General features: G+C 38.9%; 1 protein-coding gene across 2 annotated transcripts; it reads right to left on the minus strand.

Moving 5' to 3' along the window:
* Window positions 1-37,938: 37,938 nt before the first annotated feature.
* EFNA5 (ephrin A5) lies at window positions 37,939-243,117 on the minus strand (the record flags this gene model as incomplete). Of its 2 annotated transcripts, XM_082335806.1 has the most annotated exons (5): window positions 242,992-243,117; window positions 71,990-72,282; window positions 44,249-44,314; window positions 43,775-43,855; window positions 37,939-38,060 (listed from the first exon to the last, which is right to left on the minus strand). In XM_082335806.1, exons 1-5 carry the CDS (start codon window positions 243,114-243,116, stop codon window positions 37,939-37,941), a joined length of 687 nt encoding a protein of 228 aa, XP_082191932.1. In that variant the 5' UTR covers window position 243,117. The 2 variants fall into 2 exon arrangements, with proteins under 2 accessions (XP_082191932.1, XP_082191933.1); XM_082335807.1 differs by lacking the exon at window positions 43,775-43,855.
* Between the last annotated feature and the right edge of the window lie 676 nt (window positions 243,118-243,793).

Genomic DNA, 243,793 nt, shown 5'->3' on the forward strand with positions numbered 1-243,793 from the left:
AGGAAGCTCTCCAGGACAATGCTGAACCAGGAAACCTGACAGATACAATGGGTTTTGCTGACTCGCTTGCTCGTACCAGCTCCTTCATGAGTTCTTTAGTTTGGCCTTTTCCTGTTCCTTTCTGTGGTGCTGCCGGCATTGCTGTTTCTTGCCCATTTGTCAGCTTTGATGTTTTTAAGGCATGCAAAGTCAATGTCAGCAATGCCAAAACAATAATAGTAACAAATTCCATCTGATATAATTCAACAAGAGCTTGTACCAGCTTGACTGTCCTTTACCTTAAGGCTACCTGACAGTACCATAAGGCCAAATTCAGAACTAATGTGTAGAGGAGCTTTAGATCAAAGGCTTTGAGGCTGGGTTGATTAACCTCCCTGGAATGTCACAGCACTCTCCTGTCCCAGATCACAAGCAGGGATGAGCTCAGGTGGAACAGGTGACCATATTCCCACTTCACTCTTTCAATGCGCCTCTGGAGATGTGAGGGAGGGAGGCAGAGAAGACAGATGAGAGTGTGTGGTGCTAGGCTGGAAGGGCAGTAGAGCCTTATGAGAGTACATCCTGTCAGCTTTACCAGCCTGATGATATCTGGCAACGTGAATGCTCTTAATGTCATATTATTCTTCTTTTAAAACTTTTCTGCAATGGAAGACTTCTGTTTAAGTTTGGCAGACCTTATTGCGAGTTAAAGCTGAGGAAAATCCCAGGAAAGCTGCTCTGCCAAAGACCCCAAAAGCAGGAATCCAGAACCTAGATGGATTCTGGGACTGAGCTGTGGATTATTTTCCCTTTCCATTAAAGCTCTGCAGGGGTTTATTTATATGGGTCACTTCTGAGTTCACTCAGCCCCCTTTTTTTATTTGGTTGTAGTTGCTGCTGCTGTTTTACAAAATAGATTGTTTTCTTATAACGTCTCTTACTTCCTAAAGTCAGTCAGAAAAAATTGCTTACACATAACCCCTGAACTTGAATTTATAGTATCTGTCCTCCAGCTACCCTGGTATGGATTGACGGCCATGCTGCTTATGTCCAATAGGCCCCACAGAAACATCTAATGGACTTGGCAGATCGTTTAATGAAAGGAAAAGGGAGGACTGACTGCCAGTTTCATGTAGATCAATATAACAATGTAGGAAGCATTAATGGAAAATGGATAGATTAGTATAATATTTGATAAGATTGAAACTGAGATTTAGTTTACAGAAAAGAAAAAAAGCATATCGATAGATTTTAGACTTCCACACTAATGGAGAGAAATATCGACAGTGGTGGAAACCTCTTAGAGCAACTACATCCAAAATGAAGTAAAAAACGAAGAATGTTTTGGAAAGCAGGTAGTTGCAACACTTCTTCAGAAGAGTGAAAACTTTCCCTAATAAATACTTATATAACTATTTTGAAGAAACTATGGTATCATTGAGGGTAATGTAGCATTCCTCTCTCAGAAAGGTTAGTTTTCTGGTTTTTAAACAAGATGCAAATTTTTACAAGCAGCCAATGAAGCAATAAAAGATATTAAAAGATATGGAAGCTTTCTCTGATTCAAAGGTCATTACAGGAGAATTTGAAACAGATTGCATGGGGTATATTTCCTGCTTCTCTCTTCTGAAGAATCCTATTGATTGCCACTGGAAGAAAGTGTACAGTAACTGGGAAGGGTTCTCAAAAGAAGATGTGATAATTATAAAAAAAAAATTCTGGCAGAGGACCTGGTTTCTGAAAGAGACACAAATAAAACAATAGTGCCTTATCCTCAAAACAAATCAACCAGAAGTAATGTCTAGAATGCTGTCTTCCTCCTTATTTAGCCAGCATCAGAACAAACAAGATTTTCTTGTGAAGCCAAAAGTTAGTGACTTCAGAATGGCTCCTTGTTGGCTGAATCCAGAGGTGGTCAAGGAGATGCAAGAGGATGGCTTTACATGTACCTAACACACATGATTATGTCAGTCAAATCTACCTGACATCTAACTGTCCCCAGCGTAACAGCTACTGGTGTGGCTTCTCCTCTCTCGGGCTGCCTTTGTCCGTGTGGTATGTACACCTCAGCCATGAAGACTGAAATGCTGAGAACCCTGCTTCAAGCAACTGTGGAGGACTCTTCTGTAGAAGAATTGAATGAAAAGAAGCTGTATTTAGTTAATTTATCTGAATCACCACTGCAAAGTGTTCAAACTCCAGAGCTGTACAACAGCTAGTCTAGCCAGTCCTGTCTCCAGCCCTGGGCCAGGGGAGTCTCTGAGAAGCTGCTAGGAGACAGTATATAGAACAGGGCACCGTAGGACACAAAAAGTAATCTGTATAGAAATTATATGTCTTGTAACAGAATTTCACTTTCCAAAAATAGGAAATCAGGACAGAAATGGGATTTTGTTCCAGTAACTATTTAAGATAGGTGTTTGCTAATAGCTCTTTCAGGTCCTCATACCAGGCATAAACACAGAGAGAAAAACTGTCATAATGTCATTCTCTCAAAAGACCTATTTTACATAGATACATTAGTTGAAAACAATGTAGTTCCCTTTAAAACAGAGAATGCAGTCCAGTCCCAATCATGAGGGAGAGGCTGCAGGCTGTATCACCTGGCAAGAGGAAGATGACACCACAGTCATCAGGCAAATCTCTCATGCAATACAGCTGGCTCCAGACCAAAAATAATACCAAGTGTTTGTTCAGAAATGGTACATTAGTAAGAGAAAAAAGAAGCATGTCAGAACGGAAGTGTCTTGGAAAAACTGATGCTGGAAACCTCATCCAGAGATTGAGGAAAAGCCAGGGCAGAGGGACAGAGTGGGACTGAGACGGCACCCACTAAACAGGGTGCACAAGCAGTCACAGAGAGGAACAGAGGCTCTCAGCACCTGTGGTAAGGACAGCCTGGGCAGGTACCTTGCAAAGTGAGGAGCTCAGGCAGGGAGAATTCCCACAGTAGGTCCTGTCCATGAAAAAAAAAAAAAAAAAAAAAAAGGAAAGGTAGGAGCTGTTGCTGCAGAAGACTCCTGGCACTGAAGTGTAGTAGACTCTGTCTCTTCCAAAACACCTGTGTGAGGAGCATAAAGCAGGTGTCGATCTACCCCATTCTACTAGCATCACTTCATGTGACAACCCTCCCTTATCATCTGTGCAGGATAAGTGATTCTGCTGTTTCTTGCTCTTCTCCCTAAATTGCAGGCAGAATACATCCCTCACCACCCACAGTTTATATAAATCGTAATTCTGTTCCTTTAAAAAGGCTGTGACACTGCAGAATATTGAAACTGTGACAGATGTGTTATGTTTAGAGAAAAGTGAAGTTGAAATAGTTACATGATTCAACCAAGCTTACACAGAAAGGAGGAAAAGGCAGAAAAAAGAAGGATGAAATATATAGTTGCTTTTACTAGTAGCACAACTGTGGAGCTCAAAATGACCAGACAGTTCTTTACTCCCTGTGCCGGCAGACCACAGAGGAATGGGCCCTTTTCCGGCAGAGACAGCCTAAGAAGTAGCATCAGGTGGGAGGAGCACAAAATAGCATGGAATAGTCACAATAAGTGCATTAAGCAACTGTGACAGCATAGTTGCTGACTTCTGCTGTTCTCCTCAAAACCTTCCAAATATTGCTGCTCTTGAAAAGTAAGTACTGGTACACCCTGTGTAACCAAATTCACAAAGACAAAATATCAGCACCATTCCTCCCCTTCCTTAAATCGTATGGTGTTGCAAGTGTAGGACAGGTTGGAGTAACTGAGCCTATACAGCATTAAAGTAGTTAAATTTCAGCAAAATTAAAATTAAATACACAAATAATGGCTAGTAAAATCTTCCCTACCAATCCCAAAAGGGGGGCTGGAGGGGAGGTGGCTATTAAAATTAACTTTGCGATCAAAGTACACAAGAGAACTCTTTGGAAAGAAATTTAATTTTGTAACTTGCTGTCTTGTAGCAATAATCAAAATGACAGCACTGCTGAGAGTTACTCATTTCCTGCAGACTACCTAATTTGTGATTGTGGCAGCAATACGTTTCTAGAACCACAATGAAGCATTAGCTAGGGTTTTTTTCCCCCCTTAATTTTGTCAAAGCAGAGAAGTAGGGATTTCCAGCCCCCCCTTTTCTATTTCTAAACATGCATCTTCATTCAGCAACCAAAACTGGAGCCTTCTGCCCTATGCAATTACATTTCCATGACTCAAACTGGGTGTTTGTGTTTTATCCTGTTGATTAATAGCATTCACATTTAAATGGTCACAACCAGCCTTTGAAGTCATTAACACCCCATTAAGATGAATGGGGTAACTTCACACCTTTTGTTTCAGCCTCCTGACTGTGGAACCAATAAAACCGCAGCATATTGATTTGCAGAGTAAAGACTACCTTCACAGTCATTGAAAGAAAAAATATGGAGGTTTAAATACGGGACAATGTTTCAGTATTTGCTGAATAACTTGGATAATCCACTATCCTGAAATTTCATCACCTGGAGAGTCATTGCCACCTTAGTAATAGGTAATGACATTTAAACCACTAATGAGTCTAGCACAGTTTGCACCATGATGCAAATATTTGTCAGTGTGAAGTTTCCATTTAACATCTTCTTAGAGAAAATAAATAAGTATTTGCAGCATCTAACTTCTCTGTAGAGAAAACATCTTCCTGGGTTTAAATATCTGCTGACTCTGGTATTTTTTCTTATACATAAAACAATAATGTAATCCCTATTGTATCTCTCTGTTCAGGATGCAGCACTGATAGACGAAAATCTAGTTATAATTGGGGGAAGGGGGGGCGTGTTCTTCACAGTGAGTAATTGTAAATAAAACCATATTGTGTCCACAGTAATGTGCTTTGTCCTAGCTCAGCTACATTAGTCTTACTCAGCAGAAATGTAATTTACGTGGGCTTTTGGAACAATCTTTCTACACTAGGCTAATTTGAGGTTTTCTGCAGTAACAAAGAAGCTAAACTACATATTAGACAAAAAGTCAATACTGTTTGACCTGGTAAGCTGTGGACACTCTCCCATGATCACATTTAAACAAGAGTGCATTAAAAAGACAGCAAATAAGGAACAAAACAGGAAAAAGGACACCATTCAAATTCTGGCTTTGAGCCATCTTTGGCTCATGAATTTCCTCATAAGAAAAGGTACTTCGGCATTATTATAGAAGTAGAAAAATAATTTTCATTAATTTCTACAATACTGTCTTTCTTTTACTCTAGAAAGCAGGAGACAGGTATCCTCCAACCCTGTGAGAAGTTAACAGGTGGTTTATGAGAGATCATAGAAATCAATGATTTTTCAGTGCACTACTCCAGGTTTGAATCAGGTAGTGAATTGGGACTGTTGATATAGGAAAGAACTGCTCAGATTGAGTCATGGCAACACATTAACACAGCATTTAATTAATCTGCTTAACATTACTGAGGGACAGTTAGGCATTGTTATTGCTATTCTAGAGAGACACAAAGAGCAGCAGAGAGGCAATGACATGCTCAGGGCACTCAGCAAGTCAGTGGTGAAACTGTAATCAGGACTTGGAAACTCCTGTCTCCCTGCCGCCAAGACCAAACTGCCTAATGAGCAGCTCTCTGCACTGATTTGCTTTTCTAAGGTTGTTCCTTGCTCCAGTTTCCTTGTCTTGGGGTTTTCTCTCTGCCACAGTAGAGGAAAAACCAAATTAGTTTTATCATTGAGCATTTAAAATGCAATGGACAAGCTGGTTGCAAGGAATCTTAATTTTGCCTTCAATAAGAACTTGACCTGTTATACAGTGCCAAAAGCAGAAAGATGGCTCTGATTTCCCCAGCACCAAAAGCAGATTTGATTTCCTCAGCAGCGACCAAGTAACCTTGCTTAGGCAAAATATCTGACCTTCAAACTGGTAGTTAATCCATTTGGGAACTGGAAATTGGATTATTCCCTAGTAAAGCAGGAGATTCCTCTTATTGTCCCTTAAATACCTCTTTTGTTCCAAATCAGTAAATAAATCTTCATTACTGACTGATGTTTTAAAATTATTATCATGAAAAACATTCTGGTAATTTTCTGAAAATGTTAGTCAGAGAAAGCAATTTGGTTAAATTTAGTTAGTTTTAAGTTTGCTGCTATGGGGTTCAGTGTGTTCTGGATAGAATTAACTTTGTGTGAGTCAGATAGTTTTTATGATTTGGGTTTGTTTTTTCTTTTTCATTGCTATTAGTCACACAGACATCCTACCAGAAGAGTATTTCAGGAGAGCAAAGATTTAAACATCATTACTTATCCTTCACATTAGGTTTAAATAGGGGCAATATGAAACCAAAAGTTCCTATTTCCTGTCTGGTTTTAAACTTTTTTTCCTCCATGAAACATAAAGAGAATCAATATTTCACAGCAAGTCTGTATAAAACACAAAAAGGCTACAAGCTATGTGAAGTATGGCTACATTTGGGCTAGAGTTTTGACATTATTTGGATAGAGAAATCTGGAGCATTTTGTCTTGATTATAAAACCCTGAGGAATGCCCTGGGTGTTTCACCACATTCTAGGAGAGATGATGGGAGAAAACTGGCAGAAATTATCTCTTCCCACCCAGTTTAACTGATTCAGACAAGGCAATTTTGCTGGAAGAGTCTGCTGGCAATCAATATGTCTCAGCTTGCTCCTATATGCCTTGCTGAGAGAGAGTGAGCTGTTGGAAGAGAATCAAGACATGAAACTTTTTCTACTCTAGTTTAAAGCTTATGAAAGCAAATGATCTCCAGGGCACTAATCCTTTCACCTTGGTAAACATGCAACGAATCTAAATGAAAGAAAAACAGAAGGACTCCTCCCTCCTCCTCCTCCTGCAGCAGCAGCACTGAGTCTTAGAGGCTGCACAGAAGTATTTGCCTTGCCAGTCCACTGCAGCCATCCTGTAAAGCTCAAATTTGTAAAAAAAAAAAAAAAAAAGAAAGAAAGAAAGAAAGAAAGAAAAATTGAAGAGAACAAAGAAAAAGGAAAAATGTATTTCCTGCACATTTCTCAACATATGTTTTCAAACAAAAAGCCAGTACCTTGCCCTACATGAACACATATAGGTTTGACAAAGGTGATTCAGTTCTGGCAGCCTCTTTGCTACCGCTAATGACAGGCACCCATTCTCCTGATCTGCCTGTCTTTCTTGGCACCAACTCCGGAAGTAAGTAAAACAGCCTGGCTTTGAAAAATAAAAAATTAGAGATGTTACTTGTTCTTAAAGGGTTATTTAGAAGTGTTCACTTATTGACCAAATATTTCTGTACCTAATAGAAATAAACCTGGTTTACTGAGCTCAGAAGGCAATAAACATAATCAAGACTTTTACTTGAGGCATTCGCTTATTTACTTAGTAATATTATAATGGATTGTCAGTAATTTAATCTGGCAACTCAGATAAAAGTATACCCCTCTGGAAATATAGGATCAGGTCAAAGAAGATGACTTTCTCTTTGTTCCCTTAAGGAACAGCATCACTAAAAATAGTATTTTGTGTATATCCTTCTAAGGTTAAAGCGAAGCAAAAGAGCAGTGAAATTTACAAAAGCTCCAGTCAAGTATATTATACTTGGACTTTAATCAATAACACTGCACCTTTCTTCACTGGAGGTGTATCAGTTAGCGAATCATCCCTGCCTGTTTAAGAAACACTTTTCTAAGAGCTGCCAGTTCACTCTATCCTGGCTTTTTCTAAATCCATTGATTTATTAGGGAAGATGATTCAGTATCGGTTGTTTGCTGGCTAAATGATATAGACCAAGAAGACCAGATGCTCTGGCTTAAATCACCGTGGGCTGACTGTGATTGGAGGAAACTGAAGATCAGGCCCAAAAGTTCAGCACCATGTGAGTAGGAGATTAAATGGAGAGAGTCACATTAGTTTGAAAGAAAAGAATAAGTCATTCTCCAGTACTTTACATGATACCTGATGTATCACATTTTTCTTCTTGGTACTAGTTAGTGATAGACCATTGGCTGTCACGGCTTAAGATAAATTTTTCCATGCTCTAGCACTTTCCTTATCCTCTGAGGGGGGGAGAAATGTTCCAAACCTGCTATAACTGCATTTATCTGGTTCATACTAAGCCAGGTAGGTGGTTACATTGATGCAGCAGGCCAAATTCAGCAAAATCTGCCTAATGTGCGGTAAGAGGCACTGGTGTGCACCAGACACATCCTGGTGAAAAGCTCTCCTCCTAATGTTATGCTGACAGGCAGACTGCGAGGGAGCAGTAGGAGCTTTTGCCTTTCTGTCATGAAGGTCTGGTTAAGAGCATTTTTAAATGCTCTCTCATGCTTCCCTTGCACCAGTTAATCTAATACAAGGATTTCATTATCCCACAGCCATGGGACTATGGCATGCAATACAAATAATGAAGAACAAACACATGGAGGCACGGGTAACCCACACATAAGGTTATTGGCTAGGGGACTTCCTCAGTCCCTACATATCTCACCTGTCACCTATGCTGCAGTTACATTTACCTGCCTCATATTGCTCCCTCAGTGCCATCTCCATGACTGGTAGTTTATTCTAGAGTTTCAGTCAAAAAGCATAGCCTGCTTTTTGAGAAATGCACATGCATTTTCTCCTTTAGATATTTGAAGAGTTAAAATAAGCTGGTGCAGAAAGTCATTAGGAAGTTCTCTGTCTCATTTGAACTCCATAATGTGGGGTAAAGGCTAGGAGTAGGAATGATATTCTCCATTCATCTGCAATGCATATTTGGGTAGCTGGTGCAGGTCAATATTCAGTAGGGAAAACATGTACAGGGAGGAGATCAGCCATATGGTTGCAGAACACAGTCACTAGGACTCTCCTCACAAGCAATCTTTCAGGAGCACAAGTGAACAAGGCCCATAGCACAATCCCAGCTTCCATAGCCTGCTCTGAATTTCTTCTGTGAGCCTTAATGCAGCACAGCCATGCAAACCCTGTTGTTCCTTCACCTACATTAAAAACAAACTAGCTATGGTTAAGAAAACTACTCTGTGTGCAAAATGATAAGCCACTGGTAGCTTTTACAGCTAGTCACTCTATTTCAATGTGTACTTGAAAATATTTTCCTTGCTATACAGGGGCATCAAACCACAACAAAGCTACTCAACATTTGTTTGTAAAGCATATGTACACACAAAGAGCCTGAGACTCCCTCCATGTAGTCTGAAATCTTGGAACCATGCTTAATGCAATCTGTGTGCTGTAATACCAAAGCATGCTTGGACTAGCTGAGAGAGGCAATTAGGAGTTTCCTCACTTTGTTGCTTCATCAAGCACTTTACAGGAATTTAGCATTCTTTTTTTTTTTGTTTTGTTTTGTTTTGTTTTTTTTTTCCCTACAGAATGAAATTGTGAAATACTCTCACTTCAAAAATGCTGACTAATTCTGGAAGCCATTCACAAGCGTCATCCAATTACCTGGTTTTGAGAAAAAAGGTAAAGAATCCGTTCTGGAACACACAGAAATTTGTCTACAACTCATTGATAGGAAAATATTCTGTGGCATTACTATTATGATAATACTAGTATTACAGTAGACAGAAGGGACTCCACCCATGATCTTACTTCAGGGCATGACACTAACACATAATTATTTCAGCGTAACAATGACTAATTGTAATCGTTAACCAAATGGTTTTACTTATTTCATTGTATTTGGGGGAAGAAAAAAGAAAAAAAATGTTGTTTAAAGAACTGCATGAAAGTGCATGTTTCTTTTATGTTGAAGATTTAACTATTCGGATACAGCTGTGTTTAGATGATCAAATTTTCATGTATCATATCAGAAAAACTGAGGAACTCTCACACAAAAAATAGAAATATGATCCATCTACCCCAGTATTCTGTCTCCAGCAGTGGTCAACATCAGAAGCTTCAGAGGTAGGCAGCTGTCAAATTATCTCCCCCATGACAGAGTATGTTCTTCACCTCCCCCTGGCAATCAAGATTGTATTCTAATCTGGATACTCAGAGATAAACTCTGAAATGTAAGATTTTCTGTTAATAGAAAGTCCCTGGCTTTTGAATTGTATTTTATATCTATATCAAATTAGCTGTTTAATTCCAAATTGTCTCTGAATTCGGGATCTCAACAACATCCTGTGGTAATGAGAGCTAACTCTGTAAGAGAGATAAAAGTGTTTCTTTTTCTGTGCTGAATTTGCCATCTTTGGGGGATATCAAGTGGTTCCTTGGTCTTGTACCTTTATCAGGCCCTATCAGACTTCGCAATTTCCCCTCTCATTTTACCCAAAGATTTCAGTGTCTGAATCAAATGACAGACTTAGTAGTATGGTTAATGCTCAGGAGCCTAGTGAACTGCAAAAAGGAAAAACAGCAGTAGCATTGCTACTTACTGCATCACAAACCAGAGTTGAGAGACAGCACAGCTAAGATGACACTAAATAGTGGAGAATGGAACAAAGCAAAAGTGTAGGCAAAGCAAGTTGCTTTGGCAGCATATTGCCAGCAGAGGCAAGATAACCCCAGTAAAGGCACGGGCTCTTGCCTGCTTCACTTGTGCTGACAGAGGAGGTAGGCATGAGAGGAAATGCAAGAGTTGTCCCTCAGCCTGGACTACTACAACTCTACTCGAGTCAGCACGCAAGGCACCATCTATATCTGGAAGGAGAAAATCAGAAGAGTCAAAGCCAGCTGGTTGTCCACCAGTGGACTCCAGGACCACGTGTTCTTCTAGCAGAGACTGACCTTTACACATTGCACCTTTCCAGCACTCAGTTTTGCCCACATCCCAGCAAACGCAGACTAACTTCTGCTTGTCAGCATTCCTATTTCAAGACTCCATGAGAGAGTTGTAGTAATGGATTACACAGCCTGCTCTAAATATATTGTTATGATTTCATTTTTGCACAGAAATATAAAAACACTTTTAAGTATTAGAAACATGATTTACATAAAAAGAAAAGTAATGGCTAGCCTGGAAGTCTTATAATTTTTCTGATTTGCATTGAAAGCAACAGTCAAGCTTTCAATACATTACTCTTCTTCCAGTACTCACTACAATTTGAGGTAGTGTTCATCAGCGCTTCTAATTACTGGGAAGACTGTAGCTAATCATCCATTTCCTTATGTTTTCCAGCAGCCATGCCAAGATCATAAGTTGAAATAAGTCCCTTAAAACTACAAAATGTGCTGCAACTGGTGGAAACTTTTCAGAAATGCGAGTTTCATTATCAGCTAAGAGATTGCAGTACAGAGTATGTGCCAAAAGGGACCTTACATTTGAGTGCAACTGATGATGTGATGAAGGACAGCTGACAAATCATCTCTGAGGAACAATTTCTCTTCTACTGAAGTCAATTAGAGCACTGGAAGGCATATGGAGAATCCATTTCTTGCTCAGTCCAGTCTTCTCTATGCAGTTGCAAAACTAAAGTTCACACTGTAGTTTTGAAACCGAAAAACTGCAGAGCAGGCCCTAAGGGTGGGGTACATCATTGGTCTTTTCTGGGCTCTCTTATGTAGCTTTTGGGGGTGCAAGGAATGGTTTTAGGCATAACCACCCCACACAGATAGGTGCTACTGCCGTCTGAAGGGAAGGGACAAAACAGCAAACAGGAAAAGAGATTATTAAATGGCATTTGCCTGTAAAATCCCAGTAACAGTACCATGTGCCCAAACCTGCCTTAAACAGAAAGCCGAAATCACAGAAAAATTGTTAAACTGTGTTCTAATGATGATCCAGAAGGGATTTCCCCCACGCTCTAATAAAAAATAGCTCAAATTCTAAATACAGCGTGAGAGCAAAGGCACAGTTCCCAGCATACGTGCTCAGCGCCAATTCTCCATGCCCATTGGAGGCTCCAGGTGCAGACTTAGACCACTCGTCCAGCCTGCTGTGACTCCACAACTATGGGTAAAGCAGCACGTCAGCATATATGCCTGTTTACCCCAGGGCTTTCTGCTCCACCAGCCTGCACAAATCTTTGCTCAGAGTGAAGGTTGCTTACAGATGATAGCTCACCCAGAGCAGCTGTCACTCGCAGGCAATGTCTTCCACCGTGTGGAAGGGCTTGCCTGTCTCTTCTGAGCATACGTACATCCTCTGGCAGCATCCCTTCTGTCCAGCATGGAGAAGAAATCTTACAGGCTTCTCTCTCAGACAGTCTATCCCACCTCTGCTTGTCTTCTCACCAGGAAGGGCACATGGGGAATAGGAGAAGCCCTTCTTGTGACGGCATGTTGTGAAGTCCTACACAACCAAAATTTAAAAAAAAAATGAGAGGTTAAAATTTAAATTCCCATAATCATGTTTTGAATGAGACCTGTACCTGGGCAAAAATATTCACAATATTTAGATTTTTGACAGTGTAGATAGAGGTGGGGTGAGATTTTTCAAATTCATACGGGTATTCAGTTCCCCTTGATATCACATGGATATAAGCAGCTGGGTGCTACTGAAAATCCTACTACCTATCTGTCTGCATGTTTAGCTTCTAAGTACCTTTAAATTCTGGTTCTTAAGAACTAAGTATAAAATCTTAGCTCTGTCTGAATCTGCAACAAATTCCCATTGACTTCCACAGTCCCAGGATTTCATCTTAAATCCGTATTCAAGGATTTAAATAAGTAGTCTGTTTTTTTCAGTATTTAAATCCCTAACACCTCTCATATTTACATAAAGATGGGTCCTGGAGCCAAAGTGTAAACTTTGAAGTTTAACATAGACACATATTTTTAGAAATCTTGCCTCTAATCATACATGTGATCCTTCTCATTGCATTAGTCATTTTAAAGACATAGAATACCCAAATGTAGACTACCATCTTTTGAAAACTAAAATGGCCTCAAAATGCCATTTGTTGTACTCCTGGATATGCCATTCTTTTGCAGGATAACGTATGATAGAGACAAATATGTGCTGCAGCAAAGCTGCATCTGCAGAGCCTTTTAAAGGACCATTTTAGAGAGGTGCAAATTTGATCTGACTTCAGTGTAGGGAAGAAAAAATAACATGCCTGAGTGTGCAAGTGTAAGAAACTTATCACTGGAATGGCCTGAGTGTTACACACCAGATTTGAAAACACATTGGAAATATTGTACCTAAACCTGGGGTAGCACATGATGGGCTGGTTTTGTAACTCACTTCGCTTCTTTACTAAGACAGTAAAACATTCCCACAATTAAAAAAAAGAAAAAAAAAAGAACAATGGAACACTTGAAACAACCAAGCTACTCTAGTAAATGGATATTGACATTCGTAAATGAATGTGGTTTTTTAATAATTGATTTTTTAAAATTGCTTTTAGTTGAGACCTCTGTTGCAGTTTCTGTCCAGATCAATTTTTACAGCTGAAATAGTACCTGAACTATAGAGTTTATAACAGGACCAGTGACAGATCCTAAACAGTAGCCCTATGATCAGGTTCTACTACAAAGAAAAGTATAAAACCCCTAGAATTACTGCATTTTTCCTTGTTTTTGTTTACAGTCCTATACAAAACAGAACCAAAAAACCTCACTAAAGATAAATTAATTAGTGTTGCTTTCCTCCTGCAGAGCATTAATAGGTCTTAGAAATGAAATTCTTTTATTAATTTGATTAAGTCAAAGGAAAATTCAAGGTTCCCATGAATAATTCAGATTAACATTGTATCTTCAAAAGTCATATGTAAAACATTGTTATACCTCAAAAGTCCCTTACAGTCTAACGTGCATTTAATTTTCAATAATGTTGATTTATAGTTTTATGCAGCAAAATAATAAATATAATAAATTACTCCTATATTTCCTGATCTCAGTCACTATAAAATAACTGCTGTAGTTTTACATTTTCAGTGTGAAATATTAAATACATAAATCATAACAAGATTATTTTTCATCTGGAGCTGGAAACTGGTTTCTGAAACTGACAAATTCATTTTAGCTAAAATGAATGTTTTAGAAAAGTGATCTTTACTGAGTCCATAACAGCTCTAAAAGAAACAAGAATTTTGCATTCTAACATCCTGCTTTTGTTGGCTTCCCTGTGACAGGTGTTGTATCTTGCAAATGTAATGGCTAGAAGCAGCTCCAAGTTTCTCAAAAGCATTGTCCTGTTCTCCTTGCCGGTATTCTCCTCACTCTCTTTGCCTGTTCAAAAATCATTCTTTTCACTGTACACAGCCACATTGCTGCTAGGCTGACATCCTTCTTAGCTGAAATTTTTGGTAGGAGGTGTTCATATACAAGTATATATATATGTATGTATGTAGGTAGGTATGTAATCATCCCTAAAAATAATTGTTCACCAAGAAGAACTTTAGGGAATAATAAGAACTATTCAAGCTAGATGCAGAGTTTCTAATGTGTAAAAGCAGACTCGGTTGTTTTTACCCATTTGCTGTCTCAACCAGAAGCATCATTGAGAGCTAGGAATACTGTTTTGCATCCTTGATTAAAAAGAGTAAATCTAATTATAAGGAATCATTATAACATTTAAATACCTTTCAGCTCTTAGAGCACTTAAACATTCAACCACAAGAAGCTTTCAAAAGTAGCAATGATACCTGAATACTAAAGAATTTCAGGGTGCGTGAGTGAATAGGCAGGGAAGAAAAACAGAGTCTACCTGAGGCCGGACATTAGACAATTCTGGAAATTGGAACTATACTGTCAGCTAAATGCTCTCCCCAGGGCCTTGCTTTAAACCTGGGACAGATCAAATTTTGGCAGCTTTTTTTTTTTTTTTTTGTGTAGAATTCTGTTTGTGCTCTACACACAGTGGTTTTTTTCTCATTTGCATTTTAAGACAGTTTTATGTTTAGTAATAATATAGTAAAAGTGCACCTCAGCAACATTGTATGGAAGAAGCTGATCAAATAGCACCTTTTGGAGCTATGTCCTTACCTTTTCTTCCAAAGAGATAATACTGAATTTTCCTTGTCTGTTATATTCAAGAAGTATTTAATTGAACACAAAGAATACAAGTTCATAAAAGTTTCTGGCATGGGTTAGTTAGATGTTTTAGCTTGGACTGTCTGTTGAGGGGTTTTAATTTATTTCAGCCTGATTTCTTTAATTTTAAGAACCAAGGAAAAAAAATCTGAAGCTCATGTAACCTATTGTGGAGACGTATATGACATCCATGTGTTAAGTTCATGAGGGTCTGTCCCATAGCTGACCATTACCATGGCCTAACTCCCTGGATAGGCTGGTTAGTATCTTACTGCAGGATGGCAGTACACACAGAGAAGAAGTCTTTTGAGCAAATTTTCACTTACCACTGCTAAGAAGACAGTGCTAGAAAAAATTTATTAATAGAGAAGAAAAGAAAATTTTGCTATTGAGTTTGCTCCTTGAGGAAGCACTACTATTGGCATTAACATAAATATTCCTTCACAGTAACATTCCTTTTGTTATTGCAGTTTACTGCCTCAGTCTTTATTTTGTAGGTGTGTTTCAACAGTTTTGCTGCTACCTGCATTCAAATTCTCAAGTTAGTATTTCTCTTCACAATTGCAAATAGATCTTACAGGAAATTAACTTATATTTGCAACATTTATTATTGAGAGCAGGTTATTCTCTTCCAGTTTGAATCATTGGGAGACACAAGCAAGTGGATGTCACAAATTAATTAAACTTACACAGCCAGGAACTTCATTAGCCATACCTGTAATTCTCTGTGTTGATTCAGAGCCAAATCTCGAGATCTTTATGTGGCTTTCAAGACAAAATCCACTCAGGTAACTATGAATTTTAGTTGCTCAAGACCTAGCGAAGGGTTTCAGTTTGGCATGTTGTGGTTTCAGTCCTTCAGCCAAACCCTTACAGTTTGAGAAGGCAATGAATCTTGATACCATCCAGTTATTTTCAGACTAGTGTGATTTGACAAGAGAGGTAGTATGAAATCTGGATTAAAACATAAAGAGCAGTGCATAATATATACTGGCTGAGAAGTCTCTTTGTTTGCAAATATTCCACCACAAAGCTATTTTAAACTTTTTATTCTTCTGAAACCAGTGTTCAGTAAACCATGGGTAGCTTGCCTGCAGAAGATATTAAATTAATTACTATAGAAAACTATGACCAAATAGAGAAAAAAATAGATGCTGGCTCTTAACTCTGGCAAGTCCACCTTAAGCTAATATGAAAAGACACAGCCATTGACTTCATTTATGTAATCTTGGAGTCTTGCTGGATGCTTCAATGGAGTCAGTGATGCCACAGTGGCTGAAAAAAGCCAAGCATTCACTGCCAGGTAAGGCAGAGATGGGGCATACAAATGACCCAAAAATCCAGTCTCTCACTGTCTTGTGTTTCCCTGTATGCCACAAACTGTGTCCCTTGCCTGTCATTTCCCAGTGGCGCAGCCCTAGAGGAAACATGACATTTTCTTTCTATTTTCTTTTACAGAAAGTCTACCTCTACTAGTCAGCAGTTACCTCATAGAGGCAGAAAGAAGACAACAATTTAGAGAATCAAGTAAGTACATTGACAAAGAATCACATAGATTTCTAACACCTCTAGCATCCTAAAATACGTTGTCTAGTTGTTTGCTTCTAAATTCCCTTGGGAGTTCTAGTTCAACTCAACCTTCATAAAATTTATCAGATCAGCAACTGTATGACAGGACTTTTAAAAGTACATTGAACATAGTAATTTATATGTATAGTTAAGCAACAGTCCTTTTTTCATTCACCTCTAACCAACTGCAATTTAATATTTTATGATGGCAGTGCACTCTGTGATTAGAAAAGTATGTATGTAGTATGCATATACACAGACTTATCATAAGCAACTACAAGAAAAAAGATGTATTGCAACATGCTATCTCATCCAAATTTTTTAGAAACTCGAAGTTCTCAATTTTTTTTTTTTGCTTTGTTTTCAACTGACATTAAAGAAGCAAAGGAAAACTTAAGAGCAATTCTCTTCTGTATATATTAACAGTTGTTTAGGTATCAGATCATCTCCACAATGTAAAAAACTTTACCAGGTTTAAGTTCAACGGTATCTGTTGTTTTTAAAAATCACTGTACTCCTGTAACTGTCAGTCAAAATGTTTTCCTGCATATTTGCCAGTTTTTACTTTCCAACTTAATGGACATGTCTTCATATATTTAAAGTACTGAGGTCTTACCAGTCCTCATGGTTAACTTTGAATTTTTATGTCCTCCTGTTGTTTTGAAAATTGCTTTCAAAGTCGAATGAAGCTGTCAAAGAAAAGACAACACTAAGTACACATTAAACAATGAGTATCTGTCAAGGTTACGAAATGCTGAGTCAAATTTAGTTTCTATCAAGCCCAAGAGGTGATGCTTTACAAACAGGCGAGGAGGAGATCAGATGTAAAGAACTTAGAGAAAAAGAAAAATTAACATGCTGAGGCTTTGGAACATGCAGAATTGCTGTAGGATTTTTTTTTTTGCTGCAGCACATCTATGTTGAAGTACTTGCAGTGAGAAAAAGACAAATGGACTATATAGGAAAGAAAGGTTATGATAAATTGGAAGTGAGGAAGTGAATGGAGATAAGGACAGTGGGTTAAGAGCAGCATATGAGGAGCTGTAAATTAGGAGCTCATCACTTATCTAGAGAAAGAGAAGACAATACTGAAGATGACTGCAGAATAATTTCACAAGGGGAGAAGTCCCAATGGAGCAGCTCCAAAAAGGGTACCCTCTCCCAGGGCAGGCTGCCAACCTCAAACTCTCTGAAAGCTTTAACCCACCATGCAGAGGGTATTCTGTGTGTCTCACAATGGCTGTATCTTGTTAGGCATGTTGGTCATAAAGTTAATAACTTTGTTTAAACTGGCAGGGATCAAGCTGGTGTGGTTTACAGAAAGGCAGGTGCAACTCAGATGTAAGGAAGAAGGAGTCATTGCATCATGTGGATGGTGCCATGTGCCTTGACAAGTGGCTTTGGTGGAGAGTGACCAAAACCCATTTACTCTCATGCATGTATGTTTTATAATATGTGACTAAGATAGATAGACGGATAACACCAAGAAATCCATTACTAATATAAAAACACCCAAGGAAGAAAATCTTACCTGCTGTAGCCAGTTCACATGTTTCTGTGATTCCACTTTGCCTGAAAATAAAACCTTTCTAGGGTTTGTGTCTGTAAGTAAGGCTCAAGGCTGATTGCTCATTAGCTATCTGTTTACAGGTTTTTGCCTTCAAATTTTGACAGGTTCCATTGGGTGATTCAGCTGTGAGTTATGCTCTGTACAGGAATTGCCAACATCCAAGTGTACTGCTTTCACTTCAAGAAGTACGGTCTGTGCAATGTCCTCAACAAAATGCTTTGCCATACTGACTGCTTTTAATCTTAGAATAAAGTTTTTAAAAATAATAATGTCCTTATTTCAACATTTAGATGAGTTAAAAATAATGGGTGTAAATGTGACGACCAAGGGTGTTTAGCTCCAGGACTGTCAACTGAGTGAGGCTATTTGAATGGTCTCCAAGACCCTCATGCAGTTACCATCACTTAGACATCTGGTGCCACGTCAGATGTGTATCCCACTTGGCCTCCATCTGTCTCTCCAGAAGGCTGCAGGTCTCTTCATGTGTTGTATCTACCACTTGAGGCAGATGTCTTAGGTACTTTAGGGTGTCTAAATACCTATGCTTACACAACACAATCAACCTCCGAATTTTCAACTTCATTCACCTAAGACTGCAGTTTGGCTCCAAGACAAAAAGTACACAGCTAAATGTGAGCAGAAGCCATGCTGTTCAAAATCCCATTATAGTCAACGACAATCTAGTCAGCAGAGTCTAGAAAACCACACACACAGTTAAAAGTAGGCACCTACATTAGGTCTACTGTAGAAGAGCTGCTGCAGATACCTACATTCAGATATTTTAATCTGGTTATTAATCCCATGCTACATATCTGAAGAAAAAGATGCAAAGACAGTAGAAACTAATGTACAAGAACCTAGTCAGAAACATATGAAACTAACTCTTAAGAATTCAGAGCACGGAATAGAAGTAGAGTGTGTCCAAGACCAAATGAATAATTTTCAACCTGAAAATCCTAAGTGTTGAAAATTACTGAAGTAAACAGAACAAACCGTGTGCCACTGGGGAATGAGAGAACACAAGAACAAAAAGCATAATCTGATATAGATCAAGTTCTCACCGTGTTTCTCAACCTTTTCCAGTTTGTGAACTTCAATGGTTTTGCATCTGTAAGCCTATCAACTGCTTTGGTCTGCCTATAGATTGATTCACACACTAACTATATAGGATATGTAACAATTTAATTTCCTAATCATGGCACAACATGAACCATTTTGTTAACTAAGAGTAATATGACTACCGAATAATGCTCACACCTATTTAGACAGAAACTTAAAACCTTAACGAGGTGGAAAACTTTAAGCATTAAAAATGAAGATCTAAACGGTTGTGAAGATTTTAAATTAGCAAGTGAGCATCTGGTCTAGGCAACACAATGAATCATTGTGAATCACCTGGCAGAAACTGCAACTCAACTTCAAAGCAAAAATTAGTGGCTTGGACCTCTGGGTGGAGGGAGCCATAAAATACTAACATCAGCTTTTGTATGTAGCAAGCTTATTACAGAAAGCTAACTCTGCCCAGTATCTTGCATTACTAATCTAGGAACTCTTCTTGCAACTCACCTTTTCCTATAGTATGTGAACACAGTTTCTCTCTCTGCAGCCGTCTTTCCCTTTTTATTTGCTTTGCTCTCTGCATTGGCTTTCTGAAAATTCCTGTTTTTCAGGCACAGCACTCCCAGAGGAGGCTTCCAAAAGCATTCTCAAGTCATTTGACCAACCTTCTCTAGGATATTCCTCCTCTCCCTGCTCTGTTCAGTCCTCTCATCATTTTAAGTTGTGACCTACTGAACTGAGTTCAATAGATTCCCTGAGTTTGAGTCTGTGAGAAGCTGCATTTGGTAGAAAGCTGCAGGATCCATCCACCTCTCCTGCACCCTGCTCTTCTACTCACTCTGCAAAGCAGATGCAAAAGAAGCTTTTCTTCCCCTAACTGTCTTTTTGGAGACCCAGTACTGAAATCAGGCTGGAAACACACCATACACCCAGAAGCAACACAACTGATTTTAAAATTATTCTCCAAGTATCCAAGCGGTAAACTTTTGTCTATAGCCAGGCCTTTTCCAGAACTCTGGCATGTGTAGGATGAATGCTAGGGACGGTCTTAACCAATTTACACTGTCAGAACAATGTATTCAAGCCTTCAGTATAGATGAGAATCAGACCCAGGATCGCTCAGTCTTGTATAACTCAGCTGTGGATATGTTTGCACACACTAAGACTTAACTAAGAGTGAAACTGGACTGAAAAGATACCTCCCTACTTAAAGAGAACTAATTAAAAAAATGGAATGCAAAATAAATCAGATAAGTCATCTTAAAAGGCAGAGAAGCACAGCCCACACAGGAAAAGCAGACAAACTACTGCCATCCTCCCTCCAGGGGATAAAAGAGGACATTTGTGAAAAGTCTTCCCTTCAGTTTCTCCAGAGTAGCAAGCACAGGAGTCAAGAAGACATTAATCACCTTCCACCCTTTGTATCTGAGGAAAAAAAAACTCTGTGGGGAGAATAATATGACTGAGAAAAAACACCTACCTTTGGGATCAGATTTTGTGATGAAATATAACCACCTCTTTGCTGGAGAGGTTCTGAATCCCTGTGTCTGTGTAAGTGGGAAGTTAGCTGTATTTCTCCATTTTACAGAGGGAAAGATTCCCATCAAATCTCTCTGTCTCAGGATACTTTCCAGCAATGGAGGGGAAAATATGTACAGACTTCTTGCAGCCTGAGTATACTCTTAACCTGTCCTTTCAGACAGTGTGTAAATTCGGAGTTTTGATGGTCAGCATTGGTGCCACCACCCAATTAGTGCCTGTGTTACTAGGGCTCTCAGATGTGTGGGTGCTGTGTAATAATTTCATTTGAATATGATTGATGTTCTTTACTTTCTAGCTCAAGCTCTTTTCTTATATTGCTTTGCACAAACAGTTGACACCCCAGTGGTGGCTAAACTTCACACGGTAAGTGAAGTGATTCATGCATATATACCATGTGTCTAAAACCACTTTGGGATCCTACAGGATAAAAGACACATTTAAAAATGCAAGTCATCATTATCATCAATAAATTGGATGTTGGAGACACAAAAGCCAAATTCAGAGGCACGAACATTTTTTTAGTTTCATTTATATCTAAAAATATGGGAGATATACACCACAGTGCTCAGGAAATTCTTCAAGCTGATTTTAATAACAGTCATTATGTTAAAAAATGAAACTTCTCCTTTTGTCAGAGATGAACTGGGAAGAAACAAAGAAAGAGAAGTAACTCCTGCAGCACCTTTGTGCCCTTCTAGAATTGCTGTTCATCATTCTTTCTTTCAGCAGTTCCCTTGCTCCTTTTGTGCAAAAGGTACCACCATCTAATGAAACAATTAAGGTCTGACAGTTTAAATACGCTATTCTGTTCTTTTCAAGCATAAGTGCCAGCCATCAAGACAAACTATACCCACTGCTTCACTATCAGCAGAGTCATTGTTATCCCAGATAGAGTGCCCTAAAAATAAAAGCCATTCTGTATGTGCAGCTTCATCAAGTCAGGTCATGTCAGCCCCACAGGGCAGACAGTACTGTACTAATTTTATTATTCTATTTTTAAACATGGCCTCTTTTAGATCTCATAGATCTTTTATAGTGTCCCACATAACAATGCAGAATTGACACATTGTATTTTTCTACTCCCAACCACTCCCAATTTCTGAATATCCCACCCAGTCAGTATGTTTGCTGTCCAAAACAGCGATGAAGTGGTCACATTGGGCTTAATGTCACCTGTTGTGCATTGCTTGGCTGTTCAGAAGTCACAAGATCAAATCAAAATTAGAATCTCCAAAACTGATCAGTGTTAACAATTTAGTGCCCCAGGCACTGTATTTCACAGAGCTGAACTGCATTTTACAAGCCCATGAACACAGTTGCAGTGGGAGGGTTTCATCCTGAATTACCTGATACACTAATGGCTAGAAGTCACCCTGCATATCATTGTCCCTCAGAGATAAAACAAAAAATCTCATGTCTTTTTGGTACATGTGAGGAATTTGATCCTCAATAGCTGTCTTTCCACAACACCACAACACTCTTATAACGCCAGCACAAGACGCAGAAATAGAAGAAAAAATACCTGTATTTATCAAGGCAAATTGAGGGAACTCCAATGGCACATAGATTTCCACCAGGCTGTAGCTGTTAGATTACCTGTCATATTTGAATCTTTTACACCAGTTGACACTGGGCAGGTACATGCACTGCAGGGCAGGCTTCTAAAACAAAGAGCTGAACAAGAAAGTACTTTTCCTTCCCTTACACCTACTCCTTAGAGCAATAAAAATAAAAAGCGGATTTCACCCAAACTCCAAACTTTTAAAAAATTCTACCTTTAACCTGTAATTTGGGAACTAGCACTTAGCCCAGTGTTGACTAGAAACCTTAAGCGGTTTCAAGGCACAAAAGATATCGCAGTTGGTGCCATGGTGGAGGTTTTAGAACATAACAAGAACACATTCAGTGTTCAGTATGTGCACAATAAAAAATTACACAATCATATGAGAGCAGATGGCAAGAAAGAACTAGGCTGTTTTCAGCAGTTTGGCTTAGCCAGTTCCTTAGACATTCAAATCGTCATTTTTATCATCAGCAACGTGATATTCTCAAGGGTCAGAGAGGCACATCTTTCAGGAACTTCAGGCTGAATCTGTGGACAGTGAACAGTTCTCAATACCCTGTCACAGTATGCCCTGAAATAGCCGTACTATAGAAAGGAGTGAGACTATGTGAGAGGAACAACTCTGCAGACACCAAGGACAGTGAAGAAGAAGGGGCAGGAGGTGCTCCAGGCGCCGGAGGAGAGATTCCCCTGCAGCCCGTGGTGAAGACCATCATGAGGCAGGCTGTCCCCCTGCAGCCTGTGGAGGTCCACAGTGGAGCAGATATCCACCTGCAGCCCATGGAAGACCCTACACCGGAGCAGGTGGATGTGCCTGAAGGAGATTGTGACCCCATGGAGAGCCCTTGCTGGAGCAGGCTCCTGGCAGGACCTGTGACCCTGTGGAGAGAGAAGCCCACACTGGAGCAGGTTTGTTGGCAGGACTTGTGAACCCATGGGGGACCCATGCTGGAGTAGTCTGTTCCTGAAGGACTGCACCCCGTGGAAAGGACTCCCACGCTGGAGCAGTTTGTGAAGAACTGCAGGCCATGGGAAGGACTCATGTTGGAGAAGTTTGTGGAGGACTCTCTGCCATGGGAGGGACACCATGCTGGAGCAGGGGAAGAGTGTGAGGAGGAAGGAGTGGCAGAGACAACATGTGGTGAACTGACATCAACCCCCATTCCCAGTCCCCCTCTGCTGCTTGGGGGGAGGAAGTAGAGAAAACAGTAGTAAAGTTGAGCCTGGGAAGAAGGGAGGGGTTGGGGGAAGGTATTTTAAGATCTGTTTTTATTTCTCATGATCCTATTCTGATCTGATTGGCAATAAATTAAATTAATTTTCCTGAGTTGAGTCTGTTTTGCCCATGACGGTAATTGGTGAGTGATTTCTCTGTGCTTATCTTGACCCATGAGCCTTTCATCGTATTTTTCTCCCCCTGTTCAGTTTAGGTGGGGGAACGATAGAGTGGTGTGGTGGGCACCTGGCATCCAGCCAAGGTCAACCCATCACAGCTGGTAATATCACCTCAAGGAAGTTTTGCAGAAGATAAGGACATCATAGGAGACACTAGGTTCTTAGAAAGGTCTGGTGCCTGCTGCACTGTATTCCGTTGGCTAATGCCCAGCTGGGCTTTGTCAAATTTGGCAGGGTGCTGCATATTTTTTTCTTTATTTTGCCCAATTATCTCTTGGTATGTAAGGGTCTAGAGCTTGTTTTGTTTTGTTTCTTTTATTTGTTTGGGTTTCAGCCAGAAAGGAAGGAAGGATATTGGCCCAATATTTGAATTGCACATTAGAAATTACTTAACGTCTCTCCCCACATACCTCATTAGCTAAGAAAATAGTACTGAAACAGGACTTAAAGGTGGCTAACATCTCCTCCTCTGTTTGACTACTTGCACAAAAATGTATATAACTTAGTACATGTAAATGACCAGCTAACACAGGAGGAAGATGACCTGCAAGCAACCTGGTTCATCTGGTTTCCAAAGGCTTTTATGTGAGAACAATACTGGCTTATTCCAAGAACAGTAGACAGAGAGAACAAAGAGCATGTCCTTGTAGAAATATGATGTCATTAAAAAACATCAAAGATAACTGTGAACAGGAGAGTTTTAGGCACTAGTATATTTGTGTTAACACAGCAGCCTGTCCAACACACTTGGCTCCCAAGACATCATGAAGGTTTGCTCAGGTGATTTTTTTTTGCTACCCTAGCACAACTATGCTGTTGCCCTTATCCCAGTCAGTCAGATGGCACAGAGCCCAGCCAGTATCATACCACAGGAATATATCCAAGGGATCAGTGTTAAATGGTCAGATACTGAAATTCAAACCTGACAAAATAGGTACATCCTACCTTTTTATCTCAGTTTTTTGTTCTGTCTGCTTTTATTTCATATTCTCTATCTGTCCCTTGAATGATGAAGGTGACAGTGAACAAAAGAGGATGAGAGACCCAAGGTCCGTGTTTATCAGACACAGTCTAAAAAACTTGCCACCTCCTCAATGTTTCTCTCCGTAGGAAGCAACCCTGATGTGTACTCTTGCCGTTGGGCAGATCAACCTGCCAGCTTCACACTTGTGTCACTAAAATTTTCTCAACTTTACTTCTCAGAAAAATGGAGAAGAGACATACCAAAAACTTGTCAGAAACACTTTCACAGCTTCTCTTTTAACACGTTTTGTAGGTAGGCAGAAGAATGCTGAAGAACAACGAGCTATGGAGATGTTAATACATATATTTGTTTGAAACATATAATAAAAGCTCAGCTTATGCTGAACGCATGGAACAGTGAAAGTTTCACACACATCAAACCTATCAAAAATTATTTTAATCTGTCTCACCAACATATGCTTATGCTTCATGACCTGACAGGCTGAGATGTCTCCTCAATACAGCTTTTGCAGTTTGAAGCCTCCACACATGGCTTCTGAGAATTTTGTTCTGGCAATTCCTGTCCAGCCATCTTTGCTGATGTAAGCTTCAAAACTGTTGTGAAGTAGTAACTCTACTGGAAAGAAAAGACCTATCTGTGCTGTGAGGGCTTAAATCCCCCCAAAATATAAAATGCAGTGAAATGACCTTTTCTTCTGTTTGTTCTGTTGCAGCAGTATGTTCATGTACTAATTTTCAGGCCTTTTGTAGCTGACTATTTCTGCAGGACATCATTGGCATTCAGTGACTTCTTTGTTTCTGGATGAATATGTAAGAACAAAAGTGTCATGTTGTCTGAACAGATTTCTGGCCAGCCTTAATTTAGAACTGGAGTGTATGCACATAGTTGGCTATCTTAAACTATCAGTCACTCCAACAGCTTTGTTTTGTTTAGTTAAGAGGCGAAAAACAAGAGTTGGTGAGGCTAATTCTTGGAGGCTGGAATTACCATATCAAACAGTGCTCTAAACTTGCAACAACCCGATGTCTCTTCATCTGGCTTGTGCTTTTGGAACAAACAGCACATGACTTAAACTCAGTTTTCATACACATCATAAACTCCAGCCAAAGGGAAAAATAAAAAGAAAACCCTAGATTGTTATGACATGGCTATAAATACAGACAGTAAATTATAACAGTAAAATATGTTATGCAAATTACAGCTAATTTTAAAATAGCCCAGTCTGACTGCCTACAGAGTGAAGAATTATACAGTGTTGTTCAAACTCTTAGCTCATTTTCTGCCCCTTCAAACCATTCCTATTACTCCAAGTTTTTAGTTTTAACAGCCATTGAAAAAAAATGTATATTGCCATGTAAAAATAGAAGTGGGCAGATTTGTAAAGCACTCGGAGTTACAGAATTTTTCTAATTAACATTTCTTATTTGCTTCAGGTGGGTAGCTAGTCATTGCTTCTCCTTCTGCACACAGAGCTCCTGGTGTCTGCTCCTTTCTGTGATGTTAGACAGATTTACAAAGATGCCATTTGGCAGAATATTTTAGAGAGATTTGTTTTAAGATGAGTGTTTCTTGAGTGTGAGGCATCACAAGTGGTTTTAGCCTCCCAGCTGTGTTTCTCAGCAGATGGGGCTGGCAAAAGCTGCATGTGATGTGACAGCACAGAATTAAGTTTGAAACAACATTTAAAGAAAAGGTTTGAAGAAGAAAACAAGGTTGCTATCCATCTGATGGAAATCACACTGGGTAAACAAATTTAGTGTGAGGTCAATGAATTCTGGTTAAGAAAAGAAACCCAGATCTTTGGACTGGCAAGAGACAGTGCCTAGGAGCTATTTAAAGAGACCACACTACTTGTCACTGTCCTTTTCTAGCTGTGTCTGTCCTCTACTCCATGTAACATATGTCTTAGAAGGAGAACTTCCTGATTAGGGAATATCTACCCACCAGACAAAATGCTCCATCCTTCCCTTCACCCTCACAAAAGTCTGGCCAAGGTAATTACTCTATATAAAGACTTTCAAAGAAACAGGGCTGGGCAGGGGGAGGGGAGAGAGCTGAAAAATTATTTATTAAAAAACTTTTGGGAACCAGCCAGGGAGCAATGGCAATCGCTGGTCTTAAAGCTAAAATATGTTTGTCTTAGGGGGCTTTCCTGTCTCCCTGTTTCTTTGTGGAAGGCCAGAAGGGGTTAATAGGAAAAAACCTCAGGTTGGGACTAACTGGAAATTCATCAGTCCCCAGACTTCCTGTTGCCTCTATCCTCACCCTGCTAGCATGTTACCAATGGACCCACAGCCTATTGCAGTTAACACTTTTGGGCAAAATGGAGCTCTGTTTACCATGATCAATAGCCAGGCTCAGCACAGGCTGACAATCTGTTTACAATGTTCCTTGGGGCCTGGAGCACTCTTGCCCATGAATATGTATTTTGTCATAGTCATGGTCACCTTCCTCTATTAAAAATAGTACATCATATGAGTTTTTGCCCATGCAAAGTTTTTTCAACCACATATATGTATGCACACCTAGCACTCTGCCAACAAGTTTGTCACAGCATCTCTCCTGGCCACCTGTCCTACAGTACTAGGTAATGAAGGGAATGCTTTCAAGTTTATTTACTAAAAAATGACTGGCTGCTGGTGTTGGGCAAAAAGGACAGAGTACACTGGCTCACAAGGAAGAGCCAATGTATTTCCTTACTTCTACTGTAGGTTCCTACGCATTCTTGCTCCCAGTCCATTCAACAACTGTGTTTCAAAAGATTCAACTTATGCCCCTAGGTTTCAATTTTAATTCCTAATGGTGGAGGTAACAATTCCCTGAAAACAAATAGACAGGCAAATTGCACAGCTGAATACATACAGCACAGTAGTGTGTGAGTATATTTCTTAGCAGTTGGACTAGAAGGACTGTCTACAAGACACACTTTGTGTGATAATATGGTGTATAAATTCTGTTCTTTCCAGCATGCCTTACAGACATAATTGCTATTAGATATGCTACCTTCTCTTCTAATTTAGTTGGAGACAGACCAGAAATTAAAAGCTAGGGATCACAACACAGCACCAGGTGCCCAATTCATAAAGTTCCTCTGTGTTTATTGCTAGATTTCAAACACTTGCATTGTTTCTCACTTGCCCTTTTCAACAGTGGATACTCTGAGGTTAGACGAGACATGGTGGTTTCCAGGCTTGGTATCACTCATTCTGTGTATGCAATAAGCTGTATATTGTGTTGATGTAAACAGTTCCCAAATCCGGCGGGTTAATATTTCTTTTTAATTTTTCCAAACGGACACTGCTTGCCCAGTGAGTCACTGTGTGTTTTCTCCCTCCTTCAGAAGATTCTTCTCGGGAGTCTCCACGCCCTGCCACTCTACCACAAGAATGGCTTTCTTTTTAAATTTCTCTGTACAACGCCCAATCAGGACATTCTTTTGCTTTATTTCCTCCCCCCGCCCCCCAGCTGCATTGCAAGACTGCATGTATTTTCTTTTTCCATTTCCGAAAACATCATGTTTCCAATTCCTCAATCCCAGATTTAGTGTCTGGGATATATATTCTGAGGACTTGTCCTGGGTTACATCTGTCCCTGCTCCTGCAGATACAACAGGTGCTTCACATGGCAGAGGTGTATGTTTTCATTCTGGTCTCTTCCACAGCAACTTCTTCAGACTTCACAATTTATTCAGGAGAGGAAGAGGGAAATGCAGAGTTCTTGTAATGTAGTCAGCCTCCTGAAGAACAAGCAGCTAGCAAGCTGTATTACGTCTCAAAATAGAAGAGTTTTATTATTCTTCAGTGTATTAAACCACACATTTGAAACAGTTTTCTGTTGCCTGAGAGAGCTGAAACTAGCGTAGTGGCTGTGATCTTTAATTTACTCCTTTGTAATTTTCTTGTTTTAATTATGTTTGAAACAAAGTAAATAAATAGCTTTCATGGTGGCTTCTGGGACAAGTTTTCAGTGAAAGGATGCAACAAGAGCAAACAGTTGAAAAGAACAGTGATGAGACATCCAGAGAATACTGTCAGGGATAACTTGCTCCATGATACTGGTTGTGTGTCATGTATAAACACACAGAGAAAAGGATCTACCTGTTTCATAGTGAGCTTATTCCCCCTTAATGAAAGTTTTAAAAATAGTTTGAACAGTTGTTTAAATTCTGAAAGAATTTTTCTTCTCTTTGACAGCATTAGATATAACACCAAATAAACTTCCATATGGAGAAAATGGCAAGATAGTAACATAAAATCTATGTTGACTTGTTAGTCTGCACTGAAGATCAAAAGTCTTCTTTCATTTCTCTGTCCATCCATTCAAATTAAAAAAATCTTTTTAAAAGCACTCAGCTGTGACTTCTTTCAAGTTATTGTTTTGTTTCAAGTTTTATTTCCTTTTTTTTTTTTTTAAAAGAAAAGCAGTTTTACTATAATAAATTCCTTTATTTTGCCTCCAATGCATGGGATACCATCTGTCTCTCTGACTCATATAGACCTCAGTGCCTAGCCCTAGGCAGCTTTTCCAGCCCAGCTCCTACCAGAAGCACCTTTTAGCTCCTGCTTTGAGAGCAAGGCTGCTGTCAGTGGCCCAGTTTGAGGCCTGATCTTCATCAGATGTGTAGTGAACTGTGGCAGGCAACCTTGCAATGAGCAGTGGGGCACAGGCCTGAACATGAGCCTTGAAGGACAGGTTTGGCAAAAAACCTGTCAAAAACCTGTTTGGTCAAAATTCAGGCAAATGGTATTTGGTATCTCCAAGTGGAAAAAAGTATAGAACAGATAGCAATTACCCAGGATCCAAACCAACCCCTGCTGCTTTGACTTACAGCCTCCAAACCCCAATGTCTTGTAAACACTCGTCAGTCAGTTGCTCCTGAACAGACAAAACAAAGTGGCAGTTCAGATTCAAATGCAAACACTGCTGGAGAGTATCTGAAATAAACATAGTGTTCAAAAGTTGAAAGTCCTTTTTTAGTCAAAACCCTTGAGCTTCCTCAAATGAAGCATGTAAGAGGTGGCTGTAGCACAAAGCATAAATAAACCACCTGCTTTCTGCAAAGCTGTCTGGAAGATCTGCATGTCCCATCAGACTAATTTTGGTGCTAGAGGAAGGGGAGGGAAGCATGCACTGCTTGCTGCTCTCAATGGAGTCCCCGCATTGAGAGGTTGCTATATTAACCAATTCACTGTTTTGTGCCAATCTCGTTATCTGTTCCTGTTAAAACCATTATTATTCATGGATGCAAAAATCCCATCATTAAAACAGCATAAATATTCATACTGTGTGCATTTCATTTAGCCACTTGGCAAAACTTCTCTGGAGTACAAGAGTTTTGAGGAAATTTAGCTAATGAGACCAGAGCACAGGAAGTGTGCACGGGTTTTCCTTTCTTTTTACCTGCAAATAAATGCAGAATAACTAATTAAATAAACAACAACAAAAGGGGCACGTATTCACTAGCAAGGATGATATGCACACTTGTTTTGGCTTCTGTGTCAAGGGGAACACAAGGCCTTTTGTAATGCAAGCATGTGCAAGAACCAGGATATTGTAAAACTAATGTACAAAGCCTGATAAGCATCGCTGCATGGGTTCATCCGGCTCTGCCTCACATTTAATGTCTAACCTTTAACATCGTGCATAATCCATGCTCTTGTTCAACCCTTTTTAAGGCAGAGCAGCCATCCTTCTCTTTGCAGTCATCCTAAATCAAGATGCAGCTGTATCCTGCCCCCTGAAAGCCAGTTTATCTGTGCTCTGCACTCCTGATTCAGCTTCAGGATGTTTTTGATGGCAAAGATAAAACAAACAACAACAACAACAAAAAGTTACTCCCTAACCCAAGTTTAAAAACTACCACTGAAGTATTTGCTACACAGAGTGCTCAGCAATGCAGGGAGACCTGTCACAAGGGCCTGATTCCTCAAAAATCCTGAGCTGCCAGCTCCACGTGCAACAGCTCCAGATAGATATAACCTCGAGGGGCCTTGCAGAGTGCAAGATTTCATTTTTAGAATGGCAAGGTGAGGTGTATGTTTTTAAGTGCTAGTCTGTTTTCAAAAGTGATCAATGTTGGCCTGATTGAATAGTATATCTTTCCCTGACTTCCATGGGCATAGTGCTTGACCAAAGAACCACTTCTAGAGAACACAATCTGGCACCTTGCATGTTTTCTATTTAACGTTTTTATGAGTTTCAATAAATAAGCAAGACTTTTACTCATGGACAGCTTATACCAGTAGCCATTTCTTTGGCTCAAAGTCTGCTGTATGCTTCCCACTGCTGCTTAGCCATCTGTGATTGAATGAGCATTTTCTTTTTTCCCCACCCCTTCTCCATCCCCATTGTAGCAAACAGAAGCATTGGGACACACACAGTGCTATGCAATGGACAGCATGCCAAGTTTCCGCTGAAGCATTCACACCCAGCCAAGGGCCTGATTCTTCTGACCCTTCTCAGGCAAGGACAGTTGCTGCAGGATCACAGCTTGCCATTTCCAATATGTAGCATTCCATTTATTCCCAATATCCAAGTATAAAAGGATCGGAACTTCGGTAGCACATCAGGGCTGTGACTTTAGGACTAAAGATGCTTTGCTTTTGTTGCATTGAGTTTCTAGACTTCTAATTCCTTTGTTTTGCAATAGGGAAAGTGAGAGTGAGGAGATAAAAAAAAAAAAAAAAGCCTCCTAGACTTCTTGGACTAGGAGGTCAGTGATTAGCTGCATCTTTAGTTAAGATACTGCCAGTTACAGTACATGAGAACAAAAGGCACAATTGGTTCTCAGAAGTAGAAGGAACAGAGGGATGCTTATACCTACAGTATCCTATCCATTTACTTGACCTTTCCTTTTATAAATACCATTCAGACAAAAACTTCAGTTTTGCCAACAGCAGTTTTGTCTGTGGATAAAGAAACACGTTTAAATGTTAAAATTAGTTCTGGAAAATATATATTGCTAAGTGGGCAAGTTTGTCCCATAAAATAGCACTTAGACAGAGCATGTTTTGAACATAAGAACTGAAAGACAGCTGTGTGTAAGAAAGTGCTTAAGATTGCATATACAGAAAGAGGTGCCTTCCTTCCTTTACTTCAGAGATACCTTACAAGGTGGATAAGCATCTAGAAATCACTCTATACTCTTGATCTTGAATGCAGTGTATGCTTTCATAAAGTTCTAGGCAAAACAGGAAATTCTTCTTCTTTCCCTCCAAGTAGACATCTAGCTTGCTGCCCTGCGGTTTCTTGTATTTATATTCCTCCTTGTGTAACCAAATGACATGAGAACTTGCTTGAAGAACCATGATAGGAAAAATGAGTGTTTCAAGATATGCTAGGGACTGCAAGAGTTATCTTGTGGTTTGAATTCTTCTGAATTAAATATGACTGACAATATCAGTCAGCTAACAGATTTATCGAGGGGGAGTGAACCAACAAAAAACCTGCTTAGCTCTTCAAAATTTTTTGCAATATCACTTCCATTTCAGATTTTCTTTAATGGATATTTTTGCATCTAACAAATATTTTGTTTTAAAAGCTTCTGTGTGGTCTAGGAGAAAATTTTAACAAAAAAATTAAATTGCTGATACTTCAGCTTGCTTTGCTTTGTAGCAGCAAATCAAAATGGTGCTGAAAGCAAACAAAAATAAATAGCTGTCTCGTACAAAAGCTGTCTGTACTGCAGTCTTTACAGTGAAGACTGAGTCTTGATCTGGCTTCTTAGGCATACACCCATAATACAAAGTTAAATCATGTTTTAAACTAAACTTCCTAGTAAGGGCAAATGCTAACAAAAATAAGAGTTATAAGGAAGGAGGCACTTTTCAATCCTGTGCTGTTACAGCCTGTAAAAAATTTAACCATCCTAGTTGGTTACCACATCTCTAACCTATATAAATAAAAGCTTGGTTTTGATTGAATAAAACCACTTTGGCATACAACCATATCATAGTGGTATGATGCATGCCTGAATGTTCCTAAGAATGCCCTCAGAGGTACTCTGTGAATGGAATTATTCTGCAGAAGGAAAAATGAGGGAGCACAAAGGCCTATTGTGCAGGCTAATGCAGAAAAATGACATCAAATACCATTCTCAGCAAATGTAAAGTGTCTTCTGAGCAAAGGCTATTAAGTGTGTCAGACTACAGGATATTTTCTGGACATAGCTATTATGTTAAGACATACTGAACATGTGTCACTTATAACCCTGCCCTGGTTGTAACATCACAGCTCAGATGAAAAAAGTTTGGTGCATCAATTCTTTGTATCAAATACTCACACATACTTCTCCTCTCACCAAGCTGTTGCTTCTCATTTGTAAAGAAGATTAGAGTAAGTTATAATTAGTACTTGCTACCCTGTCAACTAATTAAACATAATAAAAAGCTTTCAGTGACTTTAATGCTAACATGGTGTAATTACAGCTGAGTTTTGAATGCATGGTGCATGTATTACGGGTTTCGGTATGTGCCCCCCACCTTCTATGACCTAAATTCTCAGGTTAAACCTATCATATGATTAGTGAGCAGGCACTGCCAAAGACAACCATTTCAGACCTAAACACAAGTCAACCCCAATCCAGTCCTGTGCGTTTTCAGATGCACTACATCAGCCTCTGGGGGCAGGGGTGGAAAGAAGGAGGAAGAGAAACAGCCAGCCAGTTGCTTGCTTCCCCATACTTTCTCTTCCCTTCAGGAGGCACCCTTGCTCAAATTCTCCCATCCATGCGGCTCCCACTGCTCTCAGCCCTTTTCCTCCCTTTTGTAAAGAAAAACATGGCTGAGATTTCAAAGCCACTTCCAACCCCATCTCTTTGTCAGTCTGAGGGGCATCTTGGGTAGAGGGGCACTGTGTGCAACTGCCGTGTTTGCAAACCTCTGGGGCTGGCTCTATTCCTCAAGAAGCAAGAGCTACACCATAAAACCACCTGTTACCCAGGGGAGTAAGGAAGACTGCTCAGGAGGCCCAGAACAGGGCAAAAGTGATGATGGAAAACATGTAATGCTCCAGCACTTGGTTGACAAAGTTTCTTACTCTCCTAAGTATTTGGAAGAGCTATGAACACAGAAAAAAAAAAAGTAAAGAGCAGAGCAGCCAGGCTTTAGATCAGCAAGGATGCTGGTAGTTACAGGTCTAGATAGTCAGTTGTTGTGCCCACTGCATTCTTCATGCTTTCCCACTCATACTCCTCATTGCTTTCCATTGCCCACTAATATGTAAGGTAGCTACAAACAACCCCCAAAATAAAGACGTAAATCATTGAACAGAAATGTAGCCTAAGAGAACCAATTAAAATGATGAAAATCTTTAATTTTATTTAAGTATAATTGTACGGACACGTGTATATACAAATACAGATCTTATGGGGCAGGGATTTTGGGTGGTTTTTGTTGGTTTTTTTAACATTTTCTTTTAAGTTCATATAATGTAAGCATTTCAAAAACAGCACTCAATGAATAAGTGCAAAGAAACTGCAAAGCAGGGCAGTACAAGCACAGGACCACACTGAGCTGGACTTTCATACCCAGATGCATACACAATGAGTGTCTTCAATGGGGTGTCAAGAGTAAGCATGGAAAGCGGATTTCGCAGACTCATGGGTAACCTCCAACATGCCAGCATCTATTAAACTGTACAGACAATGGCAGCAAGCCTATTGCAGGGAGATTTGTCTCACATCCGAGAAGCTCGAGGGCGAATGCATGGGAAAAACTCGGTGATGCCAGATCAGAAACAGATCTGCCCATTCACAACTCCAAATTAAAAAAGGAGGAGGGTGAGAGAGGAGGAAAGGCAGGAAAAGGGAAGAGAAGTGTGGAGGGTTGTACATTAAAACTAGCGATTACAAAATCCAAGTGTAATGAAAGGAGGGGAAGAGTTAACACTCTAAGCCTCTGAAAGTGACTGAACCCTTGCTCTCACAAGGCAATGGATTAAGTTCAGTTTTGAGGGTTAGGGGTTGGAATCAACAGGTACAAATACAACCATTTTCCTTCCACAATTATATACGAAAGGAAACAATCTACTCATCTACTCTCAGTACCTCCCAAATTCGTTTCTAGTTCTTTCGGAACCAAGTACATACACATATCGCACATGACACTGGCAAGATCCTTTCTGGAAAAAACTATTTATGGGAACAAAACCAGAAAGAAAACAGGAGGGGGGGGGGGGGAAGGAAAAAAGAAACAAACAAACAAAATAACAGAAGAGTTGTTATATCCCCAAAGCCTTTTTAGAAACAAACATGATACAAAAGAACAAAAACTAACACAGAAACCACAGGGCTCCAACATCAGACCTTTAAACACTGAGGACAAAACATTGATCATCAAAAGTCATGTTGTTCCAGGTCTTGACATTGTGAAGTCTTGCAATAGATGAACGATTTTCAAAGATGAGTCCTGTATGCTGCAGTGTCATGGCCACTTGTCTCTCAGTTCTCAGCCATGATCACACTTGATGCTTCAAAGCTCTGTCTTGTAATCAACGTGTGATTTTAATATCCTGAAAGTCTATTGTTCTCACTTACAAAAGACATAAGAATCAAATTAATACTTTATTATCAAACACTATATACAACAGAGGTTGCTAATAATACAGAATTTAAAGAACATAGCTTTAATTTTTACTTGTCTTTCCTTCGCCATCCAAGTAAGTACAGTACAAAACAATATTCTAAACTAACACGAAATGTTACCTTGTCTATTAAAGGATACACAGTATCCACTAAACTGACTGATCCCTATTTTCCCTGCTTCACATTGCAATGCCCTTGGCAGCCAGGAGTGCAGGTCATGGGGGTAAGTAAGCCACCTGGGCTGAGAGAAAATCAGTCCCTCAGACTTGAGCTGGGGCAGGTAACGGGGAAAGGAGCAAAAATCTCCTTGATTGGCACCAACATCTGCATTTAAAACATCCAGAGATTTGTAACGCAACATAAAGCCCATCAGCATTTATGTATTTGGTATGACTGGGACTGCCTGATGCCATCAGGTATCAAACTGACAGTGTCTGGTAAGCTCCCAGCCACGCCAGGCAGAGCAGGGACCTGCCTTGCAGCTGCATAACTCATGTTGTTCCTCATCTACCCAGCAGGACTCTGTGATAAAATGAAGGGCGAATTTCACCAGGAGTAACACTAGTGAAAATCCTTTGCTGTGGATAAATGTACATCTTGAACTCTGACATCATTCAGAGACAAAGAATGAAAAATGAAGTCACCATTTGTACATTAAATTGGTGCTACTGATATGACTGCCTGTGATTGCTACGAATCATTTTAATATGGTTACCTATTGTGCATTATCTGTACTCTGGTTAATAATCCATTTGATAAGGTGCATTTTGATTAAGCTCACCTCATTCAAAGCTTTTTAATTCCTGCCTACAGGAAGAATTATTGTGTGTACCAAGCACATCCACATTAAAGAGAGAAAAGTATCAGATAGCCTGTAATGAAATGATGACTTCCCTCACTGTTGAGACTGTGTATCTTTATTGTGTGCACTTTGCACTAGAGGAAATTTCCTACTTTCCTCCTGTAAGTACAGGCCCCGCATTAATGACCGTGTTGTATAATATCAGGCAAGCCCAGATCATAGTTTAGCATGCATAAACCTCCCTCTCCTCCTTTTTTGAATAGTGGGCTCAATCAACTTCTGGAAAGATTTTCTTCATTTAAAAAAAGCTCACAAAGTGCTGTCCATTAATAGGATCACTCAATTTTGTTACGGCAGACTTTTTCTTCAGAATTAATATAGAAATCCCTTGTTTTTCTTGAATATGCTCCATGTTTTGTTTCACATTTAACATAATTACCACAATTTTTGTTAGAAAAGCTCTGTTTCAGTCTTGGTCTGATATTTCCCTGATTATGTTTAGCAGTTCAAATTTCATGGCAGCCTAGCCAAAAAATACCCAAGGCTTGCACTTCCTGGCAAATGACTTTTTAAAGTTCTACATTAGCCAAGGCTCAGATTCCTTAAACAGGGTCACTCCTAATTCCATCTAACAAGACAGTCCCATTTCCTAATTGCATCAAGGGTTACCACTTCTCTCACATGTTTAAATAGGACAAGCATATATACTCACTCTCAGCATAAAGTATATCTAAATAATGTATTTTCTATTCTAGTGGATTTTTAAAAAAATATTTTGTTAAGTCTTTGGGAGCCCATCTAGTTTATCTCCAGCTGATAAACACGTTTCCTTTACTCTTCTAACTGTGCTGGAAGGGGAAAAGATAAAAAATCAACACTTGAATTCATATTCCACACTTCTTTTCTTTCCCCCCACCAAACAATGCTACCAGACCGTCCTGGCTTCTTCTACATGTGGTTTATTCCCATGATTGAGGAACTTGCAGGAGAGACAAATCAAGAGCACACTGGAGATCCTGTGTCCCAAACACGTTTCCTCTGGCCACTGATGTCCTCTCTTAGCATGTATTAAGACTCAGAGCAGCATCCAAGGCTATCAGCTACTAAGTCAGCGCTGGGGAAGGTCACTTTATTCTCAAAAGTGCCTCTGCATTTCAAGAAAAAAATTGTAGCACCACGGTGATTTGTTTTAAAATAAAATAATCCGGTGTGCATTATCCCCTTAAAACGAAATAACAGAGGCACTCACACCCCCAGTGAAGTTTCCTAAATCTGACCTTGCCTGCTGTGTGCTAACATTCCTAAATACTAACTTCTTCCTCTCACCAAAGACAGCGTTTCTACTCATGAGCACAAATTTTACTGTCAAAGACATTTCAAGACAGTCCTATAAGAAACATCGTCTTACCCTTTCAGAAGCCTGTTCATTTAGAAACTCCTGGAGGAAATAGTGTTACATTATATCTATTCTTAATATTTCCCCTCCAGTCCTGACATGGTAACACGATGCCTTGCATGATCATCTTACAGTGCTGAATGAGAAGGCATAAATATTGTATCAGACAGAAAAACTCTCCCAGGCTTTCACTCAGTTTCCTTATCCTTCACTGACTGTATCTGCCACTATTCTTCCTTTTCCACATACGGATGACACAGTGAGCTAACAGAGGTGATTTCTTAAAGGAAAATGCAGAGGAAAATAAGAATCACTAGTGTCACTATTATAGTTTGGCATTTTCTTTTGGAGTCCTTTTATTTATATGGAGGGGTTAAGAAAGTCACAGGGTAGGTAGGGATGGGTGCTGAAGCTAGTTATCCCCTTCAAATTTTTGCTGAGTTCAGGCTAAAAGGGAGAAGAAAAGGGAAAAGGGAAAAATAACAATTTGACATCTGCAAAAACAATAAAGTCCCTTTCCTGGGATGAGCAGTTAGGTGGATCTTTGATGTTCCAAGACCCTGATATTTTCTGCGACAGGTTGCCGGAGCATACTGTGCTATAATATCAAAAGCATTGCCAGGAGGAACAATAGAGTTGCCAAAAGCCGGCTGGGTATCCTTGGTGTCTGTGCCGCATTCTCACCACGGGATGGCTCGGCTGACTCATGTACGGTATCATCTGTTCAAACAGAAAGCATACATTCCAATGAGATTTTGCATCCTTAATAAACTCTCACTGAGCCGACAACTGTAAGTAGATTTCAGTGCCTTTATGAAATAGGGCAATGAACCTTGTGCTGTCATTGACTTTCACAAGCGTGTAATACCTCATTATGTAACCAACCTGGGGCCAAGTCTTGCATTTCTTACTGGCAAAACTCCTACTGAAGACCAGAGGAGCAGAAGGTAAGTCTGATTTCAGCAGATTGAGGAATGAAGGATCCTCTTCTAATAAAACACTGTAGCTCTAGCTTTGGATGGCTCATTAGATAGCAATGTCAATAGGGAGGCAGCTAAATAAAAACACCTGATTTTCTAAAGGGCTTGAAGAAGAGTTGCACGTGCTCAGAATTAATTTCACAGTTAATCCCCTTACTGAGTTACAGATTTTGGCTCCTGAATTTGAAATGACAGCCTGTAAGCCCAAGCATATATTCCACTTCCACACATAAAATTTCCACTGAAGTATACTCCATCTGGGATGCGCAGGGGATAAATCATAGAATCATAGAATTGTTAAGGTTGGAAAAGACCCTCAAGATCATTGAGTCCAACCGTTAAACTATCACTGACATGTCCACCATTAAGCCATGGCCTCAAGCACCACGTCTACCCATCTTTTAAATACCTCCAGGGATGGAGACTCAACCACTTCCCTGGGCAGCCTGTTCCAATGCCTGACTACCCTTTCGGTGAAGGTATTTCCTAATATCCAACCTAAACCTCCCCTGGCGCAGCTTGAGGCCATTTCCTCTCGTCCTATCGCTTGTTACTAGGGAGAAGAGACCGACCCCCACCTCGCTACGACCTCCTTTCAGGTAGTTGTAGAGAGCAATAAGGTCTCCCCTCAGCCTCCTCTTCTCCAGGCTAAACAACCCCAGCTCCCTCAGCCGCTCCTGGTAAGACTTGTGCTCTAGACCCTTCACCAGCTTCACTGTCCTTCTTTGGGCGCACTCTAGTACCTTGATGTCCTTCTTGTAGTGAGGGGCCCAAAACTGAACACAGTACTCGAGGTGCGGCCTCACCAGTGCCAAGTACAGGGGCACTATCACCTCCCTGGTCCTGCTGGCCACACTATTCCTGATACAAGCCAGGATGTCATTGGCCCTCTTGGCCACCTGAGCACACTGCTGGCTCATGTTCAGACTGGTCATAAAGACCAGTCTCCCTTTCTTGAAACAGAATTTTAAAGTCTAACACATGACAATATCTAATCTTATAGAATACATACTTAATCTGGAAAACCTCATAGGTAACAGGCTACCTTTTATGGTACACAAAATATAGATTTACATACATGCTGCTAAAACTAATGAAAAAAAAGAACTAGTTGAGCTGGGAAAACATGCTTATACATTAGTGGCGGAAGAGAACACAGTAGCAAATACTAAATTTATGATACCAAATAAAGCTCTGTTTAGTTTTTGTAAACTAAAGATCAGCCTTAAAGCCACACCTTGTAATATAAAAATAGATACGTAAAGTCAAATTCAACTTCAGTGTTGTTACATGTGTGGTATTTTTCTCTGCAAAGCCCTTCATATTCACAGCTATCTAATTTGGCTATTGTTTAAAAGTAATCTGTCTGAGGCTTGCCATAAAAAGTCAGCTCTGGGTTTGGATTTTCTTAGTATTAAATGAATGAAATAAGCTAAACCTTTTTAGGAAGTGTGAAGTGGCCTCAAATTGTATTCATAAGTTATTTCAGAGTGCCTAAGTTTCCAGGAAAATTAATAGTATTTCACTACTTTTAGTGTAATAAGCTCCCCCATTTCATGAGAGATGTTGACACATCTATGATGTATCTGTCTCATAGCTCCCATCTCAACAAATTGCACTGCCAGGATTACACTGCGTGAGAGCTGTACAATTCCAATTAAAGGCACTAAGGGAAGCAGGAGTCAGGACACCAGGATCACCGTGCCACTTTGGCATGGAGCATTTCACCTTACTTAGCTTTAGCTAGAAACAAGCTCCCTCCCCTTCATACCCTTGACACCTAGCACAAAAGCAGGTAGAACACTTAGCGTAATTTAGGTTAATAGGCTCTTCAGCCCTGGTTCGGTTACACAGCAAGATGCACAGTGAACTGGATTAGCAATTTATCATGTTTTTTTTTCCAGCGCTAATTGATGCTACAATTGTGCCAGGCTTATCAACAGGTCTTCAGTGCTGCCCGAGGCAAATGTATGAAAAGCAAGCACTGGTCAGCTGTAAATATGTTCGTTTGTAAGACAGGGACACCATCAGATGAAAGTCCCACTGATGTCAGTGGGAAAGTCTGGCTGGAACGACTTTGGTTACAGCTCCTCACCCTGTATGGCAGGGAGACCCTTCCAGGTGCTTTGGCGCTGAACGAGGCCCTCATATTTCTCCTCCAGAATTATTTCAAAGGAATCTAAAAATTTCAGTGAATACTGGCTACTGAAAAGTGCCAGTTCCCGTGGCTGTCAGTACCAAAAGCTGTTCCACATTTCACTTCTGATTTACACTCTTGTACTTTGGTGACACTGCAATGAGAATACAGTACTTCACAACAGCAGCTTCTCAATTAAATCATGCTCTAAGCAGGTACGGGGAAAAAAATACCCCTGTTCTAACTGTCAGCCCTACCTCCTTTCATATATTTAGAGTTAGCTCTTCCCAATTTGGAAACATTTACTCACTGCTGATGAACTTAAACTACACAGGAGAATGTTGTGCATTACCTTCTACCTCTTGCATCATCAATAGAATTGCAAATAAGTCTGAATTTGCAACACTGAATGTCAACAGTTTTGTCCTAATTACATCCATGAGTCAGCACTAAAACACAATAGGGCAGAACTAGTGTACAGCAGTAATAAATCCTCATTCTGTTTGACTATCAGATACTGCCAGGATTGGAACACTGGCTACTGCTAGAAACACTCAACGAAAAAGCTCTAAACTAAAAAGATTACTTCTCTTAAATGAAAAATATGGAGATCTTCTATGATGCCATTTTTATAAAGCCATTCTTCACAGAAGAATTAATTTTCATGTAACATTAAGGGGTTCCTTTCAAGAAATCATCTGAGTTTTCTGTCAATGCAGTCCCAAGGTTTCTGCACTTGTATATTAGACCACACAATTCATCTGTGGTTCTCAAAATCACTTTACAAATATGATTTTCCTTGGAGGTGCAGAGTTATAACACTGAACAATATTTAATGTTTGGGGAAAAGGTTTTGCTTTATTATAAACATTGAAGGCAAGTGATGAAGACAATTCCTGAGTAAAATCTGGAAGGTCACTGCTAAAGACTGGGAATGCCAGCAGTAATTAGAAAAAAATATTTTGACAGCCAGATTTGATTTGATTTTCCAGATCACATAGCTTTACATCATATGCTTCAGGTATAATTTTTCCAGATATTCACAGCTGCAATTTTTGTTTGGGGACTTTTTATTTTTATTAATAAGAAGGAAGAGAAGGGGAGGACAGGAGGCCAACTACTTCATCACTTCTGAAACAGACGTGATCTCTGTAGACCAGTTTCCTACAAATTCCTGACAAAACCAGTGAAATTACAAGGGCTCAAAAATCACACAAACGGTGATTTTTAAAAGAAAGGTAACAGTAAGTAATCTGCTGAACATGACCCTCCTGCCTCCCAATTCTTCTGTCTACTGCGGAAAAAGACAGTGGCAGACTAGGGGAGAGCATAGAAGCAGAAAATGCACGTCAGAGGCAGGTAAATTAGTACACGACACAGATCACATGCAACAAGATCCACCAAGGCAGCGGCACGTCTAACAGCGTAATAACAGAAAAGTGTGACAGCAGTTGGCAAATCTGGGAATGACTGATTATCTAATGGTGACTGGTCCAAATAATAATGCAAATATACACTGATGTTGGGAGTCAGAACTTCTTGGTACCAAACCTTCTCATTAAAGCTATTATTTCCTCCTGGTAACACAAACAGTATTTCATCTCAGAGTGCACGATGCTGTTTGTATGATTTTGGTTCCCTGGTTTGCCTGCTGCTTTCTAATGATATGCTTTTGTGACGGTGCTAGTTAGGTATAGCCATTCAATGGGAAGTGAGCAGCACTGCTGAAAAAAAATGCTGAGCAAGTTCACTAAAATTAGGCATTTTTTACTCGGATGATTTCTTTTGCAAACTAGTAACAGGAGAAATACACATTAATTAGACCATGTTCACCAAATCACAAAATGTAAAAAAGTGCATTGAGTTTCTAGATTCACAAGTTACCTAGACATAGGGAAAGATCATCCTAATGCCTTCTGTAGAAGAATGCTGTCAATAAATGTACAAATGTGTCTAATGTAAATGCACTCTCCTTGTATTTAGATTCGTTCAGAGAACATCTTCGATTCTCCAAAGCAAAATGTTTAGGAGAGTTCTGAAAATTGTCTTGAAGAAAAATAATAAAATCTATTGTGTATCCATAGGTAAATCATTCAAACTGGATAACTTGTGAAAGCCTTATTTATACTTCTGTATAAATAATGACTTTTAGTTAAAGGAACTGCAAATAACAAAGAGCAAAAAAATAGTATGTTGCTTCATACCAAAAGGGAAGTCTCTTTCAAACAGCATAAGAGAAAAGAAAAAAAAAAAGATCTTGGTAATCTGTTCTTCAGGGTATGTACTAAATGGTACGCGTGTAATTTTTTTCTGGTATAATTTGTTTATTTAACTGTGTATTTTCATTATTGAGGCTTGAATACAGCAATGTGTATGTGTACACACAGCAGTGTGTAGGTACATATAAAACAAATGGATACTACTACTATTGCAAATACTCTTCCTACATACCCACCTAATTTTAACGTCATAAGCCATCCCATTGAAGCTGGTGGGATTACTCACACCCTTAGAATGAAAAATGCTTCTATCTATCATAAACCTGAGCCATACAAACAATACACATGCACTTTCCACACAGAGACACATCAGCTTGATTGATGGTGGAGGTTAATGTAACTTTGCCGTGGGCAGATGAGGGGTTTTATCATAGCAAGCACTATTCTTATTCTTAAGGCAGTGTTTTGCAAAAAAATACAGACACACACCCCACCCCCAAAACTTAAGTTTACTTCAATAAAAACAGGATAGGAATTTATATGTGTCAGAGTGTGTGTGTGTGTGCACATATGTAAAAATGATACTTTGCCTAACCAAATATATATAATTTTAAAGGACTAATTTCTTACTTAAACACTACTTCTGCCAGTTGCATGCCTGTGCCATGCACCAGCATTAAACAAGCAGTGGTTCTGTTCTTCTGAAAGTCTTTTGAAACCACATAATAAATGAACCGTGCCCATTGACTTTATTTCTAAAACTTTGGGCCCAGTTAGTAAATAGAGTGTTTTGCCAACATGCTGCGTGTTTGGCTTCAATAGGCCAGTGACTTCAGGATACTGCTGAAAATTTTACACTGGCACACACCATATTTTATTAAACCATGTCACCCAAAAAATAAATAAAGCAATGTTTTTCCTCCCCTGCATTAAACAAGGATACAGGAAATATACCATAAGCGATATTAGCACTGCTAGAAATGTGCAAAAGCAGAGCAGTTGTACCATGCAAATCATGCAGAGAGAAGAGGAAAAAAGGCACTGAAGCACCAGAGGGATACACGCATTGGTTAAAAGACATTCTCTAAGCATACTAACCTGCTGGTTCTAATGAATTTTCTACTTTGTCGTTAACATCGAAAACACGATCATGAACACCTATAGTTTTCATACAGCTGTCTATAACAAAAATAGAGATAACAGCCAAATACGTTAGTGAGACACCCTTAAACTCCCCACTTTCCTTTTTTTTCTCTCTTTTTTCTCTCCATTTACTATATATAATTAAGCATATTTATATTTTAAAGCCTGTGGCACTTGTCCAAATGCCAATATAGTCTTCCATTCGTACAACAGTTTAAGAAACAACAAGTTAGCAACTGCCATGTAATTAAAACAAAGCTTTATGAAAAATGATAAGAAAATACGATGAAAATCATAACACAAATGTTGCTGTACAGAACAGATACACAAGATTAACAGTAAAAAAAAAGATTTACTGCTGTTTACTAGACCACGCACTAAAGCATGCACTACAAAGCCACCCTGGAAAGCTTAATCTGAAGAACTTACTTGCTGGTCGCACAAAGACCTTAAGCTTTAGACAGGTTCTCCTTCCATTATCTGGGATCGCAGAAGCTGTAAATGGGGAAGAAGGAAAGACAAGTGGAAGAGTAAGAGAGTGAAAATGCAAATCATCTTCTGTACTAAAATAAAATATCCTTTATCTTCCCTTCTTTTGAAGGGCTGGACACATTTCAGCCTCTGCATGTAAGGACTTCAAGTGCACAAAGTAGCTTGATTATGCAAAAGCAGGGAAAGAACTGCAGATTTTATTCTGATCCCTTTTTTGATTATTTTACATGGAAGAAGTGAAACACATGGTATTTTCAACATTTCATTATCTCCTTTCACCTTTTCACACCTTTTTCTCAAGAGGTTGTTTAATATGGTTTCTGCTGTAATGCAGGTGTCTACTCTGAAAAACTACACTTAGAGAACAGCTAGTCTTGAAACACTAGGCCATAGGCTTCAGCAACCAAAAAAGGGATGAAAAAACAAAATTACACTAAAGGTGACAATGCTAAAAATAGAACTATGTATATACTCCCATAAAAGTAGAAATACACACCACTAAATTCTACAGCAAAGTCAGCCTCCATATGCTCCAATACATCTGCCTTTGTTGATAAAATATTTATTTTGCTTCAGTCAAAACATGATTCCCCCTGTTATATAACTAACAAACGCAAACCAGCTTATTCCTTCTTTCTGCCCTCACTCATAATTTCCCATTCAAAGTATTTCATTTTAAGAGTACTTACTGTATTAGAAGAAAAAGAATAGGTGGAAACAACATGTCTAGCACTAATGCAAACGATCATACACATAAGACTAGCGTCAGCACCTACTTATTTCCCAGGAACAAGTGCTGCTGTGAAAACTTCCTTTCTAGAACTGTGCTTGCTTCAAAATACATGATCATAGGGAAACATGTCTGCCTGTCATGACAGACTGGACTCCCTAGTGTATTGTCTGCCAATCTAAATACATTGGTAACTTTCAGCAATGTCTGCAATTTTGAAATTGTACATTGGTCTGCAGTTCAACATGCGCACTGGCAACCAAGCAACTTGACTTTGGCATGTAGATTTTCACTTGTGAAAGACCATTCACATACACTTTTTTTCACCTTTGCAAGAACTCTCAGAAGCTATAGCTGAAAAATATTGCCTGAAGCACTGCAAAGTAATTTTTGTTTCATTGCATCATTCAAAAGCCCCCATCATTCGAAAAGCTATGTATTAGGACAGAACACCTTGCCTTTTGCAGAAAACGGCAACTATTGGAAGCTGTCTTGATTTACAAAAGATGCCTGGACTGGTAAGATGTTAGCTTGTTTTGTTTGTCACTGTTTCATCCATTTTTATTAATTCTGTTCCTGTTTGTGACAAATAACTAAAATGATTTATACACAGACATATGAATGCACATTCTTTGTCTTCATACTAAGTTCACACTTGAAGGGCTCCTCAACTAACTTGAAATAAATTCCCTTAGTTTTTAATGATGTCTTTCCAAGGCAGGCATCAGCTTTTCTCCTAGAAGAACTTACCAAGAACAACTAACAAATTCAGTACAAACACAGAAATGGAGCGAAGTAAAGAGTCCAATACAGCTAATGCTGTGGTTCTGCACCTGTTGGGAAGTGCTTGAAAAATTCTTTCCGTCTTTTAATCAAAAGACAAAAGTGTGTAGAAAGGATGCTCCCCCTTTTACAATTACAAGCAGTTAAGAAGTGTTAACAGCTGGCTTTGCTATAGCCTCTCAATAAATCAAAATCAGAAAAACTTCCTCTACTGACATTTACAGTAACTGGTGTGTTATTTAGGGCACAATATTTGCACTCTGTGGTTATATTCAGGAAATTGTGTCCTTTTTGTGGCCCTCATTGAATATAAGAACCGGATAAATGCTTTGCTCAGACTAAACAGGCAGTTGTAGATTTCTCAAAAGATAAGAATCCTGTAGTCATTACCACATCACCAGCGTAAAGGTGAAAATAACATTTCCAACACTGGCCAAAATAGAGTCCCTGCAGTAATTTTATCACTAACAGATTTTTCCTGCTCAGAAATTATTTCAGAAGTGCACCATGACACACATTTATTTAAAGGCAAGTTTTAGCTTTGATGCTTACAAGGTGTTGTTTGTGTCCATAAAATAGGCATGTTTTGCTCACTGCTGTTTATTAGAATACTCTGTTTAGTCAGTGACTAACTGGGATACCACTGACTAGCTAGTATAGCTAGCAGCTAACAGTATTCTATCTGGAAAAACAGAAAATTAATGCTTTGTATGTATAAAATTTGTACATGTACATAATATTTACACACACTTAAGAGCAAACAACAGCTAGTGATTGGCCATTTTCTTTGGAAGAAAAATATTAAAATCCGTTCCCTGCTTAAATCTTTTTCCACCAGTCCTCACATGGCCTTGCAACTGTAGACTATATAATGAACTGCAGTTCTATTGCAACCATAGCAGTTTCATTTAAATCATCATCCCAGAAACTGATGCAGTTTTAATGATAAGTATGAAAAAGTGCTTTTTTCCTTTCCAGGAAAATTGTGTACTATCAATGTTTGCAGTAAACCCAGAAAGATTCCTCTTTAATCAGTGTTTTACTCCTTCAGAAGGAATAATAATGAATAAAAAAAAATAATCAAGTGACATATTTTTCTGCTTTCACATCTGCCTCAACAACCAAGACCAAGGTGATGAACGGATACACTGCAAACTCTTTGGCCTTCCTGAGAAATTAAGAACTGTTTGCCAAGCTGGATGACTGCAATAATTTTTTCTTTTCTTCCTTTCTTCTTCTCCCTCCTTCTCCCTTCTCCTTTTCATCTTAAAAGAAAAAACACAGACCAATTGCATTTTTTACCTTAAGACCAGACATTTCTCTTTACCCACAGGGAAGAGTCAGGTTGGCTCATATCATCTCTCCTCCTCTCACACACATTGCAGTAAGTTTGTTAGTATTATTCCGTTCTCTTCTCTGTCTTCTTTATTCTGCAATATTTTCACCAGTATCCCATGAAAAGCCTGCCTGTTGGATTAAGATGTCCACGGTATGATGGCAACAGCTGGGATTTTTTTTCTCCTCTTTCAGTAACAAGCTCCAGATGTTTTTTTCTCTGAATGTTAGGCACATCACACTTGCCCTCTACTATGGAAAGCCAAGAGTCCTCATTAAATCTGTTTTTTTTGTAAGTTAATGACTCAAAGTTTGAACTCAAGATGAAATTTGGAGTCTTATTCCTCTACATGAAAGTAGCTTTAATGGCAAACTCTTGCTGAAGAGGACAAAACTCCAAATCAGGGCGACATGGTTGACAGCATTTGACTAACAGCTCCAAAGAAACACCAAATGACCAAAGCAACACAGCAGAATGGATAAACGGCACATATTAACATTTACTAAGAATAAATACTAAATATGCTTTTTCTGGAGCAGCAGTAATGCTGTAGCTAGGACCTAACAAAAGCTGAGGCTTACATGAAAAATTCTGGGATCAGTTTGAACCTGAAATCTTCTATCAAACTGACTGCAGCTGGAAAAATTCAAGTCTTGACGTCAGGACCTAAGGATAGGAAAGACCAATGCATTAGCAGAAGAAAGTTCAGTGGTTTTAAGGCGTTTTACTTTCCAGGAAAGGTGGCTTTCCAATGCAGCGGAGTCTGGCAAACTCCCTGATGCTCTATTGCACACTTGCAAGAGAGCAACATTGCTGAGCTCTGGAAAGGAGAAAAAGAACTGCTCTTTGTCAGCTGGGATCTGTTAAAGTTGCTTCCCAGGTAAACTATTGCTGTTCTTGCTACATTTCACTGAAATTAGCTATAGTATAAGAAAAGATGTCCTTTCTAGGTGGTACAAAGAGAAATTTCATTCTCCTTTCTGCACAAAACCAGGCTAGCCCCTAAGGCTTTGGTATAAGGCTTTTCTATTCACCCATTTTAAAGGTGATATTAGCTATAAAATAGAGGCCAGTTCTGAGAACAGGAAGCCTCTGATGCTAATGGAACCTGTCCCAGGCAAGTTTCCATTTCAAAAGCCAAAATTCCCAAGGAAAAATAAAGGCAATTGAAACCTTGCTGCACAGCAAAAAGAAACCTTTGGAAAAAAGATCCCTTATAATGAGCAAAAGAGGTTATATCCTCTTTTTTCCATTAGTGATATTAGAATAGAAAAGGTCTGACTGGTTTAGTTTGTGTCAGGAAGAATCACAATGAAAATCAGAAGAGGAACTCTGCAGTGTTGACAGTTCCTTTATTTCATTACAATTCCTATGATACTCCACTCCTCCCCTGCCCTACCTCACCTTTACCAGCAACTTCATGAGAACCTCCTGGGTCCCTCTTTTAAAGAACATGTTTTAGACTTCATGGTTACACACAGACTTGGGGTTAGAAGGAAGACCACACTAAAATCTCTGAAATCACAAGACACATGAAAACACCTCAATGATTATAAAAATAACTGTTTTGGTCTCTTCATTTTTGTTTTTAATAGGACAATTCCATGATTCAGAAGAAATTCAAATCATGATCTCTGTATTCTTGAGATGAAAATTCCATCTCCATTAGTTGAACTAGAAAAAAAAAAAAAAACATGCAATGAACTACTGCACATAGGACTAGATTCAAGCTGGATCCAAAAACGTCCCATAAAGACAAATTAGTTTAGAAAATTTCTCTTCTCTGAACCACTTCTGGCTACCGTTTTTATATCCTGTAAGGAAATGAAAGAGAGTGAAGAAAATTATTCTCTCCTCATCTAGAGCCAAACCATAAATATTTCAGTATTTGCTAGCTATATTTAAATATTGAAAAAAAAATCCAGCTCCCTTCATCCCACTCCTAAGCAGTTCTCTGCTAGAAAACACATGGTACATTATTAATATATTAGATATAAATAACAGGTTAGGTCCTTCCTCAGCCTGATAAGGCTTAGCAGAGTTATTCAATGACTGCAGGAAGCCACAGACAGAGAACAAAAAGAAACATACACAGAAAACAGTGTTGGGGTTTTTTTCCCACAACAGTTTTGCAGTTGAATTTACTATGTTAAATCTCAAAAACTCCTTAAAGGAGTCATCAAGATATGGCCCAATCAACCTACAAAGTTAGCTAATCAAAAAGTAAATGTACAAAAAAGAAAAGGTATTAAAATTTCAAAAGTGACTTGTTTATCAGGACATGCTAGTCAAGTGACAAAAGCTGTAATTAAGTATTTCCTTTCCTGACACAGGTAGCAGTTTGGCTGGCAACTATCTGAGGCTCAGTTTCTAACTAAGAGCAAGTTACTAGGATGCAGCATATAAAAAATGTCTCAACCATCCTATTTACTGATATTCACATGTAATCATGGTTTCCTCTGCTTGCCTCCTCACTCATTCTTAGCTTTCTAATTAGCGCATTGCACCTTTTCCTAAAACACAAGTCCTGATATAGAAAAAAAAACAGAAATCATAAATGCAATTCAAATCCTCATTTAGCACTACAAATATATTTAATATTCAAGGCACAATCCACTATGGGCCCTATTAGCCAGCAAAACTGGAACCGTTCAGTGTACAAATAGCGCTCCATTTATCTAAGTCACTCAGACAGCACCTTTGTTTTAGAATAGGGGACACTGGTAAAGGAGCATCCTTCCGTTATGCAGAAACCCAACACCCCCCACCACATCTCCTCACGGCCCGGATATAACATGCTGTGGATACTCTGCAGATGATAATTCTCTTACTATTTTGTATTTCAGGTTTCTATTGCCAGTTCACTTGGAGTATTCTCTGAAGGATTATAAAGCAGTGTTCATGAAACACTGTGGAGACAAGTCTGTTCTCACTATTTCTTTGAAAACTGTGATGAAAGTTTTCTTCTGCTCTCTGCTAAGATGTCTAACAAACAGGGCTCCCTTGTAGAGAAGATCTGAGAAATCACACCAAGATCTCACCTCAGTTCATTGCAGATATACTACTACCAGACTACAACCAGCACGCTCCCTCTATTACACAAATTCTGGCACTGATAAGTGCTTCCCAACCACAAGCACTGAACAGAAGTATTGATTCAGACTAGGAAGCCCATAGAGAATTTTGAACTTCTCCCCAGCACACTAAATCGAGATGCCACAGGCATATAGCTGAAGCAAACACCTAACACTTACTGCCCAGTCAAAAGGGTTGCACGTGTAACTTCTGTAATCACCTGGAGAAACACCACAAAGAGAGAACCTGCAGCAACTCCATACCCAGGATGCTGTGTGTTGTAAATCAGAAACTCGTGTTTACACAGTCCTTCCATTCTCTTAGTCCTGTAAGTTACAGACAATCTCTTCAGGAGAAAATATTTATAGCTGTGATTTGCCTCTAACCCTTTCAGGCACAATACTACTTCCATTAGTCAAATCCAATATCCAGGTAACCTTATACAACCTGCAAACCATAATTCCACCAACCTGAAGTGTTTTAGCATCCAATATCCTGTGTAAGCTATAGAGCTTTAGAAAGTTTTATTTTTAAGAAGAGTCATCTGCTTCTTTCTTTGTAAAGAAATGAGTATGTGCGAGAGCATTAAAAATGCAGTTTTCCATTATGTTTGCCACAGGCAATATTTCTCAATTTGTGCAAGTCAAAAGAAAAAATAGTCTATTAGTTGTTAGAAGAGCTGAGCCTTTCCCCTGTAGGTTTTCATGTGATTTACCATACAACACAAATGTATGCAAATTAGCCAGGTAAATGCAGAATTAGTTATTAATATTCTTCTCACAGTTTAGATTGAAAAAAGTTACAAATTTGCATAAACGGTAAAACTGAAAAAGTCAGCTAGAATTTAATGAATCAATAAAACACTCCTTTGTGTGCACACATGAAGACCGATACCTAAGGATAACAAAGGGGTGTTCAAAATTATTAATCAAAAAAGAAGCTACCTGAAAGGATTTACTAATCATTTTCTCCTTGTAAGTGTTAAAATCAAAAATTAAAAATAGATAAATACTGGTCCTATGGAAATCCCAGCTTTCACCAATACTTGTGTTTAATTTAAAATAGAGTCTTTTCATGTCTGCTCTTTCATTCCAACATATTAGCAAAAGTTTTGTTCTGGTAGCATAAACATGACTCAATTCTAAGAAAATTAAAATACTCAATGTCCATGACTTACTCATTCTTCAGACCTAGTAATTAAGCATGCTTCCTTAGTAAATCGTAACTAAACTTACTTGTACCTTTGCTATTGCCGAGTCTATCATCTGTCTGTATGTAGTCATCATCAAGCCAAGAGCGCCAAAAAAAATCACTGAGCAAGATAAAGACTCAGAAATCTCAAGCCAACAGACAGTGAGAGAATCTCATCTGGAAAACCACCTGATCTAGGCCTGCCAATAACACCTGAAAACTAAGAAAAATTACCTAACAAGGAAAATAAACAAACAAACAAACCAACAAACAGATGCAAGGTCACAGCTAATACTGCCTATGGCTTAATACAGGCAAAAGTACTATGGATACTAGTATTTCCAAATGAAGTTTTAAAACCCACAGTGTTAAAAGGGCACCTAATAACAAATGCGTATTTTGCTTTACTGCTGCATGCTCAACTACATCTGTATGAAGTGAAGGTAAAAACAATCATATCGTATTTCTGCACTCATCTCTGTATGTGTGTACAAACAGGCCTACACACATACACAGACTTATATTCTGCACTTCATGCAAAATATAAATCATGAAGTGCACAGAAATGGAGAAAAAGACTTGATAAAAGCTGTGTGCACAACAACAAACAGGTTGTAAAATATTACTTTTATTGTCTAATGTCTTATACCTAATTTGAACTGGCTTTGCACTGTGTAAAAACACTGGATTATTATGGCCTATCCCACAAGTGACTATATTTCTCAGATCCCCTAAAAATAGCCTAGTAAATGGAAATGACTTGCCAGACAAATGCTATTTCAGTGAGAGTTCTTGGAAGAAAGTAATACATAGTTACTGCTATTAGCACTTAATGCTGAATTAACTGTCCCATTGTAACTGCTTGGCCAGGAAGAACATAATTTTTCTTGCAGTTTCTAATCTATTGCAGTTTATATATCTAGTTGAAGGCTGAATGGATTGAAAGTATGTTTCATATCAAAGTCATACAAAACAAAATCAAATCCTGTATGGTAAGAGATCTAACAATTCTGTTCTTACACTAGACTTCCAGTTTAATTAAGCCATTTGTCCAGTATTTCCTCTTAGCATGGTCTAGCCCTGTACCTCTCTCAGGAAGGTCCCTTATCTGCTCTAGAGGGTGATTTAATGACAAACCTTCTCTATTGCTGCCTGGCTGGTGTATTGCAGTCAGACTTTTTTAATGCAGGACGTCAAAGCGCTGGGCACCTCCAGAGGTGAGCAGCAGCTGAGGACTCATATGAGGCAGACAGCATCACTGGATCCAATCCAAACGTTTATTATAGTCCTACTGTTATCATCTGTCCTCCCAAGTTGCCGAGTCCAGTTGAGTTCAGGAAAACACAAAATCACCTCAGTGCAGGGCAGCCTGTACCCTTCACACCTTCCAGAGAACAACAAAGCAGACATTTCAGCTGCAGAAAAACCCAACTCTGCCAGAGCTGTTCCTCTGAACCAAGCCCTGAACCAATATGAGAGACAAGCTCAGCTGTCCTTTGCAAAGATACTTTTTTTTCATAAAAGCAAGAGCAGTTATGTTTGTTTATGAACCAGGGCAAAGCTGTCATCTAACTGCAGCCTGAGCTTCCCAGAGAATCAGTCTTGCCTCTGTGGTGTTTCTCATTTAAAAACAAAGCTCAGCTGGAAATAAATGAAAGGCATACCCTAGTTGGGAATGGACTTTTAGTGGCATGTAAGCTCCTGTGAAATATAAGGAGATAGAGATGAAGAATAGATCATATAGTTTCTCACACATGAAATAGTTGCAGGTCTTTCTCTCATATAAGAAGGTTTCTCTTTCATAAATGCAAACTGCATAACATACCATAAAAATAAGGGCTAACATTTCGGCACTAGCACAATATAAATGACTGATGTCATACTTTTCTATTGCAACAAACCAACACTTATTAACTAGAATGAAATAAAAACCTCAGATCTCATTACTGTTTTCAGTGGTATTAACAAAACCAAATATAGTTATTGTACAACATTAAGACTGTATTAGAGTAAATTGGTAATAAAACAAGTTAATACTATCAAATAGAGCACTCAGAGAAAAACATATCCTCCTCGTACTTTTCATAAGCACTTTTGTACTTTGATATTCCCTTGGTATCACTAGAAATAAAATGTTTTTCTTCAAGCAGGCTATCCATTTTGCTAATTTCCATCTCTAAGAACTAGACACAAGTAAATCCTTTGAAGAGACATTATAGTCTTGTTAGTAATTGACCTTCTCTTTTTGATCTTTAAAGCAACATGTTCACCCACATGGAATGTGTGGGTATTGTATCATGTTACTAAACCTCATGTACTTTAATGGACTTCATATTATCTGTGTCTAGCTTTACCACTGCTGACACTACAATTAAAGCAGAGAGAAGCATTCCATTCCACTCCATCTTCATGGGCTTGGCACTATCTTTAAAATATTTAGAAACATTTTTAGCTTCCTATACTATGCTTGTAAATTCTGTCAGTTTATAAAAATACAGAAGTAATGACAAATGTTTTATTGTGCTAGGAGTGTGACACGTACATAGATATGGAAAGTTACTTCTGCTGACTCACCTAAGCAAAGCAACAAAATATCTTATTTATGTCTTGTGGAGGAGGGAGAAGATGTAAAGGCAGGAAGAGATCTTCAAGAAGTTGTCTTAGGACCAGAAGAAATTTAGAAAAAAGCACAGACTGTGGTTGTATTTTGTTGTTATTTAAAATTAAGACAAACAGTGAGAATAATGCAAGTTCGAATGTGTTTGCGTGCATGTGCATGCCCAAAAGTTTGCAAATGCACTGCTTAGAGAGAATACCATTGCTCAAAAGATTTCTGAAGGGCTTTTTCTCTTGGCAAAGTTCTAATCACACCTTGGCACAGCCTTTACAAAAAATGCCTTTACGCACACAGTCAGCTTGTACACAGATAAATCCAAATTTGTGCAGGATGGAAACCAGATATGAAATAGAAAAGGTAAAGCCTGTAAAACGCAATAGTCCACTGTAACTCAAGCTCTGATTCTGACAAGTAAAGATTCGCAGGGCAGAGGCCTTCTGTTTCATTACACCTACTATGACAGGGTCTACTGAGTAGAGTACAAACACAGTAACAGATGCCAGCACCGTATTAATAACAGTACATCTTTATCAGGTGAATTCCCAGTTTGCTCAAGTCCTGCAAAGGGACTATTGAACCTTCAATCACTCCACCATACAAGCCAGAAATTTTTCTCCAGTCCTTAGAAGGATTTCCTTAATCCTTCAGTTTGTCACCTTTACCGTGAAAAATTCTGGAACACATCAAGCTGAAGTTTTCTCTTTAACCAAAATCTGCCCAGTGTATCAGGTGATAGCAGTTTTATTTAAACCTCTAGATCCCTGCTTTTCTTTCAGTTGTCTAGCTTGTGTGTTCAGTGCCACAGGTCGCACTCATGCTTTGAAATCAGTGTTTCAAAAAAGCCAACCTATGTGAGAATAGCCACAGCCTCATCAAGAATTGCTGCCTTGTCAGGAATTTGACATGTCTCACCTATGCCAGAAGAGGACTGTAGACTGTCAGAACTATGACTGTGGGAAAGTCTAAAACACCCATGGGATAGCTAACCTTTCATTTTACTCTGCCACAAATTATTTCCTTCTGCGCTTCTATTTTGTAGATTAGCATGTACCACAGGATGTTTAGCCCTATTTCCAGTGATCACTCCCAGATGAACTCAAACTTAGATATATATGTGTACACTTTTCCATAACTGGGACGCAAAAGCCCTGGTGGTTTGGAAACCACTTCTTAAAAGCAATGAATATTGCATCAGACTGTTGAAACACACAGGTCCTTCTCGAGCTTTTTCTCTTCCTCAATGCTGTAACAATTGTTCTCTCAGAACTGAAGCATTTCTCCACCTGACTTCCAGAAAAGTGCCTGTTTCACACTAAGGATCGTCCCAAGCAAACTAGGAAATTCTCATTTCTATTTTCCACCCACTACTTTCCGATCTAAGCAAGCACCTCCCCACTGTAAGCTTGCTCCTCTATTCTTTACATGTTAACCAGTTAAGGAACTTACGTAACCAAGTTGTGAGCATCTTCTAATGGGGCTTCCCATGTGTGCCTGAGATCATACATATGGAAAATAATATGGGATAACGCAAATGCACTTACTTTAAGTCTCCTTGCTGACACATATTTCACTTCAAAAGAGATGGACAGAAACTGTGCTAAATTAACTTCTCTCAGCCACACAGTATCCATCACTGCTCGATTTAAGTGCCTCTAACCTAATGTGGTGTCTCCACTCATCAGTGGGCGGAGACCTCAAGCCTGTTCATACTAGAGCAACCCTGCCAGTGAAGTGCACAATCCCTATCCCACATTCTGTAATCATGAAGATCTACTTACATTTATATCTCAGTTCCTGGCTAGTCCACATCACTGAACATCTGCACTGGACATTGTTCTGGTAGCTGTGCAGAGCTACATGACAGTGTGCATCAGCTGCTTTTTTCCTCTCATGTTTAAAAGAGGGGTCAGTGCACCCAGTTTCTCCAAATAAGCCCATATACACTCTTATTTACCTTAGTTAGGGAAAAAGTCACTTGAAATGCATGTATTTTCTTCTTGAGTTATTGCAGCGAAACATGCGGTGCTCAAAAAAACTCCCAACTGAACAACCAAAAAAACCCCAGTCTGAGATCAAATCTCTCACTCTGGCATGGGGGGAAGCTTCAGATCTGCAAATACATGTGTACTGTTTGAACCCGAGTCTTAATCAACATGGTTAGCAGATGCTTTCATACACATCTATGAATTATACGATATGGTATTGTTGGCTGGAAGGCCAAAAAAACCCTGAGTATGCCTACACGGATGATGCAGTACCAGCTAAGGCAGGCTATGCACGCCTGCTGCTCAACCATCCTGCTCTCACAGCTGCCTCAGGCACTAGCCGTCCTGGAGCGTGGAGACACATGGGGTCCAGCACATCCCAGCAGAAGTTCCAGCCAGGACAATGGTACATCTGGGTTTTTCTTATGGCCTGTTTCGGAGACTGCATAGCCAGAACCAATGACATGGAAGGATTCTTCTCATTCTGTTTTCCTAGTTAATTTCTAAGATCTCTGTAAACTTTCAGTTCACCTTTTAGGGGTCACTGAATAATTTGTTCTTTAGCCAAGTAAGAGTGCTTGTGGTATACACCTGCATTTTTCTGTTCTCCCCTTGTGAAATATCCTGCAGAGACAAGAATATTTTTTTTTCTTGGATCAAGCTGGATTTTCTTTTTTTTGAAAGCCCACGAGGTGTGTAATCAAAGCTGGCACTGGAGCATCCTAATTACAAAACCCAGCAAGGAGCTTTCGCACACGTTTTGTGGACTTCAGATTTCTCGTTCACAGAATCTTCTTGCTGAGAAAGTAGAGATCATGAGGAAAGTTCAGGAGACAGAACCCAGACTGGCAGTAAATAATTTTTCACTTCTACCTTTAATACCAAGATCAAATAAAGAAAAATTGACCCTGTATTTGTAACATGTCATTCCATTTTTGTTTGAGAAAACGTCCTGAAGTCCTCAGTAGGAGGACTGACATGGGGGGGTGGGGTGGGTGTGTGTCAAGGTTTCTGTTTTTGTTTTGTTTCATTCAGAAAAAACACGCATCTTGAAACAGAGCTGCAGAAAAATAGAAGCTCTGAAGTGCTATCAGTGCTAGCTGCTTTCTGCTGAGCTGAAGTGACCATTTTCAGATCCTTTCAATCTGTGGTGAAAAGATCATTACCATACTACTCCAGGGAAGTCACTCCTCCTGCAAGTGAGCTCCTTTGTTATGAATATGGAACAGATGGAATCAAATCTATCTGCTCCATAGGAACAAAAACACTTACAACCTAGTTCTCTCTATTAAAGACTCTACTTAGCTCCTTTACAGCACTGGCTTTCTGTGCACTGCTGTGAGGTTTTGACTTTATAGAAAAAGGCACTTCATAAAAGCAATAGTTCTTACTCTTAAACCAAAAGCAGCCTAAGAACTGCAGAAGATGAATGCAGAGTTTAACCCACATGGCTCCTTGGAGATATGCAAATATTCAATTACTATTTTTTTTAAGCTAGAGAAAGGATTTTTTCTGAGGAGGAAAAATAGCTATATGTTGCAAAGTCTGTTCATCAATGGCAGTGAAGTACATAGATGATAATATGCTACTCACTCTAATAAAGGTTGAATCTAACTATGTTATTGCAAGAAGAAACATGGATTTTACTCGTACATATGTAAGTGTGGATCAAGATGACACTTCTGCAAAGAAATCTGTATCAGTCTTTCAAAAATTGACTGTTTTGGTAGGAGACAAAACCCCCTGAAATTAGGTCCCCACCATGAATAAAAAAAAGATTTAATGTATCAATTTATCTCCAAATATTGCATCTTGTAGGGCCTATTTCCTAAGACTTTAACAGAAACTACATCAATAGTACACCAATTAACTTTGCAAATTGAAAATATGCACAAACTGTAGCTGAAACCAATAGATTTACTTACTAACTCCGCTCATTTGCAGCAGAGTTAATCAGGTACGTGTAGAGTATGTCACTTCTCTTACTGTCAGAACAATAACAAATGTTTATTCCTAGCCACACATGTACACATACGCGCAGATACAGTTTATATCAACTTCTCACAAAAACCCATACAACAGAAGTCATCAGCCTTCTTTACTCACTCTTTAATATGTTAATACATTTACCGTCTGGCTGCTTTTTCAGAAGTAATTGAAAAAAGGATTTCTGTGGCAGGATGCTTTGATTCTGACTAAATCAAGTCTTCAGGCAAATCTCCCCCTGCCAGTGAAGGCACAGCTTGCCTGAAGTTGTAACCTTTGTTGGCGGAAGTGAACTGGCCTTGAAACAGATCATGAAGCAGATGTTTTATGCCAAATCAGAGTCGAGGGATACACAGGCTACTGCAAACAAAACTCTTCTCCTGTCTGTTCAATCTTTTAAATTCCCTGCAGTGTGAAATATGAACTTGCCAACAAACGGCCAGTGCACTATGCAGCACAGGAGGGAGAGCAAGTGCCACAGATACACCAAGCGCTGGAAAATTCCTTCATTATCTCTGCTTTTCAGCCCAAGCCTCAGTAGTGACATGTGGGAGCCACCTCCAATGGAAAGTGATGGTGTTTGTAAAGACAAGTTTCCATCAGCTCCAATTATAGAAATCGTGTGCACTTGCTTGGGGGAGAAGGAGGTTCATATGGCTATATCCACAGATCACAGTCATTAGTGGCTCACAGCAAAGGTGGGTTTTTTTATGATTTTTCTTTAAAATTTTCCCACCTGAGACGTGACTGCTGATAAAATACCCACCTACGGGCTCACAAAAAAAAATCCCATCAGCTTAACGCCAAGGGTTTGAAACACAATTTATGAGAAAAGCCCCACAGGAAATCCCATTGTTGAGTAGTGGAGCACCTTCATACCAGGAGAGGGTAGAAGCCCTGCTCCCACCACCTCTGAGAAGCATGGCAGGACTCTGGTGGCAGCTGAGCAAAAGGCCAAGACAGTCCAATGCTCCAGCTCCTGCTGTTATTGGTCTCTCCATCTAGACGTTTCCATCTGATTAAAGCATTACCTGTCTAGAGACACAGAGTTGCTCTTAAGAGATAGCTGTTTAAAACACTAGTTAAATGTAAAAGAAACCATGTATTTTCAAGTCAGTTTCCATCCATATCAACACTACAATGGCTCTTTTATGTGCCTCTAAGCTAACAGTTGCACTTTGTGTTAAAAGGAAGGAAGAGCTAACGATACCAGACTTAGTCCTTGATTATGGGAGAGCAGAAATGGGGCTCGAGTTGATAAGAATATTGTATTTGCACTTAAAAAAAAAAAAAACAACCAAACAAAAAACCCTGGTAAAATACAAACATACCATTCAAAAGAACCTACTGACAAGCTTTCAAGATGTTTACAGTCTGTAATAGAGATCACATTTTCAGAAGAACTCAGGGCTTCATGTACAAAGCATTTTAGAAATCTGGCCAACTATTTGGATACCTAAGTGACAGCTAAGTACTTCTAAAATTATGACTCTAATTGGGAATGCTAAGCACTTCTGACATATGGCCGGTAATATGCAATCTATTTATTTTACCTACTGTTGGACTGGGATCAAGGAAGAACAGGATTGGAGATGCATATGTGGAATGTACATAGAATAAATTCCATATATTGTATCTACCCTGGGTTTAGGTGGGTTGTTTTGTTTTGTTTTTTTTCTTTTTCTTTTTTAAAAAACTGTCTGTTCAGCTGCATTTCAGATCAGTCCCCTAAAGCCTAGATAAAGATTCCACTTAAATGGAATATTTCTGTGTCACAGGAGTTCCAAAACCTCCATGAAACACAATCACCCCTGCAGAAATCTAAGTTTGATGCTGAACAGAAGACTTCCCTGAATATTAGCCATAGTAAGTTTCTCAGGGGAATAACACTACCTCTACTGATTTATCATGCCTTTTTCTTGTGAAATATTTCACTGAAAATAATTGGAACGTAATGATGCTTCAGAGGAGTCTCTACACGAGAGAAAGAAATAATAGGAAGAAATGTTATGTTTGAGACTATACTTTCTTTTCACAGGATCCTTAGACATCCAATGGGAACTGTCAGAGCCACCAATCAATTAATTTTCTAATCTCTCTGTAATGAGTTTTTTTTCTCATTCAACCCTTGTTTGTCTCCTTTGTAGCAAACAGCTGATTTTTCACTTGTGTTTTGACTTCCTTCATTTTATACCATCCTAAAACGCGGAAGTGGAAGAAAAAAGGGAGCTAGCCGTAATGCAACAAAACGCAGCATGTCTATTCTTTAATTCCTTGGAACATGATAAGCTCAAAAAGTAGTACGCTAGGAAATTGATTTTGTCTGTCCAAAACACGTGAAAGTGTGAAGGTCATGTTGGCAGTCTGCCCTGTATTGCTGTTAAACCCTGCAATATTCATTTTGACCTCTCTCTTATCATTCTAGTAATTTCTTCACATCCTGTATCAAGTTCATGGACCGCTCCTGCAGTATTCCACAGAACTACTTGAAGATGCACAGAATATGAAGCAGTCACCTGTACTACTTTTTCCTGGAGACCTAAATAGGGCACATAAAGCCATCTTGAGGAAAAAAAAAGCATGGTGCAGGCAAAGAAAGAAGAAAGCATGGAGACAAAATGAACCATAATGTGTTAAAACAGCAGTTAGACAGACATCTCACTTCTACGGGAAATTTGGACTTGCCAAAAAATTAAGAAGTGTGGGTCTGGTTTGTTTTTTAACCTCATTCTGCTTTGTTGATTAACCTGTTTCTGCTCTTAAAATGAATTACACCATCTTGTGTCTCCACTGTATAATTTTATCAAGGAGGCGACAAATCATGCTGGCAGTGACAGCCTGCGCTGAAGTGGAATGTATAGTAAAATACAGTTTTCCTCAAATGAATTGCTGAAACCGTTAATCTTTATCTAAATGCCCATAATAACTGTTTTGTTCTCTGTGGCAGTTGGGAGAAAAAAATGTCCTCCAGAAAGCATTTTGGCAGCCAATCTGCTTGTTAATAAAACCTGGAGAAACATTTGTGATTAATATAAATTACTAATTCCACTTTTAATGCCTAAACGTGACAGTGACTAATTTACACAGTTTCACTTGAGCTGCCACTGAGTATTTCAAGTGGGACTTCGAACAAAAAATACTGTTGCACTGGTGTATGCTTCTAAGCAAAACTACCACAGGTGCAGCACTAGAGATGAGGAATCCTATCTCTGGCAATAATTTCTAACCATACTGGCTGATTGCTCTGCTTAGGCAGGGGGCAAAGGGTCAGCAGTGAAAGCTACCTAACCCCCTCCTATTATAAGTTGGAAGCAGCACATATGGGAGCTGGTTACAACAAACTGCGAGGCTGTGAGGTGGCTGTTGCTTCTGCTACCTAGTTGGCAGCATTTTTTAGTGCTACAATGGGACACAGCTAAACTCCTCACAATTTAAGTTCAAAACTCAGTACTGCAGCAAAGTGTGTGGGCTGGAATGTGGGCGCTTCACAGCACACCACCGAACAGCTGTCAAGGAGATGCTTCATTCCTCAGAGGCAATCTTGCGATCTCACAGATTACTCCAGTGAGAGCCAAGTAAGAGATACAGCACTATCAGTGGTGAAAAATAAATAATATCCATATTTCAAGGCTTCAGACAACTGGTTCAATAACTAATATATTTGTCTTGTTATGGACATACTTTAAATGTATTCTTACACATGATTATTAATTTGAAACTCCAGTAGATTATAATTTGCCTGCTTATATTCAGCTGCTGACAAAATAATTTTAAAAGTCTTCTGAAATATAAGAAAATTTGAGAAAAGAAATTGCTAAACAATAACCTACTCATGTCAGTTGCTCACGTCTGAACTACACAACACTGTCATCATCCTCACTGGAACATACCTTTTGTTTCTGAACAAACATATGCTTTGCTTCTGTACCTCTTGCTGAGAAAGAAACACATTTTCTACCTTGCTGATGTATCTATGGAGTTTTGACTATGCCATTCCTCCCTTCTATTTCTTGATACTGTTTACAGAAAGGACCTAAGGAAGTCAGATCCCACCTCCACGAAGCACCAATGGGAACTGCACACATAACTCCATTCCCCTGGAGAAAAAGAAGTTTCTGACTTTTCTGTGCATCACCAGCCAGAAGCAGTGAGTTGTTAATACTAAGCCCTCTTCAAGACGAGAGGATGCATTCTTAATCAGTCCCCAGGATGCTGAAGAATGACACCACATCTTTTTCAACCTAAGGTTACTTTATTTCTGCTCAAGATTTCTTGGGCAGAAATACATTCACATGTGTACAGACAGCAAGACTTGCTGCAGCTGCTGCTAGGGATCCTGACTTCAGTCCCAATACAGGGCTCTGCGCTGTAGGATAGTGCATTCTTCAATGCCTCACAGCTGAACGTCTTCTGCAAAACCCTAAAATATTAGAGAGAAGTGGTCCGCATACAATTTTTAACGGTACAGGCATCAGGATACAGGAAGATGACCCAGTATTACTAAAAGCTGATGTGTCAAAAAACACGTGAGAAGAAATCCAAGCTCATATCTTCACAAAATCCCCACCTACAACTCTTAAAACATAATGTATGTTAAGCTGTTCTGGTGTATTTTTCCCTGAACACATTTTGAACACCACGACGACTGAATTGTCAGGGCTCTTTGAATTGATTAATATACTGCCATTCTGATTATCCTTCAAATAATTAAGATCGTTTTACCCCCAGAAGAACAGCAACAGCAACGTTATTCCCTATATCCATCATCAGGAGCCTGGTTACTTTTGTGCACAGAGGTATGGCACGAGTGTGATTCTGATACACCTTCAAGCCATTCTTAATTCCCTAAAGCAGTGCTGTATCTAGCTGGCTATACCACTTGATACTTTAAATATTAAATATCTATGATATAAAAGGGAAGCCAGGGAGATTTTAGAGGCAGTAAAAATCTCATTTGGCCAATAATGTAGACCTGAGGATGACCTACTGCTTTCCTGAGGGAAAGTGGAAACATTTGGAAGTCTGAAAAGATTTTTCTGTTATTTTTCAGAATAAAGCACTTCTACGCATTTCCGAATACTCTGTGAAAAAGCTTATTCTACATGATTTATATTGACTTGCCAAAGGTCTTGGAGATTGGAGTATTAACTGCATGTGCCATTTTGAGCCCAGAGTCTTAGCCACCTTGTCTGCATAGTACACATTACTGGGGAATAAAAAGAAAAAAGTTATTGAGAATTCCGTAACATTCTCTTATTTTACAGCCTCCTCTAATATCAGAGGGTTAGGTAGCTTAGAAACAAATTTACTTCTTTCAAATCCAAGCATTTATGAAAATATGGAGTTGAATGTTGAATATTAACTTAAGGAACAAGATCATCAGCCAGTTGCTCAGCATGTGGAAGCATTTTTTCATTGAGGGAGTTTGGTTTCGGTCTATTGGTTGCAGGCATGCATATATACTCGGTTTGTATCATGACACATAGACAGTATCAGCAGAGAAAGTGCTGCCTTGGTGAGTTAGTCTGAGGAACAGAGAGACTAACATGCTGATGACATGGAAGCAATGAAGTACAACACTGTTATTCCAACTGTCACTGCTATGTTATTTCCGTTTCTGTTGGCATCTGCTCCATGTTACAAAACGCATACTTCCAATACAACAGCTCATTAAACAGGTTTCAGTTTGCTCAGAAATAAAATTAGAACACTGTTACAGAGTTATAAGTCCTCAGATAATTATTAATAATACTCTCCACTTCTATGAGTTCTTTCATCCAAGGAATCTACATGCTTCCCCTTATTAATCTCATAACAACCCAGTAAAGTACCACTGCAAAGATCCTCCCCTCCAAAGTGCAGCCACCTCTGAGATGTTAAGTTGTACCTGTTGAACACCAAAACTGATTTAAAGCAAGGAATGATGAATGGTCCATCAGGATTTAAAGGGCTGTGAGCAATTCATTCAACTGTACTTCCAGCAGAACATTGGAATTTAAATACTTTTTAGAAAGTTGCAATGGGATTTTTACAAGAATCACAAATGTTAAAAATTAGACTAATCCATAGCCACCAGTATGGAACATCTAGTCACCATTTCCCTTAAGGCAGGTGTGTCACATATGGCCTTATCTAGTTCCTAATGCTCCTCGGAGGTCTTTTATTCAAGGTTTAACCGATCTATCTTTTGAATGTTTGTGATTTGATGATCACATAACAACATTCAATACATGCTTCATTTTCCTACAAAATGAACAGGCCTTCATCGAGCATGTGAGATCAGAAAGAAAAAAAGACAGAGGAAGGAAAAACCTATCCCTCATCCTTTCTGTCTGTGGGCACTCCCTCTTTCTTCCAATGTCCAAAATCAGTACTTCAGTAGAAAGCAACACAAGTCACTGGTCTTCCTACAGAGGTGAAGACCTTATACAATATGCTCATGAGACAGCTTTCAAAGTGAAAGATATATAGTATATCCTCCCCTCTTTTATATTTCTGCTGCTATCAGGATCTTAATGGCACTTGAATTTTTGAAGCACATAAATCCAAATTATCTTCTTTCAACTTGTTACCTGAAAGACATTCATTCCCTTTGAAAAACTCAAACAATAGAGACCAGCACTTCCGTGGGTTCTCTGTTCATTTTCTTATATGGATTTCTCCCGAGTCCCAAATTATTCAACAGCTTTTAACACTCCCTTTGAGGATTCTAAGAACACTACCAACGTCAAAATCTGTTAGACGTCGGTGATTGTTTCTGCTTTCTTTTTAGCAGGACCAGCACTTAATTCTTCTGATGCTTTCTAACAGAAACTAGTCCTTTAATCTACACACTAGGCTAAGCATGAATTCCCTTTTAAAGCTCACCTTCCTTGTTTGTCTAATGTTATCACACAAAAAATTTTTTAAAGTACACATTCATCAAACCCTTTCAATTGCTTTGATTTCATTCAGAACATCTTGAGTGATTCTGGTAAACCAGCTATCAAAGCAGGATTCTTAGTAGAGTGGTATATCTGAGCCCATTGCTGTCAAAGCAGCGTCAGTGTTTATGCTGATCAGATCTTGATTGGAAGTTAATGGGGGACCTGGCAATAAACAATGTTTCCCCAAAAGAAAAGTGCAATTAACACACTAAAAATGTTTGTAATTCTCTCAGCATCCTTTAATACCATTCTTTAGTTAACCTTCATTTTTTTAGCTTTTGGTGCAAACCAGGATGTCTGGAGAGAGTTCCAAAAAGGATCTTCTGACCTCATGTCTTCAAAAAGCAATGAGAAAACACAAACACCAGCAGTACCTGCATTAACTAACATCTGTCAAATTGAAGATAGACAGACTTTTTTCACTTGCTGAAAGACAAATCCAGTCTGCACTTTCAAAGCAAAATATCTGCTACTTAAGTCAACCATTTCCACTAGTAGAAAAAATTTTTAATAAAGGTTTAGCCTATTCAGTAAATACAGTGACTCCACTGCCCCCAGTATAAGCTGAGTATGGCATGACAAGACTTACCATCAATCTGCTCTACTCATTTCTCTACAGCTCGCACAACTCTGTAAAGCTGAAGTCCAAACTTTGCACCAAGCCAAATCTTTGACTTTGAGTCCCAGTATTGACAGATTCAAGGAGGGAAAATACCCAAACCAGGCCTTTTACAGCATATAAGTTATTGATATGAGAGAAAAAACCCACCCAAATAAGGGTTTTGCTGAAAGATCTTCTCATACAATTGCAGACTGTGTTCAGTGGAAAAAGCGAAATAATCTGTTTTCATGTATGGATAGTCTTACTTTCTCCTACAGAAAAAGCTATCAGGGGTATTGGTCAAGAAGCTAAATAGAGATTTAGCCAAGGACTTTGTGAGACAAGCAGCATTAGAAGTGTACAAAACGACCAACTGCCTGAACAAGCAGATACACAAGGTACACAATGGGTGATTGCAAGAGATGTCCAGTCTTTATTGTAACTACAAATAGAAGAACAGAAACTCCCAGAAATAGAGTATTGCCATTAAAATGGAAACCAATTTGTTCCCCACAACTGTAAGGACGTTCTGAAGAAGAATCAGCATTAGGTGCATTGGTGAACATCAAGGAGCAATTCTCCTTTACATAAAGGCAACTTTAAAATCAGGCTGACAGTGTGTTTACATTTACATTGGTAAATGCATAGATAAAATGTCCACTGTCCTTTCTTGGCATTTCCAAGATGGTATAATTTGCCATTTATGCCAAGGTCAGTTTGCTGGCTAAGAGATTTGTCATTACCAGTATGACTGCTTACAGAGAAACCATATATTTTAAGCGTTGGATGAAGGCGGGGCGGGGGGGGGGGGGGGGGGGGGGGGGAGAGTGTTTCTAGAGTATTACTAGTTAAATATTACTATGCTACCCTAGCTGGGATACAATAACAAAAGTAACAGCTGACTTCCTCAGAAAAAAAAAAAAAAAAAAAAAAAAACCTAACAACAAAACAACCTAACCATTAGCTAAACTATCTACAGTAACCCTTAATTGATTCTAATACTCTCCAGGATGCGACTGAGTACTCACATTGCTTTCTTTACATTATCTCCTTTTCCAGCAGGAATTTCCTCAAATAAGTCAGACTCAAAACCTGAGAAATACTATACTTATGCCCTCAGACAGCACCTCCTACCAGCAGACCTACAGTCAGAGGTGTAAACTGCTGTGCTCACAACACCAACTGGTTCTGAAAAAGCAGGATTTCCAGGTCTGTAACAGGATGAAAAAAAGAGAGAGAAGAGTTTTTTTGGGGGACTCACATTTACCTTTTCTGATAGGTCAAGATTACAGTTCACAGTCTTTCTGTTTTGTGCTCCCATTACATCAAACTAAACCTCCGGCAAACATGCGGAGATCCCTACATCAAATAATCATCTTACAGTGAGATGTGCCTGTTCATGCAAAACATTGATCTACACTAATATTAAGCTGGTGCTTGAGCAAGAGCAATGAGCGCTATGCAGCTGTTTAATACCTTTCTTTGAGCTCATGAAAAATACCAAGTAACTGTTAATAAACTACAGTGTAAAGATTTCTCAGTAGTTTTCTCCCATATAGGATCACAGGCTATTCAAGCTTGCCTCTACGAAGTACCCTTTCTTAATTCTTGCTATACCGAAACCAATCCTAAAAAAATAATAGCCAAGCTGGCAACCTGGGAAGCTATTCCAGGTTCTTAGTCATGGAAAGCTTTGTGTTCATTTTCAAAAAAAGGGGACAATGCCCTTCCTATGCTAACTGCTGATTTTTATAGGGATATGTACAGTTCCTCCTTGTGAGTTAAGACTTCTAAACTTTGTCAATAATTCCTCATTAATAACAAAAAATCCTTACGACTACCACCACCACCACCACCAAGACAAAAAGTCAGCAACCCTCCCAAAAATTATGAAACATGAAATTGCACAGGACAGAGAAACTGCTAGAGGACTGCAGGAGAAAATAAAGACAAATAATAGCACAAACACTAAACACTTAACCACACACACATAAAACATGGCAGAAGGGAGAAGAGAGGGTAAGTAAGTTCAGCTTAACTGTCACCAGAGACTGTTACCAGCTCAACAAGAGTTCAACTAGAGACCTTATTAATAAGACAAGCTAACTACCTAATTAATAGGCAAAAGTAAGACAAAAAGAAGTAGAGGTATTATAAACACTTTTTTCTACTACTGTTTTTTCCTTAAGATCTTTTGAATCAGAGAAGCCTACAGAGGTGTGCAGATGGTTGCAGAGAGATGGTCCAACTACCTGGCAGCTGTTAGAAAAAAATGACAGCAGGATTCAAACAGTTCCACAGTTTTTGGAACATGGTGAGGACAACTTCCAGTCACAGAGATGGAACAAGCTAACAGAAGAGAGACAATTTTATATTCGAAATTATGAAAATCACAAGTTCTCCTATAGAAGCATCAGCTAAGACCATCAGGGTTCAATGTCATTTGAATAAAAGCCCTCAGGAGATAAGAGTCAGAAATTTCAGGAAAAGAAGGAATTTGTGCCAACAAACAAGGATGATGGGGAACAAAGGCAAACATTAAGAAAATCAAGGGAACAGGTACTAGCAGGTTACATGAGAATCTATTTTATGAGGAAAAGGAGTACAGGAGAGCTGGATGTTATTAAGAAGTGTATGTACAATTCTAAGCACAGCTTTACAAACTCAGTTTCTTAATTTAATCACATTTTAAGAACAATTAAAAAAATATTATTTGTAACCATAATTAAATTCAAATTGTAAAAGCATACTATCCTGGTGTGGTCAGGAGCAATATGGTTACAACAAAAGCTTCCTGAATTGACAATCAGAAGCTTCATGCAGATAAATGGTGACAACAAAGATACAGTGATGATGACACATCATTAAAGGTGATACAAAGAAACAGCATAAGGATTTTGAAATAAAATCAGAAAAACACATGCATGAGATAAAATTAGAAAGACACAGTAACAAAAAAGGCTACACAAATAAAACACAGGTAAGACAATAGGATTTTTAAAAGATAAAAGGAGCTCTTTTCTCAATAAGAATGGAGAAAGAACCACTTATGTTTAGATACATTACATGTAAAGCCTGCTAACTGCTTGCAAAAACCCTCAAGATCTTGCAGAGAAGAGGAGAGCAGTGAGAGGACTGTGAAGAAGAGCAAACCTACCTTGTCTTTCTAGGAAAAGGGTGTAAGCATATATAAATGACAATATTCACAGTGATCAAATGACTAAATAAACAATACATATAAAATCTTGGAGGATAAGATGATAAAAACAGCATAGATTTCTTAAGGATAAATCATGTCAAATACTGAATTCTTTGATGGAATAACTGGACTGATTGCTCAGAGAAAAGCAAATGCTACAGCTTAATATTAGTACAACTTCTGACACTACACCAATGATACATTGCTTTCAAGAAAAGAGCAATGTGGTCTAGCTTACATTGACACAGGAGCTTGGTTCAGAAACTGCAGTCAGGATTCTGCAGTAACCTGTACCAGTCTGGTTCCAGTTGTGTCTTAATTTTTTTTATTGCAACAGCTCTGATGTATATTTGCCAAGTCGTTACTGGTATTTTATTCAATACTTAGCACATTAATAAAAATAAAACACCCATAATTAAGTTAAAGCAATGAAAACGATACCCTCATTTTGAATTGTATATTTATATAACATTATACATTTTAGGATCTTGTTTTTTTCCACTTCCTTGCTTTTGTGTTCAACTCCTCTTGCACAGCACCCCACCTTACCCTGCACACCCAAAGTTATGTTCCCTTCTGAAGGACAATAAAATCACTGTCATACCACTAAGTATTTAGTTTCTGCTTTCTCTATATTCAATCTTCTTCTGTTTCAGTAGTAATACTATTTTCTCTATTTTCAGGCTAACATCCACTAACCTGAGGTGAGCACCTGCTAAGAACTAAGTAAAAATTGAGACTTCAGGTCATGATCTATTATTTACTTTCTCCAGCCCCCACTGCGCACTTCCTAACCAAATAAAAGTTAATTCCTCTGTAAATATTAAATAACCTTTTCTTCTGTCAAAAGTTAACTCAATCAGTACTTGTTGATTGCATGTCTGTAATGCTGAATTCACTTCTTCAATGTAAATTTGACATCAGAAAGATAGATTTTTTTTTTCCTTGTATTTTCCTAGAATGAACAAGCAAAGGAGGGAGATTCCAGTTCATCTGAGCAACATATGAAGGCAATGGCATAACAAAGAAAAGTGGCATTTTCAAAAGCAACAGTTCTGAAAAAGAGAAAATGATTGTTCTCAAATTATTGCATTTTCTGGAAATAATGGAAGCAAGAGAAGCAAGTCGCATCCTTAAAAGGTAAACTGAAAAGATTTTTGAAAAAGCACCAGAGACTAATTAAGCTAAATACCTAACCAACCACTTAATATTTCTGTCATTCCAGAGGTCTAGACTACATGACACGTTTTGTAACCCTTAAATATAACATACCAGACTGATGCTACGTAGTCAGCCTTCCTCCTCTCCTGCAGAGAGGGCAGAGGTTTCAGATCTGCTGAGGAAAGGAAACCTTCCCTGGCAAAGCAGTAATTTCTTTAACATGCAGATACAGAATGGTAACAAAGGCGGTCTCCATAGCCTGGACTATTTACAATTTTTATGAGGAAACAAGGAACAACATTTCACCATCTTGTTTCTTCAGCACAAGCTAAGAGAAAAACATTCCAGGATTGAAACTCTCCCCTGAGGAGGTCTGCATTTAACTGTTAACTTCCCTGCAACTGCTGCAATGCCAACCTTGTTACTGTCCTCAGCAGAGTGAAGGATTCCTTCGCTTAAGTATTCCTGCTTGTTTTACTGATGATGCTCAGGAACTGAATTAAAACAAAAACAAAAACAAAAAAACCCCACCAAAAATCCTCTGAGGGAGCCTGGTATCAGAGTTTTGAATGACACAAAACTCCTGCTGAAGTTAATGGGAAGCTTTTGTGAGTGACAGGAGTAGGACTGGGCCTACACAGTTGATTTATTTATCTTAGAACATTATCCGCTTAACTCTGATATCTTTACATGATTTCTCATTACCATATTAAAAAACAGTTTTAAGTAACATTACAGTTTGCTTTTTGAAATTATTTTTAGTATTATTACCGTGCTTCAGCTCAAGAACAAGGCACTGTTCTTCTGATGCTGAACCACCACTCATTAGAGGTTTTTATTTGCTGGAAGAAAAAGACATGAAAGGAAAACTATCCACTAGGAATGTATTTCCCTGTAGGTTTAGAAAGGGAAAAGAAAAATCTCAATGCTGAAGAAATGAGGCTGAAAAATAAGAATCATACATACTCAGTTTCTCTGGTGAAATGAGGTGGAGTGACTGTTTCATAGTAGAAAGGCCAGCTACACATACGAAGACAATATTTATTGGGATCTACAGTCTGTCTAAAGCTTTCAACCCTCTAGCACTAAAAACAGAAAAAAAAAATATTGCTGGAGCAGTCAAAACTTGTTAGGAGTGGAAGACTCAGGTACAAAACAAATTGATGGAATAAGATCTTTGTTGGAGGATTAAACAAACGAGACATCTGAAGCAGTATTAACTACACAGTGAGGTCAGGGAATCAGTTTACTTAACTCACTGGTTTTTAACCTCCTGATGTTTTTACTTCCTTAGCCCCAAATGTTATCCTGCATCTCCTCTGAGTGCCTTGAGTAGCCCCTATGCAGGCTTCCATGGAGGAGAGCGCAGAGCTCTGGGAGGGTGCTCCCCATTGCTTCAGGGAGCAGGCGTGAAGGTGTGTGAGCCCATTCACACTCCCCTGCTTGCTGCCTGCTCCCATGGCACCCCACATCGCCCATGCTGATGGAAACAGCTTGTCCAAGAAAAAGGGTGAAAAAAAAAAAGAAGGAAGAAAAAAGGAGCCACTTGGCTTGACACTAGGAGTATTTACCCTAAGAAATTACAACTTTAAATACTGATGGACTACTGACAGCAGCAGCCATACCACTTACAAACTACACAGAGCTCACCTTCCTTTGGTGATAAATATTACAGAGACAAGAGTATTTAATCTGAGCAAATAAGAAAATCCAGGAATTTCACATGCAAAGGATTAATTATTTTTCCTCATATTTGGGGACAGCTTCCATCCTACCCTTCTTGCCCCCTCCTCCTCGACCTCAGAGTGCTGGAATAAACAGAATAGTGCATTCTGCTTTAAAAGTCAGCCACAGTTCAGTGAACAGGCTGACATGCTATTTCATGTGAGAAAAGAAGCTGTGATTTAATCTCATTTTCACTAGCTAGATTCCTAGCTAATGTATCTGGGGATAGTGAAGCCTGCATTCACTGTAAGACATCTGCATTATATACCATTTGGCCCTCTGTATTTCCACAGAGCATAGGTGAAAAATTAGCTGGGTTTCTTGCACCTGCTGTGCAACAGTGGTAAATCTCTATATACTTACAGATGTAGAAATATTCCCGGCCTGGCCTGAACTCAAATCCTAGTGAGAAGGGAGTGAAGAGCTGGAACTTTTCTGAGAACTTCAACGGTCCATTCGGGGAATGCGGCCGATTACACTCCCACCTCTTGAATCCTTTGGAGGTGTGATCGCAGGAGCTGTAGCCATCAAAGTTCACCATGTACAGAACGTAGCGTTCGGTCTTATCTTCCGGCACTGAGTCTTCATAGTGAGGGCAGAACACATCCAGGTAGTCATTGATGCAGACATCAATGTGGTAGTCGCCCCGCTGGAATCTGAAATCACAGGAAGAGTTCAGACATAAGCACAGTTAACTCATGATGACCTTGTTGCAGGGTAACATTCTCATAAAAGGGACATCACTAATGGCACTTCATTTCACTCCAGCCATGCACATTCAGTCTCAAAAATAACCCTTACGATTCACCAGAGCTATCAGAGACTGCTTATGCAGGACTATGATCATATGACCTTCTGGATAAAGCTTTTGCTCTCTTCTGTTGCTAACGCACACCAAGTTATAAGCAATCTTTCCCTATGGTTTATTGAATGAACAAACAAAGTGCCTGCTTTATTTGGTTGTGGGTTTGTTGTTTTTTTTTTTTTTAATTGGAGAAAGAGGCAAGAAGAAGCAAATAAGCCAGAACTGTATCAGCCTCCCCGAATCAGTGTCTACATAAACATCTACATATGCGTGCAAATAAATAACGCAAACATATCCTCTTCTCTGAATCAGGCAGTAATCACCCCTGTGCTGAAAGCCAATTTGACTGCAAGTACTTATAGTTACTACAAGAGCACAAACAGGTTTACTCTTTCTTCATGATTAGCAGCAGTTTGTCAAGATGCAAAGAAAAGCCTGTATTGCTTTTTAAAGATATTTGCAAAGCAGTGCATCTCCTTTGCCAAAAACACACAGTGGAGACATTGCTCTGTTCAGATAAAAGGATTCTGGGATACAAATTATCAGCACTCAGCCTAATGTGACAGTTCTGAACGAGTGCCAGCGGAGAAAGGTAGCGCAAGGCACCAGCCCAGATGCACTTTATTATTACTATTATTATTACCGAGGACTCCTTAGAGATGTGAGATTCTTGTTTTGTTGGGGGTGGGGAGGGTGTCCTTTTTTCTGCCCTCCATGTTTCACTTACATTACTTCTCTAATGCCTACCATAGTATCTGGAAGAAACTATGGGAACAAATTCACTGCCTCCATGGGAGCTTATACCGTGATGGATTTAATGATACCATAAAACAGGTCTGTACGTCTATCAAACTCCCAGGGGCAGCCAAAGAAACCAACCACTGACCTACTCCATTTCAGGCTGACTGGGCTACTTGTAGCTTCTCTCTTTCACGGCTGCACTTGTCAAGTGTACCACAGAGCAATAAAAAGGCCATGACAGATTTAACTATAATACTTCTTTTTAGCTGAGGGGCATATTTTAAACACCTGATGGGCTTGAAATCTGCCATCTGGATCCTTCTATCTAATTTCAGAGAAAAAGCAATGATCTGCTGGCCCTCCAAGGATAAATTCAGAGCAAACTACACCTTTTCATATCCCTACAATAATTTAACTTCAATAAAATAGCTTTTTAAAGGGGAAAAACTGAACATGCATCAAAGCATGATGTATCTCTATAATTTCAGCCAGTGCACAGCCTCACAGTTCCATTCTGTAACATGGAAAAGCCGCTCTGAACCACAGTTCTTCCAGGAGAATTTACATTTATCTATATCATTAGTTAAAAATATATTTTTGTACTCCAGTGCTTTCAAAACCTGCCACCTGAACAGATACTGTCTTAACACATATACAAAAATGTATTGTTTTCAAATTGGTGCCTGTTCTCTGTATCAGTTAACGGTACGCCTTTTCTTACAGGTAATGAAAAACAGTATCTTACAAATGTTATGAAATGTTATAGGAAAGCCACATTCTGGCAATGATATCTCTATTTTTCTTTTTAAATTACAGTTTTAGTAAGTAAAAATGGGTATGTATTTATACATGTGTATGTGTGTGTGTTTGTGTGTGTACGCTTTTTTTAAACCATGCAGGTGACAGACAATGCAGTTTTCTCAAGGGATTCTCAAGATTACCTCTCATATCAACCTGTGCCTTCACAATAATGCCCAATTATGTTTTGTTACAGAAACTATATGCTTTCAGAAGTACACTTATGTAATTGTAGACATTGAGGATGAGAGCGGTCTCCTTAATATTAAACTTGTTTACAACACAAATAACCTTATGTGAACTGCTTCTCTACATTCTCTTTAAGTCAATGGAGAGAAATAGGAACTTCTTGAGTCCAATTCATGTGGCCTGTTTAGGCCCAAGTTACACTGGAATGAGATGGATCACGCTCCAGAAGTAGCTATTTCTCTCCTTTAACCAAAAGGAGAGTCTAAACAGACATTTCCCAGAGTCTGTACTGTAAATAGCTGAATTTGAAGGGAAGAATCCACCACACAGTCTATGATAATGGAGATGATACAGACAACTAAAGTTGTGATCACACCTTAAATCCGCGTTAGCAATGAAATCAAACTTGTAATCTGCACCAGTGAGCTGTTCTACCCAATACTGCACACAAAGAGCTCACCTGACTCCCTTTTGGCAAAGTCGCCTACTGTATTCTTGGTTAAACAAACAAAACCACAACACAACCGTCCTCTTTAATCACTGGTATTTTAGTAGATTCATTCTTATTTCTGCTTCCCTAAGTGCTGAAGCAGTTTAGTGTCTTCACTTGCCCCAGCACACCCTTGCCTGTCAAACACATGGAAAGTAAGAAGCAAGCGCTGCCTGCAAAGCAGCTCTGAGGGTGAAGCACACAACCAAGTCCTTTTTATCCCAGTGTCCTTCCCTCCTCACTCCCCTGTGCTCTCAGTATTTTCATTCCACAGTCATTCGCCATAGCCATGCGTTTAAAAACGGAAGAAGATGGTGCAGATTTTAAGCGATCTAAACTGGCCTTTAGCCAATATTGCTGGCACAGCAGTGAACCTGCTCCAGGGAAAACGTGTACCAAGGTATTTTATCAAGCAGCTCTGAGCCAAGTCTCTTCACACCATATAGTAACAGTAATACTGAAAAGAGGTTATTAGCCATCTAAGAAACAGAAAGCAGGTATTTATTTCCCCTATTGTAGTAACTTAAAGAAGTCAGTAATCAAAACCTCAGCATGTGTACCGAAGATATGTAGAACTAATTTTATTTTTCCAAAAGAGACTAAAACATCTCCAGCGTGCCTCTTGGAATGAACTGAGACCATTCTCTTTTCTCCAGCTATAAGGCAGTGTGTTGTATTTACCTTCTCTAAGAGGAAACACAAAGGCCACTGACCTGAACAGAAAGGCAAGGGATGGCCATGAGTAACTCACAAAAAATTCATCAGCTCAGATTCCTCAAAGCTATTAAAGGAAACACTTCGGAAACACATTTCCAAGAATTTTAAACCACATCCGAGAGGAAAACACTTAACATTTACAAGCGGAAAACCTCTTATTAGTAGTGTAATGTCACATATTAGAGTGAAAAAAAAGTTCCACTTCAAATGAAAGTATTTATCAATGTTAGCCACCTACATATGTCGAGGAACACAACATGTAAAGGGAAGGTGGAATCTGTTAACAGATGTATTTGTAGAGAGAACAGGAATAGCAGATGTTCTGTTGACTGCATTTAAGGTTTAATAAGTTTGTCCCTTTTTCCAGTCCTGGTCAGAATACAAAGCTTGCTTTCCTACACTCTCTAGTAATGCTGCTGATGTACCTTTCCTCTTCTGAGTTACGTCTTCATCCTGTTCTGGCAGATCCTCACCTGCACTCCCATGCCCTTCTGGAACCACACAGTAATCAGGATCTTTATATAAATCCCACTACCAGAAAGAATCCAGTCCTATCTAGATTTTGCAAAACAGAACATTGTGTTGTGGTAGAAACCAACCAAAAAGGCTTCTTCAAAACTCTGACAGGATCTATAAACCTTCTTGCAAATAATGTCATTTGTCTCTGTGCACTCTGGCTTACACACAGTAAAACACAACTATTCTTCAAACATAATTAACCTTTGTTTTGTGTCAGGTGGCATTCAAACAGTGTCTTGGAAACTTGCATACTACAAAGCTAGCTATTAGGCAGTAGGGCTATAAAAGCCATTTTGAAGACAGAGATAGATAGTTAAGTAGCTTCTAAACCTAAACATGTCCATAACCAACAAACGTCAGCTTGCTACACAAAACTTGCATACTGCTTCCAGCAAAGACAGTCATATGAATGTTTCTGTGCTTAAGTGCCACTGATTAAATTCCCAGGTATTCAGGATGCAGAGAAAGAACTTCATGGTAATTTTAACCACAGAAACACAAGACTAGCAAAACATTTTTAAAGTAATTAATGCCTTCTGTATGCTGTTTATCCATTAACGCAAGTGAAAGTACACGTCTTTGTGCATGTTTCTCTTCGTAACTTTAAGTTCTGAAGCATATGTGGCTTGTCTTCAATTTAATAACTTTGCTGGTCACTGAAACAAGTGACAATTTATTTAAACAGATATTTAGAATGCAACAACAGGTTTGGTTGTTTGTTTTTTGTTTCATTCTTCTTTTCTTTCTTGGAATAAACACTATAAAAATCCAGTTTAAGAACAGCACAAATAACACTAATTGCCCATTATCATTTAGATAGATAAAAAATTGCAATAGCTTCTGCTTGTTGCTTCCCATACAAATCTTACTAGTTATATTCTATCACACTTCCTGTAAAACTGACACACCAGATGCTCTACTTCAAGATAAGTGTACTGGAAAATTTTCCTTGTATTATGTCAACCTTGCTTTATTTGGAGTCTGTTCCATCAAACGTATGTGGCAAGGCTTCATTGTGAACCAGAAAAGACTTCAAAAAACTGCCCTAACAATGCATTATGAAATTCTGGTCTTTGGTCTGGCATCAGAAGGGATCAGATGCAAATGGCCCCAATTCTGCTGCCTGGAGCCTGCAACACCAATGCACAAAGGACAGTGCCACTGCTGAATGCCTTACACCAGTTGCCTTGCTGTCAAATGATAATCTGAAATGCAAAGCAACATCAACAAAATTTACTGTATCGATTTATTCTTGGGGTAAATACAAATCATAATTACCCATAGCTCTTCAGAAACGGCACAGCAAAAAATTATTTGTTCTGTTTCCTAAGGAAAAAAGGCTTCTGTTAGCAGCACATGTGTCCCCATAACTGCTGGTCACTGAGCTCCTCCTTTTTACTTTCACGGCCACTAAGTCAGTTTTAACTAAATTTAAGGGAGACAGAAAGGTCTCAGAGAGAAGTGAAAAAAGTAGCCAGGTGAGAAGATCCCATAAGTATCCCAAGAAAGGCTGAACCACCAGTAGATTAAGGAACATCTCTTACAAATGTGCGAGACACGGGAAAAGTGTCAACTGGAAAATTAGAGAAATAGGTTGCAAATTAAGTTTATTTCTGTTAGCTAGTTATGAAACTATTTGCTTAAACTATTAATAATAGAGAGATGAGCACAAAGTAGGTACTTGTATATGCAATAATACAGAAACCCCAAACATTTTCTGGAAAATGTTAACATTCTTTAAAAAAGAGGACAACATTTTAATTGCTCTTAGGATGTGATTATGTCAGTTATTTACCATTCCACACTACTGAGATTGCTTACAGCTTTTACCTCTGTTTAGGTGGCAAGTGTAGTGCATTAGACCATCCCAAGGTCTACTCACATGCTATGACTGGAACATAGCAGGGTAACTTGTGCCTTGTTATTCTTTTAGACAGTCCAAGCCCCCTCATTTCAACTAACTTAAAGCTGTTATGTGTGATGGGAGAAATCTTGTGGTTGTTAATTATCTGAGGGGTTGTGGGATTAAGTACCATTTTACTGCAGATAATTTCAAAGATGTTATTTCTGTGCGACGCAAAAATAACCTCTTTAATGCTTTTCTGCTCTTTTTACTGGTTTTGTCACAACATTTAATAAACTCTGTTCCCATAGCTCTGCTGACATCAACAATGATTCTGATACACAAACAATGAAGTAATCAAAGAGCTATTTTAATTTTAGCTCTATTCAAACCAAAAGAAAATTCAACATTTTCCAGATGCTAAGAGAAGTGGGTTTCCTAACAGTAGCAAGCCAGTGACATTTTAGATCTCTAGCAGGATATTGCTACTCTGAGCAAGCAAACAAAAACCCCTGTAATATAAAGGAGCTGTCTATGACCTTTTAGTCCTTAGGTTACAGTTTCACAAGTTATGACAAGTTCAAAACACCATAAGAAAACACGACGTAGGAAGCAAAATACTGACTGACAAAAGAAAAAAGAGAAACAACTAATCAAGGCTGCTGTTCAGAAAAACAGTATTCAAAAATTATGCCTAGGAAAGACCGCAAGTTAAGTACACAATGCAGAAAGAAACTTATTCTCTTGTCATTAAGTCCTCTATTCAATTACCATTTATTGGAGTAATTAAACACTGGGAAAGGATGCCAGGCTAATTGTTAGATTATGATAATTACACAGCTTTGCTGTGCTACAGCTGATCAAAATAAGATGTGGTCACACACACTCAGCTAAAGCTTCTCTGCAATTGTAGGGCTTCCATGGGAAAATTATTACTATAATAAGGCCACTTATTACTAGTTCATTATCAATCAGGCAGAGAAACTTATTATTTGTAACCTTCATTTTACTCTCCCACCCATTCTGCCGGAACAAGCCTCCCAAAAGGTTGCACCCAGGTTTCGGCCTTTGGCTGGCTCCCTTCCATCACAATTACACAGCTGAGGAGAATCAGGCTCCTGCACTTGAAAGACTTCATCAGACTTCAAATTACTGTTTCACAACCGGCTGCAATAGCCTATGCCATTTCTTGAAAGAGGTGAACTATCTCCCTGCGTTTCACTTCACATGCATCCGTCTGAGATCTACCTTCCCGTTTTATTCCTGCTATGTCCCTCTCATCTGGCAAATTTTTCACACTACTTGGATGGGTCCAAAAGCAAAAACCCCAAACAAATGAAAATCAGAAAGAACAGAGCTGCATAAAGCTGGACTTGATGAGAAAAAGCATCAGTTTTACATGGCTTGTCTCCCTGGAGAATCTCATACCTTTACCCCTTCTTATCAGCCAACGGTACAAGAGAGACATTGTGCCTTTCTATTTGGAGCGCTGGGGTTTTATCCTGTTAAATAACAGGACTCTGACCATTTACGATTGTAACTGGTACTTCATACTGCCTATTTAAATGAGACAAACAAGTGATCTAGTATAGGGACTAGAACATGGGAAGAAACATGAAACAAATCAGTTTGAGCTAGCGTTTAGATTTTTAAAGAAAAGAACTCACTAAGCACTGAGTAGCTCTGAAGAGTCAAAGAACGTTTGGCCAGAACAGAAGAAATTCACCAAAAAATACCAAATTCATGGTAATAATTTTTATTCTGTGCCGATACAAAACCTAGACCTTTTGAAATGTCAGAAGCACTTACCCCTGCATAAGCAATTGATCTGGAAACTGTCCTTAGATAGGACAAGCCAAGGTTTACAACACTGGTAAAATAACTGTTCCAGCTTCACTTTCTCAAACTTCACTTTTTCCATGCTATCGAAGTTTACAGCTATCCTGCAGATGACCACTTACAACCTTTTAATTCTCTTAACTTCCAGAACCAAGAAACCTCCTCAAAACCAGTCTGGTAAAAGTCTTTAACTTTCTGGGAGAAAGAAAAACCACAACAGTCCACTTTTTTTTTTTTTTCCAATAAAACCTGATTGTTGAAAACTTCCTAATGTGCCTTGACTGAAAACACATCCTCTGCAAAACAAAGAAAGTCTACATTCAGAAGGAGGAATCTTCTATTAGCAGAATCATGGCAAAAAAGATTGCTAAACACAGGAGGAAAAGAGTAGGTTTGAATGGGAAAGGGATATATCCCATTTAAAATGTAGGAGTTCTTTGAATGACATATGTTGTGTTAATTCTATTAACCTGAGAGACCTGCAATACCCTTTTTTCTGATTCTATTGCTGAACAAAAATTTCAGTTGCATTGTAACAGTTAACAATGACATTGAATTTAAAGTATAGACACATCTTTTATTTATTTTTATGTTTTTAAAAGCTCTTTAAAAAGTAAATTCTGCAAAAATGTGTTTACTTTGCTTACTGTTAATAATTTCCCCCTTACACTCATAACTGTGTTTATTTGTACAGCTGGGTCCTGTATTGACTTTTTATAGCTGGCACTGCAGAAAGATATATGTTCAATGATAATGCAAACATTAAAAAACAGAAACTAATTGCTCTTTGCTGAGTAGATATGAGGGAGGGAGGGAATAAACAAATCAACATTTATTTTCCGCCTATAAATCTGAGTACTCCAGAGATTCTCAAGTACTGCAACACCCTCACCCACTTAAGTTCCCATCATTCTGCACCTCCTAATCAATGAGCTGGACATTTTTCATTCTGTTTATTAAAACTGTTTCCTCAGACTCTGCATTTGTAAAATTTTTCAAAGCTGGCACACATGACTTTCACCTGATCTCTCAGCATTTCTCTTTTGCTGCAACTTCTGAAGCAAAGCACTCATTGCATCTTGGGGGCTTCAGTGACAGCCGTGCTGTGGATGATAAGGGTGACAAAAGGGTACAACATGCCACAGCATTGCTCCCAAAGAGGTCAGGCTTTCATTCTCAGCTATCCCAGCTCTGATAGCTTTAATCCCCATGACTACAGACTCTACCTGGCTATTGATTTTCCATTGCTGTGGGGATTTAACTTGCAGAGATGGATGAAGAGAGAATGAGGGAGGGGAAGGTAAACGAAGAGTTACTATTCTGTCAAAGGCATCCCTTAGACTTACAGGACAAACTTTAGCATTGAAGACCCTAGTAACATAATCTGAAAGGTACCACACCAAGCCAGATACTAAAGGCAGCCTAAGATTTGTGTGTGGAGCCTCTATCCACACTGTGAATCCAAAATGTCTGGACTGAAGCCAGTCTCTTTGATAAATTGATTTATGGACACAAGCTCATTACTTGTGTTCACGTTAGTACTACTCTGGAGTTCACTGGCAACATTTATCCCACTTTATCTGAGGTGGAATGAGGAGATCTCGTAATTACTACTCACATATTTTCAAACGTGGTCATCAATACCATCCACGCATGACTCTCCGTTTGTCTACTTTAGACACTAACACCAGACAAGACGTCAGCTTCATCTTTTATTCCATGCTTTTGCTTGAAAATACAAAACCTACCTCAGCTACCTCTGGCCTACACCAGAAAAACTGCTGTTTGCTGATTCATTAGCTTATCTACCTTTCTTAAAAAAGCAAGAAAGTCTTACCTGATCTCTGCTGTACTAACACACACTTTGCTATCAGACGCACTGGGGAGAAAATAACCTATTCAGAGTTTAAATTCTTGAAAACCAAACCAAAATAATAATAAAAACCCCCCACAGGTAGGAGTATTACTAAAGAGTCTGAACTGGACTCTAACAACATGTGTTGACCCTGTGTCTAACCCAGAAGACACAGTCTATCAGCTTTGATGGAATGTGATTCTGTGACTGGTATTTGCTAACCCTGCCCGAGGCATGTGCTGACATCTGTTAATGGATATGGAGAACAATGCCCTATCTGCAGAAAGGTCTTGCTTCTCACACTCACAAAATGAAAGAAAAGAACATTTGCCCAACAAGCATGTTGACCTGCACACTGAATAAGAGAGATAAACTGCAGTCTGTTTCCACGAGGAAGTGTATGTAACACAAGCCAGCTTCACAAATTTATTTTCCCACTAATATATTAAAAGCAGAGATATGGGCAGTATTTTAGAAGAAACATATATTTTGGTAAAAGTGCCTAGCTGTTGCATATACACCTACACTTGACGTTGCATCAGAAATGTTTTTCTCTGACATTAAGCTATAGATGTTTATTATTAATCTCTCAATCTGTCAACAAACAATTTAAAATATTTTGTGATCAAATTGTAATTTGAAGACTCAGACATCATAATAACCTGTAACTGTAAAATCTACCTTTTAATTTCCCAATATTAAGTGTATAAAATGAAACTAATCCTCAAGCTGTTTCACAGTATTTTTATGTTCAATAAACTGTGTATGTTTTAATAAGCTATGGTAATAGTCCACATCCTGCAACTAAAAGGAATGAATCCAGATGTAATATAAAATAGCCTGAGAAAAAAAAAAAAAACAAACCAAAACAATCAAAGACGCACACAGACAGACCCACACAGACAGACCCAGAAACATAACAAGAAATTTCAGTATCAAACCATGACTTCCTATTAACATGAATAACCTATATATTCAAACACATTCTCAAAAGCTAATAGAACTTGTTCATGTAAAAACAAAGTTAGAATAGCTAACAAGTGCATAAATATATTTGCAGATAATTTGCTATCAGGAAAGCAGGCTTCAATCACTGCATTTATTTCTTGCTACACAATTGCCTTGGGTTTATTTAAGAGACCCATAGGAAAAATATTTCCCTTCCTGACACAGAAACGGCGTTTTAGAGAAAGTTCTATGGAGAAATCTAATAATTTAACCTTGTTCCTGTTACGCTTCCATATTAGTCTCTCTCTTATGCTAGGCAAACTAGCAAAAGAAGAACCACCAGAGTTTTAGATTACAGACTGCAGCAGCACCAAGTAGCACAGCTATTATTAATGTTAGAAATTTTTTCTTTTCATTCCTGTAATTTATTCTGAAGACTTATAACACATAGACTATAAAATTTCCCATCAGGTTTAATCTTGATACACATTGTCTCTGAACAATAGGACTTAAAATGTTTTTTCACCTAGAGAAATTTGTCTTAAGCTTTGTATATCATATGAACGAGATAGATAGGGTCCTGATCCAAATAGGTTTCTCTGTTTACAAACATGATCTGAAAAGCTTTGCACTATAAACTGCCAATTAGCCTGTAAAACACCTAAGACATTACAAAGATCACAATCTGATGGGCAACAATTTTTTTAAACTGAATGAGATCAACAAATGGTGGTATTCAATGCAGCTTTTATATTATTAGCTCCCCCCCCCCCCCCGCCCCGCACCTTTTCAAATAATGAAGCTCCTATAATATGGTTCCTATTACGGGGTTTTGGAATTCTTATTTCAAGAGTGACAGGAAGACATTTTCAATATGTATAAATACAGCTTGAACTGATAAAAGGTGCAAAACCTTCTCATTTACTTTTATATGCATGTGTAAAATATTCATTCAGGAGAAAAATGGGGAAAAAAACCCCCGCATTGCTCTCAGATCAATCAGAAATTTCATAGAGGTAAAACCGAAGCTATTCTCTTAATTTCCCTATTGCATTTTCCTAAAAGTGTTTCCAAATTAATTTTAAATGAATTCTAATCTTCAACCTGTAGTGAAATCACTTCATTCACAACTGAATGATGATCTTGTCTGCATAAAACAGTAACTATTTTTAAAAGTACAGACACTAAGGTTTAAGATAAGAAGTAGAGAATATCACAGACAAATTAAACCAAAGGTTTCTTCCCCTGCCCTCCCTTCTTCCTACTTATTATGAAGACACCAGAAGACAGGTGTGAGGAAGGGACTGCACAGGTCTGGCAAGAACCGTTTTTGTCTACCGGGATGCCTTTGCATCATTCCTTAGATGTTAAAATGAGTTACTGAGCATACAAACGATTTCTTCCTTTCATTCTTACTTAAGTACTACTTTAGCAATAAAGAAACAAAACAAACCCTAAAACTCAACAATGAAGTGTTCGTAGCTTAAGCACATAGTTGGGGTGTAAACACATAATCTGAGGCTAAAGAGACAGCACATACAACTTAGATCAATTGTGTGGGCAAAATCCCAGTTACAGAGCATCTACTATCTTGTTGAAAGCAACAAGAGCAGTCATCCTGGGCCAGAGCAAATTGCCATCAAGGCCAACAAAATACTCCCAACACTGGCCAATGGAAGATGTTTAGACTACACTAAATACCTTCATAGTCATCCCTCCCCAGCATATTCTCACAATGGCCACTAATCTTTTGCATAGCTAGAGGTTCAGGCTCTTTGTGCTTAACAGAGAATGATGGATATTTCTTCATCACTTGATCAATTTTTGAACGCCTGGAAACCTGTGGAATTTGGTGTACTACAGCCTGTGGACACTGAGTTGTACAGCTTGGTTGCCAAATGGAAAACTACCTGCTCCTCTGCATTTCTGAGCCTGACACCTGACAATTTCTAGCAGAGATACAATTGGTACCATGAACTTCATAGCTAAGAAAGTAATTTATAATCTATGACGCTGCATTGTTTAGAAGAAGAGTGATAAGAAATGACACAGCTGATAACGTGTCTAACCAAATGCAGTAGTCCTCAAATGTTCATCAATTGAACATTTTCACCTTTGCTACCTGTAACAGTCAGAGGCAAGACTGCACCTCATCAGCCCCTCAGAGACAAGATTCTTTTGTGGAGACAAATTTACTCATTGGAGAAAAAGTAAATCTTGATTTCCATTATCCCAGCTCATAATCTTAATCAAGATAAACACTTATATAAAAGAATACATTAAAATCTATTTAAATGCATCTCACCAGCTCTCCAAGGAGGCTGCCACATAAAAAAGCCTAGACAAATGAAGGTTGCCTAGTCTTCAACTGTCTGCAATACAAGGTTAGCTAAGGATGGACTGAAACAGAATGCAGACCTCAAGATTTGTCCTTTCATTTTGTACATTCTGACTCATAACAAAGATAATGCAACTGAAAAGTCTTTTAATGCACTTTACAGGTATCTTAGACTTTTATGTTGCTCAGCTTGTCCTGTGCTTTTAGGGATGCACACTTCATAATCAGATGGTCATTTGTTTAGTAACACGCTTCTACTGCTCAAGCTTGCTCTCTAAGGCTGTTGAGAGGTTATCTATGCTCAAAGATGCGTTGCAAGAATTTTTACAGTGAAGCAAATGTAATCAAACCTGGTTTACACCTGCTTTTTCCTACCACATGGCAAGAAACATCTATAGAGACCTCCACTCCCTTCCCTCAAATGAAAAATCTCCTAAATTATGCCTTCCAAGCTCCCAGGAGCATAAGGCAATTTAAGGCTTTGGTGTTCACCAAACTTGCAGACAACATGCTGAACAGCTGGAGGTCATTTGCTTTGTTTCCCTAACTTTTCCCTTCATCAATGAAGTGAAAAATATCTTAATTATTTTGTACATTAAATATGTCAAATGAAATAGAAATCCTGGTTTTAAATATATTATCAATAAGTTTTGATTTATAAGACACTACCTTAAGTATAGTAATGTATCTCTCTACTTTAGCTTTTACATCAAAGAAACAAAGTAGCCTGAACCTCCCAAATCCTTTAAAAACCATTAAGAGTTCCTTGGATTACAGACAGAAATAAGCTGACAAAAAACTACTGCCTTTTGCTAAGGTGTTAGACTGTTTTTGCTGAGTTGCTGAATCAAGCTGTTTAACTGTTTTTTTTCCATTTCATCAGTTATTTTGCCGTTGTTTATGAACTACTTCTGTTAATGAGCAAGCATCTTCAGCTTTTTAGTGCATTTTCCCACTTACCCACACCTTGTCATGTTTTAACTCAGGCATTTAAATGCACTTATATATGTGTTACGAGATCTTTTGTTAGATTACAGAATGGTCTGAGTATTTATTCTTTATTTAAATCATAGCTATGACTGATGTAAAAAATACATCCTGACACAGTAGCTCCAAAGTTCCCAAAAGGTTACAAATATGTGACTATTAAGGTCCTCTGTTCTATAAGCAGCTCTGTTCAAAACAGCAATTAAGCTGATGCTTTAGAATTAAGCACATAGTAAGCCGAAGGATTTAGGTAAATGGTTAAATGGTTTCCTGAATTGAGGTCTAACTGTGCAGAAGCATTCAACAAAGGAGTGAATCTGCAAGGACTACATAGTGGTGTAAAATTATTCATTATTATGCTGATGTCAGAGGAAAACTACCTCAGCTAAAGAAGAATGTGTGAACACAGCATTTTATGATATGAAACATGATAACGAATAACTTCATACTGAGAATCATTCATTACCAATATTATTACAGTAATTACTCTTATGACTTTCATTTAATTATTCTGTCTCTGGGAAACTAAACCACAGATATCTTAGCAGTCAATACTTGACTCTTAATCCACAGAGGGAAAGGGTTAAAAAGCTTTTACTTTAATGAGCGGGCACCTTTTATAGCACAAAGAAAAAATTCTTACCAGGATTAACATTTTAAATATGGTTCTTTGGTCCATTAGAAGGTCATGACATCACCACCACTATCCCCATGGTAAGCAAGATAAAAAACGACCTGAGACTTTATCAATATGCTACCATTGATCTTACCAGTAATCGGAATGTAGGTGGCAGCATGTAATTCCTATGTGTTCAAACAGTAAAGCTTAATTCACTTCACCTGCATAATTTTCTCGCTTTTATGTGCTGAGTTGATGCTCTTGATTAAATACCCAGACAGCAAGAGACTAAATTGGCTCTACTGGTTATTATCAGTTATGTATCTGTGTGTTGCATAGAAACACACAGTCTCTTGAAATGTGTGTGCTCCTAACACATGGTGTATGGAATATCTACCTCTCGTTAATGCATTACAAATGAGTAAACTTGCATTAAGGCTAATTGAAACCTGTTCTTCCTTTCAAAATCAATTATTTTAAACTTCTTAACCCGAAACACAGAGATCATTTTCCAGTGCAGCACAACAGAGAAGATAACTTCTTAATATGTTGGGGTTGATCGGCTAAATATTGTTTCAGTCATTTCTATAACCTTAAAATTAGATTTTTTGTCTGCTGAACATTGTTATTTAAATTCTTCAAAGCAGACAAAACTCAAGAATCTCCATACTGCTGTCTAACACTACAAAAAACCAGCTCCTGTTCCCAAAATTTTGTTCAGTCGCAGTGGTAGCAAGATCACATAGCTAAAAAAACAGCCATTTAGCAAGCTGAGTTCTTCCATTAACAAATACAGAAGAAGAATCACCTTGACATGAAGAATTACTTTTAAGAATGCATTAAATTTGGTGTAAAACTCCCAGATTGTTCCAAGAAGCAATTCTTATGTTCAATAATAACTGAAGGCATCCATATTCTGAAAAAAAATCTTAAAATTTTTTTGTCACTCCATACTAATTTTTATGCTAGAGAAATACTATGAAATTTAGATTAATAGTACCAAGAAGCTTCAGAGAGTCATGGCTGTTGAGCGGAATTGCCAATTCGGTCACCTTCTGCACTCTACTTTTTCTTTTGCCTGTGTTAGGTATAAACTAAACATGCCTTTTCTATCTTAAATACATCATGCTTGTTTCATTTTTTTAACAATAGTAAACTACGCTCTATAAAAAGGAGACTAGAAGCTGAAGGAACAAAAGCATTATTGAGTCATTAAGGGTTTTTAAGAATATAGCAGAGAAAGAGGACGATTAAGTTAATGTGACAGCTTGCGATTTACTTCAGTTACACAGTCTGTAGATAAAAATGTCCACCCCACAAGAGCTACTGGATCAAGTTTCACCTTCTGTTGCAGTACAGCAAAACAGGGAGTAACTCCCTAGTTTCAGCACATAAATACATGGGAAGAACAGGACAAAATCAGGCCTACTAACTATAATATTTAGTTCATCTAGATATCAAGTAGATAACTTGGGTAGATAAACCTCAGGTAAGCAGAACAGCATCAGCTGTGTGCAAAAATAATAGGGGAAAACCAAAATTAATGACTGAAGCAGGCTGCTGGCAGAAGGAGCACACTGCCATTTGTAAACACAAAGGTTCACCACATGACATGCCCAAGTTGTACTCGATTACATAGCTGACTGTTTAAATATATGTGTTTACTCTACGTATGAAAATAAATGTTACTGATAAAAATACAGAGTCAGATACACACTCACAAACACATGCATGGTATATGAAAATAATGTCTACAATTTTATACCACACACTAGAAACTTAAACTCTGTATTTATTGCCTAGGCTAGTAAGCTTTCTCTTTTGAAGGACAGCTGATGCCTTCCCATATCAGTGTAATATAAATAAGCACGCACACAACCAAGCCCTTCAATGGAAGAGGGTCTTAATGACAACAGGTGGAGCAAAATAGGTATTACTCAAATACTTGTTGATAGGATTCAAGAGTGCTCAAGGCCATCTGATGCTTAGTGCCACAGGAGAAATCAGCAGAGACCTAACCTAGCTAATTGTCTCCCTTGATTGTGATGGTTCTGATTAGAAGAATAATCAGGTCTCGGTAGCCCTCAGGCAAAAAAGCCAACTGAGGCCTTTTTTTTGTTTGTTTGATGATGATGCACTGCAGAATGAATGCCAGATCACATCATTAAACCACACTACCAAATATTAAAGGGGTTCCTATATGAACAAAGCCAATAATTCCCTTCATAATTAGCTTGAACATTCTCCTTCTATCATTTTGAGATTACATTCATATAGGCTAAAAAAATGCTGATCTCCGTTTTTTCTTGGATATGGAGAACCAGTCACATTTTGTGATTGAAAAACAAGAGCTGTGAAATTCCAGCAGTCCCTGGATCAGCAAAAGGTTATCCAATGTTAAATTAAATTAAGACCTGGCTGTATGCGACACAAATTAATGTGAATTCTTTTTTAGCAGTGTTTTGACTGATTTTATCTAAATATGTACGTCCACATCCATTTTCCTTTCTGTTATTGACTACATCATCTCTCCTAGTTTTTTTAGTACATGATTTACATTCCTAGTCACTAGGAAAACTTCAAGCCAGACATATTCAAAATACATTTCATACTATGTTTTCTCAGTTACTGCTCTCTTCTGTATTCTGAGACTTTTGGTTTGTGACTGCCATAATTTCATCTTTCCATTAGGTGCTTGCTGCTGTAAAAATGTGAGTATTCATTTGAATGCAGAGTAATATGTATTGACAATTACATTCCCAGGCTAGTAATTTTAAGAAGTACATCTTGCCACCGTTTTTGCACCATGGTAGATTAGCTGATTTAATAACTTCCCGAACTGTTAAGCATATCACACACAAAACGCTTAAAAGCAAAGGAACAAAGGAGCTCAAAACAGTTTTTCATAATTATCTAGCTATCATGCACATAGAAGGAAAGGCTTAAGAGCAGCTTTCAGTGTTTAAGTTATGCAAGGAGATCTAGGCGTTCTTCCACACAGCTGACTGAAAAGGCAGACCAAAAGCATGTCTTCAAAGGAATTATCTACAGTGCGATACCAGCCATTTCACAAGGGCAAGCGAAGTCTGAAACAACTGATCTTTCATGTCCTCCCTTTAAGAATGTCCAAATTAATAAAATTAAATACCTCATTGACAACAAGGTATAAATGTCGGAACAGCAAAAAAAATTAAAATCAACAGTCGCTAAGTACACTTGACACCTGAAGGTAATTACATGTATGGGAATCCTGACAGGAGTGATTTCTCCTGTGTCCATTTTGAGCTATTTGTCTTCTAGAAAGTTCACCAAAAGAATGTGTCAAACTGTCTATTAAAGGGACAACCAAAACATGCAATAAACACATCCATATTTTAGCCTCTGACCCTTGAAAGCTGGCACATTTTTTACATTCTTTTTGTCAGGATAAGCAAGAATCAGCTAGCTGTGTGTATCTGCGCCCAGGCACTGCTAACAGGTCTTGTCCGAGGAGAGATGTGCAGAACCCTTACATTTACAGCTGCCAAGTGTGTTGCTGGAAATCATTTAACCAAAGAAGGAATGAGTAAATGTGCGAAACAGCTTACTGCAGACCTAGTTTATAGATCCTCTATGTGTCAGCAGACTATATGTCTTTGCCAAATAGAAATTTTCTTGAAACAATAACTGTCCCCTGCTCTCAGAATGCTGTGCAAGTACTGAAGGAGAAAAGATTTTTTTTTCCCCAACCTCAACTCCCTCTATTCAAACAGATGTTGACTGACAAAAGATCAGCTGTGTCTCCTCAAAACTGTAGTTGGGGCTTAGAGTATTCTAGAAACAGAAATTTTTTCAGATGGCTCAGTGTGAGCTGCTTGTTTCACCAAGACTGCTAATAAACTGTAAAACCAACATTTTGGTTCAGTTAACATCAGCATCCCAGCTCCCATAATAGATGACCACACTGACTTACTGAAGCAGAACCTCCAGTTTTGAATCTTCAGTGTGTAGATTTCACCTGCATCATTTTGTTTTGCTAACAGGATTTTCAGTCCATTTTTAATGCATATATACACATACACCTCCTATACCTTACTGTGGTAAATATATATATTGCTCCAACTACTCTTCTGATATGAAATCCAGTAAGGCACTCAACAACACTAACTAGAACCAATAGTTAATCAAATCAACTTTTGATTGCACTGCTTTTTTCATTTATTAACTTTGTTGATGCCTGCTGGTTTACATTGACATGATTGATAGCAGTAGTCAAGGGCAATGTCTATGCTCCTACAAAGCCTGGCCACTGCCAGAATCTGAGCCTGCTCAGGATCTTGCTTCTCTGTCTGTCACCTGGTTCCCAGCCTCCACAGAGATGCTGGTGGACCTCTTCTGCAGAAGTGTTTGTAGCCCTCTCCTCAACTCAGAAAATTGGTCCCTGGGCTAAAGGCTTCCCTCACTCCCAAAAGCAGTGTACTGTAGTAAGAATACACAGGAACGCTACAGACAGCAGGAGACCCAGCTGCTCTCAGAAATGCCATGCAGCTGAGAAGCATTTCTCGGAACAAGTAGAGCATGAAGTTGCACTACTTTCAAGGTTCGTAACAGTAGCAGCATGCTATCAATGTCTGCTTCAGCTAAAAGACACGTCCCAGACCTTTCAGTACCCTTTAAGACTGCAGAAAATTTAAACATCCTCTTGGAACAAATAGTAAAAAATCTCAGTGTAAACAAATGTTCCTATGAGCTTAACCAAACCACTGATCACCCAAAAGCAGCCTTACACAAGGGGCAATGCAGAATAGTTGCCTTGTTGCTGACTTATAACTTCAGGAAATAAGGTTTTTGCACTGTAAATCCCCCCTGTCAGTAAGCCTTAGATTTACATCATCAATAAATGTTCTGCAGAGATGGCTTGGATTGGGCCAGTAGGGTTACATCCAGCATGTACAAAACTGCTCTCATTTTTGTCTCCAGCCTGCTCTGAAGTTTTTTGCAGGCCAACATCAAACATTTTCATTGACACTCAGTCAGCAGAATACCTGTGTAGAGTCCAACTATTTCACTAGCAGCTAGAGGCAATAAGATACTGTATCCCAATCTCAGGATGGAGCCAATAGTTCCACACTCCTCTCTGTTTTCGTCCAAGGCTTTGACAACTCAAGTCTGTGTTATTTTCCATCCAGATGGCATTCTCCAGAGCAGAGCTCATTTGACTTAGAGTTCCCAGCAGGAAAGGTAAGTGACAGAAGACAGCTTTTAAGCCTCTGCCCCTCTAACTTACCAGCTGACAAAGTGTAAAGAAGCCTCTCCCCACACCTACAGACTTCTTATCAGGAACCTGAATGCACAGAAGACTGCACCTCCTAGCCACTTAGCACCTGACTACATATTACTCTGAGACCCATCAGCTGATGAGCACAGAGCCATCACAGCAACACGATGAGATTGTTATTGCAGGGGCTCCCTGTTACCTTGTTTTCTCCTTCAAAGAAGTGAATTTCTGCACAATTTTAAGATAAAGAAGGAGGAGCTCTTCAAGGCATTTTGAGACACTGGAAGAGCACGATGCATTAATAAACACATAAATTCAGATTCTACTATGACTATCCACATTATTTCCTTAATATTACTCATTCTTGTCCATTATGGCCTGCAACAAAAACGTGTAGATAGCCCCCATGAGAGAAAACAAGACACAGATTAGTAGATTAGGGACCTGAACAACGTGGTCCAATGTTAATCTAATAACAAATTTCCTGTATGCTGTCCTACCTCAGGTTTTCCTTGGTAAAAACAGCAGTATTTCACTGCTGTGGGAAAATAACCACTGATGACTGAGTCATCTGGATACTATAAGGCCACATAAATATCTAATTAGGAAGATGAGATCAGCAGTACATCCAACTTTCAGATTTATCTGCTATTCCTGCAATTTCAACACCCAGTACTGTTTTCTGCAATAAATTTTGAGCAGCTGGACAGGCAGGAGACCTGCCAGCACCAGGAGTAGCTTCTGCCACCTGAACTTCACCCAAATCTCTTCGTACAGTCAGAAGATATAGGGGATTACACAAGACCATTTCCTTGATGAAGCAGTCACCACAGGAATCAGCTGGAAGGAACTAGTTGTGATGTGTAGGATGAATAAATATGTAAGCATTACTGCTGTGCAAGTAACTTTTGGTTTTGGAACATGGGAAAAGCTTAACTCTTATAACTTAATTAACACTTTTTAGAAATTAAATTTTCTTTTTAAATGCTGAAATGACTGATTCACCTTTTGCAACTGTTTTCCCTAAAACCACTCAATGAATTGAACATGAATTTATGAATAGCTTTACTCCACCTGAATCTGATTTTTTAATGATTATTTTCATGCAAAGGAAAACAGCTGAAAAATAGAACTCAGTGAAACACACAATTTGATTTTCTTCCTCTCTCAATAAAGCCTAAACAGACACTTCAGGAGCCAAACAAAACAGAAGTCAGCTCCTTTTACAACAGGCAGAACTCCCCTCATACAAGTGAATAATGTGGGTGAGAATTTAATACGAGAAATAACAAAAAAAAATTCAGGATCCGTATTAGTGGATGGTCATAATACATAAAAGGAGCAATGAGAAGCTGGAGCATAACATTATGTTAATAGAGGACTAGAACTTGCTGTGACAGAGATCAGTTTCAGCTGGGCAAGGGCTCAATGGTCAAAAGGAGTCCAAAGCAACCTCCTCCTCCTCCTCTTTCTCCATGCCTGCTTCTGCATTGTGTTTCACCCCAGAAGCAATGCCTGTGGCTAACCTCCAATCCAGCTGCCTTCCTGCAACATGGCTAGGGACCCCTCAAGAGGGCAGCAGCATATGTCCCGCTTCTACTCCCTCTGCACCTCTGGCTGTGGCTTTAGCATGATGGCTAGAATCCAGTGGGGAGAGTAGCACTGCTTGGTGGGCAGGATGAATTGCAGGGGAATCCTCGCTGCCTCCCTGCAGACTGCATCAGGACTCCAGGACATGCTTGCCAAATGCACGTCACTAGGGATATGTGGCACTTGGCAGTTCTGCCTAGAAACCTGGCTGGAAGAGTTTCTCTCCCTTTTAACCTATTTTTTTACTCTTGTTTTATTTTGTTTTTAATAACTGCATAATGTTTTGTTTAGGCACTTTACAGCCTTGCTGCACCACTGTAAAGTCTCAAGTGTGCACAGTGATGAAATGCCTCAGGGAGCTAGTTTGCAAAACATGAGGTAACGTCGGCTTTGTAATTTAATTCCCAGTGCATTTAGCACAGCTGAGAATTAGAAATGAAATCAAACTAAGTTTCAGAGAGCAAGTTTCATCAGGCAGTGAGGGGAAAAAATAGAAAAAACTTTTTGTCTTTTTAATGAGGGACAGTGAGGCCCACTCCAGAGAAGGAATGCATTAGCTTCAAGCATCAGAGAGGTGGGTGACAACTGGCAGTGAAGGACTATACTGGTATTTGCACTCAGTGGATACATTTATACTGTCAGCTGCCAATGGTCAATGACTGCGCCTGTGTACTTTACAAGGAAAGCAAACAAGGGACAAGGCAGAGAGGAACAGTAACTGCACTGCATCCAACAGCACTTACGTAACTACAGAAGTCATCCTGACTTTCTTTTCTGATTGATTTCATATCCTGTCCTTTCAGGTTGCCACCTTACTTCCAACTCGTGAAAAAATGTTTCTGACATAAATCAGGGAAGAGAACTGGACAGTGAGAGTATGAAATTATCACAGAGCAAGCATTCCCCAATTCCTAAACACATGCAACACACCAGCAAGTGACACCTAGATTTCTTTTTCTCATTATTTACTAAGCTTGTAACAACATGTTGCTGCGTCATTCATGCTATATGAACTGCATCTCAGCAACACAAGAAATACCCTGGGCTTTGTTTTACACTAGCCTGGGCTCTGGCGAGACTGGCCTGCCAAGTCAATGCCTTTGAACAGAATTACATCCAATAAGCAATTACAGCTAGGCATGGCCCTTTTCTGCCAGTCAGACAAGATAGAGACCTTTCCCTACCCTCATTTAACTTTCTGCCTGTTACAATGTAAAAGGATTGATTTATAAAGAACTAAGAGTGTATCTGCATTTTGACTTAGCATCTGCTTTGTATCTATTGATGAGACAAGGGAAAAACTGAAAGTGGATGAAAGAAGGACTTACTGCCCCAAAGAAAGAGGTTGTGGACTCCATCTATTTTTTGCTCTGTCTTCTACTATTGCCAGCTGACTATTTCTGCTCATAAGAGAGCATGAACTATCCATAAGCGCAAAATGGATAGAGCACAAATTGATTTGGTAACATCACACAGACATATTGTATGAATGATGAGGTTCAGTTGCAGGCTGTCACACAGAAAGCATATCAGCGAAACTGATTTTTGGAAAAGTTGACTGAGTAACATATAATTCACCAAAGGAAAAATATAAAAAATAACATACACTCTTGATATAACTTTCCTTTGCATTTTTAAGAAATTGTTTGCTGGGAAAAATAGTATTTAAAGTTACTCTGAATCATATTCCCCTTACAATTAACTCTGATAACTTCAAATGAAAAGCTGAGACCATCTTGCCCGGATAATCTTTATAACCAGCTACATTCTGTTGAAAGAGCTTGTTCATTGGTGTGAAACACTCCAGAAAAAGCAGTAGCTCCATCTGAATATCTCCAATCTTTAATTTCCAGTTATCTAGATCCTTCACAGCTATTTCTAAACTCAGACAAGGTCATTACTCAAAATGAGAATGGTAAGCAACATTATTTTCTTCTGACCAATTCACAGGCTATGCACACTGGACACCAATTTATTCCCAGTCAAGGATGTAGTCCTTTTACATATTCATAGACAGTATTTTCCTCTGACTAACCATTCAAGCTGTTCAGTATAATTGGGTGACTACTGTCATCTCTGAATTACCTAAGGTAAGAGGCAAGCAAATACTATGGGTAATAGAAAAGCCTGGGTAACGTACCACACAGGATATTATACTTCAATATATTCACTTGGGTTCATAAAGTCTCACTAGCTATGCATTAGCACGGCTTTGTCAGCCCTACACTGGCTCCAGAGGCACTCAGCAGACATTATATCAATCTCTTAGGTCTTAAACGTATTAGATAGACCTGAATGCAGGACAACTGTCTTTTTGCTAGCTTTCTGCCCCAGAAATACTGTGCCCATGGTAGCTCATACTTGGAAGTACTGCCTAGCCTCTCTCACTCTTCATTCCAGAAGGAAACCCCCAACCCAATGGCGTGACAATGGCCCAGGGTATCACAGCTCCTGACCAGCCTCCCCACCCTGCAGCCCAGCACAGCTCTCCCATTGCCATGCACAGCTCACGGTATTGCACCGGGTAACTGGCTTGACTGTGACACACCCAGCTTCAACACCAGGACAGCAGCTTCCCCCGTTCACCCCCTGTACCAGCTGGAGCCTCCCAGAAAGGAGGGGACATCCCAGGACCATGCCAGCTACTTCCTGCTCAGCTAGGTGGCCATGCCTGCATCGGCAATCCACATTGACTGCTCGCTCATCATCCCATTGTATTAGCCATCACTTACTGGAAAGTGTAGTACCACTGAAAAGTGTAGTACCTGAGGATGGAATCGAGGCTGCCTTCTTATTCAGAGGACCACAGTAACAATCAATTTAAAACACAATAGATATTAAACAAATCCAGCAATAAGCTGATTAACTGATTTAGTCAAGCTGATTTGTAAAAAAGTCAATTATCTAATACAGGCAATACCTTTAAATAACCATCTGTAACTTATGCAATGGCTCCTGCAAGACTGCAGACTCAAAAGAAAGTTAAACTGAGTTCTGAATTCCTCACCAAATACTTTTAGAGGTTTGCAAACAGGCTTGAAAGGAAGAAAGAATTTTCTACTTCAGGCTACACAAATTCCAGCATGTCCTACACACTGTAACCCCTTGATCAATTATTTCCTGCAACTTTTCAAAATGTTCTTTTTTAGGTTTGCCTTGATATGTGTTGGGTATATCAGGTGACCAATGAAACTACAATAACTGTACTTAATGCTGAAGATCTTAACGGCATGCAGTTATTTGACAGACTAAGACACAAGCCTTTTAGATGCCTGTAATAAGCTTTTGGCCAAAGCACCAAGGCTTGCATTGAAGAATGTAGCAAATAAACAGAAAATAATACATCTGCTCCACTGCTGAGTTGGTGTTAGTACTGTAAATTCAATTGCAAACTTTGTTGCAAGCAAGCCACCCACAATGCTGCATAAGAGACAACAATTTAATACAGAAGGTCTGAACCTGTTTCCATTAATGCCACTGGGAATTCTACCACTATCTTAAATAAGATTCCACAAAACCTCTGCTTTTTGGCTGCAGATAAAAAAAATTTAAAAAAAAAAATCAGCACCTGCGTGGCTAGGATTTTACTTGTGATTTTCTGATAAGTCTCACGTGTGCTTTTAAAGCTTTCTTTTCTTGCATGTTTAGAGTAGCCTCTGGTCACTTTACAAAATGGAAAAACTTTTCTCTTTCCACTAAGGCAGCTTGAAGAAAAGGAAAACAGAAAACCAATATAACCCAAGAAGTTCATTCAAAACAGCTGGACACTAACACTGTGCCTACAAAAAAAGTAGGTTTTTTTAACAAATACAAGGAAGTATTCACATTGAATTGCTTCCCTTAAGGAGTGATCCTCTTTCTGTATCTTTGAGACTTATTGTTGCTGTTAACTGTATGACCTTTCTCTGAACAATCCCAAAAGTCTCTGCCCAGCCAAAAATTAGAGAAATGGATTGAATACCTCTTAAATCACCATGCAGCAAGGAAATAGATTAAGCTAAAAATATGTTTTCTAAAAAAGCATTCAGAAATAAAATTGCTTGGGCTTAACACTGCAGACAGTGGAAGAATGTAATACTGATATAAAATGGAACTGTAACCAATGGAGTGACTAGATCTAGAGTACACAGTTGAGAAAACTCCTGCTAGAATTGATCTGTGAATGATATAGCTGGATACGTTTCCCCACACAACAGCTGAATATTATGCTTTACATAGCCTTAAATAAATCCACAAACCTCCCCACATTCCATTTTCTCTTTCCTTTTCAGGAAGGGGAGGGAAGGAATATGAAGAGGAAAGGGAGCGAGAGACTTTCATCTGAAAATGCTACAATTGTGCATGACTCATGATCTGTTTTAAAGGTATAAGGATGCAGTTATTGAGCTATATGTCTGGGAATGAAGTGTTTAGCTGGCAAACCTCTTCTAAGCACAGCAGTAATTTTCTTATGCAGTGTCCACTTTCAGTAAGGCTGGAAACAGGAGGGGGTTTGAGTGTGAAGGAAAGTTACTTAAAGCAATACATAAAATTTAAAGAGCACTAAAGAACCTCAGGTATGAAAAGCTTTTAAGATACAGTAAAAGCAATTACTTGCTGATACAGCATCAGTAGGAAATTTATTACATGCAGTTTCGCTGAGAGACATATAAGAGGCACTCTTGCACTGGAGCAAGTTACCACGAAGTATTTTGGCCCTGGCTTCACCCCTAAAATGTTGTAGCTTTCCATTCCCTGCCTGGCACATAATTCCACTTCTTGACCGAGGTATTAGAGTGAGCCGATACAACTCAGGCTTCCACCACACTCTCAGCTGTCCTAAATTCGGAAAGAAAGTTGCTGCAGGTTGCATCTCCTCAACCAAACTGAAACAAACTTCAGCTGAAATAAATTTCCTTCCTCAATTTCTCAATTATTACTTGCTTCAGCAGACCCTGGGATTAAATCAAATACTGTACATGGGAGGTAATTGTCTCACACACAAAAGAAGGAATGTAAACCGAGGAGATAAACATCTGGAGAACAGTTCACTGCTTTTAATTCCAAGCTCTTTTGTTTAAGAGGGATGGGATGGCATTTCATGGCAGCCTGTGCCCCCCACCCCCACTCCGCAGGATGATATCTGTTGGGAATGTAAAAGTCTCTTGTTTTGTCCTTGGTGTCAATCCATGGAGCTGCAGGCAAAACAGCAGAAAAAGGTTCGTACGTGTGATCCAAACATAACCAACCCGTGTTTTTTTCAGTGACCATTTTATAAAACACATTTTTGCTTTCCACCAGGCTGGTATTTTCATAGGAGAAGCAGGTGACTACCTGTGCCCCCTAAAGACAGCAATACTGCTGAGCTTGTTGGTTTTAAAAAAATACAGCTCTTCTACTGATTGCATTGCTTCCATAGGCTAGCATAGTCTTTCATTGGCTTAAGAATTACACAGAAATGAACTGGCACTTTTCTCTATCCCTCTTCAGCTTCTTTCTCTTCTTCAAAAAAGAGAGAGCAAAACACAACATATTTAAGATTCTCTTACAATAGCTATTTAAAACTGAAAACAAAACCTCTGGCAAAGGAAAATAATGGATTTTTGCAAACATGGCTTAACATGTTGGCTAAGCCAGACTGTTAGCTATTGTATTATAGTAACTATAGAAAAAATTCTGACCACTCCAGCTGAAAGCATATGAAGCAGATAATCAAAATACTTACTAGACTTTGCTCCTAAGTAAATTCATCATAGGTTGCAGAAAAAATTACTGAACACTTAATCATGTAGAGTTCCCATCAATTTCTATTCCTAGTTTTCTAAGGGGATTTCCACTTAACAAAATGTGTTTGTCCAAACACATGAGCCGCACAGCTTGGGGACAACAAAGAATGTAGAGAAAAAACAGACCAAGGTCATGGCAAAACAGTCCTCCCAGATTCCTGGGCAGGGAATGCATAGCCATGCTCTTTACACCCCTTGCCTCCTACACCATCCACTGGAGAAAGTTGCACAGATCACATTGTGTATCTTGCGACTATAATAACACTTACGAAACCGTAACCAGGACCCAGAAAAAGAAGTTGAGAGCAAGTGAATGAGGAACCATATGTATACGTATACATGCTATGGTAGAAAATCTCAGGTCAGACTCCCTGTAGTTGTTCAAGAGTTCATACATACCTTTGTCAGGGGCTGTGAACAAGCCTAAGCCCAGCCAAAGTAAAACTCAACATCAGACTTAGAACTGTTAATTCAAGTATGTAAAGCCAAAATGTGCATGTAGTGACCTTTATTTTTGAATATTTCTTAGTGGGGATTACTCCTCTTTCATGTTGGTTAGGATATATTGCGCTCATCATGCACACACACAGACACACAGAGCATATTCATGTAGCACTTGCTGTGACAATCACCTGCACAGTTGTGAAGCCAGCACAAATTATAATTTGCATGGATGTTTGAAGAGAGTGTTCCAGCAGATGCAACACTACAGCACAAATCATACAGAATTAGGAGGAAAAGAAATAAACACTTGTTTTACAGCAACAGATTTTTTCCAGACTGCACATACTGGAGTAGAAAAGCACCTATTACTAAGGGACTGAAGCTAGAAAAATGTATGGCGCCTGTTACTTAAATTCTCATTTCATATCTCACGTGGTTAGCATCTACTTCTCCGCTTCTTTTACATGCATTTTGTAAGAAACAGGTTTGCTAGGTTGTTGATATGGGATTATTTGCCTTGCCTGGCTTTTTTGATGAGAAGGATGTGTTTCACTATTTCTCTTTTGGTCTCTGCAGAATGCCAGTTGTGTTTGCCTTGAAACAGAAAACTAATATGCATGTCAGGTGCACAGCTAGAATAGATTAGATGGAACACATATATCTATATAAAATCTGTCTTGAATGATATTTAAAAGAACATTAAAACATAGATGCTTATTTATTTATTTATTTATTTAAATAGGAGAACTCTTGAAAATGTTTTTTCTCCCAAAGCCTGAAAGTTGAAAATCAGTTTATCACCAAATAAAATGGGAATATAACACAGATTTAAACAGGCAAGACACATATAATAATAATTAAAAAAAAAAAAAAAATTCATTTTAAACAATCTCCTTAGGCAGAGAAGAAAAAATTTGCTTTAAATGACAATATTTTTAGCATGTACTTTCAAGAAAACAGGGGTGGAGAAGATGTTTATGAGAAAACAAACTAATGATTGTATTGTTATGAGCGCAGAAGAAAATGAATTTCATAGTTTCTCACTTGTCAGCAAACTAGTTCATAAGATATCAGCTCATGCTAGAAGCATTCCTTTCACAGACATTCCTGAATCATAATTGTGCCAATCAACATTATTTAGAGGAGTGGGCTCACTTTCCAAAGGTGTTTTTGAAATACTCCAGTATTCATCTATCACACTCCTACAATACAAGGAGTTCCCTGGGGTCCTACAAGAAAACCTCTCCTCCTCCTCCCTTTTACACAGACATGTATTTTGTTTTTAGGAACCAACTTTGAATCACCAGCTCTGACAGATCCAGGAACTTAAATTATATGCTAAAATCCACATGACTGAAGATTAACCATTTGTGTTCCAATAAAAGAGAACACAGCTACAATGTGCTTTAGTGACTTAGTGAAAATGGACCTAAAGAGAATTGCTGAAATATAACTGAACACTAGTATGCATAGCATTACGGAGCACTGGCTCTAGACAGCTGGTGTACAAACACTTTTTTTTTTAATATGAAGTTAATATCCTCACAATACAATGTCTACTAATCTCCAGTTGACAATGCAAGGAATAGAAGCGAATAGAAGCAAGTAAGACAAGGATGGTTTTCCCCTCTCCTCTGTTTTCCATTTCTTTCTTGTTCTCCCCTGTCCTGAAAAGCTCTGATCCTTTTGCAGTTTTCCCATCTCAGACAGTTTTGGGAGAACCTCCTAGTGAAGGAGGTCTGAAGAAGCAGCACAACAGAAGGGTAGCCTCTTCAGGGAATCTCTCCAGCCAGTAGGTAAGGCAATTTGAAGGGAAAGGAAGGAGTTTTTCCAGTCAAGAAATCTCCTAACAATCTTTCTTTCCACTTATTTTTCCAGCCTCCTACAGCCCTCTGTTGTGCTAGAGAGAAAGACTCAAACTGTATTTTCTTTTGAAACAGCAAATAAAAGAGCAAAACACCTGGTAAACTGTCACCCATTCGTACTTGATGCTAGTTTGGCACAAATCTTCCACCCTAGTTGGTCCAAACAACAGCAATGCCCAGTCCACAGACTGGCACAAAAACATGAGCAATGTGCTGCTCCACTGCCATCTTCATGAATATTCTCTCCACCATATTTAGGAAGTGGACTGTGTTAAATGTGTGTTGCTTTGGTGTACACCTACTTATACTTAGTGACTTTCACACTTTTTTTTTCTCTTTGCTCAGTCTTACCAGGCAAAATGGCACTCAAACCATGTGGCCATTGCTAAGGTTGATGAGATGAACTTACTACTTTGAACTGCTTTAATGACTGAACATAACAATCCTTCAGTGCTTTCAAGGCAAGTATTTGCTTGTTTTAATAAAGAAACATTGAGACCATTCCCTGTGTTTCTACAGTACATCTGAATATCTAAATGTTGGTGCTCAGTGGACAGTCAAATCCATGCCTAAGGGTTGTTTTCATGAAGAACTTCAGTCTGGTACAAAGGAACAAGTTGCAGTCATGTGGAAGGGGAAAACTGCAGACCACCACTCTCAGCCTGACCTTGCCCCTGTGTAATTTCTCCATCCTTACTAATGTGTCTTTCAGCACAAGACAGAATGAGATAAAACAAGCCACTGCCCTTCTCTGTCAGTGAACACCATAATAGTATTTATACTATGCAGGAGTTCCTGTTTCTGCAAAATAAACAATTTTGTCAGTGCAATTTAGCCTCTAAAAGAAGTTTGACTACCCAAAAGACAACAGAAACAAATTTCAAGAAAATAAAGATATATATCTAAATTATATCTTCCCAGCTAGAGATATGTCATATGTAGTCCTTCCTTACTCGGTGATTCCAAATGCTCTTCCAATGTAAGAACATTCTCTGGTGATGAAATATGAAGAGGTGATGATTTCCTCAAATTAGGAGGACATTAACAATTAAGTGTTAATTTGAACATTGTTACAGTAAGGCAATTATAATTGTATTCCATGAAGACCAATAGGAAATAATTAGTCTTATTCTCAAGTGATAGATCTAAGAGAACGAGATTCCCAATCTTAAATTCATTAGACGGGCTGCTCTCATTTCCTAGTCTAAGAAAGAATCAGTCTTTCTTTATTGGAAAGGTATCTCCTATCTTTCATTACTGAAGTGTGCAGGCACCTTCACTTCTATTTGATAATACCAAGCAGTGAGCAAAAGACATTTTCAGGATATCCGTCTATCTCCAGGTACAGGCGCAATATCATACTCATGAACACCGTTCACCTCTTCCAGGTGCCTCTAAATGCAAAGTTCACTCAGAACCAAGAACACTCACGGTCATTTAGCACAACGGATTCCTAATGTGTATGCAAGTAGTCTCCAATTGATTGTTCTCTGACCCAGTCTGAGGAAAAACTTAATGTGGGGACAGGTGCAAGTGCATCACATAGCACAATCACCACTTAAGATTTGCAATACAAAGAAGTTGGCCCACAGTAACTTGCATGACAATGCATGGCTGCCAATGATCTTTACAATCTACATCTTCCAAGAAAGCAAGAATATCACAGTCCTTCCTGTGGGTTATTAAGCTCTGATAAATTACTGGGGGTGTGTGGAATCTTATTTGTGACTTTAAACAGCAAAGAAAGCCTCAGTGCATTTTTGGTGCAAAGCAGAGCAGAAAGTAGAAGCAACTGAAATCAGGCATAATGGCAGCACCAATGCCTCTAACCCTTCAATCCTCAGAAGCCTGCATTCTTTGCTGACTTGTAGATGCTATCACTTCACACTCTCCATATTAAACACAGAAGTACTGGTTGGCTGTAATAATTAGGAAAGCTTGCCAAAAAGATGTTAGCACAAGGAATGCATCAGGTGACAGAGCAGTGCCTCCAAGGACTCTGGGACCTGTCAACCTCTGTAACTATATCCTCCTGGCCTGTCACAGTAGAGTTAATTAAAAACATCTGTAGTATAGAGATCAAGCAGAGGCAGCAGCAGCAGCTTATTTGCACAAGAAAGGTACAACTCATGTGGGAGGTAAAGAGGGTAGAATCACAAACAGATAACAGATCGGTTACATGAACCTGATCAGTTAGCTGAGCTACATGCACTTCTGAAATAAAACTACCTTAGTAACGCAAACGCAAGACTGATGAAAAGCCTTAACTGTAACACTGGCAAACTGACTTACTGGAATCTTTACAGTGAGAAGTCTCCAATGACATGCAAAACACCATTCATCTGTTCAGACATTATGGTGTAGGCTGCTCCACGTGTTCCTCTGAAAAGCAAACTATGTTGCCTTCACCTTATATTTTTGCTAAGGACCTTAGGACAAGCTAAAAATGTTAATTTGTTTAATCACAGTTCCTGCTGCTGCAGTTTATGGCAAGAAAATCCTTTTAACTGTGAATTCCCTCCTCCCTCCCAAAACGAGATGTACTTTGGGAAAAGTCTCTGTTACAGGTGGAACTAGAATTTTTATGTCTCCCATTCCCAAAGCACAGATCTTTCAGTCTATCCAAGATTGTGTGCTACAATTTGGGGCTGAATGATTGAATATTATACACCAAACAGAATTCAAGAAATTCAAATAGTAAAATAAGTTTATGGCTGGAAGAGAACTTGGCAGAGTTGTGCACATGCACAAATACAACTCAGAGAACTTTGCATTCCTACAACGCTGTCCCCCTACATCCCCATTAGAAACCAAGAGCTTTCAATAAATTAGTACAGGATAGCTGCAGACCTTTAGGCTGATCCCTCCTCTTTTCAAACACACAGAGTGTGTCCATACCTGGGCACATCAAAACTTCTCAGAGAAAAGAAACAATGTGAAAAAAAGAAGAATCTATTTTGTTCATGATTAAAGAAAAACAGGATGTGGAGTCCTTAAAGTGAGCATAAAGAATTGCATGAGCAAATCACATGCTCGAAATATAAATCTGTAAACAATTTTTGGCAGGCATTTTCTGAAGCACTTGTTCTGCACTTAATTTTAATTTGCTACATTGCTGACCCTTGGGCCCTCAGCACATACTCCCCAAGCAAACAGTTGGAGCTGTTTATGCGACTGTCGCCCCAGCACACCTCAGCCCTCACAAGCTGCCTGTTACCATGAGAGTGGTGGCATAGGGAAACACTTGCCCATGAATCAACAGGTCCACACTTTGGGCATGCCTGTCCATAATCTTAGCACAAGCAGATTTCATGGGCTGCCTAATGAGGTAAACCAGAGTCTCAGGGCACGGGCCTCTTCTGCCACCTCCACTGCTGCACCAGGGTTGGCAGCAACGTATGATGGCCAGCTGTGGGCAGCAAGACCTCAAACCATCAAAGCTACGTTTGTTGAAGGTAATTTTTTAGAAATAGTTATGGAAATTAGGACTTTTCTGAAAAGATGATCACCCCCAAACTTCCAGAGGAATGCCTGTTTCCTGCCTCCTCCCTTCTCTCATGTCCAGCAGCCCCACTTCAGAGAGTCTTCTGTTTCAAAGCTCAAGAAGTCCCAGCTCTTCTTTAGTCCATTTGTACTTACTCCTCACACTGCTCTTCTTTTCTTTCAATGCTGATGTCTTCTGCTCAACCACTTGGAAATTTAGAAAGGTCTGTATTACCACATTGCCAAGGAAAAATTTATAGTCATGGTACTTAAACAACTAATTTTCAGATTTCACTTTTAAAAAATACCTTTTTTTTAATAAAAGAAAAGCTCTCAGCACTTAAGAGCAATATACAGAGCTGCATGAAATAACAGCTGGAAGTAACCACATTAATGCCTGGTAAAGCTCGGGAGCTAATAACTCAAGACTGCAAAGATTTACCTGCTTTGGTTACTGTTAACTCCAAGTGTGAATGTTACTGAATTCTGTAGCACAGCCTGCAGCAACGCAAAACTGCAGAGTAGTTGAGCAGAATGCAAAGATTATGGTTTTCAGTGTTTCATTTTCATCCAAAAATGCCATCAGCAGTTTGGTACGGGTAAAATCTCACCAGTTTATTCAAATTTAGAGTGTGTGGCCCTAAAATCCCTGGCAGGAAGTCAAGAAGGACTTTTGTATTCGCACACTCCTTTAATATTCTATTGCATGTAAGGTACGTCTTGGAAGAAATCCAATAGCCTGTGCTGAAATGGAATAGCCTGTGCTGAAATGGAATAAAGATTTCTTTTTCCAGATCACTTTTGCTGATCTGAAATGTCTGCATCATATACCACTGTACAAATACCTAATCCAACAATGATATCAGTGTGTGACTTAATAAGGTACCTAACAAGACACAGGCTGATACACAGGCTACTTAAAGCAAAGATATGCAAAAGTAGGAACAGATTTTTCAGATGTTTTGGGGGTTTCTTTTTGTATCTCCTTTCAGCAAAAAAAGTGTTCCCTATGGAAGGAAAATCTCTTTTCTTTCACACCACCAGAGACTGCTGGCTGTTTCAGCTGCTTTCAAAACCAAGTGTCTGTGCAATTACAAAAGAACTCTTGTTAATGTGTTTCTTCTTTAATAGTCATTAGGAAATAGGCATACATAACATCTTCAAAATATGCAGGTACAGGATGCATTCCTGACCAAAAGAAGAATCAAACATTTGTCAGGTGTTCAATTACACAGATTTCTAATTACAAAAAAATTATCTAGATGTAGCCATGCTGCCTAAACCTTTCCAAATCCATACTCTCTTATCGCTGTGTCCACACAGTGTAGGCTGAGCTCCTCATGGCTTCCTAACTCAGTTTAACTAGCTATCAATTAAAGGCAGATATTTAGAGGAAGCAAAACTGATTGGTTGCAGAGGGATTGCTGGATATTTTAACTGATACTCACTGAAAATACATGAGAAGGATTTCAAACTCAGAAAAACCTGACTGCCAAAAGTCCTGACAGATAGATAATGCCATGATAGAAATACTACACATTATGTCATCTCTAATAACCCACTTGTGCCACATTGCACAGCTGTTTTTGTTACACTGCAGTGCCAAACACAGTCCCTCCTCTTTCCCTCTTCCTCACTCTAAATTAACAAAGAACAAAATTAAACTAGCAGTTTTGTGGACACCACCTCTATGCAGAACACAAGTTTTACCCTAAGCTGAAGTCACAAAGATGAGGTAAGTAATATTCTTGAGAGTGAACGAAATTTTTAGTTGCTTTCCCAAACTCATTAAGAAAGGGCCTGATTCCCACAGGTTTACCCAGAATAATTAGCAGCAACAAACACTGGTAGTGTGTAGGTCAGCCTATGGGATTAGTCACAAAGGTTTTGTAAATTTCAGAAGATATCTACACAGATGTTGGGGGGGGGAGGGATAAAAGGAGGCTATATAATGGATGCAGCCAGAACCATTAAGTAGTTTAGAATTTCTAAGACTCCCACAACCAATAAATTTTATGGAAAAAGTCATGAAAGTCAGATGGTAAAAAAATATATAGCATGAAAGTTGCAAACTTCTAGACAGCTTGTAAAACAGTAGTAATACAAGAGGGAATTGGTAAACACACTAACAAGAGTTCATCAGTCTTAATAAATAGGACAGGGTCACACAGGTTTACTTCTGGAACCCATAAAGGTCCCTAAGTATCTAATTATTTCTGAAAAAAAGTCTGAAGTTTTATTCCCTTCTATTCCTCAACAGATTAGCTCATTCTTCATCAGATACCATTTTAAACTGAAATATACTCCTTTTAAGAAACTAAGGTTTGTTTCTTATTGACATGATAGAATACTACGTACCATATGTTCTTCCAAGGGAGTATTACCAAGCAATATTAAACACTACATCCTAATGAAAGTAACACAAAATGTGTTTCTTAGGAGAAGTACATAACAAAATCAGTCATGGCATCGGGCCATATAGTAGCTCCAGATTTTGAAGAAAATATTGGATTAAGATCAAGAGCTTTCACTTCTAAATTTCAACTTTACTGCAGAATACAAAAACATCTTTTCTATCACCTTGCCAGGGGAAAGACAGGGCTACATTGTCACCTTTACAAGGAGGCAATCACACTCCTCACTAGGCAGATTTTTAGTTCATTGGGCCTGACATAAAATTGACAAGTGCTGCTTGTTCATGTTTTTGTGAACAATGATTTTATAGCGTTGCTTAGGTTGGTAACTTTAGAAATCCTAAGTAGCAAATGCTACCTTTGTGACCGACAAAAACAAACAATGAATAACGTATCTGTAACTGCAGGGTACCTATGTAAGCAAATGCATTGTAGTGGGTAACAAAAATAGCACTTTGTTCTGACTGTGGTGCTAATTAGAATCTGATTTGCCTATTTAAAAGCCGTAATTGAGCAGAACCCATGCTACCAAGACTCCTAGGCTGGTTTCACTTTTTAGGAACTAATGTACTGACCTCAACAGCTGATAAATGAAAGAGCGAGTAGGAGTAAGAGGTCTGTAAATGTACCGCTGCCCTTTGTTACTTTGGCCAAATAATGATTTGTGTTCAAGTGAGGTGCTTTTTTGCTGAAGATGCCACTGCAGAACTGGCTAGGCACGCATGCTGCCAAACAGGGCATTACCAGGGAGCTGTAGAAAGTAGGACATGACACAGTAATTGATTTTGGGAGTGTCTTTCCCTCCTCCCTTCCTCTCCATGATTCCTTTTTTCCCTTTCCAAACCCATTGCTTTGTTTTTTGAGCTACAAACCTATATTCCATAGTAGCATACTTAAGAAATTCAACCTCAAACACAGCAGATGATTACCACCTAAGACATAACATTTGCAAAAAGATTTGTATTCATTAAAAACGTAACAAAACAACAAGCTAGACAGACAGACCTCTTTTCATAAGTAATAGTGTAAATATCAACAACTCCCAAGTTCTGCACTGGTTATATACAACAGAATGTCACGTGTGTCCCATAGAACACAAAAATCATTATGAAACCCAGAGGAAAAATGAAATTTCCTCCTCCCCTCACCTCCAGCAAGCAACTGATGAAGCCTCAGCTAAATGATGTATCCACTATGTCCTTATTATGTTATCTCAGCTATATATTCAGTGCCCCTCAGATATTACTTAAAACCCCTTGGGCTATTGTCTAAATTAAAATGTTCACTTATCCTCAGTATTTCAGTACTATTAAAAATACAACCTGAAGTCATAATGGGATTTCTCCCTCCTCATTTTCTCTAAGCAAAACTATTCTTATACTTGTGCAGGCACCCCCAAGCACTACTCTCTGATGTTCTCATCTGATATGAAAGTTTATGTAGGGTTCCATACAGTCATATCTCATGTACTGCTATATATATTAAAAAAAAAAAAAAAGTAAAAAAAAGAGGAATCTATATTGTTATATTTCTGTAGAGTGGCAAAATCCTGGGTATTCTGTCCAATATCAAGAAATAGGAATATCTTCTTGCAAACATGACAATGGTGGACACATCTAATCAAGTGTTTAGGTATGGTGCAGAACAAAAAGAATAATTTATCAAACTAAACATAATTTATCAAGTTATATTTATCAAATTATAATGATAAATAATTACATCTATTAAAATTACTGGCTTCTTAAAGGAAAGCCACTTCAGTATGCAGACAAATGTGTGTTCTAGAGAGTATCTGGAACATTTGCACAATTTGGCCTGTTACCTAATTCATGTGTCAACTGACAGAGAAAGAAAAAAAATCCAAAGCTGCTGAAACACTTACCATGCCTAACACCTGTCATTGCTATTCCCCTGTCCAGCCAACCTCCCGCAAAGCACACAGTCAAAGCCTCTGCAGTGTCCCCATTCGCCTGCCTCCCCCATCACCCCGAAGCTGGGTGAGCTAATTAGCAACTTGTCACCTTGCTCGTGCATAGCTTAGCATGGAGATGGGCACAGGGCAACAAGAAGAATCCCTTTGGGCCTTGTCATGACATCACTCGGGCAGTGTAGCCTGTGATAGCAGAAAATGAAGCTGGTATTTATACACGGGTATTAGAAGGGGGCCCTCCTGTATCGGGCTTAAGATGACAAAATGTCAGCTTCAGTCATCTGACAGGCTTTGGTCTCCCTCTGTAACCTCTTTCTTTTTGGCTGCTCTTTTTTTATATACACATATGACACTAACAGAAAAATAAATTGAAAAGAGCACTGAGGCAGAGTGTATTTCACGCACTGGTGCCAATGTTTCATATCTCATGAACCTCGGGAAAACAATTCGTCGAACTAATTAGTTTACAGTGTTTAAGCAGCTTGTTTGCCGTCTTTAATCTTCTTTACGTAATACTGCGAACAAAGCCATATTATCTTCTGATTTTTTTCTTCTACAGTTTAACAAATATAATCTTATTTTTTCCTGGAGATTACTTCATTTAGACATCAAACTACCCTACCCTCCCTTACTTTTTTTCTTCTCAGGGAGAACAATATAAACAGCACTGATTCATTTGTTTTTCAAAGATCTTCAAGATTATGCTATATGTTTTCTTCTTCTTTTTTTTTATCTTATCCAGTTCACTTGATTTCTCATTTTTAGCTATCCCTCAGAAAGGAACTGTGTTTACCTTCCTCTGAAAATAAAAAGACTGCTCTTCTAGCTCATGGGACCTAGTAATTGAAGAGCTTACAATCTTTGTTCAACTTGTTTTAAAAAGTAATGGAAAAGCTAATAATAACTAGTTAAAAATAAACAAAGCAAACCTTTAAATCTGAAACAGGTTCATCTTTTTACCTTCCTCAGCAATGATTGGCTTGAATTAGAAAAAAACATATAAATAAACAAACAAACCAAATAACCCCTATTCAGGAGACTGGAAGCACGTCTATTTCTTAATTCCCTTAAAAGTGCCTTTGGTGATGTCCAGGACTGTGAGCGTGCCTGGAGCTGGCTCAATCACAGCAGCTGACTACCACTGTCCCTATTTCACACTGGAGTCCAAAAACATGAGCAAGTCCTTTGAAAGGCTTGACCCAGTAGGGACCCAGTACGAAACCTGCAAGAGACCAAGACATTACGGTCCCCACCTGGTCATTCTGCCTCACCATTACCATGCGATAAGCATAATCAGCAAAAAACATCCAGGTGCATACTGAGCTGCATCCACATCAAAGCAGCCAGGCTAACTTCAACCAGCGTTGAAGGCTGGTTAAGTAAACCCACGCTGAAAGATTAGATTTTCTCAGAGAGCTAGTTAGATTTTCAAGCCAAAGCATATGCTCAAGCACATTAATAGACAGCTGGGGATGGCAGCTTTTTAAGTGACTCCAACCAGGGTCATGGAAGGATTGTCTTTTATGCCCAACACATACAGCCAGGATTGGACTTTTTGCAACACACAGTCATAGCCACTGTCTTTTTCAAGTATGGAAAGGGAGATTGTAGTACATGACATTTATCCAGCAGTTTAGTGGCATGTTCTACCAGTAATGTATACATTACTGGTATAATTCCTGCCTTTGGTATTATTTCTGGTTTGATACAAAGGCTGCTTGCTGTAAAATGCACAAACCATACTGGAAGCAGGAAACCAATACCCCAGCTACAGGGTGAGACAGAAGAAAATATTGTTCTGTACTTCTTAACAGCTTTTATCTCTAAGCAAGACATCAGATGTCAGTGTTTAGTTGGTAAGTGTCTAAACTTTTTCCTTGATATTGCTCTCTCACAAGGAAGCTTCATTTGTGAACAGCGACCAAGTCCTCTACTTGGACACTTATTTCATGCAGATTGTTGAAGTCCATGCGGTCAACATTATTTTCCTTTCTGATTCTTTGCTTGCTTTAGAACTGTCTGCTGTCCCCTCATGCCTATCCACATTAAAGTTCATGCTGTCCTTAGTTGTCAGATTCCCAGTAGCTCTTAATTAGTATGGAGAGGTGACACCGCTGAGGCTCCACGAGGGCAAGAACACCAGCGAGAGCTCCATCCTTTTGTGCTCAAGGGACTTCTCCCTTCTACCCCAAGGTTAATGCCTGTAACTCCTCTGGGAGCTAGCAGCTACGCAGGCTGCTTAACTGAAGATACCCGAAATCTCTCAGCTACTCGGGGATTTAGCAGTGTCTGCAGACAGCCTGCATTATTTCTGAATGCCTGAAAGGTTACAGGAACAAACTTTGTAAATGAGTGAAAAGCGTGAAAAATATTAATGCTATATTAACTTCCATTAACCTTCAATTTACATCCTAAACTGCTGGATTAAAACTTTATGGGTTGAAGTTTAGCTTAAAAATTTTCTCCTTAAGAATACATGCAATCCCAGAACTGTCTAATGTTAAATATATGCCGGCTTTTCTATTCAACACAGACTGGTACCAGTAAACAGGCAGAGAGGAATGAAAGATGAGAAATGACAAAGCTGCATAAGCATATAAATCTTTAACCCTTTATTCACAGGAAGATTTTGCAAGCTTCTTAATTTCTCTCCTCATTTTATGGTTTAGTTTTGGAATAATTTAATGAGGATTGGAGAGGGATGAAAGATGTCTGACTGTTCCCGCTTCCTTTCTCTCATTTAAAGCAAAAAGCATGTATTTTTTCAACTTATGTCTAATACTTAGGAATATATGAAGCAGACCTGTTATTACTCTTAATATAATCCATCAATGTATTCCAACATCCTCTAGAAAGTTTTAACTGTTAATTCACAAGGAAAGAGAAGAGTTTTCTTCCTAGAAAAAACAGTGTGATTCATGGGAGCTGATGAAACATGCAAAGTTTTGATGTTTGCAATACTTCTTAAGAGAATTAACTGCATCAGCTAAGACTGGATAAGACCAGTTTGGCAAGAATTTTTTTTTCCAGTCAGCAGGAAAATTCATTCTACAGCAGAAAAGTCAAGTCTCTGTAGGCTCATCTTCACAGATGAGTCTTTTAGCTTGTTGTTTTCTGATTCTGAATCTATTACCACCATTGACAAAATATTACAAAGCATCATATTAAATGTATTCAAGTGGATGAAATATTCTTATATGTCATGTTTTGTCTTATTTTTCGTCTTTATCCTGTCATATTCCTGATAAGGGTTTTTTTTTTTTTGTTTAAGAGTAAATAGCTACATGATTTACCATAGCTAGAAAATATCTATGCATATCTAGACAAGCTCACATGTTCTTCCTTCTCTTCAGTTAAAGTCTACAAACAAGACTTCTCATTAAATGGCCATGTGACAGAAATTCATCAAATACTGTTCCTACTAAATGCTACCCCTCAATCTATCTAGTTTGTGATCAACCAAACATATCACTCAATCAGTATCTGGCTCATGTCCACGATTTTATTTATTTATTTTTTTTAATCACCAGCCAAAGCCTGGTTAGATTCCATGTGTGCGATGTCCCACTACCTTTTCTCAGAGTTCTTTTCCTACCTTCTGGTTTTTGGGTGTTTTTTTTGTTTGGTTGGTTGGTTTTTCTTTTGTTTGTTTGTTTGTTTGTTTTTTTACAAAGCACAAATTGTGCTTTGTACCTGATGACTGCTTGCTCTGACTGCACCTGCTATCATAGTTTAAATCACAGTGCATGCACTATCCCTGGAACTCTCCCAGCCCAGCAGTAGCCACTGCTAACACCACCTCACTTGACTGACAGTGGTCTGCTTCAAGCCTGACTCCAGTAAGAATTGCTAATAGAGACCTACAAATACAGATTAAGCCCAAAAATTACATTCCAAAGGAGAGCTGTTATTATAAAAGATGCATCCACCCACAGCTATTGTACCTACTCTTATCCAACACACAAAGTTAGGAAATACAACATAAATTGAATGATGTAGAGCACAATTACCAATAGGAAGGATTTCAGCCTTTATTACACTTGAAAAAAAACCCAACAGTTTTTTCCCTAAGAAATCCTTTACACAGCTCTGTGTTACAGATGATGTGTTATAGCTGCTCTTTCCCAAAGGAATTCTCACTCTCTCTTCACACTCATACATATACACACCTCTGCCTGAAAGGGTGAATACTACAAGCTCTGCTTGCCCTTCACTGGAGAAAATCACCCCTCAGCACTGCAGGACTGTTGCACTCTGCACATCAGCAGGAAAGACTCCTGCCACCAATTTCAGCTCTGAATGGTTTCTTACACAACTCAAGTTTTATGTACACATCAGTAAATCCCTAGTCACTAGTCACAGGCAACTGAATGCAGCTCCTCAGGTACATTATTAAAAAAATTAAAAAAATAAAAAAGGTGATTGAGAAATAATTGAGAAAGACTGTAAGGAACTGTTACTTGTCCTCTCCTGCTGCAGTTTTATCACAAAGCAACACCACTGGGGTTTGCACTCTGTGTTTATGGGCATCAGATTGTTAATTACTAATCAAGCTGGTTCACAACTATTAGTCAAAGGTGCTTGTTGAACACTAATAAAAGTCTCACACTCATAACAGTCCTTAGCTTATTACAGTTTCACCTACAAGAAAAAATAGATACCACACACTTTCCCCAAAGGATTATGGAAGTAAAAAGTGTTGCAAGATGTCTTAAAATAAACTTATTTAATTTGAACACTCAAACTTCCCGGCTGCTGCTGTTTGTTATCTACTTACACAGCCTCATTTCAGCATTTACTTTGTATCTGAAAACTATTTGCTTTTTACCAATAGAAGAACAGCACTCCTACAGTAAGGCTCGCCTCTCAAAGCTGTATTTTGATCTTTAAAAACATTATCAAATCCATCCCACTTGCATTTTCAGCAGCATACTGTCTTCTCTTTTCCATAAAGTCCCTCTGCTGAAAACATAAAGAAAAAGTGCAGGACGTTATTCAGATGTGTACAAATTCCCTTCAAAGCTGAGAGCCCAAAAGATAATAAATTAGACTGAAGTTGCTGTTCTGAATTGTGTTTCTGGCTGAGTTGATGCTCTGAGATTTTTCAAACCATTCCAAATAAGTGATGGCGGTACTCTTCCTACCTTGGAAAAAGAAAACTGCTAGGTCATAACACCAGTGGTGGCTAATGTAGGATTTAATGCATGAACCTGATTACTTTTACCAGCTCATGTAGTAATTACTGTAGCTAAAAAAATACTGTAGGCCTCAGGAATAAAGGGAACATAAGCTAAAAATGTTAAGAGACATAAAGAAGGTCTATCTAAAAAACCCACTAAGCAATTACATGTCAAACACCCTCACATTTGTATGCATATGAATAAGAACAGTCTTAAAAATATTTGAGAACTATATTAATGGAAACAGAGAATAAATAGACATTTTCTTTACTTGAAATGCATGACAACATAAATTTAATGAGCCTAGTGTAGTAGCAATATGGCATAAATCCTTATTTTGCCAGTGAGTAAGCCACAAGAACAATTATGTTCCTACTAGCTGCTATCTGTGGCTTTGGTCAATGACAACAATGATCAGAAATAATATTTCTACCTTAACAACCTATGAGGTATAATTCATAATAATCCAATATGTATTTAGATATGGATGCACTTTTAGTGTTTTCTTGTACTAAACCCTCTCTTTTTATCGTAAAAAAAATATATATATTTTGTGAATCAAACTAGGATACTGTGAACTGTTTTATGACAGCAGGCACCCTGTGAACTGCTAATTCAGTGTATACTTATTTGATCATAAAAATTTTGAAGTAGTAATTCTGCAAATTTATTTTGTAATATGTAGACTGCATCAACTACAAACTTTTGTCTAGTTTTTCCCCTTCTTGTTTGAGAACATTCAAAAATGGAAAAAAAAAAAATCAGTATTTGATGAACATGCTGCTTCCTTGTTATTATAGATCCTTTTGATTTAATGGAATATTCTAATCTTTCACCTTCTTTATGTCACAACATGAATTGGAAGGATTCAGCTTGACTCCGATGTTCTGTCTCTCTCTATTTCATATGATGGAATCCGAACCATATCTCATACATATGACAGACAGCTGACAAACAATTTTGTCTTTTGAAAGTACCCAATAAGGATGTTCTGCTTAGAATAAGTTAGAACACTCACCACCCATTTTCATTTCCAAGTTACCTTTCCAATTATCTGGACCATCTCACTCAAAGACATTCTAATGACACAGAAAAAATATTTTGGCTTAGTATGTGAGTCAGCTTTAAGGTAGTTTTGAAAAATTCCAATTTTGTCTTTTTGTATGTGTTTCAATGTCTTTCAGAGAAAACCCAAGCAGCATGCATACTGAACAGGTATTTCTTCCAGAAGCCAGTCCTGTATTTAGAAGGGAAGAGGTGATCCTTATACCTCAGCCATCATCAGTACCAAGAAATAGCTGGGGGAACGAAAATTTAGCCATAGAAACACTTGTACGTTTTTACTGTCAATGCACAGGTGCTTTTTACAGAAGAAACTGGCTGTGAAATAGATTTTAAAACTTTGTTACCTTTGACAAATGACAGGAAATAATTCAGCTCTTCTCTAGTCCTGCCTGCGTTTGCAAAACTAAAGGTTGGGAGAGCAGATGCACTTAAGTGGACTGCAATACCAAAGAAGATGTGCTTTTCTTTCTGACTGCAGCTGCGCTTCTTAAATAAGCACAACTTACAAAACTACGCAAAGAGGTAACAGGAGAGGTGAAAAATGGCAAAGAAGCAGCCACCACATGCGAAACGGTGGGTGAAAAGGGCCAGCTGGCTGGCTTACGCTTATGAATCTGTATTGTCTTTCTAGAATCTAACTACTCCAACAGCCCTGCAAAAGAAAAAAAATATCTCAACTCTCCAAGAGAGGTACAGAGTTCTCTATGTGGTAAATTAATAAATTACCTAACTGCTTGTTAATTACATCCTTCCACCACTCATCATCCCAAGTACCCCTACACTATCACAAGCATCATCTCATCGCATGAAAAAGGAAGATTACATGATCACTATAATCATTATTTTCCAACAACAACGACAAAAAAAGCTAGGTAAGTACTCTTCTTTGAAGCCATCAATGTGCAGAGAATCATAATTAATCTTTATGTAGCATTGCAATTTCTCCTCAACTACTTAAGTATCATCATAATTGCAGGTCCAAAACAGGAACCTCTTGGCTTTGCTTAATGATTCTTTCATATGCTCTTCTCCCAAGACAAGGCTCTGATCTTAGAGCAGAATTGTGAACAAAATGAAGTGAATACAAATGAGAGCAAGAGCAGGGCAGGTCCTAATGTCTTGCTCTGAGCAGAAAAAAGGGTTAACCTTAAGTAGCTGTTCATTGGACTGTTAGAAATGAAGACAACCATGGTGACAAAGAGTAAAGAAAGGATAGGGCCAGAGACCAAGGAAAGGCAAACACATTTCAGTCTGTATTTGCCCTCACTCGTGACTACAGACAGAATAGTTTGGGTTTTTTTTTAAACGTTTACAGTAAAATGCTCTTTAGAATAAGCTGTTAAAGGCCAATAAAACTTCAGTTTCTTCCCCCTTTCTTCTCCTTGAAGATCAACTTTATCTACAGAATTCTTATCTTAAGTGAATGACTGATAAGAAAAATTAAAGGGCAAAGCAGCAGAATGTGTTAAGTAATTGGACCCCAGCTTCCACACCTCTTTGTCTCTCTACTAAATCTCCTCTGTCTCCCTGCTAAACCAATCCACTCTGAATATCAATCCAGATGAGGCTGGAAATCAGTGTTGGACTAAAGAAGTAATAATAATAAAATTTAAAAAAAAAAAAACAACCAAACAAAAACCTCCCAAGAAAACCCACACCTCATTTGCAAGGGCATAATTTTCTCTGACTTCAACCACTGCTTCATTCCTTCATAGATTTATTAAAACCTTCTGATGCACAGTAGTTCCCCCAAAAGCCCAAATTTGCTTTGCAGCAACTCAGAGGTAAGCACCCAAAGACAACCTCTAAACAAGCACCTCTCTGGCAAGACAGCGTACTAATATAAAAGTAATTATATATTCAGAAAGATTATTACATTCATATTTATCTATCTGAGGAAATCAAATCATACTACCACACCAGAATAATCACAGAACTACAACTATATCGCAAGAAATTCCTGTACAAATTGCTTCAGAATAGAAGTGCATGAGTATTTCGGGGTTTGTTTTTCTGGTAGAGCTTACACTGCTTCCAGAACAACATGAACTAAAAGAGCAATGAAATTAATCTGTTTTATTCTGTAGTAAGAATGTGCACTGGTGTGCCAAAACCCTGTAGTCACAGCTGAGCCAACAGAATGGAAAGTGTGAGTCCTCCTCCTGCAAAGTCAGCTAAGTTTTCTTGAATGGCCTAAATTCAGGGGGGGTTATATCAGTAAAATTTCTTGCAGAAACAAACTCTAGCAATGTCAATTGATCTTTTTCTAAATCCCATATGTCAAACTGATATGCATTCTAAATAAGAGGGGCTTATCTCACCACAACTCTGAATTCTCCAGAACACTTCTTTTGTTAAAATTATCTATCAGCTACTTTAGAGCCTCCAAGAAATGCAAAATAGACCAACTATAAAACTGTTAATATTGAGCAGGATATAGTACTGATTTAATTTTTTTTTTTTTTTAAGCAATCCAAAGCAAGTTTCCACAACATAGAAGACTTCCACCGGTACAAAAAAGAGCTCCTGAAGCCTACTCCATAATCTTCAGATAAAATTCTCACTGGATTTCTCTATGAAAGAATGGGTACATCTTACCTATCCCAGCTTGTTAAATGAGGGAGGGATCTAGGGGGAAAAATAAGACACCCTCTGGTTCATAAAAAGCTCTGTTTCAGATGATTACATGTGGAGCTTACAAGTTCTTCTCTGGTCTGCACCTGGATCAATACTTGTAAAGTGTCTGTCCTGCATGAAGAATTCTGCAATCAAAAAAATATCTTCCTAATCGCATGGATAAACTAAGCAGCTGCTTCTGTCTTCCTTGGGTCTTGTCTACATGGAAAAATTATTCCCAAATATGACAGGCTATGAATTTGAAGTACAATAGCTGTTCTAAAATAGCCACCCATAGGACACAGTTACTGCGGTCTAAGAGACTCAGCAGCTGTGCTTTTTTTTGGGGGGCGGGTGAGGGTGGGAAGTTACATTCAAAAAGGCTTTATGCTGCAAAGATTACTCATGTCCACTTCTGAGTGCTCACAGTAAGAAACCTTCTCAAGATAAGGAGTGTTACAATGTTTTTTTTCATAAGTCTAGGTCTACACAGCTAGAGTGCCATGATGGAGTGTTATAAGGTAAAGTAGACTTTCCAATGGAAGATATTTCCAAATATATGCCAAAAAGACAGCATGGGGACTAAAATATCGTTTCCAGTTTCACTGTCACAGAGCAGACCTAGAAACAGTGACAATTACAATAGAAATATGGCACCTTTCTAATGGTGTATTCTTTGCCCCTTTGTTCTTCAGGGTGCTCTGTTTGGAGTAGAAAAACCTTTCAATTTTTTTCTGCTGGCATATATGAATTATGTTACCACTGTAAAAATCATGCATAACAGACCTGATGTTCAGGCTTGCCAGTTGCTCCTCAAAAAAAATTACAACAGCCATTCTAGTTTTGTAACATTTTCTCCAGGTTATGACTTCTGCCTGCAGGCTCTTCAGTAAGAGTTTAATGCCTGGATCTACTTTAAATAAATAATCATACAGGTTATCCTTCAGAATACCTGCTGACCTGAAATAGTATACAGCCAGTCCTCCTCTAAATCCCACGACAAAAATCACATGCTGTTACTGTTGAAGAACTTTGTTTCTCACCCCATGATCTATTCACTTACAGGGTCTAGGAGGATGTCATTAGGGAGCACTCAGCAGTACCCAGGTTAATTCATATTAAAAAGATATAGTGTATCTGCAACCAGGAGTTTAAACTTAGCAAGCAAATGTAATCTTCTTTGCTTATTTTCTACCAGTACTTGTTTGTACTTCTCTTATTCAGATGCATTTTCTCCACGTGTTTACATCACCCTTGCTTTATGTCTTTTGTGGCATAAAAATCCTGACATATTTTCACCCTGAAGCTGTGATCATCATCTTTGGAAACTAACAGGCACAGACAATGACGAAAAAGCCCATAAACCCTAACATTTGAAGCAAATGCCTGGCAAAAGTTTTAGCCCAGATGTATGCTAAATATAGAGGTATCAACTAATGACTACACCAGAATAAAATATTTTTTCTGTTTTTAATTAAAGCTGCCATAACAGGGAGTTTATTTCTTCCACACTCACTCTTTCCCTGTCAGTGTAAGCCATTTTATTGTAATGCTTTATTTCAACACGGGAGAAAAGATATGAATGCCCTAAGGTGGAAGTATTACCAACACAGATGGATCAATCTTCCAAGCACGGAATGACACACAGATCACAAAGCAGGTAAACCAAACAGAGTACCTGGAGAAAGCTAAATAAAAATAACAGGTCAGCGACTCAGTTCTGTGGTGCTCTACAGCCATTCTGGTAGAGATAATTTGCCTGGTGAAATCGCGCTGATCAATAGCTCCAAGGCAGCTGTGACTTGGATCTGTGACAGCCTATTGACTAGAGCATTTTTTTTTTCTTAATCCAATTGCCATACTTTTGCAGCCTGACCCAGACTGCAAGGTCCCATCAGCAGATGTTGACATTATCTCCTCCTGATTGTAACAGCTCATCATAAACAAGTAGTCTGCTTTTTGAGCTTTGTTTTCGTTGGGTTCTTTGAAAAAAGGCCACATAGGGGAATAGAGGGGGGAAAGAAAGATTATAACTTGGTACAGAATGCATGCTCGCACTTGTATCATGTTTCCATTATGAAGAAAATAGCAGGATGTCATTAAACTGTATTTTCCTACCTGACCAAGTGCCGTTATGTTCTATTGTATGTTGCCGTTTGATTCAACAGAACACCTTAAGAAACATCCAAAACCAATAGGTTTGTGCTGTTGTTGTCTAGTTACATTTCTAAAAGTATCTCTCTTTTCTCTTTTGTATCATACTGCCAGGCATAAAAGCTGAACTCAAATATGCTAGACCTTCACCCATGCTTTTGGTCAATGACACATGCATTGTTTGTTTACTGTTTTATGCTGTGTTGGAAAAAAAAAAGTCAAGAATTTGAGAAGCGCTCCTCTGTAACAACCATGATCTTTAAATATGTCAAGGTAAGGGCCATGCTGCACCATGTAACCTTGACACTACCATATCAGAAATGAAGATTGAACTGTTCCTCATGCATCACCAAACCAGATGCAGCAGCAGAACAGAGTGCTACTGAAATTCTCTCATGAATAGCCAGCTGCCACGACCTGGAAAAAAACAATTCCTTTTGATGCAGCTAAGAGACTTTTCAAGCATGGCCTGGTGCACAAATTTATTCAGGTGGTTTTATGATTTAGGCTATTGCCTATGGAAGCCCTCAAGGAAGCTACTGAGCACCATTTCATGAGGTTCATTAGCTAGAACTGACCTGAAATGCCACAGTTAAATCTACAAAGAGCTCAAGACCAGCTCTATCAAAAAATCAGAGGGATTTTTTATGTTGACGTCAATGAAAGCAGAGTGGGATTAGTGGGGAAATATGATCCCACCTAACAGTTACACCTACAAATGCCTTATTCTGGACTCAGTGAGCAGTTGTACAGTCAAAGTCTAGTACCCAAAATGAGTAAGACAAAAAGCTCTATTACGGAGTTTTTGATTATTTCTCCATTTGCCTGAGGTACAACCTGATAGGAAAGGCATGTAATCTAGCAAACTGGCCAGTAGATTCAGCACAGTGATCTATCTCTGATCAGTAACATTATCTATGACCCTGGATAACATGCTGCTTTGTATCTCCGTTTCCCCCCCTTGTCTTGTGCCTCTCCTGCACACTGCCCAGCCCTCACTTCTATGCAGTACACTCGCCACAAATTAATCCAGTTTATGATTCCAAAGGGTACTGTTACACAAAGAATGCCTATAATTTGTGGAAATAGTTGAAGTTTGACATTTGTTTTTGGAATCACTGGCTACCACAACTAAATATAAGATTTGACTTCATTTAGAAAAAATGAAAAAGCTATTGAAAAATCAGCTCCAACCCACACATTTAACTCTTGTCTCACTTCTTTTGTGCACTCTATATGCTTCTGCAGTTTCTGCATGGAATTACACCTTGTACCGTGGTGCTGTGTCAGAAATTGTGATCATTTACTGGACTAGTGCAATATCACTGAAGACTAAATCTTGCATTTGTTAAATTCCAGCATTGTAAACAGAACCATCTCAGGCTATTCAGAAACTCCAAGTACTTTCACTTCTTATTCCAGTTCAAAAAGAGAAAGTACTCAACACTGAACTACTGACAGGTGATACCGAATACAGATCAGCAATCTTAACTCCTTAGCCACCCGTTTTATATTAAATATGCAGTCATAAGATTTTGTCATAAAACTAAATCAAATACACATTCATTAAATTGTTAATTCAGGATTCCAGGGACTTCTGGCAGCAGCATAAGATTTAGTGACTCTCACTACTTTCCTTTGCCTTGAACCAGGAAACATGGATTTTAAATGTATGCAGTGGGTACAATACAGGAAGATTTTGATGGATGTACAGTTTCTTTCTTGTATCTTTCCCCTGCCTTTCCTGGCTCACAAAAGCTGAGAGCTAATGGAAGTGCCCAGATTGTATGGTTCATCAACAGAAACTGTAGATCAAGTGGAGCCTCCACAGCATACCCTGTTATCTGAGCAGAATTAACACTATCTGGACTGGTAAATTCTCTTTCCACCCTTGCTGACTCAGAACGGAGATTTAAATGAAGCTGCTAACTCTAATAAGCAGCACACTACTAGTTGTCTGAAGTGAGCTATACACCACTTACAATCAAACTGTAAACCAGTCATTTCACTTCACTGATCTTGTCCAGGCTTCCCAGAATTTAACAGACAACTCATTATCCAGTCCATCACACTGCCTGTCTACCTCTCTCCTCCAATTGTTTCAAGACACAGGATGAAGCAACTCATGGTATCTTATACAACCTGTTTTCTGAATCTCCCTGCAAAAGAATGCTGCTGCTCACAGTGGACTGAAGGGAAAAAAAACTCCAAAACAAAACAAAAAACCCCACACCAGCAATGGACTTACTTACTCACAGCACCTTTAACAGTGCTATCATCAGCAACAAGCAGTTACAAATTCTCCAGCATGTCAAGGACGGATTTCCTAAACATGATCCCCTAAAATGGGGGCCATCTTTCATCTGGTATCTTTTTCATCCGAAGTAAATTAACTTGCAGGAACCTCAGTAGTGGAAATGGAATTAAAATAACCTAACCCTGACACTTTGGGGTTTACTCATTTTGTTATGAATAGCAGCTGTATCCTGTTATTTGTGATGGGAGTCTTTTGACAGCCCGCTGCTGGAAAGCAGACACATGGTCATGCACAAGTTGGGGAACAGCACAGAAGAATCAGGCCTCTTCTTCTGTTCACATACAAAACTGTGCCTTCAGAACTCCTTTCCATCAAACCCCCGCAGAAATACTTGATGAATGGGCCCTGAGAGAGCACTTCTCCTTGCCTTCGGCTGCAATGGCTTGCAGGCATACCACACTCCATCAATACCGAGAGCTGGCAGCTTGAAAGGCGGGAAGGACGTTCACTGATAGCATGCATCTGCTTACTAACAGCATTGGTGCTCCACTCCTTTTCCCATTCATTGCCTGCAGGAATGACTCCATAGAGAGACTCACCATCAACAGATGGTCCCAGGCTAAGGTGTAATCAGGAGCAGCTTGCTAAATTTACCCCAAACAAATACAATTACAGGCTTTTGCTGAATCTGAACTGAATTGGGAACTTGGGTGGTACAGAGAGTGTTAACACAAGTATGTCCCAAAACGATGATCTAAACTTGTCAGTGAAAAGCAGCTCTGAAGTTGCATATTTATACTCATGCTGCTTATTGTCTCAGCTTATACAATAGATGCTTATTTTGAGAGAATTTTTAGCTGCATCCTAATTAAGCCATTTACCTCCTACAGTCCTCTTTTCCCCTCAGGATATACTCTGCTAAAAATGTTTTAATGCAAAATCTACACTTTCATCACCTTCAACTCGTGAGTATTTCAATATGTTGACTTTTTACTCCATTAAGAAAATAAAAACTACTATTAAAATTGAAAAAGCCTTTACCAAGACATAAAACTATGTTATAACATAGGATTGGACGTGTATATGCCTTGAAAGCATCATTATCTTGAAGTTATTTGCTGTTCTGTTGAATGCAACATTTAAGTTTGGAATCATGCCCTGTTACAATTTACTAATAGCAATTCCAAGTAGAAGCAAAGGAAAAAAAAAGATTAATTTGAAATGCAAGTTCTGTATTGAGATTTAGTATTTGAATTTACATTCACTGTGCAGAAAACATATGTTTTCTTTTTAAACAAAAGTTTATACAACATCACCTTATTGGACAACGCATCTTATTACTAGAAATGTTAAGATCTATCTGCTGACTCCAGTGACAAAAGTAACATTTTAAATATGCTAAGTTCTTGTAGTTACACTGCATATAAAAAGATTTAATAAAAATAACAGCCTCATCTGCCTCAAGAGAATCCTTTAGCAAATTGTACCAGAGGAAAATCAGTTTGCTTCTACAGACTGGCATATGCATGCAAAATAATACCTAGCATGCAAGAAGGCTGCACTAGTGTAACTGTGGCTCTAACCCCGCCAATGGATTTCATACAGTAATTGCATGCAAAATAATGTGCATTTGCGTGTCAGTGATTTGGCAAATTTCATTTGTAGCAAAACTGTCCATCATCTTATATATTAATTTGATCACTTGAAGGGCAAATTGTCCAGGTGACAAAAACCATGGAATACCAAAGTCATGAGTGTCATTGCTGAACATGATATGCCAGTGCTGCTCTGCAGTTAGAAACTACACATATGAAAAGTAGCATTGCTCCATTTTCTGTGATCCCCTCGCCTTCAGATGGCAAAATCTGACTTAACAGTGAAAGCACAATAAAAGCTAATTTCTTCAAACTGGCTTGGAAATAATTAAGTACCTTTGTTTACCTCGTAAAATTTAGGCCATTTACACAATTGATGAAAACAGCCTCCTGAGGCTATAGTTCTTCAGCAACACAAGGTTTTCAGCACTGTTGTTCAACTAAAGGAGTCCCTAAACTTCTGTCTCAGGGCAGTGTACTGCCCCCTAATTGTACCAAAACAACTGCTTTTGGGGCTATGAGGTGGACCCTGCTAAGTGAAGTGATTTGGTTAGAATAACAACAGGTGGCCCATAGCAGAGTTATTTTTTGATCTTGATCAATCCCTTGATCCATTTCATAGCATGCAAGCTGTCAGCACAACTGAGAATGACAAATGCTCAACTACAGGGAGATCTCAGTCAGCCAAACAGTAAGAAACTAGACATAAAACTAGCCAATCTGCCAAAACCCCTCACACCATGGAGCTTGTGGCTAAGAAAAGAACTCTTGGGCCAGGGTGGCACATCACAATATCAGCCTTGAAGTTCCACCACCATTTGTGCAGTCACTTGCTTAACCGCTTAACCCCTTTTTAGCACTGAATGCTTGCCATCAAGAGCTCCTTCACAGTTACCATTTCTGACATGTAAAACTTTAGCTCAGAGCTTACTGCTCTGATGGACCAGAAACTCTCCTGCGTAATTACAGTGTACTACATCTAGTTGGTACACGTACCTGCAGTGCAAATGACTACAACTATGCTTTTTTAAAAAAAAAAAAAAAAAAAAAGCAACCTACAAAGATGATTTTTAATTCTTGCCAAGATCACAGCTACATTCTTCTTCCATTTAGTTATATAACAGATACTGGCTTTGATCTAAATATTTGTCAATGTCAGAAATATTTTTAAAATCAAATCAGAATAGATACCTAGGGTAAGTCTCCTTTTTATCTCATAAGTTCTTTTTTTTTTTAAAAAAAAGTAGCTATAGGTATTTATTCTTTAAAAAAGTCAAGATCTAAGTGCTGTGATTTAGCTGATAATAAATGTTTAGCAATTTATAATGGAAACTCTGGCAAATGCTTAAGTACTGGGACAGAAAAGGTGAGCTGCATGCCAAATCCCTCACACAGCCTGTGGTCCTTCATCAATACCAGAGGCCCACCTGATACCTCCTAGTAAACTATGGCAGGATGCTTCCAGGAGTAGTCCCCAGATGGGCAACAACTACCATCTCCAGTCACCCCTGTAGCTTCACCAAGGGCTAAAGGTGGGCTACCCTGGATTGGAAGCCACACTTGAACCATTCAATAGGTGCAGACTAGTTGTCCATTATGTACAACACATGGCCAAATACAATTGCAGCCTTGGGCAATACAAGACTCTGCATAAAAGCAAAAAGTCTTCTACTCATTTCACTAAAATTATTAAGAGTTACCACAATGCTAATAGCCAGTGACAAAGACAGCCCAAGTGAATGAAAAGGAACCACAAAAGAGTACAGTACAGTAATGCTTTTCAAAATAGAACAGGTATATTCCAGAATAATTAGAAATAAGGCTGAGAAGTACATCTTCCGTGAAACATACCTGTTTCAGATTTGGAACTATATTCATTACTGTATAAATTTTCCTACATTTATCACATGCACTTTGTAACTAGTATTAATGTTCTGTTTTTAGAGCAAAATTCATTTTGTATGAAGAGAACTGGTGAATACTTACACTTGGAGAAGACTCTGCAAGCTGATGTCTGCCTCCGTAGCACCAGCATTATCATATAAATTTAATGGAGCGGAGTAAAAAGACCAAGCTATAAGTCTTACCACCTACTTGGAAAAAAAGGTAATAAAGTAATAACTTGAAGACTGCGTAGAGCAGCATGAGACGTATTGTGTGTAAATTGCAGATCATGTACAAAATCCACCTAAGGAATGTGTAATTTGTAAATGCAAAACCTACCATCCATCTATCTGATTACAAAATCTAGATGATAAAGCTGTTTCATAAATGAGTCCTAGGTGAATTTTTCTGTAACTTGTGCCATTTTTCTGTTCCTAAATCAAAAAAGGAAATTAAAGTGTCCTTTGTAATATTTACTATATTTGGCATTGAATAATTTTATCTCCTTTAACTTTGTAAACCTGTAAGGTTAGCAAGCTTATGTAACCATTAGCAATAGTTTTTACTGTTTGACTAATACGTGTGCCAATATATAGAAGCCAGAAAAGTCACACAAAGTGACTTATTCAAAAGCCTTCTATTTGAGAAAATTACTAAAGAAGCAGGCCTCTTCTCTGGAAGTATGGCTTGGCTTTGTAGCCTTGGATAAGGAGACTCCTTAAATTGAGGTGCTCTGCTATGCTGCTGCTGATAGAAACCAGCGTGTCATTAAATTCCTGGTAGGTGGATCTGCCAGCAACACAAGCAGCCTCTGGCAAGTTCAAAAGGACATTTCCAGTGTTAAGGGTGAAGACGTTTCCCTTACCCATTCTTAAGTTTGTGATAGCTGGTATTTAGGAAGATAAGGAATTGCCTAGTGAGACCCCAATCTTTGTTTCTTTAGTTGTGGGATCAGTGAAGAATTTTTTCGCAATGCCACTCTCTCCTTGCTTCCATTCCCTGAGGTCTCACATGTAACTGGATCCATAAAAAGGCATGCAGGAGCGCAGCAGAGGTGATTCTTTCTGTCACTCTCTCCTGTCTTACCTCGGTGCCCCACCCTGGCCCCTTATCTTTTGTGTGCCACAAACCCAGGCTGCTTCATAAAAGTGCAGTGTATGAGGTGCCTCTGAGGGGCCTTAGAGGGCACCTCTCGCCCCGGCCAGGTCAGCAGTGCTTTGCAGAGCAGGCTAGGAGAGGCTGCGGGGCAGAAGAAGATGTCCTTCCTGCAGCTCTCCACCGTGGGAGACCTTCCCTCCACGCCACCTTGCTTCTGTGGAGCCTTTGAAGCCTCCCAGCCACAAGAGCACTGTGCAGCAGCCATCTTGCCTCAGCACACTTCCAGCTTCATGCAGCAAGCCTCAAGCAGAGGCTTTACTTTTTGTTCTTTATTATCCTGATGTCAATGTAAAATAAAGGTAATTTAGGCTCAGGTTATAAGCAATATAAAAACAGAAGGAGGAAGCTGGCAGGAGCAGCCTGACTTCAGGCTTCAGAAAGTCTGTGAGAGCCTGCCAAAACACAATCTTAGCTAAAAGTATTAGCACATCTGAGACCCCCTGGATGCCTAAAAACAAAAACAAAACAAACCTGAAAATGCTCTCTGGCAATGCCACTGTCTCCACCTCTTGGTGGGGGGAGAAGCAGAGCCTATGCACGGGTTTTGGCTGAGAATCTAGGAAAGGCCAGTAACGGCTTCCCCAGATGAAACTATGTATGACAAGTTCAGCCTGCAGCAAGTTTGTGCAGCCAAGTTATAAATCCCTCAAATAGGGTCTCATAATGAAAATGTGAACACTGTCTTAATAGATGGCACCTTGACCTGACAGAAATTTGGCCTCCATTCCTCTGCCGAAGCAGCCTTGAGACAAGAGAAGTGAGCAGTCCTTCCCCCACCTAGGACGTGTGGGGAGGGAGGAGTGGGCTGACGGATGGTTTTGTGGACAAAAGAGAGAGGGATGAGGAATAAACTGCAAATTGATCTGTGCAGCAGAATAAAAGCAGGATGTGGCAAGGTAGACCTAGGTCAGTGTCACACAGGTGCAAGCCTTGGAATTAGTTTCCTGAACATCTGCAGCAAACATAAAAAACAACTGCCAGTACCAACAAGGGAGGAAAAAATAACACATCTCATGTTGCATGGAGCAAACCAACCAAAAAAACAACACAGAAGCCAAAAAAAAAAAGGTTTTTTCTGTGACCATCGCATTCACTAGCCTCTCTGTTCCTAATTTCCTGGTTTAAGCTGTGTGCTTTGCCACATCATTAAATAAAATAAAAATCCTTCTGCTTTCCCTGAAACTTGTTTGGAAACATCCCCGTTGAGACCTTAACAGAGCCAGTCTTCCAGACCCAAACAAAGGAGGACCATTGCACTGGGCTTCTGGCATGCTCTCCCCTCAGCCCCCCCCCCTGCCGCCAAGCACTTCAGACTAAATACAAATTGGAGTCTCCTCCTAGGAATCCACAAAGATCCATCTTAACAAAATGTTCAAGTACGTGATAGGCAAGGAGTCATTTGTGTGTTTTTCTTTGCCTATGAGAATGTCTGGGAGAAGAAGAAAAGGTTACTGTTTCGCCCATAATTATTTCTCCTCCCCCTTTCATCCTTCCTATTCCCAGGGTAAGCAGACGAAACACCATACCAGCACCCCAAACTGAATTCATTTACAAAGCTTTAATTTTTCACTTAGCTGCGTACAAAGCAAAGGTACTGAGGAATGACCGTTCACATGTGAAGGGCTAAATTAATTTGCCCAAGAACGTGAGTGCCTTCAGCGCTTACAAAAATAACCCAAACGAGAGATTCTCTTGCCTTGTCAGGAAAACAAACTCCTTGCTCAAAAAAATGAAACAAAAAAAGTACATACCCTACAAATTCTTCAAACCTGTTTATTGAACCTGATGTTTTCCAAGTGATTGACTGCTTTTTAATGGTCAGAACATTTTTTTGAACTACTTGGGCTTAAAAATTTGACTTTTTATTAGTTTTCCCCTCATATGGCTGCTACTGCCTTCCTTAACTATCTGTGGTAAATGAAAAAAAATACCTCAGCTAGGAACATCACAAAATCCATGAATAAGTATTTATTAAAATTATATATATTTTTTAAAAAAAACACCTCCTAAAAGGCTATATTTTGACAAAATTAAATGATTCCCACAAAAGCACACTTTCGAAACACAAATCTGGCTTAGCTTTCCAACAGAAGCTGGTAGAAAAATGTGTACATTACTTACTATAAAGCAAAAAAAAGATGAAAGAAGGAAGTACTAGGAATAAAATAACTCTACTGTGGGAGGAGACTGAGAGGAAGAGTTATTCAAATCACCCAGTGGTTTGGGGAGCTGGTATCTTTTCTCCCTCCACATAAAATCCTGAGCACTAACAACCTGAAATAGCTCACAGCTGCCCCTGAACACAAGTCTCTTTATAAGGAGTATGGAAAATGTCAGGGAAAGAGCATAAAAAATTAGCAAATCCTGCTATGTCTCTCTCTTGACGAATGACCTCAAAGGTGCAGCAAGGGCTACTGTTTTTCTACAGGCACACCTCCTCCCCAAACAACAGCGTAGTTTGAAGGGTCCACCTCCCCAGTTTGGCGCAAGTGTCGTCCCCACCATCTGCCTGACCACAGCCTGTAACCCTAAAGTGCATAGAAGTTCTTCAAACAGCTCCCCTCTTCCTACAGCAGCTGTAAACTTGTACACACACGCAAAAATACCTGTGCGGGAGGCAGCCAGAGGTAACACACTAGTTAATTTGATGAACAGCACAGAATATTTGTCCAATTTTGACAAGGACCAGAGAGTCCTTTTTCACTCTCCTTTTACCTTCGTTTTTCAAGTCAACTAAAACTAAAATGAGAAGGCGGCAGAATAGGCATTCTTGATGCTGTAAGAAATCCAGCACTGCTAACATGCTGCAGTGAATGAGTTTTCTCTCTCCTCTGCAGCTGACAATGTCACAACAGTACTACTGGTGGCAAAGTATCATACAGAGAGAGTTGCACTAGCTCAAACAGTGCAGTATGTTTGAGCAGACCAATTCAGGTGGACAGGTATCTCTTCCTTTCTGCAGCCAGAGCTGGCTCAGACATCTTACTGTATCACACAGACCAACCAAATAGGGAAAAGAGGGAAGGTCACTTTGGAAAGAAAGGCCACAGAAGCTTCACTTCTTCACACAAGCCTTGCCGTGGTGTGCATCCTGCTTCCCAGTTTTATCCCTTCTAACACCCTGCCTTGCAGAAAAGACATTTATTTAATAACAGTAACAGAGCTGTGGAAGAAGGCTTTGTAGTTCCAGTCTGGAATAAGGAAAGAAGGAAGACTGGAGATGAGAGGGGACTTTTGCATCTTACCTCTTAGTAAATGAAGTCAGGGGGATACTTTGTGCTGAATTCAAGCCTGGGAAACAGTCATCTATGGCTAGGATTCATCTTCAGGGTTTTTTTGGTGTTTTTTTTGTTTGTTTGGTTGTTTTGTTTTGTTTTCAGGAGAAAGGTACTAGATGGGTGTTTTTATTTAATAAAATGTAACTAACCAGAATGAAAAAAATGTGTACAATCTGGATAAAGGACTTTTTAATGAAGGCACTGCAAATGACATTTTCCCTCTACTTTAGAATGCTGTAAATAGCAAATTAGCATACCTCGGAGTGGAATTTCTGCTACAGGAGAGATGAAAGGTTAACTGTCTACAGAGTAAAGAATATGTTTGACATCTATTTAGAAAAGAAAGAGTCTCCTAATAAAAGCAGAGGCCCCACTTGATGCTCCTAATTCTCCTTCAGTGTTTGCATACACTTTCAAATAATTAGAGAAACCCACTCCAAAAGCCTGACTGAAAAATAAAAAAAACCACTGCAGACCTCAATGCCTTGTTTGCTGGGCTTGTTAGAGGGCTCTGGAGGTCACAGTGATTGACAAGCCTTTGGTGCCTGTAGGAGGGCTGCTCATGCATACACATGGCATGAGAGGCAAGCTCTGAGTACTGACCATGCCTAACAAGCAAAGGGCAGCCAGTAGGCTGAACAACGTAGCAAGCAGACCCCCGTGAACTAAGGGTGGCTGAAAGACTGCAAATTACATTCTCCACCAATTAGTACCAATTAGAAAGCAGGAGGGTATGGTATATCCTGCAAATAAAGATATTTCCCCACTCCAAGGCATTTTCATAAAGCTACCTTTGTTGCTACTTCTTAGCATGCACCTTACTGCCGCACACACATGCCTCAGCTCCCACGAGGGAATTTGCTGTACGTGTTACTAGAACAGAGAAGTTGTTTAGAAAAGCAATTTTAGCCAGGGCACACAGGCTTGAGTTTCTACATCCTACCATAACCTAAGTGCTAAGACTGGGGTTTCATAAGGTGTGACAGAGACAGGAAACCACGGCCTCAAGCCAGACAAGGCTCCTTCCAAACGGATCCCAGCCTGAGCGTTCACTGCAACCTCACACAACCACCACACAGCTCATCGCCAGACAGCCAGCAGCTCTCAGTGGCTCCCCATTCAGTCCCTGGTCTTCACTTGGGTAGCATGAAAGAGAAACACCACCAGATGATGACTCGCTCTTTTTCTGACTTTCTAAACCAGGTCTTGTGGAGTTCGTGTGTTTGTTCTATGTATGGTTAAAGACAGCAAACTGCTTCCACAGGAGTGCTTGTAACGGTGGTTTATGATGTGACTCCATGGATTTGTCCTCCTGTGTATGTGCGTGTGTGCTTCTGCAGCTGTTTTATCTTTTCCTTGCTGTTTTGAAGGCATGGTGTAACCCAATGAGTTACACCTCAAGTTGCATCTAATTTCAGCTAGCATTTTAAAGAAAGACAGCTGTGTCTGTTTAGCAAAGGAAAAACTGCCCTATTCAGGGTTTAAACGTATACCTTCAACTAACAGAACTATTGACCAATAATATTGACTACGCTTTTCAAGCTTTACTGAATCTGTGCATAGGCTAGAGGAATAATAATATAAATGTGATTAAACTTTCAACAACAGCAGGTGGCAAGAAAAAAAAGAGTCAGTATTATTTTATTTTACTGAAGTCACCTTAGGCACCACACTTGTAATAAGAACAATACTTCGATCTTAGCAGTTTTCACTAGTAAAACTCAATAGTATTTTACAAAGGAAGTCTGCATCACCATTTACATATAGGGTACCATTACTGCACAAAGAACTACCATTAATTTCTTTTCTCATGCACTTTTTCAAGTGCTATTGTGACAAACTGAAAAAAAAATCTAGTAAAAATCACAGAGCCTTGGCACAGTTATCTTTCAAAGATCTGCTGGGCCCTCGTCTTTCTCCCATTCACAAACAGCTGGCCTTTTCTGTCCAGAAAGGATCTGGGGCTTGGTCCAGTACTGGAGATAATGGGAGCACTGCTGTTGTGCGACTGAGCTCAGTGGGCAGGGCTGGGCTCTTCATCTATTTCATTTCACCTATTGTTGTGAAAGCCTAGTGTGCAGTTCAAGTGCGATACGGAAACAAGACAGAGATAAGTGCAGCAACAAAGTTCCATGGAAAAAATAATACGTTCGACACTACAAGAAACGCCAGAGCCAGCAAAGTCTATTCTTTTTTATATTTTTTTTTTTAAAGATATTGTTAGAAAGCTTGGCCAGGTAATTATTTTTTGGCAAAACACAGGCATTCTTGGAAAAGCATGTAACACAAAAAAAGAATAAAATATGGGTGTACCTCTTAAAAGTGAAATTAAGATCTTAAATAAGTGCCACAGTTATTTCACAGACTTGCTAAGAATGCATAGGGTTAAAGAAAAATGGAGTCTTGCTTAAACAGATTCCTTTGGGTATTTTCTTTTAAAGCAAAAAACAAACAAACAAAAAAGGTCACGCACACATTTGAGAAGCATTATAATATTTCAGCAGCTCTGGAACTGAAACTAAATGATACCAGAGTAAGGACTGGTTTTCTCCTTTGAACTCTTAAGTACTGCTCCGCTTGTGTCAGGTGTGATAAAATGAGTGCAACTGTGACAAAGCACAGTGACTCACTTTCCCGCTCTCTCCCAATTTCTCATTCATAGCTTGGTTTTTCCTACTTGGAAAGAAAGAGAGGCCTTCCAGTCATTTCCAACAGGGCACAGGAGTATGTCAGGAGGTAGAAGGACAGGATGTCACTAGGACAACACAAGCAAGCACAAAAGACATATACAAAGAACAGACTTCTTCAGTGGCATGTTTGCTGGATTTTTCATAAATCACAGTGTCACTGTATTACAACAATAACTACTCTCTTGTAATGTACTCTGGGTTATCCCTCTCTGTATGGGTTAGTTGATGTAGTTTGCAAATACCACAGCTGGCTTGTCACTACTATAAATGGAATAAACCAAGAGATTGTTCCTCAGTTCTTCATACAGACAGCTCTGTTACAGACAGCTTTCACAGATGCAGACCACATGAGGTATTACTAGCCCCACTTACCAGGTTCAAGATAACAGCTCAAATGACGGGACCCTCAAGAGGGTACAAAGACCTGTTTCGTCAGTGTGCTCTACACCATGGTAACTGTCGTGGACCTGTTCTGCTGTGCTACCATAAGCACTCCCACCAAGGTCACCACCTGAGTCTGTTTGTTTTGAAGGGTTTTAAAGCACATTTTTTTCTACCTAATTTCATCCAATCTAATCTAGTTTGACAGTGATAAAGGATGGGTGGGGTCTTCATGATACATCTTCTAAAAATTCACTTCTATTGTAGCTCCATAGCATGAGTAACCATCAGCTGCTGCAGGCTATTTACACAGTCCAACACAGTGCTTTAAAGTTTGTAGGTAGGCTTTGGTTTCCCTCCTCCAAAGTTTCTGGCCCACAGCATAGCATACACTTCAAAATATTTAACTATATTTAACTGGTAAACCAGTTAGAGAATGGTAGTCTAGAAGAAAAACTTACCTAAACATATTGACGCAGTGCAGAAGAAATGAGGTAAAAAAAAAAAAAACCTCTCCAAAATCCTTCCCATATTGCAGCAACAAATGATACAGACACTTTGGGGCAAGTTTATGAAAAAAATGACCTTCACCCATTTGTGCAAATTGCATTTTCTAGTCTATTTTTTATTTCCATTACACTTCTGTTGGTTGTTTATTTATTCACACGCACACATACATGGTGGTCATGTCCATGTAGTAAATTGGATTCACCATTCATTTCTGAGTACTTCATTTCTGGCCTGCCCATTAATCCCAGCCATTGTATCTCTCCCTAAATTTAAAGTCTTTGAGTAGCTTCAAACTACCAGAAAAGCTTGTCTTCATTTCCAAATATGAAAAAAAAATCCATTCCAAATTACTCTACTGTTGAGCCCGGCATGATTTTGTCCTGCAAAAGTGACAGATTTAAAGGTCTGATTTCTTGTAACCCTTCGGGGCTAGAAATTTCTATGGCATGGGAAAAACATCACTTTCTAATCCCTGGACAGTCTAAAGATAAGGGCCCTTCCCCCCCCCCCCAATGTAGAGAACCCATTTTGGATTTTTTTTTTTTTTTTTTTATTTTCAGTTATCACAAATCCAATTATGGTAAGCTCATGAGAAACCATGAAAACCTCTAAAATTATGTAAAATTTTTTTCATGTAACTAAAAGCTACATGGCTGTGTCCATTATCTGAAGCTTCCCCATGGCCACCACATTGTTTAATTCTCGTAGCAGTGTGGCTGGCAGACATAACAAAAATATTTATAAAATGTATGTATACGTAAGCATACCTGTTTAAAATTAAATAAAAAAAGATGTATTAAAGGACAAATGAGGCAGTCAAACTGAATTAGATATTAATGTTTCACATTCTTCTGACATTACCAAATGACTCCTGCCCTAACGTACAAAGTGTATTCAGATATTGTTTTATCCTATTTCTACACTTACTAACATTTGCATAGGTATTTTATCAGGTATTTAAAGCACATGGACTGGCTGAAGTAGAATACAAACATATCATCTATGAAGATGACTTATCAGTGCTCTTCTGAAAAATAAAGACTGCAAAGCCACATAATCCATTAAAGTAAGCTGCTCAGACCACTTAACAGATGTTGGTCTGAGAATCTAAAAATAACAGCAACTGACAAACAGCCTGTCATCATTTTCAAACTGAACAAATACTCTTAACACAACAGGATATATATACATATATTTTTAAGGAATGTGTTAAATGTCTAAATTAGCTTTGAAATAGCTCTAAACTTGTGTGATGCACTTCCATTGAACATGTTTTTGTAAAACTCTGACAGTCCTTCCTTTTCTTAGTCCCTTTGGCTAACTTATGCACCAACATGCTTAAAATTAGCTCCTGTACTGCCATTACCCAAGCACATCCCCTCAGCAGATGCCATCCATTTTGCAAACACAAAATGCTAAAGCAAGGTCATCCCTTCACAAATGCAACTTTGTGGGTTTTTTCCTTCCACAATTGGAAATAAAAAGTTATTTGCTATGCAGGGTGGGTGCAAAGGCAGTAAAGCTTGATTTTTTAAAATTTTTCTTGGTGCTTGAAATTCAAATTTTTGGAACCATGCTCATTCTACCATAACCAAGTGAGTGACGGGGAAAGGCTCCTTGCCCGGGCCAATTGCAGCACGTCTGGTTTTGGCAAGATAGAGGAACTGACTTACGTCAGCTCAGCTACTACATTTCTGAGACTACGATGAAGAGTCAAAAGGCAGTTGCATGACTTCCCCTTTTTCATAAGGATCAAGCCATCAGATGTTTTGATCAGTCACTTAAATCTGCCTGCCACATAGAGAGCTCTGCAATGACAAAATCTTGTCCAAGTCCCAAATCAAGATGCAACATAAAAAAAAAAAAAGGGGAAGTGCTCGCATATATATGTGTGAATGTAAAACATACACCATGGATTATGTCACTCGAAGCAGCATGTCCTTGTTTTCAAAGGTAAGCAGAAGGAAATCTCAGTAGTGCACCTGCAGACCAGGCTTTCTGCAAGGATCGATGCTTCCAGAGAAGCATGAAAGGAGACCACAGGCCAGGCCACATTGTATTTTCTCAGTGAGGCTCTATTGCTAACAAAGAAGGCAAAGCTTATCATGCTCAGTGCCCATATTCTACAAGCTTGCTGTAATGCTCAAAGGGCTTAAGTGCCCTTATCTGCCAACCCGCTGCTTCATTTCTTCGTTGAAATAAATCCCTTTGTAATAACAAACGAGACTTGCTACTTAGCCTGTATGCAGATGAGGAGGGACAGAGCTGCTTTTACATCTGGCTGGCAAAAGACAATCCATACAGGTAGCATGAACTCTTTTGGGATTACAGACAAAATTAACTAAATGGATCTCCCTGTTTCCCCCCTTCCCCCACTATGTTCTTTAACCCTTCTTATTATAACAGAGTAATTTCAATGCACAGTGATTTAAAGCTACAGCTTTCTACACCATTTTGGCAGCTGTAGATTTTTTTAAATTATTTTTAAATTAATTTGTTTTAAGAACGCATTCCCAGGCTTGGAGTGGGCAGAAACAAGGAATGAGGGGAGTGGTTTTAGATTATTTATACAGCGCCTACTTCTGCAGTCCTGCCATAGGCTTTCAAAGGCATAAGTCACTTACAGAGTTCAGGACACCCTACAGTTCACCAGCTTAGGAATGCTTTTAAAAATTGGCTGTGAAGAGGAATACAGATGTTCATTGTAGTTATTAGAAATAAAAGGAAGGGGGGATGACCAAAAGCTTATTATAGAAAAAGGATTTCCTGAATGTATTTACATATTCCTTAGATAGCAATTTATAAATCACGTGTTTTTCAGTAAACATAGAAATTAGAAATTTACAAAAAACCTATTGGAATAATTTAAAAATATTTTAAAAGCTACAGAAAAAGCCTGAGATTTCATTCGGCAAGGGCACAGAGGTCTTGACTGCATCTGTGATTTCTATCATGTGGGGCCTGAAGACAAAGAGGACATTCACATGAGCAAAGATGATAAAGGATTAGTTCCAAAATGCTGAATTGTCCATTATAAAACAAATTACACAAGTTTCCTCTGCAATTTAAAAGCCCTAATGTTTTACACACCAACAACTCAAAATTAGTAAGTCACTCCGCACAGTCTATGCATGCTCAGAATTAAAGAACCTCAAAAGCACCATAACTAAGAAAAAAATAAACAAACTGAAGAGATAAGCATGGCTTTACCTTCCTTCTCTCAAGCATTTAGTATTTATATGAAGACTTAAAATCTGAAACATAGATCCATACACAGAAATCATGAAGGGCTCAATAAAGGCTCCAGGCCGTGAATACCTTTGGAATTTTCTAAAAATAGAAACAAAACCCCCCACCCTTTGTGTTGATTCTAATGCCCTATCGTTATTCTTACAATATGCTCTGCCTACAGATTTTAAAAATAAACTAGGTATTTATGCAGGTTATCAACAGAAGTTTGTGTTTTGGAATTTCTTTCCATCCCTTTCTTTCTTACAACAGCACTCTTATTTATTACTTATTTATGTGAAATAAAAACATAACATTTTTAGTTTATTCTCCATGCTTTCTTAGTAGACTTCCTAATCTGTTCTTCAGTGCATTGCCAGTGTAACAACCTTCCTCCCTGCAAGCAGATCATAAGCACTAAAAATATTTTTAAGATTTTTTCTTCTTTTATGCCACAATTTTAAGACACTTCACTTTCTATGTAATTTCAGGCTTTTTGATTTCTGCTTGCAAGGCTGTTGATTAATAAAGAGTTGTTATTGCAGAGACTGATGCAAACACCTTGAAGTCAAGAACTGTCCAGTTTCTGGAGAACAGAACCTGACAGGTGTAGAAGGCGAAGCAGGACCAATTTGTGAAATAAACTGCTGTTGTTCTTACACATATCAGTATCACTAAAACCAGCACCTACCTATCTACAAAAAATAAGCATTTTAATTGAGCTTTAAGGTACTCTTTCATGTATTCTACCATAACATGGAAACTAAATAAATTTAATTCTTAAAACACTGTAACATTTTTTTATTTGGTAAGGGACTATGTAATCAAATTGGGTTTTGTCCAGCTTAACATAGATACTCTTAACATAAAGATGCCGTCTGGTTCAATAATGGGCTACAGCATCTGTACATTTTCTCTCAGTTAAAATAGCACATAAAATCTTATGAACACAATTTACAAACCCAACCAGCATACAGAAACACACTGACAGCAAGACTGACAGCATATATATCTTTATATGCCATATATTCCTTTATATTTACTTGATCATACCTTTGAGGGAGTTTTAGGGATTCTCAAGTGAAGAACAGCTAAAGAAAGTAATAACCAATTTAAAAGTTCCCGAATTGTGTATTTCCAGTGCCCTGAACTCATATAGTTTTGCTGCATATGACGGATATCCACTGGTCTTAATTTTTAAACATGCTACCAATAAGATATATAGAAAAGTTTGTTTCGCTCTCCAAACAATGTTTGGAGAAACACTGGAAGTCTTCTGTAATTTTGTAAAAGGAAAAGAAACCATATGCAAGCAGAAGAACTGGAACTGTGTTGCTAAATCACCAGAGAGTTCTATACATTTCTTCTTATCTGAAAATCATCATTAAAAGGGTTGACTTTAAGAAGTACTATGACAGCCAATAACTTTAGTCCTACCTGTATATGGTCTTCTTTCATATGACTAAATTGGAGCTGCATAATTGTTTCAGTAATATTGTTGTGAATAAACCATGTGAATGATGAGAAGTTGAAGCTGAGACAGATAAAGAAGACATTTCATGCAGTCCCCACTTGCAGCTTTCTGCCACAGGAGACCTTCTCTTCCAGCCTTCTAGCATAAACCAACTTGTAGCCATCCCTTAATTCCTCAGTATCACCTGGGTTAGTTTATACACTTAGTAGCATTTTAAAAAATAGACAGAAGCAGGGTGGAGTGTAGCTACACATGCAGTAATGTCAGCAGCACAATTAGAACCTATAACCTCTTTAACCTCAATCAGCTGCAGCTGGAACAGCACACCTAACCTATCTTCCGTATATGCTATGTAGAGTTTAATGCATTAATCTATTTCCTTCTGTACACCTGTTGATTCCTGAAAAACTTCTGGTCAATCACATTTTATATTCTCTATTTTGACATCTGCACTTACAGATACAACTGGACTGTTTGACTATTGAGCACGTTGCATCTGGAAAGGGTTTAGAGAATTACAATGCTGATCGCTTCACTCTATGATCAACATTAATTATTATTTGATGAAAATACTCATATGCATAATCTAACACCCAGCACAGCCTAAAAACTTTCAAAAAAATGCAAACATTTTTTCTAGCATACAGATCATTATGAGAAAGAAATTCCAGGGTCTAGATGTTAGTCACTAGTAGAGTATGCAAGTAATGTAGAATTGCCCTTGGCATCAGTATTTTGATAGATGCATCCAGCAGGTGCCCCCTTCTGTACATCCATTTCTACATCTTGCAAGAAACATAAAAAACATTCTCTCTAGAATGAAATGGTTGATATATACAGGATAATTGCAAAAATATTCCTAGCCATCTTCACCAGAACAAAATACTGTTCCATACCAATAACATTTATCTCTCGAAAATAAACCAAACACTGTGGACTAAAATATCAGTGAATCTGCTTCAGGAATTAATTTTGCTACCATTACTCAAATCAGATATTGAGGTGTTGCATTTTTTCCTAATGATTTTTTTAATAAATCTGTTTACTTGTTCAGCATTTACAATCCGTAGGGTGATACCTATCTAAGAAAGGTACATTACTGTTTATCGCCTCAATTACAGTATTCTAATGCACAGATTTAGTAACATGTCTGAGAATTTGACTCATTGTCTTCAGTCAAACTCAGATTGTTCATGTTGTAAAAACTCATATGTTTATAGAGCAGGTGAATTAGGCCCATAACCGTTAGTCTAAAAGTAACAGACAGACCATTTTTTATGCTAAAGACTGCATTTTAAAAAGCTATTATATGCTTCTAGTCTGGAAACATCTCATTAGAATGTGATATTTAGGGCTGTCCTAGAATTTTAGTTTGTAAGAGCTCAGACATGAAAGCAATCAAGCCTGTGCTGCTATATAATAGGTTTTCACTGTGAATATTAACAGACTCTGAACTGTGACACAAATTGGTAACGTGTATTTTAAATGTGAGCTCTGATGAAATTTCTCAGTACCGCAAACTTTCTGGAGGGCTGAAGGATGTGATCGAGGCTGTAAAGCCAGGGCAGCCTGGACTCCCTGCCTCCCAGCAAGGGCGGTGGAAAGGCACAGGAGTGCTTTTGCTTCACAGTGAGTCAAGGAACTCTTTCCGGCCCCCTGAAGTATCACCAGCATCCTGCTCTTCCTGAAAGCAGCAAATGCAGTGCTTCGGAGCCTCCTTCTCATCTTAAAAGGCAAAGGTTCATAGTGTGCATTGCAGAGACTGGAGAAAAAAAATCTTCTGAATTGACAGGCTTGCCTCTTTAACGGTGGCATCTTCTCCCTTTGCACAGCAGGTCTTGCAGTTTAATTGTATCATCACTGAGATGAACGGGTCAGTTCACAACTCTCAACTACAGACTTCAACAAACACCACGGCACTGAGACTAATACTGAGGCAAACCTTTTTTCACAGTCATGAGGGGCAAATGTAAACATAGGATGCCAGAACCTGAGACCCTCAGAATACATCTGCTGTACTTATGCCTTAGTGCTGCCTAAAACAAACTTCATGAAGTTAAGAAAAGGAAGGTATATTTAAAAAGTTTATATTAAAAAAAAAAAAAACACTCACAAAATCCAACTCTCCTATGCCCAAAAAAACACCAGAAAGGCTGAAATTTCCATGAGCTCAGTAAGTACTGGCGAAATCAATATTTAATCCACACTTGATGCTCGGGGCACAGGTGGCAATAGCCAGGCTCTCTGTTTTGACAGACCTGAAGACATCTAAAAGTCTCAGATCCATTTTTGCTCAGTTTATGATCCTTTTCCATACAAATAGCAAGTCTAAAATTCTCCGGACATTTCTGTCCTCCTGTGGCTAGCTGTGCTCTCAGAGCATTGGAGCTTTTGTCACCTCCCTGTGTGCAACACTGCTCTCAGCTATAACATACCTATTTTTAAAGATTTCCTATTGCTTTTATTTTTTCAACAGTGTTCTGCTATGCACTCAGAAGACAAAAACACAGTAGAATGTGACATAGAAGCTAAACCCTGAAGTTAGCACATGCGACTGGTAGGTCACATATGTTGAACTGGAACTCCTAAGAACAACACTTGGAAAAGTCATTAATCATTAAGTATGTCCTGCACACAACAGATAGTGTAACGCTTGTCACATTCTGAAGGAAACCCTGCTCACCTCCATCAGCGTGAGTATCATCTTTCTAACAACAGCAAACATCATCTACTCCAGTGAGTGACCTCGCATGTTATTGGAACAGTCTAGCCTTCACAGTCACTAGTGGGATTAAGTTCCCTAAAATACACCCAATGTTGAGACTGAGGACACCTTCAGAATGATTTTTTGGGTTATGTTTCCCAGATTTTTCTTATTCCTCCTCTGTCAAAATTTGATTCCACAAAACAGCACATATTATGCTAAATACGTGTGGACAGTCCTTTACAATTGTTTTCTTTTAAGACTAAAAACGACAACTGGAAGTCCAACTAAGGTAAATGGAACATCATTATTTCTCAGGAGAACAGAACTGCATGGGGAAAGCATGAATGGAATAAAAATACTGGAATCAAAACAGGATTTCTTGAAGTATTTATTAACCTGTGAAAGGTGTATATTCTCAAGGATCATGATCAGAGCTACTTTATTCTATTTTGGAAAATATTCTTATAAGCAAATAAGGGCTTTGGGCTGACCCAAAGCTGCTGCTGTCACACATTATAATGTCAAATCATCACTACAGGAAGACTGCTTTGAAAAAAGATAACACAAGGTCTCTCACAGGCAAGTCCTGAATTTTAAATAGAGTCTTTCCTTGCTATGGGAAACTACAGATAAACAGAAAAATAGGTAACTACAGCATTCCATAAATTACAGAATGTATTGATCAGTGTGGCAAGGCAAAAATACTGACGTCATAATTTTCACACTATGCGCTGCATGGAGCAAGTGTGCTCTGCAAGGTAAACAAAAAACTTTCTTTTTTTCATTTTGCACTGCAGTCATTATTAAGTGAATTTATCTGCAGCCTGTTCTAAGTGCACTTGCAGAAGAACATCACACAAATGCTAGGAAAGCTTGCCTCCAAAATGCTTAGCTGTAATAAAACTATAATAATGGTTTTATTTTGCAGCTGAGCTAAGGAAAGCTGGAATGCAGGCATATAAATCTAAATTGAATTTTTAAATACTTGTATTTAAGATTCCTTTGCAAATTCACAATGAAAACGTAAGTCTGAATTCCCAATATGGAGATTTTATGCTTTTATTAGTCATATTTTTATTTCCTCTTCTGCCATAGATTTGTTTGTACCTATATAAATAGACCCTAATAATACAAGCTGGGTTCCATTTAAACTTGTTAATTATCTTTTAGAAAATAAATTCTGTAATATATACAGGGATCAGTAATAGTTCCCATGATAATATAAAAAAAAGTTTAATATTTGCCATAAATATTATTATTGTAAGAAACACTTTTCCTGTATGCTTAAAAAGCACACAAGACAGTATTACACACAATAGTTTAAATATACATATATACTGTTGACATGTGAAATCCTGGTTATATACCTGGATTTATTATTTGTATGCTTCTTTATTTTCCAGATTACAATGTATTTGCATGCTGAAGCCTTTTTTTAATGTGCAAATTCTATCAGATGTATTTATAAGAGCGGTACTGCAGAAGTAGGTGTATATTAACCGGAAAACAGTAATGCACTCAGCTGAAAAATATACTGTAGTTCAGCTGAAAAACAGGCCAAATCCACATACACGAATATCTCCCTTTTATTACTCTTCTTTTATACTCCACTGAATCCACATGCTTAACCATAAGAAAAGGCAGTTTTTACTGGATATCATGCTTTAAATGAGGAAAATCAATGTAAGGATTCTAGTGTGTCTTTAGCACCATTCTTCTTTTCATTATAAAATCATGGCAGGGGCTCTATCTCCAAGACAAGTTTAGCCTAAAACTTACTTTCTCCTTTTTTATACAAGAGGAAGTGTTTCGATCTTACCAGCCAAGTCTGAGATACCTGTTTTGGGGTTTTGGGGGGAGAAGTGGGGGAGGGGTGTTTGGGTGTTTGATTTGTTTTTTGTTTTAAATCAAGACATTTCATAATTCAAAATTCAAAAGCTCTGTTGCAGAACTGCAGAATACTGCTTACTGTTGTGGGAAAGGGATGCTGTTTTGCTGGGACTGTCTCTTCAGGATTTCAGTATTTAAGATTATCTGGCTATCTGGATAGCTCCAGTGCCATACTTAGCATTCAATTACCACAAGCATCTACAAACTGTCCCACCCTATTGGTGGAGGAAAAAAGCAATTAAAATCACTTCTATTTTACCAGACAGGGAACTGGGGAACAGAAGAAGTAAGTTGCTTATCCAAGGTTATGCAGCAAGTCTGCTACAGAATACAAAGCAAAACAAATTACTTTCAACACTATTCTAGCCACAGGACCCACACCACCATCCTTCTGTTCTCTTTTGAGTGTAAACAGTTTTAAAAATGAGAGCATAATATGCACCATCCATATCAAGCGTACAGAACTGCATGCCGCAGCAAAAGGGACAGAAAACACAGTCAGCCAAGAGAAAAATCACAAGAAGGTTGTCTTTTCAGAGTATACTTTGGCATAATCCCTGGACTTTAAGGGCACACCAGAGGCAAGATCTCCCAAAGTTCTGTAAGGTCTCAAAAATCTATTTTATTCATATCATCATTTTCCTTTTTTTTTTTCTTTTTTTTCAGCATGTCAGCCATAAATAGATGTCAACCATCTGAGCAAGGGAAGAGCACATTTGTATAAGGTGAGTAACAAGGGGGAGTGACACTGCTCAAGCTAAGAAATATACTGTTGGCAAACAGGTAGTCCTTAGACAAAACAAGTATGTGTATCAATTAGGCTCAGGACGTGGAGGTTAATGGAGTATGGGGACAGTTTTGTTTTATGGGTCCTGCTGAAGATAAATGATTCTGGAGAGAAGCATATGGAATTCTCTGCTATTTAGAAGGTAAGCTTAAAAGACAAAGCAACCGAGTGTGAGTGCTACATGGGACAATTACTGGTGAAGACCCCTGGCTGAAAGTGAGCAGCCTGTTGGGATACGTAGGACATTTGATAGGTAAAATCACTCTTGCCATTTGTGTCATGACCTCATTAACAGTCAAACAGCAGTGCTCAAAATTAATGACCTGCATCTCACTGCCCAGTGAAAATCTACTCTTCACAACAATGTTTACATCTGAGAATGTATTTAGCAGGTAGCAGTTACTGTAGACTATTTGAGAATAACTAATTTTAACTAGAAAGCATTAAAGCGGAAGAAATAAAAATTACATTCTGTGCACTTCATAAATTGTAAGGCAGAAGATGGAAGGATTTGGACAGAGATGCAAGTGTAAAGCTCATGAAAGCTCTCTTAGGCTCAGCTCCTCAGTGCAAAACACAGAAAACCATGTATGATGTTCAACTCCTCATACACTGACACACACCAGCTAATCTGTAAACAACAATCCAGAGGCTTTACAGCACATCAGTGAAAAAGTACACAGCAAAACGGAACAAAATGTACAGCAAATGTACTGGATCAAAAATACTTCAAAATGTATCAGAAATCATGCAGGAAATGAGAACAATGTATTACATTAAACACAAAAATACTAACCACATCTTTTTTGGCATTATGTTGACACCAAACTATTTAAACTGCTTAAGGTTCAAGGGTACCACATAATTACTAACATACAGGTAAGCATTTTTCATGTAATCATAAAGTTAATTCATGCAGATGAAGTATGCTTTGAAGTGATGAAATACACAAATAATCAGTATAGTAGAATTATTTTCCACTAACCATACCCTGTGTACTTGGACTACTAACCTACCTTTGCTTCAGTTGATCCCTCTAACCTGGATTTTCCAGCTAATGACCAGCAACAGAAATGTCCTCAAACAAAAAGTTTCTAATTGAATCAGTTGATGCAGAAAAATTAGAGAAAGGGAAAAATAGATAGAGATACGAAAAAACTTGATAAAAATAAAACAAATTAATTTTTTCTCCGAATCAAACTAAAACTTTATCCCATTGAATTCAATTAGAGAAACACAAAAGTTTAGCCTCTGGCTTCTAAAAGGAGTAGGAACATCTCAGTCCTTTTCCTTGATTGTTTTCCCTCCCTTTTTCCCAAATTTGTACCCACATCATATTTGCAACATTGTAAGAGTGTCATCTATGTCTCTGGGGTCATTTCTGAAACAGTTTCTTATATATGAACACAGTAGTCTGGGGCTAACTGTGGCTGTATCAGACAGATATGGGATGATAACTGCAAAAGATGATAGATGAAAAGAAATAGGAAATAAAAGAAGTGAGGAAAGGAAAAGAAGATACAACAAAGGTTCTAGCTAAAGTGCAGTTTTGGTTCTTCATTGTTACACAGCCCATTTTATTCCACTTCCTTCTCCATTCATAATCTGAGGACTAAACAACAACATCCTAAAAATAAGGTGTACCCCAGTATCTAAGTAATAACCTCCTAACAAAACCTCACCGTTTTGGCCTCGGAGCTTACTTCAGAGAAAGATGTGAACTTGAGAGAATAATCAGCACAGAAAACCGTTACCACATGCAACAAGAAGCCTCTCCAAAATGGCATGACAGCATATAGTAACATTAATCCAAATCCACTCCCACTGAAATTAAATGCTAAAATTATTTCCTTTATAAATATAGGTATATTTAAATTGTTACCTACATATTTTAGCCCCCTTTGCTTTCAGATTTTCTCAAAACTTTTTTTTTTTTTTTACATGCTACAGGACCCTTTCTTGGCAGATCTTTTGGACTGTTGTAGATTTGCCACCAAATTCAGAAAAACAAATTACATCCTGCTGTCCTAGTTTCTGAAGTAGGAGGGAATTCTTCCATTTGCTCTGCTTGGTAAGATCTGGAAAGAAGAATATTCCTGGTTCTTGCCTTCGCTGTCGTGGGAGAGAAATCATAGGAAAGCCATTGATGGAATATATTGACCTAAGAAATGAACAATGACAGAGAACATAAGTAGTAGCATGTTGAATGGAAACACAGAGGACATAGAGGAAAGGATCAAGACCAAAAGTAGTATTGCACTTTGAAGGAGAAGGGGAGTAAAGGAAAACAAATGACAGGAGAGGTCCTACTAAGCATGAGAGCTCCCACTAGCTTGAAGAAGTAGAAGCACACGTGAAAGACTAAAAAGCACGTAAAAAGGAGCAGACAACGAGAGGATCCTATCATACAAAACTCCGAAAAAGTGACACAAGATGGAGAGATACAGAGATGTTTTCTCACCTCAAAAGTCTTCAGTTCTCTGCCAGGCAAGTCTTTCTCCTGTGAGATCTTCATGAGCTGACCTAACCATACTGGAGCATGGGCTTTTAGAAGATCTCCCAGAGACGAGGAGTGTCAGGCCAGAAGAACTGTGTTATTCAGCCTTCTGCCTGGAGCTTGTGCAGTCCAAAGGGACCAGGGAGAGTACAGTTCCAGAAAATCTGGCCATTCATGGACAGGGAAGGATTTATGTGATGATCATCAGAAAAGATTCATTCTAGAGCCAATCTCAATGTCATTGGCTTATGTACTTCACAAAGGCAACGACGAAAGCCCAACTGGCAAAACTTGTTAGGAATGTAGCCACCTTCAGACACAAGGGGACTCCTGAACAATCACTAGAATCTATTGTACTAGTTATTCACAACTGCTCTGAGAGGATAAAGCTATTTATCAGTCTTCTTAAAGAAAACTATTACTTTCTTTGGTTATGGGGGAACTGGAGAGCTAGGGCTTCTATCAAACAAAACAAGCATGATGATCTTCATGATGTGTATGTGAATATATCTTTTCTTTCAAGAAAAAAATACTGTCTCCAAGCAAAGGATGGTTTAAAATAAAAAACAAAAACCTGATAAATTTAGCAAATGAGAGCTTCTACCATCTCAAAGACAGAGCTCCTGAGATTTACCTCTATATATTAGGCGCGTAGAGTAACGGTTCTTGTATTGGATGGTTTATGGTTTGTAGGTCTATGGGGACCCATCTCAACTGAATTCTTTAACAGCTGATATGACAGAGATGTCCATTACGCAAATGGACAGCACTCTCTATTGATCAGTGCTCCACTTAGCAATCCCATTTGTCTCTGCCCTCATCTGCACTAGATAAAAAGAAGGAAATTAATCAGGCTCTACAATAGTTAATCCACCTACAAGGCACAATGAGCAATTAAAACACCTAAGGCACAGAATCCTTAGCATATCTACCTCAAAAACAGAAATACTGAATTTCTTTGTATCTTTTCATACAACGGGCAGGGAGAACTGAGAAACAGCCTTAGTATCAAAAGGGAGCTAAAGAATTGCTACAGTCACTGCAGACTCTACTTATGGCAAATGTCATGTTCCTCTCACAGCTTCTTTATGAAATGTTTTTGTTTCTCTCAACATACAGTAGGAAAAAAAGCCAAAACCCCAACAAAATAACAGAGCAACTACCTAATCAACCAGTGAATCACCTGGGGAGATGTAACTGCAATTAATTGGATTTATGCAGTTAGACTGCAGTCATTGAGTATTCCCATACACATAGTATGTTTTTTACATAGTTCTCATAAGAAAGATTAAATTAGCCATGAGAAAAGCAATACTGAAACATTTAATGTTCTCCCTCATAGTACACATAAGCACCCATGTCACGGAGACAGAAGCTTTTTTATTCCTTCACCGAACGCAATAACAGAAATAATTAAACATCTTCCAGACCTGAACTGCATAGTCATTAGCCAACAGTCAATGATTTGAACCGCCACTAGAGCTCGAACTGCACTTTGCCCAGGCTTTTCAACCCATTTCCATTCAGAAGGCCTTCCATACCCAGATTTCCCCTGAGAAATGTTTTATGATGCGATAAAGACTGTCAACCAGAGACGAGAGCTCCTCTGCACCTGAGCCACAGAGAGAACTATCAAATAACACTTAATTGCTGGATGACACTGGGTGGCTGGGCTTGAATTCTGATCTCCAAATATTATCCATGCAACTGTCTGCAGAGATAAGACTGTTATGATAGCAGCAGATAAAACCAATTAAAATGGGGAACAGTGTGCATATCAAGACCCTGACTTTCACCATAAATATAGTTTAACAAATGTAAGTGGCAAGATGTAGTGTGCTCTCTGCTACATCAAGAACATAGCCGAGGACCTAACTCTACTGCACTGGAAAGAGGCATATGCATAGCTAAGGGAATAGAATAGTGTGAGTGAAGGAAAACACTGCATATTCAGGACTAAACACAGCAGCTGTTAATGACTTTTATATACGCAGCTGGATTGCAAATGCTGATACCAATAGCAGACACAGATTCATTTTAAATTTAGGAAGATGTTCACAGCTTCAGCCACCAGCATAAGTATTCCAAGAGAACTACAGGGCATGTATTTTTCTTTTGCCTCAAATCTGAGCAACTTCTGCTTTCCAGTTCATGCAATTCCACCAGCATCTCTGTCTGGTATTGTTCATAACCTAATCTACTTGATGATTTATCTCTCAGTGTTGCTGCCAAAACCCTCTGATAAGGCCATAAGCTTTAAATTTTTACACAGTCAACAACTAAGGAATACAGCGAAGACATTGCACATAAAAGGGACAGTGAATAAGAACTTCTTAGTAAGCATATAAAATATTGTTCGCTTGGCAGGAAAAGGCAGGAACACAGGAGGAGAGCAAAATGGGAGGGTTGATATCAAATCTAACTAATGGATGCCACAGGGCAAAACCATAGTTGACTACTGGGAACTAGTGTTAATAAGGAGAATCTGGATAAATGAATCATGGACATCAAGAAATAAAATTGCAACTTTAACCAAAGAAAGGCTAAAACAGCACCATGAAACATAGTGTTGCTTAGAACACCTTCCCCTCCCCCCCAGTTTCTCTCAAAACTCAGACCTTTATAACTGAGAAGACATTAGAAAAGGTGTTCATCTCATCTGAGTTGAACAGTGAAAAAAGACCTTAAAATTTATCCATACATTATTTTTTTAGTGTTACTAATCTCTAGTTAACTGTGAGCTCTCCATATAAAAATGGACTAATAGTACCAGAATTAAAAGTAAAACGAAGTCCTGACTCCCATTTTCTTTTCTTTCTGATTCTTTCCTTTTTTTAATACTGCATTGCTGTGATGTTATTTAACCATTTAATATTACTAAAATCTTGCAAAGCTAATGCTCCAAGTGACATTATGTAGACAATCTTTTACATACTGTTTCAGTCAATTTCAGACGAAGCTTGCTCACATTAGAAAGCAAGAATATGCACTTTTTCTCCCCCTTCACAACCACCCTTGCAAATACTCAACCTAAACATTAGAATAAAACCAAAAAGATCCTCAACCATCCCAAATACCTCATCTTTTTTCTATAGCTAGAGATTTTGTTTGTCCAAGGCTACCCACATGGACATCTGCTGCACCCTTCATATTCTGCCTCCCTGTCTCTCGCCTTGTGAGCATAACTCACTCAGAGAACAGAAAGGGGGAAAAAAAGTGATTGAGCATGTTATAAGTGGACTTAAAAATATAAATGAGAATGTTTTTTAAAACTGATGATATTGCTTAAAGATCATTCCTAAAATCCCAGTCATCTCTTCTTACAACTTCTTTTTAGCCGTAACCTAACTTTCATTATCCTCATTCTCATTGAGCCCACAGAAATCAAAACACAGATGAGAAATTAACAAAAGCTTAACAGAACTAAAACTATGTTATTTGCAAATGCATGTCACATTTGAGCTACAATTTTAGTATTTAGTATAGTTGATGTAAAATGCTTTCAGGTATTTTTAGTCCATTTATAAAAATCTGCTTTTCCTTAAGCACCTCTTAATCAAAATAATAGCATTATTTCTGTCTGTATTGGTACCATTTCTGTATCACCATGCTTTGCTCTTTTAGTCTGTTTTGATCCTCTGGTCTGCTTCATTTGAATCAGTGAAGTAATTCCCCTTTTCCCAAAAACATGGCCAGCAGAAAAGCTTAGTGATCCATTCCAACTACTTATTTTATGATTCCAGGTTTGCTCATTTAACTACAAAAACATGCCTGGTACCATATATATGCAGTACAACTCTGTGAGCAACACACTATTTCAGATATGTATACTGCATCTCTTCAGCATTCAAAATATTGCTCTGCATCTTACTGAGATCAATGGCTTGCTCTTCTTCACCTCTTCAGAGAGAATTAAACACTCCCTTCAGAGAAAAATGTGTTCCAGGAATGAAGAAAGTTTGGCTCAAAATGCTTCCATGTTACTCTCTTACAGGGGGGGCACAACTCGGTTTGTCTATACAGTTTTACTCCTCTATAAGATAATTGCAGTTTTTGCACCTTTTTTGTTTACATTCACTTTGAAGTTTTCTCCCTTCAAGCTTCTCCCTTCTCTGCCCTCTTCTCACTTGTTTTGATATGGCTTGCACATTTCCTGCTATTACAATTAACAATGCAGAGAAACAACAGCCACTGTCACAACATTCATGGCTTCAAAGCTCGCTCCAACTTGCAAGACGTAATACACAGAGAGGACACTAATGAAAAGGCTGAATTTAAAATCCCATTTATCCTGAAAAGGTCATGCCACATTGAGATGTCCTTGGGAGATTGCTGGGAGACACTGTGCTCTTTGAATGTTGTCGTGATCATTTTCTCAGCAAGATAACTATGTTTTACATGTCTGGACTGTTTAAGGGCACAACACATGCTAATTTAATTTATGTTTTTAGGGGAGATGAAGCCTTTACAGAGAAAATGCAACGGGCTATAGTTTGCCCTGAATGCACAAGGGATTACGCCCATCTTTCAAGAGCTAATGGCAGAGCTGCAAGAGGCAGCAATGAACATCAGTTCAGTTTCCTGGGAGTGTTCTTAATTCATGATCACTGTCTTGCGAAGAAACTACTCCCATTCACAAAAGGGATTTAAGAAAAATCCTCCTGGGCTTTATAAAGATCTTGAAAAGATTTGGACCATTTATACTCTAAATAATTAGACAAGCCCATACTGCGTACAGATACATTACTACAGGCAATGGCTATGCTACTGCTGTTTTGCTATTTGAACAGCTTCATGCCATGAGTGTTCAAAATAACCTTTAAAAAAAAAAATTAGTCTGTAGCTTTAGTCGCTTAGTACACTTAGAGCAGGTACCAGTCACAGCTATTACAGGGAATTTCACACTAAAAGACTCATTAGCTCTCTTATGGCCATGACTATTTGTTCCAGACTATTTTAGGAAGGCTAAGAAATTCTGTGCACTGAGACAGATGGCCTGACAGACTGAAATGAAACAACAGAAACAAGGGAATTTCAAAGAAAAAAAAAATCCTAGCCACTTCTTATACTATGAAATATTGCCTATGCTGAAATACCATTCCTATGCATGTGGATATAAGCAGAACTACAATCACACACTATTAATGAACTACTCTTTTCAATTACAACCTCTGAATTCACAGGTGTTGTAAACATATGAGGATGATAAATCCTTTCAAGCCACACCTTCAAACAGAAGACTTAAGAGATTCAGGATCTTCTTCAAGTTTCATTCTAAGTTTGAAGAAAAAAATGTTGTATGTCCCAGTTCAAGGCTAAGTCTGAGGGCTATTCTTATTTAGGTTTTCATTACACAAATCTCAGTACAATATTGGGCATGTGAAGACTGGTGTAAGTAGTGTCCAGTAATGACGACTACGAGTTAATGTCACTTCACCATACTCAACATTAAACTCTCCACTTTGGTTAACAGTCCTCGTCTTCCACTATTTTGTCAGTATCTTCACAGGTTATGGCCTTCATCTAGATATTAGTCAGAGGCCCTGGACTACAACTCATCACTGAAAGGATGAAAGAAGAAGGAAGAAACACAGTAGGAAAGTGTATTTTATATCTTAATTCTTCCATTTTCTTAACTATTTTCTTCTAAAGAGCAGTTTTGTCTATGTTTTTGTTTTATGACTGGAAGAGACTTGTGGGAAGCAATGACAAAGGGCCTCAGGAAGTAAGTAAAAAATACTTTGACAAAATAATATCATGGTACTGACAAAGAGAACTGAATGTAAAATATTCTTTTTCATGTATTCCTTTAGGCACATCAAGAGCTTGCTGTGCAGAGGTCCAGGTATCTCCATGTCCAAAGGAGCAGGAAAAAAAAGGAAGATGCAGATTCCAGGACCTGGTCCAGCAAAGACAGGAATGCTAAACTCAAATGTATGTAAAAAGCCTACACCACACGGGCAGATAGAAAACAACATGCCTTCTCTGCTAGTAGCAAACAGCCTTTATGTGTGCTTGACCAAGGAAACAGAATCCAAGCCTGTGTTCTTGCAATTACCAGACAGCGTGATTAAAAAACAATTGACATATTAATGCAGCAAGACTCAGAAACTCAGTGCAGCACCTTAGAAAATACCTAAGATATCCATTTCTCAATTTCATGTCATTAATGGATTTCTTTTTTGATCCAATTCAAGTATGTAACATTTCCCCCTAAGAGGGGCAAGATAGCATTCTTCACTGTCAATGTTCAGGACTGAAGTGATGAATTCAAATTGTCTTCCCTGCTCCCTTCACTCTTTCTCCCTCACTGAGATCCCAGAAACGCAAAGGTTTGTGAATTCGTTCATGTAAGAAGCTTCAGCAGAACTCATTCGGAAAACCAAGTCAGTCAAGTTCATGCATAAACACTGGAGGGACAGAGGCTTAAGAAAATTAGAAGGGATATTAATGGGCAAATTTAATTCTTCATTGGTGTACCTCACGGCAAAAGAAAAAAAGAAAAAAGCTTAAAGCAAACTGACATCTGGCAGTTTCTTCTCAGGAGAGGTCCAAAATTAAAATAGCTGGGGCTCTGAAGAGCAGAATCAGCATGCACTGGCAAAGGTGTCTCTTCAACACAGGTGTTCTCTGTCTCTCACTTTCATGAGTACAAAACTAACTTGCACATATAAAAATAGAAGACAGGAAAAAACCCATTCACTCCTAATCTTGAATCTCTTGCAAGTAGCATCAGCAACTCTGTGATTTATTTTAATGTGTCCACTTTCTATTAAAAAAAATCATAGTGCTATTCTGCACCTTATCTTTGCATCTAAATGGTGGTGGGGAGGGGGCAGAATGAGACTTTAAACAGCTATGTTAAGGATTTTGTTTGAAAAATGTACATGGCCTTCAGGTGTATTAATTGCTATGGATTCTGCCTTCTTTTTCAAATTTAGGACCATATAAATTTGAGCATAGTCTTCTCGGTATTTCAAGCCCCAAAACAGCAAGCTAAATAACATGGCCAATACATCTGCTTCCATAATGGGAGGTCAGCTACTATTCTGCAGATGGGAGCATGACATCTTGGATATCCGTTCATTTCTTTATTCATTTGTCTCTTATTATTACTACAATCCTGGTACCAGGACTGAACAATAACATATAGAACTAACTACTGCAACTGAGAAATATATCTTTCAGCGAAGACATTTACATTGAAAGTAACACTGGAGGCAACACCTATGAAGATAATCCAGTATTTCCCATTATAGTTCTTATTTTGCCCAACTTTCCACAATTGGAACATTTCTGTTGGGCATTTTAAACAGGAAAAAAGACTGACAAAGGACAGTACAGATGAGAAGGCAGAAGGAAGGACAGCAGAATCTGCGCCCGTTAGAAAATGCTTCCCTATAGAGCCTGGCATGGAGATTCCCAACTCCCACCACTACGCTGCTGTCAGAAGATATCAAATCCCATCAGCAAATCCCTCCCTGCACAGTGCTACTATGTAAAGATGACAACCTGCTGCTATTAACATTTATTCAGTTAGCTCAAACAGCAGAAAACTGTGGAGTGAATTACAAATTCCAGCATTCCCAATGATCCCCAACAGCTTGATTTGTTGTGAAAAAAGATGCACTTGCACACTTCAGAAGAGTGTTAGAAACATTTGTCAGGTTGCAAAGTCAAGCTTTTCAAAGTTAGGAAATGCTGAAAAGTTGGCATTTTACATTGGTCTCGGTTTGCATCTACTGCAATAGAGCCCGTAACTACGTGATCATAGTACTGTTTGGTTTTTGGGACGTCTGCCTCATCCAGTCAGAGCGAGAAGACTCTATTCAAGGAACAGTTAATTTTTTTCAGTAGAAAACATTTCAATTAACAGAACTGAGGTTTCTTCCCCCCATTTAAAAAAGTCTCGCAACAAAAAATGCCAGAAGTTTCTCATTGTCTCTTACTCCAGTATTTACTTAGGTTGCAAATATTGACAAACCTTACACTTTAACACTTCTGTCAGCTGAAGGGTATTATTAACAGTACTGTACAGGGATGGAATTGAGGCAGAAAAAGGTTAATGTCAAGAGTGACCAACAATTTGGGCCCCCCGATTTGCAGTGGTTTAGGGTGTTTAGCACTTTGTCACTCATGTTCAAAGCACAGTTCCCATTGACTACAACTGCACCTGTGAGAGTTCAGCACTTTTGCAGATCAGATCACATAGTTTCAACTCAAGTCACCCAGAAAATGAGGAACATGCAGTTAGTAATCATCTGTGAGAAGTCTAGGTTAAGCCATTTGCCTAAAACCACATAGAAACTCTTTTTAAAAAGTTTACTTCACTCAATAAATCATATTCTTCCGGTGCCCAGTTCATTCCAAGCACTAGCTAAGAATTAAGACCCTGGGGATATAGCAGCTTATTACCATATAATAAACGGTACCAGTTTCTGTCCAAGAATATGCCACTGCAACTAATTCTACTTTGTAAAGGAAATCAATAAAATAATAAACCACTCAACAATAAGATTTCTAATCAAAGTAGCATTTTTACTTTGAAAGAGAAGGACCCAAGAATCCTTCAGATAACCCCAAGCACTTGGCTATGACTATTAATCTTCCATGAAAAGTCCTTACATAGTAAGATGAAGAAGAACAATAAAAAAGGTATAAGATAGCTAAGACATATAGGAAGGAACGCAGAGAGAATTTGGTTGGATGACTCATTTCTCTTCTCTTTAACCAGGTCAAACTAACGAAAGGTAGGAGGCAGAGGGAAAAAAAACAGCAACAGCAAGAACTCCTATCAGCATTTATATGGCACTTCACACGTGTAAACTGCTTTTAAAAATTAACTAATTAATCCTCACAACCCCATATTCCCATCTGATGCAGTCAAGTATTATAAACCTGCATTTTACAAGAGGAAAGTAGGGCACAGAGATTAAAAGCTGTATTTCCAAAGTGTCCATTAATTCTGTGCGTCAGCCTGGAGTGCCCAACTTAAGACACTGAAAAAGAGGCCATAAGATATTCTGAGGACCCTCAGCTCCTGAGAATGCCAAGCACCAGTCATAAAAAAGGAATCTGAGAAAAATATCTGAAGTTTGGCACTGTAATGAAAACATCAAAATATTAGAATTTAGAAACATTTTTTGAAGGGATTGCTATTGATACACACGAGTCAGAGACAGAGCTGGGCCTGATATTTAAAATTGAATGTAAGACACTGAATTTAATATTCAGTTGTTTAAGGAAAGGCAGCTAGCACTAAAAGAAACCTCTAAATGAAGCCTCTGTGCTAGGCAACTAAAACAATTTAGGGAACAGAGGAAAAGGTCCATGGAGAAATGGAGAGTGCTAAGTCATGGCCAGTCGGCACAGTTCAGCCAATGCAGCCTGAATCTGGTATTTGTTGAGTTAGAAAGGCAGGCAAGGGAGAAAACCACAGTGCTTGTATATACAAGAGGCTTTTCTGCCTCTAAAGAGCATAGCAATAAGCAGTACACAGCTCCTGAAATCCAGCATCCACAGCAGTCTCCCAGAGCCCCCACTGCTGGTCAGACCTCAGATGAGCTTTGTCCTCTGTGACCTGTATGGGTACCAAACCACATCCACCTCCCTTGCCACGTGAAAAAGTCTGCTCCTTAGAGACTCTTGTGATTGCCTGCAGAAATCTAAGTTTTAAAGTAGGCACAACAAGTGCTTGGAAAAAAGGAAAAATTGGATTTTTGTGAACTTCAAAAGCAATTCTGTTTAACCTTCTGAAAACCATACTACATTTCAAGACAGCACGAATAAACCTTCTGAAGGACTGTTTTCCCGTGGACAGACACAATTCTTAAAAGTCACACCTAAAAAGCGATAATCTCCTCTTAATTTTCAAACTGTGGCTTCACACAAGCCTACCTATGATATTTACTATGTGCAATGAATGTGCTTCAATACAGTGCTAACAAATGTGGATGACAGCATGCAGCAACACCGAACTCAATGACAGGCTTGGAACATGTGTTCTTCCCTGTCATCTAAACCCTTTCTTCACTCCCAAGTAAATGAGGAAATAAAAACTATGCACTGAACCTCTAATATTTCTTAACGCATCAAAAACACATCTTTCACAAACATTACCTGTCTGTCAAGACATCAGGCCTTGGCACACCAAACAGTGCATGCATTTTGTGATCTCAGCTGCTAGCCGTATATATTTACTCCATCAGCTGCTGTATCAAAAGCCTCATGTTTGTGTATCTTCAGCAGAACATGAAACATTACTGGTATCAGAGGTTAAGCAGTTCATCTTCCTTTTTTTGGCATAAATGAAGAAAACCATTATGAAATAAAAAAAAAACATGCTGCAGAAAACATTCAGACCTGTATTAAATACCTACCTATGTACGGGATTTCCAGTTTCTAAAGCAAAAATATTCAACTTTTTCTAAGCACATTTCTTATAGCAGTCTTGTTTGTAGAGCACTGAACACAATGTACTCCCTCATCCACCATTCTGACCAGGGCATTTCACAATAACCCCTCTCCCCCTAGCCCCAATCCATTTACAAAGGTTACAAAGAACTCCATTTCTGCTCTCAGCCCTAAATAAAAAAGAATGTCTGCTTCCAAACCTTTCCATTTTTTTGAGGAAGGACAGGTATTTTTTCTCAGCAATTCTTACTGAGTACTGCATCATTCCAGAGGCTGTTGTTAATTACTTAAGGCTGGGGTCAGAAACCTGTGGTTTGAAAGCCACATGTAGCTCTTCAGCAGCATGTGTTCAGCTCTTCAATCCTCTGGCACCAGCCGACAATTTTCAACAGCACACAAGTGCAAAAGGAGGGTTTTTTTGGCAAGAAAGGTCCTTAATGGCTGTGTAAACAACACAGCTCCAGCAGTTCTTTTCTGTATCTGCTAAGAGCACATCAAACTTCTGAAAGTCAATTTTGACAACATGTTATCTCTCACTTCCCATGAACTTTGCTGAAACATCGATATGCACGCAAGACAAACAACAATTAAAGTAAATCATCACAGCAACAGCTTGATAAAACAGCAAGCAATATTTCCTAAAGAGTTATAATTCTGCATTTTGCTTGCTAGGGATTTTATTCTGTTAAAAATGACCAGCAATACTAAATGTTGCCTTCCCTGGTGGCATTATAGATTGGTTTGCAGCAGACATTTCAGTACAAACTCAGTCTTTGCCTTCTTTTTGTCTTGTGCTGGAGATAGTCTCCCCAAATAAAAACAAACTTGCACACGCACACATGAACAAGGTTTTTCTTTCCTCCTGTAACTTTCTGGAGGACAGTTAATGACTGAAAATAAGAGGATGAAGGGGCCAGAACAGGAGAGAGATACAGTTTGTAAAGGCTGCCCTCCAACATTGGTACTGCTGTTCAGTTCATCCTTGTGATCAATTTGGTTGTCTCCAGAACATCTGCTCACAAGCTGACAAATGATGAATCTCATCTCGGAATCCATAAGCAGAAAAACAGCAGTCTGATAAACAGCTAACAGAAGAAATATATGCACCTTTCATAAGGCAGACAAATCACTCATTCTCACTAAGTGCTTCCAACAGGAACACTAATTCTGTATTTATTTGCAGAGCATATGTACTGTGTCCAAAGCACTGCATTAAAAAAGATCTCCGGCAGCCAATTGGTTTGATTATATTACTCTTCCCCAGTGTAACAACAGCTCTGAAACAACAATAATAAAAGAGCCTCTATAGAAAGAAAACCCTCTAGCAACATTTTGTGGGGTTTAATTTTTTTGTTCTTGCTTTGGGGGGTGTGTGCAAGGGGAATATTATTTTGAACACTTTTTTCCAAGAAATATCCACGAAATATCAAGGTCACCCAACAAAGGCTTTCATGCACTTTCCCTTCAACACAGCAGCTGTTTTTATTAATAACTCCAAGAATATATTGCACGATTCTCTTTGTTTTAGATCCAGTCATGTGATTTGCCTGACACCACAGGACACTGGGTAAATTGTAATGCTCTTCCAAGCCAAAGAATGGTCTTTTTTAAAGCTAGGATGTTGATGAATTGTTATTTGCCAAGGCCTAAGCAAGCACAGAACACTATATCTATTCCTCCTTCTGTGCTCTCAAGAATGATGGATGGAAAAATGAGGCAGGAAAAGAGTTGGAGACCAGCCTGAGCTGACAACCTAGCAGATATAAGCAGGGTTGTTTTAATCAAACTGTGAGAAAAAGCAGTTCTTTGTATTATTCCTCTAGTCTTGTTCTCTTATTGCAAACATAGAGCATGGGAAATACTGCATGCCATTTCTCTGTCTGAAAATTGTAACACATTGAAAATAACACAAATGGTCACCCTTCACCCCCTGAGACACACAAAAGACTCTTTAACAAAAGCAACTTCACGTAAACCCTGACTTACGAGTTATGAACTGCTTGTAATGCCAACAAAGACGCTGGGGTACACAAGGATTCATTAGTTTGTAAGTGCAAGGTAATCTTTAGGTCTCCTAGAGGAGCTGGATGACTTATATCTTACCATCTAGTGCCTACGTCATGCATATTCCACACCATAATAATATTTAGTCACAGATCATGGATAACAGAAAGCAATTATCAGATATGCAAGTTTTCATTAATTTAACAGCAATATCCAATAAGATCCAATTAGCTGTGTCCCAGGAGATGGACTGCACTGTCCACTAAATGTATGCACCCTTCCAATTCTAACGGGGATTCAGATAGAAAGGCTTAGAGGTGGGCTCGGGATGCTATTCAGAGGGACCTGGACAAGCTCAAGAAGTGGGCCCATGTGAACCCCATGAGGTTCAACAAGGCCAAGTACGAGGTCCTGCACCTGGGTCGGGGCAACCCCTGGTATCAATACAGCCTGAGGGATGAATGGATTAAGAGCAGAGAAGGAGAAGGACTTGGGGGTACTGGTGGATGAAAAGCTGGGCATGAGCCAACAATGTGCGCTCGCAGCCCAGAAGCCAACTGTATCCTGGGCTGCATCCAAAGAAGTGTGGCCAGCAGGTTGAGGGAGGTGATTCTGCCCCTCTACTCTGCTCTGGTGAGACCCCACCTGGAGTACGGTGTCCAGCTCTGGAGTCCTCAGCACAGGAAGGACATCGACCTGTTGGAGCGGGTCCAGAAGAGGGCCACAAAAATGATCAGAGGGATGGAGTACCTCTGCTATGAGGAAAGGCTGAGAGAGTTGGCGTTGTTTAGCCTGGAGAAGAGAAGGCTCTGGGGAGACCTTATTGTGGCCTTTCAATACTTAAAGGGGGCTTATAAGATGGAGACAGACTTTTTAGCAGGGCCTGCAGTGATAGGACAAGGGGTAATGGTTTTAAACTAAAAGAGGGTAGATTCAGACTAGATATGAGGAAGAAATTGTTTACTATGAGAGTGGTAAAACGCTGGAACAGGTTGCCCTGCCTTTGTCCAACCCAAACCATTCTATGATTCGATGATAGCAGAGACACTGTGGCTCAGCAGTCTGGTGACGCTGCGTAGCTGGCAGGCAGTCGGCGGGGGGGTGGGGGGCAAGGATCTGCCTTGATCCAGTGTCTCTGCTTCACAGAGGATAAAATCCTGCTAGCACCTCTTGGTTCATGCTGGATGGGCAAGTTTCTGCTGTGGTTAGAAGTGCCTCCCATGGTGTGCTCTCTCAAACACACACACCCAGCACCGAAGGGCAGGACATGCAAATTTTGTGTCACCAGAATCAAGAACTGTACTTCTTTTTGTGTCTTCACTGAAGCAATACAGTTACTAAACAGTAATGGCATGACCTCTAGGGCAAAACCACGAGTCTTGCCACCAGTGTTAGCAGTTTTCCAAAGGAGAAGGAAGGTCCCAAAGGGAGGCTTAGAGCTGGAGAAGGGAAGCTGTGTTAGCTACCACCAAGGCAGTTCTGTGATACTTAATTACTGCCTTTAGCTTCCTGCATTCAATAATACTTGCAATCAGAGCAATCCAAGCATATCTTGCCAAGATTTTCTTTGACAGTGAGACAAATCCACTTTGTTCCTGAGAAGAGGCAGAACATATGGAGTAAAAACACAGTTAATGGGGTACAGGAGGGCTCAGAGACAGAGTAATCCCTGGGCACCTGATCTCAGTACAGTCCTAGTTGCAGCTAACCAAATGAAATATGGCTAGAAATATAGGCTACCGGCCTATATGAAATTAATCAGTGATTTCAACCTTATTCCTACTGGCAGGAAACTGAACACATGGCACAGAAAGAAACCAATCGATCAGGCACAGAAAAAAACCAATCAAGCAGTGGCTTTAATTGGTGTATTTATAAGACAACTTTGCCAAGCAACAGAAATCAGAATGAACCTACAGGCTGAGCTTCCTACACTGGCTCAGTAACTTGTAATTCCCGTACCCTGTGCTGCACAGAGGGCCTGGGATGACATCCTGCAACAGCAACTGCAGACCATGGACCAGAGTGAGTGAGCGACGCAGCATGCTGCAGCAGCATGCACTTCACAAGCCAGGCAGAGAGCCACCACGCATACAAGCAAGGCATCATCTCCAGGGCTATTAATCCTGTGTTATTCTTGTCTACTCCATGTGCTTGTAAATATATATGAAAAAGAAGAAATAAATAAAATGAATGAGGTCTTCTTTCAGAGGTTCTTCTTGGGCAAAAGGACTTAACAGTGGCAATGTCCTGGAATCGTGTAAGTACATTCTTCCCATAAAGGTATAATAATTTTTTTTTTCAGCCTTGACATTTCTTAAAACATGGGACTATGGAAAAATCAAACTTCTTAACTGCTGTAACAGCTCAGAATGCATACAGAAGCGCTTAGAAGCAACACAAAATTACTTCAAGAAGTTCCTCAAGCACAGTGACAAAACACATAAGGTCTCCCATCAGCTGACATACCTTAGCAACTACAGGAAGTAAGTTGGTGGTCTTCATCCATGCAGACAGGTACCAATGCATGGGAGCTACCATTACTTTTGAAATAGTCGTAAGTGTTGCTAATAGTCTTCTACAAAGAAGTCAAGGCATGAATAAACTGATCTGCTACTTCCCTCATTCAAGTGCATGATTTAAAAGACAGGCAGGAAAGCCGTGCAGCGAGCTGAACCTTTTGTTTCAGTATTTGGGATAAATGTAGTCTGTGGATAAAAGGTAGAATTCAAGAATGTCTCTTGCAGTTTCATCTAAACCCGTCAGCCTACTTCAGAGGGACTTCTAGAAACACGCCAACTGTTAACTTCTAACAAAGTTGGCTGTACACACAATCTACACAGGCACGCAAATAGAAACCAGTTTTTCCTGAAGCCAGGACTGCAAGTTGGGCATACAATTTTACATAACTGAGTTCCAAAATCCTAACTGAGAAGTGGGGTTTAGACGGCAGAGCAATTAGACACATTTAAAAAGATAGCTCAGCACACAAGGAAACCATTAAATTTTTCACAGTTTGCCTGTGTATTTTAGCATTGATCAGTGCCAACCACATAGTTCAGTGCTCTTCCATAGCAATTTGAACATGACTTACTGAAATAGGTTAATTCAAAGTTATTAACACAGATGTGTGTAGTGCTGCATAGTTACAGAGTTCTCCCCAATTACGGTTACAACTGGAATTTCCATTACACAGATGATGTTTTGCCAAGATGGCATTTTTACTCTTGTTTTTCTTCCTACCCCAACCTCCTGCCTATTCTTAGTCCTCAAATAAAATGTTTTCAGGTTTGTTTTGGTTTTTCCTAGCATGAGGTTAATATGGATTTTCCTCAGAGAACTTCTTGCACACAAATAAATTTCTCAAAATTTAAACACTGACTGTGGAGGGAAAATAGGACTTTCACAGAACAACTCAATAATAAAAAGGTTTGAGAATCCCTGGACGATCTTAAACTGACTGTCTTTCTTTTATAAAACAGGGAAGTTCAAGGGTTTTTCTTTAAAGGACAGATTTAAGGAATCACTATTTGTTTTAGTGAAGAACAGCAAAAGGACAGAGATATTATCTGGGCTTTGGCTGTGCTTAAAATACAAACAAAAAGCAAAGCAGATATTATTTTGCCTTTCTCCTACTTCACTACATTTGTTACCACATTTCACTATGGTGAGATTCTGTTCGCGTGATCACTGTGCCACAAAGGCGCCTGAAGTCATTACTCACTCTGTTAATCACTAATATGGATGGGGAAGAAGGGCCAGAACCTTTTCACATTACAGTCTCATATTGCTCAGGGGATAAATGATCCAAGTGTTGAAAGAGGAGGAAATATAAAATGCCCTCCTTATAAACTTAACTTAAAGGTAAAGCTGCCATTTGTTTCTAAACCTTAGCTACGCTTGCAGTCTACATTATCCATGGTCCATTATATTTCCGTAGCACTCGTTACTAATTATTTCCATTGTTTTCCAAAGCCTGTAGATACGAGAAAGTACTTCAAGACAATTCTAAGTGTCAAATTTAAGCACTGTGGTTTCCCCAAGTTTAGCATCATTGCTCATGCAAGTCAGAGGAGTAAAATTTGACCTTAAGAAACCAATTCAGTTAGAAGTACAGAATGTATTTATTTTCTGCATGCTGCAGCAACACAAAGAGTTTCTTTCTCTTTGTCTTCCAAATAAACAAGCTAAAGGGAAACACTGCAATGGCAAAAACCCTAAGGTAAAAATACCTGCATCTCTGCTCCGTAGCTTACAGCACAGTTCTTGCCTGCTTTGCAGCCCAGGAATTCTGCCTTCATCTCTTCTACTGGGCAATGTAAAAACCATTGTGCAGTTCAATACCCCTGTTTCAGTGACAAAATTTTCACAGCTGTTCAGGAGGCAAGAAACTAACATTTCTTCCACACTTAAGGCAGCTAATACATTGCATCAATTTGAAAAAATGGAAAATAGATCACCATGTTCTTTCAGGACAAGACTAAGACTCATGCCCACTACCCTTCAGAATAAACACACCAAACTGATCTATAAAACTACAGCTTAAACCATGCTGCTCACACATGCAGAGCCTCAAGCTCCTGCCAGACAATACTGCCGCCACTTTTCACTACAACTAACAGGAACTCTTATTGTTACTAGCAATGTTTTCCTCTTTTTATTGTGTAGCCAAAAGTTGCTCCTTCAGTACAAATTAATAACACACTTGGGACAGGAAAGTCTTTAGGAGACCATTACAGGATTTCAACACTATTTGTGTCGTCACTGTGTGGCGCCTCTTTCACAAAAGGGTAAGGCAGCAGGTTGTGCAGTGCGCTTGTAAGACTGTAATGCTGGAGATTTTGTTTGTATATCCAGATAGAGGAAACACTTGCCTTTACTGGCTTTTAAAAGGTCAGTGTTTGATTTAATAAATTCCCTGCCAAGAAAACAGACTCCATTCTCAAAGGTTTAACACTAGCACTCGCTGGGTGGCTGGGTGTCTCAGAGCATTGCTAGCAAGCTACAAAGATTTTTACATCTGTGGATTTCCCCAGTTTGAAACCAGCCCAATTCAGCCGTTTCTATACTTAGCAGTCTCTCTAAATACATGAGAGATGAGTTTGGCAAGCCTCTGTTCCAGCTCTGTATTACAAGCTCATGGCAACATCCTGTAAATTTAGAGGTTAAAAAACCATCAATGGGGAAATGCACATTTTAAATTAAAGTTAATAAACCTGTCTTCCTTGTCTCTGTAAAGCATACTGCAGTTCTGCTGCTTACGTTACGCATGCCCAAACCTTTGCCCACACAAGCAGTCCTATTGACTTCCTTCAGAGAAAAGACTCATACAAGTTCAGTCATACACGTGCTTAGACATTTGCATGATTAGGCTAAAATGAGGAAATGTGAAGCAGACTGTCAAAATAATAATTTAAAACTCAAGTGCATAAACGCTGCATGCAACTGAATATAAAGTCAAAAGGAAAACCTTATACTCTCAAGCAAAATTGATTTAATAAATACTATAGCAGTAATAACAATGATAATAGCTACACTAATATACTACTTTCTAACTTCAGAACGTCATAGGAACAACAAAGCATAGTGATCAGAGACAGCATCTATGTATCGTAGGTATTTGTTCCTAAGCCCATTTAATGGAAAGGTCAGAGAGTCTCATTTTTTTCCAACTTTTCTGGGTAGACAAATTAAAGGAGATTATAGTCCTTAATCATGTATTCAAATTAAGCACACATGCTACCCTTTTGTCCCTGCCCTCACGACTCTTGAAAAGAAACAATTAATAAATAATGCACGCATTACATTTGCAGTATTGTATTCATTCAGATCCATCTAAAGACAGCAACAAAACTCAGAACTAAATATGTGTGCTGCTTCTACTTTCATGAATGTTTTTTTCAAGTGTCATTTCCTCATTAATACTTTGTGTCCTAAGGATGAGTCATCCAAAAAGGAAACAGTAAAAATCAAGGTAGATTTTACCTATGAAAAATAACAACACTCTGTATGTACTCAAATATCATTGCACTGATGCAATATTTTGACACTGCTCTCTGTGCCACATCTGTTATGAGCCCTGGGTCCTGGTTGTCCTACCAGTCAGCCTATCACCAGCATGCAAGATCGGTAACACGACAGAATTTGTGCTCCCTCTGTTGGCTACCTTGCTCTTTGGTAGGAAAAACATCAGCCATTTCACATAAAAGAAAAAAATCTTACTGGGAGGGAACACTATTTTAATTTTTTTGATAGGACATAAAAATTTATTTCCTATGCAGCAGAGAACTAATTTAGAAAGAGAGAAAACACGCCTGCAATTAAATGTCTGAACTCCGACTGGGACTTGACCAGGCCTTAAATTGTGCAAGCCTAAGTATCTCCTCTCAGAGTTTTCTGTCTGTAATGAACCAGTGACACATATTACTAAAATCATCAGGCTTAGGCATGCGAACAAGTATTGAGATATCAAAGTACTAGCATATCGAAGCACAAAAAACACTATCAAAAACTGTACAGCTGCTTATAAATGCCAAAGTTTAGCCACAAAAGCAGATTTGGAAAAATACTGGACTATATATGCATATTCATAGCATGTCATACCAAGAAACCTAATGAAAGTTTCAAATTTGGATAGTAAGAAATCTCCTTTTAAAAGGCTTTAAAAGAATTCCTGCTTTATAGAAACGAATGCCAACAGCTATGTGGTTCAGTAACACAAATCAAGCAATTATATTGCCTTAGTAATTAAGAAGTCTCAAAGTGGTGATACTGGTCATAATATTGCCTCTGCTTTCGAGCTAGGTAATTAACTTGTATGATGTCAACAGTTCAGACCTCCTTACTCAGTAACACCATCAAACAACTGTATCGCAAACACACCAGAAATGCAGGCACATCTCCTGCCGAGAGCCTTCACACTGCGAGCTTGTGAACCCAGCAGAGCTCTGAGGCAGGAGAAAAAGAATAAAACAGGGAGAGACTACAATGTAAACAGGGCTCTCCTGCAAGGCCCCAAGTTGTTAAACAAAAACATATTAGGTGAAGACAAGGCTTAGCAAGCCACTGACTTATTAGTCAACACATGGGTGCACGGCTGGCTGGAATTCCCAAATCAGATTGTCTGCCAGACAGTCAATTCCATTACCCTGCTCTGATAAAACCTGCAAAACCTTCAGACAGCTATCCTCCCCCATCGTCTGGCAGGACATCCAGCAAGCAGATCTGTGTGGTCCCAGGAGTGGGGGTCTATTCTCTCTTAGCTTTCTAGCTGTTTTTATTGTGACTTATTGCTTTGTCTCTCCCACCCACAATATACTGAACTTCAGCCTGCAGAGCTGCGACAGTTTACCGGTTGACATGCTTGCCACAAAAACAAAGGTGCCGCTTGGAGCATTATTGTGACATTATATTTAAAGTGAGTATCAACAGCTTAAAGGCTTTCTAGCTCATTTTATCAGGCTCAGTCATCTCAACATATTTCAGCTGCTAAGTATTATATAAACCGTAAGGAAACTGAGCTATAGTTTTTGCCTGCCGAGGAACTGGTGTGTACGGAGTACTGCTGTGGAGTGGATGTGAAATATGAACATGTATAGGTATTACATATTTTTCTCTTGACAGCTGAGAAGTGAAGATACCCTGGTCTTCATATTGCGGACAAAATGTTACTAGATGCCAGCTAAGACGAATGGTTAGAAACGCTTGTCCTCAGCTTGTCCTCATTCTGTAACCTGCAGAGATGAAGATCATGCATGCCCTTGACGCTAATCAAGTTAACGCATTCCCTCACCTTCCTTTTTTTTAAGGAAAGAAGAAAAAAAAATACCACCATATTCTTTTATATCCTGATTATTCCTATAGGAATATTCCTCTGCCTCCAGCAGGACTCAGAAAACAATAGCTGCATCATTTCTGCTGTGTGGGGCACATGCCTTGGGATTGCTAGGGTAAAATCCTCATCCACTTGCACTCTTTACATGCCAAAAGGAATGACAGTCATCTGAAGGAGACCTTGCAGTACACACTACTTTGGCAGAGGATATACCTCAAGAGCAATAGAAAGCAGCTCTGTAACTTCGTTTTGAAAAGTGTTCTGCCTGTAGCAGTGAGGATCCTTACAGGAATCCAAGCTGAGGGCAAGGAGCGGACATCAGTCCCACAAGATTTTGGGGAATGATGGCAGAATGCTCAAAAAAACCCCAAATCCCAAAACTCTTGGACTAGGATGACAAATTGCTTATAACTACCCCTTATTTCTACTGACTGCTCAGCTCTGAGTTTTGCATTTGCATGTTTCTTGAAGAAACACAAGCACAGCATTAATATTAATACTGAGCATTTTAGACAACAGATACAGAAAGAAAACTCAAAGCCATCTAGCTGTCCACCCATGATATATGCCATACAGAGTAGGTCTTACCTACAAAGACAAAAAAGATCTCAAAGAGTTCGCCAGCTAATACAGTAGTCTATCAAATATGCAGAAACCTAGCATACAAATACCATGTGTGACAGTCATTTTGAATCTGGGAAGCCATGATATTAGCCAGTGAACACCGCCCCCCAACAACTCCCTTCTTTTATTAAAGCAATTAAATAATATAGTAACATTATTTTCAAAAGAGGAAAAAAATAGGGGATTTAGAGGATAAGAGAAGGTCGAGTGTAGCTGTGGGGGGGTTCTGCTCCATGGAGTTTCAATAAGGAGAATCAATGTGCAATCTTCCCAAAGATTTATGAAACCAAATGTGACTAAGTACTTATTTTCCTATACAACCATTGCTTAAAAGATATTTAAAAACAAAGGTAGAAACATGGTTCCAGTGCCATCTGTCCTTTTCAGAGAACACATACACAGTGAATTCTTCAACTCCTTAGTGCAAAAACTAGTAATAATCTGTGGCGCTGCTGATCCATCTGTGACTAAATGCAGAGTGACTATCTCTCAAGGATTTCATCAGCGCGTACATTGAGTTAAATAACATAAAGAGTAGAAAGAATATTTTCTCTCAAAGCAGGGGAAATAAATTATTGAAAAGAAGTTTTTTAGAAACAGCTCTCTGCCTCGCTGAAGAGGGAGGCTTCCGTAGTGATCTCTGCAGTATAATGAGTAGAATTACTGAGAGAGAATGTCAGTCGCATTATAACTCAAACATAAACAGCAAAGATAGTTGCTGATACATCTGGAAAGCCCATTATCCTTTATAAAAGAAACTTATTTAGATTTGCAACTTCAAAATAGAAAAATCCAGAATGCTTTAAACTGAAATGCACATATATATATAGCTTAACTCAACATACATTTTGAAATTGACAAGATAAGTAGACTAGCTTTTGATATAATGTATTCAGATTGGTTCTAGCCACTAACCAATTACTGTGAAGTACTTTAAGACACAAAAAAATCTGAAAGATGCTATATAAAATTCACTTAAAATTCCTTAGATTGGTACCACTGAGGTTTAAGTTCCTTGCACTTAACTTTTTTTTTAAAAAGATTTTTTTTACATTATGAAATGAATTACAGTACAAATCTATCTATTCATAATACAGCACTGACATAAGAAATATTTGCATAATGGGCAACAGGAGAGAATCAGGTAGTCAGCTCACATACAGTGTAAGTCCCTATAATACAGGCCTGCTTTAATACAGCAGCATGGAGAAGTCTTACTGCTGAACAGCATTCCACTGAGTTTGAGAGCACACCTGTGAAGATCTGTGTACTGCCTCAGGATCTAGGTAATCTACAAGAGGCAAACATACTGTTGTAAAGGCTAGAATCATTGACAGTTAACCAAAATATAACATCTAAATAAATACACGTGCAAATGCAAGTAGTTGTAAAAGGGCATTTCAGTTTTCACTACACTAAAAAAAACCCCAAACACAGAAATAAATCACTCCTCAGGCTATAAAAAATTACTTTGTCCTCTGACAGCTGTGCAGTGATTACATATCTGATAGATTTTTTCTAACCATACCTAAAAAAACCCAACAAAACAAAAAAAAAACAACCCCCAAAAAACCGAACAAGCAACAACACCACAAAAACCTGATCAAATCTTTCAGAGCAAGTGAGCCAAATTCTGAAGTTTAGACAAGGGGGGTTTGAAATAACAAACATTCTTCTTTGCCTGCTTTTGAGACCATGCTGGACTATTTCCGTAGATATCTGCACCTTTACTGCAGAGACAGCTTGACTTACGAGATAGATTCACAATCCCTTTGAACTTGCATAGGTCCACACTGTTGCAAGCAGATGTTTCTGCTGACACAAAGGAAGAAGTAATGAGAAGGGAGAAGATGGGGGAAGAGAAGATAGCCTTTGTCAGTAACACTACCACTTTATAGTGAACATTTTACTACAGAACTACTTTACCACATGCTCCTAAATGTCCAGACACTGGATACTGCCCTGACATGTCAAGAACATTTTTGACCTGTCAAGGATTCCTTCAGATTGCTGCAAATGGAATTGGTACCAGTTTCCAGATTTGTTTATTAGTCTACTTAGGGAACAGGTACATTTCATCAGTGATCAAGACAGATAGTATTTTATGCCTTTAGAGCACCATCAGGGTTTCCACATGGTTTTCTGAATACTATGTTATTTCAAAAAGAAGTGATAAGGAGACTAATAAGACCTTGTGATAGTATGAGTGGTCCAAAATCATTTATGAATAGAAAGCAAGCATCAGCAGTCACCAGCCCTGAAGATGCATTCAGCGCAGAACTTATTCTGCTGACAGGAGTATTTAATAGTAATTGTTATTGTACTGCTAACTCCATTTCAGTCAGTGACAAAACTGGCCTTTCCCCACTTCGACTCACATATTCCTCCTTAAAATGATACTGCATTTGAATTTGGGGTAAAAATTCTGTAGCTACAAAGATGGTGTTTCAGGGCTGACCTGTCTTCAGAAATCTATGTCTTTCAGTTAGTTCTGGAGTACCTGCAAGGCACGCTTTCCTAGCATTTTCAGCATTTCAGACAACAGTGCTGCTCACTTCGTTATACAGGAGTTTGCACAAGCTATTTTCAGACAGAGATGAAAAAAGGATACACAGACAAATTTTGAAATAACATCTGTGAGTAATGAACGACCAAGTCTCTGCAATTCTTCTATCTATTGCCTCCTTTTCAAAACTTCCTAAAGGGTGCTTCTTGAATATCAAGTTATGAATATGATAGGGACAGCGAGTAATGTGAGCCAGCCATTTGTTTAACAGGGCTAACCCCAAGCCACTAGTGCTTGCACAAGCTGTTAAGCTCTATCATTATACCAGAGCTTCCCAGAGGCCAAGTGCAGAAGGGTCATCTCTTTGAGAAACTGTATACCCTTTACTCCGGGTTTTACTCTCTGGGGTTAGCTGTAATGTGACCTTCGGTGTGACTTGAGGCTTGAGGTTGGAAAAGTACAGATACTGCAGCAGATCTGAAGGGCAGCAGTGGTGTGAAAGCAACTCCAAGGCAAAGCCACAAAGAAAGTCCACAATGGGACTAAATGATGCTGCATGGAATCGTGTGGCCCCCCCCACCTCCCGCTGCAGGTTCTGTGTGCTTTCTATGCACAGAAAAGGAAAGAAGGAAGGAAAATACACATGATGCAGAAAACAAGCCTTATGAAGATTTAAGAAAGAAAATAATACAAAGCCTACAGCCCAAGAACTCGAGCTGAACACTAGAAATGACTTTCAATTTAGCTAGGATGTTCAGGTGATCAGAAAAAACAGAAAAAGTATGCACGCTTGATGCTTTGTATTTATTATAATCTTTATGTAAATGTCACGGTATCTTTTATTTTCTTTGCTAATACGATTTCTGGCCTTCCACAGTGAAGTTTGTGTTTGCCAAAAGTACACTTTTTCTGTTAGACAAGATTTTTTAGCATCTCAGGGTAAATGTTTAAACAAAAGACTAGGGAAAACAGCATTCAATTGCAGTTTTTTAATGAGGCAAACACCACACTTTCAACACACCATTTAAAAAGTTGTCCTTTAGCTACCATTTCAGTTCATGTTCAGCCCTGTTATCATAAACTATAAATATAATAATTACGTGTATGTTCTGACAGTGGCTGGTATGTGTCTGCTTTCATGCATGCACCTAAATAGAAACTGTTTCTGTTCCAAAGAATTTGTACTCCAAGAATCCCGTGAAACAAAGAGGCTCAAAAGTCCTCCATCTATCATCTCTTTATGTTCAAGGGACTTGAGGAGAAGGGAGGGAAAGGACATCAATACCCTTCTCTTCAGGCTCAGCATTACAAGCGTGCCCCAAAGAAATATAGTAATTATTCTTGCCTGTACTCCTGACTTGGGTGTTTTGGGTTTTCTTTCCCTCTCCTAAATTACACGAAGAGAATGATTCAAAATCACCTCAGTTTTCAGATAGGAAACATGAAAGAGAAAAAGAAAGACAAGACCAGAATGCGTAATGCTGGCCATTCATGGATACCTTTTAAGGAATTCTTATGCACAAATGGCTATGGAGAAAAAAGGTTAATTATAAATGACACTGTATAATTCCTATCTAAGAATCCTGAGGTTTGCAAAAGGAAAGGTTATCCCAAAGTCTAATAAAACATTATGCCTGAATGTCCCTTTCTCACACACCAAAGGGTACTGCTATTGTTCCCCAGCAAGGCAGACAGCTGGCACTGCGCTCTGAGCGCCAACCCGGCCGCAGCCAGCAGCTCATTTACGACCCCAGCATCAGCCAGTGAAAGCAGATCATTTAGCAGAAAACCTCCCAGGCTGGTCGTCTTCCCATCCCTCACTCCCCCCACATGGTAGCAGGCAGGTCCGGTCAGGCTGCACAATTCCCTGGCCTTCAAAAGCCCAACATTTTTCATGTTCGTTTGAGAGGTTCTTTCCCTCGGATTCAAAGCTGCTTTCACAAACGTGTTAGTGGGTGAGAGCTTTCTATTCTCGCGCTAGATGTGATTAATTTGTGGCATTCACGTGGCTAGTTCTGCACAGACAATGGGAATGGACTGGCTCACACCCCATCTACAAGCAATTTATGCCACAGAAGTTCAGACTTAAAGAAAAAAGGCTTTGACAGTAGCAAGCTTCCTGCTTGTTATGGATGGCGCTGAGTGAACCGCAATCAAATATTTCTGTGAAAAGAAGATAGTGCTATTACCATTAGCACCAATTATTATTAAAACAGACCTGATTGATAGAGACAGAAGAGTATTTTACTCATAGCTGCACAGACAACAACAAAACCCGTTAAAAAAGCAAAACCTGATTCTTACATTTTCTTTAGTTCACCCAGCAAACAATATGCACTAAGGAAGCAGGGACATGGAACTTGAATAGAAATAGCTGCTTTAACTCAGATACTCAGAGCTCCTTCTTTCATTTACCATTACAGTTGCAGAAGTGTACAGTTAATAGATAGCAAGACAAATATTTGTTGAATTCCCTTCTCTTGGTATATTATTCTGGCTAAAGCCCTCAATGGCAGTCCTATCCAATTCTGTAATCAATCTTAGCATACCTTTGATGGACTAAGTAAAAACTCAAAAGCATCTGCAATCATCTCCATCAAAGAATACTCAAACTTCCTTTATTCCAGTTTCCCTTCTGTACAGGCGAGTGTTGAAGATCACCTCTCAGCCCTCCCGAATAAGCTTACTTGTACCATACATCAGAAAGATGCACTGACTCAAAATTTATACATAGATATGAGAATGCACTAGGCTGAGATTTTATCTCCTATATATACCTATTTGCTGGCCTAACAAAACACATGAAGTGCATTATCAGATACACATGGTGAACATGCACACATTCTAATCTGCATCAAAAAAGCAGCCCTCAGTGTTATCCACAAAACAGGGTTTTGCCATTTTTATGAATGTCTAACATAAGCTAATGACATTCTACATAGCAGTCTCAGAGCATGCTGCCCATCATTATTTGAAGTATTTAATTGTTTGCTGCCTCTCTGGTAGGGTTTAAGAGAAAATGAAAAGGTACAGAACAGGAAAGCAAAAAATAGCCAAAGTGTAATGAATGTCTACTTAACCATATATTGGCACATGTTTAAAACTAACTGGACCAAACTGCAAAGAAGCAGCCAGTGTAGTGAGCTGGTATTCTGAAATGCAATGTCAGTAAATGGAAGGTCCTTTTAATTTCTATCAATTAACCCAGTACCTTAAAGTCAGTAATTACATACAGAAGCATGCCCTGCACTGGCCTTGAATTTGTTTCATAGCCAATGCATATAATTAGTCCTGATTAATATCCCACATTGCACATCAACAGTATCAGCAAACCTAAATGATATACACTGCTGCTGCCACAGGAAGCCTTAGCGGTCTGATTGGTGCCTTTATCAAAGGACTCTGCCCAAATGGGATCAAGGCCTGATTTGGCACCCACACTGCCTGATTTATTAAGAGAGAAACTGCACTGCCTTCCACATAATCATCTTAATCCCTTGCATCAACTAATTAAAACACAGGGAAAGCTTTTACTTATGTGTGAGCAATTACAAGTTCCTGGTTGGTGTCCAAATGGATTCATGACATTAATTTGTGAACAATAAAACCTCGTGTATTAGGGAATTTTAACAGGTGACTTTACATACAGTATACACATTTTCATTAATTGTCAGCACATTAGAGAGCAACAGGTGTGAACCTTACCCAGACTTAATAGTGTTCACAAGACTATTTCCAAAGGGAAACAATTAAAAATTCAAGCGAAAGAAATTTGCAACAACAATATCACAAAAACTGACAAAAAAACCCACTGCAAGAGTAACTAATTGTCTGCAGCATGTAATTTCCACTGCACTGCCAGTATGTACATTTTGTTAGCATTTCCTTCTTGGATTAGATTTGTCTGTAAGTGAAACTGAGTGACTAATAGTAGAACTGGTAGCAGCTGTTATTGGGGATCATTCCCAGTTAAAGAGAAAGTGGTCTGTGCAAAAAGCTTCATCAAAAGCTGTGCAACCTGCTGTGTGGCTTCTGTTCTTTTGGTTTGCCTCAGTTAGAATGGGAAGCGCTCCAGCATCAGGGATGCGCATAATCCGACATGGGAGATAGTTCATGGGAACCCACTGGGTCGGTCATTCAAGCCAAGGCACTCAGTGATAAAGCAACACATTGTGGTTACCAGCTCAAAGCGCACAACCAGTGAACTTTTCACTGTGCAGATGGCTTGCTGTCTGGGTACAGCATAACACACCTAAAGCCAGTAAAAGGGATCTCTGTTTCGACTTTTTTTATTTTATTTTATTTTTTTAAGTGTTACTCACATTTTGGGGGGGTGATACTAAATTATGCCACTCACCTTATGAACTGCAATGGAAGAAATCTACATCTGCCAATTAAAATGTAACAGCAAACAAATCTATGTCAGCACTTTGCTTTCTGGATAAAATTGTACCACAACTAATAATCCACGTTCCCCTCCAGGCTACAAGAAAAAAATTCAGTGGGATGTTTCAAATGCAAGGGCAGTGAATGGTTCTCAAACTGACAAGGGAGTTTACATACACCCTTGTATGTGGAGGAATACACAGCAGAGAAACAAGCTTCCCTTACTCCAGAGAAATGAAAGGCTTGACATATTTTAGCAACTACATAAAATAACTTGGGAATATTACTGTCTGAAAAGTAACGGTTGTTCCCTAAAGATGATGTTTATTATTCATATACAGCAATTTCCCTACAGCCCAGCAAAATCTCTGTGAGAGCAGTACGATAGAGAACCTGCCTACTGAAATGCATTTTGAACAGACACGGGGTACTAAATATTATAAAGAATGCACAATTCACTGGCTTCTGTCAAGAGCAAAACAGTGTCACTGGATTGGGGGGGGGTTAAAGGGTGGTAAATATGGGGAAAAAAATCTGGAATTGCTTCAGTGCTGACTAATTTAGTAAAAGGAGAGAAATTTAAATTGATTGTGTGAATTCCTCCCCTCTCTGCTGATCTGGTACCCTTCGCACATCTGTCTTTAATTGCCCAGGGCACCTCCCGCTGTCTTCCTCAACATGGGCACTCTCCCTTGCCAGAATGATCCTTAACCTGATCGGCTGTATCCCGACCAACTGTGCCACTGCAAGATCTTACCAAGGGATAAAAGAAAAGAAAATGGCTCGGTAAAATAACAAACGTTAAGCCACAATACTTTTCCAGCCCCAGTTCCCTTCAAAGCCAACGCAACCCAAGCTGGCACCAGCAAGCAGCTGGCAGCCCTATGGCTCTGCACCCTAGCAGCAGAGCCATAGCACTGAGAGAACTCACATTTCCTTCACTGAAAACTAGGAAGTCAAGCAAATGCTGAAGTTTTATAAACAAATATTTATGAGACGCAGTCATAAAACAATTTTACATCCTGCTAGTCAACACTAGGGCACATTATTCGGAGTTATTGTGATACAAACTAAGAGCTCTGTATAGCAACTGAATCTAAGTGTTTTGTATCTCTTTCTATCCATTCCATCACGCTCCTATTCTTCATCCCACCTTCACACTTAATTCAACCCTCCCTTTTCACATTGTTTTGTGACTGGGGTTTGACAAAGGTATTTTGTAGCAACAGTTTTCTGTACCACCAGAGTGGGGCCCCTTTTATCAATGCCCCTGTAGTACCTCAGGGTTTTACCAGAAAATCCTGTGTAACACAGGCAGTGAGCTTGTCCGCCAGCACATTCCCACCATCATCAATTGGAAACGCTTACTTAAGAAAATCTGTCAATATGTTCCACTTGGCTCTGCCTGCTCTGACCGCAACGCCGCTGCTGGAAACAAGCACCAGGCAACTTACTGCGAGGGCTGCTGCTGCCACCCCTGAAAGCTTCTCCCTGCTTAACTACCCTACTTCAGATGTGTTATCCCAGGGCAAAAAAACAAACCTCCTGTTCGTCACTTGTGGGAGAACAACCTGCCTCGGGGTGAGGATGGGCTGGCTGCCCTGGGGACCTCTGCCCTGCGCCTGCTGCCATCTCTCTCTTCCAAATATTCCAAAGAGAAGGGGGGATCTATGAATGAGCAGAGACATAATGGCTAAAACGAATCCGCAGTCATAACCACCTTTAGTTTGTCTGGCCCTGTTTTACCGTTCTACTTTAAGTAAGACACTAATCACGTGGGAAGGGGGAAACGGAAGAAGAAAGTACTAGCGAAAGCAAGTATGCTGTTCTCTCCCAAACACGTCTTACTTTCTGGCAAAATATTCTGGGTACAAAGTGTCTGGCAATAAAACATTATGGTTTCCTTCTATTGGCCATTACTCTCAGCATGCAACATTAAAGTCTGTTTTCGACAACAACAAAGTCCTCAAGGGTTTCACTGGTGCAATGTTTTAGCCTATCAAAAGGTCTAAAACAGAGTTCATGGTTTCTCTTTTATTTGGGGATGGGAGGGAAGCTGTGAAAAATTTTGGAAAAGAAAAAAAAAAATCAATACCTATCAACTTTGGTAACAGCAGCTGTTGGCAAGTGTTCCTTCTTTGAATAAAGCTGTCAATATAGCTAAGAGCTTAAGGGCCAATTTCCAGAGAGTTACCTTCCCAGACTAAAAAATTAATGATTATAAACATTCTTTCTTTGTGTCTGCCCCATCCCCACACTCTTTGTCTTCCTCTGGTAATCGGCAGAGGCAAGCTGTCACTTTTATGTGCATGTTGTGAGCACAAAGAAGGGGAGTGTGATGTGATGGCAGCCCTACTCCCCCCAGCCTGCCTGCTTGTAAAACAAACAAACAAACAAACAAAAAGCAACAACAAACACAATGCTAAATCCTTTAGGGGAAGGGAAGAAAAATCCCTTAATTTGATTGATTGTGCTTAAGGCTATGGAGGAGTCGTCCACAGATAACTACCACACCGGATCCTGGCACACATCCAGAAATCTGAAGCGCTAGAATTATATATGGTGGCATGTGTCAGGCCATCTCACTGCACCTAACAGTTGTCTCCAGCTTCATTTCAAGCTAATTAGCTGCAAAAGTCACTTGAGAAAATTCTCCCCTTCATGGGGATTTCACATAAAGGGCTCTAAAAAACATCATCACATACTAGAGAACTGAGGAACTGGGAAAGACTAGAAAATTCTGTACTAAACCAAGATGACCAACATTTATCAAAAATCAGTCAACGCTATCAGGTACTAATAGGACAGAATCAAGATTTAAAAAAAAAAAAAAAGAAAAGAAAAAATCAATAAATTAGCTCTGGCCAATGACAAACCTCATGGGTTTAACTTGATATGCCATTAATATGAAAAGAATTTGACAGTTTACATAAGGGATGTGACCTAGTGCCAACAACCTCTGGCTTCTACATTTTCCAGATGGCAAGAGATTAGGCTAAAGTCTTTATTCTCATAAGAAGATTTTTTTTCCTCCATGGAAAAACTATAAAGGACAATTCTGTTCCAAACTTCAAGTCTCCTTCACAAATGTCTACTCAATTCCAGGCCTTAACTAATGTCTATTAAAAGAAGTCTTCGGGTCTGAAGCTGTGAAGAAGAAAAGAATAAAAAAAAGAATAAAGAAAAGAAAGACTAAGGCAAGCCTACATTTAATGATTGCCTTTAAAAGATATATTGACAAAAGCAGTGGGGAGAGTTTGGACTAAAGGAAAAGGTTGGCAAGTTTCAGTCGCGGATGTGAACGCCTGCTTGAGTTTGATCTTGATGGGCTTAAGACAGGGAAAAAGTTAAGCCTACTTACATATTAAAAAATGCAGTTATGTTAAATTCAGTATGTACCGTTTTTCTCACTTTGATTTATACCCATCATTGACAAAGACTTTGAAGGACATTCCTGTTTAATATGGTAAAGAGCCACAGCACAGGGCACTGTCTCTGCTTTGCAAACGTTAATATGAAAAATTGTCCCTTGACAAAGCATGACACTATTTCCCATTAATCCCTGAAATACAGCAAAGAGGGAAACTGGAGTCTTTCATTGCTTCTCATCCAGGGGAAGACATGGATGATTAATCAAAGTGGACCATAAGGTGAAAATATACTGTGTGAAACGTAACTCTTGCAGACAGAAATTCGTAACCGATTAATCAGATTAAACGTTAAAAAAAATTCAAAGCATATTCTTCAGTGCCCAAGGTATCAAAAAAGTCATCTGTGAGAGTTGTTCACTTCTCCCTCCAACCATCACAAAGTATTACCTCATTTCTTGCTTTACTGGCATCACCATAGTAACCTTTCCCCTGCAAGAAATATTCCCCCAGGGCCACCACCCCCTCCTGCACATGCCTTCAACACCACGTATGCTGTGCCTTATAAATTGACTCATCTCTGAAGACTCACAGTAAATTCAAGTGTTCAATGCACACCGGACCTCAGCCATTAAAGGATCATCTCCAAATGTGAGCTTAACAAGTGCAGAACAGATTTTAAAGCAATCAACATTTTGGCTCAGTCCAAGATGTGGAGAAACAGAGCAACTATTACCATGACATTGTTTCCTTAACTAACCTCCTCTTCCCCCTCTGCCTTTGGTAAGTCATTTTACACATGATCATCTTACATTCTCAAACATATAAACTGGTAAAGATAAATTTATAGTACTTTCCACATAACAATTGTTGCACTCAGACTCACACGCTAGAACAGTCCTGCAATCATATAACTTTAGAATGTTATTCAAGGAAGTGAGCTAAGAGGATTACATCATAGTGCCAGGTTTTCCTTGAGTGTCCAAAAAGAAAAAAGAAAAAAAAGAGAGAAAAAATTTGGATAATATATCAATGATCATTTTATAGACTTCCCTTTGGAAGGAATAAAAATCTGCAGTTTTGTTTGTAAAATAATTTGGAGAATGGTCAAATACCATAATTAGTAGTAGGGCTCAGGGATGTAAAAATATTTGCCATAAAGTGGTCTCTTACAAAAGACAGGAGGTTTTTTCCCAGGCAAGGTATTTTACCATTTGCACCAATTCTGGAATCTTCTGTGGCTATCGAATTAGAAAAACGGAGGGGTGTCACACACTCCTTAATTTCTTTTCAGTCCCACCCTTGCCCAGTCTTGGGCTACATTGATCCCATCCAGTATGTGGGGACAATAAATCCTCCCAAACTCCTCTCTCCACCTCCTCAGTAGCAGAGGACTGCTCCACACCAAGTAAGAGGGGTAAATCGGTTTCATGATGATGCCGAAACAGACTCTCTCAAACTCTTTGCCCGCTTTGCCCAAGCTGCTGCTCCAAGTGACAGCCCCTCTGCTACTCCCACCCCACCCATGCCACCTCTGCTGCTTCTGCAGTGCAGCCCCATATGGGCCCAGTAAGTCAGGGCAGGTTTGTACACCTTTACTGGTAGGATTTTGTTTTAAATTTGGACTATTATAACCAAGCATGAGCATTTATTCCAAAAAATCTGTGGCAGCAGTACCTTCTGTAAGAGCACCGAAGTGGCAAAAAGCAACTAGGGGAGCAATCCCTTCAGCTTGCTTAGCTTTAGGCGAAAACAAACCATGACGTTTCTGATATTACTCAAATGCTGAGAGAGGATTTAATTTGCTTAACGAATAAGGAAAATTTAGCAGAAGGTTAATTCGGCACAGTAGAGGATGGAAGAAAGCCATACAGATCTAACTACCTTTTAATGTTCAACTTACTTATGTTGGCAGCTTCTTTTTCTGCTTTTGACAATGTATCATCTGCCCAGTATTTCTGGGTGCCCTTTGAAAAGAAAAATTCCTTCAGATACTCATGAAGACTCGGCTCCATGTCTGCTTAAGAGTGCTTTATGCTCTTCCCCTTTTCTTTCTCATATACCCCTCAGTTTCTATACATCCAGTTTTGTTTTCTCTTTAGCTACATTGTACTGCATTTCTACTCCATTCTCTAATTCATGATTGTTTATTTATTTCATGCGCTCCAGGCATACTTGGTAGAGAAGTGCAAAAACAGATGAAAAGGACAGTCTAAATTACTCCACATCTGTAAGGAATTTTATAGGGAGAAAAGATCTGGTATTTGACTGCTTTTGAGGGAGCACTAGATTCGAGTGGGACAGCTGGAAATGCCTTGGATATATTCCGGTTCCAAAAAGCCAGTCTCTTTCAGGATTAAATTAGAAGGTTCTTTCTCAAGAAGGAGAGCTGTAGATTTGTTTGTCAAAAAAACTAAACAAAAAACCAAACTAAAGTTCTACAAAAAACAATGGTAGTCTAACAGAGGAACCCTGATAACTCAGTTTATCCAATTAATTAATACATACTTTGATGCAAAATTCAAATACGATTCCTATGCAATCTAGACAGCAGTGCACACTTTATCAGTAAAGACTAACTAAAAAATAAGTAATATTAACAGTAACAAACCTCAAATTTTCTTTGCTAGCTTGTAGTGCTCCTTTTAAAAAAAGCAGCTTTACAAGTATCTAAAAGAAGTTGCTGTTGTTTTTTGGAGGGGGGAAGCTGAGGGCAAGTAGGGGGTGGCAACTTTAAAGCCCTGGTAATAGATTGTAAAAGGGATATGATTAAATATATCCTTGTAATCTAGTATCCAGTGGCTGGGATAGCTGTGCATTGTACCTTGCAGATGTACCATTCTAGTCCCTTAATCAAAATGAGACTGAACAGATTCAAGAGCAACAGAAATTAAAGTACATTTGGACACTGTTCTTGGTTTGTGTACTTCCCCTCTGTGCCAGTAGAAGACATTTTCCCCAGATGGTATGCTAAATTGTGTTCACAGATCAAAAAGACCACAGGCCAATCAAACAGGTTTTCACCTTTCATTGCCAGCACTTCTTTTCAGGTCACAAAACCTAAGCCAAGATCCTCACTTTCAAAGCAGCAAACAGGATTCTCATTTCTTGCGTCCTTCAGAGTTCAACTGAAGCCATCATTCATATTTAGTTATTGTTTTCTTAAACAAATGAATCACAAATATATGAACAGTACCCCCCGGGATTCTGGCAAAGGGTTTGCTTGTGTATTTTTACATAAGATGCTACTTATACAGCAGTGTTTTCAGTACAGGGAAAAAGCACATCTGCCTTTGTCTCAAGGATGGTGACCCCTATCTGTTAAACCCCCAAGACATAATGTTGACAGAACCAGAGTTGCAATTTGTCTAGTAGCACTTGGAAATTAGAGCAGCTCTTCACAACAGTGGGATGTTTCTATGATGCACCTAACGTTCCATATGGACTGCATCCAAAATCCACTTGTCCAACACAGAACAAGAAAGAATATCATTACAAAATATAAAGAGAGATCAGCTTGGCCTCTCTGTACTTAGAAGAAATCTGGGCACAGTGTTTTGCCAAGTTTTGGAAAGGCAAAGATGATTTTATTTTAAATTGCTGAGCTCCATAAAAAGCTGCTTTTGTAGAGACATAAAAAGAAAGAGATTAGTTGGGTGATCTTTAAATGTAAAATGTGTCCCTCAGTAGCTTCAGCCACAGAGCTCATCTCTCCTTTCTGAACAAAGCCATATACATTGCCAAAAGTTAAATTATATCACTGATGGAAATCACAGATCTTGTTTACCATCCAAAAACTGAGAAAAATCTCAGCATGCTGGAGCTTAAAACAACTTAAGGGCCCCATTTCAAACTTGCAGACTATGCTTTTCAATTGGGATTTGGCTGGAGTGGAAGGTGGGGACACCCTTTTCTAACTGCAGATTTTAGGTATGCCTTTGATTAGGAAAGTGTTGTTCTCTTTGTACATACAATCACTTCGTTTTTAAGGAAAAAATGGACTGCACTACTGCATCCTGCTTAGCAGAAATCCGTGCTAAACATTTTGTAAGACTATGGTCAGGGAAAAGACAATCTTCAAATTGGGAAGAGGCAAGCAAATTGATTTTGCACTAGTAAGCACAAACCTGTACGCACACTGGAGCTGAGTGCTTAGTACGCCAGCTTCACAGCTAATCTGAGGGGAAGCTAAGGTTCTCACTTCAATGGGTGAGCTGTCTGGCAGAAAGTAACAGGCAGCCCTCCTACCCTCAACGATAACCAAAGCAAAATGTTTTGTTCAAGGTCAGCTTATTTTCAAGCTTTCTCTGTGCTCAAATGGCTCAGCTGCTCCCATGCATATCTTTGAAAGATCCCTGCAGTGAGCTGCAAAAGTCCTTCAAATCCTCACCAGACTAAAACTGGAAACTCGGGATGAGGGGAAATTGAAAAGGAGCAACAGAAAGCCCCAAGAAGCTACTGGAGGACCAGCTGCACTCTACCTGTCTGTTTTAAAAGACGTAGTTTGTGATCTCTTCCATCGCATGTAAGACTGTATTAAGCTAAAATAATGCAACTAAAATAATGATTTTGTGCAATTTTAGGCCAGCAGAAATTTTCATAGAAGTATTCCCACACAGAGAAAAAACCCAGTGTCTGTTCAAAATCACAGGAAGTTAGAATGCTTCCAAATCTCATTCTTAACCAATATTTTAACTGAATCTCCATTTCAATTTTTTTTTTCCCTTATTCTAAGTTGCCAACTGCCAAAAGCTAGGCTAGCACACCAAGGAAAGATATTGATTTGTATTTGCAACATTTTTCTAAACTTTCTTAGAAGCCTTCAATATTGTTATTACCAGAATCAAAGACCTGATTCTGCGCAAGACAGAGCCAATACTGCTGCTCTTATTATCCAAACTAATCTGTGCACACCCAAAGTAAAAAAAAATGAATTGATTCTCTGTGAAAGCATCGACAGCATTTCTTCCATAGTTACAAACAGATGCTTAATGACTCCTTCCTTGCAAGTTTATAAAACTTACAAAGCAATTGCAGTAATGCCAGGTGCATAAGTACAGACCAAAATTAGCAACAGAAGAAAGCAAGCTGTTGTTACCAATTTTGCGTAACACTAGAATAGCTAGAACAGAACTAGGCTCCTCTGAGCTCCTTTCAGAGACCTCAGTGATAGCAGGCAACTAGAAAATAACCCTTCCAGCACAATGTTTTCCTACCTTTACCAACAGTCATGCTCAGGACTTAAATTAGACAGCTTGCTCCCCAGCTCAGTTCAAAGAGACTGTTTACCACTGAATTGGAAATTTTATTGCCTATGGTGCATGCACTCGATTCTAAAACAACAACAAGCTTAACTGCTTGAGAGATTCTGCTCTGAAAAAAAAAAAATCCTGTAAAATCACTGCTTCTTTGCTTCCATATTACAACAGAGAATTACTTTACAGCCACAGTTTGCTCTATTGAAAAAGTATGAGAGACACAAAACAAAACAAAGCTCATAAACAGCCATCCAATCATTTTAAACAACAGACAAGGAGAATTTTGGCTTTTTGGACAAACTGCTTAAATAACATACAGTCAGGATTCCTTTTATGGTTTCAAAGTGGAACAGCAGTCCCCATGCTATATCTACTCCATCATAAGAAAGTAGTTGGGTACTTCCTGAGGTGCAGGGTAATTATTTCATATTTTGTATACCCCTAAAATACTTCAGTGGAGGAAAAGAGGTGCAGGAAAGAGTTTATCATGCTCTTTTCACAGCTTTTCATTATTTGGGTAAACATACCACATCTTTAGAAAATAAAATAGAAACAACAGCTGAACCACAACTTTTCCGCTTGCCAAGATCTACAATGTGTGACAGAAGATTAAAATAAAATAGGGTTAGTAAAGCTGGAAGCTTGTCCAAAATATTATGGCAGAAATGCCTCATTTCTTCGTTTGCACACATTTTTATAAGAGGAGGAAAAAAAAAGAAACTTTTGGGAATGATTCCACATTTGCAGAGAGGGGCAAAATTAAAGCTGAGGGGACTGGAAGCAACTGTTAAAAAGAATTTATCTTCCACAGAAATCTCTGCAGATTCAAATATGTGGATGCTGTTGGCTGAACCTGCTTAGAAAATGTTGCCAATCAACATGCAGCTCCTCAGCAAAAAGAAGCCTTCTTCCAGAAATGTTTCATCCCAAGAGAAACTCCCTCCTCAATACAGCCCTGGAGAAACTATGTACTAACAATCAGTAGGAAATGGAATCTGGAAACACACCACTTTGGGTAGGAAGGATGACATTAGTCAGGTAATAAATTAATGTAAGATTCTACTTAATATGAAACACATTTATGCTGTCCTAAATTACATAGTTTAGGAGCAAGCTGATCCAGCAATATATTTTATGCTTTTCATTGAGCTGCTGCAAATTGGGACAACCACATCATTACTTCAAAACTCCTACAAAAAGCTTTGCCTCTTGCTAATCTTTTGTTCCTGAAGGCAAAACCCCAGCTATAACTCCCAACATGGAAATCACAATGAAATTTCTGTGGGTTTCTTTTTCTTCATCATTTCAGATGTGCAAACCCTCAGCTTTTTATTGCTTCATTCTCAGATAATTTTAGCAGGCCATTTAAAAAAATTCACATCTCAGAGAAGCACTAAGAATGAGTAAGCTGTTTGTAAACCCCATAAAATAAGATTTCCGAGGTAAATTGCACTTTTTACTGTTTTCATGGATAAAGATAATTTGGAGGAGGAAAATATTCAGATACACTATATACTTGACAGAATAAAAAGGCCCTGTTAAACCAGCATCGTGCATCACACCTGCAGCAGAAACCCATTTAACCACGCAGCATGTCCTGGACTATCATAATAGAGGTTTAAAGGATAAGACAAAAGTTAGCAATGACACGAGCTCCAGGCTGCTCAGCCAGATTCTCAAGGGTAAATTTGCAATACATCATAAAAGTTTTTGTATAACTCACTGTTGCAAGTTGAGCAGCAGCTCCTGGGACCTCTCCCAAGAGCCAAAAAGGTGCACCCACAGCCCAAACACAGCATTCCCAGTGAAAGGTTATTTACCAGATGGACTCCTGAGAAAAAAAGGTCTCTGCAGGTGCTGAGATATCCCAAGCTTAAGGACTCTGCCAGTGCAGCTGGTACAAATCTCTCAAAATATGTTACCCTACAAGGCCTTTTTTCTTTAAAATATATCTTCCTCAGCCTGGACACCAACACACTTAAAACATAAACCCCAGGTTGGTCAAAAACAGGACAGCAAACAGAGGTAGCACCCGGGAGAAGCATCAGGAACAGAAAGCTGTTGATTTGGACCTGCAGTCTTGCAGATCAGGACAACAGAGCAGCCAGTGTTAGCTCTGCTTGCCTGGGCAGGAGACCAGCTCTCCCTTCAGGTTTTTGTCCTGTTGTGTTGCCCTGTCCTTAAAGCACAAAAGGTTCATGAGACAAGAGAAGATTTTGGAGTTGTGGGGACTGAGGAAGGGAAACAATGCTATGCAGATTTTTCTTTTTTTACAAGTGACGTTCAAGTTCTCCCCATATTCATACTTTCCTTATCCTGTTTTCACTGCTCTGACACTAATCCGCCTTGAAATTGGCTGATTCTGACCAAGCCATGTTTACACGGAAGCAAGTTTCATCTGGTTGTCCTCATTCAGAGACCAGTTTCTGCTCTGTAGCAGGAGAGATTATTAAAAACCGTATATTACAAGCACATGCTTTAAAGTGACTCAGCTTGGAAAGATAACTGTATTATATCAGCCTTCCACTCCCTAGGTCACAGAGAGGGAGAGGTAGCAGTAAAAATCTCAAATGGAAATTGCTTCCTAAATATATTATCCTCCATAAAAGCCATTTAGCAACTGCTAGTACCCACAAGACAAAGAAAGAAGATAAAAAGTACATGTGACTGGACAGAGTAGGGAGGGGTATAGAGGACTCATTTGCATTATCACACTGAACATTAACCATAAGAAGGAAAAAACCAAACGCTCCCTGTTTTGTACAAACATCAATTACGTCTAGTAATTTCACTGATCGCTTTTGTGGAGCAGGTGCTTTGCTTCTATGGCAAAGCACAAATACATACACCATTCTGGCTTTTATGGTGCAGGCAGCGTTTCATTGACTGGCTCTGGATCAGAATTCCCCTTAATTTGGGGGAGTAAGGGAACAATTTTTATTTTCTCCTACAATCGGCAATTTGTGCAGTCTCACATGAGCCTTAAGCTATACACAGTGCCTAAACCTGCTAGCATATTTTATGGCAGAGAATACATGATAATTTTATCTAAGCACACTTCAGTGCAACACAAACACACTTTCCCTTTAGAAGAACTCCAGCAGAAGGAAGGAGGGGCACTTCTTCCTTTTGTTGGGCAAGGAGGTAAGTCCTTTGCTGCTGCTTCCTGATTATCATTCTGAAATATTTGGAAATGACCAGCGTTTAACTCCTTGTTTATTCATTGCTTCAGCAACTGCTACTAATCAATCCCAAGAGAGCAGGATTTCATTCTGAATGCCACTAGTCACTTTTGTTGGGGGTCATCCCCACCAGAACTCCTCCGGTAAGTAAGCCAAAAATTATATTAGTCTTTCCCAGTTGCTAATTCCTAATTTTCTAGACCTATGACCCAAGCCAGAAAAAAGAAGTGTTACTGGTTTGCCTTCCATGCATTCATCTTACACAAAAAAGGAAAGACACCAGCCACACAAGAGGGAGTGTTAATCTACGCTTTCTTGTATGTTACATTTCAAATAAGATCTAAATTTTTGTCATTTTCAATTCCAAACAAAAGGTATCCAAATTAAAAAATATATATGTTCTTTTACAAGTTCAAAAGCTTTTCAGCCTCCTAAACTACGGAGCTGATAATTCTATGCAAAAAAAAATCTGTAGTTGCTAGAGCAGCATCATGAATTCAAAAAGAAATAAAAAGCCATCAGCTGCCTACATACACATGCACTGAACCCCTGTCCAGGCAGACTTGTTCAGTTCAGCAAAATGGGCAAAGCTAAAGCAGCTCCTCACCGAATTCTGGAATAACAACCACAAACTAGAGATGGAAGACACACAGCAAAATCCAATCCTGAAAATAACTGCAATTAAGGTGACGTAGGGAGGCTGAGGTACTTCCTACTTATTCCCTGCCTCCCAAGAGATATTTCCTAAAATTACTGCAATTCCAAGAGGTCCTTAAAGAGAGCAAGAGATAATGGAGATAGAGATGAATGCAGGAACTTGCCAAGAGGTCGGCAACAGACACTTTCGATTGATCTGTAAATGGGATCCAAATATACTCCGTCACCTGAGGACAGAAGGAAAGACTCATACTACCCACCCACAAAAGGCCTCAGGGAAAAAATATATTTGGCAATAACCACATATTTCATCAAGCTTAAAAAAATAATCAGACACAAACTGCAGATTGTTACCAATCCCTAAATATATATTTGAGATTCACAAATGTAAACAGAATTTCACCCTTCTCCTGGGATGCATTTCTTCTCCGAAACCTTAAACTCTAAGGGCAACACTGAGAAGGATGGGATTCTTGAAGTGCTTGAAGAAATACATTCAAATGCCTGTTAGATAAAGAAAATTTATAGCTTAGTGTCAAATATCCATGTCCCAGGGCTCTCTTTGCAAGTGTGAGTACAATTTATGCTACACAAACAAATCTACTGAGGAGATGCCCACAGCTCCTTTACCATTAGCAACAGACTCAAGAAAACCCCTTTCACCAAAAGCTGAAATTAAATGTGGTCTCATTTTTAGCTCCCATAATATAGTGCTGCTTTCTGAAATAGATGTCAGTATGTAAATTACGCAGTTGTGCATGCTTTTCCAGCTACATCAAGAGTTAATTAAATGGCAACTCAGCTAAGATTATTTCTCCAGTACCTCAATACTTGAATGGACTGTCACTTCTAGTATACAAACTGACTCAGTCTGCGCACCACGTGCACACAGTTCATACTGGTTTTCAGTCCACAGACAGCAATGACGAGTATATCTCTGCCTGTCTCTGTCAAGAACATGGCAGGCAGTGTGGTAGGGAACCAACTGAGATGTAAGGTAGAGAGGAATCAAGTGTGCATCATTTTCAAGTGCAAAAAGAGTATTAACAGAGATTAACAAACATTTAACCCACTTCAGTCCAGAGCTCCCTGGCCGTTCTTAAATAACATGAAGACAAAACCTCTGAAACAGATCCAAACAAGAACACAGGCAGGGGCTGAGCACTGTAATTCACCACTGCAGGCAGGCAAAAAATTACCACCTTTTTAACAAAGGACTGAGGGCACTGACAGATGTCTCTGGCAAACCATGCTGGGACAGCTGAATACCAGCTGCCCACCCGCCTCTCCATCACTGAGCGACCTCTCAGCCATCTTCACCCACAGTTTTCAGTGCACTTGCTCCCCTCAGCAGTTCAGACTAGTGCACTGACCTGTGAATGGGGAAGAGGTACATGTTGCCTTTTAGCACTGAGGTGCAAAGCTGGTAACCTCTGGCAGAGGGTTAAGTGAATACATCACACTGAACAGGCAGTAATTTTGACTGAAGGGGTGAAGCAGGTTGCAGGGGAAGTAAGCTATCAAAATTGACCAGAGAAGAATTGTTAGATCTCAACTCTCAGACCTCCATATCTCTGATTTGCAGGAATTGCCTGATACTTATGCCGAAGATCATCTGTCATGTCGCATGTTCACTCTCATCGACCTAGGTGCACAGTGTATTGCACAGGACTGCAGACTGCAAGGGGAAAGAGAAGCCAGGGCAGAAACAAAGACAACCACCCACTGGATGAGGTGAGGAATCACCCACAAGGCAAGATGAGGAATCAATTTCTAAAAGCTGATTTCAGACAGTGACCATACTATTTAGCTATTGGTGGAACAACCGGGTATTCCTTAAAGAAAGGGGTTATGTCAAGCAAGCAATCCAGAGATGTCTTTATTTTCTTTCTTCCTGTAAACATACTACCATTTCAAAGATAACCAGTGTAAGCCTCAATCAGAAGGAATGGATGGCTGGGAAGCAGACGAAAGTAAGCTTTACCTTTAGGTACTTGCTACGGACTAAGCGAGAACCCTGGGGAGAAAAGCAGACTAGGGTAAGAAAAGGTGTGTACGTGTAGGGTGAGAGAGAAGGAACATTTAACCTTGTGCCAAACACTGTAATGTGATTATCTTGTAGCTGCAGGTCTTGTACCTGAAGTGACACGCACATTGAGATCAGATCCCTGGTGCCCTTTGCCCCTTATGGAAAACTAAATCATCAGTTGACCCTCACATAGTCTTCATCTTGGTCTATCAGGCTTTCTTTTCAGATTTCTTGAGACTGAAAGCCAAGACTGCCTGTTCATGCCAAATCAACTCTCAAGTAAATGCCAATATACATTCTTAGGCATTCAATTTATAATAACAAGCAACAAGATACTAAAAACTATGGATTTTGAGGAAGCGAGAATATGAAAAAGATTTTCATCCAAGAGTGATGGATGTTTGGGCATTTTGTGTTTGGAAGCTCTAGTCTGTATGAGTTTTATTGAAAAACAGACGTACTTCTCTTAGCAGGGTGGCAGGTTTCTGCTGTAAGACAACAGAAAAGCATTTGCAGGACTTGCCCCACATGATCAGCTTCCCTATCACTGATGGCAAAACGTACACTGAATGAGACATAATAGAAGAACTTGGCTTTAAAATTGTTGTTAAAGTTCTCTTACACAGTTGGGCGATTTTATGAATATGGTAATAACTATAACCTTTAGAATTCAAGACAGGAACAGCAGATGGAACCTAATTAAGAGAGAAAAATTATTAATTCATCTTCATAAGGAGTGGGAAAAGCAACAACTCTTTGCAAAGGGAGGTCCTCTGTGTCATTTAATAAATGCAGAAACAACTAACTAGACCAGGGACTCGTTGAGAAACAGATACACCTCACACAGGAGGCCAAGATTTATTACTTGCAGCTTAAGACACTGAATAGACAAGAAACAAGAATAACAGCGAACAGTGGCAGTTCTTTCACTGTACGTGACTGCTGTGGTCTGACTGCATCCTCAGCTTCAGCATACACAGAAGGACCATGCAGAAAATTATATTTCTTTCAAGCTCTTTCAGTTACCTTCACTTCAACTTCATGAAAATCTCTGAAGAACTTGCATTACTCTGTCCTTCTAACATATACGGCAAGGCAGTAGACACGTATCTTCATCATTGGACTGACTTCCCCTCATACAGCTTAGGGTACAAAACAGAGTAGGAGGCAGGAGGAGGCTTTTTAAGAACCTGGAGAGGAGGGCCATTTTTGTTCTTTCTGCTGGTGGGGAGGATTGGGATGGGGGAGTAGACAGGGAGTGGGGCGTAAGAAAATCTAGAAAAATCTAAAGAACAAATCCAAAGCAAAGGTCTCAGCAAATATTGTTTTCTTATTAAGCTTCTGCCATGTCAAGGATGGAACGCAGACTATGTTTTATTTGTAAAAATGTTAAGATAGTTCAAGAAGGAAAAAAAATTTAACAGAGCAAAAGATCTCATTCCCAACTAGGTGCCTCACATTCATCTCGAAAATCAGCTGGCAGTATCTGTACCTGATCCTCTTCTCTTTTCCCACGCTTTAGCATAGAAATCAGCAAATATGCAGAGATACAGCTGATTTATTCCTCTTATTCCAGCAGCGCTGGGTTTAATTCTAAGGCAACTCAGGAGAAGGTAATGATACAGCTCAAGTAAAAGCATGTAAAAACAGGCGAGAGATGACAGCCACACAAGGCCCTTCTTCCATTCCAGGTGACATTTTTCTAATTGCTGTTTCACCAAGTGAGAGAGAAAGACTAAAAACAGTGAAGCTAAATACATACACACACACACACACACAAACCACGCAGCTTCTGCTTCTGTTTACACAGTCCTTATCCAGGTCCATTAAACAGCATTAGCTGGAGATGAAAGGAATGTTTTGTAGGAGACAAGCATGTGTTACTACATCCAGTTGGGCAAATAGTGGTGCCAGTGATACAAATCCCATAAACTGTGCATCGTTGATACTTATTTCATCAACACCTACCCCTGTCATAGTAGCATAAATATACACCACCCCTTCACAGTAGCATAAATACACACATTTGCGTACACACATTTTGTGTGCATGTGGTGTGTGTGCTGCTTTCTCTCTCTGGCACAATGTACTCCTTCATGTCTGCCTCATTTCTACTCCAGTTCCCAATTCCTGCAGAGGCCACCTCTCCTCTTTCCCAGTCACCTCGCCAGTTCTGCCCCCCTTCCTCTCACTCACATTTTCTTTAGCTCTTCAGCAAAAACTGTAACTAAGGAAATTAACGTATAGTTCACAACATAACTTGTTCACTTAGACATAAACCTCCAACAGAAATACTTCTTCAACGTAGCCATCTGATCATTGGAAGTTTTTTCTAACTAACTCCTGTTTTCTGTTCTGGCTTTTTTTTTTTTTTTTCCCCAGAACTGAGCTTTTCTTGGTGTATGTACTGATAGGCTCACTGAAACAATATGCCATATCCTCTGTCCAAAGCACAAAAACAAATCAGAGCATACACAGACACTCAATTTTGACAATAAAATGGCAGAAATGAAAAACAGTCCAGCACTTCGGATAAGTGAAAGTGATAAAATGAAATCAAAACCTCAGCGAAAGCAACTCTGGCCCTAAAGCTTCCTTGCTGCTGGTCCACAAGATACACATCAGGCATAATAAGATCCATTTCAATAAATGTTAAACAAGAAATTTTCTGTGGGATAAGGAGACATATATATACGCCATTTTTACAGCTGCTAAAGCAGCAGAAAACTGGAGATTCCTGTGTTTCTGATAAGGTGTGGACTGAGTTCATGCCTCAACAGAATTTTAAAAATAAGAACAATCAGAATGTGTGTATATACACACTATTCCCTCGTATGAAACGTCACAAGGACTGCTCTTTCATTTACATAATTTTGGGAAGACTTAAAAAAGTAACCATACTGCTGTACTTTACCAAAACAACACTGAGACAGTTGCAAAACACTGGGAGGGCAGGGAGGAGTTTGAGGTACTTTTACTTAAATAAAAATTTAGACAGATAGATGTCATGGCAACAGGGTAACAGAAATACTCACAGCAAATGCTATGATGAAATGCGTTAGCTTTACCAGTGACTCCAAATAGAAAAAGCCCAAATTCCTTGTTTAAAAAGTAGAGTAAAATTAAAAATTGGTACTGTTAACAGTGAGCAGCATACAGATAGCACACTTACTGTCTATACTGAACTATAGTTCAATACCTCACCTGCCCCCACCCCAGAAGACACCTGTACTTGCCCCTAGACTCAGCCTCTCACTGATATCCCAGCAGCAGTCATCACATGCACAGACCTCTATGTTTCTCTGACATTTCACTAGGCAGGCCTGCAATTTCATGAAAAAACACATATGAGGCACCTTATGCCACCTACAGGCTCTACTGCTTTCTTTCTCTGAAATTCAGTGTTCATTTAAGCTTGCTTCCGTCTATCTGTTCACAACCTTGGCTGTGGCCAAGCTCCAACACCCCCTCCAAAAGTCTTCCCAGAGGTGTCCGGACCCCAAGCTCCCTCTAACCTGCTTGTTCCCTCTCATAAGGCCTGACTGATCTCAGGGTCTATTTCTGCCTACATTTCTCTCCTCACTTTCAGCAGATCTCACTTTTCCTGGCAAACACATCTAAACCCCAGCTAGCCCTCACTACGTTGCTTTTCTACAGGACTACTGCAAGGACTAGAGCTTATTTTACCCTTCAGAAGCCTGAGTCTCCCTTGGATCCCACTTCTCCCTGAAGTTCAGATGAAGCCAACAGGGCTATTTGCTTGAGAAAGATTAGGTATTCAAAGCCAACTGCATTATTCTTTGTCATTAGAGAATGACTTCGGTATTACTTATTTCAACATAATGGAAAATGATGAAAGCAAAATTAAGAAACACAGCTCACTTTCTTCTAATGGATCAATTTTTCTGAGAAATGGGAGAACCTGCAGAACATTGCACGAAGCCCCGGGAGCTGCATTACACAAATGCACCACATATCATTACAGCAGGAATCATCTTTCTGAAATTCGTTCTCATACAAACTGTAGACAAGATGGAAAAAATCCTAACTAGTCCTCCTTCCCCTTCTCCACTCAACTCTTATCTACATGTCCATTTCCTGCCCCCCCCCCCCGCCACCAAAGCTGGAAAATGACAGGAAGAGAGTCTATGTAGACATACCTCCAAATTTCAGTGAAAACAGAGCTTCAATAATATAGTGATAGTTTTTCACAAACAGACCTAGATAGCTGGCAAGAGAGGTTTTACTCTAATACTGTAAGGCAGAGCCAATAATGACCTGTAAACAACTAGCTGCAATGCCATTTATTTTGGAGACCTCAATACAAAATGTATTATATTGGCATCAATTCTTGTTTTGGATTGGAGTTTTTTTGGAGGAAATGCCACGGGAATCCTTTAGATCCTTCCTAAATATAGACTAGAGAAGTTTTCAAGTGACATGATAAATGACTTTGTTGAGTTTTACAGGCATGATAAGCAATTTGTACTTAGAAGAGATTAACCTAACTGGACAGGAGAAAGCTGCTCTGACATGCTCTATACATCTCTAAGGGAAAGGTGGGTTATCTCCCCTGCTCCTAGACACTCCTTTCCATAAAAGGAAAGATACATTCAGACTTTGTAGGAAACCTTACCTTAAAAATTGGCAAACAAATGCAGCATCACCATATTGGGCAGCTGCAATGTTTGCATACTCCAACAGGTCCCTGTGAAAAGGGAGATCTCATGAATTACTAGTAAAGTGTTGTGATTTTTTCCCTTGAGTCATGCACCCCATGTATTTTTAATCTAAAAGGCTTTTTACACGTAGAGGTTTGTACACATATTAACAAAACAAAATCAGCCATCACAAAATTTATCTCCTGGACAAACTGTGAACATATTGTCTTAAGCAGACTTGACCTGGAAATACTTTTCTGGTCCACGCAGGCATCAGGTTTCAGTCCCATTTTCCCTTCTTACCTTCAAAATAATATGCCCTCCTCTTCCTGTCCAAGACACCTGAAGGCTGATGGTCCATTGACAGCTGCCTGAATTGGTTTATTCTTTGTTAACTGTTTACTTTGGATCAAATGAAAGCAAAAAGGAAACGGAAAACAGCCCCACTGGGAGAAGACTCATGTGGGACAAATTAGGAGCCACTGTAAGATTTAAAAGACTGGGGGAAAACCAGGACTAACTGGAGGCAGCTGTCAGGATGTGGTTTTGCTGTTTATATTCTTCTCTTTCCCTTCCTTAACCCCCTTATGGGTATTATGAGAGAAAGTAAGCATGTGTATGTGTGTATGCACAAGCAAGAGCAAGTGAGCAAGCATGCAACACTGACCACTCTTCTCCATATAGAAGGCATGAGAATGTGATCTGTATGAGAGAGGCAACCTGGTCACAGACATAAAAACAACTAGTAAAGCCACTTATTTAAGAAAAAACTCACTTTTTACTTATCCAAGTATCATAACATGCTGTAAAACTGCAATTTTAGAACATCATTTTTAATTATTAAGTGAGCTGCAGTCTGGAACTGGAGACCTAATGCTCCACTTGGGCTTTGTGAATGGCAGTCCTGTTGCTGCATCAAACTTCCCCTTTACTTCCTCATCCACCTCCCCCTCTAAATACCAAAACACCAACTGTTAACAAGGCACATGGCCATGTACAGAAGGTGTTGCTTATTAAAAAAAAAAAAAAAAAATCTCAGTAGTTTGAGTTTTAACTTTAACATACAGTAAGTAATGCATACATGGTACCAAAAATAAAAAAGATGAAAAATGAAATTTCATCTCCTGAAGGAATTCTTCCCTTTCACATCTTCTCATGACTACCTCCCCACTTACTACTGTAATACTCCACATAATGCACCCAAGGAGAACAAGTTCAATAGCTATTGTTAACTAATAGCTAAATCAGTACTCCTGGGGATATCAGCCCCCCATTCCTTACCACAGTCTTCACCTTCATGTCATATCAGCTCAGGTCATTTTAGGGTGGGATGAACACCAAAGTCACAGATAATAGAAGAGGAGACAGAAGGAACAAATGAATGGGACACAGCACAGGCTGCTTGTTCCAAACCACTGAACAGCTGACAATCCCCAGTTCCTCCAAAGATAGTTCTGCCTCTTCCCATTTTTATTGTGCACCTTTCCTCTGCCTCTTGTTTCTCCCTCCATGCTTATTCCACCTATGAAGCCAGAAGTGAAATGGCAAATATCTGGATTTCAAACTTCCAGGCAAATCAGAATGGCATAGAAACTGAATTATACAAGAGCCAAAGAAGTCCCCTTTACTCTTTCTGTTCCTCTTAAGGAATACATCAGAAAAGCTGATCTGACTCCATGGGTGATCAACATATTTAGAGGCAAAAGAGCATAAAAAGTTTTAAGTGCAATCACAGAAAAACAAAACACAAGTGCCTGGCCAAAGCTGACAGATGCAATCAAGAATGATTTTCCTTTAACTGTTCAAATGGTTTGACTTTCCCTGCTGGGTGAATGAATCAGAGACAGCTTAGTAGCAGGCATGTGCCTTTCACAGTCCACATTTTCTGTGTAATTATGTGCTTTGGTCCTAGTTTGCCAATGTATTATTGCATTAAGTGCCTCAACAGGTGATGCTAACAAAGACAATACTACAACAATATGCCTTTCTGCAGTCTAGCAGTCACCTAAAAGTCGGCTCTCCGTTTACTGTGAGCATGTCCAGAAGTCATATGAACAAAAAAAAGAGATGAGGTTTTGTCCTTCAGTGATACTGGCAAAACATTCTAAATCCAATGTACCCAACAGCAAGCTACCTGGGACCCCACTCAGAGGCTGCTCCTCTGTTTGTTACTGTCTGTGATTAAATATATTCTCATTTCTTTTAAAGCAAATTATCATGCCTTTCAGTTCAGTCCTCAAAAACAAAATTTTAAAGTGAAAAAAACAGAGGACAAAAAGCATCTAGTTTATGAAGCGTGAAAAAGAAAGGTTAGAAAGATTTTTTTCTGAATGTTTTGCTTTCACATCCTTTGCAATAAACAACAGAAAACATACCCAGAGATAATGACTGCATTTTATTCACCTAGCTTCTGATTTCTCGAGAATGTTAACTAACTCACGATCCCACCATAATACCCTTAATGACTTTAGGCAGGAAAGGTTTTTCTCCTTGCTAAGATCACATGTAACAGAAAAGACTGTTTTCCACACCAAATTATGGGTTCTTCTTGCAGTAACTACCATTCCTACTGTTATTTTTATGACGCAGGAGTAATTCTAAAAGATCTAAATGTGTTTTCTGAACTACCACTCTAAGGTGACACCTAATAACCTCTAGGAAAAGGGACTCATACAGGAAAATACCATGCCCTCTCAGGTCTTTTTAGTACATGTATTTATAAGAACCCATTCACTATCATAAGGTGCGATGTTCAACAAAGCATGCTGCCACACATTTAATTAAGACTTGATTGACAGAGTCCAGAAAACAAGGGTGAGAGCAAAGCCACTGAGCTACCCCTATCACCCTCGAGGAAAAAAACAAAACCAGAAAAAAAATACAAAAAACCCTCATGCAACAAAACAAAACAACAAAAACCCCATAGTTATCTTAGCATTGTTGTCATATTTATTTATTCTCCCCGATGTTCACAGGCAGCTGAGGCTATAGAGGCTGAAACCTGAAAGGACCTTGTCTTGTGACAAAGCAAATTTGAATTTTTCTAGACAGCTATGCCCATTTGTTGTTACATTAAAGGCAACAATTATTCCCGGTCTGCATGAGATTAATCAGAAAGAAAGAAATACGAGCTAGTGTCACTGAAAGAAGTTGCAAGGGAGTGAGAGAAACAAAAATTTTTCATGTGCATATGAATGGCTTTTAAATGGCAGTAACCTAGAGCAGGCTTGACCTACTGAACATTTCCTGTATTGCTTGCCCTCCTGAAAAGTACCAAAGCAGACTGACTGGCAGGACTGAGAGTCCCCACAATCCTTACTCCTGTATTCCTCAGATTCTTCACTGGTTGGAAGGGAAGGGAGAAATGCAGGAAGGGGAAATAGAAGATGGGCAGGAATAAGACAAAAACTCCTAAACAAATAATTCCAAAAATGGCGCAGGAAAGAGCAGCAGAGCAGCCAAAGCAGACATTAGCAGTACCTTTCTTCACTGAATGAAATATCTGGCGCATTTGCCACTGTGGTTGGCAAACACTGCTCATTGTCTGACGAGTCACATCTACAGTACAGATGCAGTGTATCAGACACTTAAAATTAAACAGCTAACACTCAGTTTTTTATTACCTAAGTGTCATTCAGTAAATCTGTCCGGCTGCTACCAAAAGCTAATGTGGCAAGGGCCCAAGGCTCAAGCATCAAAAATGGCTCGCTCCATGTCTGAGCACACTCACTCCCTCCTGAACAGACTTCTCACAAGGGAGATTTCCGACCCACAGCCGAGCCATCCCACGCGCTGCACAGCCCCAGGCTCTCCTCCCTCAGCACGTACCCCTTGCCACGTGATGCCTTTCAGTCCCAGGCTCTGAAATGTGACTCTCAACACCACTCTCACCCAGACTGACTACCAGATATAGTGCTGTCAGTTAAATTCACATCTACATGTTTAATTCAGAAGCATGTTACTTTATTTAAAATCCATTTCCTTCCATAGTGATGTTATCAGTCAACACAGTGCGACACTACAGGAGGAGAGCAGCACATCAATCTCTACCCCAGACAAAAACTGTAAGGATGCATCTACTGGCTGCTCATTGTGAGTGGGAAGGAAAAAAAAAAAGGGGGGGGGGGGAAGAGCCAACCCTGCTTGTGAGTGAAATAAAGCCGCAATGTTTTGCTTTACTGCCATGCCGTGGAAAAAACAGTACAGTGTCCAAGCCAGGCTTCTTTTTCCACAGCGTGGCAGTAAAGAGAAGCAGCACAACTGCAGTCCACCTTGGGATGCAGAATGACGGAAGAAGGGCAACAACTGGACTACTTTTACTACTACTCAAACAACAAAGACACAGTTTAAAAAGGAAACTGATCATGTCACTTACTGGAGAGGAGAGAAGAGAAGGCCTTCTAATTAAAGGCAAGGATCCTCATCTTCTTCCAAAGGATGCAGCTCTTCCTCCTTACCGTGCATCTGTTTCTGGTTTTGCCTTTGACCAAAACATTCACTACACTGAAAATGCAGACCACAGAGCTATGCACAATAGCATCTGGGACAAATCATTACAAAACAAAGCACCTTTCTTTGTTTGGTGTTAGTCTAAAACAGTTATTAAAACAGTTTTGGCTAAAACCTTATTCCTCCACAGCAGGTTCTTCAAGCACTTGGTACATACATTACAGACAAGCCTGAGTCTGTAAGAGAGGTAGCTCTTTGGTAATTTCTGTGGACTCAGCCCTGTGACAACAGCTCATGGTGTTCAGCATGGCCCCTACTAGCCCGAGTCCTCCTCTTCACTGGGTGGATGCCAGCAGCCTTGCTCATATTGTTTTCAATTGGGATAGGGCTCCAAGTCTGCATACAAAAAACTATTATTCTTAAAGCGTCATGATTTATTGTTGAGAATACTTACTTACTTACACACAATTTCCATTACTAAAGCTCTCCTATAGATTAAAGAAATAATAATCCTAACAATTAAAATTAATTGCCTTTTGTGCCAATGAGGACTGCCCTACTTCCCTCTTCCTGGGGCTCCGACTCCTTTGATCTGTCCATCTCTGTCGTTGCAAACATGAGCTGAAAGAGTGGCAGGTTCAAGTAGGAATGAAGCGAAAAATTCCTGAGTGGAATGAAGCTGAAACTGGCAAGCAGCCGAGATGCCAGCCTGAAATGTTCAGAAAAAATAACAGTAATAATAACAATTTTTGTAGTTACTACTCCAAATAATCCCAACAAAAAGTGTGGCTGGAAGATTCAGCATCATGCTGAATCACTGGCAAAACAACTTTCTGTCAGCATACAGTCAACCACAGCTAATGGAGAAAAATCACAAGAAACATTCTTTTTTAAAAAGTGATTTTTTAATTTATTCCTTTTGCACGTAACTTTCTAGAAAACAAAATATTTGCATGTGAAACTAGCCTGTATTCTACTTTTCCCTTATTTCCACAGTAAACAGCTAATTAAAAAAAGATGACCAAGTTGAACATCGGAATATTACAATAACAAGTCCAATTTATTATTGCCAAAAGAAAAAATAAAGTGAAAAACCATGAATAAGAGCAAAATAACAAATTAAAAAAATTAATGTGACCAGTAAGGACAGTTAGAGTAAAGGATAGGTAATGCCCAAAAGGATGGCAACATAAAAGAAAAAAAAAAATGCTTCTGTTCAAAACACAGGCTTAAATTATACTCTGTCTTTTATTTCTAGGCTTAAATAGACAGATTGATAAGGGTACGAAACACCACACAGCACTGTAATTTTATATAGAGGGAAACAACATGTTTAGACTGATTTTCTCTTGGAGAAAAAAATTATAGCACTTTGTGCCAACTGTAAAGACTTTCAGAGGGGGTTTTTTTGTTTCATTACAATACTGTTATTAGATTTTCCCATTTCTGAACATACAAAGACAATATAATATACAGAGAATTTCTGCTGAGCACAATAGTTTTAGGAAGTATGATCTATTTTTTTCTTTTAGGTTCAGAGGTTACAATACCCATTTCAGACAGGCTAGTAAACACTGCATCATTGGTATTTCCATATTTTCCAATAAATGAGGCTTTGAACGCCTAAACAGTGTACCAAATGCATGAACTGGCTTCGCTATTCAAAGGCAGTCTTTGTAACAAAGTCACACTAAGAAATCTAGGTAGAAAGCAAAACAACCCCTTAAACTGCTGAGCTGTTACCTTTTATATCTTATCACGAAAAAATGCTGAACCACTCCCTTTCCTCATTGCTTCATGGGTGCTTCTTTCCCAGTGTTTTGAGGTTTACTTTGCTGAGAGTTGGACAGAGGATAAAAACATGCACGGCTGTTGAGAGCTACACCGTTAGTGAGAGTTTGACAAAAAAGGCTAGCTGCCATTTTCAATGCAGCACACAGGTTGCGGGCATGAAGTCTAAGACTATTAAAAACCAACCGCAATGAAATACAATTACGTGACTGACCGCTGCCATCAGCCACGTATTATCACTGTGTCGGCTGGCACTTTTACAGTGACCCCAACGCTGTCACCCAGGGGTGTTCCCCCTCCCTGGGAGGGAGGAGCGCTTGGCTTTGGAGAGAAATTTCTGGAAGGGTGGATTTGGGCTAGCGCTGCCTCTGCCGCGCTCCCCGGAGCATTGCGTGCCACAAACAGCAGAGAACCATGAGGGAGGTGCAGGCAGTGGGTGATGCACTGGGCGGTCACAGGGCTGCAGCACCAAGCCCGGTGCCCGCTCCCTACTCTGTCCCCAATCATTTCCATACCCACAGAAGCATGAAAGAGGGGCAGTGACAGACACGAAACGAAACCTTGCACGAAACACCACGGAGGAGCTCCTGTCTAGTATTCATTGGAAATTAACTCCTTGCTGACTTATGTGACATTCAAACAAAGCAAAAAAAAAGGGGGGGGGAAAGGAGGGGGGACCGACGATGTGGTGCGAGCTATAAATCAGACTCAACCCAGCGTGGGGTGAAACAGCAAACATTGGAATTGACCTGCACCCAAAAAAGGTGGGTGGAAAAAAAAGCCTCTTCTTCAGTTGTACACTGAAATGAAATTATCTCCACTCGATGGCTCACTCATCCCAAGCCAAGCCTTTGTTCAGGATACCACCTCGCTACCAGCAAGACAAAGTGGAAAAAACCAAAACATCTGCTCATTCAAGAAGTGCCGTTCTCCCTCTTCTGCACAAAATGTTCTCTCTGGATTTTGGCTACAATTAAAAGTGGAGGAAAATCAAAATAAGGAGCATTAAAAAGAGTGCGGTTTCAGCTCCTCCACTTTCTCCCTCTGAAATGCTGCCATATAAGCAGTGAAAATTAATTATCATGTTTTACAAATAATTTGTATATTTATATTTGTATATTTATATTATATATATTTGTATAATTATATTATATGTCATTTATATGCAAATGGCATTTATTTAAGTGCAATGTCGTTGCCATGTTAGAAAAAACAATTGTTTTAATTTGTTTTTTTTGAAAGAATATATACATATACACACGGATCAGAAGAGATGCAAACATACACACTCGGATAGACATATGTGTACATATATATTTATGTGTATAACGTACAGATCATAAAACTGTGTTATTAACCATGAAGTCAGGAAAGTAAATAAGTTAGATGTACATTTATTTTAAAAACTAAAGAAAATTCATGACCTAATTAAAAAACCACTCAAATATTTTGTTGTATATTCATATTTTTAGATTATTTAAACTTTGCTAGGCTATTTTGTATGCATTTTCACTCTGCTCACATTCATGTTGTCTTCTCATTTGATATTTACTGAGATTTAAGTGTCACATAGTTAATAACGTGTGAGATAATGAATGCAAATTACAGTATAACTAAAAAAAAAGGGGAGAAAAAGCCGCCTGGCATAATGCAAAATATCCTCTCATAAAATGAAAGGATTATATATCTTCAGTATCACACCTTACTGAACAATCCTTAGATCACCTTTCCAAATTATTTGGTCTATTCCCAGACTGTTTGTTGAGATTAGGAGAAGGTTTCTTGTTACTAGGAAGTGCATATTATAGGGCAGTGGTCCAAATAAGCACAAGAAAGGCATATGGTAAGATAAATGCTCTTTTAAACTTAGATAAATGATCAATGTACTTTTAAATCAGGGTTCCGTATTTCTAATTGACATAAGACCTTTGCCCTTCCTCAGTGCACTTCAAGTCTGCATGAAAAGAAAAGGGAAAAGAAAAAAGGAAAAAGAAATGGGAAAAGAGAAAGGTAAAAAAGGAAAAGAGGAGGAGGATGGGAAAGAGAAGAGAAAGGAAAAAAAAGGAAAAAAGAAAGAGAAAGAAAAAAGGAGAAGAGAAAGGAAAAGGAAAAAAGAAAGAAAGGAAAAAAGGAGAAGAGAAAGTCAGAAAGGAGAAAGAGGAAAAGAAAAAAGGAAAAGAAAAAAGGAAAAGAAAAAAGGGGGGGGTAAGGGAGAGAAGGGAAAGGGGCAGGGCAGGGCAATGAAAAGAAAAGAAAAAGAAAAGGGAAGGGGAAGGGGAAGGGGAAGGGGGAGGGGAGGGGAGGGGAGGGGAGGGGAGGGGAGGGGAGGGGAGGGGAGGGGAGGGGAGGGGAGGGGAGGGGAGGGGAGGGGAGGGGAGGGGAGGGGAGGGGAGGGGAGGGGAGGGGAGGGAAGGGAAGGGAAGGGAAGGGAAGGGAAGGGAAGGGAAGGGAAGGGAAGGGAAGGGAAGGGAAGGGAAGGGAAGGGAAGGGAAGGGAAGGGAAGGGAAGGGAAGGGAAGGGAAGGGAAGGGAAGGGAAGGGAAGGGAAGGGAAGGGAAGGGAAGGGAAGGGAAGGGAAGGGAAGGGAAGGGAAGGGAAGGGAAGGGAAGGGAAGGGAAGGGAAGGGAAGGGAAGGGGAAGAGAGGAGAGGGAGAGGGAGAGGGAGAGGGAGAGGAGAGCCATCACAACTCCAGTGTAGGGGAAAGACGATGGGGGCAGAGAAGCAATGACTACAAGAATAAAAAACTAAAAATTTCTGCAGCTGCACAGGAGAAAAACTGCCAACAGTACAGCAAAGCACAACACTGTACAGAACTGACTGGGGCACGTTACATGGAACTGCAACTCCTGGTGTTTGTATTGCTTGCGGTATTAATACAGCAGAGTAACTGCTAAAGGAAAGAAGTTCCTAAGAAACTTTCTATTTACTATCCTGTAAAATCTACACTACGCTGCTAGAATCCTCTTAGAGGGAAAGCTGCTGAAGAAGTGAGCCTTCAAGCACACACCATCAGGCAAAAGACAATGAGGAACCAAACAATCACCCAGATGAAACCACTAAAAAGACGTATTTTCCTTGTTCACAAGCTGCAAAACAAGCCTCATTTTCTTCATCAAGTCATAAAAGAACATAAAACTGGTAAAGCAAATTTCCATGATACATAAGACTATATAACCCTAACAATTCTCTTCTGCAATAAAAAAAATTAAATAGTAATAATGGAAAACCTTGGGAAATGTAGAGATTTTATTAGTTTTATTAACTCAACAATATAAACTTGAATTATCTCAGTTTGTTTATTTGCTAGTTACTCATTTCAAAGTGCCTCTCAGTGCTAATGAAAATAAAACCTCAAGTGCTTTATAAAAGCAATGGGGTTGGCTGAAATGACTAGAGATTTTTCTTTTATTTATGTTAAGATGTTTTCTCCTCATTTAGTAACTAAATTGTTAATTTAGGAAGCGGTAGTTACATTTTTATATCTCCTGTATTAGTAATGCCATCAAAATAATCAAAGCCAAACAAACAAAAAACCCGTGCATTAAAGTAAATATTATTTGGGTGATTACTTTTTATTTATTGTCACTAGATATTTATTAATACCAGGATGCTAGGAATGGGTGTATTTAACCTTTTTGCCCCATCTCTAAATTCTTTAACTGTATGGCACAGTTTGACTATTTATGCTTAATCTCTTTTTTCCTCCTCCATCTACTTGTTTTCCTGCCAGTTTGCGCTCCCAGCCTGAACTAAATTAAAAAACTATTTTCAACTGATTCAGAGCTATTTAAACTTATTACTCCTTCAAGGATATTTTTACTTGAAGCACTTCAGGAGTTAAATTGCTAAGTTAAAATCAAAGTAATGACCCCAAGCAGAGATTACTGAGTTGCAGAGTAAATTCATATAAATAAAATTGGACTGAAAGGCATTTCCCACTGAATGATAGTGTCTCGATTAAATCTTGTACTGGCACTAAGCATGCCTTGTGGTTCTAACAGCCCATCACTTGCATTAAGACTATCACAAAGTGAATGAATACCAAACAAACCCAATCAGAACTTTGCCCTCAAAGCTGTGAAAGCCTCCAATTTCCTAATATTTCCAGACCACTTGAGTGACTGCCTCACAAGACATAAGGATAATTAAACTGACATGAAACAACTGCCCTGTTTAAATCCTAGGGGCAGTTTGTCTAACCTTCTGATCCCAGGGGAACCTATAGCCACTCAAGCACCTGTCCATGGTCACTATCTGACAAACTTCACAAAAATACCCTTCCTGGTGTATGGAATTGTCTACCTCATGCACTAACATGATCCATACTTTACTTTCATTTATAACATCCAGCAAATACAAATCTTACTCTCATCTGCAAATGTAAAACAATTTTGTTATGGCTGAACTTTCCATCAGTATCCTCTACCTGTAAGAAAACCAAATACTCCGACCAACTCAAAACATTTGATATCTCCTTATAAATCACCTCACATTTAAATTATTAAAACTCACAGAAACAATAATCGCCAAAGCAAAAATTGAGCATGTGTGACTTGCCTTAAAAAAAAAAAAAAAAAAGAAAACATGCCTGGAATTATTAGAGGTTAAATCAATTTTTGTTCTCAGAAAGATCCTCCTCCTGATTTTATTTAAGGCAATGGCAGTTTTTTTCCACTGACTTCAATGAGATCATGAGTTGGACTTAAAAATTGCAAAATAACACATCTCATAATTTATTATCCACACTTGCTGCCAATTTTCTCCCTTAAAAAGAAAACAAAAAAAATTTTCATTTTTAGGCCTTGTAAATGATTCACTTTGCCAATTCTGTTCTTAATTGTGGTTACCAATTTCAAATACATTCCCATGTTTTATAAAAGCCAATTTCCTTCTGTCATGTTGGATAATCCACAGCACACAAGTTTGCAGGGACAAATACCATTTTGTTCACTATTAAATTGTAAAATAATAGAACAAGAAATTGCTGAATCTAGAAGGACCTCCATCAGTATCTTAAAAACCTCAGTCTCCATCTGCATTTTGAGATAAAACAAAAACTATGAAGTCAAATGTCTGAAGGATAGGGAAAAAATCCAATTCCAATACCTGTAAAAAAAGAATCTGCAAGTACAATTACTTTTCCCTTATTTAAAAAAAATAAACAAAAAGAAATCCAAAAAGCTCTCCTTTGCATGTTTTTCCTGAAAATGAAATAATTTACGTTTTGACTATTCCAGTGTCATGATATCTAACTCCTTTCAATTTACGACCAACTGAAAAGCTCCTCCTCAGGAGCTTCTCTCATTATGGAAAAACCAAGACCACTCATCTGTCTAAGATCTTCTTGTCTGAGAGACAGTTTGGCAAGACTGTAGTGTGCATCTTCCAAACATTGACAACATTTGCATATAGCCCCATTTTATTTTAAAAATTAGTTCTTTCATTAGCTTAGTTATAGGTATTTTTCTGAAACTTCGAAATGACCTGGCAATCTCAGAAAGGATTTCAAAGGGTCGCTTGATTTTCCTCTCATAGTACATTTGCAATATTAACTGCACTTAGCATAACACCATCAGGGGACTCAGTCTTATTATTTCTATGTACCCCTCCAGGGCTTCCATTTTCATCCTCAGAGCTCAATCACAGTTTTTGACACACTCCTTCTGCCCAAGGATAGAACAGGGCTTACCCTTTTTTTTTCCTTTTAAGCTATATATTCAGATGAATGTCAAGTGCTGATTGAGAACACATTCCATGATGATCCCTATTTTCAGTTAAAATACATACTTACAGTTTTAGATTTAGCTCCCTGCCTTTTCAGTCAGAGTCATTTAGCTGGAGTCAATCAAGCGTGTGATTAGAAATAATAACTCAAAAGCAATGAATTCAAAAAGATTAGATCTTTGCCAAACTGTGTAAGTGTGGCAAACTGCTACCTGTCCTCTCATACTCCTATAGAAGATACTAAAAACATACCTCAATAGACACAGTCTTGGACCTTAAACACTGCACTTGTGACTTACAACACCCAATATTTAAATTCTCTCTTTCCATAAGGTGCAATCAATACAGGTGTGTCTTCCCTTATGTGGATACCTCCTATTAACAACATTGTTGAATTAGCCATGACCAGAAACAAAAAATGTGGGGAGACTTTCAGATACTTTTTAGAAAAGTTAAACTATCCACAAGGCAGAAAATTGTTTGGTTTCAAGTAAAAATCTACTGCTAATGATCTAAAATATAAAACTGTATGTTAATGACATTAGTGATACCTTAGTTAATCTTCAACTACACCCTTTCAGAAATGACTTATCACTGCAAAGTATAGCTGTCAAAAATGAACTTCAGAAAATGGCGTCTTTAAGGAGAAAATACAGTTAGCTCTCTCCTTAGGTTCTCTCCCTCCAAAACAAAAGGTCAAAAAATGGTCTTTTTTTTGTTGTTTTACTTAACTAAAGAGTCAAATTGCAGTGTCTAGCATGCAGATTTCAGAATATTCAGATATTACTCCACCTGGTTTGTATTAACAGCCTCCAAAGAATTACCTGCCTTTAGAAAAATCTACCATGCTCAGATTAGCCTTAACAGGCCTCAGGCTTCACTCATCTCCTTTACCATCTATTTCCCACTCTTACTGACACCAGAACACAAATACAGGATTTTAAAATCATTATTTGGCAGCAGCTCTCAAGAACTGTATAAAGCCCTGCTTTTAATGTCAGTTTTTACAGTTGAGATTCCCGGCAGAAAGAAGTTCAAGTGACTTGCAATAGTTTACTCAGCAAGCTATTCATCAGAACATCTGGAGGTGCTCACAGTTCAACGACCTTACTAACTTGCCAGCAATCCTAATATATTAACCTACAAATACTTTTAAATATTGTCCTTTCTGAGCTTTCCTCGGGTTCATGCTAAGTGTCCTTTTCAGTTTCCAAAGACAGGTATCATACAACTTGCCATATAGTCCTGCTCCCCAACTGCTTTTCCATGTCAGCAATAGCAACACCTATTTGTCTCAGGCCAACTGTCCAAGGAACCAAAAGAAGCAAATCTCAGACTGAGTAAACTTTGAAATATATCTGAAACACAGCTCACATCTCAATGTCAAAACTTTAGATGAAACTGCATACAAAAAAGGATTTGCCACTACCTACCACCTAATAAAAAAACAGTACTTAAAAGGAAAACTGCAGCATTTTGCTGCATTTCCCATATGAAGTGTAAAAACTGCCACACAACTGCTCTGAAAAATTATATACCATCTTTCCAGAACAGTCCTTTAAATCAGAAATGGCACTGAAAACATCTAGTTCAAATGAAGGAGGATGTACCATATATGGGCTATCTTTCAAACCAGCGGTTTTTTTAGGAGGTTGCTTTGCTTTTTTGCCTTTTTTCTCTTAAACTCTCCTGAAGACAATAAGCATTATTTTCTTGAGAAAAGAATAATAAGGGAGTCTATGTTCTTGTTTAGTGTATAATATAAAATGGGTTTAAAAATGTTTCTGAGGACAACAATCAGCAAACTCTTTAATTTAATTATGAATACATGTAAAGGTAAATACTGTACTTTAATAACCCAATTCCTGTTGTAAGACCCCACTAATAATTTTGTCACATAATCTATGACCAGTGAAACATTTATCTCCTGTATGATTTCTTTGTAGAAGTTTACATTCTGTCTGTAACTGTTATTGTCTTCACAGGAAGTATAGATAGGATCATGAGCACCAATTTAACTTACACCTAGAAATAGCACCACAATTTTAATATTCACCCAATTAAAAAAAAAAGAAAATTATGTTAACAACTCTCCAGCTCTCACATTTTATAACATATAACATATTCCCACAAATTCCTACTGTCCTACAAAAGGGACAGTTAGCAATATTTTCAGGAAGTCCTCATAGGCACACTGAGCTCTCCTCAAAAGCACTTAACCACAACAATCTTCCCCCTCCAGAAGATCTCAGTCATGCAAAACTACAGAGCTATCACTCATTTTCAGACATACATTTACAGAAAAATAATCAATAAAGTTTTTGAAATAGTATCTTATTTAAAATACTGTTAGGAAAGCACATTTATTACTCCTTAAGTGAGGTGTTCATACACAGTTATCAATCAGTACCATTTTTAGTTGTAATCTATTACCCACAGCTTTTACATTTAATAAAGCAAGTGCAATGAAAGATGATTTTTAGGGGATGAAGGGAGGACAACATGACATGTTCAAGATAAAAAGTAATCAAAGCAGCCAGATTTCTTTATCTAAAACTCAACTGAAATCCAAGAATATAAGAAGAACAATTCATTCTAGAGCTTGACAGCTATTTTATACAAATTTGGAAAATAATCAGGAGAAAAGAAATGGAATTATTTCATCTGCTGCCCAAGCTTTCCCCCTCACAGATTAAAAAAAATCTGCTTCAGAAAGGTACAAACTGCATTTGCTCTTCAGTTATATATATAAAGCAAATTATTTTGGGGCCCAACTCCAAAACCTATAGACTAGTGAAAATAATCCTTTTTCACTTAAAAAAGTATCAGTGAAGTAAAAAAATAATGGCTACTTGATTACACAGATAATTTTCGTGACTAAGCTTTCAATTAAGTTTGGTTAGTATGTTCTGTTGTTAGAAGCAACATTCAATAATATTTGAGAATAAAAAATATTATCTGACTTCCTTTTGTAGGTGAAAAGGTATTTCTATCAGATTTAATTATTATGTCATATTATTAACTACAGCAATTACCATATTCCCATTTGTTGTCCATGAGTTAATAAACGTACACACACCCTTCTGCTCATTTCTTATGAGAAAAACAAACAGAAAAAAAAAAATGAAAACACCAAGAAGTAGTTAAACCTTAATGAAGAAGTAAGAATCGTCACAGATGGTGGGGCATATCCTGCCGCACCATTTGTGGGCCTCCAGTTTGGGGAAAAAAAAGAAGAAAAGACTGTGACATTAAGTAAATCATAAGAAATATATGGCAATGTACTCTTTCTACTAATCTTTATTGGTAATTTATAGCTGCAGGACATTTGTAAATTTAACAGCCCATCAAAGCATTTGAGAGGACTCAGTCTTAAGTACTCATTAAGTGAAATTAAACATAACTTTCCATGAAGTACTATGCAGCATGAATGGGTGGGCAAGCTTGTGAGCAGCTACCACTATAATAATTTATAGTTTGTAATCCTGCCTTATTACTTCCAAAAACATAAAAAAAAGCACTTGGCAGATACAAAAATTACTTAGTCCATGCTATAAATTACTCTGGCAGAAAAATCTTTTATGTCCCTGAAGGATGCACTAATTCTTCCTTCTCCAGTGGAGAAAGATAAGCTAAATACAGAAATATACCACCTCCCTTTATCTGCAGGATAGTATTCCCTGCATGTTTTTCTCCCCAGCTATTTATGTTCTCTCCATGAGCACAAGTCATAAATAAGGCCAGTAAGAATTCAGGTAAACGCCATGGAGCTATCCAGACCATCCAGATATGCAATTCCCTAGAAACAGTCTATACACTTTAATAAGTGCATCCTCCCAGTAAAAACACCTCTCTCTACAAAATCAAGCACAGAACTATATTGTTGGACACAAAAAGAAAAAACACAAGGACCAAGACAGGAAGAGAGGAAAACGACATGTGACAGAAGGTACCTATTCAAATGCACATCTTAGACACAAGTTTCTGAGATGACTAGTATAATTTTAAAAGCAGCCAAGAAGGCAACTGACAGCTTTTGCAATTTAGCCTGCCTCTGGAAATACCTGTCTGAATTTTAATTTTTTTTGACCTAGGAAGCACACCAAAAAAAAAAGCACAGACACACACACACAAAAAAACAAACCAAGAGCAACTTTTGATATCAAGATGTTTTGAGATTTACACCTGAGAGTGGATTAGACAAAGCAGCATGTGAAGTAGTATGTGAAAAATTCAAGAAAACTGAAACAAGCCTAAGGATTAAAGTAAAAAAATATGTTTAAATTTACTTAAGGAGAGCAAAACATTTTTGAGAAGCCTCCACCTCCTGCATGGTGAGCTGACTAATTGCAAGACTGCCAATGCCGGGTTAATTTCTTTCTCGGGTGCCAGCAGCGCACTCCCTCTGCAGTGATAGCGTGCAGAGGGCAAGCCCTGCGCTCACGAAAAGATTTGATGCTCGAGTGAGCCTGAGCAGTGGAAATGGCAGTCGGGAGGTGTAGATACCATCATAGAAGTACACCCTCGGCCCCTCCTTATTCAGTGCAATAGATGAGTGGTTTGGACACCCTGCACAGACCACTCTGGGCACAGCATTGTAAGGTCTTGTGTTTTATGTACGTTATGTGTAATTCTCTCATGTACTATTGCTCTGGATAGACTGGAGTGAGTTGAGCTGGAGACCACAGAGACCATCATGGCTGCAGCACAGGCCCTGTGAAGAGAGGCCTAGGGAGTTGGGCCTGTCCATGGGGAGCAGGGATGGCTTCAGGGGCACCTGGCAGCACTACAGACCCCCTGAGGTCTCTTCCAGCCTGGATGGTCCTGTGATCTGAGATTTAACTGTCATCCTTTTGACAGAAAGCTCATTAGCCATCTATCACCATGTCCCAGGCCGGACTCTCACCAGCCACCCCAAAGCACACCTCTCCAACCAAACCAAAAATGGCAGATTTCACAGCGTTCCCCCGTGTTAACTCCACTCATAAATACTGAATACTATTTAGTAAGTAGTAAACTTGATTAACAGTTTAATTTTAGATCAATAAGAAATGTAGTTCTACAAGACAGATTCACTATAACTTAGTGCTAATTAACAATTACAACAAAGTATTAAAAGATCAGAGCCTTCCCCTTACAGTCCAAGAAGGAACAAGGTACATGGCTGGACAGATTTGAGAAAAGAGAGCCCATCTTTATTTCTGGAGAAGTAGAAAGGAGACTCTTTAATTTCATATCTTCACATATTTATAGCTACTAAATATAAAGCTATCTTATAAATACACATTACATATATACATATATACAAATTTATATTACAAATAATGTAAATACAGCTATCTTACAAAAAGTGTCTCAGAAAGAGAAGGCAACTCAAAAACAAGACACAAAACCTTGGAGTGCTGAAGTCCTGGGACGTAAATGATGCATTAAGAAACCCACATATATTAGCAGCCCATACATGAAATGTTTCATAGATTGATATATCCCATTTTAAGAACTTTTGATGGAATACCGACTTCTTAAATTGCAACTGCTTCTATTTGTTGACTCACTAAGCTGTATAATACACAAGAAAAGGTAACTGCACTTTGAGTTATCAAAGCAGACTACACATCTGGATTTTTAAAGTGCTGGCATGTGAGACCTTCCCTGACGCAACCTTTAAATCTCAGCCTGTCACTATTGCCATTACACCTCTGCAGCTGAGATAGGAATTTCTGCCAGTGCTAAATCCTTCACTCACCTTCACTCACAAATCTTTTTGTTTAAAGCAGATGTTTTGAATAACAAATTAAAAGATGGAAGCCAATGAAGAACAGACTCCAAATCATGCCACAAAGTGTTTTCTTCCTCCTTCTCTTCCAAAGCCAAAGGTAGGTTGGAGTTTTGATTTAGACATTGATATTTATATACTTGTGGTACAGAAAGAGTCTACAAAAATGTGAGTTTGTACAGCAATTATATACACAACAACACATGATCATGTATCTATGCAAATAGATATAAATATATAAATGGTATGTACCTATCTGAAATCACTGATTTCCTTATTCTGGAACACAAAAGTAATTTCCAGTGTGCAAATAACTTTGACAAAATCAAATTCTTCAAAATGTTTTCTAATTGAAAAAAAAGTGCTTCTTCATATCATATCCTTACGGCTCTTATTTAATGCAGTGCTAGGCAAAAAGACTGCTTGAGGATTTTTCTTCCTCAGTGTCTAATTACTTTTCTCTCTGTTTTTGCCTCCCTAATGTTGTGGCACAGAACTTTGCTATAGTCATTATTTTCAACAGGACACAGGTTCCCTTCTTTATAGCTTATTAGGGTATTTTATAGCACCATCATCAAAGATGCTGTAAGGATTTGTGTTGCTTCATTAAATGTTACAAGGCTGTGTTTTCTATATGAAATATAATTTTGTACATGTTTTGTCATTTTTATTGTCATAATAATCTCCGCAAGATTTCCTTAATTTCTTTTTTTTCTTTTCTTGCTCTTTGTTTGTTTGGGTCTTTTTGGCAGAATTAATATAGGAAATATTAATGAGACAAGCTTATTAAAGCACAGGGATGAAATGATTTGGGATCTCTGCACTATTCTTAACAATGAATGGGGATGAAACATTCATTTTCTCTGCTTAGAAATAATAATAAAAGTTATTAGCCACTTTATCACCTGAAGAATTGTCACAGAGTGAGCATTTAGCATGCAAATACCAGCATTAGCACTACCTCAGTGTATGAAGGCAATATAAGCAGACGTTTAGTTAAATAGTGCATGGTCATTTACAACATGCACATCAGAAAGTGTGTTACTTAGTATAAAAATATATAATCAGTTCAAGTGCATTGAAACACTGTTTTTTTGTTAAGGGCTCCAACTATTAGAAGTGTATCAATTTCTATCAAAATAAAACTGAGGTGCACAAATGTTTCATTATTTCAGCCATGCATCCCTTGTCACAGTATGTCCATTTCAGCTACACCAGTAGTGTTTACACAGGCTGCAGCCTTTGTTTTCACAAGAGTGGAGAAAGTCCTGCTCATTAGCACTATTCATTGCCAGTTACACAAGAGGTCTACTTGCAACTACACCACATGGCTAAACACTGGTTGCCTCAAAGACAAATACCGCTACAAAAAAATTTCAGTGTACCTAGAGAGCAATAATACAAACCACAATAACTTCCTGACTAACTTCTTTTGTTACTCTGACCATCTTCCTTGTTTCTCTAGTGAAATATTCTTTTTTATCCTGATGATAACAACCAAAAAATGCTGGGGGTTTTGATGATTGGGACATTCATCTAGAAAAACTAGCAACAAAGGAATTGCTGCAGTTCCAAAATAATTTAGTACTAAACTTTTATAGACTTTATTAGATACAGGCCAAAGCCCAGAACAATGATCACTGTTGTTTAATAAAAAGGTTATTTCTTCTCATTCTGGAGAAGCAATCATTCCTCCTCTGTCATATCATGGTGTGAGGTGCATTACCATACAAGACACACATGTAGCATGCTGGAGAGACAAAAAAATAAAACTGCTGACTTAAAATAAAAAAAAGCCCAACAAATGGAGGGAAGGGCAGAAATGAACCTTTAAAATGAGCTCATATTTGTAAATGACATACATTCTTTGCAAAATATTTCAATATTTGTGTCACAAATGAGATATTAAGTTACTTTATAAATTAGCAGAAGCTTCTGGAAATAATGTAATTGATATTTTCAAATAATTGAGTGTATTCTATATTGTACTAATTTGCATCCAAGACAGCCAGAATGTTACAAAAGTCATTCCAAAATAGGGTAGTCTTTGGATTATTTTTGTGTGTGAGAGATTCCTGTGTATGATAAAATGGTCAGAATTTCTGATGGTCTGTAGCCTTTATAAAACATTCCTGGTTATGCAATTCTCTGTACTAGAACGACTAGGGCATTACGACCCTTTTGCCATCCACTGATACCTGTCATCGCACCATCCAAAATCACGCAGGATTCGCGGTAAACTACTCCTTTCTGAGAATATAGACTTCTAATTCCTCTGAAAGCTTTATGGAAGTGGTTTGTGACAAACTACTAAAGCCTTCAAGTCCTCGCTAGTCACGCAGCTCAGCTGAAGAAATCCTTTCCCCTGTAAATGGCAAATTAAGCGCCTGACATGATGCCTGGCCCCGGCCCGTTACCCTGCCTTCTCCAGGCAGCCGTACGGGCGGCTCAGCCCAGGCAGGCTCAGCCAGCTGGAGCTGCCTTGCTCAACTTTCGCATCGCATTACTTCTGCTTTTCTAATTTTTCCACTACTGAGCACCATCAATTATGCACTAGAATAACAGAGGCTTGGCTCAGCAATGTAACATAAAGGCCAATTATGAGTGTAAATAATTTAAACACCTGTGTGCCATGTTTCTTTTAGCAGTGATACATGGCTGGCGCATGCAATGCACTCATAGGGGAAGGCTCAGCCTTTTAATGTTCTGACATTTTCGCTGTTCAGATGATGAGGAGGGCCTGCTGCAATGCTGCTGCTGGTCTAACAGCAGAGAGGGTTAAAAAAGAGTTTCTTAATTAGAAAAGAGAATCCCTGAGAGTCACACAGGTAAGAAGATGCAAGTTTCAAAGTCTATGGTCCAGAGAAGTTGGCAAACTCTGTTTACATCTCTGGTACATAGACTCCCTCACCTCTAACTCATTCAAAGGAAAGGTTAAAAATGGGTTTTCAGGCGGAGGCAACATTAAAGTTATAAAAGGCAGCTATAAAACAGCCTTAGGCTACTTAAGAGTGGAAGAGAATCCTTCCTCTTTAAGGAACAGTCTATTAGAAAAATTGATTTTGTACTATTAACTATGGAAAGTCCCTTTTTCTCTGCGAGGCCACTCAGTACATTGGTGCTGCCACTTATAGACTGATACCAAATTTTACAATTTCTATTCCAGAGAGTTTAGTTTTGCTACTAGTATGTGACTCAGAGCTATCTCACAAACAGCCGAAGATCAAGCACCTGATACCTCCTTCAAAATGCATAGGTGAAGGTCAAAATGGGGCCCTCCTCAGATAAAAATGGCTAAGGAACAAATTTGTAATATCTGGATCAGTTTAAGTATGCTCTGAGTTTTCTATAACATCCTTTGCATGATTCAGCATTCCTGTCACCAGCCATCACAGCTCTAACATATGCTATTTTAAAACAACCAGGGAACTGTTAAAAAAACCCTGCAGTTGAGAGAGATGGCTTTAAATTACATTTTTTGTTTGCTTTGAAAATCCACTAATAATTTGACATTGTAATGTAGGATACATGGAATGTTTCCACTTGAAAAACATTGTCCACACTCCAGTTAAATGAGTTTTGAATCAAAAGCGCACATACAATAACACAGTTCATAGTTTCACATCTGAACTGAGGGTCATGCTACACAGAAAAACTCCAAAATACAAAGGGTGGGTATGGCCAAGGGGACAGAATTAAGAAATATGAAACCATGACATATGTAACTGAAATACACAGTCTTTCAAATTGTGGTTTCAAAACTGTTTGGGGATTTGACCATGTCAATTGACAGAAAAGGGTGAAGGGGGGCAGTGGGTGTTGTTGCTTAAAACAGCAAACCTTAATAGCATCCATATGATTTAGCAAATCAATGTGGCCAAAGTCAATAAATAATCATGCAGTTATTTTCTGAAACAATTTCATTACTTGCTTTGAGCTAACGATTGGTAATTCAGGAAAAGTGTTTTCATATTTCCTCCTGTTAGATGCATCTTTTGCGAAGTTCCCTTCAAATAAAGACAAGGATTTGCACCTTTATTGTTGTATGAATATTTCAAAGCAATTTCTTTGGAAGGTTACTAGGTTCTTACTGCATATTTTTTCCAGTATTGATTGATGCCAAATAGCCTTGCTTAACTCCTTGTGCACCATTTTCTCCCAGGGCCAGCACAGTTATTTGTAACAGACGAGAAGGGCACACTAGACTGTAGAAGTGCCACTAAGTTCCTCTGTGGTGAAGACTGCATGCATGAAATTGTTGCTGTACCACTGCCAGACAGCTTGGAAATCTCCTTCATCAAAAAATGTGCAAATGAAACCACGTATAATGTCTTATTTATTTTTTTTTTTACCCAGGAGTTTTATTTTATGCTGACTGGTATGCAGCACACAATCTTCACACAGCAGTTCCTTGCAGCCAAGCATTTTACGTGCCATAATGAGGGGCATTTTATAGACACGGTAATTATCATGGATTTTAGGGCTTAGGTAGCTGACAGCCTCATAGTGGGAGACTTCCCTACACTTAAGACAAAGTTTCTCATTAAGTAATATAGATACATTTCAGTTCAGTTCCACACAGGCAGGCTGACAGATAAGGCCAAACTTGTAAAACCAGCCATCCATGGGATGAAAGGTCTCAGCAGTGAGCCAACGTGCAAGGCAATTTTAATCAAGAAGGATTGCCATGGACAACATCTCTCTATAGGACAATTACCATTTGCGTAGTATTATACAGTACTAAGAACATTAGTCAACACTATAGAAATCCTTCTCTGATCATCTCGCTATATATGTAATGACAATATGCTATTACATAAGTGTGTATACAAAGTACACATATTTACAAGAAATGAGAAAAAAAGATGGATTATATGCTCACCCCTTTACATTTTAACCACCCCACAGTATTGCAAGGTATTTTACTTTCCCAAGTGCACTCTATCATTTATTGCTCTCCTTTCCAACTGTAATTAATCTGTTCTATTGATGAAAACGAGAGCAGTACATCCACACCCTCTCATTTGCAGGAGCACGTCTTGCAGGTTCCATAGTTTCAGGAATGCTAGATTGGGAGAGTTCATCACAATTAGTGATGTTTACTGTGCTTATGAAATAGTTTAAATAGCCACAGTCAATGGAAGGATTAACAAGTACATATGGTCCAGAAATACTTACAAAAATAATTAAAAGTAGTAATTCAAAACGTGGGTGGAGCGTCCTTGTACGTAGGAGGGAAATACTACCAGCAACCATGAACAAATGTCCTGAATTCGGGACTCTATGGATGCCTCTACCTCAGTCCACCTCCCCCCCTTCCATGTGCGTGCGAAAGTTTGCGTGCCCTACTCATCTGTGAGATCGCGAACAGCCTTTAATATTTCATTCAGCCCAAAGCACAGAGCGTGCTCAAATTCAATACAAGGAAATGCTTTATCTCTTCCTTCACAGACTAATAATCCAACAAAACCAGAAGCACCAGGGAGTCATGGCAAGTTGTGAGGAAATGACGTGCAGACACTTCTGAACACTTTTATTCCTGTTTACTGTTTGGGACACTTGGGGTGAATAAACACCAATTAACTGCCTTTTGTTCACTGATGCATAAAACCAGACCTAATATCAAGGCCCAAATGGTTACCAGAGTACTTTTACTCTGATGAATTCTTTGAAACATTTTTCCCCTCTAGCCTTGTACATGTCATTAAAAATTATTTTCCTCATTTTTTTAATGAGGAAATGGGTTTAATTCATAAAACAGAAAAAAACACTGCTAATTTAACAAATCCACCCTAACATACAAATGGGAAACGGTATCTATAGACTACTTCGAAAAACATTCCTATTAACTGCTAAATTTCACTAAATTTTTAGGATTGCCTTAATTTTCCCACATACTGAGACTAACACTATCATCTGATTTCACTGAAGGACACCTAAAAATATTGGCCATTTACAGCATATCAGATTGTGTTGTGGGACAGCACTTCAAACAGCATGGTCTGAACGTGCTCACGGAGACATTTAGATAGCAACACCCTTCTCTGTTAACAGAAATCTAAAACCAATCTTCATTAAAGTCAGGAGACAGAAGTCCAAAATTTTAGAAGTTCCAACGTGAAATTACTTAATATTTTATCACTTACAGAATGTGATTCTGTAGTTAACAGAACAATAGTTGAAGGAAATACATGTTAATAAAATAATTTATATTTGAATGTTAAACTGTTACTTCCACTAGAAGGAGATTCAAAATTCATGGTTAAGTTTATAAATAGTACCTACATATCATGATAATGGCTTACCAAACACCTTTTAACTGTTTTTATTTTATCCAGCTGATCTAAGCTTATTAGAAGTATTTCCACAGTGATTTCTGCAACTATTCAGGAATACAAAACACACAAAAGGACGGTCAACATTATTGATAAATGAAAGGAAAACAATTTTTTACACACCCGCCTTTATGATACTAGGATCCAATAATGATTTCATGGCATACATTATTAACTAGGAAAAATGCATAAATTTTAATTAAGGGTTGTACCTTTTTTAAAACAAAAACTGGAGAGAATCCATTCAGACTGTAGGAGCCCTTAACTAAATGCCCATGACATTTAGAATGACAAGCACTATAATGCTGTTCCGTGACTCCATCAGGCTTCTAGACCTGGCAGCAGTAGACACTGTCAGGTAAATTACCGCGCATACACTGTCTGCTGACACTGAAATAAAAAAATGTGAAAAGGCTAAAATCAGACACGTCATGCTGGAAGATGGAGGAAAGGGAATAAAAATATTCTAGTGCTATATGCTTTTATATGTTACAAATAGGCCTTCAAATATGGTATCTGTTTTTCAAGTCCTGTGTTTCTATCTATCTCCAGCATTCTTTGCTATTAACAAAGAATCCTGATAGAAGACAGTGAGTCAGAAATTCTTCTCTTAATGGTATTAAAAATTAGACCTATCCTAGTATTGGGAAAAAATAAGAGACAAAAAAAAAATTGGTAAAACCTTGAACATCGAGAAGGAGCCCAGATGTTGAACATAGTCTAAGGAATTATAAGTCTTATATAGGAAATATCACATAGGAGCTTAAATATTTATTTTTATCAATATTTTGACATTGCAGCAATGCTTAGAGGTGAGGGGATGCACACTGCACTAACATACAGACCAGCAGTCCTTCTGAAAATGCACCATTCCTGACATAAATCACACATATCAGAAACCGGAAATATCTTGAAATGATCCAAAATGATAATCAAAACCAAGAGCCCATAAAGCAACTTTAATGTTACACTGACACATAGAAACACTGTACCATTATTCTAAGTAGTCCTGCACGTCCTACCTAAAGTTTTAGCCTGATTCATCGTGACACTGTTAGTCCAGTCTTGTATTTACCCAATTCTAGGACGATCCATGAATCACACTGATATCCCTGAAGAGCACAACTGCTATTATATGTAACATTACACATGTATCTATTATCAAAATAAAAGCCTAGATGTTCCAGCATGAAACTACACATCCTGCAACCCACAGCTGAAATGCAGCAGACATATGCTGGATGTTCTCAGAAGTACCAGACCATGTACCAGACTGTTTGAAGCACTGTTTATATATACACAAGTAATCTCTAGCTGAAGTTTTCCAGTCTTATCAATTCAAATTGAACAGAAGACTCAAGTTTCAATGTTAAATAAATTGTTCTAATTTATAATGCTGTCTCTCATGCAAATTGAATTTGAGAACTCAAAAGATAATATGTAAAATGGTATTATTTCTTAAAACTCATAAATTTTACTCACCTTGTCCACTTTAATGATTATCCCAATTATTTCAATGACTCTACTCATCAAAGTATGGCAAGCAGAATTTGTTTCAATACCTGTAACACTTAGAAACTGCTGCAGGCGTTGCACTGTCTGGCTCACTTGGCCATTGATACCAGAGTTGTTAATGTGTCAGCAACCTGCATCCATTACTAAAGTCAAGTCCTCTCTGATTTATGAATGTTTTATTTATTTTTAATTTTGTTATCCTAGTAACACTTAAGAGGAAAAAAGGGTCTGATGGGACCGCAGAAGAGAAACAAAGCTGATCATTCAGTTTCATAATGGGAGCATAACCAAGCAATCATGCTTATCAGTTTGAAAGGGACTAATGAAACATCATCTTCAGGTGAACTGTCTTCCTGTATTACTATTTCTGTTACAAATGATTTCTTAACCACAGAGGTATCCCTCAACACAGCTACTCTACTTAAGAAGTCTGAATATTCAAAGGAGGAAGAGTTCAGTAGTGTTAAAACAAACAGGAGGACCTATCTCTGTGCCCTAGCCATTGCCACACGTTCTAGAGTAAGAAATTATCATCCTACTTCAATTTGGTGCAATTCTTTGGAATCAACGATTTAGGAAGCAAAGCCGTTTACATACACATTATCAGCATGCAAAATTCTACCACCAATTCATCTCTATTATTTTTCTCAGAGAGCAATCAAATACTCTTTCTGAAGTTTGAATTGGAGTTTCAGCCATTCCACAAATTAACTTGCTACAGCTTACTGGGGTATGGGAGAAGAAACCTCAAGATCAATAACTACAGAATTAGTCCCATTCATTGAAACTATTCAGCCATAAGACAGTCCAGCTGTATGCTTTTTATTTAAGGAAATTTCTCTCTTTTATGACATGATGCATTTTATTTTCTTATTAAATATGATTTAAAGAATGAAGTATTCATTGTAGAAGTCAAAAGCAAATGGACAGCAACTGAGATCTGTTTCACAAATATTAACTTTAATGTGAAGAGGCACAAATTGTTTTTTCTGCCATCAGGGGGTCCCAGGATTAAAAAATTAATGTCTGTCCATCCAGACAGAGAACAGCTGTTCAGCTAATAAGCCACGTTTCCCACTTTTCGCACAGGACTGCAAGACCAAAAAGCTCTGGCAGTACTGAATTTAGCTTTGCAAGCACTTAAGTCACTAAGGAGTGCTCCTTGCAAAAACAGCTCCAAACTTTCTCTCCTAAACCCTGCACTTCCCTTATTTCAGTGGCTAAAATTTCATCCAAGGAAAACGTCTTCTCAGAAGCCCACCACTTCATTTCCATCTGCTTCATCTAGAAGCCATGCCATACTGCAGGTAAAAGCAAACCTAAATGAGCAGTTCCTTCTGGCTAAACGTTTGCCCTCCATTAATCAGCTGTATTTTCCACACTTTCCAGACTGTCCCAGACATCCACAGTTACCAATTAGTTCTGCCTGCAATTTTTGTCCTCTGTTCCCAATACTAAAATAAGAAGAGATCTCATTCTAGCCCTTTGCAGGTTATTTCTTCCTGTGGGGGCAGCTAAGAAATACTCCTCATAATCAAGGGTATTGTGTTTTAAATTACAAAGTGCAGCTGCCTTACAGCGAATAGGGATACATAACCTCAAACTGCGGTTCTTAAGAGGTCACAGTTTAAATCCAGTTATGTATAGGAGGATGAGCAAACTTAGCTTTGATTAGCTGCAAAGTGATAGAACCCCCTTATTCGCTTCCTTTTCTCCCTCTCCCTACTCCTCATCCTCACCAACAAAAAACAACAAAAAAAGAAACACTCTCTCTTTGCTCCAGTGATCTGTTGTCTGGAGAATGCTATCTGCCCGTGCGCAGCCCCTTGGCCATCTGGGCCATGAAGGGCCCTCAATCCCAGCCCTGAATGGTAATTGTCTCAGAGAGCACCCTCACAGGCATTTCAGGCAGTGGGGCTTATTAAAATCCTGAAGGGCAGTAATCCCTGAATGCCACTAAAAAGATCTCCAGCTGCTACCGTTTATGAAGTGGGCTTGACAAGAGAGAGAAAAGGAGAGGGAGCTGGGGGGGAGGGAGTGGAAGGGAAAAGAAGAATTTAAAAGAGGCAAGTTATCTAAACAGGGCCCCCATCGGAAGAGTCACGTTTTATCAGCTTAGGCTTTCTTGCCTCCATTCCCAAAAGCATCTCCACCCCAAACCCGCATTAAGTCTTCCTGTTGCTTTCTCCTGAAGGGGTTGGGAACGGGGGGAACAGCTCATGATCATACGCTTACAGAAGATCTAAAATCAGGTAGGAAAGTGAAATGAGGAAGGCAGGTGAGGGAACCAGAAGCAGAACTGAGGTCTGCCTTTTCCCAGCTGTTACTAAGAAGATTACTGGACGTGAAAGTATTCAAAAACAGTTTTCTCTGTACGTGCATATCTCTCCCCCCGTAATTCTGAAAAGGCCTTTTCATCTCATTAGGTTAAGCTGATTAATAAAAATTCAGCAGTTTGCCCATTGCTTCCTCAGAAGTGGTGAAGTAAGTTGAAAGATGCAGGCGGAAGGTTTTTGTGTTGGAGACAATAAGTGGGATGACTTCTTAAATCCTTCGTTGTCATCCTCCATTAGAGATAAATAGACACCTTGGCCCAAATTCTTCAAACAAACACTACATTGCTACACTTCTTTATTTTCTATTAACCTTCATGAAAAGCTTTAACCCTTCCAAAGTGCAGGGATTTTTGTGTGTGTGTTCTGTAATTCACCAAGTAAGTGAAAGCTTTCTCTCATTTCAGTAATTATTTAGACAAGCTGTTGAAAAGGCATTATTGAACACCTATCTGGAAAACAGGCTGTGGAAAATGAAGAATATGAGCTGGTCAATTGCTATATTTTAGTACAAGAATGCACTCAAAACTGAATTTGAATGTGCAATTTGCACATCTTCAGAAACTGCTATAACTTAAACAGGGTTTCAAAAAACATTCTAGAGGCTAGAACTTAAAAATTCTGCATTAATAAAGTTGAAAGCCATTACATGTATTTGGTTTTTTTAAATACTATGAATGACTGTAATTCATCGTAACAGTTGGACTTGATGCTCTTAAGGGTCTTTTCCAGCCTTAACGATTCTATGATTCTATCATCTAAGGCCTTAAGGATAAAATGATACATCTGTTCTCTAGCTGAAAATTATGAATTTTGTATTTTGAGGTATCACATTTGCAAAATCCATTTCTGAAAATAAACACTTTTTTCCCAGTATGTCAGAGGTTGAATGCTGAAGTAAAAGATCAGGCTGAAAAATCAAATTACTTCTACCTGTTTCCTGACTATTCACAACAGAGCCTATTATTAATTGTAAGTTTAACTACTTTAAGCACAAATATCACAATATGTTAATTAATACAAACAAAACCAATATCACAATATGTTAATTAATATAAAACCAGCCCTCCACAATTTCTTACTTTTCAAAAACACTACAATGTCCCTGTACTTTGGAGACATGCCGGATCAGACAGGCACTTATATGACTTGTTCGGAGTATTTTTACAGATATTAGACCAGAATTTCAGGACATTTTTTCAAAAATGTGACCCAAAAGAGTAACTGCCATGCATAAATGTACATATATGAGTCTGTATCATTTTCTTTACTCTCCATTAAGGCAGAGTGATAGACATCATGAATCCAAGCCAAGTTAAGCTTAGTTCTGCTAAACATCAATTTTACATTTCTCATTAGTCACAAATGAACAAGTCAATGCGGAATCTGGTTAACAGACAAATATAAAAGAATATAAAATTCAATTTCTTTCTGAATCCGAAACACAGAGGCAAAGACACATGCACTGTGTTCAGTTATGGGTTTGTGTACATCCCTGATTAATCTACCTAAAGCAACGGACTGGCTGGGCATAAACCCCTTGCTCTAGGAGAACAGCTCTTTATCATGTTTTGTGATTTCAATTAATTCATCGGAAGGCCACACTGCCATAGGAAACGGGCTGTACCAATCAAACTGGGAAACTGATGGTGAAGCTGAACTGAAAATCAGTACCTGCCCAGATGATGAGAGTTTTTCTTCCCTTCGTTCTCAAGCAGGTCTTTTTCAATGTGAAAGGTGTAAATGCTTAGCAGTGCAGTAGGCAGTGTTGCTGCCTGCCCCCGCATCCATTGCTTCAGTCTTCATGGAGACATGCCTAACAGGTCTTCATATGATTTTGTTTTGTTCTCTGCAGACTCCTACTGTAAAACGAAACACTCTTCTTGAGAAGAGTGTTGGAGAAATTCAACTCCTCCCAGCCCTTACAACATTTTAAATCTTCAAGTTCTTTTAAGAAATCACTGGTAGAATTAGATTTAAAAAATAAAATAAAAAGAGTGCAATAAACCCATTCAATTTTGTGCTAATATTTGTCCATCATAAAATTTTCTTATTATAAAACAGGAAAGGTAAATGTAGAACTTCTAAGAGAAACACTGGACATGACCACATATGAATGAGAGTATTTTGCATTAATACAGCACAGTTATTGTACTCATTTGAAATTCAGATAAAAGCTTACAGAATAAAAGAGTCAAAAAAGTTTGAAGAAAACAGATGCAACTCAGTGCGCAGTGGTAAGTAGCAACAACGACCTGTTTTTCATACTGACTTCTGCTCAAATGGGAAAACAGCTGGTTAGAATGTTAGCGTACAAAATAAAGCTGCATTATGGAGCTTGTCAGGCAAACGTAGCATTACAGAGACAAAAAAAGATGATATTTCTACCAAGACTTGTAAGCTTTCTAAAAAACCTCATGGTTACAGTTGAAAGATTAGCTACATCAGTGAAGGAACACAATTTTTGTGTTTTTTTAGCATGAGACTGAAGAAAAAGAACACATAAATACATTACAATTTTGATTGGTCATTCTTTTTTAATAAAAGCCAGTCAATTCACAAATGAGTGTCATTTAGAACAGTTGATTCGGCAAGTACAAAGAAACAACTCTACACTAAATTTTAAAAGTAGAAGAGGGATAATTTGTACTACAATATGTTGTTTTCCAGTCTGAATAATAAACCCTTCCAAAATGCACGCATTTTACGCTATCTCATATACACATGCTTTAAGGTTAAAATAAAAATCTTATGGCTCATTGTCCTGGTTTTGGCTGGGATAGAGTTAATTTTCTTCCTAGTAGCTGGCATAGTGCTGTGTTTTGGATTTAGGATGAGAATAATGTTGGTAACACACTGATGTTTTAGTTATTGTTAGGTAGTGCTTACACTAGTCACTGACTTTGCAGCTTCCCATGCTCTGCCCAGTGCACAAGGAGCTGGGAGGGGGCCCAGCCAGGACAGCTGACCCAGACTGGCCACAGGGCTATTCCATACCATAGGACGTCATGCTTAGTATATAAACTGGGGGAGTTGGCCGGGGGGCAGTGATTGCTGCTCGGGGACTGGCTGGGCTTCGGTCAGTGGGTGGTGAGTGGTTGCATCACTTGTTTTTCCTGGGTTTTGTTTCTCTCTCTCTTGTTTTCCTTTTTATTACATTTTTTATTAATATTTTTTCCCAATTATTAAACTGTTCTTATCTCAACCCATGAATTCTCCTACTTTTGCTCTTCAGATTCTCTCCCCCATCCCACGGGGGGGGGGGGGTAGGGTGAGTGAGTGGCTGTGTGCTGCTTGTTGCCGCCTGGGGCTAAACCATGACACTCATGTAACAAAGAAGTTTTCAGATTGTTGCAGAAGCAGTAAGTCTGAATTTACCTGTCTGTAAAATATCAATCATAATATTAAACTTGTTGTGTTAGGTGAGGAAAGAGGAAGGGAGGCATACACACAAATGGGAAAGGGAAAGAAGGGACAGGGAAAGAAGGGACAGGGAAAGGAGCCTAGAAAAGAGTCTGGTTACTTGTTTCCTTATTGGCTTTATTGCAAGTCGCCTTGCATTCGAGGCATACACAAAAATTCCTTCTAATGATGTTTAACTTTTTCAAGTTGGTGTTTGTGATGCAGTGGTTTTCAGTAAAATATATTTTCCAGCTGTTGGTTTAAAATGCAAGACAGAAGAAAACATAAGTACTGGTTAAAACTGGAAAACCAGCAAGATGTAAATCTGTTATGTGTTTAAAATACTAGTTCAAAGGAAAACGGATTCACTGCAGGAAAAACAATCGTAAACCTTCCTTTTCTGTATCACAACTACAAATGCCTCAACTATACATTTCTGTCTTCAGAACAGATACAGGACCTTCAACAGGATCTAGCAATCAGCATACAATATTTATATAGAGTATTCTTCTCATTAGGGGAAAAAAAAGAAAAAAATGTTGTGAGTGTGTGGAATCTACTTCAACCTAACAGATTTTATATTCCTAAGTATTCTACTCACCAAATTGGGTGATCTCTAGTGAAATGAAAATCCTGGTTACCTAACATTCAATCACATTGCTCCACAGTAATTTATAATAATGTGTTACCAACTTATCAAAAGTTGTTTTTTCTGGCTTTGAAATTGTACTGTTCTCTATAAGCTTGAAAAACAATGCTTTTGCTAGTTTAAGGCATGGTACTTGAAGTTTCTTATCAACAGTATATTCATATTTCAGGTAATTCCCATCCTTGTTTCAACTTCTCCCACCCCACCCTTGAAGACTCGGTTTCTTCCTGCTGTAGTGCTGCTAGAGGGTGCAAAGCACAGTGCAAACTCATCATTATTAGTGCGGTGTCAAGCACTTCTGCTTCCTAGATAAAGGACCAGTGCAGTAATAAGACAATCCTATTCCCTTCTGAGGAGAGTAAACAGAATTTGCTTTTATACAGCTCCTTTCATATTCAAAATATCCCAATATGCTTTACAATAATGAGATAGATACACTGTCATTTCCGTAATCTTAAATGCAGAGAGCAAGGCTTTGTCTTGCGAGTAGGAAGAAAAGGAGGTCATGGGTTCTTTGAAGTTTCGTTACATCATCTAGACTGAAGGACAGGAGGGAATGGAGAACATAACTGAGACAAAATAGAAAGGGAGGAGGACAGCTGACCATTGTGAAATGTGTGAGACACCTCTTTCATCACATTCAAGGAGCACCTATCTAAAAGCAAAAATGAGTCAGCAGGAAAGACTATTTTTTTTTTTTTTTTAAGACTGGCAGCAGGTACAATGCTAATCATATTTGTCTTTGAAGGCTTTTCTTCGGTAGGAAGGAGGGAGGGAGCTAGGAAGCCTGGTGAGATGAATTTCACTTTCATCACAGCAAGTCAGGGATCTATATGCATACAGGGATTCGGTTCAGGTGAATGTAATGTAGTAGGCTGTATTACCCACCCAGTCAACACAGCTACTCATCCTATAAAGAGGTGAAATACCCTGGCAAACGAGAATTTGAAAGGAACTTAGGAAAAAACACTCTCAAGGAAAATAGAAAGGGAACAGGGGGGTACAAACAGATGAGATAACAGTTCCCCATCCCGCCTTAGAGCAAGGGCCCGTCACCTGCCCAGCACTGGCTGGCAAAACCTTCTCCAATGAGGATGGGCTGGCCAAGGAAAGCACAAAAATCTGCAGTCTGTGTTTTATTGCCAAGCTGTGCTCCCAAATGAATCAATAAAAAGTAGTGGCCAAACTAAACTATATCCTCTGCATCTTGCCTTCCTTCTGCACAGCCAAGACAACAGCTACACGGAACAGAACAGCAGTGGTTAAACTCTCTAAAATACTTCACCCATTGCTGCTCTGAGTAGAGCCTCAAACAGTGAGGGAGAGAGAGTTGCCCAAGAATCCACCTTCACTGCCTAGCTCTCCACAAAGGATTGCAGGATCTTTCACAGGAACCATCCCCTGAAGGAAAAAGTTGGTACCCCTTCTCCATGTCCTACCTAAATGATGATAAGGCTATGTTCATCTAGCACCTAAAACAGAAAGGGTGAATGGTGTTGGACACTCCACTTCTTCAAAGCTTTATGCAACCCACAGCGAGTCCTTGCCCCTTGTGTGATGGAGGCTTCCCTTTCCTCTGCACTGAGCAGTTACGCCTTCAACTGTGTTCACTGTTTAATTTTCCCCTTGCCTTTCTTCTCCTAACACATGCATACTTTAGCCTTGGCTATGGAGCACTGACTGAGAAGGAACAATAGGAGCCTTTCAAGTCTTCAGAGTGAGCTCTGAGCAAGGCTCAGCTCAGAGACCCAGTCAATATTTACTGCAGTTTGAAGCCACTGTTTCATGGCTCCTTCCAAGCAGAACACACTAGTCGGGAACCCCGACACCTTACTTGATTTTATTCTAACGAGGTAAAAATAAGGGGGTAAACAGATTACAACCAAAAATGCTTTTTCTTGGAAATACTCACGGTCACAGAACAAAAAGGGAAAGGGAAGGGAGACAGGAAAGGTATAGAGGACGCTGAACAATACCACAACTTATGGTTGAAGAGTAATCAGCCACTTATAATTAGAGAAGTAATTTTTCCCCCTAAAGCTGACTAGAAAAGTATGAAAATCACACATCAGACAGCTACTATATGCAAATCCATTTAAAGTGACCCAATCAAACAAAGTATGCAAAGAAACCCACGTCACCAGCTATCTGAAGCTCTTGTTCTCTTTGCAACACCTAGGTCACAGCATGGCCACAGATTATAGCATGACCATAGATACCAGCAATGCACCTTTTTGCACAGATACAATCTTCTGATGTTTAAAAACCATAAGTAAAAAACATACTTTCAGCTTATCAAGAAAACAAAGACAGAAAAAGGGTTAAGAATTGACATTTTTAATGTTAAGGACCTAAGTCATTACATCAGCAAGATGTAATTACTTGCCCCAAAAAAGGGATGACTTCACACGTAACAGAAGTACAATTAAGCATTTTTAAATAAACATTTTTCTAATCAAAATATCAGGATTTTTTTCTTTTTACATTGCAATCACCCTTCTGTAGAAGTATTCATCTATTTCCAGAAGCTTGCAGAATTGCAGTAAAACCAACAAAATCAAAAGAAGCGTCCTGGTGGAAAATTGAGGTTGTCATTTGTAGAATCTCCCCCCCTTCTTCTTCAGCTTCTTCCCTTACTCCCCATAACCATCCACATTATACAAAAAAAATCCCTCCCAAAACCATGTTTTTGACAGTGAAATACAACTGGATTGACAATCATCATTTACCTGTTCAAACTGAAAGGCAGCTGTATCATTTTTTGTTTAGAGTGGTTGGAGTCCAGTCTGAACATGCTTTCTCATGTTAGACTCCAGTGAAAGTTTTGAGTCAGAGTCTGACAAGCCACTGTTAAAACAGGAAAAATTACAGCTTTAGCTTCAGATGTGTCAAGATCTTTTGACAAACACATTTTATGTCAGCCCTGGGGTTAAAGGGCATGCAAAAGCAGAACAGATGCACCTTTCCACCTTGCACGTTCAATTTTCAATGCATGGAGTTTTGATTGTTTGAGTTGCTTTATTTGAGAATGTTGCATTAATGTCATGGCACTTCTTTGATTTTTAAAATTTTATAACATCAGATGGGATTCCCAATAGTTTTCCATTCCACTCCTCTCACTTTAAGGGAATGCAGGCAAGCTTATAAGCACCAAAAGATAAGTAGAAAGAACGAGTACAATTGAAGAAAGACACAACCACATCTGCAACAGAGGTAAGACTCCTGAGTAACTGAGAAATACTTGTTTCCAAAACAGTTCAAAAGAATGAAATTATGAGACTTCCCAGTCCTAAGGAAATAAGTACAGGCTCCCTTATACCAAAATCAGCTTGTAACAAATTTCTCTTACCCATCTTTTATATTACCTTCTCCTAACCCCATATGCAGGGTGAGAATTTTAATCAATATATGGATAAATAAGCTTTAATATAAACAAAAAAAATATGTAACCATGCCTGAAACAGTAGCTACAATGGAACAAGAGTTTTGAAGAGGAAAAAAAAATTCAGTAAACAACAACCGAAATAAAAAGTAAAACAGGCTTTGCAGAAGTGGTAAATGAAAACACACAGTAAATCTTTTTAGAGAGATTTAATCATGTTCTATTTTTTAAAATAGCTTGGCATTACTAATGATGTTTTTGAAATTTGGAGAGGAATAAAAGAGAATGAGGCACAGCGAAGTACCGTCGACTGAACAGTTGATACTTCATTCTCTTCTATTACTGCAACTTAAAAAATAAAATAACATCCCCAGTGATTCAGTAAACTCAATGGGAATTTCATGCAAATACAGTACAGCATCTGTTTAGAGTATGTTAACACACTATTTCTTTTACCCTCTGTTCATTAGATAAATATAACAGAATGCTACTTACAGTCTATTCCCGATCACTTAATATGGAATACGGCAGAAAAAGGTAATTAGCAATCCTGTGTTATCATAAATCAGGATATTCTGTATTAATCAGATAATTTCTCAACTGACAAGCCATATTTGTATAAACACTATCCTTGCTTCTGATATGTTATTTAAATAAGAACATTACTGCAGTGATGTGCACCAAGGTAAGTAGGGAGTGCAGGAAATGTTCTCTCCAAAACCTATGAATTTATTCTAAAAAAAAAAAAAAAAAAAAATTATTTCTTTTCCTTCTCAAAGGTGGGAATGTTTCTCAGACCAAAACCATTAAGAATACTATCCCTAACAGGAATCACAGGTAACAGTACTAATGTATAGCATATTTAGCTGAAAACCAAAGAACTTTTTCACCTGGATACATCACCATACTTTTGGGACTAAGACACTACCAAGACTGGCTTTGTCTCTGACATTTTCATTACAGTGTGGAAAGCAGGGGACATTTTGTCTTAAGGGTAGGGCTGAATATGAAAGCAAACAGATAATTCAAAAAGATTGGATTAAACCTACCTGATACCAATTCTAATCTAAAAAATAAGTCTTGTAGGCATCCATAGTACTAGTTTTATGAAGAAAATAACCACACAAACACAAAGAACATGCAATCACTCCTCTGTTGTACATAAGAAAACAACAGTACAGAAATCCTAACTGGGCACTGCAACGGTCTGATTTACTCACAGAAGTTACAAAGGCAAAATTGCTTTCATCAGTAATAATATATTAGCACCCAACCCTGCACCTAAAATAAAGTGCTTATGAAACTCTTCCAAATGCTTTGTTCTGAAGAAGGCCATTATATCAGCACTAAATCAAGACAGCTAGTATGAAAAATGGAAAACGGAGATTTCTTTTTACAGTAAGCTATAAAATGTAGTTCAGTCAGAGACAGGGTCTGAAAAAGTAATATTAAAGTGACACTGTAAATCACTAAAAAAACTTTTTTTTTTTTAAAGCTAACTATCGTTCTTCGGACTAGAAACAATGAATATGGACATTCTCTTCATAAAGTGGTCTTCACAAGTAAGTTTTATATAATTGAGATATAGTAAAAGGGTTTGCTTGGAATTTGAATGCAGTGAATAGCCATGATATAATGAGAAACAAGTATGATGTACCCCTCCAATTAATTTTCCTTCTTCACCCACACTGTCACTTGTTATGATACTGTGAATCTTAACCTTAATGAGAAATTTCATACCACTTTGATTAAAGATACTGCAAATAACAACACTCTTTATATTTTGTTTTTATTTTAATGAAGAATATACTCTCAAAACCCTCAACAAATGTACAAAACTTCTGCTAGTGAAGTTCCTATCTACAATACAACTTTTGAGAGACTGATATATATATTTCCGTTTTTTAAGTGAGGATTATGCTGTTAAGTGTGTTAGAAAATGATCACGTTCTCTGCAGGAAGTGTTCCTAGTATTTTTTGTCTGAGGACTGTCTAAGATGTAAGTTCTTCACTAAAATTGTGTATGCATTCCTGTACAACATTTGTGAACTCAACGTAAAAAGCTATTAAACATTCACAGGACATTTTTGAACTATATTTAAAAAAATCAACTTCACTGAAAATTTTCAAAGATTTCTGGGAACCTTGCAGGCAGCTCACTATATACAAGTAACATTAAACTGGACCCAGTGTCTTACAACTGGATCTACCAACACACAGACTACAAAACATGACCAAATTTCAAATGTATGCACAATGGATACAGTTTAAGATTAGAACTTGATTTTTTTTGCAAGACTCAATTTTAAGAACTGTATTTCATCAACATTTGTCTTCTCAAACTAAACATGTGCCACATTTCCTGAAAGATGTGTCTTCCTCTCATTACATTCTATCTCATAGCCACTAGACATCAGCAAGTCCACTGGAAATCCAGAAAAATGTAATACTTGGTACTCCATTAAATAAAACTGCTTCAAGAAAAATTGCTTTTTCATTTTCCCAGCAGCCTCAAAATACAGTGACATGCCACAGGACAAGAATCCCTGCTTACCATTTTGGTAAACAGGTAATAAATTATATGGTTTATATATTAAATAGTTGACATTTGCAAGGAGAATTAGCATTCTCAAGCAAAATAGGGACTTCTGTTTTGTAGAAGACTAATGTTCTATTTTCTAGAAAACAGAGACTTCTTTCCTGAATACAGTGTTTTAATTATTTCAGTGAGGAAACAATTCTGTCATATGTGGGCATTCACAAGACCCATCTGGTCTATAAGGAACATCTTATCTAGAAGACAGCAGTATATTGCATATAGTGCTTTGGAAAAATACATAACCTGTATCCCAGTGGTGTACTACTATAATTGATTAATTTTACCTTCATGATCTTAAATTAATTATTTTTTTTTGGCACATACCAAATTGTCCTCCACTGTATAAGGCATCCAACACCTCAGAGTTTCACTAATGCCCATTTGCAAATCATGTATGATAAACCAATTCTCATTTTTGAAACTGCTGACGGCAAAGCAACTACTCATTCCACCGGGTTCACTTTCACCCACTTCAGCCCCCAAAAGGTGGAGGTCCCAACTCTGCAAAAACAGTTCAAAAAACCTCCGTCTAGAACTTATTTGGACCAAATCAGACAAATACCCACAGAGATATATAGTCCCATGCTGCTGATTCATGCAGATTGCGTGGCCTCACAAAAATTGACAAGCCTAACTACTGAAACTCTCATTCATGAAATACATCATAAAATCATCAATACAGGGCCTAAATCAACTCCCATCCAAAGCAATGGGAGAATCTTTTTACTTCAATAGACTTGGATCTGAACACTTCCGAAAGTACTGCAATAAAAAAGCATCAAAAGGTGGTGTATTAAAAAAAAAAAAAAGACCAATATTAGATCCTGTAGTATCTGTCGAGGCATACGATTTAAATAAACAGACAGACCTCATTCGTACCCATCAGCTCCTACTGACTTCAGCAACTTTTAAAAACTAGGATATATAGTTAAAATACTTTCCTTAATCAGCTTTAGGGATCATTTTTTGAAAGGCATCTAAGAACCTATGCGTGTTAAAAAGCAGAAATAAAATCTAAGACAGTTAGGCACCAAGCAGTCTCAAAAATCCCACATGGCTCCTGTCTGCAACTCTAGGTACCTACATATGTTCAAAAGTCTGGTTCTGAGGATCTATTATTTTTTAAATCAGTGGGCTAAAAAAACTGCTTAAATAAATTATTTACTTTACAGGCTAGAAAAAAAATTAGTAAATATTAGTGTGAAGGCACAACTTCACTCTTTCAATGTCTTTAAGGACAGCATTCAAGATAATTCACTCTGCAATTAGGCACTTATGCTTACATTTGGAAATATTTGTGCATTGATAAACAGAACTGGCACACATTTCACCAAAGCTGCTACTGCCGTACTCCAAAATATTAACGTGATTTCATTAAGATGACCTACACACCACAGGCTGAAAACAGAAAAAAGGTGAACACGCAAACTAGCTGCTTTCATTCAGCTTTTTTTTTAATCCAGTTTACTATGCAGGACACAAGCAAAAGCATACAAAGGATAAGGTGATTTGCACCCACTTAATAAATGCAGGCAAATACTGTCTTTGATCCCAGCGATTTTATTGGAAAGCTCAGTTCACCAGAAAGTGTGCAAGACAGAAAGAAAGACAGAAAGGCAAAAGTGACTGAAATGCAAAGGGAAAAGTGTATGCAACTTAGGCATAAGTGAAGGGAAAAATACAACCCTAGAATTAAGATCTTTTGAATGCAGGAATAATAAACTCCCAAGTAAATGTCACTTCGCTATGACTGAGTTTCCCCAATTGGGTATTGTATACATATAATTTTATATATATAATTATTAGGCACACACTTTCCATGTTCTTTCCCCCCAAAAGCAGAGCTGACAATGGTGACAGCAGAGTGTGTAATTAGTTTTTATTGTTCCCCTGACAGCCATAGCTCTGCAAGGACCCCTTGCCTTTTCCATTGTAAATGTTATGGAAAAATACACTAATGACAGGCATTTAATTATGGGCACAGCGACCATGATGGGAGCTGTGCCAAAAGTGATTGGCAGCTTTGGATACCAGATATTCACAGCAATGGTTCTTTTTCTCCCATACCTTGTAACCCAGATTACTGAAGATAAAGAGTTTTTTAAAATATCTTTTCTAAAGCTTTGCTTATTGTCTACAGACATTATTATTAATAACCACCACATTAAGAACAGACAGACAAAATAAATAGACAAAACGGTAATTTTTTTGTTCAAAAGTAGCATGAGGTTTTTTGAAAGAGGCCTATCCACTGACCATACCATCAACATAAAAGAAGTCCCCATCAACTCTGGAACATAGTTGACTTTTTTTTTTTTAATTATACATAGCTACAAACAAAAAGATACTCTGCCCCCTTAACATATCTTTATTCAATATTTACAATAAACTGTCCCACATTCAACTGTAGTTGCTGAGGTGCTTTTTCGCCTGATTAGTTAGCAATTGGGAGACACGCTTTTTGGCAGCTTTTGTATCCCTATTATTTCTCCTGGTTTGGCACAAAAACTCCCTTTTGGGAGCACCAGTATTTGTACTGTACCACGCTTAGTGATGGATCACTAATTTTTAATAAACTAAGCCCCAAGAGAACTGCAAAAAGATGTATAAGTGTATTGGAGCAATAACTGTAAACAAATAATAATAGTAAAAAAAAAAGGCGGGTGGGGGGGTGGGGGTGGGAGCAGGGGGAAGAGCTATTGCAGTACATAAAATATTAGGTCTTTTCCAGACAATGCATGGAGAGCCTATCCAGGAGATCACATGTAGTCTGAAGACAAGGGTCTGAACTGGCTTATAACTACTTGATCCAAATCTCTGCCTTTATCTTTAAAAAGCTTTAAAAAGGCAACTAGCTAATGTGGATGCACAGTTGCCTTGAAGAATGCTATATCTGAATGTCCCTTCACTGTTTCTCATCCCTCCCCCACCACCAGATGAATGAAATTACTCTGTGAAGCAGATCTCTATGAAGAATGACCACACAATTCTGGACCAAACGGTTCTAAGTCTATGTAGCAGTCACAAATCCCTGGCTAAGCTGAACAAAGCAACATTATTCCTAAGTGGTAAGTTTGGGAATATAAAAGTGAAACTGTCTGGCTCTAAAGTGGTAACTTGCAAATAGCTGCAGAATCAATGTTGGCTGTCCATCCCCCATCCAGCTGGCTCTCATATCAGTAACTTCAAAAATGCAGTTTGCCATTATGGTGGCTTAAGGCACTTTATGTGCCAGTGCAATGACCATGCTGTGTGTGCATGTCAGAAGGTCAATACTTTCAAATTCCAGAGTCTCTCTTTATTTCCTTCTTTTCTGGAAACAATAGGAAAGAGAGCAGGATTGATAGCTCCTACTTTGTTAACTTCTGCGCACCAAACGCCCTGCCTGTAAGAATACATAACTACTTTTTAAAATCTGATCAGACATCAAGTAAAAAAAAAAAAAAACCCAAACAAAAACAAAAATAATGCATCTGGTTTTCCTTCTCATCAACATTAATTAGCAAATTTCTTTGCAACAAGTTTTAACAATTCCAGGGGACCCAACATCATTAAAGCTGCTAGCAGTCCTTACCTAATGCGTATGAACTAGCATTGCAGACTGATAACTCTGCTACAAAGATCATCATCAAATCTACCACTAAGTAAAATATTTATTTTCTTCTGTCTCCTCACAAAAAATACATCTATATTTTATTTATATAGCACTACCAAAACAACAAAATATTAGACATCGAGAGATTTGGTATTTTTTGTGTAGTTGTGATGAAAAGATTTAGAATGTATTCAGCTCCAGTTTCAAAGGCACAGACTGAGATAAGACACTCAAATTTATTTACAAAATTAAAACAAATGTAAAGTAAAAATGAAAAGAAAAAAATCCTATGTACAGTACTAGCATTATAATAAATATATATATATTTCTTAGCAATTCCCTATGTGATAAGATAATGTGATTTGAATGTCTGTAGAGAGAAGGAAGTTCTGAACTGTAATATGAATATGAAAAATACTACTCTGAAGTCCACAAAAGCAAAAAGGTAGTGCTTCATTGCTGTCCACTGGGGAGAGACCACAGCGCTCAACTACTACTGGTGAACAACTCACACAATGTGAGTATGCCCACCACTGGCCAGCATCCACTCCCAAGCAAAAAAAACAAAATAATTTCAGGGAGGAAAAAATTATATTATTTTAACGAACAAAGAATGTCAAGGCTACACAGCAAACATTAATTGCAGCACAAAATACATTCTGTCAAAATACGCATCCTTTTAAATGTCACAAGGCCAAATTTTATCTTTAAGAATGGAACAAAAAGATATTTTAACAGAGGGTGATCAGAGTCAAAGCGAACATATCGCCTACTCCAGTTTTTCACCTCACCAGATGATTCACAACCAAATCACTCCTTCTCTGCACTCCAACACCATTTCATTACTGTCATCAAAAACTAAAAATGGTGCCTATCAAATAAGATGGTTCTTCAAGAGTCCAATGAAAACAAGCAAAAAATATAAAGTTACTCAGTGATAAGCATTAAGTAAAATCTTTTATTGCTGGTATTACTTTTGAACAGTTCCTCATTAGACTAATATGCTCATTTAATGAAAGAAAAGAAAATTAACAAAGTGAAAACCAACTAATACTGTACTTACAGGTTTTGTCAGTCTAAGATCCTTTTTTTCCACACCATAGGTAAATTCTTCCACTAGATTATAATGCAAGTGACAATAAGAATAGCAATTTTCAAGGCTTTTCAAGTAAAAATTGCCAAATCTGAAGAATTTGCTATAAATTGGTATTAGCAATTCAAGCAGATCTTGCTAATTAACAAGACTCTTGTGTATCTTCTCGTTAGCTGATTTTTCTTTTGACAGCATTTTTACTGGTCATGCATTTAAACAGAAAAATGTCCATAAAACTCCTAGCATACCAGTTAACAGAACATGGGCATCGAACAATTTCTCTACATTTTGCAGTAGTCAAAAATAAACAAACTCATTTTTTTCATAAAACTAGGATCTAACAATGTATTTTCATCAACTTGTCAACAGTAAAATATGAAGGATGTTTCCCCAGATGAAAAAAAAAAAAGAATACATATACGGGGGGTATTTTTCTTTTATTGGAAACATTGGCGTTCTACAGGAGAGAAATACAATCTCTATCCGCCTGGAACAGCATCCTTTATATATTTTCAAATACTTGATTTTAACACAAATTATTTTTTAAAATGTGTAGGAGTGGGAATTTGTGGTTTTGTAATGTAACAATCTATGCTCCGTTTCTTAAAAAAGAGGATTTCAGACATCTATACATGTTTGCACACTATAAAATAATACCCACCATTTTAAATGAGCTCAACTATAATCTAGCTTGTAGAGACTACAATGAATAGGGAGAACGCAAAAATGCAAGGAAGACTTCTAATGCGTGAAGGATTTTATTCTTCCATTCAGCTATGCTCAAGTACATTACAGTAGGGCTTACTCACAATAACTGTAATACCACCAGAAAGCAATTTCAATAACGTGTCTGTTTATTTTAAACCAAACGTTTCCATTTCATTATGTTGGTGTGCTGCTGACTGACTAAATGTTAAGCACAAGTGCAATGAAAACTTAAAACAAAACAGGGCCCTTTATTCTCAACAGTGAATTACACCATTCAGAAACACTGGAAGATTAATCATGAGACTAAAGGAACTTTTTAAAAAACAATGCTCAGAACTGGATAGCAGAGCAAAGTGATTATTGGAAGAAAATCCCAGTTCCAAAATACTTCTAATTGCATTAAAAAAGGAATTGAAAAACAAACAGTAAGCCAAGGCAAGAGAGGTACATCTCACAGCTACGGACAAACTACTGTCTACTTGTGCTTTCTCCAGGAAAGGTTGTGTCTTTGCTAGCATCTTCTCTAAGGTGATCCAAATGGCTAGCCTTCTTCACGCGCTTTCTTAAAGTCTTAATATTTCAACAACGCAGTACTCTGCCCAGCAACAGACTGGTTTAGGAAGAAGCAGTAACAAGGCACTCCAATAAGCCCAGAGAGTTCTCAGAGCATATCCCTGTAATCTTCTCTGTTTCATTTTACATTTATGTGCCTGATTGCTTGCTTACCTACCTGCCCACCTACTGACCCAGGGACTACTAGCATGCAAAAAACCAGCACAATGGGAAGATGGCCATGAACTAAAACACAGATTCTACAAATAATTTTTTAATTAATTATTTTTAATTTTAAAACAAAAGATCTTAGCCAGAAGATGGGACCTGGGAATTAGTTTGTAAAGCTGTTAGTTTTCTAAACATTTAAGAGTTCATTAATTAAAAAATTTCATTTTCAGAGATTTTTTTTCTCACACAACATTCATGATTTACTCTACACCACATCACCTTCTAATGACACACTTCAGTGCATACATACATATGCATATATATACATACATATACATAAGTCTACATATGCATACATTGAAATGCGTACATATTCGCATACGAATGTATATCTATTACATATGCCTTTCCGTATGAATGCAAAGACCCTGACTCCTGAAGGACTAATTGCATTCATTCATTTTCTAAGCCCAGCATGAAGCTGGTAGATTGCTGGGATCATAACAACAGGGGAGAGAAAGGAAGGCTCATCTTTATCTGTCCCTCTCCAAAAGGATATAGTGCTAGCAGAAAGAATGCAGTGAAGTGTCCTCACTATGTGCATTTGGGAAAGATTTAATAAGAAGCATTTAATGAAGACCATGTACCGCTTAACAAGGTGCCTTTCATACAAAGGTGGAAGCCAGTGAAACTATTGTTCTTTGTGTAGTTTTTCCATAGAATGTTTCAAACTGTTTCAAAATGTCTCTTTTAAAATAAACACCAATTTTCCTTTGGAGACACAAGGTGTTAGTGAAACTATTAAAAGCACAGAAAGTAGGTGTAAAGAATTGAAGGCTCTACTACTGATCTTTTAATTACAAGAAATCAGTCAGATTTCTTCAGCTCTCAGAGCAAACTGCTGGATAAAATGCTCTCAAAATACAAGCTAGGCTGTTTCAAAATAGCTATATATATACTTATGTGTGTGTATGTGTATCCCAAGTACTTAAGCTCTTATGCTTCCCTTGACATATAAAAATTATACAGAATACCAAAAACAAAGCAAATGCCTTGATTTTGCCCCTCTTCATCCCCAACTTCATAGCTGTTCTTAACACACGTAACTGCCTTCTTCCTATTCCAACCATTTCTGTATGGTTTCCCTAATCTCTGTACATAGACAGAACTATTTCTAGATGGAAAACAAACAAGCGAAACCAAACAAAAAAAACCAGCCATATGACCTCAGCATATACAACCAACATGCCATGGTGAAATCTGCAAACAGATATTACTGGATGGTAAGATACTCAGACATCCAGCCAGTGTACTCCCAAGAAGTGCCAGGCGTGCATGAGCAGCCACGGTCAGAGCATCTCAAAATTAAGTCTATGCATTTGGCTGGTTCAGGGAGGCACTTAAGTACACATCCATTCATCCACACAACTGCAACAGAACTTAAGTTGTGTCAGTACGCACTTCAGGGAAGTCAGCTGCTTTTCTGAATCAGTGCCTAAATACTCAGCTACAAAATTCACCCAAGTTTAGATATCCAGGCTGTGAAACTCTGGTCTATGCATAGTATTTTCAGAAGTATCCACTGATTTTTCTGCTCACTGCTCCCAAGTATCTATCTTTAAAAAAAACCCTCTAGCAAGATTGATCAAATTGTGGTATCCAGCTTAATTATGGGAACTCACCAGTTGAACTTGAAATGATTTTTCAGTATCTAAATTCTCTAATTACCGTCTGATTTCTTGATTTTATTATCCACATAAATACACAAACAGAAAATATATCAGTACCCTATGTCTTTATAATAATTCTCTTGTGGATGTAACTTTATACACAATTTTCTTGTATAAGATACAGCCAAATTCAATAATACTCCTAATAAAAAATATTTGCTTACATGAGAGTACAAGGTTTGGCCTCTATATATGACCAGAAACTAGACCTGAAATGCAAGTATTCTTAACCACCTTGAAACTAGTAACAATTTATGAAGCTACATAACCTGCCACTGAAACAACTTATAGGGAAATACCTAAATAGAAACTACAATCTTGAACCACAATCCTGCAAGCAGAAAAATGCAGCAATAATAACAACAAGTAGTTCAGCTTGAACTCTGACAAGATTAAAAGCAGCAGCAAGCACTAAGCAAGCAGACTGCTTCAAAATTTGGCCCAGGTACATGACATTTTGGCTGAATTTTAATTAGAAGGACACTAGTAATCAGCATTAAATGAATACGCTCCATTACAAAACAAACTCCCCAAACTATTTTAAGTGTTGGATTCAGAATAATATTCTTTGACAATAATATTTTGCTGTCCCATATAAGAACACATATGCAAACAGTGCTGAAAGACTAATGCACTTTGACGTGATAATTGGAATTTACGTACACTTAATTCTAAGCCTACATAAATAACAAAAATATTAAAACATATTTTCAAGCTTACTTGAGGATTAATTTCCAATCCACAAAAAAAGGATTAAGAAACCTTATTTTATTACATTTTGAAATCCTAATACTTGAACATATTCTCATCTGGAATTGGACTACAGCTTTTATGGTACTTCATGTATGTTAATAATTAAATATATAAGAAAAATAAGGCACGAGAATACTTAAAACATTTCTAAGAACAGACTTGGGCTCTGTAAGAATATACAACTTTTTTAATCATACATGCTAACAATAATGATCACAGAACATTTTTTAATTGTTCTAGCAGAACTCTGGCAACTAACCAAGAAATGTAATATGAATTTTGCTAATAGACTCTCAGGATTTTTTATTTACCAAATATTGTTCACACCAGGAGCACTTATCAAGTGGGCCACTCATCCATTTACTAATGTGTGTTTTAATAAGGATGAGATCTTTATGTATTTCAATAAATTGCTGGAGTTTCATACTAAAAACCTGAACATCATCGTATCTGAGGGACGTACAGTCATTATTAAATTCTTCAAAGTTCTGATGAAACCTTAGAGTGCCTTTAATCACCATCAAAATGATCAACAGTTCATTTTTAAAGTGAATTAATTAGTTCTACAGCAGCTTGTTAATTCTGAATAAACACAATAAAGAAGTAAGCTAAAGCACAATGGTAGCATTTGTGTTTAAAGAATGACAGTATATTCTGTCTTCTAATTTCAAATGGTTATCAGCAAGCAAGCATCCCTACTTACTTCTACATGTATAAAAAGCAGATTGTCCATCTCCTGAATCTGTCTCTGGAAGCAGATAAATCACTGTGAAGTTATTCCTGCAACATTGTTAACAGCTCTAAAAATTTTGATAATCAAAGGGAATTTTGCCTTCAGCTTAGATTCTGACAAAACGAATTCAAAACAGAAGTGTTTTCTTTTCTTTGAGTCTCTTACACCTATCATTCAGGTGTTTGCCTGTTTTTCTGTAATGATTGTGTAACTTGGAAAGCACACAAAAACTGGCACACTGTGTAAAACAAAGGAGAAATACATCTGCACCCTGCACTTTCTCATATTTTTAACTCACAGATAAACATGACATGTCCAAACAGATACTTCCATTGTGAGAGTGCAGTGAATATTTTAAGACAAGAAGAAATGTTTGTTTTTAAAAGGAAAGGTTTAGAAACATCTTGCCATTAGCTCTTCCTCTAGTGTTTGAAAGAATAATAAAACTAAGTTTTCTTTGCAGTCTACTGATGTTTAATGTTGGACTAACAAAAGATTTCATTAACAGTAATAAAATGCAATTAAACTTACTAGAATCCTTACAAATCCATTCAATGTGTAATACCTACCAACTAGGTATTGGTTGTAAGGGTTGCTTGTACCTTCAACTGTCTGTAACATATGTGCAGGTATTGTGTAAGCTCATCACACACAAGACAGCAGAAGTGAAAAACTTGAATGTAAGGTTATTTTTGAAGTATTTTAGCTGTTATGCCAGCAACACGTGCATTTAGTCAAACTTATTTCTTTCAAAAATCCTCCTTCTGTCCAGTGGGATTTGCAACTATTACTTTATTTTTTTTCCAGCAGTTAGATTTTATTTTGCCTAACAACAACAGAAAAAACTCTGTGTTTGAGAGACAAGTGATTTTTTTGGGATGAATGTTCTTTGATGTGTGATATAACTTTTTGTCTTATTTACTCTGAGCAATTTTTTTCAAGTAATAAAAGTAAAAAGAGGAAAATGTAGAGATAGGCATTTAAAATTATAGATGTTCATCATTTCCAAGCATGATTGTTACTTCGGATAAATCCTCTTTGTCTCAAGCTTTTTGTGCCAACTATATATTGCTGAGGCATTGTTACCAGGAACATTATTAAATGTTATAACAGTATTAAAGTGCTGGACAGACTAGCAAACTGGGCACTTGAAAATTCTGCCTGTTAACTTCTGTATCACCTATTTTGAAGCCACTCTGGAATACTGAGTAGAGGAGTTTTCTGCAGGCAACACAGATCTATTAAAAAACATGACCTGTGACAAAAATCAATGTGCTAATCTCAAACCAAACAGCAGTATCAGAAGCATAAAAAAGAGACAACCTAAGATAAAATGTCCCCAAATTTGCTTGGACCAGCTTGGCAGGTTTTAAAAAAAAAAAAGTAAGTCTGCTCACATGCACTTTAACAAGGCAAAAAAATTTAATACCCAGGTGCCTTTTTACCCCAACACATGGATACCATTTGGAGCAGGACTGAAATTTTCTGATGCTCAACATGAGGGAAAACTCCAGAAAAACTAAATGAAAACTCCCTTTCTAGCAGACGGCTCGTTGAGCGCCACGCAAAGCCGGGTGCCGAAACCGTCCGGCGCGCCTGGGCGCGGGGAGGCTCTGTCCGCGCCGCTCAGCCCCGACGGGGACACCGCGGTGCGCCGTCCTGTCCCCGGCGGCACCTGCATCGCCGCGGCCCGGGACGGCGTACCTACCTCGCTTCCTCACGGTCACCTCTGGCCTGCCCGGGAGAGCCCCCCGCCGGGCGGGCAGGGCAGGGCAGGGGGAAAGCCACCCCTCCGCCACGGCTGCCGCCCCCGACAGCGGTCCCGCCCGGGGCTGCCGCGAAGCCGGGACCCGCCGCCCCGCTCCGTCCCGCCGGGGAGGGAGACCCCTGCCTCCCTGCCCGGGGCCGGCTCCGCGCTACCGGCGGGCGGCTCTGGGCCGCGCCCCGCCTGCCGCAGGAGCCCGCCGGGGCACAAGCGGGGGGCCGCTACCTGCGCCCCCTCGTCCCACCCGAACTCCTGCAGCAGGCTCGGCCGCAGGCGCGGGCTGCCCCGCTGCGAGGGGCGCCCACGCCGCAGCGGGGGCGCGGCGGCCCGGCGCCCGCGGCCCGGCGGCGGCCGAGCCCGGGGAAGCGGCTAGCCTGCTGCAGCGCGGAGGTGGCGGGGGAAGAGGAGAAAAACACCACCACCACCCGCCCCACCGTCGCTGCCAGTAGCCTTAACCCTCCGAAAGTTTTCCACCCCATCTTGCAGCCGGGGTGGCTTCTGCGGGCGCTGGGCAAGAGCCGCCAGCGCTGGGGCGCCGCTCCGCGCCCGCCTCCCCCCCGCCCGCCGGTGCCCGGTGCGCGGCCGCGGCCGCCCCGCGTACCTGGGGTTGGTGCTGTTCCAGTAGACGGCGTAGCGGTCGGCCACCGCCTTGGCGCCGGGCTCCTGCCCGCGCACGCACACCCACAGCGCCGCGGCCGCCAGCAGCAGCATCTCCACGTGCGGCATCGCGCCGGGCCGGCGGCGCGGCGAGACGGGATGCGGAAAAAATTAAGAAAGGGGGAAGAAAAAAAAAAAACAAAAACCAAACAAAAAACCAAGAGGCGGGGGGGGGTGCAGACGGGATCGAGCCGGGGCGCGGGAGGTGGGGAGTAAATAAATAAAGAGCGAGGCGCAGAGGAGGGTGGGCTCCGCGGCGTGCCGCGCCGCAGCGAGCGGAGGGCGCCTGCCGCCGCAGTCGGGCAGCCGGCAGGGAGGCGCGATCCGCGGTCCCTCAGGGAGCCTCACCCCGGCAGGGGCAGGCGGAGGCCGAGGCCGAGGCGGGCGGCAAGCGGCGAGCGGTGCTCATTCACCGGGAGTCCCGTACGGAGCCCACCGCACGACATACACCGGCCCGCCGGCGCGGCGGGCGGGCGGGCGAGGGGCGCCGCTCCTCCGCCCCCTGCGAGCGGCCCCGGCGGCGCGGTCCCGCGGCTCGGGGGCGGCCGGGGGACGCGGGGATGGAGGGACCGAGCGGGAGAGGGGGGCGAAGAGCGGGGAGGCGGGGAGGGAGATATTCCCCCTGGAAGCCCACGGGGGGTCCTGGCAGTATATTAAAGGCCGCCGGCTGGGAGAGGCGCGAGAAGTATCAGCAGATCTCAAAGTACAAAGTTTGTCTTCCTTCCCGGCCCTCCGCCGCCCGCAAA

The sequence above is a fragment of the Platalea leucorodia genome, assembly GCF_965183815.1.
Source record: "Platalea leucorodia genome assembly, chromosome: Z".
Lineage (NCBI taxonomy): Eukaryota > Metazoa > Chordata > Aves > Pelecaniformes > Threskiornithidae > Platalea > Platalea leucorodia.